At 39.4% G+C, this 288,358-nt stretch overlaps 2 protein-coding genes and 1 long non-coding RNA gene across 6 annotated transcripts; 2 read left to right on the top strand and 1 right to left on the bottom strand.

Moving 5' to 3' along the window:
• Positions 1 to 59,247: 59,247 nt before the first annotated feature.
• UBR5 (ubiquitin protein ligase E3 component n-recognin 5) lies at positions 59,248 to 192,201 on the top strand. The gene is given in 60 exon segments (XM_025870932.2): positions 59,248 to 59,797; positions 99,733 to 99,777; positions 100,153 to 100,234; positions 100,691 to 100,767; positions 101,738 to 101,857; positions 112,533 to 112,722; positions 112,922 to 113,081; positions 113,879 to 114,028; positions 115,874 to 116,085; positions 126,371 to 126,487; positions 126,568 to 126,678; positions 127,507 to 127,661; positions 128,449 to 128,566; positions 131,798 to 131,982; positions 134,314 to 134,353; positions 134,355 to 134,424; positions 135,276 to 135,388; positions 136,741 to 136,884; positions 136,981 to 137,092; positions 137,336 to 137,490; positions 137,741 to 137,938; positions 142,181 to 142,391; positions 143,371 to 143,497; positions 147,503 to 147,654; positions 148,084 to 148,179; positions 148,520 to 148,643; positions 152,153 to 152,250; positions 153,072 to 153,220; positions 153,736 to 153,827; positions 154,936 to 155,082; positions 155,179 to 155,297; positions 155,376 to 155,502; positions 155,592 to 155,721; positions 156,819 to 156,979; positions 157,101 to 157,340; positions 161,747 to 161,870; positions 162,462 to 162,573; positions 163,593 to 163,724; positions 164,126 to 164,383; positions 164,948 to 165,216; positions 165,374 to 165,585; positions 168,534 to 168,764; positions 169,220 to 169,293; positions 170,507 to 170,679; positions 170,782 to 170,895; positions 171,885 to 172,105; positions 173,421 to 173,541; positions 173,632 to 173,730; positions 176,399 to 176,642; positions 178,144 to 178,255; positions 179,011 to 179,155; positions 180,009 to 180,139; positions 181,749 to 181,809; positions 184,020 to 184,195; positions 184,417 to 184,501; positions 185,725 to 185,880; positions 186,350 to 186,463; positions 187,229 to 187,373; positions 188,581 to 188,666; positions 191,590 to 192,201. Coding segments are annotated over 60 exon segments (8,397 nt in total). The 5' UTR covers positions 59,248 to 59,735; the 3' UTR covers positions 191,803 to 192,201.
• Positions 113,939 to 236,793, bottom strand: LOC112823293 (uncharacterized). The gene is made up of 4 exons (XR_003207985.2): positions 236,607 to 236,793; positions 135,257 to 137,050; positions 125,054 to 125,217; positions 113,939 to 114,065 (listed from the first exon to the last, which is right to left on the bottom strand). It is a non-coding gene; the product is annotated as an uncharacterized lncRNA (long non-coding RNA).
• Positions 236,794 to 237,052: 259 nt separating this feature from the next.
• Positions 237,053 to 273,576, top strand: RRM2B (ribonucleotide reductase regulatory TP53 inducible subunit M2B). Of its 4 annotated transcripts, none has more exons than XM_025870935.2 (10): positions 237,053 to 237,292; positions 245,327 to 245,390; positions 246,990 to 247,145; positions 252,463 to 252,579; positions 253,348 to 253,481; positions 254,099 to 254,193; positions 257,890 to 258,023; positions 262,389 to 262,493; positions 264,210 to 264,323; positions 270,801 to 273,576. In XM_025870935.2, exons 1-10 carry the CDS (start codon positions 237,288 to 237,290, stop codon positions 270,951 to 270,953), a joined length of 1,077 nt encoding a protein of 358 aa, XP_025726720.1. In that variant the 5' UTR covers positions 237,053 to 237,287; the 3' UTR covers positions 270,954 to 273,576. The 4 variants fall into 4 exon arrangements, with proteins under 4 accessions (XP_025726720.1, XP_025726718.1, XP_025726722.1 ...); XM_025870933.2 differs by lacking the exon at positions 245,327 to 245,390 and adding an exon at positions 241,560 to 241,698; XM_073893062.1 differs by lacking the exon at positions 245,327 to 245,390 and having other exon boundaries at positions 237,070 to 237,292.
• The last annotated feature ends 14,782 nt before the right edge of the window (positions 273,577 to 288,358 follow it).

Genomic DNA, 288,358 nt, shown 5'->3' with positions numbered 1-288,358 from the left:
CCGCCCTTAGTTAATTCTTGAGAGTGCAGAGAGTTAGTGGCTAAGACTGGAAGAATCACTTTGGGGCCACCTGACTTGCAAGCCTTGCATGGATTGTGTAGAATCTCTATTTAGATTGTGGGGGCTCTTTGTACCTATTGTTCTCATCTTTAGAGTCTCTGTTCAGTCTCAGAGACTTAGAAAATCTATTTTAACCATCTATTACATAACTAAAAATGGTTATATAATCAAATTGTGACGATAATGAGAGGGTGTGTGTGTGTGTGTGTGTGTATAGGGATAGGGGTTGTCATAAATTAAAATCCTCATTTATCATAACAGGAAGGCAGAAGAAAGAGTCTCAAACTGATAAATCAGGAATTAACAGTACAAGCACATTACTTAGAAATACAGAGATAAATACCAGAAGGAAGATCCGAGTGACTCTAAAATGTTTGCCTTTGGGGAGTGAGACTGGGGGTTTGAAGATGAGTAAAGAAAGGTACTATTATTTTTCATTTTAAGTCTTTAAGTACTAATTTTTCAAACAATACTATGGGCTTGATAATAAATATTTAAGTGATAAATTTTACCAAAACCACAGGAAAAAATATGCAGTCATTAAAAAGCATGAGGCTGATCTATATGCTAATGACAGCTAACACTTATGTACTATTTGATGAGTATCAGGCATAGTCGCAATTCTGGGCATATATTAACTCATTTAATCCCTGTGAGCTTCTTTGCTAGGGCCGCTGTAACAAAGTACAACAAACTGGGTGGCTGGAACAACGGCAATTTATTTTCTCACAATTCTGCAGGATCGAGGTCGGAAATCAAGGTGTCAGCAGGGCCCTGCTCCCTCTGGAACCTGTAGGGTAGGGTCCTTCCTGTTCTCGTCCAGCCTCTGGTGGCCCCAGATGTTCCTTGGCTTGTGGCACCATCACTATCATCTTCACGTGGCTTTGTCTCTGTGTGCATGTCTGTGTCAGGCCTTTTAGATTTTAACTTGATTATCTCTCAAAATACCCTCGTTCCAAATAAGGTCACATTCTGAGGTACTAAGAATTAGGACTTCAAGACGTATCCTTTTTTGGGGGGAGGCATAGTTCAACCCATACACCATGCAGAAACCCAATGAGGTAGGTACTGTTATTAGTATTGTTTTGCCCAAGAGGAAATGGGAGCACAGAGTGGTTAGGTACTTTGGTCAGGAACATGTAGAGTCTGCTTGTCCCTCTCCCTCTGCCCCTCCCCCACCCCCCCTCCTCTGCTCCCCACTGGTGTGCTATGCTCTCGCTCTCTCTCAAATAAATAAAATTTTTGAAAAATTGGGACAGCTATTACATACATGCTTGCATGTGCACAGTACATCTTTGGAAGAGTGCCGGAGAGGCTGACAGCAATGTCACATCTGGGGAGGAGAATTTGGGATGGAAACGGGAGCTTTTCTCTAATATATATATTTTTTAACATTCTGAAGTTTGTTGGGAGTTGTTTGTTTACCATATATATATATATATGAATTGCATAGGAATTTAAAATTTTTATTTTTATTTTTATTTATTTTTAAAAGATTTATTTATTTTAGAAAGAGTACATGCATGTGGGGGGAGGGGCAGAGGGAGAGGGAGAGAGAGAGAAAGAGAGAGAGAAGCAGATTCCCTGCTGAGTGTGGACCCTGATACACAACACTACCTCAGGAGCAGAGATCACCACCAGAGATCACGACCTGAGCCAAATTCAAGTTGGGCACTCAACTGACTGAGCCACCCAGGCACCGCTAATTTAAAATATTTAAATTAAAAATGAAAGCAAGAGGAATGTCCTTTCATTAATGCCATCCTCCCAGACTACAGAGCCACTTGGATTAATATTGTATGCAAGTGTGTAAGGAAATCTGGGGAGAAATTATCTAAGTAAGCATTGGTTCCCAGACAACCACTTTAAGAAAGACCATTGCTTTAAAGGACTGTTTTGGTGGCTATAGAACTTTGGATAGAACTTCAGATAATGGAATATTGTGTAGCCGTTACACTTTATATTTATGTAACATTTTTTAAATGATAATGAGAAATATACTTATAAAATATTAAGTGAACCTGTATGGACAGATATTTGTATCTCTTTAGAAACAGTGCTAAATAGAATAAAAGAAAACCAAAACCAAACCAACCAACCAATGCTGAGTAGAAAAAGCTGGAAGGAAATAGACCTAAGTATTAACCATGGTTATTTTGGAGGCGGGTGAAAAAATCATGGACGATGTTTATTTTCTTTTTTGCACCTTTTCTTGTTTCCTTTAAGTCTGAAGATAGAATTTAAAGTATTTCTTAAAATGTGCTAGAATTGCCTCTGGTGAGCTGGGATCATTCCTACATCAACTGACACCGACTGCCCTGAAGAGATCATAGTGACAAGATGAGTGTGTCTGCCTCACAGGTTTCTCTCCTTCAAAAGTCAGCCTAGAAATCTATTTCCCCATGTAGGCGCGTCCACTCAAACTATCTCTTTCCTAGCTTGATTCCTCAACAAGATATTTTTAAAAGGGGAGCCAGAGATGTGAGGGTGTTCTGTAGGGCATCAGTCATGACACTTGGAACTCTATTAGGATTAGTCTCTTTCAACTGGCCACAGGCTATAACTCTGTCCCACAGGCCCAGCTCCAGCGGACCAGGAGTGGGGCCGTCCCTTAAAGCAGTAGTACCGCACAACTCAAGCTTTTGTCCATGTAGACTGATGAGAATAGTGTGTCCTAACGTGGTGCCTGGGAGCAGCCCTCATCATAAAATTTACATGGTTTTCTGGAGAGATTCGGACTTCTTCCCTCACTAGCCCATCCCATGTCACCGTACTGCTGAAATAACATAACCCACGACCACTCTCAGCTTAGCTTCACCACCAATGGTATGTGTGTGCATGGTGGGATCCCTGGTGCCCCTGGGCCCATGACTCAGATGGCATTACACCATCCTCAGCCCAGAGCCCACCTAATTCTCCCGAGAGCTGGTCAGGCTTTCAGGTCTGAGTCGCTGGCCAGCAGGATCTGGTCTTGCATTCTAGAAAGGAGTTTTGTGGTGTGCTCAAGGATGGCTATATTAAACATCAGACTAAAATAAAATCTGCTATGAAGTAAGGCAAGAGTCCTTCAGGGACTGGAAACACTCTGATCTGGAGTCCTCCCTTCTGATCAGGCTGGGAAGCTCCCATCAGCATTAATCATTCTAATACCCAGAGGGCTGTACCTAACATTGTGAAGTCTATAAAGGGCTGCTGACATCCAGGTCATGTGATAGAGCTGAAAAAGTAAAATACAGAAAAAATATTGTGTGCTTGATCCTATGTATGCCATGATAACCATAAATTGATATGGTCCTGAATATATAAATATATGAAGAAATATTTGGAGTAAGTTCACTTAAATATTATCAGTGGTTGTCTCTGGGTGGTAGAATTTGGTGCATTTTTTTTTTTTTTTTACTTTTAAAAAGTGTAATTCTCAGTCTTATAAGAACTTTTTTAAGAAACCATAAGCAGGGGTGCGTGGGTGGTGCAGTCAGTTAAGCGTCTGACTCTCGGTTTCCGCTTAGGTCATGATCTCAGGGTTGTGATCCGAGGGCTGTGAAATCGAGCCCCGGGGCGGGCTCCGCACCCAGCACAGAGTCGGCTTCAGATTCTTTCTCCCTTTCCCACTGCCCCTCCTGCTTGTGCTCTCTGTCTCTCTCTCCCTCTCTCAAATAAATAAAAGATTTTATTTGTTTGACAGAGAGAGAGACACAGCGAGAGAGGGAACACAAGCAGGGGGAGTGGGAGAAGGAGAAGCAGGCTTCCCGCTGAGCAGGGAGCCTGATGCGGGGCTTGATTCCAGGACCCCGGGATCATGACCTGAGCCGAAGGCAGACGCTTAACGACTGAGCCACCCAGGTGCCCCAGTAAATCTTTTTTTAAAACCCATAAGCATGTGGGCGCCTGGGTGGCTCAGTCGGTTAAGCGACTGCCTTCGGCTCAGGTCATGATCCTGGAGTCCCGGGATCGAGTTCCGCATCGGGCTCCCTGCTCAGCGAGGGGCCTGCTTCTCCCTCTGACCCTACCCCCCTCTCATGTACTCTCTCTCTCTCTCATTCTCACTCTCTCAAAATAAATAAATAAATCTTTAAAAAAAAATAAAACCCATAAGCATGCATCTTCTTTATAGACTAAGAACAAGAACATTATTTTTCTAAAGAACAAATACACACATCTCTCTTGACGTGTATAACCTTAGGCAAGTTAGCTAACCTCCCTATGCCTCAGTTTCCTCCATTATAAAGTGGAAATAATAAGTTTCTACTTCATGAGATTGTGAGGATGAAATATGTTAATATATGTAAAGTACCTAGAACAGTGCTGAAAACACAAGCACTCAATGCTCTTATTATTTTGGTGGTGATGGTGGTTGGTGTTAGTTTTATTGGTATAACCCCACATTATGCAACGATGTCCACAGGACAGGAATTACCTAGAACAGAAAAGCCAAGTTATGTTTGCAAGGCCGTGAGATAGATTAGTGATAGTTGAAAAGAAAAACGTAAGTATGTGCATACGTACGTTTCCATGGAGAGCCAAGCAGTCTAATATATTAGTATAACTGACGATTAGTTTGCTAGTAAAACTAAATGTCAGGGGTTGGACAAGCTTCAGTCAGGCAAGTTGCTAAGCATAACTTTCCAGGAAAAATATAGTGATTTTTAGATTGATGAACTTTAAAGAAGTGTGTGACAGTCATAATGAGATGAAAACTTGTATGTGAATGTCTTTACAGCACAGACCACCTCACCTACTCAGTCTGTTTCATCAACACAGACCTCTTAAGAATCCAGGAGGGATGGTGGGCCAGGGTTGGGTAGAGTAACTCCTTAGGTTTTTATTTGCAGTGGGGGTCTCTGCCAGGCATGCTCATGTTGTGAAAGGCCCAGCAAGTTAACGGTTTGTTAATGTGCACAGTTCAGGGCACCAGGCTCTCCACGTGGTTGAGCCCTTGGAGCCTAACCCTGAAATACTTTGAAGCTCTCCCTAATTCAGTTCCTGGCTCAGATGCCTCTGGATTCAGCTTTCTGGTGGTGAGGGCCCCTAGACTTGAATCCCTGGTCCAGGTTCTTTTATCTGATGACAGCTGATGGAGGATGTGGCAGCAAAGGTATGTCATCATTCAAGCCGATTTGAACCAGAGACCCAGGTGAAGAAACCAGTGTGTGTCTTTATCGTTGCCAATGATAAACTCCTGAACAAAGCCACCTGCCCATTAAGGGTGTACAACAACAAAGATCCATTATCATTCCACTTAGAGGAATTCTGTGCTGAAAATTCCACAGTAAATGTACGCACTTTTCACTAGCAGTGTCATGGCTGAAAGGAATTACTGTCAGCAGCATAAATAGATAATGTTTATGAACCCAGCCACAAGAAGGGCTTCCTTCTGGGAGATGAATTGCTTTGTCACCCAATGTCACCCCATGACAAAAGTAAGATATCAGAACCACTGGTGGAAAACAGACAAATGCAGACTCTTTACAAGGAGGAATAAAAAACTGTTTTCATGTACCTATATCAGTTCTTATAAAATAAAGACTACGGATATTTTGAAGTAATATTTAGCTTACTGACCTACATGTTGTAGGTTCAATGTTACCTTATTTTGTTTACTTACACCCTACTGAGGGTGGAAGGGATGACTTAGAAAATTATCTGGAGCCTGGTCTAATATAGACCATGGGAAAAAGCCTCAAGCCTCCACCCCATAGAGCTATGGAAATCATTTTGACCTTGAAGGGTTTTAGAGAAGTTATACCAATGACCACCTGGGTCAATAAGAGAAAAATCTTTATTGATCTGAGCCACATAACTTCTTGGGGTGGTTTCCAAGATAAAGTACAAAATATTTGTTGTCAGTATTTGTCGGCTACTGAGCTGCATCCCAAGAGTCTGGAATAAGACGGTCCTCTGAGAGCTAAACTATAAAATCAAATCACAGTAGATTGAAGTGGAAATCTTCACTGGAAGAGAATGCTGCCCAGGTGGGGCTTGGCATGGAGGGAAATACAAGCATTACCCAGCCATGGGGCACTGTGTATGGCACTAAGAAATCTTAGTCAACAGCTTTTGATCTTGACTCTTTTTTTTTTTTTTTTTTGGCTGGAAAGACCATTCCCCGTGTTGGGGTAGAAGCAGGAGATTGTCACCAGGTGGCTGCAAATGTTCAGATTCCTAGACAAGAACCTCCCTAACGTGAGCTGGATGGATCATGCTGGATGTGCCTGATACCATTAAACATTCAATTAATCCCACTTCTCTTGTTCTCATTCCATGTTTATGAGCAGTGTCTTGATTTCTCTGGCTTCCCATGTCAGTGGCCCTACAGAGGAATTTTGTATAGAGAATATGGGCACGATGTATTCCCATCATAACGATTATCTTTGATGTGGTAAATGAATTTAATTGTTACTCAGTTTAAGATTTGGCTTCCCATTCAACTTGATTACAGAGAGAAAATGGGCTGCTCGTGCCCACTTAGGTATTCAAGTCTGTAGTCTCCATTACGTTTTGATTTTGTAGCCCTAAGTCTCAGTGGACACACCTTTTTTTCCTGGTTCTTAGAGAATACCCTCTTTGTAGCCTCAAAGCATTGATGAAAGCACATAAGCAACATGCCTTTCGGTACATCAGTGCATTGGTGTTTGGGTTTTCTATCTAACCTCATATGTCTGGTGAAGGGGAGCATAACAAAACTAGGTTTCTAAGCCCATAAGACCAAGGACCCCCCAGCAGACCATGGAAAATTGCCAAAGGTAACAGGTGTCACCTGAGGCCTCCTGAGAATCAGTCTGACAGCCTTCCCTGGAAAAGCACACTCTCTTGTTTTTAAGTGGGCAGATCATGTCCCTCTTCCTTTTCTACATAAATCTCTGATCATAGATGAGCTTACTGGTCTTATGGGATTATTTGAGACAAACTAGTAAAATGTTGAGGAAAAGCTACTCAAAACAGTGAATTTGGGTTTGAATAATTGACCGGAAGCTGTTCTTTTTGTCAATAATTAGCCATTAGGACCAAATACCTGTTAAGACCACCCTTAGATCAAAATAAATCCATATGTGTAGTCTGCATAGAAGAGAACGTTTGTGTTTCTATTCTCCGTAACAGGAAGTTAGGCATCCAGCTGACTCAAAAGTTGTAAAACTATTATTGTGATCTAGATTAAGTCTAAGGCTAAATAAAGGAGGGGAGGCCAAAACAAATCCAGTTTTATCCCACTAGTGATTATTAACTGATCTATCAAGAGACCTTTCCTAGTCTGACTTTCAAGGTGGCTTATAGTGTAGGTTCTTATGAGCATCACTGGTCAGGGGTCATGCAACTTAGCCTGGACCCATTTGAAATCCATAAAGTCACAGCCCAAGGAAAAGCCTGTTAGGAACCACCATTTGTGTTGTTGTGGACAGATTTCTTTTCAAGGTAGCAAAGAATCTACTAGTGGCTTATAGTGTAACAGTTATACCTAAAACCCCTGGCTCATATTAAGGATTGGCCTGCAAACCCAGACTTACGTTTTATAACATAAAAACTGGCCACCTTTTGCCTGGAACATCTAATAAGTTAATAAATCTGTAATGAGGCAAAAGAAAGAGTTTTCCATTTTTTTTCAATAAAACTTTTTGTTTGCAAGATAGCTGTAGATTCGTTTGCAATAAGAGACAATGTAGAGAGATTCTGTGTCCCTTTACCCAGGTTCCCCCAGTGATAACATGCTATAAATTGTAGAACAAGATCACAACCTGGATCTGACATTGATACCGTCAAGATATAAAACATTCCCATCACCCCAAGGATGATCATGAAACCTTTCCATAGCCACACCCACTTCCTTAGCCACACCCACTTCCCTCCCACTCTCATCACTCCTTGACCCCTGGCACCCACTAACTTATTCTCCATTTCTATAATTATGTCATTTTGAGAGTGTTATATAAGTGGAATCATGGCCTTTTTCACTCAGCATAATCTTCTGGAGATTCATCTAGGTTTTTGCATCTATGAATAGTTGGTTCCTTTTTATGACTGAGAAGTTTTCCATGGTATGGATGTACCACAATTTGTTTGACTATTCATCCATTAAAGGACAAATGGGTTGTTTCCAGTGTTTGGCTGTTCTGAGTAAAGCTGTTATAAATATTTGTGTACAGGATTTTGTATGAACATAAGTTTTCATTTATCTGGGGTAAATGCCCAGGAGTGCAATTGCTGGGTCATACAGTAGTTCCATGTTTCATTTTTTTAAATAAACTGCCAACATGTTTTCTAGAGTGACTGTAGCTTTTTGCATTCCCACCAGCAATATGTGAGTGACCCAGTTTCCCCACATCCTTGCCAGCATTTGGTATGGTCACTATTTTTTATTAGACATTTTGATAGGTATTAGTGATAACTCATTGTGGTTTTTTTTTTAAAGATTTTATTTATTTATTTGAGAGAAAGAGAGAGCATGAGTAGGTGGGAGGCAGAGGAAGAGGAAGAAGCAGACTCCCAGCTGAGCAGGGAGCCTGATACAGGGCTCGATCTCTGGACCCTGGAATCATGACCTGAGCTGAAGGCAGATGCTTAACAACTGAGCTCCTCATTGTGGTTTTAATTTGGATTTCTCTAAAGCATAATGATGTTGAACATCTTTGCAGGTATTTATTTGCCTTTGTATATCTTCTTTAGTGGAATGTCTCTTTGTACCTTTAGCTCATTTTCTAATTAGATTGTTTGGTTTTCTTTACTGTTGAGTTTTGAATTCTTTATATATTCTGGATACTAGTGCTTTGTCAAATATGTGGCTTGTAAATATTTTCTCCTGGTCTGCAGCTTGTCTTTTCATCCTCTTAACAGGATCTTTCATAGAGTAAAGTGTCTAATTTTGATGTCCATTTTTTTTATTTATTTAGTTTTAGAGAGAGAGAACATGCACGTGTGATGGGGGGAGGGGGGCGGCGGTTTGAGGGCCAGACGGAGAGGGAGGGAATCTTAAGCAGCCTGGGTGCTGAGCATGGAGCCCAACTGGAAATGGATCTGTCGACCCTGAGGTCATGATCTGATCTGAAATCAAGAGTGGGCTGCTTAACCAACTGAGCCACGCAGGCACTCCTTGATGTCCAATTTATTAATTTTTCTTTGTATGGATCTTGGTTTTGGAGTCAGGACTAACTACTCTTATCTAGTTTTAGACTCTGAAGATTTTCTCCTGTTTTTATTCTGAAAGTTTTTATAGTTCTACATTTAAGTCTGTGATCAGTTCTGAATAATTTTTTTGTATAAGGTGTGATACTTAGATTGAGGCTTTTTATTTTTTTGCTTATGATATCCAGTCACTCTAGCACCATTTCTTAAAAATATATCTTTCTTCCATTGAATTTTTTCCCCACCTTCATTACAATAAGTTGGACATATCTGTCTGGCTCTATTTTTCTTTTCTTTTTCAAAGATTTTATTTATTTGTCAGAGAGAGAGAGAGCACAAACAGGGGGAGCGGCAAGTAGAGGGAGAAGAGAAGCAGACTCCCTGTTGAGCAGGGAACCTGATGTGGGGCTCGATCTCGGGACCCTAGGATCATGACCTGAGCCAAAGGCAGATGCTTAACTGACTGAGCCACCCAGGCGTCCCTGGCTCTATTTTTCGGTTCTCTGGTCTGTTCTGTTGATCTAAGTCTATTTTTTTGCAATGCCTCACAGTTTTGATTACTGCTGTTATACAGTTAAGTCTTGAAATTGGGTAGACTGATTTTTCCCACTTTATTCTTCTTTATATGGTTTTAGCTGGGGCGCCTGGGTGGCTCAGTCGTTAAGCGTCTGCCTTTGGCTCAGGTCATGATCCCAGGGTCCTTGGATCGAGCGCCGCATTGGGCTCTCTGCTCAGTGGGAAGTCTGCTTCTCCCTCTCCCACTCCCCCTGCTTGTGTTCCCTCTCTTGCTGTCTCTGTCAAATAAATAAATAAAATCTTTAAAAAAAATGGTTTTAGCTATTTTAGTTCCACTATCTTTCCATAAAAATGTTATAATAATCTAGTAATGTCTACAAAATCTTTTTGGAATTTTTATGGGAATTGCATTAAGCCTATATATCAATTTGTTGAGAATTGATAATGTTAATAAGTTGAGTCTTCCAATCCATGAATACAATATGTCTCCACTTATTAGATCTTCTTTGATTTTTTTATTAACATTTTAAAAAAATATTTATTTCATTTGAGAGAGAGCACATAAGCAGGGGGAGAGGCAGAGGGAGAGGGAGAAGCAGACTCCCCACTGAGCCAGCGGGAGCCCGATGTGGGGCTCAATCCCAGGATCTGGAAATCATGACCTGAGCCTAAGGCAGACACCCAACCATCTGAGCCATGCAGGCACCCTTTATTAGCATTTTTTAGTTTTTAGCTTTCAAGTTCTATATGTGGGGTTTTTTTTTTTTAAAGATTTTATTTATTTATTTGCAATAGAGACAGAGCATGAGCCAGGGCGGGGGTGGGTGATGGGCAGAGGGAGAGGGAGAAGCAGACTCCCCTGCTGAGTAGGGAGCCCGACTTGGGGCTTGATTCTAGGACCCTGGGATCATGACTTGAGCCAAAGGCAGACGCTTAACCTACTGAGCCACCCAGGTGCCCCATATGTGTTTTGTTAGATTGATAGCCTAAGAATTTCATCTTTTGAGTGACTTTAAATGGCATCATATTTTTAGATTTTGGTGCTTACAAGTTCATTACTCGTATATAGAAATACAACTGATGGGGCGCCTGGGTGGCTCAGTTGGTTAAGTGACTGCCTTCAGCTCAGGTCATGATCCCAGGGTCCTGGGATTGAGCCCCGCATCGGGCTCCCTGCTCTGCCAGAAGCCTGCTTCTCCCTCTCCCACTCACCCTGCTTGTGTTCCCTCTCACACTGTCTCTCTCTCTCTCTCTCTCTGTCAATTAAATAAATAAATAAAATCTTTAAAAAAAATAAAAAAGAAAGAAATACAATTGATTTTTATACATTTATCTTGCATCTGGCAACTTCAGTGAACTCACTTATTATTTCTAGGGGTTTTTTGGGGTGGCAAGGATAATTTCTCAGGAATTTCAATATAGACAATCATGTTATCTACAAATAGGGACAGTTTTATTTCTTCCTTTTCAATCTATATGTCTTTTTCCTTTTCTTATTATCCTGGCTAAAACTTCCAGCATTATGTTGGATAAAAGTGGTGAAAGCAGAAGTCCTTGCCTTGTTTTCCATCTTTGAGTAAAAGCACTCAGTCTTCCACTATCAAGTATAATGTTAACTGTAAGTATTTTGTTGATGTTCTTCATCAGTTTGAGAAAGATCCCCTCTATTCTTGTTTCTCTTTTTTTTTTCCTAAGTGCTTTTATCATGGATGGGTGTTGAACTTTGTCAAATTTTTTTTCATGAATTGATATGATCATGTTGTTTTTCTTCTTCAACCCATTGATATGGCAGATTACACTGATTGATTTTTGAATATTGAACTAACTTTGTATTCCTAGTATAACCCCGTTTGACCATGGTAGTATAATTCTTTTTATATAAAGCTGCATTCTCTTTGCTAATATTTTATTAAGGACTTTTGTGACTCTATTTATGAAGAATATCAAACTGAAGTGTTTTTTTCCTTTTTTTTTTGTACTGTCTTTGTCTAGTTTTGTACAGTCCCCAACTTAATGATGGGTCAATTTCTGATTTTTTTGGTTTTACAATGGTGCAAAAGTGATAAATATCCAGTAGAAACTGTACTTTGAATTTTGAATTTTATTCTTTTCCTGGGCTAGCAACGTATGGTACAATACTCTCTTGTGGCGCAGGGCTGCCCAGCAAGCCCCAGCTCCCAGTTAGTCTTGTGATCATAAGGGTAAACAACCAATACACTTAAAACCATTCAGTATCCATACAACCGTTCTGTTTTTCACTTTCTGTAGAGTATTCAATAAATTTCATGAGATATCTAACTCTTTATCTCTGTATTAGATAATTTTTCAAACACATTTAAGGTAGGTTAGGCTAAGCTATGATGTTTTGTAGGTTAGGTGTATTAAATACATTTTCCACTTATGATATTTTCAACTTACAATGGGTTTTTTTTAAGGTTTTATTTATTTATTTATTTATTGAAAGATTTTATTTATTTATTTGATGGAGAGAGAGAGCATAAGCAGGGGGAGCGGCAGGCAGAGGGAGAGGGAGAAGCAGGCTCCCCACTGACCAGGGAGCCCGATGCGGGCCTCGATCCCAGGACACTGTGATCATGACCTGAGCCGAAGGCAGATGCCTCAGACTGAGCCATACAGGCACCCCTACAATGGGTTTATTGAGACTACAACCCCATGGAAGATGTATACTGTTATATAAATGAGTCAAAGATGGCCTCTAAGTATGGGTCCCTAGGTTGTTTATTTCTTCACTGCAGACTAAGACCCATTAGCTCACTGGCTCTCAAATTTTTATACATCCAACATCCAATTATTTAACAATAGTATCAATAAGCAGATGTTTAGCCATTTAGGGTTTGCCTGCTCTGCACATCCCACAAAACCTAATCCAGCATCTCCTGGTCTTTGATAAGATAGAGCCTTGTGGTTATAAGATACCAAGCTGCTGCCTTTCAGAATTCTCTGACTCAGAGACTCCCCACCATGCTGCTGAGAGCCATTAGCTAGGCTTACATGTCTAGGGATGTGTAACTCTTCTGGGAGTTCCCCCACCCACCTCCCCTTCTGGATTGTGGCCCTTTTGCCATAAGTTTCTGGATGCTCTCATACTGTGAGGGACTTCCCTTCACATACAACGCTGTCTAAACCCAGCCCAGTAAAGTTTGCAGGTTATTTCCTTTGTTGTCATATCTTTTTTTTTCCTTGAATCATCCCTTAAATCCTTCAAATCCCCTGTAGATATCAGGGTAATATTAGCTTCATAAAATGAATTGGGAAGTGTTCTCTTTTCTGAAAAAGATTGTGTACAATTGATGTGAACTTTTCCTGAAATGTTCGGTAGCATTCTCCTGTGAAAGTCCATCCGGGCCTGGAGGTCTCTTTTTGGGATCTTGTAATTAAAAATTCGATTTCCATAATAGTTACAAGGCTATTCAAGTGATCTGTTTCATTCTAGGTATAGTTAGGTTATTTTTGTTATTCAAGAAATCCAGCATGTTTTCATACTATCCTCTTCTTCTCCTTCCAGGAATCTGATGATAGAAATGTTAGGTCATTTGTTGTCATCCCAACAGGTCCCTGAGGCTCTGTTCTTCTACTTCCCCCCTTCTCCTCCTCCCCCTCCTTGTTCTTTTCCTCCTTCTTCTTCTTTCCTAGTCTATTTTCCCTCTGTTGTTCCGATTGGGCAATTTCTATTGCTCTATCTTCAACTTCACTGGTTTGTTCCTCTGCCTCCTCTGTTCTGCTGTTGAGCCCATTCACTAAGTTTTTCATTTCTGTTACTGTATTTTTCAGTTCTAAAGTTTCTACTTGGTTCTTCTTTCTATCTTCTGTTTCTGTGCTGAGATTTTTCTATTTCTTTGCTGAGTCTATTTTGTTTTGTTTCAAGCCTAATCTTAATTGCTCACTGAAGCCTTTTTATGATGGCTGCTTTAAAATCTTCCTTAGATGATTCTGACGTCTCTGTCGTCTTGATGTTGGCATCTCTTGATTGTCTTTCTCATTCAGTTTGTGCTCTTTGTAGATTTGGGTGGGATGAGTGAGTTTTTATTTAAACCTGAAATTTGGGGTATTATGAGAATTTGGATCTTATCAAAACCTGTTTTAGCTGGTTTTCTCTGACATTGTTCTTTCAGGGGAAAGAGGGTGCTGCCTCATTACTGCCAAGTAGCGGTTGAAATCCAGATTTCTCACTCAGCTCTGTTGACACCTGATGGGGGGGGGCGTGCTCCTCATTACTGCTTGGAGGGGATGGGGGAGCTTCCCACTGGGCCTGCACTGATACTTCTCTGGCGGGGAGAGTTAGGGGTGCCTTGTTATTGCTCTGCATGTGGCCTCAGCCAACACCACAGCATGGGCTGTGGCCTTGTTCCAGCTGAGCAGTGGTTAAAGTCCTGACTCCCCACTAAGCCTCTCCTGATAGCACTCCAGTGAGAAGGAAGGAGGGGCCACATCACTGTAGGCAGAGGTGTAAGTCTAGGCTCTGCCTGGGGTCTGGTTACTGCCCATTGCTGATGAAATTCCTGGCCCTCTATTCTACCCTCTCTCACACCACCCTGGCTGTGAGTTTTACATTTTACATTTTACGTTCACAGTTTACATTACACCCTCATGAGGGTGGACATCTAGGCTCTCCACTCAACCTTTGCTAGCATTGGTGTGGGTGGGCACAGTTTTTTCTGTGGTGTGTGGCCACCGTAGAGCAGTTTCTAACTAAAAGTTTTCTGTTCTTGCTAGGCTGCCCTTTTTCTGCTCCTTTGCCTGGAGAGAGCAGGCTTTTGTTGGGGCTTTTCTTTTTTTTTTTTTTCTTACTTTGTTGGCATTTCTAAGTTGCTGGCTTTTTTAGCTCCAAATCTGAGATATACAAGGCAAACAGAGAACTCAGAGAACTCACAATTGTGCTGTTCCTCAGGCCTCAGTGTTTCTAGCTGCTCTGCCTTCTCCCCACCTCTCAGTCTTCTTATGTTTATTTTATATATAATGTTTAAGGGGTTGTGTTGTGCTTAGTAGGAAGAAGTATATCTATATCTATGCCATCTTCCCAGCAGCAGAAGCTCCTAGATGGCTATTTTGAAAAATAGACAAAACCTACACTCTGGGTCATACCAGAGAGCAGCATGCCCACGGGATTCATGAAGGTGGCCTGGTTAATAATCACCTGAGCCAACTGTTCCAGGCGGTCCTCCAAGTAACTTTGGGGGCTGGAAGTTTCCTCCAAGCATTTATTCAGCTTGAAGTTTTTTTTTTTTTTTTTTTTAAGATTTCATTTATTCACTTGAGACATAGAGATACAGAGAGGGAGAGAGAGCATGAGCAGGGAGAGAGGCAGAGGGAGAGGGAGAAGCAGGCTCCCTGCCGAGCCAGGAGCCCGATGCGGGGCTCGATCCCAGGACCCCGGGATCATGACCTGAGCCGAAGGCAGACGCCCAACGACTGAGCCACCCAGGCACCCTCAGCTTGAAGTTTTTGATCAGTTATTTAAAACGAGGTGCAATGACCAGGTTCTGGTCAGAGAAGGATCTGAGCAGTGACTTTGTTGTGTAAGTCAGGGGGAGTCATCCACATCTCAGGCAGGGTCTTTGGCCCCACGACCTCTATCATCCAGCCTGTGTCTTTGCTGACTATCCTCCGACTCCGTACTCCTCACTGTGTCTGACAACCAGACTCACATCCTCCCACTGGGATTTATAATTTCTCTTTTTTTAAGTGATGAGAAACTTACAATAAGCTTCAAATCTGATGATATTTTAATCACATGTGTACCATCAATCTTCGTCAGCACAGGTATTTGGAGAGTATCTACCACATTTACCAAGACACTCTGCACGTAGAACTGATTTTTGGTTATCAATGATTCATTAGTAAGTGGCCTCAAAGACAGAGTTTTAAGTAGATCTCAGCCAGTAATAGGTCCCCAGTTGCACTGAAAGGTCTTGGCTCTAACCTCCCCATTCCAATCTTGTGTGCAGGTAGACTCTGCATTAGAAAGAAAGAGAAAAGAGCACCTTCTGCCTCATCCAGAATATTCATTCTAAAGATGGGAACTTTATCAGGATTCAGCCCAGCTGCAAATGACACAAAAGTCACAGAGACGGTGGTTTTAACAAGATAGTAATTTATTTCTCTTTTACATAGAAGTCAGAAAGGGCAGTTCAGAGCTGGTTTGGCGGCACTGTGCTAAAGGCACTCATGCACCTTTCATCTTCTTGCTCAACATATGGCTTTCAGGTCGTAGTTCAGAGAGAAGTAGGACACACCCTTTCCTGTAATAAGACTTCCTCAAAGTCAGGACTGCCCCTTCCCACTGGCCTGATCTGGGTTACAGGCTTATAGGTAGTGGCAGGGGAGGCTGGGTAAGGTTGTACCTATTCTGAGGAGCTAAGTGCCCACATAACCCTCCATTCTATTAGTGAGAAGGAAAGGGAGAACGAATACTGGGGGCAAATAACAATTTCTGTCACTGAGACTGCCAATAATAAAAGTCTATAATGCTAACTATGGGTGACCACTCAACCCCTGACTTGCCTTCACATGCTATTACTCCTAAGTCTTTGAGGATTTTTCCATTTGCGACTACATCTGTCTTTAAGTGTAGGGCCCATAAGGGAGCAACCCTCCTCTTCTCCAGCAGCTCCAAATGAGTGTGATATGACTCACCAGCAGGTTTAATGTTCAGGTTCCAAGAATGATTAATTCTGCCATGGAGCCTGTGGAATAGTACAGAATAAATATTATGGCATAGAGATCAGAAGTCCAAGCAAATAGCATGCCCTTGGCAGGGGCAATACAAATGTTAAAAGCAAATCACATCCAGTTGGCCAGAGAGCCAGATTAAAATTGTAGGAAGCTCCAATCTCTCTGAAACTAGTAGAGATTTTAGTGACCAATTCAGCTTTCTCTTAATTCCACACCCCTCTCAAATTTGTAGAGACACATCCACAAATATGAGGAGATTCATTCTAAGTCTGGCTCAATTTCAGGCATATGATGGGAAAACCCACCTGCAAAACCAGTGTTAAAGGTTTATAATTTGGGACGCCTGGGTGGCTCAGTCGTTAAGCGTCTGCCTTTGGCTCAGGTCATGATCCCAGGGTCCTTGGATCGAGTCCCACATCAGGGAGCCTGCTTTTCCCTCTGCCTGCTCTGCCTGCCACTCCCCCTGCTTGTGCTCTCTCTCTCTCTGACAAATAAATAAAATCTTAAAAAAAAAAAGGTTTATAATTTTAGGGTATCAGCTTGCTGTGGCACCCAGGGACTCAGTACTAAAGAACTGTATCTGAAATTTACCGAAATGAAAAATTGCCTGCCGATAACATCTCGACTTTAAGATGAAAATTTTACCTGTTTACAACCTCTCACTTCTCTAGAGCTCAACAATCTGCAACCTCTCAGGAACATAGGTGAGAAACACATGTCAATGAGAAAATAAAATTGATGTTATAAGAACTCGTGTGTTTTTTTCCCTAAGGAAGTCAAGACTGTCCACTGGGTCCTGACACACACTCTATGTAGTCTTGTACTACATACAATTCGAATAAGCATGTTACCTGGCTTCCAACTCCCAAGCACACTGAAGCTATAGAAGCAAAAAGAGGGCTGTGCAAAATGGCATACGGACAGCAATCGGAAGTGGTGCTTATCAACCTGCCAGCAGGAGAAGAGACAGAAATCTACAAAAGACAGAAAGGAACTCCAATAAATCCGGTTTCCATAGACATGTAATGGAAGGACAAAGAAACATGCACCTTAGCAAGCGCTGGTTAAAGTACCATGTCTTCACTCAACAAACATTCATGGAATACTTACCCTGTTACCCTTGCATTAGGACGCGGGAGTGAATTCTGGCCAATGGACGTAGACAAAAGTGCTGGGTGCTGTATGTGAGTATGATTTTAAAAAATATCTTGTAAGATACTTCAAACTCTCTCTCTTATGTGTCCCCAAATGCAGAGGATACAGGGATGGAGTCCGAAGCCCTAAATAATATTAGAGCCCCAGATAAAAGGAGCCTGGTTCCTGAAGGACTGCATGGTGTAAAGTACCTCTACTGACCCACACTGGACTGTGATGCCAGCTAGAAATATTTCCTTGGGTCAGGTCACTGAGTTATGGGGTTGTTCGTTTGTTACAACAACCAGAATTTCTCATCCTTACTAATACAGAAATTAGTACTGAAAAATGCTGTTAAAAACAACAATCCCAAAACTCATGGTAGGCAGCAAGAAAACAGATATAGCAGGCTGATGGCTGGAAGTGCATGTAATACAGTGGCAAAAATGTGGTACAATTGTCACCTGTGATATTTTGGATGCAGACCATATACCTATTAGCTCTGTGGGAAGAAATTAGAAAACAACACATTAGTAGTGTATGTTGGTTGTTATTGGCTGGCAGGCTATTAAAAGAAAGAGACGAGCAGGAAAAAAAAATAGCCAATTTGCAAGCAAAAGTGAAAGGAAATAGAGATAGTCCAGAAAATTGGAATCCCACAGAGTTGGAAAATCCAACTTTTGTTTGGCTTCAGACTGAAAGGTAGAAGAACAAATAGGCCTTTGGGCAACAAAGTCCGAAGAAAAAAATTCTCCGTTGAACAAATTGGCTGAGCCTTGCATCAAAGATCAGAGTGAGGGTATGGCCTCTATCCCAGGTCTGATAGTTTGAAGGCAGCCACCATTAATTGAAGAGGCATGGGTGAAGAGGGTGGGTTGGGAATAAAGAATAAGGGAGGCTCAAAAACTATAGGAAGCATTTTGGATGAGGCTACTGGGCCCTGGAACTGGCTGGAAGTAAAGGGATGAGGAGCCTCTGAAGATTCTGAAGCTGGGAACCCAGACGAAAAACTTCTGACTAATCAAACTTTGAGGCCCTAATCTTACTTCCAAGGAAGGCATCCTCCCAAAAACACACTTCAGTTGTAGCCAAAGAAAATCATGCACAACAAAGACCATGCCAGAGGATGGCTCTGGGAGCCACAGAAAACAATGGAAAGTTCCTCCTAGAGAATAGAATTAGGGCCTAATCAAGGGTAAGAATGCCTAGAGGATTTCAGGTTTTTATTGACCAATGACTGTGGTGTGTGTTTCATTTTGCCTTCCAAATGTGAGTGATTTATGTGGCAATTCTGTGTTCCACCATTTTGTATTGATATGTGAAGAAGGCAGGGCCAGGACCAGTGTGAGGCAAGTGAGTTGCCTAGAGGGCAAACTTAACATAAGTGCTTTCAGGGGGCGCAGGTGCTGACTTTGCACACACGGAACCATATCCATACTGGGTAGGACTGCACATGAACACATTATCTGCAGATCCTGTTTCTTGAGCTGAATGTAGTAACTGACTGAGACATTGGATTATTCCTCTTTGCAGGATGAAGGGGCAGTGTTCTGTGTGTGGAAGAAGGAATGAAACAGACATTTGGTTACCAGAAGCGTGGACACTGGCAAAGACTGGCAAGGCATTCCCCAGTGCCTGTGCTCTCTCTTTCTTGGCACACTGGTAGGCCACATTTTCTTGTCCCTTTGCATCTGGGGTGGGGGTGAGGGACATATGACTGTGTTTTGCCCAAAAGAATGTGTGCTGCGCAAAAGAATAGTATGCAACTTTAGGGCTGGACCCTAAAACCTCTGGTGCAATTATTACCTGTCACCTGATGCAAACAATTCAGTGAAGAGCTCTCAGGCTCTAGAACGCAGCAGAACCTCAAGATGGAAAGAGCCCTAAAACCTACCTTGTCAGCAGAACACACGTTTTTCTCAAGCTCGCATGGAACATTCACCAAGAGAGACCACATTGTGGGCCACAAAACACATCTTAACAAATATAAGACAATGGAAATCATACAATGTCTGCTTTCAGACCACAATGGGATTAAAGTAAAAATCAGTAACAGGAAGATAACTGGAAAATCCTTAAACATGTGAAGATTAAATAACACGCTGCTAAGTAACACATGAATCGAACAAGAAATCGTAAAGGAAATTAAAATATATTTTGAACAAAATGAAAATGAAAACACAGCTTATAAAAATGTGTGGGATGCTGTAAAAGCAGTGCTTAGAGGGAAATTCATAGCACTGGATGCATAGATGTAGAAAAGAAGAAAGCTCTAAAACCAATAATCTAAGTTTCCACCATAGGAAACTAGAAAAGAAGAGCAGTTTAAATCCAAAGTAAACAGAAGAAAAGAAATAATTAGAGCAGAATTTTGTATCATATTATAGTGATAGATATATGTCATCATTCCGTTATCCAAATCCATAGACTGTACAACACCCAGAGTGAACCCTAAGGTAAGCTAAGGACTTTGGGTGATTATGATGTGTCCCTGTAGGCTCATTCTTGGTAATAAACGTAGCCTCTGGTGAGTCATGTTGATAAGGGGGAGGCTGTGCCTTGTGTGGGAAGACAGTGTATGGGAAACTTCTGTACCTTCCCCTTAATTTTGTTTGGACCATAAACTGCTCTGGAAAAAAAAAATGAAATCTTTAAAAAAAAATCTTCATTACTGGAAGTGATACATTTGTGAAAGGTAATATTGGAAAGAGTGATTTCTTGGATGTGCTGCTGGAGACAGAGCTAAGAAAAATAAAATCTTAACATTGTCACAAATAGTAGTTTCTTCTTTTCTTTTCTTTTCCTTTCCTTTCTTTTCTGTTCTGTTCTGTTCTTTTCTTTCCCCCCCCCCCAACAAATAGTAGTTTCTAATTTGTTCTCCCAGTTGGGCAGGGCTATGGTGCTATGGTCATGGAAGAAGTCTTCATGTGGGCCATTTGGTTTTCTAGTCCCAAGCCATGGATAAACCCTGCCTGTGCAGATCACGGACTGATAGCTGTTGGTACATCAGTACTAAAGGGTCTCTCCTACTATTAAAAGAATACCTCAAAGCACATAAGCTATTGATGGTATGCTGGTAGCAGTGCCTTCCTGTAGGAATGACTGTTTTGCATAATATAGTTTTTTTCAGTGAATGGTGGATGAATTGAAGTAATTTTTTATTGAGCCTACTTAAATAATATCTAAGTCAGAAGTGTTTGGTCATTGTCCAAATAAAAACATAAACCTTAAAGTACTTTTCATAAGTACAAAGTTGTAGTCTCTCTGTCCATCACTCCTCAACTAAAAATGCATCAGAAAATAAATAGAGGTGGACATAGTATATGTATCTTGCTTTCATCTAAAAGTTATCCTTAATGCTACTCACCCCTTTAAATAAAAAAAAAAAAGATGAAAGAAACCTGAGATCATCTAAACCAAATTGACCTAAGTTCCCCAACCACTGGTAAATCCCAAAACCAAGTATATTTTTTTTAATAGATTTTATTTATTTGACAGAGAGACACAGCGAGAGAGGGAACACAAGCAGGGGGAGTGGGAGAGGGAGAAGCAGGCTTCCCACGGAGCAGGGAGCCCGACGGGGGGCCCGATCCCAGGACCCGATCCCAGGACCCTGGGATCATGACCCGAGCCAAAGGCAGACGCTTAACAACTGAGTCACCCAGGCGCCCCAGCCAAAACCAAGTATATTAAAATCCAGTTGCTAGGAGGGGTAATTGAGTGAGGTTTGAAGTTGGGGAAAGCAAAGATGAATGGGTGCATATGTGTTTCCACTTAAAGAGTTCAAAAAAAATCAATCTTGATTTTTACTTAGATTTCAAGAACTGGGATTTCTAGTTATGTCTATGGTTTCAAACATTTTTTGAATCATGGATCACTCTGGGAATCTAATGAGAGCCATGGACTTCACTCCGAGAAAAATGCAGATATACACATACATAAAACTTTGCATGTGATTAATTATATTGCCTTAGAAGTTTTTTTTCCTTTTCTTAGAGGATCACAGAAATGTTACGTTTTTTTTTTTTAAGATTTTATTTATTTGACAGAGAGAGACACAGTGAGAGAGGGAACACAAGCAGGGGGAGTGGGAGAGGGAGAAGCAGACTCCCGGCTGAGCAGGGAGCCTGATGTGGGGCTCAATCCCAGGACCCTGGGATCATGACCTGAGCCGAAGGCAGATGCTTAACAACTGAGCCACCGAGGCACCCCTGCTTTTTTCAAGCAAAAACTCATGACCATTTCTTGAAAAAAATTTCAATAAGTATAAGTGCACATAAAACAAAAATATGTTAATTCTGCTTGAAAGTAATTTTAATGAAAAAGATGCTGTTCCTTTAGTTTATTTTGTCTATTTTGTTCTTTTGGGACAAAGCATCTCATTATTTCAGGGTTTCTGTTGGTCAGAAGTTAGAGCAGAGTAAAGCTAAGAACCCTGCAGTTGTCATCGGAAACTTAGGGTACCCTTCAAGGCCCATTCAGGTTGTTAGCAGAATTCTAATTATAAAGTTGAGATCCCTGTATTCTTGCTAGCTGTTGACTGGGGACCACTCTAAGCGCCTGCATGCTGCCCTAAGTTCCTTACCATGTGGCCTCCCTAGGCATTTCCTGGCATGGTTGTTTGCTTGCTTCCAGGCCAGCAGGAGCATGTGTCTCTGCCTTCTAAAGGACTCAGTCCCTTTTAAAGACTCACCTGATTAGGTCTGGCCCCGCCAGATCATCTCCCTTTGGATGAACTCAAAGACAGCTGATTAGAAACCTAATCAGAGGAGTGATAGCTTGTCATATTCACAGGTTCTGCCTGCATTCAGGGGAGGAGATGATACAAACTGTGTATACTGGGGTGGGAGGGAGTTGGGGGTCGGGGGTGGGTGGCAGCTGGGATCAATGGGGGCCATCTTAGAATTCTGCCTACCACAGCTACTTTCCCACAGCTTCCTCCAGGGAGGCTCCTTTGGTTTAATATGAAGTCGTGTAGTTTTTAAAAAGGTAAGACAAACATCATTATTACACAATTGCCTTTAACTTTTGCTTTGGTGGAAATGGTGTTGCTGCCCTGGCTCCCTAAGGTCTGTGTAGCCAATGGAATCAGTGACCAGTTAAGGATGGATTTGGATCTAGAACACCAGACTCCATAATTCTTCAAGTTGAATTCATGTAACTTCATTTCTTTTGTTCTCAAGTCCATGAAGTCATCCTTGGCAAGGTCTGCCTCACTGCTGCTATCCATGTCAACAAGGAAAGCATTACAGATTCACTTTCCACTTGAAGATTGAGCAGAAGGAACATTCAGAAGTATTCTGAGGGCTTTCAGGTTGTTATAGTTTATTTTTTTTATTTTTAAAGATTTATTTATTTATTTATTTATTTATTTATTTATTTATTTATTTGAGAGAGAGAGAAAATGAGAGATAGCACAAGAGGGAAGAGGGTCAGAGGGAGAAGCAGACTCCCCGCCGAGCAGGGAGCCCGATGTGGGACTCGATCCCGGGACTCCAGGATCATGACCTGAGCCGAAGGCAGTCGCTTAACGAACTGAGCCACCCAGGCGCCCCTGTTATAGTTTATTGACTGCAGAGAAATCACGAATGCTTCATCGTCACTCTCAATTCCAGCCTGTAGAAGGATTTGCTTCAGTGGTAGAAAGTTTGAAGCTTCATCCCTCCAACTTATTCTTCCAAGTATATAGGCTTAGCCAAAAGAGCCTGTAGTTTTGTGTTATTTTTCTCAGCAGAACTGCACTGCTGACTCCAGGACCTTGAACTGAAGGGTTTACCTCATTCAGTATGACCAAAATGATCTGCCTAATAATCTAGGCTTGGAGCAGACTCCTCCCAGTAGCATCGCTTGGAGAACTGGTTTCCTTTTCTTTTTGTCTTAAGCACCTACACAAACTTCTGCTTCAAGTTCAATAAGCACTTCGTGACCTGCCTTATTCTGTGTGGTTGATAATATCCTGTTACTAGTATTTGACGAAATCTCTTTAAAAAGCTGGTGATTCAAGGCCCTGGCTTGGAGGAAGATGAAGATGCCCACTGCTTAGACAAAGCTGTCCGTAGGGTTTTTGGCACCATGCCTGCTGAGAAACATGCGGAGAGCTGCTTTCTTCTAGAAGACAGTGTGACCGGGTGGGTGGCTGAGCTTCCGAGGGTGCCTCCTAGAGCCTGAGCTGGGAGTTTTCTTTCCATCAAAGGTTGCTTGGCAAAGACTTTTCACAGTTTTTTTTTTTTTTTTAAGATTATTTATTTTAGTGAGAGAGATAAAAAGAGAGAGAAAGTGCAGGGGGTGGGGCAGAGGGAGAGAGAAACTCAAGCAGACTCCTCACTGCATGGATCCCGATGCAGGGCTCGATTTCATGACCCTGAGATCATAACCTGAGCTGAAACCAAGAGCTTAACTACTGTGCCACCCAGGAGCCCCCTTTTCACAGTTTTAAAGAAGTCAGTGGTATGTATGTTTTCAAAAATGGGCTCAGAAAGCATGGGTGTTTTTCTCCGATGGCATTGGTCATTACGCTAATAGTGAATGAAACCCAGAAGGCCACAGAGGAATGTTTATAGTTTCCTTCTTTTCCATGACAAAAAGAAACACTCACTATCACTTCCAGTTATTTGAAGATCTGCTTCAAAATATGAGAAAGGAATATCACATATTTTGGAGTGGATGGCATCAACTGTAATATTCCACCTCAGCTTCAAGCCCCCAGATAGTCCAAGTTCTGGGTATGTGACTTTGCCAAGGTCTCTCCAATCACTTGGAGATTCTTTGGCTTGGCAGTAGGATGAACAAAATCTTGTGGGATGCTTCAAAATAAGGTTCTTGATTTTAGATGAATGCATGTGATAAAATTCTGGTATTTCCAAAACAGGATTCTTCTTATGAATCCACACTGTCCGAAATTGATTTTAGGGTATAGAAGTGTTAGGTCTTCCTTTGGCTTTGTTGGTCTCAGGTTTCCACTGGCAGAATCCTACCCCATCCAAGGCACCACGACTTGGTATCTGATTGCATTCAGCAATGAAAGTAGACCAAAAAGCACAAAAGTTTTGTCATGCTTTGCTTTCTTTCCTTCAACATTTCCAATTTAAGCTAGACCTAATAAAAGCAAAGGCAGATATTTGTATTCAAAATGACAGAGTATATTTTATTTAACTCTCATCAATGGTAAACTATTTTAGAAATCCTAAAATGGCAACAGTGACAACTGTATGTTACCCAGCCACGCACTTAACTAAGCATGTGATAAACACAATTTCAGCAAGCAGAAAGTCAAATTTGGAAATTTAACCAGCTAATTGTTCCACTCACTACCTGTGTAATTAAAGAGCCAATTGCAAAAGCTTTTTGAATCTTCCAAAAATCTCTGGAAGTTCTTTACTGCTGATAAGGAACTATGATGTCCACTTCTGTAGGCTTAAGAAGAATCGCAGAGCTTCCAGTGTGTTACAGTTTCAACCGCATTTATAAATGTTTTTATATTGCCGATATGTTCAGAGATGCACGAGCAGTAGAAAACAAAGACTTGACAGTATTGAGAGAACTGTGATGTTCGTTCACTTCCCTACAGACCTCATATGACTAGTGTGGAGGACGAGCATGACATGGGCACCTCAGGAAATAGTCTTGGCTTTTCTTATGCTTCATGGAAACTCTTTACTAACTTGCCATTCATGTTAGCAGCACGAAAGTAGACATAGTCTTATTTTATTCATGTTGACTCTGATTTACTACAAATAATCTTATAACTGTGGAGAGCTAGTGTTGGCCCTGCCTTTATCATAAGTGAAACTTCCTTTGAGTGTAGAATTTGATGTTTCCTGTGATCACCTTGCATAAATCAATAGTTGTGCTTTTTCTTTGCACTATTAGTCTTTTGTAAAATAGTACTGAATAGGCTGAGGAACAGGATCCATTTATCACATCCTGCAACTATCCTGTCTTTATCATTCCAATGATTGTGAATTTGTACATTTATAGAAATCAGCTTGTGAATGCTAAAAAATCATTTTATATGGAGATGAAATAAACTGGTAAAAGTAAATGATATTTTCAAGGAAAAACAAAATATTTTCACCTAAGAATGTCGGGTATATTTTACTCTTTCAACTTGTCTTGAATGAGCGAAGGTGTAATCTGTTATCAATGGTTTTACCACCAAAATCAATATTCACTCTCGAGTTGCAGTATGTCCAAATGTAGAACTTTTTCATGCTCTCTGAAAATTTTCAGTGCTTCCTAAAAAGTCTCAAAGCTATTTTCCATCAGAGATTCTTAATGACTCACTTTTTTAAGTGGGGGAGACCAATAGGTATAAGTAATAGAATATTGCATTCTTTGTAATACCATATTCCAACCATGGAAACAGTTTTCTTAAAGCTTTGCAGTTTACCCAGGATGTTTTGTAATCTTCAGGTAAATTTGTATTGCTGCTTCCTAACATGTAATTTCATGAACTTCAAACTGTATGCAGAACCCCAAGTAGAAGCTGAGTCACAGTCTCCCTGATAGATGAACTCTGATCAGTTACTGGTGATGATAAAGCCCTCCATTGCTGGTTACCATCATTGGCATCATTCTTCAATTTACAGTGGAATATTAGTATATTTTATAAAAGATAAAAATAGACTTTTGTTTTGACAATGTTTTAAAATAACTACAGTTCTAGCAGCACCTGGGTGGTGCAGTTGGTTAAGCATCTGACTCTTGATTTGGGCTCAGGTCATGATCTCAGGGTCATGAGATCAAGCCCCATGTTGACTCCACACTCTGTGTGGAGTCTGTTTGAGAGTCTCTCTCCCTCTCCCTCTGCCCCTTCCACTCATGCTCTCTCTATCTAAATAGATAAATCTTTTTTAAAAAATAAAAAAATAACTACAGTTCCAAAACAAACAAAATTCACACAGGTATACATACCTGACTGCAGTTGAAATGTCACACTTCTAAAGAAGAGCAACAGCGGGGGCACTTGGGTGGCTCAGTCGGTTAAGCATCTGCCGTCAGCTCAGGTCATGATCCCAGGGTCCTGGGATTGAGTCCTGCATTGAGCTCTGTGCTCAGTGGGGAGCCTACTTCTCCCTCTGCCTGCCGCTCCCCCTGCTTGTGCTTGCTCTCTCTCTCTGACAAATAAATAAATCTTAAAGAACAACAACAACAAAACCTACATATCAATACTTTTCCTTGCAAAACTGTGCAGTTGTTAACAGGAAAAAGCAAGTCCATATGAGGAGAGAGGCAAAACATCCATTGCACAACAATGCCAGGTCTCACCATCATTTCCAGTAGGATGCTCCATAGTGTCCTTAGTGTGTTTAGGCTGCTATAACAAAAACACCACAGACTAGATGTCCTTATAAACAACAGAAATTCTGAAGGCTGCAAAGTCCAAGATCAAGGTGCTGTTAGATTCAGTGAGAACACACTTCCAGCTGATGTCTTGTTGTCTCTACATGGCAGAGAGCTGAGGAGGGAAACAAGCTGTCTCATGACTCTTATGAGGGCACTAACCCCATTCATGAGGTCTCCACCCTCATGACCCCGTCTAATCTTTACTACCTCCCAAAGCCCCCCACCTCCTAACACCATTACATTGGGAGGTAGAGTTTCAACATGTGAATTTTGGGTGCACAGAAACCTTCAGTCCATAACATATCCTTAGTTTTTCTTTGTTTTTATTTTTTGTCTACATGAAAAATTTGGATGATTTTACATTTTCACAAGGCAAACAGAACCATGACTTACATTTTATCATTTCATGTTCCCTCTGGACTCTTGGGTAGGCCCATGCCCCCCGTATCCCCATCACCATCCTCACCCTCCCTTGCCATTCTATTTATGCAGTTCTTCCAGAAACCAAATAATACCCACTTAGGCACAAGCCTGTTTTTTAGTATATGATACTTTTTATAAAAGCTTAAGTACTTTATTATTTCATAGTTGAGAAAGGGAGGCTGTGGTATTGTCCTTTGAGGTCATTAATCAGTAAGATTTTAAAGTATCCTTTCAAGTGCGTTTGATAATGATTTCAGAGAAGAAATGACAGGGTTATAAAAGGAGCTAGAAAGGAAGCAAAGGAAGCAAAGCTTAGTAGCGAAATATCAAGTGTCCTTATTTGTCACAGATCTGCAAAATAAGTGGCAGGGATATCACAGGGGTCCAGAGAATGGTTTCACAAGCAACTAAGTACTTCTTGCAGAGTTGAGAACTTTCAAAGACGACCTTAAGACAGCATGAACAATTTCACATGCAAATCAAGAGCTCAAAGCCAAGGAAACTGATAGAGCTTTACCCCTCACAGAAAAACTGAAAAATGACGACATGACCAGCTTAGTGGGCTACTGCTGTCCGCCAGTGACACCTCTTTGTAAGTGAGGCCTGGGAACACTGCAGCACCCACTAGGGCTTCAGTCCCAGGTTCGGAGAAAGAGCTCCATGCCAAGTGGTATTCCTTGCTTCATAAAGTCTCAGTGACCTTTCGGACCTGGGCATCCATTTCTTGCACAAGGGTTGTAAGTTTCACCAATAACTAATGTACATAGTAACCAAAATGAAGAGCAGAGATCTCAAATATGGACTGGGAATTCATGTTGGAAAGTGAGGATAAAAAAGATGCAAAATAGGGGCACCTTGCTGGCCCAGTTGGTGGAGTGTGCGACACTTGGTCTCAGCGTTGTGAGTTCCAGCCCCACGTTGGGTGTAGAGATTACTTAAAAATAAAATCTTAAAAAAAAAAAAAAGATGCAGGGGCACCTGAGTGGCTCAGTCGTTAAGTATCTGCCTTTAGCTCAGGTCATGATCCCAAGGTCCTGGGATAGAGCTTCATCGGGCTCCCTGCTCAGTGGGAAGCCTGCTTCTCCCTCTGCCTCTTCCCCTGCTTGTGTTCCCTCTCTTACTGTCTCTCTCTCTCTGTCAAATAAATAAATAAAATCTTAAAAAAAAAAAGGATGCAGAATAGAAAAAGAAGCAAGGTATTCTGTGAAATAAAAGCAATAAAAACATAATTAAAATACAATTTTAAATAAATTTTAAATGTTTATTGATTGTGATGGTTGTTTTTTGTTTATTGCTGTGGTGTTTAGAAAAATCACAAACAGGGGCACCTGGATGGCTGGGATTTAAGCGGCTGCCTTCGGCTCAGGTCATGATCCCAGGGTCCTGGGATCGAGCCCCACATCGGGCTCCCTGCTCTGCGGGAAGCCTGCTTCTCCCTCTCCCACTCCCCCTGCTTGTGTTCCTGCTCTCGCTGTCTCTCTCTCGGTCAAATAAATAAAATCTTAAAAAAAAAAAAAAAGAAAAGTAAAGAAAAATCACAAACATACAAAACAAAGAAAATTACAGACATTCAAATCATATTTAGAATTTTGCCAAATAAAGTCTTTACCTCAAAAGTACACCCTGTGAAATCAGAATAGTGGTATCCTTAAGGATGGCAGTACCTGGAAAGGATGAGAGAGGTCGTCTGGGCTACTGGTAAAGTCTGTTGTACCTGGAACTAGTTGCACGGGTATGTTCCAGTGGTATGCTGGAGTCTCTGCAAACAGGCTACGAGAACTGATTATTTTAGTTTTCAGGAATTTGTGAGTCAGTTGCTAAATATAGGCATCATTAAAAATTAAATATTATAGGGGCATCTGGGTGGCTCAGTTACTTGAGCAACCAACACTTGATTTCAGCTTAGGTCATTTCTCAGGGTCATGAGATGGAGCCCCACATCAGGCTCTGCACTCAGTGGGGAGTCAGCTTGAGATTCTCTCCCTCTGCCCCTCCCCCTGCTCATGTGTGCACACTCTGTCTCTTTCAAATAAATAAATAAATCTTTTAAAAAAATTAAATGATGTAAATTTACAATTAAATAAATATACTAAAAAGGGTCCTCAAAACTTCCCAAGAATTTTACTACAGTTTATTATGACACATGCTCTTGAGGTTATTTATGTTCATTGTATCTCTATGAGGGAGTATACAAGATATATAGATATATGTGTTACTGCACATCTCTTCCCAACTCTGCCTTCCATGATGTCACATTGCTAGTTTAAAATGGACCATGGTGGCCAATTTGATTTGCACCCCAGAAACTGACAAATGCCAAATCAGGGCTTGAGTTGTGTTTATTTTCTAAATTTAGGAAAGTAATGACAAAAACTTTAATGATGCAGACTAAACTTAAATGTACATCACATCTGTAGCAATTACATTGTAAATAGCCAGAAAAACGAAGAAATATTCTTCCAATATTTGAAAACTATTATGCAATTCAGTCAAGTTGCTCACAGAAGTTCAGACATACCTCTTCATTCTTTCACTTTTGTCTTACTCTTTAATGTAAAGAAAAATATTAATCAAGATTCATGTTGGAATTACATTCATTGTCAGTTGCAAATTTAGATTGTCTCCAGGTACAAGAACTCAGCAAAAATCCATTTTTTCCCCATGATTTCTTTATATCCACCCCTTTTTTCTGTTCTTTTTCTGTAATTCTAATTAATGAGATATAGACCTCATTACTTGTGTATTTTCCACCTTTCTGTTATTCTTTTTTTTTAAAAGATTTTTATTTATTTATTTGACAGAGAGAGACACAGTGAGAGATGGAACACAAGCAGGGGCAGAGGGAGAGGGAGAAGCAGGGTTCCTGCTGAGCAGGGAGCCCAATGCAGGGCTCAATGAGGGGCTCGATGAGGGGCTCGAGATGCAGGGCTCGGTCCCAGGACCCTGGGATCATGACCTGAGCCAAAGGCAGATGCTTAACGACTGAGCCACCCAGGCACCCCTGTTATTCTACTTTCTGAGAGATTTCTTCAACTTTATCTTCCAAGTCTTCTATCAAATCTTTTAAATTTGGCGATCATTTTAAATTTCCAAGATTTTTTTCTCGTTCTTGAGTTCTACTATTTTTACAGCACCCTTTTCTTGTTTTAAAAGTACAATTCGTATTTCTCAGTTATTTTTGAATATACAGAAAGGTTTTTTGTTTGTTTGTTATCCACTATTCTCAGAATCTCTTGTCTCTTCTTGGATCAGTTTCTCCTTCTTTTTCTTGTTGCAGCCATTTCTCCCCAGTCTTGTGATCCTTGGTTGCTCATTTATATTTAAAAATGAAGCAATAGAAAAGCTCATTGATTGGGAGCTTGGCTTTGTGGATGGGCTCGTTGAATGGCAGGCTTTGTTTTCAGGTGAGACCAACCAATTTGCTTGGGGACTCCAAAATGCCAAAATGCAGAGGTCTTGCACTGTTATCTAGTTGTCTCCAGGCAGGTGATCAATTTCCTTAGATGAGTGCCTTCCTGTTCATCTTAAGCTTGGGAGCAGCCTGGTATTCTATGACAGGGACAGGAAAGGGACTGTTCCATAGGCCGGCTCCTGTGTTTTGCCACACTTGACTTCTGCCTTCTGTTGTACCCGCCATTTTTGAGTCTTTGTGTTTTTTGAACCTGAGTTTCTATAAGCAAATCAGCTTCCCTCTTGGTGGCAGGCCACCTCTTAGGTAGTCCAAGAGAGTGCCCTACACCCTGCTTTATCAGTTAACACTCCATTTTCTGCTTTCTGTCTCCAGAATTGTGTGGAAATTCTTGGTAGTTGATGGCCTCCCCCATCAGTTCACCATCTTGAAACAGGAGGCTCAACTCATTTCTGACCCCATTTGAGACTTATGCTTCACAAACTAGAGACTTTCCTTTGTGGGGGAGAAGGGGTAAGAAGAGTTATGGGTAGGGGGGTGTTATTGTCACTGTTTTTTAAGGCCTGAGCTAATATTTCTGTAATTAACAGTTCATGCAAGGCCTCTCTCGTTTTTTTAAATGTATTTATCCCCTCTCCTCACTCCTCTCTCCCGTTCCACTAGGCAACCATTTTACTATGTGCAATAAATATCCTTCTACTTGTAGGTACATCAGTAAAATATGTATCATTATTCTTTGTGAACTTATTTTTAATCCACGCAATGGACATTGTACTAAAGATCTCATTCTCCTTTTTACTTTTTCCAGTGAGCTCAAACCTCTTAACTTTTCAGAAATTCCCTCATCTCGGGCGCCTGGGTGGCTCAGTTGGTTGGGCGACTGCCTTCGGCTCAGGTCATGATCCTGGAGTCCCGGGATCGAGTCCCGCATCGGGCTCCCTGCTCGGCAGGGAGTCTGCTTCTCCCTCTGACCCTCTCCCCTCTCGTGCTCTCTCTCATTCTCTCTCTCTCAAATAAATAAATAAAATCTTTAAAAAAAAAAAAAAAAAAAGAAATTCCCTCATCTCTATTGTTTTTTATCGGCTTGATCTGTCAGTTAAAAATCTCCAACTATAAGTTTTGATTTATCAAAAGTTGTTGTTGTTTATTCTATATTTGAGACTGTTTAAGTGCTTATATGTAAATGATGGCTATATCATCTTGTATTTATTACTAAGCTTGCTAACTTTTATGCTGTTTTTTACTTGGATTTTATTTTATCAGATGTTAAGATTGCTACCTCAGCTTTCTTTTAATTTCTTATTTTTGCCTGGTATATTTATTTCTGTTCTTGTATCTCTGTTTCTGTGTCTTCCTATTTTAATTGTGTATTTTACATATAACATCTTTCCCTTATTCCAACATGGACATCTGTTTTTTAATCAGTAACTGTGATGGTTAATTTTAAGTGTCAACTTGACTAGGCCACAAGGTGCCCAAATATTTAGTCAAACATTATTCTGGCTATGTCTGCGAGGGCACTTTTAGAGGAGATTAATATTTGACTCTGTAGACTGAATTAAAGATTGTGCTCCCCAATGTGAGTGGGCCTCCACAAGATGAAGGCCTAAATACAATAAAAAGACTGATCCTCCAGCCTGTGGGAGGGAATTTCTTCCTGTGTGACTGTTTTGAGCTGGGATGTTGGTCTTTTCCTGCCATTGGGCTTGAACTGAAACTCTTCCTGGGTCTCAAGCCTACCAGCATTCAGACTAAAAATACATCACTGGCATTCCTGGGTCTCCAGCTTGCTGACTGCTGACCTTGGTATTTGTCAGCCTCCATAATCACATGGGCCAATTTTATATATTTATATGTAATTATGTATATAATTATTTTTTTTTTAATATTTTTTCACCTATTTCACCTACTCCCCCACCCACCTCCCCTCTGGTACCCACCAGTTTATTCTCTATATTTAAGAGTCTCTTTTGTTGTTTGTTTCTTTTTTTTTGTTCATTTGTTTTGTTTCTTAAATTCTACCTATGAGTGAAATCACATATTTGTCTTTGTCTGACTGAGTTATTTCACTTAGCACCCCTAGGATCCCTTAGATCCATCCATGTTGTTGCAAATGGCAAGATCTCATTATTCTTATGGCTGAGTAATATTCCATTGTGTATATATGTATAGATACCAACATCTTCTTTATCCATTCATCTATGGAGGGACACTTGGGCTCCTCCCATAATTTGGCTATTGTAAATAATGCTGCAAGAAACATAGGGGGGGCATATATCTTTTTGAATTAGTGTTTTTGTATTCTTTGAGTAAATACCCAGTAGTGGAATTCCTGGATCATATGGTAATTCTACTTTTAATTTTTTGAGGAACTTCTACACTGTTTTTTGCAGTGGCTCCACCAGTTTGCCTTCCCACCAGCAGTGCACGAGCGTTCCTTTTTCTCTGTATCCTCACCAACACTTGTTTCTTGTGTTTTTGATTTTAGCTATCCTAACAGGTGTGAAGTGATAACTCATTGTGGTTTTGATTTGCAGTTCCCTGATCATGAGTGATAGCATTTTTTCATGTGTCCGTTGGCCATCTGGATGTCTTCTTTGGAAAAATGCCTATTCATGTCTTTTGCCCATTTTTTTAAATTGCATTTTTAATATAATAAAACCATTATGTTTTATTAATTAAAATATATTACATTTATACATAGCTTAAGTGATGCATTTCAAATCTACTATGATCCTTGTTCAAAATACAGAATATAGTCATTCAACCAGCATTCTTATGCTGATATAATGATCTGGGAGTGGTGATTTCCATAATTTTCAGGCCTGCGGTAATTACTAAGAAATGTGGATGTACAATTATGTGCCCTATTAAGGAAGAGTTAGCTATCCTCTGATATCTGTGAAGATTTCTTCATTTGAACCACATCAACTATTATTTTCTACTTCCAATTATTGCTATTATGAAGATAATGTCAGTTTTTTACTGGCCTACCACCTCTTTTTCTTAAAGACCAATTGGTAAAACATTTTATCTATCCAATTCAGAACATTCCTCAGTCTTACTAACACAGAGTAATGATGCCCCAACACCTATTTCATGGTAACTTACATCAATGCATCAATGTTGTGAGTCAACCACAAACATCATCTCCAGTTAGATTTTCTTCATATGTTGTATATTATGTTTTGTTTTTAATTAATTTAATTAAAACTATGTTTTAAATACATACTTTAGAAAATACCAGAGGGTGCCTGGGTGGCTCAGTTGATTAAGCGACTGCCTTCGGCTCAGGTCATGATCCCAGGGTCCTGGGATCAAGCTCCGCATCCTGTCCAGCTTCCTGCTCAGTGGGGAGTCTGCTTCTCCCTCTGACCCTCCGCCCCTCATGCTCTCTCTCTCTATCTCATTCTCTCTCTCAAATAAATAAATAAAATCTTTAAAAAAAATATACCAAAGAGTGCATAAAGGAAAGTAACTTGAAGATATAAAAATATAGGAAAGTAGTTAAATGAAAATCAAATGTAAATAAATATCACAGAATTCACAGTAGAAAGCAGTAAGTCAATAACTCTTTTCAGGCATTTTTTTAAATCAGAGTATTTGTTATAAGGACTAATCCAAAGTTAAACCCTTAGATAAAGTATTTGCTAATATGCTATAAAAGATTAAGGGAATGGATTTTTGAACAGGTATAATTAATTTCAGCATAGGCTTTTTTATATTGACCCTATTTGAGATTTGTGACCAGCACGTATTAATGTATTCTACTCTCAAATCCCTCCATGAAATACCTTTATTCCTAGTGGGCGTGTGAAATCATGTGGTTGATTATTGCTGCATCAAAGATATGAGATGTCCTTTTTCATTAGGTGGGATTCATGTATATCTAGTTTTTCATGGAAGATTAAGGACCATATAATATACAATATATGAAGAAGAAAAAAATATATATATCATTGGTTCTGTTTCTCTGGAGAGCCCTAATGTCATAGCTTTACCATTTATTTTAATCAATATTTTATTGGGATTTATTTCTTATTTGACATGTCTACTTTTATTTTTTCTCCTTTCCTGCTTTCCTTTTCTTTTCATGAAGAAAGTATATACTACAGAATGCCTCTCTAGTCAATGTTTTATCAATAAAATGCTTCTTAATTTTTCATATCCAAATGAGTGCATAAGTATATCACAATATAAGATTTTGGGGGGTTGATGTTTATAAAGCAAAAACATTTGTTTACATTCCCCCCAGCTCAGTACAATATTTTTTAAAACAATATGATGTGAAGGAAGTCTCAAGTTATAGTTACATTCCCAATAAAAGTAGTAAAATGTCCAAATCATGTGTGGACATTTTGAAAAATGCACTGTGTGCCAAGCAAGGGGACACATGTTTCAGATGTTTTAGAAACAGAAACAGAGGAAACAAAAATTTTAAAGCTGTAAAGTGTATGGCTGTGTGGTAGGACTGAGTGGGGAGGAGAGCAAAAGCCTAGATAATTCAAGCAAGAAACTCAACATGAACCGGCAGAAATCAAGCATTTGGCAGCATCAGGTCATTCTGAACACAGGGAAGAAGTACAGTCTGAAAACAATGGCAGAATAAATTTTAAAGTCTACATTCTGAACCACTGGCCCCATTCCCAAGCTCAGCTCTCATAACACTAGAGGTTGGGCTTATTCCTATCACCAGCCCCACCACAGACTGAGTTCTAGAGGATTACCCTCCAGAGAAAATGATCAGCCAACAAAGAAGAAATCTCAGACACTTTCATCTGGGAGGGTTGCCAAAAAGAGGCTGGGACCCCATCCAATACCCTTTAGAAAATGCCATCAGAACAATCCCCAACCACTCAGGGCTTTCCAATCAGCATCTATCAAGGTGATCACATGACTTTTCTCCTTTCATCTGTTACACTAGAATTCTGTCAACCAACTTACATTTAACTGATCAATACTCACCATCTCTTGGGAAGATGCACTGACAAATGTTTATGCCGTATTGCATGCTCACAGCCAGTAGGCTAATCTCTCGTATAATTACATACTTCTGTTCCTCCAAATTGAGTTATTCAGTTGTTGTTTGTGCCCAAATTGCTTTTGCCACTTGTAATTGTTATTTTAAATATTTAATTAAATCAAATATTTCATAATTTGTGAACTATGAGTATCAAGCAAAAGAGCTGTTGATTCTACTTAGCATAGGCAGAATTGTAAAGATTTTCCCAAAGATTCCTGTCCCCTGGTTATTCAAACTCTAGGTGCTGATCTAAAGGATGGAATTAAGATTATTCATCAACTGACCTTAAAATAAGGAGATTATGGGGCATCTGGGTGGCTCAGTCATTAAGCGTCTGCCTTCGGCTCAGGTCATGATCCCAGGGTACTGGGATCGAGCCCCGCATCGGGCTCCCTGCTCTGCGGGAAGCCTGCTTCTCCCTCTCCCACTCCCCCTGCTTGTGTTCCCTCTCTCCCTGTCTTTCTCTCTGTCAAATAAATAAATAAAATCTTTAAAGAAAAAACAACTAAGGAGATTATCCTGGATTTTCTGGAAAGGTTCAAAGTAATCATGTAAAAGCAGAAGAGGGAGGCAGGAGAGAGGAGGCAGAAGGAAAGATCAGAAAGATTAGAAGTGTGAGTACTAACCCCACTATTGCTGGCTTTGAGATTGAGAAAGGACACCAAGAGCCAGGGAATGTGGGTAGCCTCCAGAACATGAGAATGATCCCTGGCCAACAGCCCACCAGGAAACAGGGACCTCAGTCCTACAACCTCATAGAACTAAATTCTGCCAACATCCCAAATGATTCTGGAAGCGATTCTTCCCTAAGAGCCTCTAGTAAGGACTGAAGCTCTATCAACACCTCTATTTCAGCCCTGTGGGACCCTAAGCAGAGGCCACTGAACTTCTGGCCTACAGACCTATGAGATAGTAAACGGGTATTGTTTTGAGCAGCTGAAGTTGTGGCAATTTGTTACAGGAGCAATAGGAAAGTAATACACTCTTGAAAACTAAATTTATTACCTCAAAAAGCTTGGATGAGTTGCTGAAAAAGCTGCTTTTGAATTCAATGTGAACACCACAATTGTAAAAGACTGGAAAGAAGATTGGAAAGATCTTGCAGAAAAATGTGTTCCATTTGCTTCACAAATGCCCTTAAGATTTTGCTCTGCTTTAATAGGACCCAAACTGGAAATTGAGGGCAATACATAAGAGTGTGTAGGAAAGACATATGCAGGAAAGATAACTCAGAGTTCCATTGATCCATTCTACAAGAAAGGAACTTCGCTCTACGTTTAAAGACTGGTGTTTATATTTTTTAAGTTAAAATAAAATATATAAGGTATCTATTGTCTTTTTTTTTAAGACTCTATGCTCTAAGTGAGTTGATGAACAAACTGTCCTGATTGCCTCTGAAAAGAGCACCTCAACTGCTTTCCTAAAGTTCTACGCCCCTGTCTTTCACTATAAGCTTTCTGCAAAATGGTGCCTGTTGCCCTGGGGAGGCCTCTCCTTTCTGGGCTGAACTGTGGCACCCTCCCTCTGCAGCTGCCTATGTTGTAAATGTGAGAATAGTTTCCTTGGTCGTCATTAACTTTCACAGGAATTTTCAGTTCCAAGTTGGGTAGGACCTGAGGCAGCCTCCCCACTGCACAGGAGTCCTTGGATTGCTGAGGTGACACATTCCTGGCTTCAGCATTTCAGGTTTTTACTGTCTCAGGGGCTGCAAACTGAAATGCTTTCGGGGTGAGACAGGTAACCCGAATGAGAAAAGCAGGAGAAAGGGAGTGATGAGAGCTTGTGTAAGCAACAGGAAGTGGTTAAGTTCAGCCACTAACAAGAACGCCTTCCAAAAAAAAGAACAGAGTGCCCGTTAGTGACCACTGATACTAATTTCATGCCCACCGCCAGCTGCATTTTAGATCTTTTTTTAACTCTCACTTTTTCTCTTTTTTAAGATTTTATTATGTATTTGAGAGAGAACGAAAAAGAGAACACAGAGGGAGAGGGAGAAGCAGACCCCCTACTGAGCAGGGAGCCCGATGCAGGGCTTGATCCCAGGACCCTGGGATCATGACCTGAGCCAAAGGCAGATGCTTAACCTACTGAGCCACCCAGGTGCCCCTTAACTTTCACTTTTAATGGCCACTTTATTGACCAAAAAAAATGCATGATTTTATGAATAACTAGAAGGTATATTAATTATAAGTAGTTGCCTAAAGTTGTGTTTTGTAATATAGCACAATATCTCCTCCCCACACTTCAACGAATAACTGATACACTATTTTGTCATTGTATTTTATTGTCATATGATGAAAAGGAACCAGAAGGTATGGGAGGAACAGTATTCTGTTTGTGGAGAGAAAGCTGAGAAAATATAAGTTGAAGGAAGAAATGAAAAGAACGAGCAAAATAAGAATTCTGGGAGGCACTAGGTAAAGACCTTTGAAATTTTTATTTTATTTTTTTTAAAGATTTTATTTATTTATTTGACAGAGAGAGAGACAGGGAGAGAGGGAACACAAGCAGGGGGAGTGGGAGAGGGAGAAGCAGGCTTCCCGCTGAGCAGGGAGCCCAATGTGGGACTCGATCCCAGGGCCCTGGGATCATTACCTGAGCCGAAGGCAGACGCTTAACGACTGAGCCACCCAGGCGCCTGGCCTTTGAAATGTTTAATCACTAACTTGAAAAATACAGTTTTCTAGATTGAAGGCACATAGGGTGCTCAAAAGTAAGTTCAATTATATACCATGACTTTTTAAATACTGCTTTATACCCTGCAGAGGGTCATAAAGCACACATATTTCTGTGTGCTTCTGAGGAAATCTTGAGAGGTTCTTCTCTGATCATTGGTGAGAAATTAATTTTAAACGACTTCTGAATCCCTTCGAGAAAAAGTTGTGTCTATTCCTTTCCACAGCTTAATTGCATTAGAACATTAGCACAGAGATTTTTGGCAGAACAAAAATCTAGGGTATTTTCACTATCTAAGTGTTAAAAGTTTTAGGGCAAGGTTTCGTTTAGTCTGCCAAACTCTGGCTAAAACAAAGCAAATAGGCCAGCAGTATAAATTTAGGCACCAGTTACACGTCTTTTTTCATGAAATCCATTGCAAGTAGATAACTGTATAAGAAAATTATGGGGGCACCTGGATGGTTCAGTCGGTTAAGCGTCTGCCTTCAGCTCAGGTCATGATTCTAGGGTCCTGGGAAAGAGCCCCACATTGGGCTCCCTGCTCAATGGGGAGCCTGCTCCTGCCCCTCCCCTGGCTTGTGCTCGCTCTCCCTCGCTCACTCTCTCTCTCAAATAAATAAATAAATAAAATCTTTTAAAAAAAATTACGAAGTTGTAGTAGTGAAAAGAAATTAAAAACTTTCTGAAATGCGTCAGACCCAAAGGCTCAGAAAGAGCTCTGCTTCTTGGTTCAAGCAAATGATAACCAAAAGGTATAGAACTTAATTCCCTTATTACATTATATTTTGAAGAGCTATTGAAGTTGCTGAAGATTAAGGATATTGAAACAATTAGAATTTCAGAGGCTGTCTTGTGATCTTATGTGGTTTGAAGCAGGATGTGATTAGGAGGTAATTTTTCACTTAAAGGAAATAGGCAGTCATGTCTAGAAAGAAAATTTAGGATAATTGCGAATTGACAATTTGTATAATTCATGGATTAATTATTAATATTGAGGGTAAAAATACTTGATAGTGAAACCTGAATAACTAGATGAAAATGAAATTTACCCATAGTAGGGGCCTTTCGTTTTTGACATTTTATCTCTTGCGTGCACTTAAATAAGAGTTTTACATTAAGTATTGAGTTTTTGAGGAATCATGTTAGGGAGTAAGCGAGGATAGGAATAAAAGGTTAAAGCAGTGCCAAAATCAAATGCCTACATAGTAGGCATAGTAGTGGACATAGTAATGAGGGTGGCCCAGAGTGAGAACAAGGGGGACAGTGGAAATGGGGACCAACTGGGAGGATGCATTCCATCTGAAGGGGGCAGCCATTGACATGTGGGAATCTGGATGAGGGGGCTCTTCAAGAATTTTTAAGTGATTTTGGATATCTGGATTTTATGTGACATTTCTTGGTATTTAATTCAATAAACATTACAATATTAAAAAATCCTCTGAGTCAAATAAAAATCATGTACTGTCTGGATTTAGCTTGCAGACCATCCCTAGATTTCCAGAATATGGTTGACAATGATATTAATTGAGCACCTATTTCATGCCAGTTAATAGACATAAGTTTATTTATATCTCAAGTAACACAGTGCATTAGATACAATCAACTCCATAACACAATGAAGAAATTGAGGCTTATAGAGATTAGCATATTATTTTTTTATGATTTTATTTATATTTATTGAGAGAGAGAGAGTGTGTGTGTGCATGTGTGTGTGTGAGAGAGAGAGAGAGAATGAGCAGAAGGGAGGGGTAGAGGAATAGGAAGAAGTAGACTCCCCGCTCAGCAGGGAGCCCAACTCAGAGCTCCATCCCAGGACCCTGGGATCATGACCTGAGCAGAAGGCTGTGATCCTGACCTGAGCAGAAGGCAGATGCTTAACCGACTGAGCCACCCAGGTGCCCAAGACTACCATATTATTGATAATCACCTCCCTGGGTAGCAAAATGTTTAATAAGAAACAAACAAATCAAGTGATAAACAGACCACAAATGACCTAGCATAGAACAGTTGTTTAACAATGATGGGGGAAATCAAGGATGAGACTGGTATATTTCACAAAACACACTTATGACTGTATGAATAAGATAATGTTTTTGTTTAGCCTTCCTTAGGCAATTTAAACTTGGAAAGGGCTCTCTACATTTGTGGGCTCGATTTCCATCTCAGAATACTCAGTTTTACTGAGACGGCTCCATGCTCTTTCTCTGTTTATAACCCTGTTTTCTACATTTCCACTCACAGTAGAAGAGAGGGGAGTGGAACCCCTGAAATAATGTGTAGTTATGAGAGGAATCTCTTCTCTCAGGGCATTTGAATACAAAGTTCCAGAAGAAGAGGTTTTCAGGACCTATGGCTGAGTTGGTGCAACAGTAGAAATACAGTAGACATGCTCTAACCCTATCATTGCTTTAAGGATTCGAATTCTTTGTACTCTCTGATTTTAATTTAAAAATTTTTTTTCTCTTTTTTGTACTCTCTGAATTTTAAACATATTTTAAAATCAGAAATAAATGTTATTTTTTTATGTTTAATTGATACAGAAAACAGCATACAGCACATGTGAACACCATAAAGAAACAACTTTCCTGGACAACTTGGCTACTAAATATTCATTTATCCCCACTTTAACCCCTGAGCTCCAATGTCTGCGTCTATATTTAGGCCTTTCAGCCTCCCTGGAATTCCATGACCTTGGGCTCTTTGAAGACCCACTCTGGATGCATTGTTTCTTCTCATCTTGGGCCTGGACTTGTCCATGATCACTGGCCATTGTGGGTAGGGGATTCCTTCCAGATCTGCCCTGGTGCAATTGCCTTTCTCCTCTCTGGGAACACTGTCCATTTTCTTCTCTCCTGGTTTAGGAGTCATTCATTCAATTTCTTTTTTTTTTTTTTAAGATTTTATTTATTTTAGAGTGAGAGAGGAAGAGCACAAGCTGGGGGGAGGGCCGGGGGGAGAGGGAGAAAGAGAGAATCTCAAGCAGACTCTGCACTGAGGGCAGAGCCCCACGCGGGGCTTCATCTCACAACCCTGAGATCACGACCTGAACTGAAACCAAGAGTCCCATGCTTAACCGACTGAGCCACCCAGGCGCCCCCATTCAATTTCTATTATTATCCTGGTTACCCTTAAGTCTTTAGTTAAGCATGTGTAATTTGACAAAGTTTAAGTTAATCTACATTGCCACATCTGTACCCTCTCTCAAACCAGACTAGGACTGTAGAGTGACTTTGTCCTTCTAAACATACTTTTTTGTAGTCCCTTCCATAAGGTCCTCTTGGCGGGGAGCTCTCTCTTATGCCTGAAAATGTCTCTATTTCATTGTTTCTCTACCATGGTAGGTTGGCAGTTATTTTCTCTTGGTGCTTTGAAAATATTATTCCATGAGTTTCTAGTTCTCGTGTTGCTTTTGCTGTCAGCCTAAGTGTTGCTCTTATGTGGGTAACCTGTTCTCTCGCTCTCACTCTCTCTGGTGTTGTGATGTTGTGAAATTTCCTGCGACGAGTCAAGGTGTGAATGTAATTGTTATTTATTCTGCTTGGGACTTGGTGTGAATATTGAATTTTCTATTGTAATGTCACCTTCAGGCTTTTACCAGGAGAGCCCCTGTGCAACGCGGGCTGAAGGCATGCTTTTCAGAGGTTATGTGCGGGAGTGAGTGTGTGTGTGTGTTTGCTTCTGCTAGAGGGCTAGGAGAATCATTGGCCTAGAACCACATTATGTGTTAATATCTTAGCTTGAAGATTTGTAAATCACAAAAGTAGAATACAGTGGAGCCCTGAACTCGTGTGAGGATTAAGCCATGGAGACAAATAACCAGCTCTGACTCTTTTTTATTTCCACCGGGAGCCTGGACTGAAACAGACATGCTTCCTTGTGGTCTCCCTAGGAAGGTGGGTGGATAATTTCTAGTTCTTCCCCTCCTCAAGGACGTAACCCTTCAAGGGGTGTAGCTGCAGGCCCGGCTCTCAGTTCCAACTCTCTGCCCACTCTACTGTCCCCTTGTGGCCAGAAAACCCCGAGTGCCCTGATGACCTGTATAGGGGCAGACACCGCCGTCCAAACTGCTGTGGTTGCAACTCTGGCCCTCATCTCGCCAGTTTTCAGTCCCATCTTTCATTTGGACCTTTAGATTTCGCTTGCTTTCTTAGCAAGTTGCTTTCTCAACTACACATTTAAAGGGATGTTTGTTGTGTTTTATCTAGGATTTAAAGGAGTTTGTGGGGGTGACTGGGTGGCTCAGTCTGTTAAGTGTCTACCTTAGGCTTGGGTCATGATCCAGGGGTCCTGGGATCCAGCCCCACATCAGGGAGGGGCCTGCTTCTCCCTCTCCCCGACCCCTGCTTGTGCTCTCTGTCAATTAAAAAGGAAGGAAGGAAGGAAGGAGTTTGTGGAGGGAAGGGTTTTATGCTCTGACCCCCTGAAAGTTGTGGAAATGGAAGTTCACGTGGTTCCTCTACACTCTCTTTCTTTTTCTTTTTCTCTTCCTCCATTGGAGCTCTCAGACCAGACAAAGACTCCTGCATCCAGAATGTGGACAAGGAGTTCCAGACTTGGTGTATCATTCTTCTTACACAATAAATCCCACCCCAGTCTCTGGGATTAAATATTTTATTGCGACAGTTCATTAGAGAGCACAGGAAGCTACCCAGGAGAGAAGCTTCCATGGAAAGACCCCAGGTCTTCTCTTTTTATTCTGATTTTTGCAGATTCATTGAGAATGGGGAAAAAAAAATCTTTTTTTCTAAATTCAAATGATGCCCATTAAGGTAACATCTCATCCACATCTTTGAGATTCCCAGCAGCTGGGGAGGCAAACCCCTTTAATCGGCGATGTGCTAAAATGAATGGGAGGGCCTAGTTCACCAAGCAACTCTGATTCACTTTCCATTTATTTGGAATGAAATTTCACTGTAACAGCCCGATAGTCTTGTTTTTAGAGAGGTTTTTTTTGTTTTTGTTTTTGGTTCAAGTCAAGAAACAGTGCCTTAGGGTCTGTTCCTTTCATGTAGATTGATTGGAATGATGCAGATGAACAGTAAAGGAATGAGAGGGGGTGGGGGGAGATTAGGAGCTTTGAATTTGTAAAGTGAGAATCAGAGTTAAGGAAGAGGGAAATGCTGGAGACTTTCTGTGAAGGGGATGGAAAGGAGACAGGTTGAAACCTTAGGAGGAGCAAGCTTTCAGCTGGTGTACTGGTTAGAGGTCTGCCTGAAGTCAGATGGCCCTCTCAAAAGAGGCGATTTAATGAAATGTAATGAAGGGACTAAGTAGAAAAACCAACAAGTGTTGGTGAAGCACCTGGGGGAGAGCAGCCCCAGGTTCTCAGCCCCAGTCCGAAGAGGAAAGGAAAGGGAACAGTGACTGGAACCTGGGGAGAGCTGTAGGAGACCGCTGAGCCTGTCAGTCAGGAATGCGCATTCCTCTGAAACCTTGACCTTATAGGGAGGGAGCTGGGGGTGGGGAGGTAAATATGGATCATTCTCTATCCTCCAACGCTTTGATCTCCCCTAGCGCCACCACTGACTTAAGACAAATAGAGGCCAGAGGGCAAGGGAGCCCCATTGATGCATCAACAGAAGTCAGCCTCTGAGGATCAGAGCGCTGTGGAGGGTGTGGAGGATCCGGAGACGCAGACAGACCAGGGCAAACACAGAAAGCAATAGCACCCTCTGACTGCCTTCCTTTCATTTTTTCTAATCTTGCTTTTTCACAGCTTCTAATGGCTTTTCATGTCAAAATAGTACCTAAATAATTGTGAAAAGTTACCACTTTTGGAGACCCCCTCTTCAGGGGGTAGAAATGCTGTTTTCTTGTTCCCCGCTTGCCCTTCTGAGCTACGCTTGTTCAGGGAAAGGTGACAAAAATCAAACCCATCCAAGCACATCACATCCGTGATGTGATGAGCACTGGGTGTTCTACACAACTAATGAATCATTGAACACAACATCAAAAACTAATGATGTACTATATGTTGGCTAACTGAATTAAAAAAAAAAATCAAGCCCACCCCCTGGCAGGTTTCCAGGATCTCCTAGCAGTCAGAATGGCACAGAACAGAGGCAGCGGGGGTGAGTTACCCTCCTGTGGAGGAAAATATCAGGGCAAATCTACAACTCCACCAACCTTGTTTTTTCCCCAGTGGAAATGACAGTCTCCCCAGTCTCCCCTGGCTACCAGGTCTGGTCTACCCTCTCCAGTTTAGCCTCTTCTGTCTTCATTGGGTAGCTATAGAAAAAGCGTAAAAAGAGGAGAAGGAAGAAGTGAAGAAAAGATAGCACGTGGCCTTGGCCCTCTTCCTCTCTTAAGTCATTGAAATGAGACACCGCTGATTTTCCTAATGCATGGGGCCGTGAGCACTTGAACCCGGTCAAGGGAGGGCTCCAGAGCCAACCTTGAATCATTTGTTGATTCAATAACCATGGCCTCTAATATTATTCTCAGCATCTGATGATGACATTACTCATAATGATTGCTATCTTTGTGTGCGAACAGGGCTTGTAGACCAAGGCTAGGCTCGTGTTTCTTTTTAGGCTGCGCATACAAAATCTATTTTCTAGTCTGTAGGAACAGCCACTAATTGAAGCATCTGGTGCCATTTGCGAGCCTGCTTTTTTTGCCCTATGGCAGGTGACTTCCCTTCTGTAAAACTAGTCACCCCGTCTCTGTTGACAAAATACGAGGTTGGTCTTTCTGCCCCTGTCACTTCTCAGCTAATCATAAATATGATGTCCCAGTTCTGGTAACAGGGCAAACTACGTAGGCCCTGCCCACAGTAACCAGCACAGCGTCTTACACATAGGTGCTCAAAAACATCTGTTGAATGAATAAATGAATGTTCTTGAGAACTGCTTTTATGACTCCAAGGTGAAAGGGTATAATAATAATACAGCTGGGAATTTAAAAGCAATATTGGGATAATTAATAACAGTGTCTACCTACAGGGGTTGTTGAAGATTAAATGAATATATGTGAAAATAAAACTTTAAAGCCCTTAACACATGTTAAGTATTGCCATTATATATATTGTCGATAACTAGTCTCTCTAGAAGAAAATAAGATTGACACTCAGAAGATACTCCCCCCACCCTTCACAGTCCTCAATTGCGTGACCTTGGAAAGTTGCTCACAGTTGCTCTCTGCGACTTGTTGTGTCATCTGTAAAGTGGGGATATTAATATTGTTTTTTTCCTTCCATATGAAACTCGGAGGATTGTTGGGAAATGCTTTGGAAGCTGTAAAGCCCAATGTAAACATTGATTTTTGTTTGTTTGTCTGGGTGATTAGTACACTGTGATCTAGTGGACAGAATGTCGATGGGATACACGTATTACTCCAGAATGACAATAAATGTGAAAATGTACACAGCTCGAAAAGTGTATCTGTCTGGGGCCAAGACCATATGGTTGTTGAAGCGGTGGGCCGCGGGACACCTGGGTGGCTCAGTTGTCAAGCGTCTGCCTTCGGCTCAGGTCATGATCTCAGGGTCCTGGGATCGAGCCCCGCATTGGGCTCCCTGCTCAGCGGGGAGCCTGCTTCTCCCTCTGCTTGTGCCTCTCCCTATTTGTGCTCTCTCTTTCTCTGACAAATAAATAAATAAAATCTTTAAAAGAAAGAAAGAAACTGTGGGCTGCTCAAGCAAGGGTGGACGCCACAGCCTCACTGCCAAAGTGGATGTGCCAGCCAGCCGGACTGCCCGAATTCAACCTGTGGGAAACTCTTCCTCATGGTATCAGGAAACCACTCTCCCATCCAGCTCTTTCCATGACTTCTAATGGATAGCAAAGTGAGAAATTTGCATTCCCTGATGGTTTAAGGGTAACGACAGTGGACAGAGAATCAGAAGCTGGGTTCAAGACCCAATTGTACTTTCTGGCTGTGTGATCACAGACAAGTCATTTATCATTGCTTAGCTGGAAAAGGAGAATAATGAAATCTATTGCATAGGACTGTTAGGAGGCTAAAATAAGTTTGTATGTGTAATGTCATTGTGTAGACTGCAAAGCACTGAACAAATGGAAGTATTAGTATTCTTCCCAGACACCGAGGAAGATGTTACTGAGCAGTAAAATTTCCTCACACGTAAATAGCAGAAGTGGAGAGGAAAAAAAGCAAAAGGGCTGGATAATTCACAAACTGGAATAACCAGCTCCTGAATCATATGGACTTGGCTAGGCTGGGTCCAATATAGAGTCCTGGTAGCAACTTCAGTGGTGGGAACATGGGGCTTATGAGGGAAAGCCAAAGAGATGAGACAGATTGGAGGGAACCTGATGATTTCCAAGTACAGGCAAAGCAGGCAGCTGGGCCCCATTCCACAGAAAACAGGGCTTATAGGCAGCGGGGATGAGGACCTGTTGGGTCAGTTGTTGGGAGTTTTCCGTACGTGCAATGGAACGATGGGGCAGGCCAAAGCCAGCACCACAGTTGTTGTGACCAGGATATGTACTTGGCCAGACTGCCCCTTCCAGACCTAAACTGTACTTTAATCCCTACATTGGTTACGTGGGACAACTGACTACAGACTTTCATAACCTTAAATAGAAAACAAAATTTGGAGATAGTCGTCATTCATTCACGCACGCACCCATGCATTATTATTATTATTTTTTTTAACCCATTGAGCCAATACTGGTGACAGTGACTCACGGGCAGAAAACCCAAGTGAACACGAAAGAGTCATTTCCATGAGGGAGTGCCCTCGCTGCCTACAGAAGGGAGTTAGGGCCACAAATAACAGGGACAGTACATGGTGGGAGGAGAAGTGTGAAGAGTGAATCCTGGAGGTTCAGGGGAGGGAGCAATCTCACCTGACAGTGGAGATGAGGGTACCATCTGGGAAGAAGTGGCCTTTGGGACTTCGGGCTGGGGCTGAGAACGCGGGGGCTGCTCTCCCCCAGGTGCTTCACCAACACTTGTTGGTTTTTCTACATAGTCCCTTCATTACATTTTATTAAATCACCTCTTTTGAGAGGGCCATCTGACTTCAGGCAGACCTCTAACCAGTAAACCAACTGTTCCCTTTCCTTGGCCAGGGACTGAGGATGGGCCACTTTGGGCAGGATATTTGTGGCAGTGGCTACAGCATGAATTTTTGAGTGGAAGTGAGGACTTGATTTTTTTACTCATGGGTTTTATAGACTGTGTGTTTACTCAAAGCATAAATAACTTTGTTAAGACTGGTGATTGTACGTTACACCTCGTTTACAACTATGCTGCTTCTACTCAGTGCTTCGTGCATATCCAGAACTCATGTCCCTTCTTTCCACAGTTTCTCCTTGGAGACTCCTCTAACAAGACCCTTCCCCGAGGCTTTTATCTGTCATTCTTGTGTTCAAATCATATCCACTTTGTGAGACCACCTCCCCCCTTTTTTTTCCTGGGGAGAAAGGACTCAGCTGCTTTCTAACACCTGTTTATAAAGCTGAACCACATGCAACTGTTGTTTCTGTAGGTCAAAAATGGTCAAATACTGACAATTTTATATGGTTCAACCTAATGTATTCTCTTGCACTGAATTGGCACTCACTTGGTCCCACTTTATAGTACTTCCCATTATTAGAGTTTAAGTTACCTTGTTTCTTTCTTTCTTGGCTTTCCCTGTGTCTCCCACCCCTACTCCTACCAAATATAAGTACTAAGAGAGTAAGAAAGATACTGTATCCATAGCTCCCAGCAACTGTAGGTTCTTGATATTTGTTTAATGACAAATACCCCAGGGTTTGGGTATTAAACAGATTTTTTTTTTAAGATTTTATTTATTTATTTGTCAGAGAGAGAGAGAGAAAGAGGGGGGGAGAGAGGCAGGCACAGGGAGATGCTGGCTACCCGCTGAGCAGGGAACCAGACATGGCACTCAATCCCAGGATCCTGGGATCATGACCTCAGGTGAAGGCAGACACTTAACCAACTGAGCCACCCAGGTACCCCAGGCATTAAACAGATTTTATCTGGCTGTGGGATTGGGTGAGTCTTTCCAGGTCTCACTGAGCTCCAAAAGCTAAGTTGTGGAATATACTAGGTCAGCGGTTCCCAAAGCTGGCTGCTCACCAGAGTGGCCTTGGGAGAGTGTTAAAAATACAGATTCCAAGGCCCACTCCAGACCAAGGGAATCACAATAGTGGGGAGGGGCCCAGAAACCTCAGGTATCTTTGCCTCCCAAGATGACTCTTACATAGCCCCTGAACAGCTGTCTGCCTGCACTTGGGTACTGCCAGACCCCACAGAGTCACGGAGAGAGGTCTGCATCTGCCTTGCTCACTGCCCGGTTCCCAGCACATCGCACAACGTCTAACTCGTGGCAGACCGCAACGATCAATTGTTGAAGGCATGTTGGAGGACTTTTCCATTTCTGAGGGGCATCTTAAGCTGCCAAGACCCATTAGGTTAGCTGAAAGAGGTCTTACGTGGAATGACCCTGAGAGTTTTTGAAGGTCTCCTTGGGCTCCCAAACTCAAGATGCTCGTATATTTGTGATATTTGTTTAACGACATGTAACACGCCACATGTCATTGGTGGGTCGCACCTCTCTGAGCCTTAGATTCCTCTGTGAAATAAGGGTATTGGGTTAAAAAAAAGACCACTAGGGTCCAATAGGACTTTACCTTGCTTTCCTTAATGACTCTCCTACTTACTAACTGTGTGACTTTGGGCAAGTGACTTACCTCTTGCTAAAGCATCTGTAGCCCCATTCTCTCAGCCCTCACTGCAGGATTGTAAGCACCACCCCCTCACTGCCCCCCACCCCGACCCCAGCAGAAACCTTGCCCATTCCATGGCAGCCATCCACAATACTTACTGCTTGGCATGTACTCGTCACTCAGGATATCATTCTTTGGATGAATGATAGAGACTTTTAAAAAATGCAACAAGTAGGTAGAAGCTAGCTTACTTAGTTAGAAATTGTATATATCACCCTGAACTCAGGGCACTCCTAGTGGAATTAAGGTATATTAAGATATAATCATTAAAGTGTAAAGTCAGTGGTTTTTAGTATTTCACAGAGTTGCACAACCATCACCACTATCTAATTCCAGAACATTTCCACACACATCCCCCAATAACCCCATGTCCATTAGCTGTCATTTTCCCTTTACTCCCCCAGCCCCTGGCAAACACTAATCTACTTTCTGTCTTTATGGTTTGCCTCTTCTGGACGCATCGTATGAATAGAAATGTACTATATTTTTGGCCTTTTGTGTCTGGCTTCTTTCACTTACCGTATGTTTTCAAGGTTCATTCATGCTGTGGCATGCATCAGTATTCCACCCCTTTTTATGGTAAATAATATTCCATTGTATTGATATACCACATTGAATGTATCCATTTATCAGTTGAGAGACATTTGGGTTGTTTCCACTTTTTCTCAATTAGGAATAATGGTACTATGACCATTCATGTACAAATTTTTATGGGGACCTAAGTTTTCAGTTCTCTTGGGTATACACCTAGGAGTAGTCTTATGACTACCACTCTGACTTTTTGAGTAACTGTCAAAACTGTCAAAAAACTGTTTTCCAAAGTAGCTGCTCCATTTTGGAATCCCATCAACGGTGTCTGAGGGTTTCAGTTTCTCCCCATCCTCTCCAATGTTCCCCCGTTGTCACTCTCAAAATCTTATTTTCACTGTCCAAGTAGATGAGAAGTGCTATCTCTTTGCGGGTTTGATTTGCATTTCTCTAATGACAAAAGATGTTGAGCATCTTTTCATGTGCTTATTGGCCATTTGTATATTTTCTTTGGAGAAATGTTACTCAAATCCTTGGCCTATTTTTTTTCCTCAAGATTTTAAAACTTTGATTTGGCAGTGTGGTGTATGGTTTATCTGGCTCTGGAGGCTTGACTTCATTTAAGACAACTCAGTGCTCTCGGATAGTCTTTTTCCACTAATCTGAGATTTAATTGTTCACCTTCAAAATCTTTATTTTCCTATATAGGCCAGACTGCGCTCTTTGATGGAGCAATCAGGAGTAAAACACTCTGCCTTTTGTCGGCTGCTTGTTAACATTTCTACACCTTCATAAACCAGTGCTTTGCCTTTTCTTATTCATCTTCTTTCATAAACATTAGCTCATCATCAGCCTTTTCTGCCCCCCCTTCACCTATTTCTAAATTGGATTTTTGTCTTTTGATTGTTGGGTTGTGAGAGTTTTTCATATAATCTAGATGCTGGCCTCATATCAGATACATGATTTGCAAACACTATTTCCCATTCCATGGATTGCCCTCCTACTTTTTTGCTTGGTGTCCTTTGAAGCATAAAAGTGTTAAATTTTGATGAAGTCCAGTTTATCTATTTTTAATAATTGTTTGCGTTTTTGTCCCTAAGGAACAATCGCCTTATCTGAGGTTATGAAGATTCACTCCTGTCTTTTCTTCTAAGACTCCTAAGTCTTTAGCTCTTCTATTTGGGTCTGTGATACATTTTGAGTTAGTGTATCTATATGGTGGGGGCACCTGGCTGGCTCAGTCAGCAGAGCATGCAGCTCTTGATCTCAGGGTCATGAGTTCACTCTTGATCTCAGGGTCCTGAGGCCAAGTCCCACGTGGAGCATAGAGCTTACTTAAAAATAAATAAATAAATACATAAGATTAAAACAAAATTTTTTAAAATTCTATATGGTATGAAATAGAGACATCTTTTTTCTTCTAATTTTTTTGTTTTTATTTTTTTATTTTTGCGGGGGGGACAGAGAGAGAGAAAGAGAGAGAGAAAGAATGGTGGGAAGTGGCAGGGGGAGAGGGAGAGAGGGAATCTTAGGCAGGCTCCATGCCCAGCGAGGAGCCTGATGTGGGGCTCGATCTCAGGACCCTGATATCATGACCTGAGCCAGAATCAAGAGTCAGACGCTTATCTGACTGAGCCATCCAGGCGCCCCGAGCCATCTTTCCTTTTATTTATTTATTTAAAGATTTTATTTATTTATTTGTCAGAGAGAGCACAAGCAGGGGGACAGGTAGGCAGGCAGAGGGAGAAGCAGGCTCCCTGCTGAACAAGGAGCCTGACGTGGGACTCCATCCCAGGACCCTGGGATCATGACTGAGCCGAAGGCAGACACTTAACCAACTGAGCCACCCAGGTGTCCCTCATCTTTCCTTTTACAAAATCTTTTTCTATAGTGAAATGTAGCACACATAGAAAAACACACAAAATAAAAATGTATAGCTAAATAGATTACCATAAAATGAACATACTGTAACCAATATCCAGGTCAGGAAATAGAACACTGTTAACATTCCAGAAGGTCCCCTTGTGCTGCTTCCCAATCAATATCCTCCCATCCCCATGAAGTACCTGCTGCCCGTTAAGGTAACCTTTTGTTTGCTTTTCTTAGTTTTACTACCCAAACGAACATCCCCAACCATGTAGCCCACTTTGCTGATTTTTGAAGTTCATATCAGCAGAACTGTACCATCTCTGGCTTTTACTCAACATTATTTTTTTGAGATTCATTCAAGTTTTGCAAGTAACTGTAGCTCATTCATGTTTATTGCTGTACTGTGTTACTTTGTGTGAACAAACCATAATGTTTTATTTTTGATGGTCATTGGAATTGTTAACAGTTTGGAGCTTTTATAAAGTGTGATATTATGAACATTATTTTTCTTTTTTTTTTTTTTAAAGATTTTATTTATTTATTTGAGAGATAGAAAGCACGAGAGGGAAGAGGGTCAGAGGGAGAAGCAGACTCCCTGCTGAGCAGGAAGCCCGATGTGGGACTCGATCCCGGGACTCCAGGATCATGACCTGAGCCGAAGGCAGTCGCTTAACCAACTGAGCCACCCAGGCGCCCATGAACATTATTTTTCTTGTCTCTTGGCGCACTGTGCATGCACATGTATTGGGTATATACCTTGGAGTGGAATTATTACACACGTGTATATTTCACCCATGCAGGGAATGACAAACCTTTTTCCAAGGTGATTGTCAGTTTCAGCTCTCACCAGCTGTAAAAAAGAGACCTTGTTCCACGCTTCCCCCTCACCAATACTTTTTATTGTCAGTTTGTTTGATTATACCCATCTTGGGGGGTGTTTAGTAGTATCTCATTGTGGTTTTAATTTGCTTTCCCCTGATGACTAATGAGGTTGAGCACCTTTTCATATGTTTATTGCTCATTTGTGTATTTCTTTGGAGGAGTGCCTATTCTAGTGTTTTGCCCATTGAAAAAAATTTCGTTCTCTTTTACTTTACTATGTAATTTCTAAGAATTTTAAAATATATTCTGGATGTGAGTCCTCTGTCAATAATATGTATTGCAAATATCTTCTTTCATTCTGTGGCTTATTTTTTTCAATCTCTTAATGTTGTCTTTTTGATGAACAGAAATTCTTATTTATAATATAATCTAACATAATGATCTTTTCTCTTTTTGATCAGAGCTTATATGTCTAGTTTAGGAAGTCTTCCCCTATGCTAAGGTCATATACATATCCTTTTATATTCTTAGAGATGTTATTATTTGCCATTTATTTATTTTTATTTATTTCTTTTTTTAAGTAGGCTCCACACCCAGCATGAAGCCCAATGCAGAGCCCAGTGCAGGCTTGAACCCACGACCCTGAGATCAAGAACTAAGGGAGATCAAGAGTTGGATGCTTGGGGTGCCTTGGTGGCTCAGTTGTTGGTCAGCTCAGGTCATGATCCCGGGGTCCTGGGATCCAGCCCTGCGTTGGACTCCCTCCTCAGCGGGGAGTCTGCTTCTCCCTCTTCCTCTGTCCCTACCCCTGCTCCTGCTCTGTCAAATAAACAAATAAAATCTTAAAAAAAAAAAAAGAGTTGGATGCTTTACTGACTGAACCATCCAGGCGCCCCTATTATTTGCCTGATACATTCAGATCTACAATCTACCTGGATTTTTGTGTATGATGTGGGTAAGGGTTAAGTTTAATTTCTTAAAATAATGATATCCAATCATCCTGGCACGACTTATTGCAAACACCTTTCTTTCCCAACTGCCCTGAAGTGCCTATGGTGTTAAAGTTGTGTGTTTATTAACCTTTGGTCTGTGTCTGAGCTGTTTATTATTTCATTGATCTCTTTGTCTCTCCTATACATTTCTGCTTGGGTGGAGGAGCGGTGTCAGAATTTTGATTGAGATGATGCTAAATATATAGATTAGGCAGAATTTACAACTTCACCATATTAGTTGTACTAGCCCATGAGCATGCTACATTCCTCCATTTATTTAGATCATCTTTGACTTCTCTCAAAAATATTTTAAGTTTTCTGTGTAGGGGCACCTGGGTAGCTCAGTCAGTTAAGCATTAGACTCTCGATTTTGGCTCAGGTCAGGATCTTGGGGTTGTGAGATTGAGCCCCACATTGGGCTCTGCACTCAGGGTGGAGTCTGCTTGGGATTCTCTCTCTCCCTCTGCCCCTCCCCCTGCTTGCTCTCTCTAAAAATAAATAAAATATTTTAAAAAATAAAGTTTTCTGTGTAGAGGTTTTATACATATTTTATTGAATTTGCTCTTAGATATTAGATATTTTTAGTTTTTATATTAAGTGGTATTTTAAATATTTCATTTTCTAATTCTTTTTGGTTTATAAAAAAAGTTGATTTTTGGTGGACATTAACCCTATTTCTGGTTATTTTGCTAAACTTGCTTACTAATTCTAATTTTGTAGACATATTAAAATATGTCTTATGAAAATAATGATGCTTTTATATCTTATTTTCTAAAACCTATACATAGCTTTTTTTTTTTCTTAAAGATTTTATTTATTTGTCAGAGAGAGAGCACAGAAGCAGGCTCCCCACTGAGCAAGGAGCCTGATGTGGAACTCAATTCCAGGACCCTGGGATCATGACCTGAGCTGAAGGCGGATGCTTAACTGACTGAGCCACCCAGGTGTCCCATAAAACCTACATATCTTTTGAGGGATGAACAATTTTTATTTGGTTCAGATCAGGGGTCTATGAGTCCTGAAGACCTCTGTTCATTTGTTGGTTTTCTTCTCCGTGTTCTCCTTGGCTTGTTGGAGTGACTCCTCCATGTAGTGAATCTTGGTCCCATTCTACTTTTTGTCCTCCAGGGTGGCTGTCAACATCTGGTACTTCTGGCCAGCCTCATAAGTCAGGTGCCTCAAGTAGACAAACTTATGTGTGGGCTTCAGACACACAAATTTGAGGAGAAATAATCACTTGCTCTTTTTTGTTAAATATCTTGAGGTGCTCTAAAGTGGCCTAGCAATGCTTGATCTTGCAGGGTAGCATGCATCACACATTCTACCTGAAGATGTGCTTGGAGACCCAGAAATGGTAGGGACCACGGGATGAGTTGGTGTCTGTGTGCTTGTGGAAGAAGTCCAAAGCTTGGTACCTCTAATTAATTCTGTAGAAGTTGGCAGAAATGTTGTTATCCTTATAGTACATGACCACCACTTTCCACTACCTGCCTGGTCACTCTGGCCTCCAGGTGACCCTATAGATGGTATTAACCATTGATTACCAGGACTATCCCTCTGCTAACTTTCGCAGCTGCTTTGGAAAATTAACCCCTATGCTTTAAAATTGTTTTTCTTGTCTTATTGCACTAGCTAGAACCCTAGTGCAATATTGAAAAGTTGTGGTGAGAACAGACATTTCTTGTTTCCAGTGTTAGGGGGAAATCTGTCAACATTTTGCCATTGCAAAAGATGTTTTCTGTAGGGTTTTCAGAAATACCTTTTATCAAATTAAAGAAGTCTCCTTCTATTCATAGTTTACTAAGGAATTTTCTTCATGAATAGTTATACGATTTTATAACATTCTTTTTCTTACTCCTTTGGAATGATTTATTTCCTTCTTTCTGGTAATATGGTGAATTACATTTGTTGATTTCCATGTCAAATTACCCAACTTATTTATGATCTACTATTCTTACTATATCCTGTTGAATTTGTTTTGCTAATATTTTTTAATAGACTTTATTTTTTAGAGCAGTTTTAGGTTCACAGAAAAATTGAGAGGATGGTACAGAATTTCTCATATACTCGCTGCCTCCACCCATGTATAGTCTTGTCCATTATCAACATCCCTTACCAGAGTAGTCTGTTTGTTAAAACTTATGAATGTACACTGACACATCATTATCACCCAGGATTCATAGAGTACATTAGGATTCACTCTAGGTGTTGTACATTCTGTGGGGTTAGACAAATTTATAATGAAATGTGTCCATCATTAGAGCATCATACAGAGTAGTTTTACTACCTTAAAAATTTTTTGTGCTTTGCCTGTCCATCCCTCTCTCTACTAACCTCTGGCAAACACTGATCTTTTTACTGTCTCCACAGTTTTGCCTTTTCCAAAATGTCATATAGTTGGAATCATAGAGTGTGTAGCCTTTCAGATTGGCTTCTTTCACTTAGTAATATGCATTTAACATTCCTCCATATCTTTTCATGCTTGGTAGCTCATTTCTTTTTAGTGCTGAGTAATATCCCATTGTGCAGATATATAACAGTTTACTTATGCATTCACCTACTAAAGGACATCTTGGTTGCTTAAAAGTTTTGGCAACTATGAATAAAGCTTCTATAACACCCGTGTGCAGATTTTTGTGTGGACATAAATTTTCAAGTCCTTTGGGTAAATATCAAGAAGTATGATTACTGGATCGTTATGTTAAGAGTTGAGAAACCATCAAACTGTCTTCTAAGAGTGGCCATACCATTTTACATTCCCATTCCTGTCGCTGTACGTTTTTGCCAGCATTTGGTGTCCGTGTTTTGGATTTTTAAGCCTCATTGTTTTATGCAGTCAACTTTTACATACCTACATATTTTCTTCCCTTTTCATTCTTCTTCATACCTTTATGCCTCTCTGAGCTTATACTGGGGCATCATTTTCCTTCTGCTTAAAGAATACCCTTTAATATGGGTTGACTGTCAAAAAACTCCCTATTTCTTTTTCTTTCTCTTTCCTTCTTTTGGGAATGTCTTTTATTTCATTCTTTGGCCTTAGGAGTATGCTTTACCCACAAGTGGGGAAAGTGTAAAGTGTCAGAGAACTAACCCAGGAACAATCCTCAACCACTGAGGGATGGAGTTGATGGAATAGATACCTCCAGCTTCCTCCCCACTCATTGAGATAATTCTGAGGTGTGTCCCCCCCACAGTCTGTCAGATGGTCCCCAGTGGGATTGCATTCCAATTGCCCACAGTGTTAAAACATGCATCAGCCCATCTTTCATTAAGCTTCTTCCCATTCCTGTCTCATTTCTCCATTCATTTGTTTTCAAAGGGAGAATGAGTTCACATTATTAGAAGAGAACCCTCCGTCCTCCAGTCTTCTTTTCTAGGCTTGTATTGTACTTTGATACTTCAAAGAGGTTCTGCTTGAACACTGCTTATCTCCATTCTTTATCTGTATTCCCTCCTCCCCTGTCTTTGTGATGGGCTTGCACAACTCCATGCCTTTATTCTTGTTTTTCTCTTTGTAAAGTGTGACCCACCAAAGTGTTGGGGATCTAGAAGAGGAAAATTCTCCCTAACAAGTCAGCCTGGGACAACAAAAAGGTTGCAATTCCAAAATGGTCATCAAAGACCAGATGTTTAGTTCGAATGGGCTGCCTAGAGTGAGAAGACTGGCCTTCAACCAGGGGAGAAAGTCTCAGAACTTGGAAACTAGGAGTGGATAAGTCAAGGGAACAGGGTGGAAGCACAATGAAAAGATGAAGAAAAACAGATTTGGAAGAAAGAAGCAATGGATGGGTGTGGTGTGGAGTTTGTTTGGGGGCAAATATAAAATAAATAAGTTTAAGCTAGATATTCTATTTGCCCTGAACATTCTTTTTTTAAAGATTTTATTTATTTATTTGACAGAAAGAGACACGGTGAGAGAGGAAACACAAGCAGGGGGAGTGGGAGGAGAAGCAGGCTTCCCACGGAGCGGGTAGCCTGATGCGGGGCTCGATCCCAGGACCCTGGGATCATGACTTGAGCCGAAGGCAGACGCTTAACAACTGAGCCACCCAGGCACCCCTGCCCTGAACATTCTTGAAAGCTCGGTTTAAATGACTTTTCTTAATTGTCTTGGCTTGAATCACTTCCTCTGTTAACTTCCATAGCACTCTTACTGCATCTGTCATATCACATTTTTCCTATGGCTTTGAATAAACTGTTCCTTTTAAATTATTAACTAGATGGCAGCTGTAGTATAGTGGAAAGAGCAGTGTAATCAGAATTAGATGACCTGGGTTTCAGTCTCAGCTTCAACACCTACCTAAAGTGCTTGAGCCTCAGTGTTCTCATCTATATAATGGGGATTATATTAATTACCCCATAGGATGATTTGGGTATCAAAAGACACAGGTATATCAAGTGGTTCGTAGTGAGCACTGTTGAGCCTTACCTTTTACATTTACATTTACATTTACATTTACATTTACATTTACATTTACATTTACATTTACGTTACCTTACATTTGCTGAGCCTACTGAGTGTTATGAACTGCTCCAGGTGCTTGACAAACATTATCTTATTTAGACTTCACCATAACCCTATGTAGATCTGCAATTACGGAATATTTTACAAATGAGAAAAAAGACATTGTGATAGGCTAAATAATTTAATCAAGGTCACATAGTTAAGTAGCAGAAACAGGACAGAAATCCAGTTCTGTCTGGTTCTACAACCAGCAGTGTCCGTTGGTCTACCCTGCCTCCCTATGGCTTTGGAGGACTAAATACCAGCCTTGAAATCACTTTTTAGTCTAAACTGATCTGGGCCAATTTTGGAGCTGGTGACCTACAAAACTGTTCCATTATCTGTCTCAAGGGGGTACCTACTCCATCCTGATTTATAAATAAATGTTCATCTATTTTGCTCAGAAGAACTTCCTAAGCAAAAGTGTTTACATATGTAATGCATTAACAGAAGAAAAGAGATATTTAACATTAAGAACGTTTCCCAGGACCCCTGATTTAACAAACATCCACACAAACTGGAGAAGCAGCTTAGTTTTCACTCTTTGCCTTGAAAGGGGTACTTGGTTTTTTTGAAGGAGCCATGGAAGGCTTTGAGAAGAAAGCTATGAACTGGTTCCCTAGAAAAAAGTTCCTTAGAAAAAAGATCCATTCAAAAATTTGCCGTTTTGATCCCACTGATCATGAGTTGAAGAACGCCTTTGTAGAAGAGATATATCATCTTTCATTTAAAAGTAGTTAAAAAACCCCATGAATCATTTAAATCAGGAAATTAGTGGAAATTTCCACACTTGGTCTTTGTGCGGGTATATGATGGTGTTGCTGGGGACATGGGGGAGAGTAGGGTGATTAAAGAAGTTGCTGCAAAGTCAGCTCTCTGATCCTACTATAGGACCTTCTGGAAAGGTCCTTACATAACTACCTTACTTCTCCAATAAAAGGCTGTGTATTTCTCGCCCCTTAACTGATTTTGCACTTCCACTTTAAATATAACTGCGGATGAAGGGCAAGAAACAGCAACAAAAACCCCCTAAAGATCCGCAGAATAATTAGGGCTGCCCCAGGGAAATCAGAGCGAGAAGCGCAGGAGCCCCTCTTCCTTCCCACCTCCCCGGGGACACACACTTAGCCTCCCTCCCAGACTTCTTCCCCGCCCCAGCGGGCTCCCCTCCACCTCCTCCTTCCCTAACACGTGCTCTCCGGAACACTCACTCGGGAGCTATCCCACCCCCCGGGGGGGCTGGGCTCGGGGCCGAACGGACCAATCCGCACGCGCCTTACAGCGCCGTGGCCCGACAACGTTGAGCCGCCCAATCGAAAGGGCCTTACCGCCCGTTTCCCGGAGCCCCGCCCCCTCGCAGCCGTGCCCCCGCCCGCCGGTCTCCTCCCTCCTTCTCCTCCTCCCGTTCGCCCCTCCCCCGCCGCTCGGGAGCGGAGCCTGCGAGACGGAGAAACTGGGGCAGAAGTGAAGATGGCGGCGGCGGTGCTGGCGGCGGCGGCGGCTTCTCGCCAGTGACGCGCGGTGCGGGCTCATCTCCCTTCCCACCTCCCTAGTCCGGACCCCGTCCGCCGCCGGGACCACACCGTCCCCGCAGCCCGTCCCTCTCCTCCCTCCCCAGTCGCCCCCTCTCCCGACGCCCGGCCGCCGCTGGCGGCGGCGCGCCCCGGGTCCCGGCCTCGCACTCCTGCGCGCTGTCGCCGGGGGGAGCGGGTGGCGTGTTGATCCGCCTCTGCCCGCCCCGCCGGACCGCGGACACACGCCCGGCAGGGAGGCGGCGGCGGCCCCTGCGCATTTGCTTCCCTCCATTTGGGGACTGGGAGGCGGCGGCGGCGGCGGCAGCGGGTTTTGGGGAGGGGAAGGGGGTTCGGGGGGGGTGGGCGAGAGCGGGAGGGGGCCGTCCTCGGGAGGAGGACGAGAAGGAAGCACCATGACGTCCATCCATTTCGTGGTTCACCCGCTGCCGGGCACCGAGGACCAGCTCAATGACAGGTAATAGGGCCGGCGGGCGGGCGGGCGGGCGGGGGGAGGGGCGCCTCCCCTCCCCCACGGGGCCGCGCCGGGGCGGGCGCCCGTGTTTACGCGTCGGCCGGCAGGCCAGCGAGGGGGGGGCGTCCTCCCTGCCCCCAGCTAGGCCCCTTCCGGGGCAAACTTCTGGTCCCGGGGGTCCGGGGCTGCGGGGGGAGCGCGGTGTAGACGGTGTCCGTGGTGTAGACGGGAAAGCGCGCTGCAACCTCTTTCCTCTCCCCCCCCCCCCCGTCTCCCTCCGAGGAGCCGCGTTGAACTCGGCGGAGATGGGGGGGGAATCCGGCTCCCGGGGGGGGGGGCGGGCTGTAATTACCACCCGGCCCAGGCCCGAGGAATCCATATTAGTCAAAGTTGAATTGAGACAGACAATGCGGATGGGGGATGGTGGAGGTAAAAAGAGAGGGAAGAGGAGAAGCGGGGAGAGGGGCCCCGGGGTAGACCGGGCTCGCCCGGGCCCCCGGGAGCTTGTCCGGTGGGGTGGTCTGGACCTGCCAAGCCTGGAGATCCCAGGGGAGGGGGAGGCTGATTCCCGGCAGATCGTGTTGGGGGGGGGAAGCGCCATGATTATTGTTATTATTATTAAATTTGAGCTCCTGCAGTGAGGTTTGCCTGCCCGGGAGGGGATGAATTCAGGCGGGGGTGGGGAAGTGGATTGGATTCCCTTTGCTCTCCTTCCGAAACGGGGCTGGTAAGCTCCTTCTCCCAGCCTCTATGGTGGGAGCTTTTTTGTTTCCTTTTTTATTCTAATGATAGTGTTTTCCTGAGTTGTAATTTGACAGCTGAAAACCGTGCGTAGAGTCAAAGGAAAACTCTTACGTTTGCAGTTCGCAATGCTGCTTTCTTAACAAGCTGTAAATTTCTGGGATGGGTTTGCTATGGGCGGAGGAGGAATTATGATTTTTTTTTTTTGTCTTTAATAAGAAGGCTATTTTGGCTGTGGATTCCTCCCTTTGCCTCCTCCACCGTTCCCTGCCAGTTTAGGATATTGAATTGCAGGGCCGCATGCTCTCAGGGAACTAAGATAAAGCAGGAAAAGTTCCTTCACTGTTGCAAAACAGACTCGGAGAAGGTTGAGGGAGGCCTCCATTAAAGTAAGTCTTAGAATTTAGGACTCCGATCTACTAATGATGGGCTAAATATTTACAGGGCCAGAAAGTGGGGCATTTTCAGCCTCCCTCTCCCCCAATGATATAGTTGCTTTCTATTTCTTTTGATTATAAATGGCCATCGGGACCCAAGTTTGGAAGTTAGATACGATTTTTGCTAAGTGACCGGGTGACATAAGTTGCATGACGCCGTTTGTCATGCGCTTCCCGGAGGGAGGAAGAGGCCTAACTTGCTGCTAAGATATTGGCCTCGGTCTCCGAGTATCTTAACCGCCTCAGGTGGCGCGGACAGCTGCTCAATGCGAAAGCTGTCCGCTTAGTTTGTGGCAGTGAGTTCAGATTTGTCTAATCTTTGCTTTAGCTGTATTGTATTTAACATGTTCGTGAAACTTTTGAAATACTTTCTGAAAATATTGAAATAAGTTTTGTCATTTTAACATTTTGTTAGGTGATCCTTACTCTGATTTTTATTTCATTAGAGATAGAGATCTCTGAGACTTTTAACATAAGGTGTTTTTTTTTTTTTTTTTTTTGGTAAATTTTGGAACTAGGCTCTTGGTGAGGATAACTCTACCCATTCATAGAACCAAGTTAGTAGTGCTTGTTGTATAACTTAGAACTTAGAAAATTGCACCAGGCAGGAGAGAGGTGGCCATGTTTTCTATATTAGTCCTACTTTATATATACCAAGAATCCTGACTAGCTTACTCAATTGACTGTGGATGCCAAAACCTATTTTGCCAGTTGTCTTGAGCGCTTTGATTCATTTTTGAACATTCCTTTTACTTCAACTAGTCCTGGGAATTTACAAGAAATGTATCCTTTTTTAAGCTACCTTTTTTCATTCCTAATGTAAACAAGTAATCAGTGTTGGTTTTGATTCTTGTAGTGTCAGTGCACAATATTAAGGATATTTAAACCGTCTTGAGTTTTTATGAAACAAGTGGATCTGATTCATATTATAAAATGTGTGTATCGAGGTGGCAGATATTTGAGAAAATAGAAATACTGTAGGTAAAATTTTGGGGACATAGAGTTAAGCTGGTAGCAGTAAAGAATGGTCTGTTGAAATTTGTGAGGACAGCATTTGAGACAGCCATGCACCCTGTTTTGATGTAGCTGACTTATGGTGGAGCTGTTCTGTGTCTCCCCTTCAAAGGGAAAGATCCTTTTTGCATACCTCATTGCAGAGTTACAGGATCAACCTATTGCTGCATTACTTGACAAAAATCTGTGTATAAAACAGACTGGCTTTCTGGAGCCTTTTAAATGGAACAAGAAGCCTGGAATATTTTCATCTTCAGATAAAAACTTTACCAAGATTTAGTAAGTTTTGGTAATCGAAAAGGGTTGCCCCTATAGCTTGACTTTTATATGAGAAATGTGTCCGTGCCAGGAATGAAATGATAAATGATACTTTTGGATGAAAAGTGGTGTAAATAAGTAGACTTTATTCTTTACATGAAAAGCAGTAAGATTGGACAGGCAGTATGGTATTGCAAATAAATTGGTGAGTTAAAACATAGGGGGCCTCAAAACATCAATATTTTCTTCTCCAAATAAGTTTTCTTTTTAAAATAGCCACATCCTGTTAAAAGTCAGATATTTTGTTGAGTGTAATGGTGTGATGTCTCAAATATCTAAAATATACTCAGTATGAAAAGTTTGTGTTTTTTTTCCTTTGTGCTTTCAGACTTGCTAATTCCGTAATAATCTTTGTATATTGGGTTAAAATCTTTAATCATTGCCCTGGGAGACCAAATAATGAATGCAGTTGATGAATATAGGTGGGGGTGGTGGCCAGGGCAGAGGAGAGGAATTCAGAGAGCCTAGGATGTTGGTTGTGGCTTCCCAGAGTGATTAAAAGGTCCTTAGTGCTGAGTGGCTGGCCCTGTGCAAATATTCACTGTGTTGAATTGAAACTATCCCTGCTCAGATACTTTTGTGACCTTTTGATTTTCTTTCTAGTGAATTTCTTGAGTTAGTACTCTGTTCCTGCTTGAATCATTGTCTCAGAGAAACAGCAAAAGGATATCAAGAACATGGGAAGAGCTGGAAGTGCCTGCTCACTAAGATCTGGAAAGTGCCAAAGAAGTCCTGTAGACCAGTCTTTTCACTAATGAGTTGAAAAAAACAGGCCTGGAGCTTTGTGGAATTTATCCAGGGGTACACAGTGAGCTACTGACAGATGAGGTCCACATGATGGGCCCCCCCCCCCCCCCCCCCCGGTCCACGTCTCTTTCCACTGTTCCACATGGCCTATGTTCAGAGATATCGTTGCCTTTTGAGGCATGGCAGCCTTAGAGCAGCCACCTGTCTTAGAGTTTTGATTTCTTTTTCCCCTCACCTCCTCCTTCCACTTAGGCCTTTTGTCAGGGGCCTGACCCTCTTAACCCTTTCCTAGAACTGGCCTAGGAGAGGCCTTTTTAAGGTGATGTGGGTATGCCGTGACTTGTCCCTGGCCTGAATTATTCCTCACGGTGCAGGTTGGTTACAGTAGGAACCAGGTCTCACTGTTTGTCTATATGTGGAATTTTCCCATGAGCTTTGCTTTTTGGCATTGTAATGTGTTGTGCAGTCAAACAGTCTGGGTTGAGATTGTCATATCAAAAGGTTTTTTCTCTAAGGAGCTTCCCCTTTAGGTACTGTAAGGCTCCCAGGTAATATAATATGGAGAGGAGTTAGAAATTTGGGATATCTAAGTCTGGGTTTGTCTCAGTCCTGCTACTTACTATGTGCTGGTAGGCAAGTCACTTAACCACTTAGAGCCTTACTCCCTTGTCTCCCCCCTGCTCCCCCTCCCCATCTCTAAATCGGGCATAGTACCCATCTCAAGGTTGGTAGGGAACAACTGAGATAGTGGGTAGGAAAACACAAATAATATAATGTGGGTAATGTGGAAAATATGAAGAGATGGTTACTTTTGACTGCTTTTATGTGTTGTCTGATTTTCAAATCAAAAAGCAGGAAATCAAAGAGATTGCTCTAGACTATCCTTACCATTGAGTGCAGAATCCAGACAGTCTTAGATCAGTGGTTCTCAACTGGGTGCAGTTTTGTGTTGTGTGTGTCCCCCACCCCGGGTATATTTGGCAGTGTTTGGAGATACTTTTTTGATTGTCACAGCGGGAGCATTGCTACTGGCCTCTAGTGGATAGAGGCCAGGGAAGCTGCTAAACATCCTACAACGCATAGTACAGCTCCCACACGAAAAGAATTATCCTGTCCAAAATTCTAGTTGTGCTGGGGTTGAGAAACTCTGTCCTAGCTTATCTTGAATATATACAGATGTAAAAATAAATGTAAGTGACTTTTGTGAAGAAAAATTCCAGCAATATAAGTTGTTAGTTTCATAATGTGACTCTTTAACATTAAAATTATAAAGTCCGTTCCTTGGCAACACTAGCCACATTTCAAGTGCTCTGTAGCCCCATGTAGCTAGTGGCCACCATATAGGACAGTGCAGATAACATGTCAGTGTCGTCACTGAAAGTGCTGTTGGACAACAATGATGTAGAAAGTGCTTTTTTGCATAGGGCATGGCATTCAGTAAGTGGTCCTGATTTTTATTAGGAACTGTTGGGTTTTAAAGACTCAGGGATGATATCCTTGCCCTCTCAGTAGGCGCCTGAACACATGCCAGGGATTACATGGAACTGAACCAAGGTTGTGGTGGGTAGATGTTATAATAGTGGAAAGCTGCCTGAAATTTCAGTATGCTACACCAAAAAACACAAGTATTAGTCTGTGTGGGATAGAGCATCACATCACCAAGCCAGAGGGAAATCTCACTGATGATTGAGATTGTTACCTGAGCACAGTAATACTAGAGGACTGTACTGGAAAGGTACAGGCAAGTTTAACTGAAATGACTGAATGAAGCTGATTAAGGAAAGTCAGCTTAAAGACAGGGTATGAAATAGCCAAACAAAAAATTGAAAATCAAAACAAAGCATATCAGTTTTATAAATCAAGAAATCAGGGACTAAATTGTAGGCTTAGGAGTGAACACTTGTGAAGGAAGTTACGCTGTACACGGAAGTGCAACTAGGGATAATGGGGTGAATTTTAAGAAAGATAAGGATTTTTCCCTAGCAGTTAGGTTATTTAGGAACTGGTCTTTAAAGGAAAGTGGAATCACTGAAGGCTGCATCAAATTGCACTGCAGTAGGGGCGCCTGGCTGGCTCAGTCGGTGGAGCATGGGACAGTTGATCTCTGGATTAGAAGTTTGAGCCTCATGTTGGGTATAAGAGTACTTAAAAAAATAAAATCTTTAAAAAATAATTACACTTCAGTAGCTCCTATGGGGTGTAGGAATGGCTTTGTTTCTTGTCCAGAAGTAATTTGAACTAGTCCATTTATTGCTCTGTATCATCATCTGCATATAGAAACCCTACATTGTCTTTAAAAGAAGCACCAATCAAGTGATTTTTCTTAAATTGTGTGCATATTTAGTTTAAAAGTTCAATTCTTGTAGCATGCTTGTATTTCTAGTGGTGTTTAACCTGGTCTTCATCTATCAGAAATCCCTTGTTGTTTTCCTTAAGTGGTGATTGTGTTTTTCTTCTTACCAGGTGTTCTGATTATTGTATGTAGATGGAGAATAATTGAGGGGGAGTGAGTACTTTGATGCTGTGGACAGTGTGCTCTCCCCTTTCTGTGGTTGCTCTTCTGGGGGAGGTATAGGAACTACTTTTTCTCTGCCTCCTGCAGTTTCCGGCAAGGGATGAATCCAAATTACTGCCACATGTTCCTCCTGATTCCCTGTTAGGTTTCTGTCACTTCTGAAGGGATCCGGAACCAGGACCGGGTATCTTCCATTGGGCAGCTTGGCAGAGCATGGTCTGTAGGGCAGAGATGACATGTGGGCTGATTTTGCTGGCAGCAGCTGCTCATCTTTCTGCCACTTCGGAGAGCTGGAAGCTACTGAAGAATGTGCACAACACCTGCATCCAGAGACAGGAGTCATATGTGGTTAGCAGCCACCCCATACCATTCCAGAACGTTTCTGGTTTCACAAAACTCTTCTTGAGTGGAGGGGCTAGGGCAGTTGGTCTTTTTCTTTTCTTCTCTAGGGCCTCTTGATTCCTCAAAAGACTTTGTAAAAAGCTTTTTCTGCTTTCATGAAGATTTGATCATTCTTTCGTGAATTCTAGGACATTCTTGAGGGGTGATAGCATTGGTTTTTGGGCGTGGTATGTTTAAACCATTTGTTTTTTCTTTGGAATGGAGTTTTTCTGACAACACTGAATTTATAAGAGTAACATAACCTAACCAAATTGTAGTAAAAACATTTACTGTGGCTTTTCTGATTAAGAGGTTCTTTGATTTAAAGTAGTACTTCTTATAGTGTCTAAATGGACCACCATCATCAGGCGCACAAAAGCTTAAGGATTACTGTATAAAAGGCTCTTGTTCACATTCCTTTTATTACAATTAAAATAATTGATGACAGCAGATAGAGCTGTGCTTGCCAGGGCCTCACTGGCCCCAGACTTCCTCTCCCCCTTAGACTACAGGTTCTATATAGGCTGTTGGCTTGAGAATAGAGTATTTTCCTGCTCCTCGAAGCTAGAGTAATTTTTGTTTTTTCTACAAATGAGATTTTAAAAGTTTGAGTAAAGTTCCATAAATATTAGGTCCTCCCTAGAACTCTTAAGACACTGAGAGGGTAGCTTTTTAATAACACACGTCAGTACTCATAGGGTTACAGTCCAGCTGGGGGAGTGAAGCTGATCCAGACCACTAGCAAACTTTGAAAGACTGGTGCAAGAGGTAGTGGAGTTTAGCCTGTACAAATATTTGCCATGTGTTGCCAGCACAGAGTTGGAAAACTGTGTTAGATTCGTTTTCCTTATTCAGTAAACGTTTGTGTGCTTCTCACCCGCAAACATTGTGCTAACCCAGCAGTGGGTTTCACTTGTTGCACTAACTGTGATTCACCTGTTGCACCAACCCTTTCTGGAACTTTGGGTTGAGAGGCAGTTGGAACATTTTCTGCCTCGTTGGGCAAGTTTGGAGAATAGTGAGGTGATAGATTAGTGGGCCCAGGGAGCAGCATCAGGTGGGTGTGCCATGTTTTTTTTTAACTTTTTTTTAAAGGATTTTTTAAATTTATTTGCGAGAGAGAGAATGAGAGATAGAGAGCATGAGAGGAAGGAGGATCAGAGGGAGAAGCAGACTCCCCGCCGAGCTGGGAGCCTGATGTGGGACTTGATCCTGGGACTCCAGGACCATGACCTGAGCTGAAGGCAGTTGCTTAACCAACTGAGCCACCCAGGCGCCCTTTTTTTAACTGTTTACTTTGAAATGATTATAGACTCACAAGTAGTTGCAAAAATAGTGCAGAGGGCCTGTGTCCCCATAATCTGGCTTACCCTAATGGTAACATCTTGATTTTACCAAGTATTTTTGATATCTTTGCAAAGTGCTAGAGATTTAAAGGAGCATTTCCCCATATGCATTTTTTGAAAATTGCTTATTTCTCTGCTAAGATAACATAGATTAGAAGACACAGATTTAGAGAAGACTTGGTATTCTTAGACGAGTTTGAATTGATGAGATATATTCTAGGTAGTGAGTAAGTTTTTAGTCATTCGGTCTTTGACATGATGGTGAGTGGAATCTAAATTGGGGGCAGTCAGTGGTCAGGGATTTGTTTTTTTTTTGTATCTGACGCTAATTGGCTATGTGACCATGAGTCAGTGGTACAACTATTATTTGTAAGTGAACGAATTGGGCCGGATCATGTAGGTTTTCTCTGCTCAGTTTCTATGCTCTTGGGATTGTGCTAAGGAAAGGATTTTTGTATTGTAGAATGGTTCAGCGGGAGAAGGAACTGCATCTACGGTTGTCTGTGATTTCTTTCACTTAAATTTCATCGTTGAATGGAAAATGAACAAAAAGTGGGAGAATAAATTTTTACTTTTACTCAACTCAGTAACTATTTTGCCAACTAAATTATATACATTGGGATACAAAGATGATGGCCTCTGCCCTCATGGGGCATTCATTTTACAGGAGAGGCAAACAGGTAACAGGGAATTAAGTGCTACTAGGTAGTATAAATGACAGGGAAACGGAGCTGATAATTAAACCTGGTGCTTATGAAGGGCTTTGAAGACAGGGTTTTGCAGGGTGTGGAGACTGGTTGGTTCATTCTCTTATTTCTGTTCTCTTGAGCGTGACGAATTTTCTTTTAGAGGCGTGGAAGATACTGTCAGCAATCAGGGCTTCACCAGGGGGTGCTGTTGATAATCAGAGTTATGTGATAATGTGTTGTGTGAGAGCAGTGTGTGAGAGCAGTTTACATATGGACAGTGGGTTTGTTGTTGTTGTTGTTTGTTTGTTTTTGTTCCTTTGCTTTTTGTTTGCGAAAGGTACTGTCCAGGCATAAGACAAGAAGGTAGGTCTCAGCGGGGTATGAAAACAGGTTGCTTCTTCCTAATGCTTAGACTGGCTTATTGTTGGAGTTGGCAAGGAAGGGAGAGGGGATACTTGAAGAGCTTATGGGGGGGGGGTCTGTGCTCCTTTCTGCTCACTCGTGTTGCGCAGGCTGGGATTGACCCTGTGACCACCTTGAATACTACCAGGAAAGAGACCCTTAAATGTGCGGCTGTGTGTCCTGATTCCTTCATTGTTATTGTCTTCATTTAAAATACTTAATTTCAGGGGCACCTGGGTGGTTAAGCATACTACTCTTGATCTCGGCTCAGGTCCTGATCTCAGGGTTGTGAAATCAAGCCCCACTCTGCATCCAGCTCTGAGCTGGGTGTGCAGCCTTCTTGAGATTCTCTTTCCCTCTGTTCCTCCCCCCCTTAATAGATAAAATAAGATATTTAATTTTATATAGTACTCTGCCAGAAATATTTCAAGATTATTTGTGGTTATAGGTATTCATGGGATAGAACTGTTTTAATGGATATGGAATTTCACATCAGATTTAAGAGCCGAAGGTGAGATGAAATAGTCAAAAATATGTGGGGGCACCTGGCTGGTTCAGTCTATAGAACATCCAACTTTTTTTTTTTTTTTTGAGCATTCAGCTTTTGATCCCGGGGTCATGAGTTCGAGCTCCAGTTTGGGTTTAGAGATTACTTAAATACATGTCTGAATTTAGATGTATCTGCTTAATCCTTTAAGTTTTGCACTAAGTTTTCATCTGTCTTCAGGTTTATGATACATTCAATATCAAGTATTAAAATTCCTACAGAATTTGAGCGTGTTACTGTATATCTGTAGGATTTTATGTACCATAGATGGGTCCTGATGGGAAGAGCTGTGAGAACTAAAAAGCTACCGGACTCGGTGTCAGGAGGCTTGGTCCTTTTGCTAACTAGTTGTGTAGTCTTGGGCAAGTCATTGCCCTGCAGTGAGTCTTAGTTTATTCATTTATAAGATGGGGGGATGTGTTTGATGTCTGAAAGTTCATTTCAGCTTGGAGTCTCTGTGAACTGTAGGGATGTACATACTCTTTTATGAGCCGTAGTTGATGTATGTTCCTCAGCTTTGCCACTTTAAGATTTAATTTTTATTTCCTGCCTTAGACCTGCTCTTCTTCCTTCTTGGACTCATTCTAATAGGTATGTAAAAGCAGTGGACATTCTAAATTCTTACCACCTTGTTGGGTTAAGTGGAGGGGAGCTCTTAAAAACCATCTCAACTCTTCTATATCTTTTTAAAATATTTTAAGCTGTCAGAGCCAATGTATTTAACTTGACATGAATGAATTCATTGCAGTTATATTATCTTTTAATTATATTTTCCATGTAAACTTAATGGGGAAGTTTCCGTGTGGCAAAAGTTTATTTGAAGTAAGGGGTGATAGCAAAAGCAAGCACATTGACAGTGTAACGTCTCCTGGGATTGGGAGTTTTTGTTCCCCTTTGGTTTCCAGTGAGTTGAGACTGTTCTTTTTGGAAGACTATTTAGTAGGTCCCAGTACTGTCAGGTGCTCATCAGGAATTTGTTCAATTTTTCAGGATACCTATTATCATTCTGTATATTAGTCTGTAATAGTTGACGCTAGTTTTTAACTTGAGTAGCCTGCAAGTCTACTTGACATTGACTGCTGAGTCATTTTTGAGATGTTCAGAATTTTACACCACAAGGGGGATTTTAGGGTTTTTCATATTTTACAGCTGATGAAATTGAGGGCGGGTGGGGGGCCCAAGTGATTAGTTAAGTGGCAAAGACTAGACTCTGCGTAAGTCAGCTTTTTTTTTTTTTTTTAATTTTATTTGAGAGAGAGAGACACAGTGAGAGAGGGAACACAAGCAGGGGGAGTGGGAGAGGGAGAAGCAGGCTTCCCGCTGAGCAGAGAACCCGATGCAGGGCTTGATCCCAGGACCCTGGGATCATGACCTGAGCCGAAGGCAGACGCTTAACGACTGAGCCACCCAGGCGTCCCTTTTTTTTCTTTTTAAAGATTTTATTTATTTGAGAGCGTGAGAGAGAGAGAGCGCACACAAGCAGGAGGGAGCGGCAGAGGGAGAGGGAGAAGCATACCTTCCCACTGAGCAGGGAGCCTGTCGCAGGGTTCAAGCCAGGGACCCCGGGATCATGACCTGAGCTGAACGCAGACGCTTAACGAATTGAGCCACCCAGGTGCCCCTGCACTAACTCAGCTTTATTTCTTTTCCTTTTCTTTCTGGAATGGGCGTGGGAAATTACTTGTTTTTCTAATGCATATTTATTACTATATATAAATGCAATTAAATATTGATATATACACTTTGTGTACACACATGCCATTAAAGGAGCAAATTTGGGGGGCTTCTGCTACATTATCAGTTCTAGTCTTGGGTGCACGGTGGTGGAGCTTAGTTGGTGGTACGGTGAAAGAAATTTTGGATTCTTCCCAGAGGCACATAGCCTGGTCTTGTGAAGAAGGGAAGCTTTCCAGAAGAGTCAAACGGAGGATCGGGATTCTGAGTAGGAGGTAGGCTGAGAGGACCCTGGTCGCCAGAGGTGTGGTGCAGGGCAGGGCGTTGGGGACTGGAAGAGCTTTGTAGGCAGAAGGAACTGCATGTATGAAGACCCTGCGGTGAGAGAGGGCAGTACATTTGAGGAACTGTAAGAAGCCCAGAGTGCTTAGAGCAATGAGTACATAGGGTTTCCAATCAGTTGAATAGCTCTTGTAGAAAGGAATACAGTGTTAACTGTCTTCAAAAATGAGCTTGGTATTATCATGAAAAATAAATTTGACATGCTAGGTTATGTATTGGCTGTAGCTGATTAATTTAGTGGGTTAGACTTAGCAACTGAACCAGCGCAGTAAAGAGTGTGAATTCCATCCCAGTTTAGGACAGTTGCTTGATTTCATGGCTACAAATAGCATCCTTTACCTCCATCCAGCCTAGTTGTTGGAATTTGCTACTGTTAATGAAGATGAACCAGCTTGGATGGGTGGTTCAGTTCGGATGCTTCATTGCTGTTGGGAAAACACTGCAGATGCTACGGATGAGCTAGTAATGTCACTGAGATGAAGAATAATGCATTTTTCTAAGAGAGAAAATAGTCTGTGATCTTAACCATGTTAAGGACAAAAGTTTCATAAGAAGTGCTTGAGGAAAATGACAGTGCACTTGTCTGGGTTATGGATGAATTACTTTTGATGTCTCTGTGTTTTAGCATTTTATATGCTTCTGTGTGAGTATGTGTTTTTTAAATAATAGAAACAATAAATCCCTAACAAAGTGTTTTAGTTTAGTTAGCTATTCACATGTACTATTCACAGATGTACTAACTATGATACCTCAGGTACTAGGAATGCAAAGACCACACACAATAAGCTTGTCTTCAAAGAGGCAACCTCTCAGCATTCCCATGAAACATGAAAAGCATTGAATAGAGAACACTTAATTTCATTAAAAAATTTTTTTTCTCTAGAAACCTCTTATATGAAATATAATTCTTTGTGTAAAACTGAGGGGTGATTCTATAAATAAATTTATTATTTAAAAATTTTTATTTTGAGCTTTGATATTGAACAGAGTCCTAAATTAGGATTAGATATTTGAGCATAATTTTTTATTTGAGCTTATGGAAATTTGTTCACAGACTGCCCCCAAAGGAATGGTGTGTAATGAAAGCCTGTTGGATTTTGGACAAGAACTTACCATTTCCATTTTACATTCATAGTTCACCCAGGGAGAAGATAGCTTGTAAAAAACATTGCGGTAAAATTTAAGCACTTATTTTTTTCTAGTAAACTGACAGAATTTTTATCATAACAAATATAAATGAACACTATGAGAAAGCATTTTTAAAAAATGCGACCTAAAGTTTGTCTGATTCATTCATTCATTGTTAGTCAACAAATATTTATTGAGGGCTTGTTTTGGGCCAGACTCTTGAGCTACAACAATGAATATAGGAGGCACAAATTCCTTCCCTTGTGGAGCTTACATTGTAGTGACATGCTTTTTGTGTGTTAATTATTAGGAAACACTTCTTTTAAATGTGAGGTGTTTAATTTCCATGTTACATCTATTTGAAATGTATTCTTATTAAAAATTGTATTCAGGGGCACCTGGGTGGCTCAGTCATTGAGCGTCTGCCTTTGGCTCAGGTCATGATCCCAGAGTCCCGCATCATGCTCCCTGCTCAGCGGGAGACCTGCTTCTCCCTCTCCCACTCCCCCTGCTTGTGTTCCTGCTCTCGCTGTGTCTCTCTCTGTCAAATAAATAAATAAAATCTTTAAAAAAAAAATTGTATTCAGGGGCACCTGGGTGGCTCAGTCGTTAAGTGTGTCTGCCTTTGGCTCAGGTCAGGATCACAGGGTCCTGGGATGGAGCCCCGCATTGGGCTCCCTTCTCCGTGGGAAGCCTTCCTCTCCCTCTCTCACTCCCCCTACTTGTGTTCCCTCTCTCTCTGTGTCTCTCTCTGTCAAATAAATAAATAGAATCTTAAAAAAAAAAAAATAATATTCAGTTAGAAATGATGAGAAAGCCCACTGAATTTAACTGTTCTTTGTAATATCCCTAAGTGGTTTATTAAACATTTTCATCACTATGCAGGGCCATTCTTTAGACTTGATTTTATTTTACTTTGAGCCTGTGAATGCCATCTGGGAATGCTGAGATGTGGCCTCTTTGAAGACAGGCTTATTTTGCGTGGTCTTTGCATTCATAGTACCTGAGGTATCATAGTTAGTACATATTTTTATTAGATTAATTTGAACTTCAAAAAACAAAATATTTTAATAAAAATTGAATCTTAAAACTGTATTTTGATCTTTAGAATAAGGAATGAATTAAGTGTATGGATTTTTTTTTTGCATGTACTATTCCAATAATATTGAAAGATACCATGGTTTAACTTCACTGCCCCCTCCCATATTTCTTTTTTTATTTTTTTAAAAGATTTTATTTATTTATTTTACAGAGAGAGACACAGCGAGAGGAACACAAGTGGGGGGAGTGGGAGAGGGAGAAGCAGGCTTCCCGCTGAGCAGGGAGCCCGATGTGGGACTCAATCCTAGGTCCCTGGGATCATGACCTGAGCTGAAGGCAGACGCTTAACGACTGAGTCACCCAGGTGCCCGCCTTCCTTAAATCCTTACATCCTTGACTGTGTGTGCATGTGTGTGTTTTTGGTTAGGTTGATTTCCCTCTCAACATTCTATTATAAACATTTTCAAACTGCAGAAAAATTGAAAGAATAAACAATAAATTACTTGGGGGGCGCCTGGGTGGCTCAGTCATTAAGTGTCTGCCTTCGGCTCAGGTCATGATCACAGGGTCCTGGGATGGAGCCCCCTGCTCAGCGGGAAGCCTGCTTCTCCCTCTCCCCTGCTTTGTGTTCCCTCTCGCGCTGTGTCTCTCTCTGTCAAATAAATAAAATAAATCTTTAAAAAAAGAACAATAAATTACTTGGTTATACTTCTTCTAGATTCAGTAATTGTTACCATTTTGCCAAATTTGCAAAGTGTGTTTGTGTGTGTGTGTGTGTGTGTATATATATATATACACACACACACACACACACACAAGATAAATATAAAAACTTTGGACTGTTTGGAAGTTGCAGTCCTCATGATGCTTTATCTTTTAAATACATGTATCTCCTAAAAACCTGGACTTTCTTCTGTACAACCACCATACCATTATCACACCTTAGAAAATGAACAGGAATTCCTTAATACCATCCAATAGCTGGTATATATTCAAGTTTTCCCAACTTGTCTTTTTTTTTTTTTTAAGAAATCTTACAAAAGATTTTTGACAGAGAGAGACACAGCGAGAGAGGGAACACAAATGGGGGGAGTGGGAGAGGGAGAAGCAGGCTTCCCACTGAGCAGGGAGTTCTATGTGGGGCTCGATGCCAGGACCCTGGGATCATGACCTGAGCCGAAGGCAGACGCTTAACGGCTGAGCCACCCAGGTGCCCCCAATTTGTCTTTAAAATATCTATATATGGGGCGCCTGGGTGGCGCAGTCGGTTGAGCGTCTGCCTTCGGCTCAGGTCATGATCCCAGAGTCCTGGGATTGAGTCCCACATCAGGCTCCTTGCTCAGTGGGAAGCCTGCTGCTCCCCCTGCTTGTGCTCTCAATCTCTCTCTCTCTCTGATAAATAAATAAAATCTTAAAAAAAACTATAATAATTGGGTTTATCAAATCAGAATTCAGCCAAGTTTCACACATTGCATTTGGTTTCATTTGAATTTTGTCTTGGAGTCATTTTTACAAAAATGTTTGCAATTTTTACAAGGGTCACCCTTAGTGATTGAAATATGGAAATCCTTCTATTTGAAAGTGCAATTGTTTTTAATTTCATGAACGTTTCATTGGTCTGTATATACAGTTTTCATTTGTCAGTCGTGTATGGGTATTTTGATGAATTTTCTAGTGTTTCTTTTCCTAGACCTCATGAAATCTTGCATCTCTTGCAAGATTTGCAATTTCACTTTGGGTTGGATTTGCATTGGATTACATTGTATTGTCAGATAATATCCCATAATCAGCAACAGCTTGACTCCAAAAGATGTGGAAATGATAGCCAGGTTGTGCAGGGATGTTTGAGACCATTTTAATAAGAGATAAGTGGTTGGTGAACGTTTTGGTCTTGTCGGTTTTTGTTTCCTTATGCAGTCTCCTGACTGCAGGGCTGAGGAAACGAGAACAATCTATCGGTATATATTTCATGGTGTGATTGACAGGAGAGCTGGCTTGTCAGTGTTCTGTTAGTTACTAGGGAATATAGAAGTGAGGGGTTTTGTTGATGTTACATAAAAATTGGTTTTTATTTTGAGCAAAGATTTGCTGTTCAGATAAGTCTATGGTTAAATAGATTTGTTAAATAAGCGACTTGTTAAGGAAGTTCTAGGGTGTAGATAACACAAAGTTTTGTTTTTAAACTTAGCACAGTTAAAGGAAACTGGTAAGAAAGGTATCAGAGATGAAGTATAAATGAGGCTTTATTCATAGACCATTGGAACTAGTACCAAAGAAAATGGTGAGGTTGTCTTTGATCTTCTGTTTTTTTATTGCTGTGTCAGAAACCACTCCAAGTTGAATGGTGTAAAGCAACAGTCATTTATTATTTCTGGAGATTGACAGTACTGGGCTGGGGGGTTCTTACTGTGGGTTTCTTATGCAGTGGCAGTCAGGTGGTAGCTGGGAAGACTCAAATGGCTGGGACCTGGAATTGGGCAGGTCCTCCAGCATCTCCAGCTTGGGTAGTCTCTCTGTGTGGTCTCTGCAGCATGGAGGCTTCCACATTGTTAGACTCCTTAGGTGGCATCTCAGAGTTTCAAAAGCATGTGTCCCTGTCCTAAGAGAGAGTGCCAAGCTGGACTGCCTTTTTATGCCATGGCTTTAGAAAGTCCTGCAGAGTCACTTTTGCCTCATGCCCTTCTCAAGAAGTAAGTCGTAAGGCCTGTATTAAAGGGGAGGGTAATTAGAGTCCACATTTTGGTGGGAGGAGTGTCAAAGGATTTATAGATTTTTTTTTTTTTTAAATCCACCTTGACCATTAAAAAAGATGATAAACAGGGGCACCTGGGTGGCTCAGTCGGTTAAGCATCTGCCTTAGGCTTGGGTCCTGGGATTGAGCCCCATGTTGGGCTCCCTGCTCAGCTTGGAGTCTGCTTCTCCCTCTCCCTCTGTTCCTCCCCCCCCCCCGCTTGTGTGTGCGTTCACTCTCTCTCAAATAAATAAAATCATAAAAAAAGATGATAAACTAATACTTATCAGAAGGAGATTTGGATGCCATGAAAGTTTTAGAAAAGATTGATACCATGTATTTGAAAATAGAAAAAATGCAGACTTGAAATTTATGGCACTGGACATAATGCATTTTGTGGTAGTGGTAACAATTAATATAATATTTCCAGACAGAAGTACTGAACTTGACAGTTCAACAGTTTAACATTGCAAAGGCCCCACCCCCCCCCCCCCAAAGCATCCAGGTCCGAATCACAAGGAAATCAGTATAATGTGTTCTTTTGACATCACTGGTATTACTCATACAGTCAGGTGGTTGATTGGGTGCCTTATTTAGGAAATAATGAAACATTTGATGTGTTCTGAGACTTAAAAGTTTGCCACGTGGGCTAGTGGTTATTAGTTCTTTACTATAACTGTACTCAGGTGCAGGATGTATTTCCTGTGAACCAGAATTTTCTTTGGACAGGAGCTTCTCAGCTTCATCATCCATTTGATTAGTCAGCTTTAGGAATGAATGTTTCCTATTTGCAGAGACCCATCTGCCCTGAAATGACTAGGTTTTGATGATGAGTCTGTTTATTTTAATACTCACTTGTATGCCTACTATGTGCCATCCATTGTACTAGCTGTGGTTATGCAGTGGCATTCAAAATAAACCTTAAAACCAGTTCCAGAAGGAGAGTTGCAAACATTTTTGGGGCAGGGTCGTTATGATTGAAATAAAGGCATTGCTTAACAGTATGATTAATAGGAAGATGATGTCTTTTCGCACGGAAAGTTTGTTAGAAGTGGGCCTTCATATTATTTCATAGCTTTGCCTGAGGTGGTATTTTGATATTATTTGTGGTCAATTTTAAAGGGACGTTAAGTCATGTGTCGTTTTTCTTGGTGTTTTTGCAGTTTTTGTTAGAGTATGTGATGAAATTGCAGCATCTTTTGTGTCAGTGTGAAAAAGAACTCTGTATTTATTTTGTACATTCAGTACCTTCTGTCATTTTGTCTCTTTCTAATTAAAAGAGGCCTTACTGTTGTCATTAGAAAATGAGGATGCGGGACCGGACAGTTACTAAGGGCCTTCCCAGGTCTAACATTCAAAGCTGGGGAAGAGAGTAGAAGTTCTGGTTGGTAAAGAGGGTGGGAGGTGTCAGCAAAGTGTCTGTTGAGGTTGATTCATATTTTAGACTTCCTAGAAGCAGAGACAAAAAAGCAATGGCTGAAAAATAACATTGCTTATTATGTTATAGCAGAGTGAAACTTTTTCTTAATCATGCTCTGAGAAATTCCCAGTGAATCTTTTTTTTTTTTTAAGATTTTATTTATTTGACAGAGACACAGCGAGAGAGGGAACACAAGCAGTGGGAGTGGGAGAGGGAGAAGCAGGCTCCCCATCGAGCAGGGAGCCCCACGCGGGGCTCGATCCCAAGACCCTGAGATCATGACCTGAGCCGAAGGCAGACGCTTAATGACTGAGCCACCCAGGTGCCCCCCAGTGAATCTTTTTTACATTTAGAGACATTTAGCCCAGTGGACAACGGGGTTTATATTTGCCATGCAAGTTTTCTTTATGTGATTATATTAGGCACCGGTAAAAACTGAAGTTATAATAAGTCCTTGTTTTGTTGAGGCCCTTCTTTAAGGATTGAAGAGTGTAACTTTCTGGGTTAGAATTCAAATGTTTAGAAGCTGATCCTGTACATCATGAGGTTTGCGTATTTTATTTTAGGATTTTATTTATTTGAAAGGGAGAGAGCAGGAGCAGGGAGGAGGGGCAGAGGCAGAGGGAGAGGGAGAAGCCGACTCCCCACTGAGCAGGAGCCCGCCCCTGATGCCAGCGGCTGGGGACTCTGAGATCAAGACCTGAGCCAAAGGCACATGCTTCACTGACTGAGCCACCCAGGTGCCCCTGAGGTTTGCTCATTTTAAACATTATTTTTAGCGTTGTTATTTCTTACTATGTACAAAGCACTATGGTTTCCAGACATCTCGTTTAGCACTCCGGCAGCACTGTGAAGAAAGTTGAGTTGCCGGAGGTTAAGCATGCTTCCCAGGCTGCACAGCAGGGGAGTGTTAGGTGGGTCTCCAAGCCCAGGACCTTAGTTATTAGTTACTAAGTTGGATCAACAGGCTCTGTGGCTCAGGCTCATGGGTAGTTTTTATGTGAGCTGAAGTTTTAAACGTTCGCAGATAAAAACAAAATGTCATGGTAAAGGCCTGTGCTGTAGCCTTTAAAAAGGAGTACATTAGCAATTATCTTGTGCCTACAGGAATACATTTTTTTATTGCTTTAAAATGTTGATCTGTTTGCGGAGGACAGGACAGGGTCATCATTGTGTCTTTTCTTCCTTCTTGCCTGGGGCTTGTTGGAGGAGAGGGGACCACCGTATGAAGCGATGCATAGTCTCGGTGTTCAGTTGAATGTTGAAACTAGCACCATGTTTCATTCCTGAAGCCAGTATGCCAGTACCTATTCATTAAGCTCTTGCTGCGTCTGTCCTGACATGCTAGTGTGTGGGAGGGTGGGCTTGGGGCGTGCAGTAGCGTCATTGAAGTAGTGACACCGAATTGTTCCTATCCCTTTTGTGGTGTTTAGGTGAGAAAGGTTGTGAACAGTTGGTCTCTGGTTTTGTATAACAGTTTAGTATTTTTAATCTCTGCAGTACCTACACTGTACTAAATACACAGATGTGCAAAAGTAATCATAGGTCATATCCTTAAGGAGTTTACCTTTATAGTTGGGAAAATAAAATAGATCTGTAAAAAGTAGGATGGCAGTATCGGAGAGAACAGTTCAAAGCAGTAAATGACTAATTGCAAAATTGAATAAATTGATGAGAAATTCTGGAGGAGGTCAAAAGAGGAAGTGCCCACTGGACCATAGTATCTTAATTATACTTTTTTTTTTTTTTAAAGATTTTATTTATTTGTCAGAAAGAGAGAGAGAGAAAATGGGTGGAGGGGGGGCAGAGGGAGAAGCAGACTCCCTGCAGGACCCTGGGATCATGACCTGAGCCAAAGGCAGACGCTTAACCAACTGAGCCACCCAGGCGCCTTTAATTATACTTTTTGTAGATATTTCATATGTAACTTGGGTAAGATAGAAGTAATTTCAAATGTAATTTGGAGAAGTTGAGATAACCAGGATTTTAACAGATGCCATAGCATCACATGTGTACATACATATGAACTGAGAAGTCCAGTTTTCTCCATGAGCTTCAGTTACGTCTAGTTGGTATTGTTATCTGTCAGGAGATCTTCGGATGTCTTTCAGTGCTTTTTTAAAAAGGGTATGACAGTAGATATTTGGAGTTGCTCTTTGCTGGCTTCATCCAAAGTAGCTGCCCATCAGTTAATAGAGTTCTCCCCAATTTCCTTTTTTACCAGTTCCCATTTAGCAGTTTTTTTTTTTTTAATTTGGTCAGAAGTGGTAATGACTGTAATAAGCAGGAGCAGCTAACATTTTGTACCCGACTGTGTACTAAGCATATTGTGTGCTACAATACCCTGTTGGTTCAAATGTGTAAGTAAAATTTGCCATGATAGGAGTAAATTTGTGGTCTAAATTATTTGTTGGGTGTGTCGAGGAACTCAACAGCCCTTTGTGGGTATTTCAGATCCAAAGCTTGATTAAGTTTAAAGGTCAGGCTTTTAAGTCCTGATTGTTGTGGTTAGAGTTTTTCTGGCTTGTCTGCTTTATAGACTGGTCAAGCCAATAACTCACTAGTAAGAGAGTTTAAAAATAAAGAAGTGTAGGGGTCAAGGTGCTCTCTAGACTTGCTAATTTCAGGGAACATTTGCAAGGTTCTCTTTTTTAAAGAGACCTTTGTCCCTAGGGTTTGTTTGGTTTGTTTGGCTCTGTTCCTTGCTCTTGTCCCTTACCCCAGGCTCTTGGCTTTGGTGATATTCAGTCGTCTTGAGAGTATTTTTGAGAGTATTTTAAGGCTGTCGAAAAGTTGCACATACACATTTAAACACAAATAGTACCTTTACTTTTCTATCACTTTTATAGATGAGACCACAATCACTGCTGTGAGGTTGGTTGAACAAGTGAATCTATTTAATTTCTGTGTCTAAAAAGGGAGGAGGATGGAAGTTTTTTTGTTTCTCACTTAGCTGTTTGGGTGACATTTTAAGGAATTTTGGATCTAGTTTTGATAGTTTTAAAGAGGTTTTGTTTTAAAGCTCGTACGTATTCTGTTATTGTGCCATTTTGTTACTTTATTTAGGTGAAAACAAATCAATTTTTGTCTGTATACTGTTCTTGACTAAGTATATAATTTCTGGTTGGGAATAATTTTTCCTGAAAATTTGAAGGCATTCCATCATTGTCACATAGCTTACAGTATTTCTTTTGAGGAGTTCAGTGCCATTTTGACAATCCTTTCTACACACCCCCAAAGCTTTTAGGGTCTTCCCTCGATCTCTGTTGCTGAGAAGTTTCATGCTTGATGTAGGTCTTTTCTCCATTCACTGTATTTTGGGCCCCAAACAATTGGTAGGTCTCTTTATTCTGGAAGCTTGTATCTGAGCTTCAGTTCCTGGAAATTTTGTTATATTATTTCTTTAATACCTTTTTTCCCCATTTTCTCATTTTTCTTTTTTTCGGGGGCGGGGGGAGAGAACTCCTAGTATTTAGATGTTTGACACCTCCTTTGCTACTCTGATTTACTTATCTTTTCTCCCCTAATTTCCATTGCTTTGATTTTTTTTGCTTTACATTATGTTGAAGCTTTTTTTCTTCTCTTGGGCCAGTTTCTGCACAGAGGAATCCTGGAAGGTAAGTGTGTGGCTGCAAGCATCTGGGATGGGGGCTGGCTTACTCCTCATTTCCATAAATAGTTTTCACTTCTTCCAGTATGCCCATACCTGCCCAGCTAGATATCCCCAGGCCATTGTTCTGGTTGAATTTCTGTAGTGGGAACAGTTCTGGCAGAGTCTGGAAGGGACAGTCTCCTCATAGGGTGAGGATTTTTATTGCTCCTTATGCAAACTCACAACAGCCTTCCTGTTTGGGTACTCCCAGACTTCATAAGTTCTTGGTGCCTCCAATTAAAATTGCAGAGTTGGTCTGTTCGTTTTGAATCCCCCCCTCGCCCTCTCCCCACCCCGCAGGCTTTAGGTTTCTGTTTTTTTTTTTTTTTTTTTTAAGATTTTATTTATTTATTCATAAGAGACAGAGGGAGGCAGAGGGAGAAGCAGGCTCCCCGCTGAGCAGGGAACCCCATGCAGGACTCCATCCCAGGACCCTGGGATCATGACCTGAGCCGAAGGCAGACGCTTCACCGACTGAGCCACCCAGGTGTCCCGTGTCAGTTTTCTCTTATCTGCTGGGTCCTTTGCCACTTCCCTGTCTGCTTTCCAGCTTCCAGAATTTTGTTGGCGTCTCTTGCTGGAATGCACTAGCCTTTTCTTTCTCTTTGTCCTTGTAACTTTAAAATTCATTTGTTGTCCTTTTAGAGGATTGCAGGAGGTAGTGGAAAGAAACAAGTTTAATTAGAAGTCCTATACAAGAAAATGATTCCTCTTTACTCTTAAGTACACTAACTCTCCATACCCAGTGTCTTAGTCTGCTGGTGCTGCTGTAAGGCAATACCCTAGACTGGGGGCCTTAAACAACAACATTGATTACTCACGGCTCTGGAGGCTGGAAGTCTGAGATGAAGGTGTGGTGTTGGTCCAGTTTTGGTCAAGGCCTGCTTCTTGGCTTGTGGACGACTGCCTTTGCATTGTATCCCCACATCGCCAGAGAGCACAGAGTGAGAAGCCCCTCTCTCCTGTCTTCTTATAAGAGCACTAATCCTATCATGAGGACCCACCCTCATGACCTAATTACTACCCAATGGCTCCATCTCCACCTGCCCTTACTTGGGCATTAGAGTTTTACCATATGAATCTGGGGGTGGGGGAGGGCACTAATATTCCCTCCATAGCAGCCGGTGTGATTGTTTTAGGGCACTCTCTCTTCAGCTTGTACACATTCCTGTAACCTCTGCTTACACGTCTGTGGTTCTTGGCCGTGGCCCTCTTCGCTCTCAGGAGTGGCTTGAGGTGTGCTGTTGGCTTCCCTGCAACCCTTTGTTCGCCTCCTGGAAATGAATATCCCAGGGTGTGCGGGCTTAATAATTTTTCAAAATGTACTCAAGCCTGACTCTATTTAATTTTGGGAGGCCTCTGTTGGTCTTTGCAGATGTGAAAAAGGTCCTTCAAAATATATTGTAATCAGGGCTTGTTTTCTCTTTTACTACCTTCTTTTGAAATGTTTTCTTATTCTTCATCCGGTGAGGAGCAGGAAGAATGATTTTCTTTTACTATGTCTTCTTTTATTAAGGTTCTCTTCAGACCACTCAACGTTGTTCTATATAGCCTTCATTTTGTGTGATTTCACATCCACACCAGGTAGCCGAGTGCAAGGAGTCTTGTATTTGTGCCCTTTGTATGGGCTGTGTGAACGGTGCCCGCATCTGTGCGGTACATTCATCTTTCTTATTTGTGTTTCCGTCCTGTCAGCTGCCTTCAAGTATTCTGTTTTGATATTTATTCAGTTTTATTCAGAGGGAGATTTTGATTCCTAAAAGAGTAATTATTTGAACACAGGAAGGTTGTATATAGTTTGCCTTTGATTCTTGTAGTGGTATGTTGAGTAGCAGATTGCTCTAGCACTATCCACTATTTAGATGACTTGTAAGAAAAATGAAGTTAAGTCAGATCTTAAAATTCTCTTCTTGGCTTCCTGAAGTGTTTTGGAGAACTTTAATTTTTTTTTAGTTGTGTAAGAGCCAAACAGTTTTTGTTGTTGTTTAATAGATAAATCATCATAAATGTTTTCACTTGAATATGCCCCTTTTGTGATGAATCCCAGCACCCTTTATGGCCTATTTCAAAATCCTGATGCCCCTGAAAGCCCTGGGCGCTGCTTCATGAAATCTTCTCCCCTTCCCCCCTTTTAAAACTAATCTCTACACCCAACATGGGGCTTGAACTCGACCCCAAGATCAAGAGTCACATGCTCTACTAAGCCAGCCTGGAGTTCCCCTCACGAAATCTAACCCCAGATGAATCCTAGTAAATTCTTCTCTTAGTGATTCATGCTTAGAGCACTCCTCTCAGCACCTGGTTATTTTTTATTTGTCTTTCTGTGTGTATAGCTTGTTTTTACAAGTAGATCGTAAACTACTTAAGATGTGTGGATTGAATCAGTGGGTTTTCAGTGTTCCTTTTTTCCTCAGGGTTCCCAAGTGGTAGATCTGTTTTCTGTGGCTGTGGTTCCTGGTTAGGGGCAGTACCCCCAAGCATGGAGAAAGCTCCCTCAGGGGGATTGGTTTGGCTCCTGTCCCTCCCTAGGGTATTCTCTAGTGCAGTTTATTTCCTGTACTACTTCACACCAGGCCTTAGACTCTGGGTGTTCAGGAAGCATTGTTGATTGAACGGGACCCTTGGCAGAAGTGTTATGATGGCAGGAATAGAGGCCTGGACAGGTTTTGTCTCACACTCTCCCTCCCATCTGTAAATTGACAATTACAGGTAAATTGATCTCTACAGTCTGCTGTTTTCTCAAATGGAAAATACGGACACTATCACATCAAGGACTTGATATTAAATACAAAAATCTGTATGTGTTTGTTTTCCTGAAATCAAATTAAGTACAAATTAAGTACAATTATGTGCTGGTGCAGTTTCTAAGAAAATTTTCAGAGTCCATGACAATTTAACCAGTCCATGGTTAGAAAGAAATATGTAGATTGTTTTTACTACTTCTTAAATTTTAAATTAACCTTTTTATGAAGTATTGGTAATAGTGGCTTTTCCCCTGAATCTTACTTGGCAGAGTGAAAAGTTGGCAACCTTATCTTTGTCTTTATAATTTTTTTTTTAAGATTTTATTTATGTATTTGTCCAGAGAGAGAGAGAGAGCACAAGCAGGGGGAGCAGCAGGCAGAGGCAGAGGGAGAGGGAGAGGGAGAAGCAGGCTTCCCGCTGAGCAGGGAGCCCAATGCGGGACTCGATCCCAGGACTCTGGGATTATGACCTGAGGCCGAAGGCAGCCGCTTAACCGACTGAGCCACCCAGGCGTCCCTGACTTTATAACTTGAAGAAAATTTTATTTATCTGTTAAATCCAGAAGTCAGAGATAACATATGCTTTATACCTTAAAAAGAAAATCTGTGACACCCCTTTGGGGACAATTTTCTATATATTTATTTGTTAGCTCAAGCTTGTTAATGTATCTTTTCAAAGTTTCTGGCTTTACTAGTATTTTATCTGCTTGAACTATCAGCTTCTGATAGAGGTATGTTAAATTTCTCATGGCAGTTGACCATTTCTCAAACGGTCAGTTTTTACTGGGTATATTTTTGAGGTTATGGTATTAGGAGCATTCGAATTTATGAATGTTAAATGTTCTTGGTGGATTATTCCTTTGATTGTTATATAGTATGTCTCTTCATTCCTGTTTAATACTTTCTTTCCTTTACTCTGATAATTTTTGACTTTTAATTGTGAGATGAACAATTTGATAAAGTAGATTTATTTCTCCTGCTTGAATTTCATATCTTCTGAACCTTTTTTCTGCTGCTTTTTTCCCCTTCTGTTAGAGTCCTAGTTTTCTGCATTCGCTTCCCTCTTTCCTCCCTCTTGGTTTGGAAGCCATAGATTGTATTTCTGTTCTTTTAGTGGTTACCATTAAAATTTTCAAGTGCAACATTTTCGAACGAAACAGACAGCCCAGTTCCAGCTTCCACGAGGAATCTGGCTGTGGTATCCGTTCTCTCACTGGGGAGTACTTTTAGCTTTCTTTCCCTCCCGAGAAGATGTTGATCTTGTGTGTGGTCTCCGCTGAGTCTTTCGGTTTCCTCTTTTCTGCAGTTGTCTTTCATGGCTGTATATTTAGAGGAGGGGAGGTTTTTCCCGGAGTGAACTCACTGTATGTACCAGCTCTGCCCTACTCATTTTCCTCCCCTCTGGTCTGCGTACCTGTACATCATAGTCACCAGATACTTGTTACACATTGTGTTATACTTTGTTTGTTTTGGTTTTAGCCACTTTCCTTTTTTCAGCTTCAGATGGAAAGGAGAGAAGGAACAGGACCACCCAAATCAGTGGAAGGCCTTCTCACTGACTGTCCACCTCAGGCTGGGTGGAGCGCTCAGTGTTAGGAGGAGGGAGGTCTAGAGAACTTAGTCCAGGACAGAGCAACTGTGTAGGGTCCGAGTGTGAAGTGTTCATCTTTCCGAACTGTATTCTCGTTGTAGGCTGGCTCCATTTTGTTAAGCTTGTTAGCTGTTTTGCTCTGTCAGCATTCAAGTAGTATAAAGATGCCCCTTACATTTGTGGGAAACAGGAAGGTTGTACTACATGTTGTAGCTGTGATGATGGCCACTGAGTTTTGCAGGCTTCCCTGCTCTAGCCCAGTGCTTGCTAGGGCAGGTCTGCAACGAGATGGGAGTGACTCTGAAGAGCGCCAGGCTGGAGGGGGTTTTTGTGTCCAGATATACTCAGTCGTCACTCCGCCATCTTCTCCTGTTGTGGGATGGACGCTCAGTATGCAGAGAGGAGGTAGCTGATTAAACCAGTCAGCCTGCTAGGGCCTGGTGCTGCGAGATTGAGAACTTAGTTCTCTGTCTGGTATGCAATTTTCAGGCATTAAACAAAAGCACGGGGAAAGAGTTTAGCAGTTTGGGGATGAATTTACCATTTGTGGATGATAATTAGGGCTTGGTAGGAGGAGGCTGATGTCCTTCATAACCTTCCCCGGGGTTAGCCCTTTTCAAGTATCATTATCCACACACTGTCTAAAAGCACTAAGTGTGCGCGCGCGCGTGTGTGTGTGTGTGTGTGTGTGCGTGTGCGTGCGTGCGTGTGTTGAGAGGTGAACAGAGTCGGGACTGAGATGGGATGCAGACCTCTCTGTCAGTGATGTCAGTCTGGAAATTGGAGACTGCCTGTTGAGTCAACTTACATTAGTTGGAGTGTTTATTGTAAGACAAAGAATGGGAAGCATTTACTGGTGGATTTCTGAAGGCCAGACTTGGGAGCTAGGCCTTCGCGGTGGTGGCTGTGTTGCCAGAGAGAACTTTGTATTCATTTGTGGTCCGTAGTGAGAAAACAAAAGGGATCTGGTAGAGCTCTTTAATGTGATCCTGCGGGGTTTTGTAGTTTTGACATTTGTGTGACTCTTTCGGTTTAGCTCTCCGACTTATACCTAAAGGAAGGCTTTCTGGATGAGAGGTCCAGTGTTAAGAACCCTTAGTAGGTGCAGATTTCAAAGAACCCGTTTGATACAGCTTTCGGACCTCCTCTGGGTACACTGATGAACACGCTCTTGTTAATAAGTGGGGTTGTTGGGCAGTTTGATTGTAAAGCTTACTTGGTAAGTCTGGCTTCCCCAGCAATGTCTGCTTATATTGTAAAAGGAAAATGATAACTGAAATCTATTACTGTCTCTTAAAAGTAAAGAATTTTGAATCATAGAGATCTTTTGTTTTTCCACTTTTAAGGAATAAAAGTGCCTATTGCCATATTATTTGGATTTAAAAATGATCTGCTGGGGGCGCCTGGGTGGGTCAGTCGTTGAGCGTCTGCCTTTGGCTCAAGTTGTGATCCCGGGTCCTGGGATCGAGCCCCGCATCGGGCTCCCTGCTCCCCGGGAAGCCTGCGTCTCCCGCTCTCCCTGCTTGTGTTCCTTCTCTTGCTCTCTCTCTCTCTGTCAAAATAAATAAATAAAATCTTAAAAAAAAATGATCTGCTGTAGGTAGTTGCGTTTTTTAACAATATAATTTTAGGCAGAGTAGGATTGTTTATGGTATTTACTTTTTTTTTTAATCCTTGAAGCTGATTAAACAGTAAGAAAATTGGGACATAGTTTTGGTTTAGGTAAAGAGAGAAGACAGTAAAGACAGCCTGTCACAGGCTTTTCGTGTGCTAGGTACTCTCTGGGGTTCTGGGGTAGAGACATGGCCTTTGCCTCAGGGAACTTGGATCTTAAACCAGTGTCTTCTGGTTCCGCAAGATCTTACTAGAAAAAATGACCTGATCATGTTCAATTTCAATGTGGGAAGCACAAGATTAAGCATAGTTAAATGGGTTTCTTTATTGTAGGACTTAGAAAACTCTAATAGAGTTACGTGAATTGTGAATTTCTGAGAGGGAGCTATCCTAAGCAACATTTCAAGTTTCTAATACTTGAAATAGTAGGGTTATTAATGTCTCCCTAAATGGACTACTGATCTTATGACTATTTTAAGCAATCCTTACATGTATTTAAGAGTAGTGTTTTTCAAAGTTAGTTAATCACCAGAATCACTTTGGGTACTTAGAAATTAAAAAAAAAACCCAAAAACATTTGAATTGATAATACGTTTATGTGGTTTAAAATTCAAAAGTGTACATTGGCACACAGTGAAAAGTTCCCTCTCTGCTCTGTTCCCTAGCTGCCTACTTCCTTTTCTCATAGGTGACTAATGTTAGGCCTTTCTGAACTGTTTCATGTGTGTGCCATAACTTACTTAGCCAGAATATCAATCACTGAGCCTTGTATTTGGAGATCTCCGATTTAGTAGGTTTGGGTGGGGACTGAGAATATGTCTTTAAAAATGTTTCCTAGAGATTGTGATGATTAGCTAGATTTAGACACTATTATTTAAGATGGTACACATTACTTTTACATGTGGCGTATTATCCGATTCTTAAAACTTTGAAACTGATAGGGTGATGACCATTTTTAGCAGAGGTGGAAACACGAGAGCAAATGTTAAATGACCTACTCAAGGTCATGCTCTTTTAATGGTGGAGCTGACTCAAAACCCAGGGCTGTTTGCTGGTATCTAGATAGGACTGGGCTGACACTCAGTTTAACTTCATGGCTATGATGCTGGTGATTGGCTAAATAAACAACAAAACCAGACAAAACATTAATATGGGCATTTATATCTGATTCTTCCTATTTTGATACCACATTACATGTTAGGATATTTTATTGGATTACTTGCCAATAGATGTCCAGTGACCAGACTTTCTCTGGTTTGCATTTCAAGGCCCTTAGCCTGTTAGACTCATGTTATCAGTTTCAGGCACCTAAACAGGAGGCTGCACACAGACTTTTATCTGCAATGTTGCTTCCTGATGAGCTCTCTTTCTCTCTTCCCTTTGCTTCCAACTTCCTTTGGGCCCCTTCAGCCCTTTTCCCTAACACCAACCCAGATTAAACCACAGAGGAGGGAAGGAGGAAAAAAAGAGACCCTCCTCTAGGTGGAGGGTACTGAGAGTATACCAGGCTGTGAAGTATTGCAAGGTTTTCCTCACTGGTAAACTCTTTCTGTAGAATGAATGAATCCTGAAGAAAGAGTTTTACAAGTTTCTTATGGTATTGCAGGGGCATTTGAATTAGGGCAGAGCCTCCAGGGGATTATTTTGTAGGACAACATTCCTTTGGTGTATTTTAAAAAACCTAGCCTCAATATTGGTCACATAAGAGAACATCTAAAAATCTTTAAAAATAGCTATGAATCCATCATTTTGAGGCAGTGTAGGACTTAGAGCCAAGACACATGAATGTCCATTCATTTGGTCAGCCACCCGTCCATCGGCACATGGGTAGGAAGGATTTACTGTGTGCCAGGTCGTAGGGATTTAGAAGTAAGTAAAACATGTTTCTTGCCTTCTTAGAATTTGTCAGGCGGTGAAAGAGACAAGTATTTCATCAAACGAATAGTCACATCATATGAAGTGCTCTGGAGGAAGTGTGCCCCAGGTCTAAAGTGGGATTCAGAGAAAGGCCTAGGTTAGCCTGGAGTGAACGGTGTTTAAGGTTTCCCACAGGTTGTTTCAGCCTAGCTTTGAGGGCCTAGTAGCTAGATGTGTAGAAGGCAGTGGGGTATAATTACTCTAGGCTGAGGGAATAGATATGTTCAAAAAAAATAAAGAGTAGTTTATGAGTATAATCTAGTTAAGGAATTGTCAGAGTATAGTGATGTTTGGAGTATAGAATGCTCTGGAAGAGTGAAGAGACAGATTGGAGAGGTAGGGGCAAGAAGAGGAATCTCTCCTGCTTTGTGAAATAAGAACCTGTGCACAAGAAACAAAGGAAGTACTGTGCATATACGTACAGATTTCTAATACCAGGAATTCCCAGACTTAGCTCTCATTCCCTGGATCCCATTCCCTGGATCCTCAGGTTCCTACTCTTGGTCTCAGGATTTGAATTGGGCCCTATTTAGTTTGGCAACCAGTTAAGCCAGAACTTGGTGGATTTGAGCAGCAAAATATAGCAAGCCTTCCAAGGATGAAGAATATAAATACAGTTCAGTGATGTTCATGGCTGCCATTTATTGAGCATTTAAGTGCTTGGCTCTTTCCAAGGTACATCACAAAATTACCTTTAATCCTTACAGCAACACTACCAGACAAGGGGTTTTATCCCCATTTTAACAGACCAAGAGACCTTCCAAGTTCTGGGAGGTTTGAGTAAGCTTGCCCAAGGTCCCAGAGCCAGTTAATGGCAGGGATGGAATCAAACCCAGGTTGGTTTGTCTGACACCACCGCTCACTCTTTCCCGGGCCCGCGCCCCTCACAAGACTGCAGCTGTGGTTCCTAGGGCAGATGGAATGGCGGCTCAGGAATGTCAAATGACCATTTCAAAAGCAGTAAAACTGCAATTTCATCTTTGATGTTAATGTTATCAAGATCCCTTGGTTAGGAATATAACCTAATTGTCTTGTTTCTGTGGGAAAGTTAGATTTCATTACAGGTGTTTTACTTCAGTTTACAATTCTATCTCAAGGATCGTGTAACTTGCCAAATGGCAGTAGTTCTACTAGGACGAGTATCTGTTATCTCATGACAAGTTCAGTTTCTATGTAGACTTGAAATTGGGATTATAATGATTTGAATACATTACCTGCATCTGGCAGATACTTTTAATGAGTGATGTTGCAGATATTCAGAATGTAGATACGGCCTAAGGGTGAAGAAAACCAAGAATTTTCTCTTGAATTTTTGGCTGGATGCTAGCAACACTTTTTGGATGGTAGCTCAAAAGGAGTCTCATCCTGTTAGCATACTTTGATTCTTGTCTGTGTGTATAGTTTTACTGTTACCAAGATAGAATTAGACAGAAGGACTAAAGAAATTGTCAAGAAAAATTAATGTATAAAGGCCATATCTTGTATCTTTTTCTACCAAATTTCTTGTCCATTTGGCATGTGTATTTCCCTTTTCCTGTTTTGAATGGAGCTGAAAATAACGTGGTATTTTGGCCTTAAAGGAAAATGACTCATTTTGTTGTGTTCGGCATTTAGTTTCTCAGACGTGTTTGGCTTTTCAAATGGCACAGGAGTTTGGAATTTTGGTCTCCTTTTCATTTTATTAGGAAAAATGTTATTTATGACACTACATAGGAGTTTGTAAGCAGGATATTTTCCAGGTTAGGGGAAGAAATTATTTGTGAGTGGGATGCCATTTTTTTTTTTCCCTGTGCTAATTTACAGAGCATTTCTGTAAAATGAATTTCCTTATTTTAATTTTATAGAACTCTTAACGGTTTTAACTGAAAACCATTTTAGGGGAAATAGTTTAAAGAATTTCCCATTTAAAAAATGTGTATCATTTCATGAATTTATAGTATTTATTTAGAAACTTCTTTTCTTTTTGGTCTTGAGTGCATCTTGAAGGTGAATGTCCTGTATCATTTACTTAAAGTGAATACATTAGCGTTTGTCGTCTCCATAAGCATGATATATATATAAGTCCTACCTATAATTGTCATTCAGGAAGCTGACAGGTGGATTTTCCCTCGATAAAAGCCATCATTTGTGTGATTTGGGGTCTTTTAATAGTAAAGTCAGATGTTTGCTGCTAGGCTTAGTTCTCTTCGGGTAGGCAAAAAGTGAGAAAAGTCAGACCACTATTTTAGAAATTGCAAAGTCAATTTAAAGAAATAAAATGTGCTTATGACTTATAGATATATTAGGGATCACTGTACATGCTGAGATTTGAATTATAAAACTGAGCAGATTCCTCTTCACCAAGCAGATACCTTTTTCAGGGGTTGGGAGGAGTAATCCTTCCGTATCACTGGCCTCAAACACAGATGCCTACAGGTGCTTGGTACCTCTAGGTAAGGGTACCTCTAGTCACCGTGCGGGGAAAGTAAGTGCAGTTGCTCGATCTCCTCTTTCAAAGGAAGCTAAAAACCTGAAATTCTGTGCAAAATTCTCCCCAAGTTTAAATGTTGGCCAAGACTCGTTAAAAATCTTTAAAAAATTTAAAATGCTGTGTGATTCAATATCATGTGTACATCTGTAGGCTGGCAGTTTGTGACATCTTGGGGCTCCTCCTGCCCCCTTCTAGTAATTAACTGTAGCTTTTGCATTCAGATCTTAAAGAGATTCTTCTGTATACTTGCCCCCACTGCCTTCTCTTCCTGTGTTGAAAACCACTGGTAAGGGGGGCACTGGGGTGACTTAGTCCGTTAAGCATCTGCCTTCGGCCCAAGTCATGATACCACTGGGATGGAGCCCCGCATTGGATTCCCTGCTCAGCAGGGGTCTGCTCCCTCTCCCTCTGCCCTTCCTCCCTGCTTGTTTTCTCTCTCTCTCAAATAAGTAAATAGAAAACCGCTGCTAAGTCAATTACAGTCACTTAATGTCTTTCATGGGATTTTAATAAGGGAGGCACTATTAAAAATGTTAATATGCTTTATGCTACTTCATGCTACTTTATGGTGCCATTTTATTTTATTTTATTTTTTAAGCTTTTATTTATTTGAGAGAGAGAGAGCACATGCGAGCACAAGCAGGGGGAATGGCAGGCAGAGGGAGAAGCAGGCTTCCTGCTGAGCAAGGAGCCTTATGGGGGACTCCATCCCAGGACCCTGGGATCATGACCCGAGCCAAAGGCTACAGTGCCATTTTGTATCTAAACAGAATCATGCATGGGTAAATCAGAGTACAAGACAAACCAGTGGGTTTTAGTATAACAGTATGGGAAGTTCATTGATAGGGTTTCAGATTCCATATTGCAACCAACCTTTAAGAAAGTATCACTTGATAAGTTTTGGTGTAGTATCAAAGAATAGCTATAATTTTAAAACTATTTTAAAAGTATATAATTATTTGGTTATTATTTGGTTGACATAGTGGCTGTGTTAGTAAGAGGAATGAACAGTTATTTTTTCTGACATTGATTTAGTATTGGCTACTTTAATGGCACTGTGCATTTTTTATTACTTTTATATTTTTATAGCATATTTTATAGTATATTTATTACTGTTTATATTTTAGAGGAGAGTACTGCCATTCTCAGAGTGTGGTCTGCAGACTCTGGATCTCTAAGACCTTCTCATGGGCTCTGACGTCAAAACTGTCTTCATAATAAGGGTGCCTGGGTGGCTCAGTCGGTTAAGCATCTGCCTTCAGCTCAGGTCATGATCCCAGAGTCCTGGGATTGAGCCCCATTTTGGCTCCCTGCTCAGAGGGGCGCCTGCCTCTCCCTCTCCATTTGTCCCTCCCCCCTGCCTTGTGCACTTGCTCTCTCTTTCTCAGATAAATAAATAAAATCTTTAAGAAAAAACTATCTTCATAATAATACTGAGACTTTGTCTTTTTCACCGTTTGGAAATTTGTGCTATTGTTCAAAAGCAATGGCAGGTAAAATACTGGCTTCGTAGCACAAATCAAAGTAGTGGCACCAAACTGTATTGAAAATTATTGTATTCACTTTTTTGCACTTGTAGGAACAGCCAGTTTTCATTCAAGGGTGTCTTTGATGAAGTGGTAAAAATTACTAAATTTTCTTAAATCTTAACCTTTGAGTGTATATTACTTTAATATGCACTGTGACAAAATGAAAAGGACATTGGTTGTCTTGAAGAAAAACACTTCTGCAGTTGTTTTAGATGAAAGCTGAACTAGCTGCTTTCTTCAGGAACACTTATTTTGCTTAAAAGACTTGGGTATTTCACAGAGATTTCCTCAAAAATGACCATAGTGAGCCTGTCACTTCAAGGGAAACAACTGAAGCTGTTTGTTGCTAGTGATAAAATTAAACTTTCAAGCAAAAATTAGAATTTTGGGAAATTTGTACCCATCACTGTGAGTTTAACAGACATGATTTTGTAAGTCAGCAAACCATTATTTTCCATATGAGCAGCGCATGCTGTTATAGACTTGCAGGTGGGCAAAAGATTTGATAGGTTTCAGCAGGTTTCACATTGCTCCCAACCTTTAAGGAACGATCACTTGTCAAGTTTTGGTGTAATATCACAGAATATCCACAGTGATCTGTAAGGGGTATTAAAATATCGCTCCCTTTTCCAACAACTGATTTATATAAGGGCCAGCTCTTCTTCACATACTTCAACCAAAACAATGTACTGTGACGTACAGAATGCAGAAGCAGATCTGAGAATTTGGCTCTCTCATATTAAGACCAATAATAAAGAGGTCTGCAAAAATGTAAAACAGTCCCCCATCACAAATAGTTTTGGGAAAATAGTTACTTTTCATAAGGTAATTTTTGTCTATGTAATGAGTTTATTATTTTTTAAATAAATATTAAAAAGTTTTCTTGGTACTTAATATTATAAATATCAGTGTTTGTGGGGTCCTCAGTTTTTTTTAAGATTTTATTTAAGAGAGAGAACACAAGTGAGGGGGGCAGAGAGAGAGACGGAGAAGCACGCTCCCCACTGAGCAGAGAGCCTGGTGCGGGGCTGGATCCCAGGACCCTAGGATCATGACCTGAGCCGAAGGAAGCCGCTTAACTGAGTCATCCAGGCGCCCCTGGGGTCCTCAATTTTTAAGAGTGTGAAGTGGTTCTAAGATAAAATTTAAAATTTTAAAATATATTTTGAGGGGTTGAGAAGAGAGGCTGTTGGGAAGACTCTTAAGGAATATTTGGGGAGGTAAAAAATATGCATCTAGAGATTCTGATTTACTTTTAGAGAAAGTCCTTTTATAGGAGATACAAAGAAATAAACTTAATGGTCTCAGTGTTCTTGAGGCCTAAAATCTTTTGTTTCTGGTAAATTTTTAGTCTCTCTTTGGTCTTTACCATAATCTTATTCCTTGGTTACTTAGTGTTAAACTTTGAAGTTTTCTCTGGTCAGCTGTGACATGAGAAAAATTAAGGACAAAATAGTTTTTAATATAGCTAAATTTATTTAGTTTATATTGAATCTAAAATTATGGCCTCCTTACATTTTTGCTGTGAAAATGAGGTGTAGTGAATTTTTTTTTTTTTTTAAATGTGTGTGTTGTCCAAATAGCTACCTTGCTTCTCATTATTCATCCAGCCCCACTCCCATTTACTGTTCTGGAAATCCCAAAGCTGGGGAACCCATGATCAGGGTTAAATTCAGATAGAGGCAGTACAAAATGGATTTCAAAAAATGTATCTGAAAGTTGAATGTCTCGAAGTCAAATTTCAGACATACAATGAGTCTTTCATAATCACACAAAGATGGAGAAAACTATCCCTAATGTGTTGGTGCTTCTTGCTTGCCAAGACAGTCCTAATCTTTTCAGGTTCTTCCCAGTCATCCTCAGTCCCATGGGTCAAGGTAGCTCTTAATATTTAAGTCATAACACAGAGTTGGGTGGGTAGCAAGAAAGGTTTTATCCCCTTCATAGAAAAACAGATCTCCCGTGTAGCATGAGAAGACTCAGTTGACCTCTTCCATTTTATACCCAAGACCTCCTGAAGAGGATTCCCTGTAAACACGCCTCAGATGGTTTGCTGTTGGCTTGCTCCAGGACTGTGTGAAAAGGGGTTTTGGGTTGGATGCTCTCCGGACTAGACTGAATAAGGCAGCACCAGATTTTCATTTATCTGCCGGGGCTGGGAATGTGCCTACTAAATGCTGGCACAAGTAAATGACCATTTCAAAACATACCCTCTGCAGCTTTGCCCAAAAGCAAAGCCTCTTCTTCTCCCAGTGACAGTGGCTGGCAGGTGGGACCACCACATGATAACTTGAATTTATTGATGTCAGTGATAATGTTGAAGATGACATGCAAAGAGACAGTTCAGTGGTGGCAGTGTAGATGGTATGGTGTGACGACACTCGTACTAAAGAACAACGTGAAAGTTAAGGACTGAGTGCCTGTACTTAGGAAAGTGCAGGGTGATAGAGCAGAAAAGACTGGAAGCTTGACTCCTACCTCGGCCATCTATCTAGCAACATAGTTGCTCCAAAAAAAAAAAAAAAAGGAATTTCATTGCTTCTTGAGTTTTAGGCTTTAAGATTTAGAATTTTCTTTGGGGGAAATGCCAGAAATATTCTTACAGTATTTCTTTCTCTAAAAGAAAATAATCTGGGCACAGATTTTTAATGTATGATTTAGTGTTTTAGGTAAGCTTTACTGTTGGCTGCCGTTTCTTTATATGGATTATTAAGCCCTTTGTTAAAAAATAAAGTGATACGGATATGTAAAAGTTTTATTCCGTGGATGGATAGGTAGAGGTTGGAGTGAGGTCATTTTAAAGGCAGGCCGCTAATATTATTGGGTAAGTGGTGAGTTACTAAATGTTCTCCTTATGGTAACTGTTCTGCTTATGAGAGCTAATATGGGCAACTATCCTAAAAGAAACCTGTATGTTCGTACTTTCCTTGCCTGTTTTAAACTTTAGTTTGAGGTGGAAGACCTGGGGAGTTAATTTTGTTGAGATTAGATCAGGAACCTTTTCTTCCTCTGAAATGGATTGTATACAAGTATTATCCTACATTTGTCACTGTTGGAACTGTATCTAAAGACGTGGAAGAGTGGGGAAAGACTTGGTTTTCTTACTGTCTCTGAAGCCAGTTCAGACGGAAACAAATGAACGCAAAGTAGACACGAAGGTCCTCTAGGAGGGAGAAGCTGTCCACTTCAGTAGGAAGAAAAGTAGGGCTATCAGGGCAAATTCATGGAGGATTTAACACTTGAGCTGGGCCTGAAATAAGTAGGAATGAGACTGCAAGAAATGTACTTGTGGCAGATTGTCACTTTTCCACCATTAGGGTGATTGCTACAAACATGAAACATGGGCAGGTGTACCTGGTCCTACACTTCCGGATACATGAAGACTGTCATCTTGTAGAAGGTGGGGTGTCAGGAATATCTTTCTGTCCTGGAGAATTGAAACCTTTTCGGGATCTAAATAATAACCTAAATTTTTTTCGTTTTAGAAATACAGCTAGAAATCCATCAGGTTTCATTCAGTTTAGGGGTATGTATGTATGAACATGCAGTTGTGGTACGTGACGGGTAGACAGAGAATTCGAAAACCGACGGACCTGCACTGATGCTATTCCCAGTTGAGGATCAGTGAGAAGATGAATTATATTTGAAATTATAATGTTAAATTTGGGGAAAAGGAGACTGAACTTACAGGGGATTTTCAGAGCAGCAGTGAAGTATGTTAGATTCCAGCAGGTTATACTTTGATTTCTTGTCTCTTTTTAAACATCAGTTTGCTGTTACCCTACCTTGGTGCTTTAAGAAAAAGAAAATCCAGCATCTGAATCTGTAAAATGCCTATAAATTTAAAGGAATGAAATAGGTTATTGAATTGGAATATAGAATAAATCTTTGGTGTAGGAGTACTAAGGATTGTCAGAAGCTTATTGTTAACCTATGTGTTACAGCCACCTCACAAAGACTTTCCTACCTGTCCCTGAATGAGATTAAATGCTGAGTTATGAGGTTATTTTGTAATGTTATGCTGTACTCTTCACATTGTTTTCCATCACAGCCACATGTAAAGATTTATTCTGAAACGGAATTTGGTGAGTTCTAGGGTACTTTTCCTTTTATTTTAAAAACAAGGGAGACTTGTTCATGTTGCTCCTAGAGGAAATATAGTTAATGACTTTAAGCATTGTGAGCTTTTGGAGAAAGATCCTTTAAAGTAGATGAGTGCCTAATAATTATGTAGAGACATTCAGTAACTTAGTAATTGAATGTGATCTTTGGTCTGCAGCGATTCTGTGATTTCCGTGTCTGCTAAGGACTCTATAATGTAAAAGGAGGAACTCAATACTCTTTTTATTTTATAGTTTTTTGTCTGTTTGTAGGTTTTTTGTCATTATGGTCTGGGATTCATGCTTAGGGTGCCAATTTAGCCCTGATAACTGTTTTGAGATTTGCGAGCATGATATATTTTGTGTAAATTTTGGGGACTGGATTTAAGAAATTTAAAAAATTTGGTGTTTGGGGAAACATCCTAAATGACCGTGTAAAATCAGTTTGTATGTGAAAGTTTCAGATGGGTTAGATGAAATGGAATATGACAGTAAGTGCTAGTCCCATATAAACATTATATATGTATCCCCACTGATAATATTTGCTTTTCAAACATTCATAAGAATTCCAGGACTAAAAAGAACAAGAGATGACTATTAGTTTTCCCTTACATAGATGAGAACCTGAGACTTAATGGGCTCAAATGAGCCCAGTTAGTAGTAGATGAGCTGGGAGTAAGCTCCAGATTTGTTACCCAGTGGGCATTGTTTCCAGTACAAATGGGTGTACATTTCAGATGTGGTTAGGAGTCCACCATGATTTTTGAGATTAGAAAATTGAATTGATGGCAGTGACCATTTCCTCTGTCCCCGTGGCCTGAAATTTGCTGTCGAGTTCTTGACTTCATACCTTTAGCATTTTTATGTTTTCAAAGCTTATTTTGGTGTTAAAAATATTGTGTACGTGGAATGGTATTTGAAACCATGAGAGCAGCATTTAATATTTAATCAACATTATTTCCTGGTTTTGAAAAGGCTTTGACAAATTTTATCTGCCCCCAGCTCCCTCCCCTCCCTGTAACTTTATTCTTTGTGAAAGCTCTCAAGACCTTTTTGGGCTAAGAGAAAGGAATGGGAATGAAGGGGTGTAGTTGTCTGCAGAAGAAATGTACCTTCTTGGAGTAGTACTGTGGTTTTGGGGAAGTAAACCTTTCTTAGCCTTTTCCCTCCAGCTCTACTCCTGCGTCTGCTCCAGGATTCTGAAGGCCATTGTTTGGAGCCTCCCAGTTTATTTTATCCCCATTTTCTAGTCGGTCTTCTCTCAGAGCTTATGAATCCCACACATGGTCGGTCAGGTGCTCTTCTTTGGGAGTCAGAATAAAGTCACTAGTGGGTGGGAGAGAAATTAAGTATGGCATCATTTGAAAGTTATTGCTTAGGAGTAAGATTCAGAATTGGCAAAAAAACCCTGTATATGTGTTAGTGTTTGAAAGATGCTCCTCAGCATTAAACAAAGGATAGAATTTGTAGGATAAAATAAAGTTGAGAGACAGTTGGGTCCTCCTAGAATCTCTTACTGAAATAATTAGGTCCTTTGCCCATTTATATAATAAATGATTTATGGTCTTTGAATCCTAAACTGACTTTAAGCTGTGATTTATTTTTGGAGTATGTATATCACTTTCATCTGTTAGTACAAATGATTGAAATTTGATTTTATGTATTTTTGTCACTTTTTAGAAAGCAAAATTCATGGAATTTCCTGTTTAAGAAAATGTTTTTTTAAAGATTTTATTTATTTGACAGAGCATGCACGCACACAAGCAGGGGGAGCTGCAGGCAGAGGGAGAGGGAGAAGCAGGCTCCCCGCTGAGCAGGGAGCCCGCCCTGGGGCTCCATCCCAGTACCCTGGGACCATGACCTGAGCTGAAGACAGACGCTTAACTGACTGAGCCACCCAGGCACCCCCATGGAATTTCCTATTGATCGAATGTTTTAATTTTTTTCTATTGCTTTCTAAAAGTCTGTTTATTTTTAAGAGAATCATCTATGAAAAAATTTTGAAAGATTAGGCAGTTGTTTTGGTAACTTGATAGACTCAAACTCTTACAATCTCTGCATTTGATTACATCTTTACATTATAAAATGAGTTCCTTAAGTTGACTGAAGGGTCTAGTTTAAATGAGTATTACAATATTTTGTATTAATTCAAGACTGTTTTCTTGAGATAAGCAGCAAAGTCATAATAGATAATATGAGTTAATATCTTTTAGTTATGCAGCCTCTTGATTTTTTGAAGCATATTTGATACTCTTTTAGAAATGGGAGGGAGGTGTTATCCTTGTTTTGTAGACACGGACATAGAGGTCTTCATTTGTATAGTTTTGTGTCAGAAGGCCCTTCAGGAACTGAGACTGTGTTATGTCAGTTAAGCTTTCAGGCTTTTTCTGCCGCCTTTTGTTAAATTCTTAGTAGATTTATGCTACCCTAATATCTTCATTTTATGATATCCTTGTACATTATGTACATTTAAGAATCTTTTTTGGCATATATAGCACAGTGTTTAAAAAAAAAAGTGGCTTCCATTGGTGTTGGTTCAAGTACCAGCTCTGTTGCCACTTTGTGTATTACAAATACTAGAAGCCTCAGTTTCCTCATCTGTAAAATGGGATTAATATTATTATCAAAGTCGCTAATGGGGTGGTGAGGGAAGGGAATTGTAGAGTTGACCAGGGATCTCTTTTGGGACAAAAATCAAAGATAATACAAAAAACATTCTTGCCTTAGCAGATTTTTTGTATACTACTGTTAGGAATCACCAAATAATGATACAAGTACCTATCAGAACTATTTTGTTTAAAAAGAATTTGTACACGTGGTTTATTCATATTTCATTTTGTTTTTAAAGGTTACGGGAAGTTTCAGAAAAACTGAACAAATACAATTTAAACAGGTAAGAGTTTTAAGATATTTTAAATTTTCTGAAAAGCATTTTTTTCTTTATTAGGAAAAATAACTCCTATTTAGGCAGAAGCAACCGGGAATATTTTAATCTGTCAACTGTTTATGACTTGGATTCGTTTGAATAATAGGTTCTGTTCATACTGATTTTTGAAAAATCTGGCATACCAAGGACATGTAATAACTATAAAGGATATCATAATTATTGTTTTCAATTACTCTTTATAATATGTAAATATTAATTTTTAAAAACAGGTTTTTCCACCCATTTTTTCCTTTGGTTAATCAGATAAAAAACAAACATACCAACCCTAGAATGTATTTGCCATTTTAAAAAATAATTTATTTGACTTTTTTTATTCCTTAGCCACCCCCCTTTGAATGTATTGGAACAGGCTACTATCAAACAGTGTGTGGTAGGACCAAATCATGCTGCCTTTCTTCTTGAGGTAAATTCTTTACTGTAAGATATAGAAATGAAAAGGAACTTAAATTAAAATACAATCGTGCATTGTCATGTATCTTCCTTAACTAGGCAAAATAGAAGGTTTTTGCTAGAGATCACCCACTTCCATTTCCTTGTGTGAAACAGTCTCTGGCTCAGAGAAAGGTTAAGTGATTTACTACAGCTTGAAACCATAGTAATGGAGGAGTTCCTGATACCCATCCCAGTCATTTCCTTACTCTGAATTCTGTTAAAGATACTTCAAATTATTTTTACTGCTATGCTGATAATGTAATATAAAACATACTTCCCCACGTCAGGTGTGAGTGCCTTCTGAAAAGGAACTTATTTGTTGTTTTCTGAATTGACAGTGATGGGGACATAATCTGTTCATTGAATAAATTCATATTTTAATACACATTTTTACTTTGGCGATTTCTTCTATTTTCTTGGCTTTTAGGATGGTAGAGTTTGCAGGATCGGTTTCTCAGTACAACCAGACAGATTGGAGTTGGGCAAACCTGATAACAACGATGGGTAAGACATTAATGCCGTTTCTACTTAATAAGTATTTAGCTCTTCAAAGGTATTATATTAAACCTGTGTTTTGATTTTGATAGCCTTCAAGTTTAACAAAAAAAAAAAGCATTGTAGAAAATGAGGCACTTAAAATAGTGGAGTGGTTATCTTGTAGTTTAATTTTCATTTTTCTGCAAGTAGTGATTTATGGCTAAAATATTAGTATTGAAAATAGCAGAGAAGTTGGTCACTTCACAGAAATTGGTTATCAGAGGAATGATTTATGTATGTGGTAGGTCCCAGGTCAGATCTGTTCTTTGATTGAAATGACTTTTTAGATCTTCCCCCCCCCCCAAGATTTTATTTTTAAGTAATCTCTATACCCAGTGTGGGGCTTGAACTCCCAACCCTGAGATCAAGGGTCACATGCTCTACCAACTGAGCCAGCCAGGCCCCCTTCCCCGCCCTTTTTTAAGTAATATCTATACCCAGTGTGGATCTCGAACTCAGAATCCCCCAGATTGAGTCTCATGCTCTACCGACTGAGCCAGCTAGGCCCCTCATGTTCTTTCCTTTTTAATATTTCCAAATCAAGTAACTTGGTTTGAAATTGACAAGGGTCTTTAAAATTGTGGTCTTTATAAATGATTACATATAAAAAGCACTGCTAGATAATGTATGTTGAATTTCAGTTGCCTGCCTCTAAGGAAAGCATGATTACTTTAAAAAGTCTAAAGAATAATTCATTTGCAGTTAAACCATGCAGACACTTTGAACCAGGAGGGAGTGCTGGATTGCTGGGAGGCTGTAGGTTGTGAGGCTTGCTCATTGACAGGAAGGACACATTCCAGGAGGGGCAGTCACAGAAGAGCGAGGCTGGTGTTTCACCACAGTCACTCCTAGAATAGTGAGGCCGGGAGTCCCAGGCTTGTGCTTAGCGAGTTTGGGACTGTTCTGTGACTGTTGCACCTCCTGTTTTTTTTCCCAGGTCAAAGTTGAACAGCAGCTCGGGGGCAGGGAGGACATCGAGGCCCGGGAGGACAAGTGACTCCCCGTGGTTTCTCTCCGGTTCTGAGACTCTGGGAAGGCTGGCAGGCAACACTCTGGGGTAAGTTGTGGCCAGGTGATGGCCTCCACTGGTCCGGGCCCGCGCTCTGTGTGTGCTCTCACTCTGAGAAATTGCCTTCTGTGTTACCCAGCGGAGCAGGGAGGAAACTACTGAACTCTGGGCAGGTGCTCTGGTTGCTCATGGCGAGGCACCATGATAAAAATAACCCATGCAGGCTAATTACAATTAACCCAGGCTCTTGACCTCTTAAAAGTATCTAATGTTGAGATGTGTTTAATATATCACTTACCAGGTCGCTTATGTTACTTCAGTTTTTTAGTGGTGTTGACTTTGGTCTTATTTATGCTAATTCTTGGGTAAAAAAATATAACATTTATTTCTTTCTAGGTTCCAAATTTGGTAGTTCTTTCTGAATTAATTTAGTGAGGTTTGAAAATCATGTAACTAAACTTGACAGCCTTTAATTATTTTTATTTTATTTTTTAATATTTTATTTATTTATTTATTTATTTGAAAGAGAGACAGCAGGAATGACAGAGGGAACACAAGCAGGGGGAGTGGGAGAGGGAGAAGCAGGCTTCCTGCTGAGCAGGGAGCCCAGTGTGGGGCTTGATCCCAGGACCCTGGGATCACGATCTGAGCCGAAGGCAGACGCTTAACGACTGAGCCACCCAGGCGCCCCAAGTTATTTTTATTTTTAAAGATGTATTTATTTCTAGAGAGAGTGCAAGCGGTGGGTTGAGGGGGGGGCGGGAGGGGCAGAGAAAGGGGGAGACAAGCAGACTCCCTTCACTGAGCAGGGAGCCCCATGTGGGTCCGATCCTAGGACTCTGAGATCATGACTGAGCCAAAACCGCGAGTCCGAAGCTCAACTGACTGAACCACCCAGGCGCCCTAAGTTTTTTTTTTTATCAAGATACAGTTGACGTATAACATTATATTAGTTTCAGATGTACAGCATGATTTGCTATTTATGTATTGTGAAATGATCACCACAGTAAGTCTACTTAACATCCATCACCATACAGTTTTTTGTTTTTTTTTTTAAGATTTTATTTATTTATTTGACAGAGAGCACACGTAGCAGACCGGTAGGCAGAGGCAGAGGGAGAGGGAGAAGCAGGCTGCCTGCTGAGCAGGGAGCCTGAGACAGGGCTTGATCCCAGGACCCTGGGATCAGGACCTGAGCCAAAGGCAGACACTTAACTGACTGAGCCACCCAGGCGCCCCCTTCATTACCATACATAGTTACGATATATTTTTTTTTTTGTGATGAGCACTTTTAAGATCTATTTTTTTAGCAACTTTCAAATATGCAGTGTTGTACATTACATCCTCATGACTTATTTTATAACTGGAAGTTTGTACCTTCTTTTTACTTTTAAATTATTTATAACATGTATACCTCTTAAACTAGATAATCAACTTTCATTTTATCTAAAGTTGATAAGCTGTTAAATTAATGAAATCATATACAAATTGTAAGCCAGATGATTTTACTCATTTTATACCTTGATCTTGAAAACCTAGATTTTCTGAAATTACCTGATGAATGATTAGATAATGCCAAATCAGTCAAGTCAGCAAATGTGTTCAAAGGCTGATCAGAGAAATATAACTAGAAGCAATTTTTAAATTGTTTCAAAATACGGTAAGAGGAGGAGGAAGGTTTTAAACATTTTAAAAATATTTTGACACTGAATTTCTAGGTAAGATTATATTTGAAAATTGAGAGTCCCAAATGCTTATTGTTTCTTTGCCTTTTTGTTTTTATGCTGAACTACGTTTATTTTGAGGTCAGAGGAAGGTCATTTAGTGGAGTACCTTCTTTAGCTCATTCTGTGCTAGAACTGTTAATGGGAAACATAGCTCTGGTCAAAATATTAAGTGTCTCCTTTTACTGGTCCTGTGCACACAACTAACATAACAACAGTATATGATAAAGAATTCTGAAAATGATGTAATAACAAATGAAATTGTCATTTCGTTTAATAAACCTGGAAAAAGTTTGATTATATTTACTTAAAAAAGAATAACTATTATGTGTTACACCATGTCAAACTATACCTTCTTTAAAAAATTTGTTTAATTGCAGGGTCAGCAAACCACAGCCTATGGGCTAAATCCATTCTTTCTTGTTTTTATTGAATCACAGGCATGCTTGATACTTAGTTACGTCTGTGGCTGCTTTGTGCTAAGATGGGAGAGATGAGTAGTCTTGACAAAGACTTTAGCTCACAAGGCCTAAATAAACTATTTACTTGTCTGCTCTTTACAGAAAAGTTTGCTGATCCTTGTTTTAGTTTATCCGTTTATGTGGTGGCATTTGTTAACTAATTTGTACTCTGTATGTATTTTTAAATTAAAATTTTTATTTTGAAATAATCTGACTTCCTTTTGTTCTTCAAGTACATCACTGAAGTAATTTGCCTTTTAAAAAGTTGTAAAAACTTTCACCTGGTTCCCCCAAATGTTAACATTTTACATAACCATAGAACAGTGATCAAAACCAGGAAATTAATAGTGATCAGTGCAATCTACAGAGTTTACTCACATTCCACTAATTGTCCCACTAACACCCTTTTCTCTGGTCCAGGAGTCAATCCAGGATCCCAAATTGCATGTAGTTGTCATGCTTCCGTAGGTTCCTCTAGCCTGGGGCAGTTTCTCAATCTCCTTACTTTCTGGACCCTGATGAGTTTGAAAAATGTCTGATTATTTTGTAGAATGTTTGAATTTGTCTATTTCCTCATGATTAAACCCAGGTGATGCCTTTTTTTTTTTTTAAGTCTTTTTTAGAGTGGTTTTCAGGTTCACAGCAAAAATGGAAGAAAGATACAGAGATTTCCTGTATACTCCGTCTCTACACATGTATGGTCTCATACTGTCAGCAGTCCATTTGTTCCAATTGATGAAACTGCATTGATACATCATTATCACCCAGAGTCCATGGTTCTCATTATGGTTTACCCTAGATGTTGTACATTCTGTATATAAATGTATAATGACATGTATCCTCCATTATAGTATCAAACAGAGTAGTTTAATTTCCTTAAAAATCATCTGCACTCTGCCTATTTATCCCTCTCTCCCCTCTAATCCCTGGCAATGACTGATGTTGTTGCTGTCTCCATAGTTTTGTCTTTTCCAGAATTTTGTATAGTTGGAATCATGTCTGGATGTACTACAGGTTATTTATGCATTCACCTACTGGAGGACATCTTGGTTGCTTCCAAATTTTGGCAATTATGATTAAAACTGTTAATAAACATTGTGTTCAGGTTTTTTTGTGGATATAAGTTTTCAACTCCAATACCAGGGAGCACATTGCTGGAACATATGTTAGGAGTATGTTTAGTTTTCTAAGAACCTGGCTACTGTTTTCCAAAGTGGCTGTACCATTTTGTTTTCCCACCAGCAGTGAGTGAGAGTTCTTACTGGTCACATGCTCCCCAGCAAAATTGGTGTTGTCAGTGTTTTGGATTTTGCCTGTTCTAATAGGTGTGTAATGGTATCTCATTGTTTTAGGTTGCATTTCTGTAGTGATATACGATGTGGAATGTCTTTCTATATGCTACTTGCTATCTGTATATCTTCTCTGGTGAAGTGTCTTTTAAGGTCTTTGGCCCATTGTTTGACTGTTCTCCTTCCTTCCTTCCCTCCCTCCCTCAGGGTGAGTGTGCGTATGCACAAGCAGGGGGAGCTGCAGGCAGAGGGAGAGGGAGAAGCAGGCTTCCTGCTGAGCATGGAGCCCGATGTGGGGCTCCATCCCAGGACCCTGGGATCATGACCCAAGCCGAAGGCAGGCACTTTTAACCGACTGAGCCACCCAGGCGCCACTCCATATAAACTTTAGAATCAGTTTATTGGTACCCACAAAATAATTTGCTAGACTTTTGATTGGGATTGCAGGTGGTGCATTTTTGTCAAGAACACAGCAGAGGTGGTGATGTTCTCTTCTCAGTGCATCATATCAGGAGGCACATGATGTGGATACGTCTCATCTGGCGATGAGATTACCCCTGATTAGTTAGGTAAGGTGGTGGTTGCTAGGTTTTGCAACTATAAAGTTACTATTTCCTCCTTTGTAATTAACATGTATTCTGTGGGGAGATTCTTTGACTTATGTAAATATATTTTTATGCTTGATTTTAGCATCCATTGATGATATTTTGCCTTAAGTATTTCTGTGGTGTTGGCCAAATAGTTATTTTTTAAAATTTGTGTCATTCCTTTTATACTTTTATTAGTTGGAATTCAAACATAAGGAAGAATTTTTCTTGTTTATTCCATTCTGTTGCTCTTCAGTTATTTATATCATTATAGTTTCATGGATATTTTATTCTATAGTTTATAATTCATCACTATTATGTTGCTCAAACTGTCTTAGATTTAAGTTCTCTTTATACATAAAACTTGGATATAACCAGTTATAATAGAATGACAAATAGAGCTGGAATTCTCTGATTTTGCTAATAAAATATGTAACAAATAACAATAATAAACTGTAGTACATTTGATCTTGACTAAAACCTCTGTAGATCTACTCCAAAGAAGATTAGGGCTAATCTTAAGGCTTTAAAATGCAGAGAGAAGCAATTTTTGAGTCCCCTTACGCATCCTTGCCCACACTGCCTTTCTGTCCCTCACTCTCTTATCCACACACACACCTCGGAATTAACTCAGCGTGAGCTTTCTTTGGCATTTGATTCATGAGTTGCAGTATTGAGAAATGTCACAAATGTCACAGTGTTCACTGACTTAAGTCATTGCTAGTCTTTTGTTTACTTTTATTTGGTCTTGCAGATGTCCACAAAGTATAAGCACTTGAGGACTGATTGTTTCTCTTGGCCTCAATGAAAATTTTGTTTGTTGATGGTGAAATTGTGATCAAGTTATTTTGTAAATTAAGCAGTTTTATAGAGTCAAAAATATTTTTCTTCATGATACATTTTTTCCCCCCATGAGTTGCATAGTGGGTGTTTATTCCTCTTTCTGTGTTGATTACAAGGAACTTTAAAGAAGTTTGCTTTATAGCATGTAATAGAGAATCTAGAACAAGCAGATCTTGAGACCCCAGAGGGGATTCTTAGCCACAAATTTACCAAATGCGGTCAAATATGAAAAAGCCCATCCCCATAGACTGTGGTCCCCTACCCCCTTCCTTCAGACTCCAGGCTTGCTCCCTTTGGGTTGTGAATCAGGGAGCAAGTGGTCTCTGTATTTGAGAGCTGCATTTGAAAGATTTTGGAATAATTGGTTTTTCTTTCCCGTCAGCATAGATAATTGATCATTTATTTTGACTGATCATTCTTAGGAATGCATAGCAGACAAAATTTATAGGACTTTTAATATTTTTCCCTTTGGCCTTCTCACTGTTCAGCAGGTGTTGTGCTAAAGATTTCTGGTTGCTCCTGTTTCCTCCCTTTCATAATTACTCATATTTATTCTGGGAGATATTTCAGAAATCTCCTAGGTATTTTTGTTAAACTCATTTCAGACCAGGTTAAGGGTAAAACCACCGAATTTACTTGGGGAAGAGAGTTAATTGTGCTCAATAGTAAGTTTAAAATGGAGATAATATCTAAAGTCTCTTTATTCTGTTTGTTGTGACTGGATGTAATAGATGATAGATACAAGCTGCTTTTCCTTCATTTGAGCTACCATATTTCCTTTGGAGTCTCATCTGAGCTAATAATTAGCCCTGGATTTGGAATCTTTTGTAAAAGCCAAGCAGGTCACTGTAATTGTAAACAGTTGAAGCTGGCAAGGTGGGTAAGGTGGTAGGTAGTAGGGCTGTGACAAACTAAGTGGATGCCCCTTTTTCAAGGAGGCAGCTGATCAGCTGATTATTACCATAGGAGACTACAGGGCTATTGTTGCCAAATACAAACTTCCATGCCTCAACTCCACTTTTTTTTTTTTTTTTTTTAAGTGAGCTCTCTGCCTGATGTGGGGCTTAAACTCACGACCCTGAGATCGAGAGTCACGTGCTCTACTGACTGAACCAGCCAGGTGTCCCTCACCCCATCCCCTTTTTTGTCCCCAAGAAGCTGTAATTTTGGATCTTCATGTGAATATCTTGATTTATATGTTGGAACTAGGAAATAAATAGATACACCGGGCCGCATACCAGTCTCTTACACACACACACACACACACACACACACACACACATAGTGTGTGTGTGTGCGCGCGCGCACATCTATGTGTGTATATGCTCTTTTGAAGAAATTGTTTATTTGTTTTAAATAAAGATTTTATTTTTTTTGACAGAGAGAGACACAGCGAGAGAGGGAACACAAGCAGGGGGAGTAGGAGAGGGAGAAGCAGGCCTCCCGCGGAGCAGGGAGCCCGATGCAGGGCTTGGTCCCAGGACCCTGGGATCATGATCTGAGCCGAAGGCAGACGCTCAACGACTGAGCCACCCAGGCGCCCAAGAAACTTTTTATTTTAAAACAGTTTTAGATTGACAGAAAAATTGCAAAGATAGTACTGAGAGTTCTCCTATATCCTGTGCCCATTTTCTACTGTTATTAATATCTAACATTGGTATGGTAAATTTTTTATAGTTAATGTATATTGATAGGTTTTTATTCACTGAAGGCTGAAGGTTATTCATATTTCCTTAGTTTTCTTCTATTGTCTTTTTTTCTGTTCCAGAATCCCATCCAGGATATCACATTACATTCAGTCATCTCCTTTGGCTCCTCTTGATTGTGATAGTTTCTCAGATTTGCCTTATTTTTGATGATGATTTTTTTTTTTTTAAACCTACCAGCTGGGTTTATGGGCAAGACTTGGTCCATGGGCTTTACGTTTGGAAGCTGTGGACTAATTCCTATGGTGTGATTTCCTCAGTTGATTTTGAATCATTCTGTTACTTTGAGTGTACTGTGTAATGGGATTAAAATTGTAGGATTAATTTTGATTAACAAAGTACATTTAGGAGAAACTGGTTTTCCTAGTACTTTTGAGTTTAATATTAAAAATTACATAGCTCACTAAAATTATAGATTAAAGGAATCACCCATTCCCATACTGTATTTTTTGACCACTACTAAATCTCTATTAGTGTGTGCTTGGTTCAATATCTTATTCTCTCTAGATAGCAGGTTGCTTAGAGGAAGGAATGTTGAGGAGCACTTGAAGCAGGGAGACTGGTAGTTGTTTGGATTGTGATAGAAGAAACACACTGCACAGTGGGTCTAAGTGGGAAAACATGGTATGTTCCTTGGCAACAGGTTAATGGGCAAACCAGAGCTATTTTGACATATGTCTTTCAACTAACCTCTGTTGGGGGTTTGTATAGCAGAGATTGTGAATTGGCAGCCATTGGTGTTTTGATGGAAGAATCCAGCAGTGAATTTGGGTATTTTGGGTAGGCTGATACTCTCTAGTCTTCCCTGTTATCTTAACTTCACTTACTTGTGTAATATATGCACTCCTCATGGAGATTTGAGTTTATGATACCTGTAAGGTCTAGGTATTCAAGATCAAGGTATAAAATGAGTAAAATCATCTGGCTTACAATTTGTATATGATTTCGTTAATTTAACCCTCTCCTTAATCCCTGGCAGCTGCCATTCTACTTTCTGTGTCTATGAATTTGACTACTTTATAGATACCTCATATAACTGGAATCACATGGTATTTCTCTTTTTGTGACTGGGTTCATTCACTAGCATAGTGTCTTCAGGGTTCATCCATGTTGTAACCTGTGACAGGACTTTCTTTCTTTTTAAGGCTGAATAATATTCCATTGTATGTATATGCCACATTTTGTTTATCCATTCATCCTTTAGACATTTGGTTGCTTCCACCTCTTGGCTTCTATGAATAATGTTGCTATGAGTAATGTTGCTGTGAATAATGTATACAGATATCTCTTGAGACGGTTTTCAGTTTTTTTGCACATATATCCAGAAGTGGCTTGCCTGGGTCATATGATAGTTCTATTTTTAATTTTTAATTTTTGATGCACCTCCATACTGTTTTCCATAGCATTCCATCACTTTACATTTCCACCAACAGTGCATGAGTGTTACAGTTTCTACACATCTTTGCTGCTAACACTTGTAATTTTCTAGTTTTTTTTGTTTTTATTTCAGTAATAGCCATTCTAATGGGTGTAAAGGGATATCTTACTTGGTTCTGATGATTAGTGATATGGAACATCTTTTCATATGCTTGTTGGCCATTTGTGTATCATCTTCGGAGAAATGTTTATTCACATCTTTCACCCAGTTTTTAATTGGGCTACTTTTTGTTGTTGAGTGTAGGAGCTCTTTATATATTCTGGATCTTAACCTATTATCAGATATATGATTTGCAGATATTTTCTCCCATTTTAGGTTGCCTTTTCACTCTGTTGATTATGTCCTTTGAGGCACAAAGTTTTTAGGTTTGATATAGTTCATTTTGTCTATTTTTGCTTTTAGTGCGTGTGCTTTTGGTGTCATATCTTAAGATCATTGCCAGGTCTTACATGGAGCTTTTCCGCTATGTTTACTTCCTAGGAATTTTAAATTTTTTGGTCTTATGTTTAGGTCTTTAATTATTTTAAATTAATTGCTGCCTATGGTATAACATAAGGGTCCAGTTTTATTCTTTTGCATAGAGATATCTAATTTTCCCAGCATCATTTGTTGAAGACAGTCTCCTTTCCCCATTGAGTGGTTTTGGCACCCTTGTCAAAGGTCATTTGACCATACATGCAAGATTTTATTTCTGGGCTCTCTATTCTGTTCCACTGGATTATTTGTCCTTATGCCAGACCACAGTGTTTTAATTACAGTAGTTCTTTTTTTTTTTTTTTTAAGATTTTATTTATTTGGGAGAGAGAGAATGAGAGATAGAGAGCACGAGAGGGAAGAGGGTCAGAGGGAGAAGCAAACTCCCTGCCGAGCAGGGAGCCCGACATGGGATTTGATCCCAGGACTCCAGGATCATGACCTTGAGCCAAAGGCAGTCAGTCGCTTAACCAGCTGAGCCACCCAGGCGCCCCTTAATTATAGTGGTTCTGTAATGATGTTTCAAAATCACAAAGTATTCTCTAGAATTTTATTTTTCTTCTTTTTCAAAATTGTGTTGGCTCTTGAGGGTCTCTCAAGACTCCACATGAATTTTAGGATGAACTTTTCTATTTTTGTAAAAAATGCCATTTGGGATTTTGATAGGGATTGTGATGAATCTGTTGCTTTGAGTAATATGGGCATCTTGATAATATTAAGTCTTCCAGTTCATGAACATGAGATTTGTTTCCTTTTAATTGTGCCTTTTTTAAATTTTCTAAGCTGTGTTTGGTAGCTTTCAGTATATAAGTCTCACCTCCTTGGTTAGGTATATCCTTAGGTATTGTTTTTTGTGTTTTTTTTTTTTTTATTATAAATGGAATTGTTTTATTTTCCTTTTTGTTAATGTAATATACTTTTAATGCTCCTTTGTTTTTCTTTTGGTCTGTAAATGGTTCATTACCACTACATTTATGAAATCTGGTGCACAGCTGAGATGAAGCGATGGTTCATACTGTAGCTCTGAGAATGCAAAATACTGTTTTTCTCTAAAATTATCTTGGGCGGTTCTTAGGCTATAGATACAGAAACACAGACACAATTGATAGAGTGCATCAACAAGGGTAGAAAGCCATCAAAAAGGGTGACACCAGGTTTTCTGGAGATTTTTTTTTCCCATTTTACTGCGGAAACTATTTTAAAAGTTTTGTTGTTTAGACAGAGATTGGGCTTTCCAGTTAAGTGAGAAGATCAAGTAGTTGTATGTTCATTTGAGAATTGTTATGATTAATATAGTCAAACATTTTTAAGGGGAAAAAAAGGCTTGGAAAATCAAATTTAAACTAAATCTGTTCTCAATGGGAGGTTGAAGGTTTCAGTTTTAGGTGAGTGCAATGAAGAGTAGTTGAGAGTAAAGTAGCTTTCTCTAGATTGAATGATCTCTAAGTATTAGATTCATTTTAAAGAGGCATCAACTATACTAAAAAAATTTTTAAAGAAAAGAGACTGGCACTGTCATGATTTCTAAGGCTAATGTGATTTGGGGGAACATTTTCTTTAAGATCCAGTTGAATGCAGAAAAGCAATTGTTTATGGTTATCTAGCTTAGTTGATTTGAAAATCCTTAATGCTCATGTTGGGGGCAGAAAGTGAAGATGGAAATGTCATGCTAAGTTTTCTCATACTTAAGAAAAAATTAATGATTATTTTAAAATAGTAGCTTCTTTTTGGTCTAGGTAGTTAATAGAACTAAATATTAATGGACAAATATCTTTGCAAATGAATATTTCATTTCATGCAAAGCAGTTTTTGAGTCCTAAACTCTGAATTACACGTTTTGTGTAACACATTGTTGGTAGTTATGTCCGATGAGTCTTTCATGTAGAGGCAAGGTGTATCCTATAACTCATTCTAGAATTGTGGCTAGAAATACTTGGTATGTGGAGCTTTAAAACATGATTTTAAAAGATGCAAAAGTGTGATATGTATCTTTCTAAAGAGTGAATTTATATGTAAGCATTTAAAAAATGGCAACCGTTTTATTTTAAGGCTCAGTTATATTACCTTGTTCTATTAAAATACTGTAAAATATATGTCAGTTAGACAAAATAGCTTTGTCTTCAGTTAAGAGAATGAATGTGAGACACAAGGTGATCTTTTATTGTTTAAAATGCTAATTCTCAAAATTGTCTACTCTTTAGAAGTCGGTGGAGTTCCGGAGTCGGTGGAAGTGGAGGAGGCTCCTCTGGTAGGTCATCAGCCGGAGCTCGAGATTCCCGCCGACAGACCCGAGTTATTCGGACAGGCCGGGACCGAGGATCTGGGCTTTTGGGCAGTCAGCCACAGCCAGTTATCCCTGCATCCGTCATCCCGGAGGAGCTGATCTCACAGGTAGAGGTCTGGGAGAACACTTCACATAAGGCAGCAGAGCAAGAGGAAGTTGTAACTGAATGTCCTGGGCTGTAGTCATGACTCACAGCATGGATTGTGAAATACTGCTTTTCTGGAGCTGTCCTGGAAAGCTGATTTTGATAAAAGTGTGTAAGCAAAAGAGATTTAGCATAGCACTCTTCTTTATTTTCTATTTCAGGCCCAAGTCGTTTTACAAGGCAAATCCAGAAGTGTCATTATTCGGGAACTTCAACGAACAAATCTTGATGTAAACCTTGCTGTAAATAATTTACTTAGCCGGGATGATGAAGATGGAGATGATGGGGATGATACAGCCAGTGAATCTTATTTGCCTGGAGGTTGGTGGATCACCATCATGGTTTTCTCATCTCTGGAGGGAGAGACTTTTTTGACTAGGGAATAGAATTTTAAAGTACAATGGATTTTCTGATGGTTCTTTCCAAAGTGGTAGATATTTCTCACTGGAGTGTTTAATTTGATTGTAAAATACTTTTTTTCCCCCCCAAAGACTTTATTTATTTATATGACAGAAAGAGACAGAGTGAGAAAGGGAACACAAGCAGGGGGAGTGGGAGAGGGAGGAGCAGGCTTCCCATGGAGCAGGGAGCCCGATGCGGGGCTCGATCCCAGGACCCTGGGATCATGACCTGAGCCGAAGGCAGATGCTTAACAGCTGAGCCACCCAGGCGCCCCTGTAAAATACTTTTAAGGGAAAATGGGAAATGTTTTTGCTCAGTAGACTTGTGTTTGGTTCCAGTAAAGACATGGATGTATGTGCGTGTCTTTGTCACTGACAAGATGACTCTGGAATGTTGTTTTTTGATGCCCTTATTACCAAATATGTAAAAACCCTATTTAGATTTTGACTGCATTATCTCTGTGATGTTACAAATATATTAAATAGAGATCTTTTTTTCTTGTGATTATTTAGTAGGTAGCCCAAGTGGCAGTCATGTCTTTCCTGTTCCTTAAAATCTTTGTTAATAATATTATTTCCTGGGTAGTTATTACTTTTTTTCTCAGGGTCTATCAGTGGTTAGTGTCTCATTTTTATCTGATTTAATTTTCAGAGACCTTTCAGTGGTCTACAGATATTTTCGGTGTCTGCTTTATTTATATATGTTTCTGTTTATAGAGGATCTTATGTCTCTTCTTGATGCTGACATTCATTCTGCCCACCCAAGTGTCATTATTGATGCGGATGCCATGTTTTCTGAGGACATTAGCTATTTTGGTTACCCTTCTTTTCGTCGTTCATCACTTTCCAGGCTAGGCTCATCTCGAGGTAATTTTGCATTTATTTCTTTGTGATCATTGGCTGGCTGTATGGAGAGAGAGTGGTACAATTCATTGTGTTTGAACTTTTAATATTACAGTAATTAATACAATAATGCAATACAATAATAAATTATTACTTATTAGTGTTTTTGAATGCTTTGGTATTAAACTAGTTATTTTTGATCTTGACGAGCCACAAATAGTACTTTACTTTAGAGATTGTCTTATCAACATTGTGGAATACTTATCAAGGGTTACGACTTACCTACCTGTATCTTTAATTAGGAATATGGATTCTGAACTAAAAGCAGAATTCTACTTTACAGTGACATGCAGCATTCAGAAAACAAGTCTCTTTAGTTTATTTGATTAAAGTGATTATTCTGTTCATTTTAAATCTTGGTTAGACGGAAGAGTGAAATGTGAAAAAACCTAATAGAATGGGATTGGCCAATAATAAATATATAGAAATGATTATCTTATTAAAATGTTATTTTCAAAAGTTTGAAATCCTTCAAAGGTATAGTACATAATAGAGGTTAGAAGATTTTGAAATCATACAAATGTAAGACTTTCTCTTTGTATGTTGGTATAGATTTAGCTTGCATTTTAACCTTACTAAGTCAGTATTTTTACTCCAGAATGTAAAACTGCTTGAGTCAAATAATGTACAAGAATCGGTTATATATTATTTACTGATCATTAGTACTGGAAAAGATGCCATGTTATATTAGAACCTTGCTACAAATATCTAGTACTTAAAAGCAAAGTTTAAAAATAACAAATCTATAATGATCTTGTAATATACTGAACCTATTATGTAATAGCTTTAAACATTTTTAAATTAAGTCCACACTGTATTGCCTTAAATATATCAAGTATTGCATTTTCAAATATTCAATATCGAGCACAAATAACTCCTCCTAAATTTCTCTCTTTTCCTTTTCCATAGGTTATTCTGTGTAGGCATTACTTTTTATCTGAACCATATGAAATTGCTGGTGCTTGACCATTCTTGACCTGCATGGATGGCAATTTCATATGCTTCAGTTTAATATTGTTTCTAGTCCTTATCCAAGTCCTGGAAAGTATATTTTGATTACCTATTTAAAAAAAGAATAATGTATGAGCAAACAAAAAAGCAAAACCAAAAAACAAACCCAAAACAACAAAACTGGTTTTAAAGAGTTTATAGGCCAATTGCAGGGGAAGAATTTTTGTAAGGGAATCTTTCTGTAAAGATGATTAAAAGAAAAAAAGAAGCTTGTCTGGTTTCTCAGAAATGTGTAAACGAGGCTGATATGAAGATCCAGACTGTAAAATTACTCTAAACAAGGCTTGAATTACAAACATTTTTTTGGTTAATGGATTTGTATTTTAGCTTTTTCAAGTTTTTCCCCTGTATGTGTAGGGTTTTGTTTTTGTTTTGTTTTTTAATAACTGAAGACATTCTAACAAATACTCTTTTTTGGTTTACATATGTATCTAATATGTTGAAATCTAATTTATGCACATTTTCTAATAAAGTTATGGTAAGCGTTTTAAATGAAAGCCAAAAATTTTAAAATCCATTTTAAAAATCCAATTTAAAATAAAGTAATTCTGCTCTAAAAACATGTAGTTGGAATTCAAAAAAGTCTGCCTCTACATAGTTCTTAAAAATACTAGTTTATAATTTTCATACCTTCACTTGAAAGAGTTAATGTTTTGAATGTTGCATGTCAGACTTATTAGATATACATTTACATTAAATTTTTGTGAGTAGATAAACTGCTGTTAGTTGCATCCTGAAGGGTCTTTACTAGAGAGTGGCTTACTTTTATCCCACTGGTGTGACCCAATTGCATACCAGTTCTCCTTCTTCCCTTAGAGAGAGACTCTGAGCTGTTGCGTGAACGTGAATCTGTTTTACGTTTACGTGAACGAAGGTGGCTTGATGGAGCCTCATTTGATAATGAAAGGGGCTCCACCAGCAAGGAAGGAGAGCCAAACCTGGATAAGAAGAATACACCCGTTCAAAGTCCAGTGTCTTTAGGAGAAGATTTGCAGTGGTGGCCTGATAAGGTATTTGGAAAAATTTCCACCCTTTCCATTTAAATGGATTCCTGGCAAACCCCACCCCCTCAGAAAGGTTTCTGTTTTACTTCAGATATTTGTATTATCATTAAACACACAACACGCACAGACTTGAAGTGATATTTTTGTTTTGTTCTAAAATATACATAGAATATCTTTATTTGGCACTAGATGAGTCATCTTAGATATGCTCATTGGTGCTATTTTTTGTTTTTCCTACTTGATAAAGTAAATCAGAGAAATCAGAGAAACAGTAGTTCCAGATAACCCATCAGCATTCTGTTTCAGGACTTCTTTTCTGGTGATAATTTTGCCAATAACTGATGGCCCTTTGTAGAAATTTGTTTTGTAATGTCACGTGGACCCCAGTTACTGTGGGGTAAGTTCATGGTCATTGATAAAAGCATGCACGTCAGGGCAAGATTAGGGATCTGTGTTTCTTTGATTAGTTAGTTGTCCTGTTTTATGGCAATGAATTCCAACAGATCCTTTGCTCTAAATGCTGTGGGAGACAAAGCATTCTGAACAGGAATGGACTAGGGGAGTTCTGCTCTGCATCCTGAGGGAGAAGTACAATGACTGGCTTCTAGAAAGCATCCAGGATTTGTTAAGTTGATTTGAATCTTTAAAAATACATTACTGCTAAAAAAAAAAAAATTAAAAAAGAATACATTACTGCTGTATATGAAGCAGAGTGTCTACATCCTATTGATGCTGTCTAGGTCTCACTCTTTTAAGTGCTTGGTAATGGCTCTTGTAGGAAGCCATGTTTTCTATCTCTCTTTTGACGTGCCTTTTTCTTATTTCCAGAGCCAGTGGGTAGGAAATTTTCTTAAGGAGAAGTAAAGTAAAAGAACATAGAACTTTGAGGTTAATCTCTAGCAGATAAGGAGATTCTGATAGGGATTTCTTTTCTTTCTTTGAGGTTGAATTTGAATTTGGGATATTAAAGGAAAATATTGTTTAGCTTTCTGGATTTGTTTATTTTTCATAGTAATTGTGAATCTCGATGTAGTTCATTTATTTTCCTCAGTATTCAGCTCATGTGGAAAGCTTGAATGCAAGAAGGAACATGAATTTTAATCAGTCTCTTTGTAAGCAAAAGGTTATTCTGTTTTCTTTGGCAGCTGACAAACTTTCCCTGAATTGGCATTCTCTTACTTATTTCCATAAAACTAGACATGTCCTAAGTTCTGCTTTCATTCCATATGGTAGAAGGTGATTTAAGCCTAGGCCTCCCCCTCTTTTTCCCCTTTTTTCCGTACATTGTTCTGTGTTTCCTATTTCTCTTGCCTGGATCATATTAGGCTGTGTCTACTTTGTGTTGGCAGGAAGTAATAGAGGATTCATGAATCTTGTTTTAATAGTGCCATCACATATATATTAGTCTGGGCTGCTGCTTTTTTTTTTTTTTTAATTTTATTTATTTATTTGACAGAGACACAGTGGGAGCAGGAACACAAGCAGGGGGAGTGGGAGAAGGAGAAACAGGCTTCCCGCCAAGCAGGGAGCCCTATACGGGGCTCGATCCCAGGGCCCTGGGATCATGACCTGAGCCGAAGGCAGATGTGTAACGATTGAGCCACCCAGGCACTCCTAGTCTGGGCTTCTTTATCATGTATTATTTTTGATGAATGAAAGTGTTTTAAACAGTACAGATTTAGCAAGCTTCTTCCCTGGCCAGTGTATGCTCTGATAGATTTAGCCAGTCTTTATTGGTCTTTACTGATGGGCATGTTTTTAGTACATCTTGTTTTCAGAGACAGTTTAATAAGTACCTCATGAAACACACTTAGTGTGTTATTTCTTTGATGTTTAGATATTGAATGAAGGAGGAATAGGAGTGTGTGAAACAAAGTATATTCTACCTATAGCTTTTTTTTCCTATTAAACACCTAATTTAAAATATTGTCACTGAAACAGAGGATCATAGGGGAAGAGAGGGAAAAATAAAACAAGATGAAATCAGAGAGGGAGACAAACCATAAGAGACTCTTAATTACAGAAAACAAACGGAAGGTTGCTGGAGGGGTGGAGGGTGGGGATGATGGGGTAACTGGGTGATGGACATGAAGGAGGGCACATGATGTGATGAGCACTGGGTATTATATAAAGCTGATGAATCACTGAACTCTACCTCTGAAACCAATAATACATCACATGTTAATGAATTGAATTTAAATAAGAAAAAAATAAAATATTGTCACTGGAAAAGATCCACTTTTTATTAGCTTATGAATGAAATTTAGACATCAAAAATTTCAAGTTAGGGAAAGAAAATAGCTTAAGCCTAATCAAACTCTTAAGCACTGTCACAGTTTTCAACAAATACCAGTAAGTGATGTGAGGCTGACTGCTACCCTCAGAGAATGCAGAGAGCTAACTATTAAAGGGGAAAAGACCTGGCCTGCAGATAACTTTCAGACAACACGCAGAACTATCATGAAGGCACATAGGATCAATGTTACACTCAGAAATAGGTAATATGTAGGACCATATTGGTCCCCCCAAATTGGGGGTAGTGATCCCTGGGAAGTACAAGGGTTTTGGGGGAAAGCTTGATAGGTGATCGAGAATCAGGTGGTGAGTGCAGGGAGATGGAGCATTGTCAGCACACACTACTTAAAAGTAGTGTTTTTTCTTTCTTTTTCGGGGGAGTGAGGGTCAAAGAATGCCTCCCAGCGTTAATTTCAGAAATGACCTAATCCAGTATTTTTAAATTGTAAGTTTGGGTAGTAACCATAGTATTTTCACTCTTCGTTTTGTTAGAGTTCATGAGAAATTACATTGGTAAATTATCTGGATTAGTACTGACTTCCTACCACCTATTTAGAGAAACAGCAACTTCTTCAAAATTTTGCCATTTTGTAGGCTAATAAATTAGTTCCTTTAATAGTGGAATGAGTGTTCTCGTTTCTTTAAGCCTTTTGCAGTATGATCTTGAACTGAAAATACTTTAGGTGACCTTAAGTTTAAATATTTTCTTGAGTTATTCTTTGAGCTAAATGTCAAAGCTAGTATATATGTAAGAGCATACTTGGGAACTCTTAGGCACTGTTGGTGGGAATGCAAATTGGTGCAGCCACTATGGAAAATGGTATGGAGGTTCCTTAAAATATTAAAAATAGAACTACCATATTATCCAGCAGTTCCACTTCTGGGTGTTTATACAAAGAAAATGAAAACACCCATAAAGATACATGCACCCCCTTGTTCATTGCAGCATTATGTACAATAGCCAATATATGGAAATAACCTTAAATATCCATCAATGGGTCATGGATAAAGAAGATGTTCATACATAAATATACTCAAATATATACCTGAATATTATTCCGCCATAAAAAAAGAAGGAAGTCTTGTCATTTTTGACAACATGGATGGTACCTCAAAGGCATTATGCTGGGTGAAATAGGTCAGAGAAAGACGAATACTGTATGGTCACTCTTATATCTGGAATCATCAAAATGAAACAAAACAAAACACCAAATTCATAGATACATAGAACAGATTGGTGGGTACTAGAGGCAGGGCATCAAAAGGGAAAAAGAAAAAAATTTTAAAAATTGTTTAAAAAAATAGGCATAAAAGTTTTTTTCCCTTACTAATTTTTCAACATCTTAAAAAATACAAAAATTGGAAATTATCATAGGGATGTTGAAAGCTCCATGAAGACAGAAGTGAGGGTCATTCAGTCAGTGTTAATTAATTAATTTATTTTTTAAAATATTTATTTATTTATTTGTGTATTTATTTGTCAGAGAGAGAGTGAGAGAGGCAGTGAGAGAGGGAACACAAGCAGGGGGAGTGGGAGAGGGAGATGCAGGCCTCCTGTGGAGCAGGGAGCCTGATGCGGGACTCCATCCTAGGACCCTGGGATCATGACCTGAGCCGAAGGCAGACGCTTAATGACTGAGCCACCCAGACACCCCAGTCAGTGTTAATTTAGTAATCTTGATTCAATGTGTACTTTCTTTTAGGCCTTTTGCTCAGATGTTAAGGTAAGGGTTTTGTAGAAGGCAGAACAATTATGTTAATGCTTTGGAGTAAGTACCGTTACAGAATTAGGTACAAGAGGCTCTGGGGTATCATAGGAGGCCAGAGCAGTTGCTAAGAGTGTGGACTCTATAGCTAGACTACTGGAGTGTTCATATCCTGGCCCTGCCACTTAACAGCTGTGTGGCCTTGGTCAAGTCCTTTAACCTCCCTGGGCCTTTGTTTCTCAACTGTAAGATGGGGAGAATAATGGTTTTTACCTTGCGAGATTGTCATGAGAACTAAATAACTTGGTATACATAAAGTGTAAAGAGCAAGGAAAAGCAGGATCCTATGCCACAAAGAGAACAGGCAGTTTCTGTAGGTCATAGAAGGGTAAGAAGAGCCCAGTGGGTTTGGGTATTCCAAGTGGGACCATGTGGCAGTAGTATTTTGTGTGCCAGATTCTCTGCTGGTACAGAGTTGGGCCCAAGCTGAAAGAGATAACGGACTATGTCCTTAGTCTGGCCTATAAAATGCAAGAAATGAAAACATTTCATTACAATAATAATATAGCATAATAGGAAATTTACGGGTAGTCTCTATCTACCTAAGGGAGAAATGGAGGGAGGGCCTTTAAGTCCAAGATCCTGATCACAGTTGAACTAGCCAAGTTCGTACTAGTTTCTGAATAGTTTTACCTGAGAATGTCAACATTCTTATTAGGCTGCCCTGTCTCTTCATTTGTCATTCCTCCCTCCCTCCCCAACACTCAGCTGTCCCCCATTTCTGTCCCTCCTCCCCTTTGTTTTTTATACTTTATATTTCTGGAAGTAGCTGTGATAATTCAGTTACTTTGGTAAGAAGATGCAATCTTCCCATTAGGTGATTATCTCACATGGCTTCATTTCACTTCTCAGTCAGTTCTGAAATTTACTTTTCTCAGACTGGAAATTTAGTTTTATGTTGCTGAATGTCTACATGCAAAATGTAACTATATATATATTTATGCAGCTACAGTCACGAAAGACTGTTACCAAGAGAATGCCTGGATAAGAGTGAAGTAAGGGACGTGGGAGGGAGAGGAAGGAGTAAAGTTACACAGAAATCTGAGCTGAGTAAATCTGCTGAAACTGAACATAAAAATAAAAACTTCGCTTTGTGCCCCATAACAGACGCTTTCAGTTAAAAGCACGCACATATCCTTTATTTTCAGCAAGTTGTGAGAGAAGAGGGTGGTGAGAGTTGTGTGGTGGGCGATGAAGGAAAAGGCTGATGGGCCAAGTCTGTGCTGTTAACTTGCAGCCCCATCCCTTACCATTGTGCACTCATTTTCTTAACGGTCTAAGGGAAATAAGGAAATTACATTCACACTGGTCTTTTGAATTGTAGAGTTGCATGTGATTCTCAGTTTCTTTGAATGGTATTAAGAGCAAATAGCCCCATGACATTTGGCTCCTTACTTAAGCTATTAAGCCTCACTTTTGGAACCAGTTGATCCAACTTGTTGATCATACTGCTTTACCTTCAGGCTTCTAGAAGGGCAAGTTGAGTGGGGAGAGGTCTTTGTTGTTGTTTTATTGACACTTGGAAACTTCCAGGTAGTACCTGTTAAGAATTAGCTAGATGTGTCACAGATGAAATGGTCATAAAAAGGAAAAGAAGGCAGGTATAAGGAGACTAGGGAAAAGTAGATAGGCAAGGAGAAATGAAGTGTGGATAAATAGAGTTGACCAAAGTCCACAGAGTGACCTGTGGTTCTAGTCCATCCACTTCAAGCATAATACACAGTATGTTGCTCTTGGTGCTGGTACTTACTGGGAAAGCTAGTGTTGGCTGATGGTAGGCAAATTAAAAAAAAAAAAAAAGATGAAAATCCAAGTTTTATGGGAGAAGTTTAGGAATGGAAAGACCAACTGTTTTAAAATAGAAGTCATTAAATGTAGATGTGGTCAGCAGGAATTCATGCTGCTGGACTTAACACGCTTTTCAAGTTTTGGCCCGTAGGTAATTTCTTTCATATTTTTGACAGTTCCCATCTCCTTTTGGGGAGGGATTTCTAGTTTGATTGATGACCTCAGTTCAGTTATTTATTTAGTGTCCTTCAGACAGTTGGAAATTTATTGAGTATTTCAACCACTAATGACTTGATTTTTGTTAAAAAAAAAAAAAGGGGGGGGCTGCAAACTACTATCTTTAAGGAAACATGCACATCTACTTTTTCCAGTTGGGTTGAAGCAGGCCCCAACTTGCTCAGAGGCAGCCATTATTATTTCATTAAAACAATAAAAACAATTCAGTGACATTATGAAATGAGTTATCTAAAATACTGTTCTTTTGTGTTGTGTTTGTTTTTTTCTTTAAATTTTTTTATTGTTAATCACCATACATTACATCATTAGTTTTTGATGTAGTGTTCCATGATTCATTGTTTCTGCATAATACCCAGTGCTCCACGCAGAACGTGCCCTTTAATACCCATCACCAGGCTAACCCATCCCCCCACCCCCTCCCCTCTAGAACCCTCAGTTTGTTTTTCAGAGTCCATCGTCTCTCATGATTCGTCTCCCCCTCCGATTTACTCCCCTTCATTCTTCCCCTCCTGCTATCATCTTCTTTTTTTTCTTTTCTTAACATATATTGCATTATTTGTTTCAGAGGTACAGATCTGTGATTCAACAGTCTTACAGAATTCACAGCGCTCACCATAGCACATACCCTCCCCAATGTCTATCACCCAGCCACTCCATCCCTCCCACCGCCCACCACTCCAGCAACCCTCAGTTTGTTTCCTGAGATTAAGAATTCCTCATATCAGTGAGGTCATATGATACATGTCTTTCTCTGATTGACTTATTTCGCTCAGCATAACACCCTCCAGGTCCATCCATGTCGTTGCAAATGGCAAGATCTCATTCCTTTTGATGGCTGCATAATATTCCATTGTGTATATATACCACATCTTCTTTATCCATTCATCTGTCGATGGACATCTTGGCTCTTTCCACAGTGTGGCTATTGTGGACCGTGTTTGATTGTTTTATATTTCTTTACATAACGAATCTAAATAAGGCCAGAAGCAATAGGTGATTATTCCATCATCTTCCTATGGTTGGACACACAAATTTTCCACATTTGTCCATTATGGATTTTCAGGGCCTTTCGGGTTCAGTTAGCTCGTTCAGGACTTACCTGGGGAACATTGGCCTATCTTGGGAGGATATAGGCAAGTCACTTCTAAGGGGCCTCGTGCACCATGCTGTTTGCTATAGGGATGATTTGTTCAGGATTGTACTGCTCTGGCAAGGCATTTTAGTTAAAATTCATTTGTTCATTCATTTATCAGGGTGCTCCTGCTGTGTGCCGAGTGCCAAGCTGGCCTGTGGGAATATAGAGGTGAATACAATATGGACCCCCGCCCCCGCCGGGGATTCTGTGGGGAAGGCAGACATTCACATACAATATAATGTGTTCACAGTATGTGATCAGTGACAGACTTGATGGTGTGACTGCAGTGCGTAGGGGTTCACGGTGGGGAATGACTAATACTACCTGAGAGATTTGGCAGAGACTTCACAGAGGAGATGATATCTGAGCAGCATTTTTAGGGAAGGTTAAGTAGGCATTGACCAAGATGCAGAGGCATTCCAAACATACCAAGCATGAGCCTCGAGTCATGAAAGGGCACGGTGTATTTGTGGAACAATGAGAAATTCAGACTTGCTGCATGTAGTAGGGAGTAGGAGAAGAGCAAGATGGAGCAAGACTGTGAGTGCCCCAGGCAACTTGCCACACGGTTAAGATGTTTTGTAGTCTCTAGGAAGCAAACAGAGTTCTTAGAGAGGTGACATGATGAGATTTGTGGGGTCCTGTTCTATTTTTTTTACAAGGTGAGCATTGTTGGTGTTGTGGGAGAAAGATAGGAATAGGAAAAATCTGGAGTAGGTTCAGAGACTGGTAGAATTGGGGAAAGGAATTGTGAGCATTTCAATCAAAGCAATGGCAGCAGGGACAGAGGAAGGGAAGAATCTGAGGAATGTGAGGCGAAGGCAGCACTGGTTTACTAGTCACTACCTTGTTGAGAAAAGGAGGAGGCCACAGGAGTGCCCAGGTTTTCACGTCTCTCCTGTTACAGGGTGGGTGATGGATGTCATTCATGGAGAGGGACTGCAAGGGGCGTGCGGCTTTGGAGGATATGATAAATTCACTTTATAGATGTTAGGGTGCTTTAAGACATCCAGGTAGGTAACTCTTGGAGGTTAGTGTGGCAGTAGATTTACATGTTTAAAAGCATGGCGCCCCAGTGGCTGCAGTCCATTAGGCTGAGGGTGGAGTATAATTTGAATAAAGGGACAAGGGCAGAATCTGGGGCAGGGAGTGCATGATGGTAGGAGGGAGATGGAAAAAGCCGTGAAAATAGGAAGAAGACTACTAGGGAGTAGTGACCTGTGAACAAGAGACAGGAGAGGTTCCAGAGCAGATGAACAGGGTCAGACGGTTCAAAGAGTTTAAAGAGAAGATGGATTAATTAAATGCATGGGGCTGATATGGTGCAATTCTGGCTCTGAGTGAAAGCTGGTAAAGTGAAGCATATGCCAAGCAATTCACTTTACCATGAGTAGGATTGAGAGAAAGATTAGTTTGGATGGTTGTTGGGGTTATGAGAGAGGCTTACAGCCCGTGTGTGGAGGTTACCTTTAAATAAGAGAAGCATACTTCTTTTTCTGAGATGAAGGTGAGGAGAAGAGGAGAATGGTGTTTTTTTGTTAAATAAATCAAAAATAGGAATATTCAGCAAGCTTGTGCTTTTCTGGGTGAGTAGGAGGTGAAGTTGGGGCAGAGTAATCATAGTTGAATTTGATTGAGCCCTTATTGGCATTGGGCTCTGTGCTTGTGTACTTTATAAACGTTAATGGTCTTTGGTTTTTCATCTTCTACCCCTCAGAGATGAAAGGGGGTTCAGGGAAATTATAAAACTTACCCAGAGTCACATACTTGTTAAGTGTTGGATCCTAGTTTGGGGGCTCACTTGGTCTGATTCCATCATCCTTTAACCAAAGGAAGGAGAAGGGAGTGTGAGAGAGAGATGTTAGGATTTGATGCAGCAGGCAGCCTTGGAGAGAGTAGATGAGGGTTTCCAGACACCTATGGAGAAGGGAAGAGAGGAATTGCTAACTTGTAGAATTTCAAATTCGGTCTCCCATCCCTCTATGGAATGACTTGAAAATAGGGCTGGCTGATACTGGTAAAATAGATTAAAATGCATGTTCTTTCATATACCTCTGCAGCATAATCTGTTGTTAAATTTTAAATTGTGGCAGACTTTATAGGCTTTAGCTGAGCACTATAACCCATCTGACCAAATAAGATTGGAATTTGACAGAAAAGCAAAATGACACCATTAGTTTAGCATACTTCAGAGCCAGAATTCCAAAGAAAGCAGTATGTAGACCAATAGCAAAAGTACAACCAAAAATCTCTTACCTGGCAAGTTTTGCTGTGTGATTTCTGGGTAGCTTCACGACTCCGATCATATTAACATATTATGTTAAAAATTAGTATTGATACTCATTTACATTTATTGTCCCAAGATTATTGGAATTTAATTGCATTGAACTTCTGGCATTTGCATCACCTTAAAACTAAATAAACTTCTGCCTTAAAAAAAACAAAACAGTGTAGACCTTTTTTTCAGCAGCTTGGAAGAGCTTAGAGGGAAGCAGTCATCTGTCTTGACACTTGACTTTCCTAGCTTCAGCTTCTTTTTTCTTCATTTATGTGGCAATTTATTGAGCGCCTACTCTGTGCACTGTTCTACGAAGTGGGGATATGGTGGTGGACAAGACAAAGCTTATAGTCAAGTGAATGGACTATCCATGAGTAATATATTGTATGTCAAGTTGTGAAATGCAGTCACCTAAAAAGTCGAGTAAGGAGATGGAATATGAGAGTGGTGGTTTTGTAGGTAGTGTGGCCAGATGTCTCATTTGAGCAGGCTTGATTAGGGAGAGAGATTAAGTCACCCAAGAAACAAGGCAAGAGAGTACCAGGGACATGGCAGGATCCTACGGGCGTGGTCCAAGAGCTGAAAGAAGGCTGATGTGCTTGGAGGCCAGGGAGTGAGTTCAGGAAGGAGCCAAGGCTGCTGTACAGAGGGCCTTGCAGGCTGTCCTGAAGACTTTGCATATAGCTGTGATTTATATGTTCACAGAACTAATGCAGGTTTGATGAAGTGATTAAAACCATTAGGTTTGGCAATTGTTATATTTATACTCTTGTGTTATTTTTTACTTTATAGGATGGAACAAAATTCATCTGTATTGGGGCTCTATATTCTGAGCTTTTGGCTGTCAGCAGTAAAGGGGAACTTTATCAGTGGAAGTGGAGTGAATCTGAGCCTTACAGAAATGCACAGGTATGTTCTATTAAACTCGCACTGAATAGCTGTACATATTGACACGTAAAATGGTAATCGTGTTTCTTATGCTTTTAAAGAATCCTTCACTGCATCATCCACGAGCAACATTTTTGGGGCTAACCAATGAAAAGATAGTCCTGCTGTCTGCAAATAGCATAAGAGCGACTGTAGCTACAGAAAATAACAAGGTACAGAATACTGTGCATTGATTGAGAAACATTTCATGCCTAAATTCTTGGTTTTCTTCCTCTCCCTGCCCCTTTTCCATCTTTTCATTTTCTGTCTTTCTAACTAGATCCACAAACACAAAGCATCTCAAACCTAAGAGAGTAATCCAGTGTATAATCTTTTTGTTGCTGGTTTATCCCTGTATTATAATCCAGCTTTTAGAGGGGGCTTTTTCCTTTAAGGGAAGGAAACAGTATTCAAGATAAGGGCTGACAAAAGAGGAGCTATTGAAGAGCCGGAAGAGATGGACTGGGAAAGTATGGGGTATTATACCTCGGGTTATCAGTTTGGCTTTTGAGTGACTAAATTGTTTGGAAAATTGTTGAAGCAGATGTTTAATTTTGATTAATTTCTTACAGATGGCTTTAGACATTCATTTCAACCATAACTGCTACTTTGTGTGAAGAAAATATTTTAGGTTCTACTCTTAAGAATCTTTTTTTTTTTTTTAAGATTTTATTTATTTCGCAGAGAGAGACAACAGCGAGAGAGGGAACACAAGCAGGGGGAGCGGGAGAGGGAGAAGCAGGCTTCTTGCTGAGCAGGGAGCCCGATGTGGGGCTTGATCCCAGGACCCTGGGATCATGACCTGAGCCGAAGGCAGACGTTTATCCACCCAGGCGCCCCAAGAATCTTTCCTAAATTACTTATTTTTCTGACATTTAACTCAAAGCATTTTAGAATTCCAGTCCATAGAGTATGTATGCCTTTTCCTAGTTTTGGCCACAATCCTTTTAAAAGATTACTTGTATTTTATTTATTTAAGCCCTTACTATTTTACTCTTTAGGTTGCCACATGGGTGGATGAAACTTTAAGTTCTGTGGCTTCTAAATTAGAGCACACTGCACAGACTTACTCAGAACTTCAAGGTGAACGGATTGTGTCTTTACATTGCTGTGCCCTTTACACCTGTGCCCAGCTAGAGAACAGTTTATATTGGTGGTGAGTATCACAGGGAGGGGCAATTCCTTATCAGTGAATACTTTTAGGTGCATAGATAGGTTATTTCAACATGAGAAGGTTGGTTAAAGGATAATGCTTTAAAGGGAGGGAAATTTCACTTTGGAGTAAAGTAATATTAAAAAAAAAAAAACCTTAAAAGAAAGAAAGCCTTATACGAGTAACGCATACTTAGTAGTGACTACAATTGTGGAATTTTACAAAAGTATAAAGTAGAAACAGACATCACCTACCATCCTACAACCTAAAGATAACTGCTGTTAGCATTTGGGAGTATTTAAATCTTACTTTCCTATACGTAAATGTGTACTTTGCTTTTACATAATTGGAAGCATAGGCTATAGGGTATTTTTTCATACTTTTTTTCATTCAACAGTATTGCTTAAAATACAATTTTAAAGGTATTTCATTGGATGAATATTCTATGCCTTCCTTAATCTTTTACTGTTAGGGATTTTAAATGTATTTTCTATTGTGTTTTAAGGAGTTATTAGTAAATTTGCATTGGCAGAAATATAGGGGAATCTACTAATGAGATATAATTATTTGGAAGAGAATTTTAGGTGATCAATTTTCTATAAATTTTAATCCCTAAAGGCTTAATAAAAACGGATCCAGTTATGTATTAAACCTATGATCAAGTTATGATTAAGAAGTTGTACATAGTAATACTATTCTGAAGCAAAAATATTATAATGTGTGTAATTTCAGATTACTTTAATAGACTTCTTTGCTGCTTGCTTGACCAATTTATACTTTTTCTTTTCAGGGGTGTAGTCCCTTTTAGTCAAAGGAAAAAAATGTTAGAGAAAGCTAGAGCAAAAAATAAAAAGCCCAAATCTAGTGCTGGTATTTCTTCAATGCCGAACATCACTGTTGGTACCCAGGTAAGTGATTAGAATGAAACCTGTCCTAAGGGCCATTGTTTCTCTTCCAAATCGCTTTCTTCCCCTGTAAGCAGTTTTACAAATGAATGTCATTCGGAGGATCAGGTTCCAGTAGCATGTATGTCCTCTTTATTTAGTAGTTGAGTAACAGAGATTTCTGCCCCAGTGTCAGTAGGTTTCCCTATGGGGCAGGGTTTCCAGATTTTCCTAATTTTAAGAATCACTTGGTACTTAAATGCAGAACCTGGAGCTCCTTACCTGAAACGTTCCTTCAGTTTGTCTGGGGTTATGGCCCAAGCATCACAGTGTTTAAGACACACTGCAGGTGAGAAACAGCCAGGCAGTTTGAAAGATACTGCTCTTGGGGATGCTGTCAGCATAAGGCAGGAGGCTTTATCAGATCCCTGTTTCTACCAGTTTCTGTTTTTTTGACTCTGAGATGGTTTTATGCTCCTATCTTATAAATAGGTAATTTTTCTGATATCTCAGTGGATCAAAGTGTGGTCCGAGGACTTTTGCTGGCTTCTCCACTCTTTCATGGAGTTTGCAGAGTCCTGTCTCTTCTTGCAGTTTACATATCTGTGTGAGGCTGGATTGTTTTCTACACTTAAGTCAAAGTAATGTATCACAACAGATGGAATGCAGAAGCAGACATGGGAATGTCTTCTGTTAAATCAGACATTAAGAGATTTGCAAAAATGTAAATAATGCCACTTTTCTTGCTATTTTTGAAAATGTCATACTTCATAAAAGTGTTTATATTAACTTGGGGTTTATTACTGTTAAATATTTAAAAATTTCTCAGTTTTAATTAATAATACATTAAATACCAACTAGATAGGATCCAAATAAACAAAAGATTTTTGGGTCCTCAGTAATATTTAATAGGGAAAAAGGGTTCTGAGACCAAAAGAGTTTGAGAACTGTTGTTCTACTTCTCATTCATTAGACTCTCTAGAAGTTCATCTTCAGGACAAAACTTGATGCATGTATTATTACAGCAAATGCTGCAATAAATGTTTAAGGGCTTTAAAAGCCCTGTCACTTAGACAGTTATTATTATTTTTTTACACAATTTTTATTACACAATGTGCTAATTTTGTCATCTTGCACTTCAGTTATTTTTTCCTCATCACAAGGTGGTATTACTTATATTCCCTGTGTCTTAAAAAATAGTCATCATTTTTGCTGTTACTTTTCTACAAAGCCCAGCTTAAATGTACCCATTTTTGTTCTTGTTCGTGGCTCTTTTTTTTTTTTTTTTTTTTTTGCGGGGGGCGGGTGGTCATATTCATGGTTGTCTTGTTCGGACTCCTTTCTTGGCCTCCTAGCTAGGAAGTTTTTAATGATTACCCACTATTTTGAATATTATTGTTCAGCCTTTGTTATTTATGTCAGTTGCTTTGGACAGATCTGTCTCTTCAGGGAGCTCTCCTTTTCCTGTTTAGTCCAAATTCTGATTTCTGATGTTCTCAAAGTTCTTTGTTCACTGGACTCACATAATAGCAGGATATCCTAGCATTTGCCTTATTAGCTTGTAGGATGACGTTACTATAGACAGGGAGGGTAGAAAAAATACTTCAAAGGTGCAGTGATAAAAAGTTTTAAACAAAACAGCTTCACACTAAATTGCTGAGAGGTAGTGGTGTATTAAAATATTTTGGTTGTAGAGCTAAGATTTTGTTTTAAAGCTGTAAAAAACTAGAGATTAAAGACAGTGACAGCCACAGAATAAGGAAAGTATTCATATGTTAACTGTTGATCGCTTAGAGTTTTCAGCTACACTTGCACTCTCGGATCATAATTATTGAGAGGGATGTATTTAGCAGTTACTCATTGGCATGTCTTGTTATATGCTGGATCCTGAATACACAACCTTGTTGTTTTTAAGGTGCATTTATTTTTTTTTATAAGAAGGCATTAATAACTAACCTGTCTTCTAATATAACGTCTTATCACTGTCTTATCACATTTTTCTTTAAAATACAGACTTTTTTTTTTTTTAAGGTTTTATCTATTTATTTGACAGAGAGAGCGCCCGAGCACAAGCAGGGGGAGTGGCAGGCAGAGGGAGAGGGAGAAGCAGGCTCCCAGTTGAGCAGGGAGCCTGATGCGGGGTTCAGTCCCAGGATCTTGGGATCATAACCCGAGCCAAAGGCAGATGCTTAACCGACTGAGCCACCCAGGCACCCCCAAAATACAGACTTTCTTATTAAAGATTTTTATTTATTTTTTTGAGAGTGAGTGATGAGAGAGAGAGTGCGCGCGCACGAGCGGGGAGGGGGGCAAAGGGAGAGGGAGAAGCAGATTCCCCACTGAGCTGGGAGCCCAACGTGGGACTCGATCCCAGGACCCTGGGATCATGACCTGAGCCGAAGGCAGACGCTTAACCGACTGAGCCACCCATTGCCCTGTGTCACCTTGTTCTATGTCACTTACGGTTAATTATAAACCACCAAACACATGATCTTCACATATGCCACTGTCAAGTACAACATAATCATTAGTTACTGGATGACTGAACAGAATGTCAGTAAGACTGAGCTATTGGAAAAATAAGAGATTTCCAGAAATAATGTTTATCTCTCATTTGGAACTATTGTTGTTGTGTTTGACAGTGCCACCTTGCAGGTTATTAGTTTCAGAGTATGACCTGAGGGTGCTCCCTGACAGAAGTTTTAGGTTATTCAGTCCTGGACTCAGTTAACTTCTAACACTGATGTTAGCATATTCTTTTTTAATGTAAGAAAAAACATTATCCAGTGAAGCTTCTGGTTTGTAGAAAACTGCAGTCTTCTGGGGGAAAGAAATACCCGTAGAGATGAAATTATAGAGCCTGTATACTGTATAGCATCATGAATTAGGAAAGTAATTTCGAATTAAACTGACAAAAAGTGTAATTTTTTTCATGCCAACCTTTAAAAAAGGTTTCTTCTCTATTTCTGTTCTATTTCCTTAGAGCAGAATGGTCAGGATATTTGTTGCATGATATGTTAAAGTTATTTTTTAGCAGATGTGCTAAAATTATTAGTGCTCCATAATTTTGGGAACAAATTCTTGATGGAGGAGACCTTTAAGACAATGCTTCATCAGCATTATTGTTGGTGTAAGACTGTTTTTGGGAAACCTAGGAAACAGTACTTTTATATATTGTACTTTCATACATTTGAAGCAACTCTTATAGTTTTAAAGTTACGTCATTTTGATGGTGATTTTTCTTCTGTATGATAGGTATGCTTAAGAAATAATCCTCTTTATCATGCTGGAGCAGTTGCATTTTCAATTAGTGCTGGGATTCCTAAAGTTGGTGTCTTAATGGAGTCAGTTTGGAATATGAACGATAGCTGTAGATTTCAACTTCGATCTCCTGAGAGCTTGAAAAGCATGGACAAAGCTAGCAAAACTGCTGAAGCTAAGTAAGTACTATACTCTGACTGATCATGGTTTTATACCAGTTTCTAGTTTGCTCTGTATATGAGTCAAGGCTGACTTAGAGGTGCACAGTGACATAGAAAGGTGCTCCCGTGGTGGGTCTCATGAGGATGCCTAAGAGTTTTGAAAGGAATTGGTCAAATTTAAAACTATTAGCAGCTTGGTTAATATTTGTATGTTATAGTTCTTGATGTTCAGCCGCTGGAGTGACCATGTAGAGATCTCTTTTTGTGTCTTTGTTTTGTCTTTAGAGTGTGTCCTTTGCCATGGTTGTGTGGCAGTAATAATGTGTTCAGCCTTACCTGTATCAGGCCAAAACTTTGCCCTTCTCTATCCCTGTGTTATCATCTTAATTTCTGCCTAATGTCTTATCTGCATCTTGATCCTTGGAAGGGTTTTACAAGTTAACGTGCTGGGAAATTCTATTAAGGATTTGTAGATTTTTGGATGGGGGGGGTATTGCAAACAGAGATACCAGGGAATTGTGTGGAGCCCACACACAGAGTCTGGCTTATTGTTTGGGAGCCGGATACAAGATCTTACTTAACACTTGTACTTTTAGAAGCATCTACTTGTCTCTAAAAATACTGATGTGTGATGTAATTTGGTTGTTTGTTATATGAACTTAAGAAACTTTAATAAAGTTTATAAACCTTTTTTCTTAATCTTATAAAAATGTGTGACCATTATAGACACATGGATGAGTAATGTTACATTTCAGAAATATAATTTTAAATGTTTTTATGTATTTCCTTTTTTAAAAAATGTATACAGGCATTGAAAAGAATTGCTGGGGATTGTACTATACATACAGATTTTAAAAGTGCTGGAATTTTTTCGTTTGCTCAAACGCACGTAATGAATGTAAATTTGCTGTTTTTATTGCTGCTCTTCCTCTTAATGCAAATTGAAGTTCAGAAAACACAAGGATTACTGTTAAATAAGTTAAAAAATAATCTTTAATAAACCAAAGCTATTGTAACTTATGCCAAATTAAGACTTCTTGCTTTGTTGTAGTGCTCTCTCTTTCTCTCTCTTTCCCTGCCTTGTTTTACAAGATAGATTTGTAGACTTCCTCTCTAATTACAGTGATTTTTATCCTAAAAATAAAAGTGACAAAACACATTTTCATTATTTATGAAATTTTGTAAAGGATGGTTAAAATAGTTTTGGTGTGCACAAGTATAAATGAGTTTGAAATAGAATATGCTATTGAGATTGTGTAATTTATGAAGTTTTTCATGTCTTCCTTGAAATTTGCCATCTTTATTAATAAACTTAGTAGAAGAGCTTAGTGAAACGAAACGTTAAGAACATAGTCGTTTTCACGTGAACAGACTCTTCTTTGCTAAGTCCTTGAAATGCATTCACTTTAAAGGCATGCTAGTGATTAGTCGGCATCAGCCCATCTCCACAATCACAAGCTTTGCGGAGTGGCCATGAGTGAGTGTTCATGTGTGCTTGTGCTGAGCACTTTGCCAAGGTGCTGGTGAAAATAATACTGGTTTTCTGTGGACTTTTTCTAAACTCGGGTGAAATTCCTGGTAGAGGTAATAGGAGACAAGGGGGTTAAGATGATGGCCTTGATTATAAAATATACCAGGTTGATCTGTATATAACAAATTTCTTAGTAATAGGTGACTTTTCTGACTAAAAATTGACTTCTGCCTTTTAATGCCTAAAAATATTTCTGTTTTTACTACCTGTAGAATATCTGTTGTTGTTGACTGCAGTTACCGTCTTAGGTATAGTTAATGAAATAACTCAGTGCAGAGGAATAGCTTATTAATTCTGTAATTTCTCATTTCGGTTATAACAGATGATGGTTCATCAGCAGATGGTTCAAGAATAAATTTTTGTAAACCATTGTGAGTAGAGTTCCTTCTTTGAACTCTAAGGAACTAAAGATCTAGTTGGCATTTTATTTATTTTCCTTTACCATTTTCTCAGTTAAATTGCTATGTCCAAGTCAGGGTTCACTGAAGTGTGAAACTTGTTTGCTCAAGAGGCTTAGGCTAAATTGAGTATAGTTTTTATTGTTATTCCTAGGTAAGGCTTATCTGAATCATTGTTTCATGTTGTTGATAGCTTTATATGGTGTATTTTTCTTTCCTTTCTTTTAAAACATTACTGAGAATTTGAAGTATGCACTGTGTACCTTTTTCAGTATCTTGAGTCCTAGAAATAGACCACTTTGTATAAGTTTTTATTATTTCATTCCCTTACAAGAATAAACTTGAGTCTTAAAAATCATCTGACAAGTTCCTAATATTTCATTTTCCTAATAACGAGGAGAATCTTATTTCTAATCTCAGGCCTGAAAGTAAGCAGGAACCAGTGAAAACGGAAATGGGTCCCCCCCCCCTCTCCAGCCTCCACATGCAGTGATGCGTCCTCAATTGCCAGCAGTGCATCAATGCCGTATAGTAAGTTTTATGTGTAGTGTGTGTGCATTGGTCAAAATCAGGCCCCAGGCGGACAGCTGTGTTCAGTCTGTGTATGATTTGAGGCAGCTCATACACCATTTTTAATATCTTTTCGTATAAATTGTATTTCTACCAGTTTCATTTGTGTGTGTGTGTGTGTGTGTGTGTGCAGCTTTATTTAAGTGAAAAAAATGGTATTTACAGTGTTGTTATTTCTTTTGTTTTTGAGAGTTACAGTGTTTTATAATTTGTAAAATGCTTCACAGTAATAGTGGGAAATAACTGCCACTAATTAGACTATCTGCCCACCTTTTTTGAGACTGTTTTTATTGTAAATTGGTTATGGCTCGGTCACAGTTTTTGCTCAGAATTTGTAGAATTTAGGAACCTAGACTCACTATTGCACCTTGGATTTAAAGAGTTTTTTGAAAGGTCCTCAAAATAAATTTATTTTATAATATATTTACTTTGTACCTGAGGAAACCGAAAGTTAGACTTTCAATAGTTAATGTGATAGTTTTAAGAATAGCCTAACATCTTTTATTTTAAACCTTGGTCAGATAACTCTAATTTTAAGGGTTCAAAATAAGTTTTTTATTTCTTCTCTGTGGTGTTTGCAGTAGTGTTAGTCTCGGTAGGCATTTACAGATATGGTTATTTTTCACTATGAAGTCATTTGAAGTGGAAATTGGTTATAAAACATCATAAAGCAGTAGTTCACAGAATTGTTATTTAGATATCTCAGTTATGTATCCCTTTACAGATGATTTTTTTTTCATATATTTAGATGAAATCTATAAAGTCTCTTTTACATTTTCTTTTTGGTACTTACCATTTTGTTGTTGTCTAAGAACGACGACGGTCCACCCCTGCCCCGAAAGAGGAGGAAAAGGTGAACGAAGAGCAGTGGTCTCTTCGGGAGGTCGTTTTTGTGGAAGATGTTAAGAATGTTCCCGTTGGCAAGGTTTGTTTAAGATGTCTAAGAATGATTTACTACAAGAATTAGAACACTATTGGTTGTCCAAGAATTTATGGTTGGTGAGTGAGCGTTCAGCCCTTTCTCAGAGCCGCTCCGTCTGTCACTTTCGGTGAGCCCTTAGCCTGCTGCAGATAGCTTCTCCATCATCTCTGTCCCTGAAGATGAACAGATGACTGGGGGCCCCTTCAGCATTTATGGTGATAGATTGCTTTCTTTAAAGAAAGGTGTTAATTTTGGAATAATTTTAGATTTGCTGAAAAGTTGCAAAGAGATTATATATGTATTTTTTGAGATTATATTACTCCATTCTTTGGAACTATTAGACAGTTCTGAAGGAGGGATCATCTTCCATAACATTTAAAAATCTTTATTGTCTTCAAGTCCCCTTCTAGTTTCTTTTCCCTGCTTTGTGGAGAGGGTCTCGCTTTCTTAGAAAACAAGTGGGTAGAGCCCATCAGCTGGAATGCCATTAATTTCACCTTTCCCTCCACACGTACTGAAAAACAAAATGGCTCTCTAGCTGCAGAGTATCTGCAAAGTAAAGGTTTTTCTGACCGCTCATTTGTTTCTGAAATTGATGGTCTTTCATTTGTACTTACGGGGAAGAGTAGGTATGCCATCCCTTGTAGTTTACAAAGGCCTTTTCCACACGCTATTCCATTTGATTCTCAAAGTAGAACTGTAGGTTCTGGGCAGGCGTTTCCTCTAAGATGATCACACTGGCTCACAGTCAGAAGCAGCAAGTAGCAGAGGTAGGACTCAGTATTCTGGTCTCAAGTCCGGTGCTTATCTTTCTGTATATTGCTGACTCTACCTGTGTTGTCCAAAACGGTAGCCACTAACTGTATATGTGACCAGTTTATTTATTAAAATTAAATAACATAAAAAAGCTCTTTAGTCACATTAGCTCCATTTCAGGTGCTCAGTAGCCACTTCTGGCTATTATACCTACCATATTAGGCTGTGCACATATAGAACATTACCGTCATCACGAAAGTTCTTTCACACAGCAGGACTCTGAACTAATATAGAGGAAGGATGGGAGAATTTCAAGGGTTATACTTCATGTTTTCAGCCAATTGCTAAACATCTACTGACAGTAAGCACTGTCAGTTCTCTAGTAAGCCTCAAATATAGACATCAACAACAAAGCTTTGGTGAGTCTGTTTAGGTTAATTTTTTTTCCCAAGTTCAGGTTAATTTTATAACTTGGTGATTATTAAAGAAATAAAAGAAATTAAATGCTTTCAATGTTAAGTTAGTTCAATGGATATAATTTGGATATTAATTTCATACAAGTTGGTGTTAATATCCAGCATATTTGCCTATACTTCTAGGTGCTAAAAGTGGATGGTGCCTATGTTGCTGTAAAATTTCCAGGAACGTCCAGTAATACAAACTGTCAGAGCAGCTCTGGTTCAGATGCTGACCCTTCTTCTCTCCTGCAGGATTGTAGGTTACTTAGAATTGATGAACTTCAGGTAGGTGTAGAGGGATCACTCAGCAGGTAAATGTGGGGACTGACTACTTGAGTGTATTACGGAGTTTGAGAGCAAGTTTCCTTTTCTGTCATGTAGGTTGTCAAAACTGGTGGAACACCAAAAGTTCCTGACTGTTTCCAAAGGACTCCTAAAAAGCTTTGTATACCTGAAAAAACAGAAATATTAGCAGTGAATGTGGATTCCAAAGGTAAAGATTTTGTAACTTTTTCAACTGGCATACTTTATATCCTATTAAAACTTGTGTAGTAAATGGGTATAGGATAAAGTGGTTTGAGGTGTTTGGCAGTTTTTGTCCCTTGAATGTAATGTTATAGAATAAAATGAATCTACATTTCAAATGTGACCAGAGGTGTTAAAATTTGGTAGTAGGCACTAATTAGAGATTACTAAAGAAGTATAACATTTTTTCTTACATTTATGTTTTCTGAAGGTGTGCATGCTGTTTTGAAGACTGGAAATTGGGTACGGTACTGTATCTTTGATCTTGCTACAGGAAAAGCAGAACAGGAGAATAATTTCCCTACGAGCAGCATTGCTTTCCTTGGTCAAAATGAGAGAAATGTAGCCATTTTCACTGCTGGACAGGTATAGAGCTTATTTTTGCTTTTAAAATTTGGTAGGACAACATTGACATTTTTTGTAAAGCCTAGGGCTGGGCTCTAATTTGCTTATTATTAAACTATTGAAGAATTTAGAATATCAAGCACAGTTAATACTGCGTTTCTTATTTGGTCAATATAAACTAATATGATTTGAAAATAAATATACCTCTTGTAAAAGGCAAAGATGCATTTTTGATTGGGAGCCAAATTTTATTATTTTCCTTCTTTTGTAGGAGTCTCCTATTATTCTTCGAGATGGAAATGGTACTATCTACCCAATGGCCAAAGATTGCATGGGAGGAATAAGGGATCCTGATTGGCTTGATCTTCCACCTATTAGTAGTCTTGGAATGGGTGTACATTCTTTAATAAATCTTCCTGCCAATTCAACAATCAAAAAGAAAGCTGCTATTATCATCATGGCTGTAGAGGTAACTTGACTTTTGAAACTATGTGGCATTTTAATCACAGGATACTGCTAGAATCTAGGGAAAACAGTCTTGAATAGATTATTTGTTAACCCTCTATATAGGTGGTAGTAGTCTATGAGGACAAGAGAGATGAGTGAACCAAAGATGACAGTGTAAGTGTTTAAGGCATGCACAGTGTTGTAGGAGCATGGGGGGCGGGTGCATATAAATCAAACTGTGACTGGAGAGAAGCCTTCTCTGAGGAGGTGATGCCTGAATACAGCTTTGAATTGTCAGACAGGAGTCTCCTAGACTGAAGGGGGGAGGTGTTATCCCTAGCACCAAGAACAGCCTTTATGAATCTCAGTGTGTTGGGAGACTGTGTACATTCTGTTGATACAACCAGAAGATAGGGCGCATATGGGTCAGTAAGTAACAAGTGCAAAGTCTGGAGAAAGGCACTAGGGTGCCTTGTGTGTTAACCTAAGGGGTGTGAGCTTCCCCTGATAGCTAGGAGGAGAAGGATTTTAAACTGGCTGTAGGGACCAGATAAAAAGGCTCACGAAGTTGTCCAGGTTAGAAACAAAATAAGCTTGAACTCTTGGAAATGAGGAAGAGGGGATGGATTCAAAGAGATCTTCAGGAAGTAGAAGCTCTAAAGCTTGGTGCTGGTCATCAGCAGTAAATGGCAGGAAGGAATTACAAAGCTCCTGATTTTGGTGTGGTTGGTGGGGAGAGGAAAAAATAGGAGGAGGAACAAAGGGGATGACGGAAGAGGCTGAGTTTAGTTTTGGACGTGTTACAGATGAGGTGTGTGTTAGATGAAAATGCCTCCCTCTCCTCCCGCACCTCTCCGCGGTGTCCCTCCGCAGCTGTCTGGAGGTTGGGGCTGGGCGCTGGCCGGCAGAACACTCCCTGTTAGCTGAAGAGAGTTCACCGACGGACATAGGTCGGGACAGGTCGTCTTTCTTTCCTGAATTCCAAAATGCCATCCAAAGCATCTTGGTCGGGTAGGAAAGCTAATAGAGCTGCAGTTTACAAATCAAAACCAGAACTTATTGGAGCGATTTGAGCAGAGTTTGACCTGATTTGACTTGAATTTTCAAAGGATCGGAAGTCGGGAGGCCTGTGAAGGGGGGCTGTTCAAATGGTCCAGGTGGGAGGGGATGGTGGCTTGGCCCAGGAGGTGGAGTTGTGAGGGAGAAGGGATTTGATTCTAGGTATACTAGGTATGGCTGATGGTAGAGCCAACAGGATTTGCTTATGGCTCAATATAGGTGTCAAATAGAGGAAGCAAGAGGGCCAAAGGTTTTGGAGGAATGAAGTTGGCATTTATAGAGATGGAGACCAGGGCTGGAGCAGGTTTGGGAGGGGGGGCAGACAGCAGGAGTTTGGTTTTAGACATGCAGAGTTTGAGGTGCCTATCAGATATCCAAGAGGAGGTGGTGAATGGCAAGTTAGATCTGTTAAGTCTGAGGACCTGGAGCAAGATGGAGAATTAGACTCAGGAGCTGGCAGTACATCTGTGATATGAGAGGAATTACACCAAATGAGATTATCGAGGTCATGGAGAAGAAAAGAGGCCTAAGGACCGAGCCATGAGATTAGTATCAGCATTTAAATGTCCAGGGAGATAAAAAGGAACCGCATAAGAGACTGAGAAGGAGCAGCATCCACAGGGGTTGGAGGAAAACTAGAATGAGTGTTGTGTTGGAAGCCAGGTGACGAGTGTGTGTCAAGCAGGATGCAGCGATCAACCACGTCCAGTGATGCTGTAGGCCAGGCAAGGCGAGTACTGAACATGATGGGATTTGGCTCCATCTGGGTCATTCTTGACAGCAGGGATGAAAGCCTGATTAGAGTAGGCCAAGGAGAAAATAGACAACTCTTGTGAGGAGATTTTCTATAAAGAATGGAAATAGAACTTGGTATGGGGCTTACCCTCCATTAGGTTGGAGGTGAAAGCAAACTTGTTAGAATTGCATCTAAAATAGTCTGAATCCAGGTACTCCTGAGAGCTACCTGTAAGCTTGTTTAGAGACGTGGTATTCATATTCTTGGTTTAATTTTGATTGTAACCTGTTAGACTAGAGGTTCCAAACTGGTAGGGGTGTGGTTAAGGAGGTGGCTGTGGCCTGAACTTGACCCCTAGAAATAACCTTCGTGTCATTTTAAAATTCTTGATTGGCTGCCAACATTAAAAAATCACTGGATTTTTCTTTAAAATCCAGATTTTCAGTTGTTCTTAAAAAATGGGAAGATCTGGAAACATTGGGCCATCAAAAAGCCATTAGCGTGCCCCCGTTAGAGGCTGTATGTGGTCTCTCCAACTTATTGCAGATCCCCATACTTAACTGCTCTGAATGTTGCCCTTTATTTATGATACAGTTTGTGTTATCTCTTTACCCCCAGCCTCCTCCATTCATTTGTATTACTTCGGATACTTATGCCGGTATTTGATTCTGTGACCCCTGCACTCTGTCAGCATCTCAGGGGTAAAGATAAAATGTGTCATCATCCCATGGGTAGGGATAAAGTGTACCATCATTTATCTTTGTACCTCAGTGAGCTGGGCTTGGTGCACAGTAGACCTGCAAGAAACGTTTCACTGAATTCACTCTGCCCTTTGCTATAAATAACGAATACAACATATAGTGATGCCAAGTAAACTCTTGCTTATAACACAATAAGTGTGGTATTGATAACTCTCAAGAGTGAGAGCCCGTGTAGAGCAGGTTGGAGATGAGAGTTCCCTGTAGCTGCTTCCAGCCAGCTGACTGGCTGATTGCTTGAAAACCTTTTATGTCACAGAGTATGCAGCAGAATATCTTGACTTTACTTTCAATAGTAATGTGCTTTTTATTCTTTGGAGAGCCTTTGACATATTCTCTCAACATACTAATGTCATTGGACTTTGGAAAGTTTAATCTTACGTGTTTTACCTCGTACGCTTGAACTGGAGCTTAAAATGTAAGGGCTCACCTCAGTGTCTTAGTGCCACAGTCAAAATGGCCTGTCTCACATGTGGCAGGTACTGAAGATGGTTTTTTAACTGTATTTTTTTGTCCTTCCTCCACTGCCAACCCTCACTTTTACCTTTCCTCCTCTCCATACGATTGGGGGGAAGGAATAGGTTATTTAAGTAGTTTGGGGGAGAGGTGGTAATTTGTTCAAATACATCTTTCTTCTTCCCTTTGTATTCCACATACTCTTTTCCCAGTTCTTAATTCTAGTTAAAATGAACAAATTTACTTGTTTTCCAAAACTAATGCATTATATTTAGTCCATAAAAATCCCTTAACTACAGTTTTACATTCTGAAAGAACTACATTTGAACTCCTTGATTTATTCATGCTGTGTATTTGTTCAAGTTGCTATAGATTACACTGGCTTATAAACAACAGAAATTTCTTAGAGTTCTGGAGGCTGGAAGCCCAAGATCGAGGTGTGGGCAGATGTGGTGTCTGGTGAGGGCCCACTACTGTTGCATAGAGAGCCATGTATTCTCATGTGGTGGGACGGGAGAAGTCTTATCTCTTTTCTGAAAGGTCTCACCTCCAAATCCCATTACACTGGAGATTAGCTTTCAACATACGAATTTTGGGGGCCATAGATCTTCAGTCTCTTGCAGGCTGTTTCTCAGGTAGTTAATGAAATGTTCTGTAAATTATTAATATTACCATGTCTTTGACAGTGAAGTACATTAGTTGTCACCTCTGAGGGATTGCATCTGTCATGATTTCTGGGGGAGTTGAAGGTTTTGGTTTTCATGTACCACATGTGTTATAACTTTCATGACCATAAGAGGGTATGAGTAAGCCTATATAAACTATATAGAATGTATACCCTTTGCTTAATTGATTAACAATACTAATAGGATTCTAATTCAATAGTTACATAAGATCTAATATAAACCAGGAGTTGGCAAACTGAACTGTAGGCCAGATCCAGTCACTGTCATTCATTTGTGTATTGTATATGGTGGCTTTCCTGCCACAGCCAGAGTTGAGTTAGTTGCAAAAGCTGAAAATACTTACTGGTTCTTTACAGAAAATCTATCCACCCTTTTCTGTTCCTGTCAGTTGTATACTGTGCTTAAAGGGTACCCTTAATTTTAACTCCTTTGACAGGCTACCTTGTCTCTACTTACTTTCAGAACTGATTATATTATTGTGTGAAATTATAAAATGAGGAATTTTTGACACATGTAATATGCTATTCCCAAATTCATCGAAGTTTTTTCCCTAATTTGTCTGAGCACAGAAACAAACCTTAATGCAGCACATTCTACGCTGTGACTATGAGGCCTGTCGACAATATCTCATGAATCTTGAGCAAGCGGTTGTTTTAGAGCAGAATCTACAGATGCTACAGACATTCATCAGCCACAGATGTGATGGAAACCGAAATATTTTGCATGCTTGTGTATCAGTTTGTTTTCCAACCAGCAATAAGGAAACTAAAGAAGAAGAGGGTGAGAATAAGAACTATAACAAGGTCTTTAAAAGGAATTTTAGGCAGTTTTGAAAATATAGCAGCTATTAAAGGAAAGAAAAGGAAATCACTATGAAGAATTTGTGTGTACTTTTTCTTTGTTTTGTAAAACTTAGGAGTTTCAACATTCTTAGAAGGTAAAGATGTCTGTCCTCTTGTTAGGATGAGTATGTAACATAAGCAGATACCTTTTTATCGGTGTGTTGTCTTGAGTTATATTATCTGATACATATGAACCATATGTCTAATACTTAATGAGATTTACTGATTTTATAATAGCAGATGACTTTTATTACCATGAGAATTATTAAGCTAGTTAAGGCAAGTTATACTGAAGCAACTTTTATCCCAATTTTCAGAATGTAGAGGGAAAAACAACCTAGTGAGTTATGAGATGTTTTTGGAAAAAATGCTTTTTTGCCCTAAAGGTTTTAATTGGTTAAATGAAGGGGAAATCTGCAAGCCTAAAGTGCAGTTGTGTGGTTCATAATGTTTTTCCTGATTCTAAATTCCGCCGATGATACTCTGGTAGCTACATTTTTGAGTAGTAGTGGTTTTGCAGGTTTTTCTTTCTTTCTTTCTTTCTTTCTTTCTTTCTTTCTTTCTTTCTTTTTTGGTACGCAAGTTTCTAACCTTTATTTCCTTGTTGTTAAAGGAGGATGAGTAGTATATAAGCCACGACTGAGGAACTGAATTGTGGGTCTTTTTCTTTCTTGGTAGTGAAAGCTAGATTTCAGTCTGCTTATGAATAATTTTATTTTTTAAACTTTAGGGGTTGAAAAGTAAGGCAGAATAAGGAAATAATTCACATATTAAAGGTCATAGTTAAATCTAAGTGTCTTATTTCTCCAAGGAGGAAAAAATTAAGCTATTCATTATCTCTAGTATGTAAATTAAAGTACTAAAATACATAGCAGTTAGTATTTAAATTGATCCTAATTTCTTCTCTTATGTTTCAGAAGCAGAGCGCTCTGAAAGAAATACATTTGCAGAAAGGCTTTCTGCTGTTGAGGCCATAGCAAATGCAATATCTGTTGTTTCAAGTAATGGCCCAGGTAATCGGGCTGGATCTTCAAGTAGTCGAAGGTAATGTGATTTTTACCAGGAAAGTTTAATTGGCGGAAACAGAATCCAAGTACAGAAAAATGTATCTCTTACCTATCATATGCATGAATTGTTGGGTCCTTTTGCTTTGTTTTTGTTCCTTCCAATATCACCCTGGGCAAAAGATCTGATAATATCTAATTAGATTTTAAGTGTAAGACAGAAGGATCTAGGAGCTTCAAAAATTTGAGATAATTTAGATAAGTAGTTCAACCTTGGTTCTTTGAATGTGTTTTAAGTTTATCATTCTTATTTCCTAGGAAGTTATTTTCTTTAATTGGAGAACAAGTAATAACAATAATCGAAAGAACTTCAATCTTTTATTTTCAGATTACTTATTTAGGTCAATTTCTCAGATGTATTAATGATATGGGAAGAAATGAAAGGCTGGTGTGTATTGTAAATGCTGCTATTTTAAATTTTCAGGCTCTCTGGGTTGTGGGATGGACAAACCTTAATAACACATAAAAAATTACTAGGTGTCTGAGTAGATGAAGAATACAAAGAATTCAGGATATAGTTGTTTTGTTTTTTGTTTTTTGTTTTCCTGAAGGAAATATTAGACACGAGAGCCAGAGTTCTTGGACACTTGACAGAGCATTGACGGAAGCGCACTGCTCACTGCTAATGTGATAGCTTGTAAAGTCTGCTTAAAATGAAGACTCTCTTTGCCTATTTTCTGTTCCATATCCAGCTTTCCCTTTAAAAAATGATGCTCCTAAAATTGATAGCTTCCCAGGTTCAAAAATGTCCTGAAGTGAGATTTATCAGTAACTATTTATGGGTGACCAAATTATAATTTAAAAAACAGTACAAAGACCTTATGTAGACTATACAAAACGGAAATTACCACCAGCTATTTGTTTAGGACTACACTAGGCAGACAAAGCGTTTGGTCTAAAATGGAATACAACTTAAATTCTTCATGAAGAAATTAGTTTCTGAATTATTTCAGGTATTTCATTTCCTCAGGGAAAATACGGGTGCAGATCAAGTTGGACTCTGATATGGTTGGTCCAATGCCAGTGCTGCCATCTTTTTTTCATGTAAGGATTATTTTGAAGGCAAAGACTAAAAGGAGCTTCAAGAGTGGGTGATGTGTTGCTCACAGAAATAATTTGCAGAGTAAGCTCCTTTGAGGCATTTGCCGAAGATTTCACTGCAGTGCTCTTAACCAGTTCAAACTCAGGGCTGCCGGTTGAACAGATGAAAGCACAGGAGTCTTATTATCCACGCCGGGCAGTAGGAAGTCCACAGACTCTGCTTCATTGAAGTGAAACCCTCCTCTAGCCTACAATGGATTTTCTAGGCGATGCCCCTTGATGAGTATGCAGGCTGGGATTCATGAGCTGTAAGCTCAAAACTGATGCAATTTCAATATTGAATGGAGTACTGTTAAATGTCTTCAGATGGTGATTTGACTCAGAAGTTTTGTTATGTGACTCATAGTTCCTGAGTACAAAGGGCAGATTTAGTGGAAAGCTTGATTGATGCATCTGATTGCAGGTGTATGTACTCTAGAGATTGTTAATCTGGAAGACACATGACCTTCGCTTTTTTGTCACAGTGGTATGTTTGAACATGACTGGATTCTAAGGCTTCTGTAGCATGGATATAACGTGCTTACAAAGAGGAAATTACATCATCCTTGAATTCTTCCATATTGTCAGAAAATACGATGACTCCAGGCAAGCCTATACGAAGAAATGTCAAAACTCTGAATCTTAGCAGCCAAGGTGGTATCTCCTCAGTATTGTCCTCAGCCACTGAGGATACAGGTGAATCTTCATGAATTGTGTACAACATCTTGAAGAATAATTTTCTTTTTTTTTGTTTTTGTTTTTTGTTTTTAAAGAATCTATATGAGGAGCTGGGCATTGTACTTAAAAATGTTCCCAACACCTAATGAAGAAAAGTGGTTAAGGACAATTTTTTAAAATGACAAAGGAATGACCCCCTCATTTAATATTGAATTGACTACATCACAGCAACAGAGTTGGGAGTTTGCAAGTTCAAGATGAGACTATGGTCTCAATTTATCTTCATTTTATTCTTAGTCTCCTCTAAGCTAGAGGTTGGAAAATAGCCCACATACGTTTTCTTTGGCCTGTGCACTGTTAAAATTTTTTTTCTTTAAAATTTGAATGCCTTTAGATAAGCATGTATGCCTCTAGTTTGCCATTACTCCCTACTTCTTAGACCCGACTGCCCTTTCCTCAGTTGATACTGCCTTCTGGGCCCAGTAGGCATTGAGTTTGTGACCCTGATGTAAGCATTCTTCTTAATAGGCCCCGAACATGCATTTATTTTCAGGTTATTTGCAGTGCCTCCCACTAAACTGCTGACTCTCTCTCTCTCTCTCTCTCTCTCTCTCTCTCTCTCTCTCTCTCTCTCTGTCTCTCTGTTTTGAGTGAGATACACTAGGATACCAAGTGTCTGTGTTGAGCTTAATTAAGATTATTTAGGAACATCACAGTGTGAACAGTCACCCTGGTGTGTGCTGTTACCTGGTAAGGAGCCTGCCTTTCTCTCTGGGTGAGGTCTTCGGACAGAGAAGTGACCTCGACTGAAAGAATCCCTGTGCCCTGCTCCCCTCCATACTCTAAAAACTCTTAAACTCAGATTTCTAAATTTGGAGAGGGAAGACATCGATACCATTAAAAAAAATTAACTGTAGGTAATTTTTGATAGTGAATACTGTAATAACTAATATATTATTTGAGACATTAAAATTTACTTTGCAGAATCTTCCAAAGAATGTTTCTGTTCCTAGAGGTACATCATCATACATAAGCTTTATAAAATAGATGTGTTCCTGAAAGTAGCCTCTAAAAGAAATTTTTGTAAAAGCTTTTAAAAGAATTCCTTATAAGTGGAAAGCGTATCGATAAGGAAAACCACATTTACCCTCGGATTATACAACAATTATAATTAGAAGATTCAAACATTAATAAAAATCTTTCTAAATTACTTATTTGTAGATATATAATGCTCACCTGGTAAGGTGGTAGGTCTTTCACATCAGAGAAATGTCATGTCTTTGGGACTAAATCTGCATGGGAGAATGAAGTCCCTTATGTGGTACCTGGCCCTTATAATTGAATTTTTAGTCTTTATTCATATAGAGACTCTAAAATTGTGGCTGGTGGAAGGGATTTGCCTTATGTGCTCTCTCTTAATTGCTGTTAGTTTGTAACGTTAATTTTGTAGGTTTTGTAAGCTTTTGTTCAGAGGTATAGATTTTATACAGGGGGTCACCAGTTCCCCTAACAAGGCCTGTGTTTATGATTATTTCCTTTTCTTTTTAGTGATGTGCACACCTGTGCAGTATTTTTTTTTTTCTTGTGTAGCAGGAGAAAAAAAAATCACGCCCAGACATTAATCTAACAACACATTTTACAAGCTCCAGTTTCTTTAATTTCCTTGGGATGCAAGTTGTACTGTTAAAAAAAAATTTTTTTTTTGATATTAAAAAAATAAATCTAAATTGGTCTTTGTTTTAAAATTACTCATTGTGTGGACATTACTTCAATTGCTTTTGAGATCACAGCAAAGGGATTTTATTTAGTGAGTTAACAATATTGGTTTTGTGCTAATCAGTATGTTTGCTGATGTCTATTATTAAACTTAATTCTTACTGATTATAAACAGGGGACAGATTTATTTTGTCTTAATGTTCAGCTGTTCATTTACCTTAACTGTATGAAAGATTATTTTCTAATCTTTACTGCAAGTTTTGTTCCCTGTGCTTAAGTTTGTGTGGGAGCTTAATATAGTGGTTTTAGTGCTGAACTGGGTGCCCCCAGTTTCATTTCTATCCCTCACTGACTTTACTCTGTGATTCCAGAATTGGCATTTGTACTTCACTTCCCTTGCCTGGAGTATTTGCTTATAGAACAAACTTTGATCTCTGATGAGAAGTTCTGTACACCTTTTCATCACATTTAGCCATGGTAGTGAGCTCTAATTTTGTCCATGTTCTTCTAGTTTGAGATTACGGGAAATGATGAGACGTTCGTTGAGAGCGGCTGGTTTGGGTAGACATGAAGCTGGGGCTTCATCCAGTGACCACCAGGATCCAGTTTCACCCCCCATAGCCCCCCCTAGTTGGGTTCCTGACCCTCCTGCGATGGACCCTGGTAAGATCTGTTATTTTATTTAGTGTTTAACAAAAAAAACAAGGTCCTAAAAGAAAGGAAATTGAACATTTTAATGGGTTATTTAGAAATCTGAAGTATTTAAAAGTAGCATAAGGAGCAAACTAACTAATTTAGTTGTAGAGATTTGGTTTAGGGGGGTATATAACTTAAAAATTAAAAGTCTAGAAGCTCTTTCATTGACATAGATATTTCCATACTGGCAAGAAGCTAATTATTAATACACCACAAGAAATCAGTAATTGGTCTAGTGGATTCCTTCTCTTATAGTTTGGGAAACAAATTTCCACTTAAATCTCTGTCCAGTTTGATGTTTGGCTTGCAGAGAAAAGCCTTAAGGCCAGTTAAGAGAACATGTTAGGGATATGTTGCCTGTAATGATGTACATCCTGCTGTTCTGTTTACTGAAAGATGGTGACATTGATTTTATCCTGGCCCCTGCTGTGGGATCTCTTACCACAGCCGCGACTGGCACTGGTCAAGGACCAAGCACCTCCACCATTCCAGGTGAGAATCTGTACTATTTTATCTGCCTAGGCATTTGGGTTTCTACAGATCCACACTTCTCTCAAGGAGACTTCCTTGCCTTGAAAAACATCTAATTCTCTGAATTAGATCTTCCATTATGTCAGTGAGATTGTGATATGTATGAACATATATTTCCTCAATTGGGAGTTGTAAAATGTGTTAATGTGTTTAAATTCTCTATAATGAAGTTATTAATTTATTACTGATAGTAGAATATTTTTTCGGTGCTTATTTAATAGATACTTGGTATGTTACTCCAGAATATTCTTTTACTCTGTCTTGTTTACTCTTGTCACCAAATGGATCTGCTTAATTACAGGTCCTTCCACAGAGCCATCTGTAGTAGAATCCAAGGATCGAAAGGCCAATGCTCATTTTATATTAAAATTGTTATGCGACAGTGTTGTATTGCAGCCCTATTTACGAGAACTCCTCTCTGCCAAGTAAGAAGTTTAATATACTTTTGATACAAAGATTTAGCTTAGCTCCTTTTACTATTTTAAGTTGATCTTGCAATGTATGGACAACAGTTACCTAATGTGAATTTAAAATAATTGATCAGGATCTAGCATTGTATTCCCTCTGTAATTAACCAAGCTCTCTTCAATGAAAGGCCTTTCTTAGTATAATTCAATGTACACTAAATGAATACAAACCAATTTTATGGAGCTTGATTAGGAGAGATATATATATATGTTTAAAAGATCACAGTATAGTTATTCTCAAATGTGAATTCATAAATTCTATCACTGTCACCTGGAGAACTTTAAAAATGACACAGATTCATCCCCAAGCTTTGCACTAGAAGTATGACTGAGTAGGTCTCGGGGGGGGGGCCTGGAATCTGTATTCTAAAACTCTGTGGATGATTCTGATGGTTTCTTTGGACATCTTTTTTGGCTTGCAAAATAATAATGAGATTATGCAGAGTTTTTGGTAAGTGTTGTGTGGCACATGCTCATTAGCCATTGACAGATTATAGCTCTGCTTTCAGCCTGATTGTTTATGTTCCTTTACAAACTCATAATAATAAGCATTTTTATAAAAGTTAGCTCTTACCTGTGTCAAACTCTACTTGTATTAACTCTTCTACTTCTAGCAATAGCAGCGTGGAGTAGGTAATATTAGTTCCATTTTCTATTTGAAGTAATGGTCTCAGAGGTTAATTAACCTGCCCAGGGTCACGAAGCTAGTGTGTGGCACTGCTGGAATTCCCGCTGTAGTCTGTCTCTTGATTCCAGAACTGAGACTCACAGCCACCACTCTTATGCTACCTCTTCCTATTTAAGAACAGGAAGGTGTTTTGAGTTTTTTATTATTGAGGGCAAGGGAATTTTTGTTTTAAGGCTTATTGGCCTTAGGCCATAATGACCCAATGTATGAACTTTTGATTACTTTAATGAAGGCTGCCCCACTAGTAAAATAAGTCACTGAATTGGAAATAAATTATTACTCCAGAAGCAGCTTACTAATTTATTAGTGGTTTGAGGCATAGATAAAAATGATATATATACAAATACAGTTTTTTCTCTTTTTATTTTCTCACCAGTTTTAGTTTCTATTTATGGTGTTTTTAAGGATATTATTTTGTATCATTTCCTGTCATTTGGTGTTATCTAAAAATTTATTGTATCTTTTCTTTCTTTCCTTCCTTCCTTCCTTTTATTCTTTCCTTTTCTTTCTTTTTCTTTCTTTCTCTTTTCTTCTCTTTGTTTTGTTTTGTTTTGTTTTCTTTTATTAGAGGGACAGCTAGGTGGCTTAGTCGGTTAAGTGTCTGCCTTCAGCTCAGGTCATGATCCCAGGGTCCTGGGATCAAGCCCCGCATCGGGCTCCCTGCTCAGCGGGGAGTCTGCTTCTCCCTCTCCCTCTGCCTACCACCCTTCGTGTATTCTCTCTCTCTCTCTCTGACAAATAAATACACTGTCTTAAAAGTTTTTTTTAATTAGAGTGAGTGTGCACGAATTGGGGGGGGGCGCAGAGGGAGAGGTAAAGGGGCAGGCAGGGTCCCCCGCACTGAGCACGGAGCCCTACACGGGGCTTGATCCCAGAACTCCGAGATCATGACCTGAGCCGAAGTCAGATGCTTAACCCACTGAGCCACCCAGGCCCCCCCCCTTGCTCTTTTTAACCCATTTTGCATTTCTACAGTGCCTTTCTAGTTCGCCAGTCCTTTTTAGTGCCCTCAACAGCAGTTGCTCTCCCCCAGCCCTTTATCTGAGAAAATACATAAACTATCTGGGAAAACAGTCAATATGCCATTCTATTAATAAGCTTGTATTATTGATGACAGCTTTGAAACAAATTAGAGGAAAGGCAAAGTTCTTTTTCGTTTTAGGTGGTAAGTGTAGGAATTCTCACATTGGTCCTTTGTTTCCTTTTTATATTTCTAATATAGGAAAATTAATTGATTATTTCCACTTTAAGGATCCCCCCCCCACCTCCCTCCAGTCCCAGGTTTGGGTGGTTGGATTTTGCTTTCATAATGTAAGCTAAAGAAAGTAAATTTTGGTAAAATTATCCTGGTTAGTAAAGATGCAGAGGATTTCATTCTCAACCAGCTCATTTTTATCTGAGCAGAGAGGTATACCGTATGAAGCTTGGGGAATAGGTAGGGAGAAGAGTGAGCAACAACATAGAAATGGAGAGGTATAAATACTTGAGGAAACCGTGATGCACCTGATTAAAAGCGGAAGGTATAAGAGGAGAGCAGTAGCCAGTGAATGTGAAAAACTAGGTTAAAGCCACCACTTTGTTCTCTATTCTTTGGTCTTGAACCCTCACAATAATGGCTTTGGTTAGACTAATACTATCAAAGTGGGTTTATAAGAATAATAATGTGATGGTTGCATAAAAAACGATTAAATAGGCAAGAGTAGAGACGAGTTGAGGCTTTGGTTTTCACGTCCACCTGTCGCCTTGAGTATGTGTGTTACAATAAACCGAGCTGGAAAATGGAAAAGAAGGATTAGGTGCAAGAGCAAAAAATTGATTTAGAAGGGAAGACTTCATGAAGAATCCAAATTTTTTATCTTAGTTCCTAGAAACAGTGATGCTGTTGGCTGATGTAAGTCAGGTAGAGAGCAGGTTTGGGGAGAAAGGGGATTTTAGTTGTTAGACATGTTGACTGTGAGGTATCACCGGGAAATCCTACGTAGACTTACCAAGTAAGCAAGTGCAGGTGTTGGTAACTGTGTTAGCGTCATAGAAGGGGTACTTGCTTTGGTGGATCAGAGAGGGAAGCACAGGTGGTTGAGGACTAAATTTTGGGAAATGTGGGATCCAGGAGGGAATAGAAATTCAGGGAAGAATATTGAAAGTACATTTTTAAGAGAAAATACATAATAATAACAAGTAACATTTATTGAATACATTTTATTTGCTAAGCATTGTGTTAAAAGCTTTTAAGTAATAAGTGATTTAATCCTCATCATAGTTGTATGAGATAGAGGCTATTACTATCCCCACATCTAGAAAATATTAGTTTGACTCTAGAGCCCTTGATGACCTATTCTTTAGTGTCACTAAGGCCAAGAAAGGAGAGCATGGTTGAGAGAGACAAGGATTCTTAGGTGGCCTTCTTTCTTAAATGAGATAGTAGGAAACTAGAAAATACCACCAGTGATTTTCTTTGACTGGTAGGACATTATTATTTAATACAGCAGAACTACTTTTTTGTTTCATCATGAACATCCATTTCTTTTATCAAGGAGGAAAATAATTTTTTTTTCAAGATTTTATTTATTTGAGAGAGAGTGATTGAGAGAGAGAACACAAGCAGGGGGAGCAGCAGAGGGAGAGGGAGAAGCAGGCTCCCCGCTGAGCAGGGAGCCCGATGTGGGGCTCAATCCCAGGACCCTGGGATCATGACCTTAGCCGAAGGCAGATGCTTAACCAATTGAGCCACCTAGGCGCCCCTGATTAATATTTTTATGCATAATTTTTCTCATTTTAGGGATGCAAGAGGGATGACCCCATTTATGTCAGCTGTAAGTGGCCGAGCTTATCCTGCTGCAATTACCATCTTAGAAACAGCCCAGAAAATTGCAAAAGGTAATTTATTTCAGGTCCTAAAAGAGTTGCTTATTTTTTAATTTGAATAGATTCTCTTCTACATATATAATATTATTCAAACCTTATTTCTGTGTCTTGAAATGATATAATTGAGTAGAAACTATCAATTTATTCTTTTGTGCATGTGTGTGTGTAAAATTCATGTTTGCATTTTTTCCAAGTATTGTGTCTTCTAGCTTTCCACCAAAAAAGCTGGTATAATTTTTTAAATTAAAAAAAAAAATTGCATAGTGGATAATGTAGTGACTAATATTTTGAAAATAAAGATGGATTACTGATAGAACCTGTCAGTGGTTAATTGGTGGTAGTGATAAAATTTTATAGAAATAATAGGCCACGTGCCTTACTGTTCTTCCTTCTGACTTGTAATTCCTGCTTAATAGAATGCAGTAAGGAATATCATTTCCTGCTGTCCAGCCTTTAAAAAACTAAACATGGTTAAAATCAATCAATCAATCAGTCAGTGAAAGACTAACCTAGTTTAAAATATTGGCTATAAAGTTTTTGTGATTATAATTTGCTAAATAGAGCTAATACTTTAATAACAGAGCTATGTATTCAGCTGATATGTGGTGTATTATTGTCATGTGGTTATATAATTACACTTTGCTTTTTCTTTGTACGGGAATTGACTGAATTTCTTGCACATTGACTTGTATATCAATTTTTAAAATTAATATATAGTAGTTTTTTATTTATACTGTGTAAATGTCAGAGCTTTTGCATTTGAGTAAAGTAGTAGATGGCTGTGATTAAGGCCTTTCGTGATACCTGAACTACTGTTCTCTTAATCTTTTTAGCTGAAGTATCCTCAAGTGAAAAAGAGGAAGATGTATTTATGGGAATGGTTTGCCCATCAGGTACCAACCCTGACGACTCACCCTTATATGTGTTATGTTGTAATGACACCTGCAGTTTTACGTGGACTGGAGCAGAGCACATTAACCAGGTAAGCTGTTTTTTACTGCCCTGTGTTTATGCTGTCTTCAGGTGTTCTTTTCCTTTTCTCCTTTCACCATCACTGCATTATAGTTCTTAGCCCTGGAGTTCTAACTCTAGTATTTCCTTTTATTCTAAGTTATAAAATTCTCTAAAGAAAATTAATTTTTATTTAATTCCTAAATAAGTGAGGCAAAGGAAGTGATCGTTAAATTAGGAGATACCTCAAAAATTAGAAATCTTTAGTATAACCTGATCCATGGCTCTTGATATAGACTTTATAACTATAATACCTTTTTGGGGGGATGATGAGTTATTTTTGCCCTACCGGTAATATTTGATGTCCACTTATAATATTATAAAATGCGTATTCACTGTACCCGTTTATTACTCTTTGTTTACAGAGCACATTAGTTTTGCTCTGTTTTCGTTGTGATTGACTTGTTTCAGAAAATACCAGAAATGATTATGATGATGAGATGTACATATATTCTTCTTTAAAAAAATAAATCCTTCAAATTTTAGGATATTTTTGAGTGTCGAACTTGTGGCTTGCTGGAGTCACTCTGTTGTTGTACAGAATGTGCAAGGGTTTGTCATAAAGGTCATGATTGCAAGTGAGTACAATTCTAGTTTTCTTTAATATTACAAATTGCTTAGACTCATACTGCTGTATTAAAATAATCTTTAACAATATAATGTTCTGTTTCTTAATTAAGGAAGCATGAGGTTTTGTCAAGTTGTTCTCTTTAAGCTACTTTATGTATTAAAATAGGGTTGTTGATTTAGAATGTACTTTGAAATGTTTTTCATTTGCTTTTGTCTGTATCCTCCAGCCAAAGTCTCAGGCCCCTGTAGTAGGGTTTGCTAGCAGGAGATCACTGCAGGTATTAAGTGAATCATGGTGTATGTTTATTTACTCCTTAAAGTGAATGTAATAACCTTTCATCCAGCAGTAGAGTTACCATGGCTAGTTTGTTAATTTTCACAGACTTAGGAAGCAGTGAAATTCTCCAGCATGAACATCTGCAGCGCCTGAGTCTCAGCAGGGACACCAGCTATAACTGTGCTACAGATGTGTAGATGTTATGGTTAACAGAGAATTGGTTTGTAAAAAAACCATCTTTTTTGCTTTGAAATAAATTATATAGGACAAGTAGAAAATGTTTATAGATATTGCATTGGTACTTATTTATGATTTTTATTAAAAGAACTTGGGCTAATATGTTTGTTTTCCTTATTTTAAACTGTTTATTGTGCTAAAAAGTGATAATCTGTTTATTCATTGATTGCTTACTAGGTGCTTTCACACACTAGATGCTCGGGTAGTGGTGGACAAGAGAGTCTTTGTCCTAACAGGGTCCTTTGAGAGGACACAAGCAAGAAACACCTGCCCCTAAGGGTTTTAGGGTTTATTAGATGCCCATAGAAGGACCACCTACACTGAATGGGGGCTATGGGGAATTAAGGAAGACATTCCAAAGGGGGTGACTATACCCAAGTCATTACAAGATCCCTCTTCTCATGAGAGTTGCTTTATCCACTTCATGCCACTAGGTAATCCTTCTAATTAAGTATGCTTTAAGAATTACACTTTGCACTTAAAAACTAACAAGGGTTCTGTCTGGTGTCACTAAGTTATACTTCTGTAATTTCAATAGAGATCTTTGTGTTTGTTTTTTTTTTAAATTTCAGTTTTTATACTTGTGTATGAATTCTTTCTAGACTCAAACGGACGTCACCAACAGCCTATTGTGATTGTTGGGAAAAATGTAAATGTAAAACTCTAATTGCTGGACAGAAATCTGCTCGTCTTGATCTCCTTTATCGCCTGCTCACTGCTACTAATCTGGTCACTCTGCCGAACAGCAGGCAAGTGGGATTTTTTTAGGACATAAATTGAAATAGCACAGCCCATCTAAGTAGCCCTCCACATCTCCCTGCTCACGACAATGTTCCATTTTGCAGGGGAGAGCACCTCTTACTGTTTTTAGTGCAGACAGTTGCAAGGCAGACGGTAGAGCACTGCCAGTACAGACCTCCTCGGATCAGGGAGGATCGTAACCGAAAAACAGCCAATCCTGAAGGTGGGTGAGTCTGACAATTAAGACGCATACGAAAAGCATTATATTTATTTCTTACTCACTGGTTCTCTTTCTTTTTAGATTCAGATATGCCTGATCATGATTTAGAGCCCCCAAGGTTTGCCCAGCTTGCATTGGAGCGTGTCCTACAGGATTGGAATGCTTTGAAATCTATGATTATGTTTGGGTCACAGGAGAATAAAGACCCGTATGTATTCATTAAAAATGTTTTAAATTTATGTATTTCCCGTGTTAATATAGGTGACTACAGTGCATTGTCTTTCCTTCCCCCTCAAGTCTCAGTGCCAGTAGTAGGATAGGCCATCTTTTGCCAGAAGAGCAAGTTTACCTCAATCAGCAAAGTGGCACCATTCGGCTGGACTGTTTCACTCATTGCCTTATAGTCAAGTGTACAGCAGATATTTTGGTAAGTTCTTTCGATGTTTATATACAAGTACATGAAAAGAATGTTTTCTGACTTAGTTTCCCATAATTTTATTGACCCAAACTCCTAAGTACTGATGAGCTTTAATTAAACAGTACACTAAGGGGCATGGAATTTTGGGGGTGATTTAAATGACTCCGTTAACAACAGAAACTTCTTTCATTCTAAACAAAAATTCAGAAATGTGGTAAAAAGACAGTAGTATACAAATGTATGGAACAGTGTTCAAAATTAATAGTAATGCAGTGCAAATTTTTTTTAAGTACTCCTTTTTGCTGTGAAATGAGAAAGGAATATAAACCATAAAACCTAGTGCTGGTGAGGTTATGGTAAAAAGAACAACTTCAGACACTGATGGGGTGGCATTGCATTTGGTATTCTTTTAGAAAACAACTTGTCAGTAATATCACGAGCCATAAAAATATCAGTGCCCTCAGAACTTACCATAAATAAATTTTGATATGAGAAAGAAAAAATCATGTCACAGAATAATAAATTAAAAGATGAAATACTTGATGGATCCACTAGTAGTGGATTATTGAATCAAGTTACAACCCAGCCACTTGTTGAAATGTAATGTAGCCATTTAGAAATAAAGGTTATTTTAAGTAACACTAAAAAAAAAAACCCCAAATAACGTGGAATTGGATGTTCTCTGTAATTAATATGTATATGATAGACCATGCATAGAAATGAGACGAGAAAGTAACGAGAGGGATGGGATTTTGAATTTATTAATATGAATATTTGAATCTACTTTGCTTTTTCAGTATGTACCCTATAGTGAGTTAAATATATTCTTTCTTTGATTTTATTTTTCTTCTAAATATTGATATACATAGAACTATAAGACTAAAAAGGGAAATCAGACATTTGAGACCCAGTGTAGGTCAAAGACATGGTAAGCATGTGGCATAAATTAGTCACTGACATTAGAAATATTTTGGTTAAATTTATTTTGAGATTCTTATGAAATGTTAATATTGAACAAGTGTTAGAACTTTTTACTTGATAAATATTTATGTAAACATCTTAAGAGCTGTCTCAACATTAATAGAGTGATTACCATTTTTTTAAAGCTTTTAGATACTCTGCTAGGTACACTAGTGAAAGAACTCCAAAACAAATACACACCTGGACGTAGAGAAGAAGCTATTGCTGTAACAATGAGGTTTTTGCGTTCAGTGGCAAGAGTTTTTGTCATTCTTAGTGTGGAAATGGCTTCATCCAAAAAGAAAAAGTAAGATCTCCTTCTTGATTTGGGCTTTTGTATCCTTTTACACACATTTTTTTGTGATAATGATAACATTGTATATATGAAAAAATACATAAAAGATTCCTGGGTTTTCCTTTTGCTCTAGCAACTTTATCCCACAGCCAATTGGAAAATGCAAGCGTGTATTCCAAGCACTACTACCTTATGCTGTAGAAGAATTATGCAATGTAGCAGAGTCGCTGATTGTTCCTGTCAGAATGGGGATCGCTCGCCCTACTGCACCTTTTACTTTGGCTAGTACTAGCATAGATGCCATGCAGGGCAGTGAAGAATTGTTTTCCGTGGAACCACTGCCACCACGACCTTCATCTGATCAGTCTAGCAGGTAAATTTCTACCTGGTAACAGATTCTGATTAATTCTTTCTCTGGAAATACCATGTTTGGCTTACTAAACCTTTGCATAAGCACTCAGGTGGTGTCCATGATCATTTATGCAATAAGTGGTAGAGATTTTATTGTGTTTGGAACCTGTGAGAGCACTTTAAAAATTATACATTGTGTCTACACATCTAAGATAAGAGATACATAGTTGTGGGTTTTATTTTTGGTTTGGAAAAACGCTTTTATTTTTTTAATTTTTTTTTTAAAGATTTTATTTATTTATTTGAGGGAGAGAGAATGAGAGAGAGAGAGCATGAGAGGGAAGAGGGTCAGAGGGAGAAGCAGACTCCCTGCTGAGCAGGGAGCCCGATGTGGGACTCGATCCTGGGACTCCAGGATCATGACCTGAGCCGAAGGCAGTTGCTTAACCAACTGAGCCACCCAGGTGCCCCAAAAACGCTGCTTTTATTATGCCAATAAAGTAATCTGGTAAGAAAGTTCAGACTTCTGTAGGCATCATTACTTCCTGTCTTTTCTTACTTTAAATAAAGCCTGCTATAAGGCCAACTTAAGGAATGAAAAGACCTATAACTTTCTCTGTGTCCAGAGGCTCGGGCTAGGGGGCAGCTTGTTCTTGTACAGTATAAATAACCAGAATGCTGGAATTTAAAAATATTCTCTACAACAACCATATATCTAAGATAGGCCTAAAACAACTCAGTAACTAACTGGTTCTAGGTATAAGATTATTCTTAAATCTCATTCATCTTTTCCATTTGTAACTAGACTGTAAGCTTGTTGAGTCAGAATGTTTAGAAACTAAAATGTTCTGGTGTCGTTTAGCACAGTGCTTCTCAAAATTAAATATGCATGCAAATCACTTGGTGGTCTTATTAAAATGCAGAGGCTGATTCTGAAGGTGTGGGTGGGCCTTGAGGTTCTGATTCCTTACAAACTCTCAGGTTGTTCCAGTGGTGTTGGTTTAGGGGCCACACTTGAGTTGCAGGGCTATAGTGATCTTTAGCAAGTATTTGTATCTTTGGTTTTCTCAAGTCTGATTTTGTCACTGTGTGTAAGTATAATGATGTTTGATAAAGATCTTTGGGATTTAAAGACCCTCTTCTTTTCCTGGAAAACATCACTGTGTTAGTAAGGAAGTCCTGCATTAGTATTTGACACAGTTCCCAAGACTTCCATCTCTGGGTTTCATGTGGGTTACCGCGTTGAGTGTCTGCTCTCTCACTGTGTTCTCCCCTTATCCCATGTGCTAGTGTGTGTCCCAGCTTTCCCTTTATTGTTAGGTCTCCTAGGATACCCTGGAATCTAAATCCAGGTTTGTCTGCCAAAGCCTTCCTGCAGTAGCCTTGTCAGTGATTTACTTCCAGGATTTGCTGAAAATGGTTACACATCAAACTATGTATTTTCAGACTCGCTAAATATACTTCATTATCCAGTGATTCTGTTAGCAAAATCTACTTGGGCTCCATATGATGCTCCTGATCCTGATAACCCTGTGAGGAGCCCTCTAGTTACTTAAGTGGTATTACTTTGTGAATTCTTTGTACCCTCTCCTTGGTTTTGTTCCAGAACATAAATGTTTTTTTTATCTGCTGAACAGACTTTGGAGTGATCTCATCTTTAAACAGTGCCGATGAGCCTGTTCTTACTAAGTATCAAGACTTTGTGTCCCCTTGCCAACTGCTTCTTAGGCTCTTTTTTTTATTGTGCACTCTTCAGCTCTCCTCTTCACTCCATTCGCCTTGATTGATTGTTGAGTCGAAAGTCTTGCCAGAAGGAGATCTCATTTGATAATAGAGAGAGATAATAGTGTAATGTTTTCTACAACTGTTGATATAATGTAGAAATCTTTCATTATAATACAGTACAATCACTCCTTCTTGTAAGGGTGTATTTTGATCAGTGTTCCAAGCATGTCTTAAATAAAAAGTATACACTTGACTAGTCTCTGTGATTTCCCTTGTGTTTGGATGGGGTAGATGGCATATATCACTCCACTGAGCATAAAGTTTTAAGTTTAGTATTTTTGCTTTTTCTGTTGCTGCCCTTCACCTCTTTAAAACTCTTAATGTCCTTATTAATAAACCTTTTCCTCTATCTCCATGCCTTGTACAAAAACCGTTAGCTGAAATTTTATTACGAACTAGGAACTTTAAGCATTGTAAATGTATTACCTGTCTTAATCTACCCAATAACTCTCATAACCACAATCATCCTAATTTTAAAAAATGAGAAATCTGAGGCTCAGAGAGGTTAGGTAACTTGTCCAAAGTTTAGTAACTATTAAAGTTTAGATACTTAAAGATAATTCTGGACAGATTTTTTTTCCTTCTTCCTATACTCCTGAATATTAGATGGCAGAGTAGGGAGGAGATACTCCTTTTTGGTGCCTTTTTTAAAGATTTTATTTATTTGAGAGAGAGAGCATGAGCAGGGGGAGTGGGAGAGGGAGAAGCAGGCTCTCCACTGAGCAGGGAGCCCACCTCAGGGCTCCGTCCTAGGACCCTGGGATCATGACCTGAGCTGAAGGTAGACACTTAACTGACTGAGCCACTTAGGCACCCTTTTGGTGCTTATTGATAGTGTTGAGGCACTGGATGAATCATCACTGAAGCCCACCCTACCTCACAGCACAAATTGTAGTCTGAAACTGTCATGAGTGCAGGTTTGTAATTAGAAGTTCTTTGAAAAGACGTTTTTCCTGTCCCCATCCAGCCATGGCTGGTTATAGGCAGGTCTCTTGAAATCAGTCTGATTTATGTTTGGCTTTATGTATGTGAGGGGGACAGAAGAGGGAATTTCTATGATATAACTTCCTATTTTGCTTACATCGTAGACTGTCTTCTGTGAAATCTGTGGCTCCTTGAAACCCTTCTAGCCTAAGAGACATGAACAGATGCCTTTGGTGTAAATGGTGGCACCACTGCTCTTAAGCTTAATGATAGGATTGTTTCCCTTTATCACCAGGATAGTTGTGCTTTGTTTTTTTTTTACTATTTTATCTAGCATATTTAGGTAATCTACTCCAAGAGGGATTTCTCTGCAGTTTGGCAAATTGCTGGAACTAGAAGTTCCCAAAACTTAGAAGTATTTTAACGCCTCCTGTTAGACTGGGTTTCAGGACTGTGGTTGTACCATGAAGTCTAGTGGGAAAAAAGTTGAATCATGGTATGAAGAAAACGGAAGCTCCCATTTCTGATTGGGGAGTTGTAATGTATTTTGGGAATTAGTATCATACATACTTAGTGCATGACTCCTCTGAGGGGATGATAGATCTTATGGATGTTCCAGGATTTTTTTTTTTTTTTTAAAGAAATACTAAGTACTTGTGGCTTCACCAATGTTGACTTTTTTAATATTGGAAATGTTGAAATCTTAGGTTGGAAATACCCTTTTCATCTTTTCAAGATTTTCTTTTAGCATTCTCAGATGCTTTGTAATTTACTATCTCTGTGAAGAACGAGTTACTGAAATCTCTAGTACTAAACACCATATTGAGGCTGCTTGTGTGTTGGAAGGCAGAGTGTCTCAGTTGACTCTTCATGTGTAACTGGTTTCTCATTTCTAAGAGCCGCTGAGGTGAGGAAAGAACACTACCGTGTAAACACGTTTAAAGGGCCTTTAACTTTAACCTCTCTCAGACTGTGTTTCTTAATCTCTAAATAAAGGATAATAGTAGGTCACAGGGTTGTTTTAACAGCCGTCTTTTGATCTCTGACCTGCATTTTAAGCTGCATTCTCTCATTCTCCCCTTCCTTTTATAAGGGACGCACCTGTCCTTTCTTGGCTGTTCGCAAGGCAGATTTTTAGGGAAGTGGAACTATTTGGCCATCCACCTTTTCTGTTAGGATTCTGTTTTCAAATTAATACTTTCGAACTGACGTTTTTCCTCTACACACAAGTCAGTGGTTAATAAGCTGATACAAAGTACGTCATGTCAGGTCTCTTAAAAGAGTAGATCACTTGTAATAAGCACACTCACTGCCATGCTTTGTTGATGGAGGGATGCCGAAGGTGGAAGCTTTGCAAGCTGAGGACCGTTGGCATTGAAAGCAGCGGAGAGGGAGAAATACTTCCCGTAGAGCATTTCAATGGGAAGGACTCATAAAAGGATGTGCATTAACAAATTTTTTCACTAAGGACTTACTGAAAAGTAAAAACAGTTCTGAGATTTCTAAGTTAAGTGTCTGTGGTAAAATTAATTTCTTTGGGCTTTGTATTTTCTGATACACTATAGATTAATTATTGTTGGTTTCCAAGAAGTTTTAGGTCAGATTTAAAATAGCATCCTAGCAAGTGGGTCACACTGAGTGACACTGAGAAACCTAAAAAGTGTGCTATGTGGCAGAGGCGTGGCAGCAGCGCCCTCGGAAGCTCCTGTTTCTCCGCAGCTCCAGTCAGTCTCAGCCGTCCTACATCATCCGGAACCCCCAGCAGAGGCGCATCAGCCAGTCGCAGCCTGTTCGGGGCAGAGATGAAGAACAGGATGACATTGTTTCAGCGGACGTGGAGGAGGTGGTTGTAATCGTCTTCATTGTGGTAGACGAGAGGCTCTTCTGGGAGGGAAGGAGTTTTAGTAGTAGTAGCTTACTACCATTATATATATTTGCTTCCAGGTTTTAGACTTTTGTTACATCTTCTTATTTGTGGTTGTACCTGTTAAAAATACTTTAATAATCCTCGATTTAGTGGATAATACAAAACAAACATAAGCTTGTTTTTACTCAGGGTTAATGGAGAAGATAGCCTCAGTGTTTAAAAAAAAAGTTTTAGTAGTTTTGGGCAGTGTATTTGAAGGCAGAGAGGATACTGTGTCTTCATTAGGTAAATTTTTGTAACTGGAAGTTTAAAAAACAGTCTCTACACAATTGTTATACTTCTAATTTTAAGGTTCTGTATATGGATAAGAGCTACAAACTTTAAGATATGTTGATATAATTTTTGAGAGCAAGTTGTCACTAGCCAGTGATTCAGACTCCTTAGTGTTAAAATTCTCTGTAGTTAGGGATCTTTGTATTGTAGTTACTAACTGCTGCGGAGGGATACTGGTAGAGATACGGGTTTATTGTGTACTTTGATTGTCTACAAATAAGATTCTGGATTTAGGTTGAGGTGGTGGAGGGTGTGGCTGGAGAAGAGGATCATCATGATGAACAGGAAGAACATGGAGAAGAAAATGCTGAGGCAGAGGGACAACATGATGAGCATGATGAAGACGGTATGCAGGTTATTTGAGAAATTATTCAGTATGAATAAATCAGGTATCTTTAAGGATATTAATATAATACAGAGAAAAGCCCCATTTGATGTATAGTGAACATAATGTTCAGCATGTTTTCAGCCTAGGGATTCTGTAGCATCTGTTTAAAAATTTTAGGAAGCAGCTGTACACATAGACACATACAAATATACACGTATATGCTTATATATATTTATATATATAAAATTATCTATCTTCTTCCTCCTTTACCTTTTGGTTTTGACATAAAGGTTTTTGGCTTTTTCTTTTCCTAAAAGCCTTTTTAGAAGGTAAAATAATCATAACCACATTAGGAAACATTTACAAATTAGAGAAAAGGAAAAAAAAAATGACCCATAATCCCACCCAGACGCTAATAGTTTGCATTTTTACTTTCAGTCCTCCCCTGCGTTGCCCCATTCCCATCCATGGCTTGGATATTATATGTGCAATTTTTGTGCCTTTTTTCACTAACAATCATTTTGGCCTTTTTGCTACCTAGTCATCGTAACTGTTCTTACTAGTAGCATCAGATAGACTTTCTGGAGGTCACCTTTATTGAGGTATAACTGACATACAATAAACTGCACATTTAAAATTTACAGTTTTACATGTTTTGACATGTATATACTATGAAATTCTAGATAAATCTTTTTAGCTTTCGTCCCCTTTTGGAATCCCTGTATGTAAAACATGAGAATAGGGCAGTGGACCTAGCCCAGAGCTCTGCCCACTGGTGGAGGTTCCCCTGCCCAACCCTTTTTACCTCAGGCTGTGCAGAACGAATTTTGAATTGGAGTCTAATAGTCTGCTGAGTACCATAATGTGCCTAGTCATTTTTCTCCTGCGAAGCAGGCAGTTATGCTTATTGTAGTAGTAATCCCTCCTTTCTGCCCTTTCTGCCCTCCCGTTACCTTATGATATTCTGGCTTATTGCACCCTTTGTTCCACAATGAGTTTGTACTCCCCCCCCCTTCTTATTTAAATGTATTTCCTAGGGAGTGACATGGAGCTAGACTTGTTAGCAGCAGCTGAAACAGAAAGTGACAGTGAAAGTAACCATAGCAACCAGGATAATGCCAGTGGGCGTAGAAGTGTTGTCACTGCAGCAACTGCCGGCTCAGAAGCAGGTATGTTACCTTACTTGGATCCGGCGTTCTTGCTTATGCTAAGGCTAAGCGTATATTCAGCATGAATTGGTTAAACTGTACTCGTTACGATTTGCACAAGGGTGGCTAAGTCTTTTTTTTTTTTTTTTATAATTTAATCCTTTTTCCCTGTGGATGTTAGTGAGGAAGATATTTTAATGGCTTTTTTTCTTTTCTGCTTTTTAAATAATGGATAAATTTTAAGGTCCATTTAGAAGGGCTGTTTTGTAATTAAACTATTTTAATGATGGGTTTTGTGGACTATTGACTATAGCCTGGCTTTCTGTTTAATATATGTTTATTTTCCTGAATGAGGGAGTACACCGTAGTTTTAAATATCAACCAACTGACAGTGGTTTCGGTTTTAAAAACAAAAAATTTAGGTGCGAGCAGTGTTCCTGCCTTCTTTTCTGAAGATGATTCGCAGTCAAATGACTCAAGTGATTCTGATAGCAGCAGTAGTCAGAGTGACGACATAGAACAGGAGACCTTTATGCTTGATGAGCCATTAGAGAGAACCACAAACAGCTCCCATGCCAATGGTGCTGCGCAAGCTCCCCGGTCCATGCAGTGGGCCGTCCGCAACACCCAGCATCAGCGGGCAGCCAGCACAGCCCCGTCCAGCACATCCACACCAGCAGGCAAGTCTGAAAGCTTTGTATTCTTAAAAGACTTCAATAGGTTTTTAAAATTATGTATGTTCATCTAGACCAGTTAAGTAGTTTCATAATCGTTCTTCAATGTTTTGCTCGGTTCACATACAAAAAATATTTACATATGCCTATATCGAGGTTTCTCAGTCTCTGTACGATTGTTGCTTTGGGCTGAATAATCCTTTATTTGTGATTGTGCATTGTAGGATGTTTAGCAGCATCCTTGACTTCTATGTACCAGATGCCAGCAGCAGCACCACCCCCCACACCCCCTTGTGACAACCAAAAATGTCTGTAGACATTGTCAAACGTCCCCTATTTGGGGCGGGGGCAATAGCAAAATTGCCTCTAGTTGAGAACGTTACAGTAATTCTTGTCCCCCTCCCCTCATCATCGCCCTCCTTAATTTAGTGTGGTTTAAGAAAAAGTTTTTTGTTCAGTTGCCGCATTTGCCAGTGCAATTGATCTTTTAGCTTGTTTAAATATGTACAGTGCTAGAGAAACACAATTAGCATCTGACAACTTGTTGTGGTTGTCCTTTTTTCTTTATAGCAAGTTCAGCGGGTTTGATTTATATTGATCCTTCAAATTTGCGCCGGAGTGGTACCATCAGCACGAGTGCTGCAGCTGCGGCAGCTGCTTTGGAAGCTAGCAATGCCAGCAGCTACTTAACATCTGCAAGCAGTTTAGCCAGGGCTTACAGCATTGTTATCAGACAAATCTCGGACTTGATGGGCCTTATTCCTAAGTATAATCACCTAGTGTACTCTCAGATTCCAGCAGCTGTGAAATTGACTTACCAAGATGCAGTAAACTTACAGGTATGGAAACATTGAAAAGTTACTCATTCAAATAAATTTATGAGAATTCCAGTATATGGGAATTAATGTTACAAATATTTAAATGTTTACATACTACTTCTACATCAAATTTAACTTTATTTGGATAGTTTTAACTATTTTAGTTTGGTCTTCATAGAACTATGTAGAAGAAAAGCTTATTCCCACTTGGAACTGGATGGTCAGTATTATGGATTCTACTGAAGCTCAATTACGTTATGGTTCTGCATTAGCATCTGCTGGTGATCCGGGACATCCAAATCATCCTCTTCACGCTTCTCAGAATTCAGCTCGAAGAGAGAGGATGACTGCACGAGAAGAGGCTAGCTTACGAACCCTGGAAGGCAGACGGTATGAAATTCTTCATGTAGGCTTCTATGTTCAGACAGAACCCTTAGGTCCTAGAACATTCGAGCTTTTAGATTGCTGCTACATAAGACCTCACTCTGTTTTGAAGGATGGAGGTACCTTGTGTTACTTCTTTTTAAATTATTGTATAGTTGAAGCAAAAAAGTTAGTTATAATCCAAGCTGTTTTTTAAAAATTCATTCGTATTGTAGGAATCTGATGCTAAATATTCTCATTTTTGAAGCAGTTGATCTCCATCCTTGCGCCCTTATCCCCCAGGCTTCCCCGCCTCCCCCTTGAAAGACACGTGTTCACGGGAAGACTGACTTTGACCGTGGTTAAACAGGAATGCGCGGTGCACTTGGGAAGGGTGGAGTGTGTGCAGCTACCGAAGCTGCTCTCTGGTTCCCTCAAATCAAATTTCATTTTCTACTTCTCCCGGTCTGTTGAATTGTATTTAAAGTATATTTCTGTGTGTGTGTGTTTAAGATTTTACTCATTTTTAGAGAGAGTGAGCACATGCAAGAGAGTGGGGTGCAGAGGGAGAGGCTCTTCAGACTCCCTGCTGAGCACAGAGTCTGACACAGGGCTCGATCTCATGACCCAGAGATCATAACCTGAGCCAAAAGGCAAGAGTCAGACGTTTAGCTGACTGAGCCACCCAGGCACCCCTGTATTTGTTTTCTTTCTGTTCAGTTATAAAATGACCTTTTTCAGGATGAGGAATTAGCCCAAAACTGTACACTAGAGCAGTGAGGCAGTGCCACACAGTGAAAGCGCCCCATACCTGAAGTCACAGTCCTAGGATCTGGTTCTAGTTTTGGCTTAGGTGAAACAGCCTTGCTACTTTGGGAGGAAGACAAGGGGCTTGGGAGACTGCTTAGGAGCCTTAACAAGAGTATGGTTGGAGTCTACCATTGACAAGTAATAGTTATTAAGTAGGGCAAGTGAAGACCAGGAATGTGGAGAGAGAGAAGCACTGAAATCATATAAACAGAATTGAGGGCTTTGTTGAAGGATGGAGCAGGAGGAGGCAGAATTTACACCGAGACTTTGATTCTGAATAAACTAGTAGGAAAATTGAGAGGATAATCTAGAGGAGTATAGAATGGACATACGTGCTTTTGAAAATACTGAGAACTGGGAGAGGATTTGGTGGAAATGTCTAGAATACAAAATTAAATGTTTGTCAGAGAGATCTGGACTTGGGAGGCCTCTGCTCTCTTGTCCTAGGTGGGAAGCCTGCTCCACAAAAAGACACATTGTCTTTGTTAGGCTTAGTCACTCCCTGAAGAACAGCGTTCTGATAATAGATCTAGATTGGTTACAGGGTTCTCCCTTTATCTCACTGTAGCTCTCACTCTAATAGAATAGCCTTATTGAGATATAATTCACATACTATACAGTTCACCCATATAAATGTACAGTTCCATACTTTTGAGTATATTCAGAGCTATGCAACCATCACAGTTAATTGTGGAATATTTTTATTCCACGAGAATATCTGTTAGTCACGTTCTATTTTCCTCTACCTTCCCACCCTAAGTACCCACTGATCTACACTCTTTCTTTGTAGTTTTGCCTGTTCTGGACATTAGATACAGATGGAGTCATACAATATGTGGTATTCTAGCTTCTTTTACCTAGCATAATTTTTTTAAGGTTCATCCAGGTTTAGCATTATCAATCAGTATATTACTTCCTAGTAATATTTCTTTGTATGGATGTGCCACATTTTTTTTTATCCATTCATAAGTTGGGTTTTTCAACCTTTTTGGCTCTTGCAAATAATGCAGCTGTTAATATTTGTGTTCAGGTTTTTGTATAGACGTGGGTAAACACGTAACTGTGGAATTGCTTGATCATATGATGATTCTCTCTTGTTAACCTTTTGAGGAACTGCCAGACTTTTCCAGAGTGTTGCACTATTTTACATGCCCAGTAGCAGTGGATGAGGCTTCCTGATTTCTCTGTGTCCTTGCTAACTCTTGTTCCTAACTTTGTTACTGTAGCCATCCTAGCGGACGTGAAGTGGGATCTCATTGTGGTTTTGATTTGCGTTTCCCTAATGGCTAAATGATGAGCATTGTGTCATGGACTTATTGGTCATTTGTGTATCTTCTTTGGGGAAATGTCTGTTTAGATTCTTCGCCCATTTTTTAATTGTCTTTTTGTTATTGAGTTGTATGAGTTACTTATATTTTCTGAATATAAGTTCCTTAATCAGATACATGACTTGCAGAAATTTTGTCCCATCCTGTGTGTGTTTTCTTTTCTTTTTTTTTTTTTTTTGATGGTGTCCTTTGAAGGACTTAAGTTTTTAATTTTGATAAAGTCTAAATGCTGTGTGTGTTTTCTTGTTGCCTGGGTTTTGGTGTCATGTTAGGCAGTAGTTCTCAGCATGTAATACCCCAGAATAGCAGCGTCAACATCACCTAGGAACTTGTTAGAAATAGAAAACTGGGGGCCCTACTCCAGACCTACTAAAACTTAGGGAGATGGGGCCACAATCTGTCTCAACAAGGCCTCCAGGAGATTTTGCTAAGACACTGAAGTTTGAGAACCATTGTCTTGAGGGAAGAAGTTCCTTTTCCCATTCCAAAGGACCCTGGAAATCCTTTCCCAAATGGAAAACACAGGACAGTGGGGTGCCTGAGTGGCTCAGTCACTAAGTGACTCTTAATTTTGGCTCAGGTCATGATCTCTGGGTCGTGAGAGTCCCGCATTGGGCTCTGAGCTCAGCGGGGAGTCTGCTTGGATTTTCTCTCTCTCCCTCTGCTCACCAGCCGCCCCCCTCAAATAAATAAATCTTAAAAAGTACAGGACCACACGGTTAATGAGTTTTGACTTATGGGTACTCTCAGTTCCTAATTTTGCATATTTATGATAGTGGTAAGTTTCACATCTGTGTCCTTTTAAAAAAGCATTTTCATTTCTTTTTCTTCCTACAGACGTGCCACATTGCTTAGCGCCCGTCAAGGAATGATGTCTGCCCGAGGGGACTTCCTAAATTACGCTCTGTCTTTAATGCGGTCTCATAACGATGAGCATTCTGATGTTCTTCCAGTTTTGGATGTTTGCTCACTGAAGCATGTGGCGTATGTTTTTCAAGCCCTTATATATTGGATTAAAGCAATGAATCAGCAGACAACATTGGATACACCTCAACTGGAACGCAAAAGGTATCCATACTTGCCATGAGGTTGGTTTAGGAAATATTTAATTGCTCAGTATGGTCTCTATTAGTATATCGTCCGATTTTTGGAGCGAGAAGAGCGTTGCAAAAGAGAAATAGTACAGGAACATTTCATGTGGGAAAGAGGGCTTGAGTCTCCATAGCTACTCAAAACAGGAAACCTGAGAATCCACTTAAGTTTTATGTTTGATGTAGTCTGTCATGTTTTCTATTAGAGTTTGTGTAAGTACTCACTATTTCTTAATGTGATTATCCTTTTGCTTCTTTCGAGCCTATTTTGTAATTGTAGTACATTTGGCTTGGTCACTCTACCATTCCCAGAGTCTAAAACTTGATCACAATGTTTGCAATTGCCTAGATACTTAACTGACTTTTTCACTTATAGTTCCCATCACCTTTGCTCCATACTTCATGTAAAATGACTCACTTGTCTTTTTGAAGGACACGAGAACTCTTGGAACTGGGTATTGATAATGAAGATTCAGAACATGAAAATGATGATGACACCAATCAAAGTTAGTGTACAGAAAATCTGCTAATCTACTTCAAGAAATGGCTGCCTCAGTATTTCCCCTTCAAGCTTTTTAACTTCATTATTTTCTGTCTGGGTGGGAATTTCTCTTTTCTTCTCTATGTCCCATTTCTTGCATTTTCTGTCCATTTTTCCTTATATATCCTTGAGTTATTTGCTTCATAAATAAGGATGAATCAAAAAATGTTATAAACTTTTTAACAGTTGGTATTTTTTCTATTTTATCTTTGTATCCTTTGGTTTTAGTTTTGTTTACCTTTATTTTTAAGTGTGTAACTACAACATTTTTAAAAGTCTTAGTAGAACCTTTATTAATGCTGATGCAAAATTGGTTTAGTCAAGAAAATGAGAAATACCAATTATAACTCCCAAATATCAAAACTCTTAAGAGTTAATGCAATAAAAAGAAAATATTCCAAACTCAAGAAATTTTGGGATCTTCTGCAGTCTCCTTGTAGTTTTTAGCTATTATTTCAAGTGGAATTTAAAAATTTTTTTAAAGTGGGGTCAAATAGCCCGTCCTCTTGCCTATTTCTTCTTAACAGCTGGTACTTTTATTCAGCCCAGGGAAAGACAACTGACCTAACTGCTGTTGTTTGAAAACCCAGCCGTAGCTCACTATTTTCAGAGCATACTGTACACTGCCCAAAGTTTTATTCCCCATGAAGGGGACATGGTGTTCTTATGCTGACTTACTATTGAGATGAATGAGATGCCCAGACATTTTTGTCTTGTAGAGAAAGCAGAACTTCAAAGTAAGCAAATGCTCAAATCTCAGCTCCTGACCATCTCCTCCTTTTAGAGTCATCAGTGAGCCATGTCCTGAATATGCTTAGGAAGCTAGCTATATTCAGGTCTGAATCCCTAAAGAGAGAAAGAGAAAGATATGGGAAATGTTTGTCCAATACAAAAATGGAACAGTATTTGTTACTGCTAATACTTTTTTTTCCAAGCTTTTATTGTTGTGTTAAAATACACATAATAGAATTTACCATTGTAACCATTTTAAATTGCTAATATTTTGAATCATCACCTAAAATAGTATCAAATTTTGGACAATAAACTTGTTTTTGGGTGACATTGAAATTGCATAAAGAGGTTACAGGAATTTTGGATTGAGCAGATTAAGATTCTTTTACCCTTCCCCAGTAATTAATATTTTCTAAAAAACAAACACTTTATCTCTTTATGTTTAGGTGCTACTTTGAATGATAAGGATGATGACTCTCTTCCTGCAGAAACTGGTCAAAACCATCCATTTTTCCGACGCTCAGACTCCATGACGTTCCTTGGATGTATACCCCCGAATCCATTTGAAGTGCCTCTGGCTGAAGCCATCCCCTTGGCTGATCAGCCACATCTGTTGCAGGTGATTTAGATAAAACTAGTTTTACAAGGTTTCTTTTTAAGTGACTTCATTTTTTTTTTTTAAGTGTTCAGTGTAACTAGAATATTTCTGTTAAAATTCCAGCCAAACGCTAGAAAGGAGGATCTTTTTGGCCGACCAAGTCAGGGTCTTTATTCTTCATCTGCCAGTAGTGGGAAATGCTTAATGGAGGTTACAGTGGATAGAAACTGCCTTGAGGTAAGAGAGTAAAAATCTTCACAATATAATATTTGTGAATGAGAACTTGTACCAGTATCTAGAGTTTTAGAAATGCATTAATCCAGAATATTGTATTGCCTCAAATGATGGAAGTATCAGAAATTCCTGCCTTGTGACATAATTCCATATAATTTCTTAATTCCATCAGTGTCACTAACCTGCTTTGAGACTATAACTTGTTTTATGTCAGGTGACTTCATTTATGAAATGGCAGTTTCATTATGTATTTTGCCTATTTCAGAGTTGAATGTTGTAATGCTTCTGGAAATTAAATCTTTATATGTATAATGCATATATACCTATCATATATATGAGCATATATAGTATTGGCTTAACTTTTCTTTTTGACTGTAGAATGTGAATGATAAGGTAGAATTATCCAACAAGTCATTATTAATATTATCTACTAGGCACAGTCTCAATCTTTATAACCACGTTGAATAGAAAGCATTTTTTATCCTGATTTTATGGGTAAAAAGTTGAGGCTTGCAGAGATTACATAAATTTCTTGTGGGAATGTCTATTGTTATACAACTAGTTAAGTAGTAGATCTAGTTTTTAGATAAAAGTCTGATGTGAGAGCCTAAAATTATATAGTCCATACCGTTCCTCCAATGAAAACGTAATAAACATGTTTAAGAGCAGAATTTTCTTTATTATCTAAGTGATAAAAGAGAATGCAATCTTTGAAATATTGAAAATAAAAGGACATTATAGTAACCACAGATATTATAAAGAATCCTTTAAAAGTTCTGTGAGGCTCCTGTGGTAAATGCACATTGGTGCAGTTTCGTTGGTAGTCAGCAAGGGGAAATCAGAGAAAAGAAACAGGCTGCATCTTTGTAGTTGAAGCGCTAGAAAGGAATTACTTAACTTCCATGTGATTTCTGTGGAATATTAGTAAGTTGAAAAGGAAATCTAGTCAGTTTTTTTTTTAATGTATAACTTTTATGTGTAAAAATTCATAGGTTCTCCCAACTAAAATGTCTTATGCTGCCAATTTAAAAAATGTAATGAACATGCAAAATCGACAAAAAAAGGAAGGGGAAGAACAGAATGTGGTGCCAGAAGAAGCTGAAAGTTCAAAACCAGGGCCATCTGCTCATGATCTTGCTGCACAGTTGAAAAGCAGTTTACTAGCAGAAATAGGACTGACTGAAAGTGAAGGGCCACCTCTTACATCTTTCAGGTATTTGCTAAGTGGAGATAGTTTTTCTGTTCCATTACTTTATGGGTATTATAATTCTAAGAATTTTTATTTAGGAATTTTATAATTTTATTTCATTTGTATGTAAATAATAGAATTAAATGTTTGAGTTTTCTGGATTTTGGGGTGACTATATAGTCACTGATTGGCATTCTGATTTTTCTCCTTACTTCATTGAGGAAATTTTAAGCCTCTGTTTTTTAATGTTCAGTACTGAGTTAAAGTATGTCCATGTCAGGTTGCCAATTATAGATGTGTTACCAGCAGCTCAGCAAAGGAAAATATGTGAATGACTAGAAAGAGCTTTCTAGACTTGTGACTCTCACACTTGCTTGGGCTCCTTTGCCAGGTTCACAGTTTATTATTATCTTATAAGAAAGAGTAGGTTCTTTGCTTTCCCAGTAAGAATTTGCTAGTGTACACGGTGGCTCAGTATGGCTAATCATCAATTGATTCGTTGAGTACAAATGGTTTACAGAATGTCAATTATTTTTGCTTAGGAAACTATATACATTTTATATATATATAGTCCAACAACCATAAAAGGCAAGGAAGAATTGTGGACTGGGGGGGGGGGGGCAAGCTTTTCAGAGACAATATGGCTTGAGCTGAGATGGTTAGAATGTGTAGAAGCAAATGTTGAAGGAGAGAAGAATTGGAGGTAGAGAGACAAGTTAGAAAGCTGTTAACTAGTCCAGGCTAGTGGTAAAAAGGGGCTGAAGTAGAAATATTGCCTGTGGAGATGGATAGGAAATTATAGAAAGAGAGAAACTCATGAAGGACTTAATCACTCTGGAGGAACAGGGAAAAGAGACATTAAAATTTGTTTCAGGTTTGTGCAATAGGGAAATAGATGGTACTACTGAAAGAAAGCAAGAGGCAGCGTCATTGAAGTGAAGAAGCTGTATTCAGTTTTCCTATGTTGAACTGGACTTGTGTGTCACTGACATGGATATATTTAACACAGTGGAAATTCTGGTCTGTTGTGAAAATTTGAACTGGAGAGGGATCTAGGAGTCACCCAAACGGAGAGGGATGATGGACTTTAAGGAGAAGAGGTAAAAATGAAGATGAAGGTAGGCAGCCAGGAGACGTATCCTTATATAAAGGATGGAAGGAATAATGGAATAAAAATGAGAAGTTCTATGAGGAATGAGTAGTTCTAGAAAAATTCTGTTACGAGAGGATGTGGTTTAAAGTACTTCAGAACCAAGAAAATTACTGTCATTGACCAAAAATCAGGGAATTTTTATAGTTGGCTAAATTGCTTCCCACTCTCCCCTTAAATCTCTTGCAGGCCACAGTGTAGCTTCATGGGAATGGTTATTTCCCACGATATGCTGTTAGGACGTTGGCGCCTTTCTTTGGAACTATTTGGCAGGGTGTTCATGGAAGATGTTGGAGCAGAACCTGGATCAGTATGTATTTTGAGCACTTTTAATTCTGTTCTGCCTGATAAGTACTTACGTCAGAGAATAATTATGTTTTGGATTTTTTTTTTTTTAAAGATTCTAACTGAATTGGGTGGTTTTGAGGTAAAAGAATCAAAATTCCGTAGAGAAATGGAAAAACTGAGGAACCAGCAGTCAAGAGATTTATCACTAGAGGTAAAGGTATTTAGATTTTCTTATACTATACATACAGTGTGCCATTTATATTAAGTTTAAAAACGAAAAATAACAGTCTTGTTAAGGGATGTTTTGAGTAACTAAAACTTTAATAAATGGTAATCACCATATTTAGAGTAGTGGTTATCTCTGGCAACTGGTTTCCTAACATCTTCTCATGATCAGTGAATATTTTCAGGTGTTTTTTTTTTTTTTTTAATGTTTTTGATGTCCTTTATTCCATTAAGGTTATTATATCCCACTGATGCTCAGATCGTCTCTTTGGCTAGTGGGAGGCCTGAGTCCTCTTCGGCTCTTCAGTCCTTTTGACAGGACTCTCAACAATCTTTGATAACTTCTTTACTTTTTGGTCTGTCTCATCTTGTATATTTCCTGTCACAGACCTTAACCATTTCTTCAAGAAGCGTTGGTTCCTTTTAAGAAAAGTATTTCAAGATTATAATCTGGGCTATAGGGTTGCTCCCTGCCTACTAGGTTGGTCATGGTTTCTAGGTCTTTTCAATGGATAGAGCTGGGAAATTTTCCTTTAAAAAACAAAAGATATTTAAGTGCGTACTTGATATTTCCAATTCAAATTCGAGACTTAGGATCACGTAATTGTTTTATTTCCACCTCTTAGTCTTTATCTCCTTTCTTCCAAACCAAAAATCCAACTTTCCAACACCACTAAGAAAATTACTCATTTGTTTTTATCTTACAGCATATATACATGGCAGTTGTAGAATCACAACGTCCACATGACCACCCAAAACAATGATCGAAAATAGCTTAAGATATATTTGCAGTTTTTTGCCCTTAGAACTTATCCAATTAGAGATACCGTCAAATTGCTTCAAGTCACTTGAAATAATTTTTCTTTGTGTGGTTTTGCTACTAATCTGCATACAGTCAGGGCCTTTTCTAGGGATTGCTTTCTCTCCTTTTTTTGGCTTGGCTTTGTCATTAATGTAAAATATCTATAATAGTGCAAGGCCAACTCTACAGAAGAAGTTATATTTAGGGAAATCTAGTTTCTATTTCTGTCTCTTTTACCATGCCCCCACTTTTCCCCTTCAGTTTTTTTTTTTTGTCTTCCTTTAAAAAAAAAAAATGTAATCGTGCCTGTGTGTATATGTATTCATTAGCCATCTCCTCTCCCCTATTCCTGACACTGGGTGTGCTATGCATTTTACTCCATCTTGCTTTTCCCAGTTAACAGTATATCCCAGGGGTAAAGCCATTGCTGCGTAGAGCAGTGTTCTGCCTTCCTTTTACAGCTGCTTTGTCTTAGTACTGCATTTTATGGTTGTATCACAGTTTTGTTTTTGTGTGGTTTTTTTTTTTTTTTTAGTTAAACATTTTTTTTTTTTTTATATTTATTTGAGAGAGAGAGAGAGAGACAGAGATAGTGACAGAGAGCACAGGTGGGGAGGAGAGGGAGAAGCAGGCTCCCCGCTTGAGCAGGGCACCCGACGCGGTGCTTGATGCTAGGACCCTGGGATTATGACCTGAGCCGAATGCACACGCTTGACTGACTGAGCCACCCAGGCACCCCCACCAATCTCCTATTGGTACATATTGGGGTTTATTTCTAATCTTTTGCTGTTACAAATAGTGGTGTGTGTTTTTCTTTTTTGGCTAGTGGTGTGTGTCTTTGAGATAGATTCTTAGACATAGAACCTAGACATAGGTCAGAGGGCATATGCACATGTAATTTTGGCAAATACTGGAAAATACTTCTGCATGATGATTATGTATTTTTGCACTTGCAACATTAATCTGAGATGCCTCTATAGTCCTGCCAGCAGTTTGTCAAATGTTTAGATTTTTGCCAATGTGATAGGTAAGAAATGGCATCTTGTGTAGTTTTAATTTGCATTTCTCTTATGAGCCAAGTTAAACATTGTTTCATATATTTAAGTATTTTAGTTTTTTCTGTGAACCGTTTGGTATATCTTGCCCATTTTTTTCTGTTGTTTTTTTCCTCAATTTTTTAGAAGCACATTATCTTACAGTGCTGTGTATACTATTCATAAATATATATCTTTGTAACAGAACGCACTCACCATTGTCCCAGCTTATCATTTTTCTTTTACTTCACTTGTGGTTTTCTGTCACCAAAGGAATATCCTGTGTTTTCTAGTATTTGCTCGCAGTTTTTTTGGTTTGTGTTTGTTTGGTTTTAAAGCACACTTTTGATTTACTTGGAATTATCCTGGTATATTCCAAAATTGAACAAATTGTTGTTTTCCAACAGACTTAAGAAAATATTAGATTGAGTTAAATTCCATTATCCTGATTTGATGTGCAAGACATTTTTATATGCTTCAGAATGTGTTTTATTTGGGGCCGGGGGTGGCGACTTAAGTGTCCGAATCTTGATTTTGGCTCGGGTTATGATCTTAGGGTCGTGATATTGAACCCAGTGCAGAGCCTGCTTAAGATTTTTCTCTCTCCCTCTGTGGCCGCCCACACCCCCATGCTCACTTTCTCTCTTTCAAAAAAAAAAAGAAACTTTTTAATTTGGAATATATAAGCTCCCAAGGACTCAGATTACTTTGTAGTTAAACCCCTGAGAAACTAATATTACAGTTTCATATTTTATGGAGAAAAATTTCAAAGTGGTTTCTAACACTGAACTTTATTACTTTTTGGTGCATTTTAATAGGTTGATCGGGATCGAGATCTTCTTATTCAGCAGACCATGAGGCAGCTTAACAATCACTTTGGTCGAAGATGTGCTACTACGCCAATGGCTGTACACAGAGTGAAAGTTACGTTTAAGGATGAGCCAGGAGAGGGCAGTGGTGTAGCACGAAGTTTTTATACAGCCATTGCACAGGCATTTTTGTCAAATGAAAAACTGCCAAATTTAGATTGTATCCAAAATGCCAACAAAGGCACTCATACAAGTAAGTACTCTACAGATAACAAGCATCACAAAAATCATTTGGATGGATGAAATTGGTAAAGGGGATTAAGAGGAGAAAAATTCTTGTTTCAATTCTCGTTTCATCAAAACAATTAAAATTACAGTTACAAGTATTTATAGTGGGAGAACTTGAGTGTACATTCACATTTTTATACAATTTTATTCTAGGTTAATCTTTAATCTAATTTAATTCTAGGATTTAATCTTGTTTAAACTACTCTAATCAACAGTTTAGCACTTTGCTCTTTTACCGACCCATTTATTTTCATAAATGTGACTGTGGTAGTGAGTTTCTCATCTCAGTTGTTACATGTTTGGGGAGTGGGAAGTTTTAAGCTCTACAGTAATAGAAAAATTCAGTGAGCACATTACAGTATTTCTACCACCCTTGTATTTAATTAGCACAGATACTTAAGAAAATACTATTCTCTAGAGCAGTGCTATTCAGAGTACAGTTTGCAGAGTTGCTGCCGGTCCCCGATGAGATGAGGAGCTTGCAACCAAATATAGATTGGTTGACCGTATTATTAACCTCACTGTATAATTTAGGCAAGACTTTGTTTTTTTGGTAATAAGATGTGTTTTAACATCCTGGCTCAAGCTTTACGTCCTTGAGGACCAGCACTTAAGGATTAGGATTCTTACCTAATTTTCAAATTAAAAAAAAAAAAAATCTGTGAAAATTACAAATGCTTTAAGTAGCTTATAATTGGGGATTCATGTAAGCTTATAATTGGGGATTCATGTAAAGTGGGGGCAGAAATTGTCATATTGTAGGTGGATAATTCAGGGGGAGGGAATTACTAGGAAAATCCTGTATTTCATCTAGGCCGTAGTGGTACTGTATTGGGGTTCTGTAAACTGCCACCATAGAGGCTGAATGAGCTCCAAGAAGGAAGGATTGAGGATGAAAAGATGGTGTAGAGTACTCCAACCTTTCATCATTAGTTTTACCATTTGACTTTCTGTAGTCTTAATAATAAAAAGAAATTGGTAAATGCGAATGAGGGAACCTGGGAAGTCATAACATTGCAGAAGTAACTTTTCTGCACTCTCTTTAGGAAACCATACTTTGGCTTATTATGCAGGTTTTGAAAATAATAGCTAACGTTTTAGGTATCCTATAATGCTTAATGCCCAAAACTAAGAATAAAGAAAATAGATGGGGCTCTAATCACATAAGAAATCTTAGCATTATTTATGGTGAAAATAGCAGCCCCAGTTGCTACATATTATTTCACGATTGTGACATAATTCATTACTGAGTGAACATCTGTTATGCCAGGTGCATTCTATACAATTACCCCCAACCTTCAAAACCAGAGGGAGAATCAGAGAAAGGCACTGACACAAATGCTGAGAGAGAGAACCTTCACCTGTCATGTTCTTCTATTTGTCTCAAGTCCTCACGTCGACTTTCAAAGTTAAAGTAGTTGCATTTACGTGTATCTAAACAAAGTGTGTTTCATGTTTCCTTCCAGGTTTAATGCAGAGATTAAGGAACAGAGGAGAGAGGGATCGGGAAAGGGAGAGAGAAAGGGAAATGAGAAGGAGTAGTGGCTTGCGAGCAGGTTCTCGGAGAGATCGAGATAGGTGAGGTCCTTTTGTATCTTTCACTGAATACCACCTTTTTGAATGAAACTGAAGGCAGACCTGTAATGGGAGGGTCTCAATTATGGACTATTTTTTAGAAAAAGTTTTAATATTTGGGTAAATGAATAGTAACTGTACTGTTATTAAAATGTTCTGCTTTAAAAAATCCTGGGGCAGTTGAAATTACATAATATCATTCTTTCCCAAATTTGTCTTAAAATTTTAGTTGCGGAAATTGCGTTATATTTAAGCCTCTTTAATTTTTCTCCTATTAGGGTGGGTGGCATTTTACTTTGGACTAAAATTTCCAGGAAATGTGGGTGGATTTTTGATTTCTCATATTTGATGGTCCTGCTCCCTTAGCATCAAATTGAACTATGCATTGCAAATTTATAGATTAAGTAACAACATCTAGAAAATCTTTTTTTTTTAATATTTTATTTATTTTTATTTATCCATGAGAGACAGAGGAGGAGAGAGAGAGAAGCAGAGGGAGAAGCAGGCTCCTTGATGCGGGACTCGATCCCAGGACCCTGGGATCATGACCTGGGCCGAAGGCAGACGCTTAACCATCTGAGCCACCCAGGCGCCCCTAGAAAATCTTTATTTCCCAACCATCATCTATTAGGCATTCCACTGCCTTTCACATAACTGGAGCTACCTATGTGCTCTGGTTTTTCATCTTTGTTAGCAGTTGTGCTGATGTTTTTTGCAGACAAGGGAAATAAGTTACAATAGCTTTGTTCTTCTTACAGAGACTTTAGAAGACAGCTTTCCATTGACACTAGGCCCTTCAGACCAGCCTCTGAAGGGAATCCTAGTGATGATCCTGATCCTCTGCCAGCACATCGTCAGGCTCTTGGAGAGAGACTTTATCCCCGTGTACAAGCAATGCAGCCAGTATGTATGGTGCACTTAGCTTCCTCTTAACTGACTGTGCCATTTTTGTTTTTGAATTAAAGTTGGCATTGTAAAAATGTTAGCTACTGGCAAGTTATGTGGTTGAGGACTGTAGTAAAAAGGAAGCTTAAGAGGGAAAGCAACAAAATTTGCTGGAGGATATCTTGAGAGGGAGGTTTGTTTTTTCTACCTATGCTAAGTTGGCATTCTACCTAGTAAGTTCCTTGTGTGCAAAGTAATTATCTGTGCATTTAATTTGTACCTTTATTTGTACAAATTGTTACTTTTTGAAGCAGACTTTTTAATCTGTTAAGTGTTGCCAGAAGATTTTTATATTGAATGTTCTGTCAAAGGTTTCTTTCATACAATATGAAACATATAAACTAGTTATTTGTTTTCCTTTATATATGACTTAAATATATGTTATAGCAAGAGAAAATAAAACAAAACCAATTATAGTTCTTTCAGTAAATCCTTAGCCTTAATTATAGGCATCTTTCTTCTCCCTCTTTCACTTCTTCTCTCCCTTTCTTCTACCCTACATGAAAGAAATGTTTTGGCTCTCTGAGGGGGAAAATGGAAACTGAGTATTTGTATGTTTACTCATGGATAGCAAAAATCTTAAAAGGCTTGTCATACAAATTTTAAACTAGCTTTAACAAGACTACCAAAGTTCTCTATAATTAAGCTTCCAGTTTAATAAAATACCTTACTAGTTCAGAAATTTTTTTGTTATCCAAGTGTCTATATTTTCTTCTTTTTTTTTTTTTTTTTTTTTTTTGGATAAAAGATTGTTGATTTAGACAAGAGGTTTCAGAGAGTAGGGGCAACTAACTTTGTTCATTGTTTACAGGCGTTTGCAAGTAAAATCACTGGCATGCTGTTGGAATTATCCCCAGCTCAGCTGCTGCTGCTTCTAGCAAGTGAAGATTCTCTGAGAGCAAGAGTGGATGAAGCCATGGAACTCATTATAGCACATGGACGGTAATGTGTATAATTGGGAAGGCATTTCAGTTTAAACATCAACTACTTTATTTTTAGGATGTAGGTGCTACCATATCTTAAAATTTATACTATAAAGTACACAACATCAAATGGTTTTATAAGAGATGGCTTATAAAATCCATGAGTGAGACAGTTGTTTCACATGTATTAGAAAGTTAGAATTTTAGCAGTGACTTAAGTTCTAAAAATCTTTTACATACCCGATACTTAGACATTACTTGTAAAAAGTACATCTCAAATTCTCTACCAGAATACCCCTAATGGCAGAGGCCAGCTATTTCAAGGAATTACGGTATAGTTCCTACCATAAGCATGAAGCTTCTTTTAGATACACTGATTTATCTTAAAAATCCATGCAAGTTTTTGCTTTCTGTTGTGTAATATATTTGTTTTAATATAAAACTTAAAAAATACCTAATAGTTAAATTATTCTTTTCCCAAGGTGACAAGTAAAAGTGACATCAGGAAGATAAGCCAAACTTACCCTGTGCCTTCTATCCTGAGGCTACTCTAATACCCAGTTGGAGGCTTTTTAGATGCAAATTTCTCTCTTTTCTTCCTAGTCTTGATTTTGCACGAGGAACTTAGATTGTATATCCTCCCAGAAATGGATAAGTGGGTAGGCTAAGCACTGAAATGTAGCACCACTTGCCTGTTTCATAGCCTTTGAATGATGCAAGCCAAAAGACTATTGCTGGGGGGGGGGGGGGGGAGGCAAGGAGACTATTGCTAGAAGTTTATTTTCTTTGCTGGTTATTACTATTTTTCTTCTATGGACTTTTATGTACTGTTTCTTCATTCCTTTTTCCTATCTCTCGAGGTAATCAGCACCCCAAAAGAGCTCAGTCCATTATAGAAAAGGTTATGAGGAATGTGCATTTTGATAAAAAGGTTTTGATATGTAAGGATTGCTAATTTAGTAATATTTTCTGTTGAATGCAAGTAATGTATTATATATTGATTCCTTTCAGCTGGCTATATAAAGTGAATAGTGGGGCACCTGGGTGGCTCAGATGGTTAAGCATCTGCCTTCGGCTCAGGTCACGATCCCGGGGTCCTGGGATCGAGTCCCGCATCGGGCTCCCTGCTCCTCGGGAGCCTGTTTCTCCCTCTGCTTCTCTCTCTCTCTCCCCCCCCCACCCCCATCTCTCATGAATAAATAAAATCTTAAAAAAATATATTTAAAAAAATAGTGAATAGTGAATTAGTATTCTAAAATAATTAAACACACTAAAGAATTTGATTCCTGTTGTGTTTGCCTTCTGAACATTCTCTGTTCTTTTACAATGCTCCCTGTGAGCTTGAACTTCGGTACCCCTATGAAGACTGCATTATTTTGTCTTAAATCGGTAGCCCTTAGCTCATTATCTTGAATCACACATGTAGCATCTAATGTTTTTTTTTGTGTATATAATATTGACTTCTCTGTTTCCTATAATTGCACTGACTAGTAAGAAGTCCTGGATATTTTTTAAAATCTTTAATAAATGTATTTATAAGTCTTTATAAATTCAAATGCATGTTTCTCTACACTAAATTCTAGAAGTCTCAATTATCTGGAATGTGAAAGGCTTTTGGTTTGTTTTAGGGAAAATGGAGCTGATAGTATCCTGGATCTTGGATTATTAGACTCCTCAGAAAAGGTACAGGTAAGAGATGTTTTGTACATATGCTAATAAGCACTTGGAACTCCAATTTAGCACAGCCTGAATTAAGCTTTAACTTAGAGATGTCATGAATTTCTTGGGGCTTGTTCCTCAAGGAAGAAGTGAGTGCCAAAGATGCAGAGAAAATGAGACATGTGGAGGAGCAGTGAGGAAGGCTTTTTTAGTTCCCCGAGAGCTTCAGTGCCAGCCATGGTGGAGCAAACCCAGCATAATCTTATCTCTTGCACTGATTACAACTAAAAACTGAAAAAAAAAAAAAAAAAACGTGAAAAGGAGGAACTGCCTGGGGATTCTGAAAGGTAGACAGTAGCACCCAGATTATACAGGGAGGTCAAATCGATAAAACAGCTGGTATGGCATTGTTTCAGGTGGAGAGTAAAGCTGATCTCTTTTACTCCCATCTTAGCTGGAAGATAGAAAAGGCTTTGAGAACTAAACTGTAGTATTAAACCATTGCCCAGGTCCCAGACTATCCATGGTGCATATATGCAGGGCAGACCCAAAATATATAATAAAAGGCTTTGAAAATTTGTTATCGGAACCATTGCACACAGGTGGTGATATTTCCAATCTGAATCTAACCAGGTTGTCTACTAAACCCCCAGAACATCAACATTCTCCCTATCATTTTAACAAGACCCAGAGTTTCACAACTTAATATTCAGAAGGCCGGGATATACTCCAAAATTACTCAACATACAAAAAACCAGAAAAGACCCACCAGTTCTCTTGGCAAAAGAACCAGTAGATGCTAACTTCAAGATGACCTACTTGTTGTAATTATCAAAGACTTCATCTCCTCTTCTATGAGATGGGGGTATCTTTATCTGATAGAATATGAGATAAAGTTAGGCACTAGTGAACTGAAAGAGGTTCACAGCAGAGAAATATAAACTTTAAAATTAAAAGTGCAACGTCTAGGGATGCCTAGGTGGCTCATTCGGGTAAGCATCGGCCTTTGGCTCAGGTCATGATGCCAGAGTCCTGGGGTCAAGTCCCACATTGGGTTCCCTGCTCAGCGGGGAGTCTGCTTCTCCCTCTCCCCGCCCCCCTGCTTGTCCTCTCTCTCAAATAAAATAAAATCTTAAAAAAGTACATCTAAAAAAATTCAGTAGATAGGTCAATAGCAGAATGAAGATGATAGGAAAGTGTCAGTTTGAAGATAGAAATTATCTACTCTGAAGAACAGAAGATTTTGAACAAAAGAACAATATCAGGAATCTGTGGGACCATAATGAAAGATCAAACATCCATGTCATTGAAGTATCCGGAAGAAAAGGAGAGACTACTACATGAAAATACTTGAAGAAATAGCAGCTGAGAGCCTTCCAAATTTGGTACAAGACCTAGATTTAAGATTCAGTGAGCCCTAAATAGGATAAAGGGAAAGAAAACTATGTCTATATATATTATAATTGAATTGCTGTAAAACTAAGCAGCAAAGAATAGTGCCTTACATATAGAGAAACAGTGATTTGAAAGACAGTGGATTTCTCATCAGAAAGGTACAGCCCAGAAGATAGTATCTATATCTAGTAAAAACATCTTTAAGGAGTTAGGGTGAAAGAAGCTACCAGTTTCATTAGTGATTTTAAATGGAGAAAGATTTAATAGGCATGAGCTTTATTTTTTTTCTCAGATTTTATTTTTTATTTGATACAGAGGGAGAGAGCACAAGCAGGGGGAGCAGCAGAGGGAGAGGGATCCCCACAGAGCAGGGAGCCCAATAATGGGGCTCGATCCCAGGACCCTGGGATCAAGACCTTAGCTGAAGATAGTTGCTCAACCAACTGAACCACCCAGGCACGCTGGCATGAGCTTTGTAGTATCACAGTTCTAAAAGGATGAGTTAAAGAGTTTATTTAACATTTAAATATAAATGTTGCTTTACCTACCTGACTTCACGTTGAGTGATTTTAGACAACTAGTTCATATGTTTTGTTTTTAAAATCAGTCTTGGGGCGCACCTGGGTGGCTTGGTCAGGAAAGTGTCCAACTCTTGATTTAGGCTTAGGTCATGGTCTCAGGGTCCTGAGATTGAGCCCAGCATCGGGCTCCACGCTCAGTGCAGAGTCTGCTTGTTCCTGACCCTCCCTACTCCCCTGGCATGCACGCGTGCTCTCTCTCAAATAAATAAAAGCTTAAAAAAAATAAAATCAGTCTTGGGCCTTAATCTGATATTCTATTACTAGGAAAACCGAAAGCGTCATGGCTCTAGTCGAAGTGTTGTAGATATGGATTTAGATGATACAGACGATGGTGATGATAATGCCCCTTTGTTTTACCAACCTGGAAAAAGAGGATTTTATACTCCAAGGCCTGGCAAAAACACAGAAGCAAGGTTGAATTGTTTCAGAAACATTGGCAGGTAAAATAACGCTAATCTTATATTTGAATTTTTAAAAAAATTCAGTTTGAGACTTCTAAAACATTAGTTTTTAAAATGTGTATGTTCTTCATACGGATTAGAAATGAGGCTGTAGAAAATTTCTCAAAAGACTGTGTGTATATTATGTATGTATGTGTGGGGTTATATGTGTTTTAGAATTATTTTCAAATTTAAATATATTTCCCTGTTTTTATTTTTAGGATTCTTGGACTATGTCTGTTACAGAATGAACTATGTCCTATTACATTGAATAGACATGTAATTAAAGTGTTGCTTGGTAGGAAAGTAAGTGATTTTAATGAACCTAACTGCTTTTACAATTGCAAAAATTTCCTTTTATAGCCGTTATAAATCATTTTCAGACATTTAATGACATGGGAAAAAAAAATCTCAATACATGGAGGAGATAGCCTGGCAGAGTGGGTGACACTGGTGGGTTTGGGGGTGTCTGACAGACCTGGATCTTGATGCAGACAAATCCCCTCACACCTATGGCATATTTTCCCATTTGCAAAATGGTAACACTAGTGCCTGGTAAGTGCTTAATAGATTTTAACTATTATTATTTGTTCAAACAGGTGGTAGTGGAAGTAGAAGTAGTATTTTATTGAAGAGTGTTGTTGGCTTCAAAAATATATGTAAGATGTACAGGAGGGAGAGGGGACAAAAGAATGTGAGAAAATACAGCATAGCATGCTTGATATTTTTCTCTGGGTGATAGAATTAGTTTAATTTCTTTATGCACTTTGACAGTCTGACTGCCTGCACATTCTTTTTATATGGGGGGGGACCACATCCTTTAAAATTAATGTATAATACTAACTATGCAGCTTTTGATTTAAAACACAACTGCCAGTGTTCCTAAAGGTATTATAACGAAATTACTTGACACAATGAAATATTTTAGTCTTTTCCAGCAATGTATAAATGTGTGTGTGTACATATGTATGCATGTACACATATAATGATGTAAACTCTGACCCTATTGAATTCTTAAAGTATTCCAGCTAAAATGTTCTTGTGCAAAGAAGAACTGGATTTAAAGCATAGCAACAGCTCAGAAATGTTGAGGCATTGCCTTTTTAACAAGGCTTATGGGAAAGATGGAATCAAATAGACTCAAGTTTAACCCAATGATACGACCTTCACTAAGTTACTGAATTTCTTCGAGCAGATTCATCATCTAGAATAATCTATATTTTATGATTATAATCAAGACTAAATAGGATATATACTAAGGACCGGCTGCTCAGCATAATCACTGTTTAATAATTAGTGTAGGTTTTTGCAAATAAATTATTTTGTAACTTAAACTCCTCCACTTACTGGCTTTAAATTTTTTTCAAAATATATATTAGACTTACTATATTTTGAAAGTTAAATAATTATCAGAGCCAAAGATTAACATTTTACCTCTTTAAACCAATTATATTTAGTGGAATATTATTCTTTATATCTTCAAATTAGATAAAATTCAGTAAAGATGTTTCATATGATTACTTTCTTAGGTCAATTGGCATGATTTTGCTTTTTTTGACCCTGTGATGTATGAGAGTTTACGGCAACTTATCCTCGCTTCTCAGAGTTCAGATGCTGATGCTGTTTTCTCTGCAATGGATTTGGCATTTGCAATTGACTTGTGTAAAGAAGAGGGTGGAGGACAGGTAAAGCAAATATGTAATTTTCTGATTCTGGCAAGAGAATTTAGTCTGTTTTGCTTGTCTTATATAGAAATAATTTAGATGGGGAAAGAACAAGAGAGACAAACATACGGAAAAAACAGTAGATATCTGGACAGGCACAGAGAGAGATGGAGAGTTAATGAGACAGACTGAAAGGTAGAAGAGTTTTTTGTACTTATTTTTTTTCATTTTAGAGACAGTGAGGGGTGGGCAGAGGGAGAAACTCTTAAGTAGACTCTGCGCATTTAGCGCAGAGCCCGACACACAGCTCGATCTCACTACCCTGAGATCATGACCTGAGCTGAAACCAAAAGGTGGACGCGTAACCAACTGTACCACCCAGAGGCCCCCAGAATTGTCTTTAGATTTTAGGAAATTGTTTTATGAACTGTGGACTTACTACTGCTTTGACAAAATTGCTTTTAAATTGCAAGGCTAAATTTTTTTACAGGTTGAACTTATTCCTAATGGTGTAAATATACCAGTGACTCCCCAAAATGTGTATGAGTATGTGCGGAAATACGCAGAACACAGAATGTTGGTAGTTGCGGAGCAGCCATTACATGTGAGTACTTTCTCGAAAGTGTTCTTTGATCTGATGAGGCTGATCTGATGAGGCTCTTTGTGTCATGTGTGGTAAACTAGTTCAGAGTATATTCGGCTTGCCTATCAAAGGTTAAAACTTTTAAACCAAATTAAATTATGTACAGTGTAAATTATACCTGACTCCAGTCCAAGCACTCTCTCTTCAGTAAAACTATTTGGAAAAACTATGTAATCATCAGAAAGTCAATTTGGTGAGTAAAAGTTGGGAAAGGATTCTTGTGGAACTGAAATGACTACTGTTTTGGGGTCCTACCACCACCCACGTCTAGGTGACTAACTAGAAGGGACTCCAAAGCAATTATAGTCATGGTTTATTATAGCAAAAGGACTCAGCAAGGGAGAAATTTCTCAGTAAGCTTCTAGATTTCAGATTTGTGGGGTTTTGTCATTATGATACCTTTCATAGGATGTGACAGGATAGCATGTTTGACACATTGAAGCATTTTTAATGACTAGCCTGTTAACATAATTAAATTTTCAGTTAAATCCTGCTGTATAACAATACTATTTCACTTTAGAACCTGTAGCCTATTCCTGATGCCTCCCCCCCGCCTTTTGAATCTGTTCAATTCAAAATACAGAACTTAATTGCTTTCTTTCTGGTTTAAAATGAGAACTACTATTCTTAGTCTGCTAAAATTAGATATTGGGCTTTAACAATAATGCTACATGGAAAATAAAGTACTGAGACTAATAAAAAGGTAATTTTTAAAATATTCTGTAGGCAATGAGGAAAGGTCTACTGGATGTGCTTCCAAAAAATTCATTAGAGGATTTAACAGCAGAAGATTTTAGGCTTTTGGTAAATGGCTGTGGTGAAGTTAATGTGCAGATGTTGATCAGTTTCACCTCTTTCAATGATGAATCAGGTATGAAATTTTTTGAATGTTTATGGAATAAACTAGATAGATATATTTACAGGGCTTAGAAATGCTGTGTTACTCAGATGTTTAAAAAGTTTTGTCTACATTTTTAAGATGATTGAACTATGATGACTTAGCATTAGGTTATTCTTAATTCTTTAATTTTTCTAGGTTTTAAAGAATATATGGTTTAGTATAAATACAAGTAAAAATTCTTCGTGGTGAGCAACTACATAAAAGGATTTTTATATACTAAGAAAAAATAATCCACGTAACAGTTCTATTGGCCTTTCCCAGTTCGTTTCTCTTAGACTGTCTAATTGAAGAATTTGACTGTATGGTGTTTGCTTTGTAGAACTGGACCCAAGCTCACTTACAGAGGTGTAGCAACACACAAACACATGGAGAATCTAGAAAGAATAACAAGAGGTAGTGACAGTCCTCCTAGAATAACATATACCCTCAGGGCTTGATTTGCAGCAACTCTGTTTTCAAAGCCCCATCAGCGTAAGAATAGGATTTTTGCTGTGGCTGTATAATAAAACACTGGAAGCGCCAAGAAATGATTCCATGTGTAGTTCAAAATTACCGTGTACATGAAGGTACCAGTTTCTTCCCCTTTTTTACATTTTGCAAACAGGTATTTGGATAAATTTTCTTGTTTCTCTTCTTTGTGCTCGGCAACATATAGATTCATTGTATAATAGTTTTCAAAACTTGTGAGGTAAGAATTTATCTCATTTCCAAACCAAAAACGTAAGAGGGGAAAATAAATACCTAAAAGCTCCTCCAAATATGATCCTCAGATAAGCCGCATCAGCAGCATCTAGAAGTTTTTGAGGAATGCAGAATCTCCGTTCCTTTCCTCCCTCCCCTCAGACCTAGTAAATGAGAATCTGCATTTTAAAAAGATCCCCCAAGTGATTTGTAAACTCAGTAAAATTTGTGAAGCACTGGTTTAAGTTCATGAGAAGAATCATGAATTTTAGATGGCATTAAAGTCATGTGATTATCATTTTTGAGGCTGGTGGTTCATTTTACTTGGTCATCTAAAGTTAGGATTGACTAATGAACTATATAGGTTTTACACTATGCAAATGGTCCTAATTTCCTGACCTCTGATCCTAAAATTTCGATTTTAATCTGTTTTTATAAGAAGCAGTATTTTAAAATAACTAACATAGTATACTGGATTTATATACTTCATTCTTAGGAGAAAATGCCGAGAAGCTCTTGCAGTTCAAGCGTTGGTTCTGGTCAATAGTAGAGAAGATGAGCATGACAGAACGACAAGATCTTGTAAGTTAAAAATTTCACGGAATTTCTAGAAGAAGATACGAAATTTTAAAACACTGTGTATGATAGCCTTTTAAGTTTGTAAACAGTGGTTGGTCATTTTAATTTTGGCTAAGGAAATTATAGAAAGGTCAGAAATACAAGGCAGTTTTAGTTTTTCTACTCTAGAACTAAAAACCGGAAGTATTAATAAAGCCTGTAAGCAAGAGTAAAATGCATTTAGCTATTGATATGCTGTCCTTAGTCCCAGAAGATAATACCAGTTAATTGTTGAGACAGGTTTCTTTCTCCCTATAGTAGTGCTTAAATATGCTGGCTGCTCCTTTTATATATCCTTAATCCTTTTGACCAGTGGCAAGTCCTGGCAAAATTTTTGAATAGTACCTTGATTGCTATCTGTATACTAGGAATAGAATAGCTTGTGATATGTGGGTATCAAGTCTATGATTTTTATCTTACCTACTTACTAGAATCATAAACTAGATAATAAAAACTTTAGTCATAGTGAAAAGCCTACCAAGTCAGTGGAATCCATGTCTAGCCTTGAGTATATAACCAAATCAACCTGCTGTCCATTAATCTTGAAAGGGAATTGTCACCAGACTTTTAGAAATTTGAGGGAAAATCCTAGAGGTCCTTTTTACTCATATTCCTCCTGTCGAGCCAGCCTTGGTTCTCAGTAACTAAAACCAGACTCCTTGTGGAATATATAAAAATGATCCAATTTCTAGAAATATCCTCCAATTTTGAGAGGGAAAATGCAGTTTCCCCTTTACCTTCACTTGAGTCAGTAACTTATTTTTGGGAGGGGGTTATGCATTTAGGACTCCTTAATTTTTACACGGTTCCAGGAGCCTTCCAATATTTCCTTCTGCGCTACAGTGAGACAGGTTTTTCGGTAGTCCTAGCTGTCAGCTGGTTCTATTCTTGGTTTTAGCCACTCTGGGAATTTCTACTTAGGTTGTTCCCTAGGTATTTCCAGGAATTTTGCTTGGTTCCATGTAATTCAGCTTTCCCAATCTTGTGGATCCTAAAGTCTCTGCCAGTGCTAATACCACATCTGTCCTTTTTGGTTTCATTGTTAGGGTTCTACCACCTATATAGTCAGTTTTTTGATTCAGGTACCTTGTTTCTTTAAGAAAGGGGCCATATCAGTTCTGTAAGACATACCAGAAACAGAAATGATTGGCGATCTGGTGTAAATTCTAAGGTTTTAATGGACTATTTTTTTATCCCCTAGTTTTAATGTTCTGTTTTTAAACCAATAAATCCTCAGTTCTCACAGTCCAGTTAAATTTCACTGCAGTTTCTGCCTTCTACTGGAAGATAAATTTGCTAACTATTCAGTTTTTTTAAAATGAAAGAAAGAAGACCTCCCTTTATAAAGGGCCTCAGAATTTCCTATAAACAGCTTTAACTTGTGAGCGTCACTCCTCTATTTGTAGGGCTTAAGCAGTATGTCAAGGGGTAACTCTCCTCTTTTGGGAAGAATGCTTCACAGTTGTTGGTTTTATCCTGAGGTGTCTGAGAAGAGCTGAAGAACATAACAGACTATTCAGAGCAAACTGTTCTCCCTTGAATTATTAGTCCTGCAAATTACAGGGTATTTTGCGCTACTGGGTAAGACTACATAGTTTATTCCCCTCTTAGTCACAGTTCACTAGTAAAAGTTCTGAAAAGTCTTGTAGTATATTTCTCTTCTTCCAACTTTTGGGATGTCCAGCAATGGTAGCTATCTACCCTGGCTAACCATATCCATCTTTGGAGAAACACTTTTAAGTTTGTTCTTCCCTTGTAAAATGAGTGGATTGGACCAGCTTTAATCTCTAGACATCTTTTATCAAGTTCTTTGAAGAGACACTTAGCAGGGATTCTTTTTCTGCCCCCTTCTGTAGAAGTTAGAGGAGATTTCTCATAAAATCCTTCTTTAAGGAAGCAGATTACAGTTGACCCTTGAACGGTGTGGGGGTTAAGGGCACCAACCAACCCACTATGCAGTTGAAAATCTGAGTATGACTTTTGACTCCCCCCAAAACTTTACTAATTGACCAGAAGCCTACCAATAACAGTCCATTACACGTATTTTGTATATGTATTACATAACTGTATTTTTAAGCTAAAGAAAATGTTAAAATCATAAGGAAAATACATTTATAGTACTGTATGTGGTATATTTATAAAAAAATTTGCATGTGGTAGAGTATGCAACTCTTGATCTTGGGATTTTGAATTTGAGCTCCATATTGGGTGTAGAGATGACTTTAAAAAAAAAAAATCCACATGTAAGTGGACTCAGTGTAGTTCCAACCCATGTTGTTCAAGGGTCACCTGTAGTTCATTTAGGTTTTCTAGTCACTCTGGGATATTGGATATATTTGTCTTTTTAGTTGTGCATTTTGGAATGCATTAGATTTAAAAAGCCTTACCTTTAAGAAATAGGAACTGGGCACTGTAAGAATGTAATGTGTATCATTCCTCATTGATCTGTACAAAGTACAGAAGTTAACATTTATTTATACGGTGTCACACAAAATAGATGTGTAGTGAAATTCAGCGTTAATATGGCTTATTGCATGGATTTTTTGTACGTAGATACTCCCCAACACTTTAATTATTCCTGTATCACAATATAGCACTGAAACTAATTATTTTGCTGGTTAGATAAAATGCAAAACAACTTTTTTGATAGCCTGTGTGAATTTTAAAAACTTTTTTGGAGACCTTGTGCCCTATATCCACTAAAACCGTCACTTTTCTACATACCTGACACTTTTTTCTTTTCAGTACAAGAAATAAATTTAAACCCCAGTTCAAAATAATATCCCTCTGTAGGTTTTAACATAAGAATGGGCTTCTCTGTATATATTGCCAGAATTAATGTTAATCTGTTAAAAGCCAAAATTGTAATTATTTTATTCCTGTTTAGGTTTACTTTTGGACATCAAGCCCATCTTTACCAGCGAGTGAAGAAGGATTCCAGCCTATGCCCTCAATCACAATAAGACCACCAGATGACCAACATCTTCCTACTGCAAACACTTGTATTTCTCGACTTTACGTCCCACTCTATTCCTCTAAACAGATTCTCAAACAGAAGTTGCTACTCGCCATTAAGACCAAGAATTTTGGTTTTGTGTAGAGTATAAAAAGTGTGTATTGCTGTGTAATATTACTAGCTAATTTTGTAGATTTTTTTTCCATTTGTCTATAAAAGTTTATGGAAGTTAATGCTGTCACACCCCCTGGTGGTACCTTCAAGAGATTAAATGCAAACAAACATTCCTTGCTGAGTTTGTAGCTTAAAGGCCTGAGGAGCACTAGCAACATTTGACTAATGGTTTGCTAGTCGACAACTTCTGGGTCTAACCCCAGCCAAAGATGACAGCAGAACAACATAATTTACACTGTGATTTATCTTTTTGCTGAGGGGAAAAATGTAAAATGTTCTGAAAATTCACTGCTGCCTTTGTGGAAAGTGTTTCAGCAAAGGTTCTTGTATAGAAGGAATAGGGAATTTCAAAATAAAAAATTAAGTATGTTCTGTGTTTTCATTTTAACTTTTTTTATGGTGTTTAATTTGTGGTTGGCTGCAATTGTGTATCATGTATATGGAACTTGTAAAAAGTTCTGGACATTCAGATCTTAGAGATGAAATCACTTTTACCTATGAAAACCACTTTTATTGCGGTTTATTTTAGCTGCATTGAGCTCTAGGATATTAAATGATATCACTAATATTTTGCATGTAATTTGTTCATTTGAGTAAGGGCACTTTTTTGTACATATGATGGGGCCAATGCACAGTACTTTATCACAATCAACTTTTTTTTCTCTGTATCCCTATTTCAATGAGCAGTCAGTCAGGAGGTTACTGCACTTCAGTTCTAATTAGACATTTGTACTAAGGTATTTCAGTTATGTAAACTCAGCCTGGGCACTTTCTGATAACTGTAAAATGTTTTATAAGATCATGATTATTGAAGATACATTTTGGAAAATTTTAAATGTTCGTGAGCAGCTTAACTACTTTTGTATCTAGCCTTTTTTAAGTATCTTGTTACATTTACTTTTTTAAATAAATTACAGAAGAAATGTCAAGTAATATTGAAGAAACAATAGTTTTTATTTATGTAGTTGTACATTTTTAAACTAAGGGTAATACACCAACATGGTTATGTGCATAAAAATTTTTGATTTAAAGAACTGAAAGTTTATATACACATGGACTATAAGAAAGAGAAGAAAATCAGTCCACATTTTACAGTTAGCAGAGACTCCTGAATGGCACTGGCCAGGCCACCTTTTCTTTTTACAAATGAGGGAAGTGAAGTGTGACCCTTACTTGGCATAGGAAGTTAATTCACTTATACTTAGTAACTAAGTGACAGGTTTTTTGATGACCCATTAATTATGTAGCCTAGGACCAGTATCTCTAAATTCTTGTGGTTTTAGTAGCTTTATTCAATGGCATAAGGAACACTGTTTTCTCACTAAGTCTTCAAAAAGTGACTTAAACTAGTCACTTTACATATTGAAAATGAGAGAAATTCTCTGAAATCTCCTCTACCTTTCAATTCCTTTAAGAGGACTCCTGGCCTTTGGGATGTTTTTCATATTCAAAGGCGCTATGCTTTTATTATATAACTTCCTGCAGAAGACTGAACCATGTGATATTCTCAGCCCTGCTGACACAATAAATATTAAAAACTAAAATGATAGTAGTGAAACTCATTGTATTACTTAAAAGTTATACAACATGCTGTATTAGATTTGTGTAAATTAACCAAAGGTTATTTTACAAAGTGAGATATTGGTTTTTATGTCTAAATGCTATTTCTGAATAAATGAAATAGTAGTTAGATTAAGAGCTAATTATCATCAATGTGTCTGGAAGAGATAAAATTTATATATCACCTTAACTTCTGTATGCACATGATGGGATTGATAAAATATTAAATGAAAACAAACTAGATATGATTAGGACATTTGAAACCCTAATTGTGAACTTATTTTTAATAGTTACTGAAAGAATGAAAATATTTAAAATAATGCACAATGTCTTAAGTCTTCCTAAATCAAGATTTTGGTTAAAATGCTTTTAGGACTATTAAAAGCAGAGTGAGTTTTTTTTTTTTTTTTTTTAAGTAAAGCATAAAATGGTTCTAAATGGAAAATAAAGTCATGTAAAATAAAGTTCTCTTTTGGTCTTGTTTAGTGATTAAATCTAATAAAATTGAAAACAAATTTAGGAAGAGAAGACCAAGAATGAACTTTACTGGGGGGTTTTCAAAGTTTTGCTACTTTTACCCTTTCCCCCTACCTAAACCATCTGTATCTTGACTATCCAGTACAGACTTGAGGTTTTTAATGATATCACTATTTAATACTTGCCCCTGAATATTTCTCTTCTAAAAATGATTGTTTTAACGGTAGCCAGTGATTTCTAGGTATGAACTCAAACCAGATCTTCCCATGAGGTAGTAGTTCTTATGCTACTCTATGCATAAGATTCCCTGGTAGAGCACATAGTGCACATTTCCTAATCTTTGCCCATTCTTTCAATCACATTCTGATTCAGTAAGTCTTCAGTGGAGTACGGAAATCTTTATTCTTAAAACAGCATCCCAGGTGATTCTGAAACAGTGCCCAAAGAACATTCTTTTTCATGAATGTAAATCCCCCTGTTGTCTGTCCTTAGAGCCAAACTTTTCCTATCTAAAGCCTATGGAAAATTATTTGTCAGTCATCTAGTCCTGATTAGGTTCTTTCTCCTAATAAAGGACTTACTGGAAGTGTCTTCAATAGGCTGGTTGAAAATATTTTCAGTGTTTACATTAACCTAAGCAGGTAAGGCATGGACGGAGATTAATTCTTCTCTAAACATCATTTGATTAGAGATGTATTTAAAATGTGACTTTGTTTATTCATCTCAAGATACTTTATAAGCAAATTATCTTGTTACCTCTCTTCAAATTAAAAAAAAATCACTGCATTGCTATGACTGTGCAACATGAAGTTTCTCTTACTTACTTTTATTCAGTACTTACTATGTGCCAGGCACTTTGTCAAGTGCTTTACAATATAGTGTCTCCTTTTATCCTATGAGATGGGGGCTGTTGCCATCCTCACAGACAGGAAACTAGACATAGGTTAAACAACTTACTCAAGTTTACACAGTTAATAAGTCTTGAAGTGAGATATGATACTAGGCATTCTGGAGCTTGCATTCCTAAATGTTGGGCTATACTATTTTGTGGAAGGTATGATTATAACCAAGTTGAGTTAGTCATTAAGGGTTCGCGGGGTGGGTGGGTGTGTGTTTGTGATTTCCTCCATACCATCAAGCAATGCACCAATACTAGCACAATTTAACTCATTCTGACACTATCTACCTGGAAATAGCATCTGATTCTACAGGTCAAGGGCTCAGTGCCACAAAGACTGCCCTTCACTTCAGATATCAACTGCAAGCCCAGGTTGTTACCGATACTTCTGACTGACAAGCTGTAAATCAGAGGTTCCTGTGAACCCCGCCCTTGGGTTTGAATGATTTGCTAGAGTGGATCACCAAATTCAGAGGAACATTTTGCTTACTAGATCACTAGTTTATCATAAAACGATCTAACTCTGGAACAACCAGATCAAAGATAAGCACAGGACAAAACATGATTAAAGGGTGTGGAGCTTCCATGCCCTCTCTAAGCATACAATTTTTCCTGCATCTCTACATGTTCACCAACCCAGAAGCTCACTGAACCCTGTCCTTTGTGTTTTTATGGAAGCTTCATTACATAGATTAAAAATCATTGGCCCTTGATGATTGATTTCAACCTCCCACCACCTTTCCCCTCTCCCGACGTGTGTGTGCACACACATACACGGTGTGCATGGGACTGAAAGTTCAAACCCTGTCATTACATGGGATTCCCCCTGGCAACCAGCTTCCACGTTGAGGTGTGGTCCAGAAGTTACCTCATTAATATAACAAAAGACAACTTTACCACTTTCATCATTTAAATTCCAAGGGTTTTAGGAGCTCTTTGCCAGAAAGGAGGACAGAGACCAAATACATATTTCTCACTATAAATCACAATACCACAGTCCACTCTTGGGTCTTCAAACATGGATACTTTTATAGCAAAACAAAAAGGTCAGAAGATATCAGCATATTAGCCAGAATCCCATTCAGTCATTAATAACTCTACAGTCTATCATCCTATCATATGAAAAATGTCTCCCAGGCGAGGCCATTCAGGTCTGCAAGCTTACATTGTATCTTGTCAGGTTCCAAAAGCAGGAGTGGTGTCAAATATATGCCGTCACCATTTCAGGCAGCTGGTGTCATCAAGCTAAGAGACAATACAGTCTCTTGCTCTGAGCCTCTTTCTAGGTGTTAATGTAATATTGGATTTCCCTCATTACATAACCCATTTATTCATTCTTTTACCCATAGCTACTGTTTTTCCTTTTCTCCATTTATACCAAACTTTTCCACCTTTGGAAGGGAAATTAGGTTTGGCCACCGTGCTTGTCTAGATTGCAGGCACCAGGACTAGTCTAGCAAGTCTCTCCCCTTCAAGTCCACTTCTGTTCAGATAAAGTAAGGTTACACAGGTGTAAAGTTAATGGACTATTTTTACTATCAGGCAATATAGCTGAATTTGGTTACCTGGAATTTGGCAGGTAGGGTGAAGGTAAATCCTGCCTCATCAGGCCCTTAGAAACTGTGACAAAGGTTAAAAACAGTCACAGTTTCTTGCTTAAGAATCACCCCTGCTTCCAGCCCTTGCAGTTTCAATAGCCTGGATCTATGACCAATGCATCAAGTAGGAGGGGACAAAAAAATGGAAGTGATGTGGGGAAGAAAGAATATTCACACCTTCCCCCAGCCTCTCTTCCCCAGATTCAACAAAAAATAACAAATCTATCTAGTAGGGACACTTCTTTACCCCCACTCATGTTAATGTTGAGCATCAGCACACACTCATAAAGGCATAAAAGCCAGCCCTTCATCCCTTTATATCCCCATTTTAGACAACCAATGTTTGTTTGGGTTTTTTTTTTTTTTTTTAAGATTTTATTTATTTATTTGACAGAGAGAGAGAGAGCACAAGCAGGGGGAGCTGCAGGCAGAGGGAGAGGGAGAAGCAGGCTCCAGGGAGCTCAACATGGCACTCCATCCCAGGACCCTGAGATCATGAGCTGAGCCGAAGGCAGACACTTAACCAACTGAGCCACCCAGGTGCCCCCATTCCTCAAATTTCCACAGGACTATACTCCATATGAGCATCTCTTTAATGGGCCAGGTTTCCCCACTGGTCATTGGCCACTGCCAGGAAGTCAGTAAAAACCCAAACATATGGACTTTTTACCACTGTTCAATTCTTCTATCACTGCACAACCAGACTGATCTATTTTTACTTTCTTTAATCAGAGTGGTGGCTTCCAAACAATGTCATCCATTCACCTTGGAACTGCCATCCACAGACCAAGCAGCTCTTTTTTGATCAGTCAAAAGGTGTTTATAGGGCACTATCCAAGTGACAATAAAATTCAGCAGCTTCTCACATAGTTCGAGTCAGTCCTATGGGGTAAGAGCCTCTTTCCTTGTAAGTATCTCCTCCTTGCATTCCCCAGACAGCCTAATCCCGCATACACCATTTCCATTTTGTTATGGAATCCTTCTGGCCACTGTCATCTCCCATCAGAGAATTTCCTGGACATCACCCAAGACATGTGGGTATTTCAGATTTTAATATCATGTTATGTCCTTCAGTCATAGGAACAGTTTCAATAAATGTCAGATAGCAAGGTGGTAAATGCTCCTCAAATGGAAATTCTCTTGTCCAAAATCCCAGTGGTCATCTCTAGGAGGCACTCATGGGCTCTTGCCATAAGCCCCAGTCTACACTCCACATAGGGCTATTGCACAGATAATTTGACCCTACCAGCACTATAGCTTTCATTCCACACTCTGTGGGCTCAGGCAATCTTACTGATTCCCACTTTAGCACTGCTTGAAGGGTGGATTTACAGGTCTTCCGTTTTATAGTACTAGGTAGGGAGAGCATTCTCATTGAGATACACTGTCCATCTCCACATACAATCAAGTAAAAGAGATGCAACCACTTCTCCTAAAGCCTGTTCAAACATACAAATTCTACAAACTTTTACTGTAATTCCATCAACTCCTATATTCCTAACTATAGTCTCCATTAGGATTTCATTGACAGGTTTTGTTTTTACAATACTAGATGGAAGAAGTGCTCCCCAGTTGGACATAATATCCATTCCCATAAAACATCCAGGTAAGGGAGACACAACTTCTTTACAAGTAGTCCCCAACTTAACAACAGTTTGACTTACAGTTTTTCAACTTTATGATGGTGCAAAAACGATATGCTTAAAGTAGAAACTGTACTTTGAATTTTGAATTTGGATCTTTTCCTGGGCTAGTGGTATATGGTAATGATACTCCCTTGTGATGGTGGGCAGTGGCAGCGAGCGCGGCTTCCAGTCAGCCATGTGATCACAAGGGTAAATAACCAATACGCTTACAGTCATTCTGTACCCATATAACCATTCTGTTTTTCATTTTCAGTACGGTATTCATTAAATTGCATGAGATAATCAACAGTATTATAAAATAATAGATGATTTTGCCCAACTGTAGGCTAATATAAGTGTTCTAAGCATATTTAGGGCAGGCTAGGTTGAGCTATGATATTTGGTAGGTTAGACCTATTAAATGCATTTTTACTTATGACATTTTCAACTGAGGACAGCTTAATCAGGACACAACCCCACTGTAAGTTGTAAGTTAAGAAAGATCTGTATATAATACCTGCCTAAACATTCCAACTTTCATAATCCTATCAACCAAGAGTCAGGGCTCCACCAATGGGTTTTCGTATCACAGTTCGAGGAGTCCCAGAAACTCTTCATCTCCTGACCAAATTACTCACTCTTGTACAAAAGATACTGGATCTCTACTGAGGTATGAAGCTAAGGAACCCTGGCCCTTTTGTCAATCTTTAACTTAATTAACCTCCCTAATCCCTGCCTCAAGCGATTCCTGATCAGGTTTTCCCATAGTAATCTGTACCTTCCAGTTTTTAAAATTTCTCTGAACAGGGATAAATAGATTAGACTTCTTTGGGGCCCTTTAATTTGGGGGCACCAATAGGAGCTCCCTTTGGCCCACCCAACCTTGGGTAGTGCTGTATTAAAAGCTTTGTTTTAACCCCATCAATGTCTGTTTTATTCATTCTATTTTTTAAGAAACATTTGAAGATTCCCCTTGACTCCTCTTTGTTTTGCCCCTATTGATACTTGCTTTATTCACTTTATTTTTTAATAGTCATTTAAGAATTTCCACCTAGTTGGGAAGAGTCTTTTGATGTTCTCTTGGGCTTTTTGCCATTCTCTTGTTAATTAACTAATTTTTTTAAAAAAATATTTTATTTATTTTATTTTAAAAAAGCAAGTGAGCGGGGTGAGAGGCAGAGGGAGAGGGAGAAAATCTCAAGCAGGCTCTGCAGCAAGCACAGAGTCCGATGCAGGGCTTGATCCCACAACCCTGAGATCATGACCTGAGCCAAAACCAAGAGTTGGACGCTAAACCGACTGAGCCACCCAGGCGCTCCTTAACCTAGTGTTTTTATTAGCATCTGTAAAACCCATGAGGGGAAGCTGGGACAGTAAATTTGATAAGGCTTCCTTAACTGTTTTTTGGTTTTGTAGCAATAGGGTTATATGGGGTGCCCAGTGAAAGGATCCCTTTGAGCCACAGCATTAACCATGACCTGGGTAACAGGCATATTTAGTAGGTAAATATCCCAGGCATCATAAAGCCAGTCCCACATGGCTTGCATATGAAGCATATTAGCTGCTTCATCTGGGGTGTTCCACTTGGCAATCTTAGGGGGAGAAGGACAGTCCCCCTTCTCAGGGTAAAGGGACCTTACAGTGGCTTTCATCCAGTTCACCAGGCTGGCTATTCTTTCAGGAATAACCCCTGTGTATCTGGTGCATATATGGCCATCTGTGATTGTTCCATAGTGAGCTGTGGGTCCTGTATCAACCCAAACATGCTCTTCCATTCTGCAGCATTCAAAACCAAAAATGCAGCCCCCAAATTAGTTACTCTCACAATCCATTTCAATAAAGATCCCTTCGGAAGCCAATGATAACAATTCACAAAGTGAAACAACTCCTTTACACTATACTCCCTGGTTTTAAGACTTCTTGGTTTTGCCTTCCTGAAACTGACACATTAAGTTAACAAATGCTTGGCAATTCTACCGTAAGGAAACTCTGGCTAACTTGATCGATGTATGAACCTGTTTTGCAGATGCTGACTGATGAGACTAGCTAACACTGGAGCAAATGAATTTTTAAAAAAATTTTTTTAAAGATTTTATTTATTTATTTGACAGAGAGAGACACAGTGAGAGAGGGAACACAAGCAGGGGGAGTGGGAGAGGGAGAAGCAGGCTTCCCGCGGAGCAGGGAGCCCGATGCGGGGCTCGGCCCCAGGACCCTGGGATCATGACCTGAGCCGAAGGCAGATGCTTAACGACTGAGCCACCCAGGCGCCCCACAAATGAAGAATTCTTGAGCTACAAAGACGGGACCAAGGGTGAATGAAAGGAATCTCTGTGATGACACATCCCAAGATCTCCACCCTGTTTGCTATGCTTATGCTGCCATTTTTGAACCTATGTTCCACCAAGAGACATGATTCCTGAATGCACATGCTCAGAAAGGAGGATACCTTCCATTTTTCCCTCTATCCAATCAGCATATTCCACATCCTGACCTCGTATCCTTGAATACTCCAAAAGCCCTTTGAGGGGGTTGGACTTGAGGCTTGCTCTCCTGTCACGTTTGTCTGCCTCCCGAATAAACTCTTTCCTTGCTGTGTACTCAATGTCTCAGTGATTGGCTTTGCTGAACATCAAGTAGACAAACTTAGGTTTGGTTACACTACCCCCTACACCGACTACCTTCTTGGTGACCACAGTCTTAGAGGTACTTTCTGTTGCCTCTGAATAGTTTTTTCTTCTCTCAGTGGCTTTGAGTTGAGTGGCAAAGCACAGACAGAGCCAAATCTGAGCTTGGTTGACCACCCGATGCTCTACTCAATACTTGGTTAATTTCATTTTAGCTATCATAGATAACAATAACCAAAAGATTATATAGGCTAAAAACAAAACACAACGAAGTCCAAAAACAAGACACTTGTGCTAAGCCCACATCACCAAACGAAGGCTTAATACCTAATCTAATTGTAGTTTCAGCCTTCTCTAGGAATGTAACACTCAGTATAGAATTTTTTTGTCAGTACCAATGAGGTAATCTGACACATAAACCCTCAAAAGAAGAGGAGGTAATCTGATCTTTCTTTATCCCTTCCCCCTTCCACCTATAAAAGCCTTCTACCTAGTACAGCTCCTTGGAGCTCCTTTCGATTTGCTAGATGGTATACTGCCCAATTAATAAATCATTGAATAAAGCCAATTAGATCTTCAAATTTACTCAGCTGGATTTTTGTTATTTTACAGATATGGTGGCAGTGACAATTTCTGAGGCAAACTGCTGATAGCATTCAGGAAAATAAGAAACACAGGTGTGGTACTTGTGAACTCCTTTTAGAGTTCTCTTTCTCGGTGTTTCTGAGGGCCATGGGTAAGTTCTTCTAGATTCTGAGCTCCTCTCTCTGCATTCAGCTCCTGATCTAATTGGCTTCCCAGTGCTGGGCAAGTCAACTTAAAATGGCAGATGGTTCTGCCTGAAGGTAAACCTCTAGCCTTTTAGACCACAATTTCCAGGTTTTTTAAGGGGAGAACTTCCAGCCCTAATTCTGTCCTGAGATCCATGTGGGAACTGTTAATGATGGCGTGTAGTTCCCCATCCATGAAGAGCCCCTAGTTCAAAGTGCCCAGTTGTTGAGGTCTGTTGGTTCAATCTTTTCCCTAATCCCAAGATTCCACACAGGGAACTGTTGGTAGTTACTGGCTAGAGCTGGACTGGGTCCAACTTAAAAACCAGACTGAATTCAGAATTAGACTGGGTCTGATTTAAGCCGGACTGGATCCAGTGTGAGGCCTCAAGAGAATATAATTTTATTTTATGTAAAGGCTTTGCTAATGAGAATCTCAGAAGTAAACAAAACTCACAAAACTGGTGAGCACAGGTCAAGCATTTAAAAACTGTTAAGAGTAACTGCCACCTAACCCAAAGACTTCATGGAATGGGTTAGACTGACACTAGGTCAACTGCCGACTTCAAGAAAATTTCTGTGAAATGAAGTACACGGTAAAATCACACAATTCCCAACCCAGCAGCACATCCCTTTCAGATATTAGTTTGACTCCAACTGACTCAACTTAGCTAAACAAATAAATAAATAATAAAAATGGGATTCTTAAAATCCAAAGAGTCAAGTGTGCCACCTTCTGACAACCTGATTATTTTATGTCTAAGAATTGGTCCTGGAAGTTGTAAACATCTACAAAAATGGCAAAATCTTACAAAGCTTGTTGTGTGTTCTAAGAACTTGGCTTGGTAACCATCAGGTTGAGGTCCCAAAATATTGCTGTACAGAAATGTGGGTTATATCCCATTTGCAACTAGATATGGCTGGACAGAAAATATAGGTTAAACTCTATTTGTAGGTGGGGTCCTACCAAAATGCTGCCAACCCTCAAGGGAATTACAACCTAGAATTACAATGGCCATTATGGGGAACATTCCAAGTAGACAAGAACGTTTAGAAGTGCACTTGAAAGTAAGGGTTCCCAAATCAAACAGAATGAAAACCTATTTTAATTGGCACACAGAAGACTCCAAAAGGTTTCAAAATTCCAAAAGAGCTTCATTGAAAGAATCATTGCAAAAGGCTAATGAAAAATTAAAGATTAGTTATTATTTTAAAAAATTAAAGAGGTACCTAAAACAAAAAGACTCTAAGATTGATGAACTTCTACTGCTCCCCCACTTCCTCCTTTACTTGAGTACTCATTCTAGTAATCCTCTGTCTGAACTATCCTTACATTTTGTAAAGACTACATGAGCGTAAACAAAAAACTGAGACAGGGGAAAAAAAGCTGTTTTTTCCTTCGCTCCTTTTCCTGCTAGGACCTACACCCCTGCCTTGCATGTGCCTTATTGTATTTCCTCCTTGTAAAGGTCAAGAAGTTACTGATTCTTTGGAGTCTTTCGGCACAATAGATAATGTCAAAGGAGTGACCTGGTGAAGGTCATCATGTACTTCCAAGGCCACTGACTCTAGACACCTTCACACCAAGATCCCTGGCTCCAGGGCATAAATGACTTATGGAGGACACCTGAGTACTCCACCTTGTTCAACCAGTTCCTGGATGCCTGCGAGGACACATAACACTAGACCACTGTCCTCCATAAAAACCCCAGACCCCAAGCAAAGACAAGACCCATTCTCTTTTTCCTGAGTCTGCCAAACACTCTGTCTATATATGCTCTCTCTGTATCTTCAATAAACTAGTCTTACCTTCTGCTGGCTCACGTTTGATTCCCATCCTGCATGAAGCCAAGGACCCTGCTGGCTCATCCTACAGGACCCTCTTCCGGTCCTCAACCCAGCCTGTCTGCATCAAAACCACCTAGTTAATGGCCCATATCTACCTTCGAATGAGCGCCCCCCCTCACCCCCACACAGTTGATGGGACTCTAGGGGAATAATGTAGCAGTTTATCAGAAAAATCCTTCCAACAGCCTAAGTAAAACTAAAATTAAAAATTAATGAAAACTGCCAAATTCTGATAAATACGGAAGCTATCCACTTTAAAGTCCACTCAGAACCTACAAATGGGATCCTGGGAAAACTAGCAGAAGCTGGCTAAGGGTAAGAATTCTTACCAGAGTCAGCTCTCCCAATTCTCTGGCTATAGTATAAGGTAGAGAAAGGAAAAGAAAATATCTTCTACACCCTCTTTGGGGATGCCTCTTAAGTCCAAGGAGTTGTCAATACTACCAGAAATATCGTTTGTCCTGACTGAAAACTGGTAAGATACCTAAAAGAAATTTTTAAGTAGCTCTACAATCAAAAACTGGGTAAACTGGAAAGTGATACTCAGAGCCTGATATGTTTTTTGTTTTTTTTGTTTTTTTTGGCCTTCTCCTAAGCTAATTGAAGATAAAGTAGTTAGACGGGTGGATCAACCTATAAGTTTCAACCCAATTCTTTGAAGAATTATAAGCAACTATATTTATCCTATAATCCTTGCAAAACTAGAAATGCAGCTCTAGAGGCAGTTCAAAGTTCACCTATTCCTTTTTTTTTTTTTAACCAACCCCCAATTCTCCCCTATTTATCCTATAGGGCTTGTAACTTGCATTCTTCCCTGTGCCTTTGAGATGCAAATGTTCAAGTACAAACTTCAGGGAGGTAATTCTGATTTTTATTTTTTAGGGAGGTAATTTTTTTAAAAATATTTTTTATTTATTTGAGAGAGAGAGCAAGCACAAGCAGGGGGCAGGAACAGAGGGAGAGGGAGAAGCAGACTCCCCACTGAGCAGAGAGCCTGATTCAGAGCTTGATCCCAGGACCCTGAGATCATGACCTGAGCTGAAGGCAGAGGCATAGCTGACTGAGCCACCCAGGCGCCCCTTTAGGGAGGTAATTCTTATCAGAAGAACAACAAAAGAAGGAAAGGCCATTTGGAACTTGGGCTAATAGAAAATCTCAAGTGTACAGAAGCTATAAGGTCTCTGTGTCTGACTATATTTGCATGTATCCATATATACGTTACGGATGTGGTATTTTCTACCTCTGGATGATATTGCCAAAATTAATTGGCTTAAAGAAAATCAAGTGCTTATATGAATTAAGTACTCATAAAAATTCTCAAAAATATAACAGGAAGTCACCCAACAATTTTTCAGGTTCACGTGATCTGGGGTAATCTTTGGCAAATAAAAGCTGGTCTAAGTTTGGTTTAATTAAAATAGGCATGTCTTCAGAGTTACCAGCATTAAATGTAATGCAGACATACAACTTCTATTCTAACTGGGTTTACTGGTCAAATACATTCTTGTTATCTCTCATGAAATTTGTCAGCAAGAAAAATAGCTTAGGGGGTGCCTGGGTGGCACAGTTGGTCAAGTGTCCCACTCTTGATATTAGCTGAGTTCTTGATCTGAGAGTCATGCAAGCCCCACGTTGAGCTCCATGCTGGGTGTGGAGCCTACTTAAATTAAAAAAAAAAAAGAAAGAAAAAAAAGAAAAATAGCTTGGGAAGATGGCTGACTTCGTGTAATGTCTCATCAAGTTTTAGTGGATAACCTAAATATAATTATTAAGAACAAGTAAAGTAAGTAGGACCAAAAGGTTGTAGGTGTAAGTAGTTGTAAGTAGTTTTCCCAAATCTTTTGGGTAAACTGAAAACAAAATTTTGCTAACTTAAATTCATTAAATGTCCAGATCTTTTCCAAATAAAATACTGAAAAGTATGTTTTCAAAAACTAAAGAGTATTTATATATTTGCCAAGCCACAAAATGCTAAAAGTTCACAAGTGATTACTTCTTTATTTTCACTAAAATTAAGGATTTTTAGGGTGAAAATTCTCATGTAATTAAAACTACTAGAAATAATAAAGAAAAGAAATTATATGTGTGGTCAGGACTGGCTACAACTGAAATGAATTTAATTAAGTGAATGAGTTTTAATATCAAAAGTAAGCTGGTACAAAATTTGGTTTTTCTCGCTCTTAAAAAGACAAAGTCTTCTTGGACTATTGGTCTGCTCTTGATAAGAGATTGTAAAGGTTGGGTGCCTGGGTGGCTCAGTCGTTAAGCATCTGCCTTCAGCTCAGGTCATGATCCCAGGGTCCTGGGATCGAGCCCTGCATCGAGTCCTGCATCGAGCTCCCTGTTCAGCGGAGAGCCAGCTTCTCCCTCTCCCACTCCCCCTGCTTGTGTTCCCTCTCTCACTGTGTCTCTCTCTGTCAAATAAATAAATAAAATCTTTAAAAAAAAAAAGATTGTAAAGGCTTTTATTTTTTTAAGTAATCTGCCTAGAAAGTAAAAATTTTGTGTTTTAGCAAAATCATCTCCCATGCTTCATGTTATTTTTATTATCAGGTCTTTGATTATTTAACAAAGTTGTATGTACACTATTAAAAGAGCTAAGGGTTTTTGTGGTTTTTTTTTTAACAACTATTTAACTTTCTATATTTGCCTGTGAAATCTTTGTCACTACCATTAAATGGATAACTAAGTATTGTTTCACAGTGACCTATGCTATTTGACCAAGTATCCTAAAATCCTTTGATATATTTGACAAACTTCCCCGCATCAAATTTTAAGTAGTTTTTTTGACCTCAAACTAACTTTGGAATTTCCAAAGAGTACTGAAACATCTCATTAGATTTGTTCACTCTCCTTACAATAAAAAGAGATGTTAAACTAATTAGGCTTGCGATGTTAAGTTACATGGGAAGCATTGTCAAATAAGTAATGCCAAACCTTCCTAGATGATATTTGTGTAGATATATTATTAATAGGTGTTCTAAAATTATGTGAAATTCCTAGAAATCTGACATGTCCTGGTATAATGATTATTAGACATAATTCTACTTTTTATCTTAAAATGCTTTCTGTTACAGAAATAACCAAATTTCCTTGTTGATTCCATTATAATGAACTCTCATTAGATCTTTAACAATGGGCATTTTTATCATTTTTGTCATTTACAGTTATTTTTCTCTGATGCTTTGTAAAAGCGTTCTTGTAAAAGTACTTTATCTTCAAGAAGGAGGACAGGATTTTTGACAAGTACATGTTTCTGATAACTTCGAGATTATAAACCTAAATGGGGTAAGAATTTCCAGAACTAACTGAAAAAGTGGATTCAAGAATAAGAATTACCTGGGCCTGAAATAACTTAAGAGGGTAATTACAATTTTTATGACTTTTTGTCTGAAAGGCTGCCAGTTCTTTAAAGTGCTCCTTCCAGAAAAAGAAAACTTTTTCTGTTAAGCTATTAATGACATGCAACAATTTGGTAAAAACATACCTTTGTAAACAAAGATGAAACATTCACGTTTACTACCTCCCTGATCCTTCTGGAATTTGGAAAACCTTGAGTGTTCTTTTCCTGGCAAAACAGTTATGTAAGTTCAATAAGAATCTGCTCTTGTAACAGGACACAATTGGAAACACTGGTTTTGTTACCAAGGCTTTAACTGGAATGTCATATGTGAGAGAGATGGGTATAGACTCAGACATGACCAATTTTGGGAACTAAGGTTGACTTTATGGAGCCAATAAAGCCTGCTGGAAAATATACCTGTGTACCTTGCTTAGAGGTTCCAGCAAAGCAGTGTTAGAAAGAGCTTATATGGTCAATCACTATTCCTACTGTACTTCTATAAACAATCAGGCCAAGGTTAATGCAAACAAGTTAGTTTTATGATGATTATCTTTGGTAAAAAAACAAAAAAAGGGGCAACAGCAGAGACAAAAATTTTATTTGCATCTTTGTCTATATTAGATTATGAGCCTGTTAATTGTCTTTGACCTTCTGTTACATACCTGTAAATTGAACTGGATCCTGAATTCTAGCGTCCTCAAATATCTGGCTACCAAGACTCACCAAACTTATGTTTCCAATTTTCCTTTCACCTTCCTGATTTGTAATTGCTAAGAACAAAGACTGCCCTGGAATCTTCTCGGAAGGGACATACCAGGTCCTTCTCACTACCCAGATGACAATAAAACTTTAGGCACTTGAACCCTGGATACACATCTCATCTGGATATCTGGTCCTGTGCAAAAGCTGGAGATCTCCAAATCAAATTAACTTGGAAGAGAAGTAGCTGACAGGGAGGTAGACTGCTTCCTCCTGAGACACCAGATCAAGACTTCATTTTTTTTTTTTTAAATCAAGAGTTGGATGCTTAAGCAACTGAGCCACCCAGGCACCCCAAGACTTCATACTTTAACTAAACATATGTTCCTTCCTTTACTCTGGTACTGACCTGAAAAGATATCTCTTATCATCGTCTATATCTCCTAGGCCAATGCTAAGGGGGGTAACCTCTGGAATTTAGAACTTTTTTTAATATTTTTTATTTTATTTTATTATGTCATGTTAATCACCATGCTAGAACAACTTTTTTTTTTTTTTTAAAGACTTATTTGTCATAGAGAGAGAAATAGGGAGGGAGAGAGCGTGCATAAGGAGGGGAGTGGCAAGCAGAGGGAGAAACAGGCTCCCTGCTGAGCAAGGAGCCCGATGCAGAACTTGATGCCAGGACCCCAGGATCACGACCTGAGCCGAAGGCACACGCTTAACTGACTGAGCTACCCAGGCATCCCTAGAACAACTTTTTATTTCTAGTAGAAAACCTTACTGATCCCTGGTTTGAATGGGCAAATGCAACAATCCTTGTGAATGAATCCATTAACAGTGCCACCTTGGTGGAAGTGGTTTGCCCAACAGAATTTCTTTGTAGTGGTTATCATTCTCCTTGGGTCTATGAATACCTAGATGGCTGTTGCATAACAAGACAATGCCTCTTAGGTTATTCAATTATGCCCCTGTTACACCTCATTGGTCAACTCCCCTGAATTTACACTGTCAAATTAGAAAGGAAGTACCAGGTTGGCTGGGAAGATGGCAGAATAGGACCCTAAGCTCACCTCTTCCCACAGATACAACTAGATGACACCCATATCAGTATAAATAACCCAGGAAACAATGCAAAAATTAGCAGAACAAACTCCACAACTAAAAGGCAGGGAAGAGGCCATATTGAAGAAGATAGGAAGGGTGAAGATGCAGTCTGGGAACAAAATGGATCATGGCCATCTACAGTAGGGAGGGAGCTAGTGGTATGGAGAAGGGCAGAAAACAGACTTCCACACCAGGGAGCCCACGGAGGGGGAAGATGACTCTCCGTAGTATATAACTTTGAAAGTGAGAGGTGCTGAATTTCATGAGTTTTCAAAAACAAGTGGGACTTAAAGCCTGGAATTTTAAAAATCAGCAGGCTCAGCTCTGGGAGAGCATGGAAGGCATTAGGAAGCCAAGTCCCTGCCCTTAAAGACAAATAGCCCATGTAGATAGAGCATAGAACCAGCAGTTTGAAAAATGCCAGGGGCAGATGGGAGGAAGAATGATTTGTTCATCTCAGAGTATGGCCAGAGAGAGAGATCACAAAGACCCCCTCCAGGAAGAAAGAAGTTGGCAGGTGCCATTTCCCTTCCCTATCACCCAGCATAAACATCCACCTGTGGAAACCAGTGCAGTGCCAACACTGGTTACCTAACTTGCTTGTACGAAGCCCCTGCCTTCCACTGCTTCCTTGGAATCATTCTTCCCAGTCACACTTGCCTGAGTCCCAGCACTGTGGGCTCCTCCTCCAGAAGACCAGGGCAAACCCTGCCAGCACATCTCCTGACCTGACAGATTTGAGGGACCTCACTTCTGGCAATGGTGGGGACAGTTCTCATTTTGCAAGCAGACCACCACACACCTTGCTGCCCACAACAGGCAAAGAAAACCTCTGTAGACAACTGAAGAAAAAAAGAGGCCAAGACAACAGCAGAGCACATACAACACATAGGAGACACCCACTGAAGTGCCAGGCCCTGGGGAACAGGGCCATTGCACTGCAGGGCACTACAGGACCTCTTCTTTATAAAGATATTATTGTTAAGAACAAGAGAAGTGGCTGACTTTCCCAACACAGAGAAACAGATGCAGAAAGCCAGGCAAAATGAGACGGAGAAACATCTCCCAAATGAAAGAATAGGACCAAATCACAACAAGAGACCAAGGTGAAACAGATATAAGTAATATGCCTGATAGAGAATTTAAAGTAATGACCATAAAAATGCTCACTGGACTGTAGAAGAGAATGGAGGACATCAGTGGGACTCTTAACACAGAGGAAAAAAAGAACCAATTGGAGATCAAGAACACAATAAGTGAAATTAAAAAATACACTTGATGGAATGAACAGCAAGACAGAAGAAGCAAAGAAACGAATTAATGACCTGGAAGACACAGTAATGGAAAGCAACCAAGCAGAGCAAAGGAGAGGAAAGAAAATTATGCAAAATAAGACTAGTCTTAGGGAACTCAGAGCCTCCATCAGGCATAGTAACATCTGCATTGCAGGGATCTCAACAGAAGAAGACAGGGATAAAGGGGCAGGAAATTTATTTGAAAAAATAATAGCCAAAAACGTCCCTAATCTGGGGAAGGGAACAGATCCAGATCCAGGAGGCAAAGAGATCCCCCCAAAAGAGCTCCAAACCAAGACAGAGAGTAATTAAAATAGCAAAAAGTAGCAACAAAAAATTTTTAAAGCACCAAGAAAAAAGAAGACAGTTACATACCAGGGAAACCCCATCAGTGGATTTTTCAGCAAAAACTGTAGGCCAGAAGGGAGTGGCATGATATATTGAAAGTGCTGAAAGGGAAAAACCTGCAGCCAAGAATAGTTTCATTCAGAATAGAAAGAGAGATGAGTTTCTCAGACAAACAAAAACTAAAGGAGTTCATGACCACTAAACTAGCCCTGCAAGAAATATTAAAGGGGACTCTCAGTGGAAAGGAAAGACTGTAAGTGAAAATATGAAAAAACATAAAAGCAATAAAAATGAATATTTCTGTTAAAAAATCAGTAAAAGAACTCATAAAATAAAAGGATGTAAAATACAACACCATATATCTAAAACATGAGAGGGAGAAGAGTAAAGAATGGGTTCAAACTTAAGTGACCATTAAGTTAATATAGACTGCTATATGTAGATGTTATATACAAGCCTAATGGTAACCATAAATCAAAAGCCAATAATATATACATAAAGAATAGAGAAACGGGGATCCAAGTATATCACTAAAGAAAGCCAACAAAGCATGAAAGTGAACAAGAAAGGATCAGGAAAAAAATCTTTAGAAACAACCACAAAACAAGTAACAAAATGGCAATAAATACATATCAATCAATAAATACTGTGAGTGGTAAAAAGACATAGGGTGACAACATGGATTAAAAAAAAAAGACTCTCTATATGCTGCTTGCAAGAGACTCATTTTATTTTATTTTTAGAAAGAGAGATGGAGGGGCACCTGGGTGGCTCAGTCGTTAAACATCTGCCTTCAGCTCAGGTCATGATCCCAGGGTCCTGGGATCAAGCCCCACATCAGGCTCCCTGCTCCGCGGGAAGCCTGCTTCTCCCTCTCCCACTCCCCCTGCTTGTGTTCCCTCTCTCGCTGTGTCTCTCTCTGTCAAACAAATAAATAAAATCTTAAAAAAAAAAAAAAGACAGAGGGATGGGTGGGGAGGGAGAGAATCTTAGGAAGGCTCCATACCTAGAGTGGAGCCTGACGCAGGGCTTGATCTCACGACCCTGAGATTATGAGCTGAGCTGAAATCAAGAGTCGGATGCTTGGGCGCCTGGGTGGCTCAGTTGGTTAAGCGACTGCCTTCGGCTCAGGTCATGATCCTGGAGTCCCAGGATCGAGTCCCGCATCGGGCTCCCTGCTCAGCAGGGAGTCTGCTTCTCCCTCTGACCCTCTTCCCTCTCGTGCTCTCTATCTCTCATTCTCTCTCTCTCAAATAAATAAATAAAATCTTTAAAAAAAAAAAAAAAGAGTCGGATGCTTAACCAACTCAGCAACCTAGGCGCTCATTTTAGACTGAAAGACACCTGCAGATGGAAAGTGAGGGAATGAAGAAACATTTATCATGCAAATGGATGCCAAAAGAAAGTCAAGGTAGCAATACTTATATTGGACAAAACAGACTTTAAAACAAAGACTGTAACAAGACACAAAGAAGGACATTATATATTAATAAAGGGGACAGAGAAGATGGTGGCTGCAAGGACCACCCCAGGCTCACCTCATCCCATGAATACAACTAGATAACTATCAAATCATCCTAAATACCCCAGAAATAATTTGAAGACTGGCAGAACAAACTCCACAACTAAAGTTAAAGAGGCCACATCGAAGAAGGCAGAAGGTGGGGATGTGGTCTGGGAAAGAAACAGATTGTGGCTGCTGCAGTGGGGAGAGATCCGCAGTCACAGAGAAGGGTGAGAGACAGACTCACACACAGGGGAGAACACGGGGAAAATGAATCCCCATAGCAACTGGCTTAGAAAATGAGAGGGCCTGAATTTTGTGAGTTCTTGAAACCAGCAAGCCTTAAAGCCTGGAGTTTTAAAGGTCAGCATGCTTTAAAGGTCTGGGAGAGCTTGGAGGACATTGGGGTTCCTCTTGGAGAAAAGGCAGGGCAAAGAGCCTGCAGACACACAGCATGGAAACAGCAATCTGAAGAGCACCTGGGGCACACAGTGGGGAGGCTATCTGCTCATCTCAGAGTGTGTCCCAAAGAAGCAGCATTCACAGAAAGACCCCTCCTGGAACAAAGGAACAGGCAGATGCCATTTCCTCCCCCCACCCCTCAGCGTAAGAACAGAGCCACCTGTGGAAACCAGCAGAGCGTGGACACTTGCCACCTAATTTGCTTGCACCAAGCCCCTCCCCCCATGCTGTAGTGGAGCTGCCCTTCCTAGTCATGCTTGCCTCAGTCCCAGCTTGGCAGGTCCCCTACCACAGAAGACCAATCCAAACCCCTACTAATATTGGGTCTCCCAACTTGGGAGTTTTTCGAGGCCTTGGTTCTGGCGGCAGTGACAGGTCTCATTTCACAAGCAGACCAGAGCACATCTAGTTAATATGTACCACATTCAGGCCAGAAACCAAATGCCCTCAACAGGCAGAGAGCCTCTGCAGATGACTGGCCTGAAGGATAAAGCAGCCAGTGCAGCACACACTGGAGATACTCCAGGAAGTGCCAGTCCCTGGGGAACAGGGGACACTTCACTGCAGGGCACTATAGGCCCTCTTCTTCATAAAGCCTTTATCCTCAAGAACTGGAGATGTAGCTTTCCTAACACAGAGAAACAGGCACAAACTTAGACAAAATGAGAAGACAGAGGAGTTTGTCCCAAATGAAAGAACAAGACAAGGCCACAGCCAGAGATCTAAGTGAAAGAGATGTAAGTAACATGCCTGATGGAGAATTTATTTACTTATTTTTTTAAAGATTTGAGAGAGAGAGAGAGAGAGAGCACACGAGTGTGCAAGCATGCTTGTGGGAGAGGGGCAGAAGGAGAAGGAAAAGTAGAGAATCTCAAGACTCCCCACTAAGTGGGGAGCCTGACATGGGGCTCAATCTCATGACCCCAAGATCATGACCTGAGCCAAAACCAAGAGTTGGACGCTCAGCTGACTGAGCCACCCAGGCGCCACTTCTAATGGAGAATTTAAAGCAATGATCCTTAAGGATACTCAATGGACTTGAGAAAAGAGTGGAAGACATTAGTGAGACCATTGCATAGAAATAAGGAATAACATAGCAGAGATAAAGGGCTCAATAAACAAAATGAGAAACACGCTTGATGAAATGAATAGCAGGCTGGAAGAAGAAATAAATTAATGACCTAGAAGAAAGAGTAATGGAAAATAATCAAGCTGAACAAAGGAGAGAAAAAGAATTAGGCACAACAAGAATAAACTTAGGGAGCTCAGTGACTCCATCAAACATAATAACATTTGTTTTATAGGAGTCCCAGAAGAGGGAGAAAAGGAGGCAGAGAATTTATCTGAAAAAATAATAGCTGAAAACTTCCTTAATCGGGGGAAGGAAACAAATATCCAGACACAGGAGGCACACAGAACCCCCAACAAAATCAAGAGAAGCAGACCCACACCAAAACATATTGTAATTAAAATAGCAAAATATAGTGATAAAGAAAAAATATTAAAAGCATCAAGACAGACTCTTAACTATAGAGAACAAATTGAAGGTTGCTGGAGGGAAGGAGGGCAGAGGGAATGGGCTAAATGGGTGATGGGTATTAAGGAGGGCACCTGCTGTGATGAGCACTGGGTGTTACTTAGTGATGAATCGCAAATTCAGCCCTTGAAACTAATATTACACTACATGTTAACTAACTAGAATTTAAATAAAACTTTAAACAAACAAAAAGCAGCAAGACAAAAGAAGACAGTTACATACAAAGGAAATATCATAAGGCTATCGGCAGGAACTTTCCAAGCCAGAAAGGAGTGGCTTGATATATTCAAAATGCTGAAAGGGAAAAACCTGCAGCCAAGAATACTCTATCCAGCAAGGCTTTCATTCAGAATAGAAGAAGAGATAGAGTTTTTCAGACAAACAAAAACTAAAGGACTTCATGACCACTAAACCAGCCTTGCAAGAAATATTAAAGGGGACTCTTCAAGTGGAACGGAAAGACCAAAAAGAAAAAGAAAAAAAAAAAAGATAGTATGAAGGTAGGAAAAACAAAAGCAGTAAAAATGACTATTTCTGTTAAAAAAAAAATCAGTCAAGGAACTCGTAAAAAAAAAAAAGGGATATGAAATATGACAGCATATACCTAAAACAAGTATGGGGAGGAGAGGAGTAAAGAATGAGTTTAAACTTAAACACCATCAACTTAATATAGACTGCTGCATGCAGAATATGTTATATGCAAACCTAATAGTAACCACAAATCAAAAACCATTAATAAATATGCAAGGAATAAATAGAAATCCAAATATATCAATAAAGAAAACCAGCAAACCATGAAAGAGTGAAAGACAATAAAGGATCAGAGTAAGTCTTCAGAAACAACAAAACAAGCAATAAATAAATAGCAATAAATACATATCTGTCAATAATTTTAGTTCAAATGTAAATATACTAAATACTCCACTCAAAAGACATAAGGTGATAGAATGGATAAAAAAACAAGACCCATCTATATGTTGCCTATAAGAGACTCATTTTAGACCGAAAGACACCTGCAGACTGAAAGTGAAGGGATGAAGAAACATTTATTACACAAATGGATGTCAAAAGAAAGCCAGAGTAACAATACTTATATCAAACAAAATAGACTAAAACAAAGACCGTAAATTGGAGCACCAGGGTGGCTCAGTCAGTTAAGCGTCTGACTCTTGATTTCAGCTCAGGTCATGATCTTAGGGTTGTGGGATTGAGCCCTGCATTGGGCTCTGTGCTAGGCATAGAGCCTGATTGAGATTCTCTCTCCCTCTCCTGTTCTAAAAACAAAAAAACAAAAATAAAATAAAACAAAACAAAACCCAAACACTGTAACAAGAGACAAAGAAGGACATTATATAATAAAGGGGACAATCCAACAAGAAGATATAACAATTGTAAATATTTATGCACCCCACATGGGAGCACCCAAATACATAAAAACAGCTAATAACAAACATAAAGGAACTAATTGATAATAATACAATAGTAGTAGGGGACTTAACACCTCACTTACATCAATGGACAAATCACCTAAGCAGAGAATCAACAAGGAAACAATGGCTGTGAATGATACACTGGACTAGATGGATTTAACAGATATATTCAGAACATTCCATCCTACAACAGAATATACATTCTTTTCAAGTGCACATGAAACATTCTCCAGAACAGATTACATATTAGGCCACAAAAGCAGCCTCAAAAAATTCAAGAAGGTCGAAGTCATACGATGCATCTTTTCTGACCATAACACTATGAAACTAGAAGTCAACCACAAGAAAAAAATCTGGAAGACCACAAATAAATGGAGGTTAAACAGCATGTTACAATGAATGGGTCAATTGGAAAATAAAAGAAAAAAATACATGGAAATGAATGAAAATGAAAACAATGGTTCAAAACCTTTGGCACACAATGAAAGTGGTTCTAAAAGGGAACTCCATAGCAACACAGGCCTACCTCAAGAAGCAAAAAAAAAAAAAAAAAAATCTCAAACAACCTAACCATACACCTAAAGAAGCTACAAGAACAACAAACAAAACCCAAACTGAGCAAAAGTAAGGAAATACTAAAGACTGGAGCAAAAATTAAACAAAAAACAACAGAACACTGATCAATGAAACCAGGAGCTGTTCTTTGAACAGGCCAATAAAATTAATAAACCTATAGCAAGACTCATAAAAAGAAAAAGAAAAAGGACCGAAATAAACAAAATTACTAATGAAAGAGGAGAAATAACAATCAACACCATAGAAATATAGTTATAAGAGAATATTATGAAAACCTACATGCCAACTGGACAACTCAGAAGAAATGGATGAATTCCCAGAAAAATACAACCTACCAAAACTAAAGCAGTAAGAAATAGAAAATTTGAACAGACCAATCACCAGCAATGAAATTAGATCAGTAATCAAAAAACTCCCAAAAGACAAAAGTCCAGGACCAGAAGCTTCACAGGCAAATGCTACCAAACATTTAAAAAAGAGTTTATACCCATTTTTCTTAATCTACTCCAAAAAATACAAAAGGAAGGAGAACTTCAAAATTCATTGTATGAGGTCAGTATCACCCTGATACCAAAACCTGATGAAGACACCACAAAAAAGGAGGAGAACTATAGGCCAATATCTCTCATGAATAGATGCAAAAGTTTTCACAAAATATTAGCAAACCAAATCCAACAATATAATTAAAAAATCGGGGGTGGGGGAGCCTGGGTGGCTCAGTCAGTTAAGCATCTGCCTTAGGTTTGGGTCATGATCCCAGAATCTTGGGATTGAGCCCCATGTCAGGCTCCTTACTCAGCAGGGAGTCCGCTTCTCCCTCTCTTTTCTCCCCTCTTCTTGTTCTCTCTCTCTCTCAAGTAAATAAGTAAGATCTTTATAAAAAGAAAAAAAAATAAAGCTTTATATTTTTTAAAGATTTTAATTTATTTGATAGAGAGACAGTGAGAGAGGGAGCACAAGCAGGGGGAGTAGCAGAGGGAGAGGGAGAAGGAGGCTTCCCGTTGAGCAGAGAGCCTGATGCGGAGCTCAATCCCAGGACCCTGAGATCAGGACCTGAGCCGAAGGCGGACGCTTAACGACTGAGCCACGCAGGTGCCCCCCAAAAATAAAGCTTTAAAAAAAATTGGGGGCGCCTGGGTGGCTCAGTTGGTTAAGTGTTTCTTAACACTTCTCCCTCCCCCTGCTCTTGTGCAGAAGGTGAAATTAAGACACCAATACCCCCACGAAAAAAGAAAACAATCCCATTTACACCAAAACAATATCTAGTAATAAACTTAACCAAAGAGGTGAAAGACCTGTACTCTAAAAACTATAAAACACTGATGAAAGAAATTCAAGATGATGCAAAGAAATGGAAAGAGAGTCCATGCTCACGGACTGGAAGAACATTGTTAAAATGTCTACCACCCAAAGCAAGCTACACATTTAATGCAATTCCTATCAAAATACCAAAGCATTTTTCACAGAACTAAAACAAACAATCCTAAAAGTTGTATGAAACCACAAAAGACCCCAAATAGCTAAAGCAATCTTGAAAAAGAAAAACAAAACTGGAGGTATCACAATTCCAGATTTCAAGTTATATTACAAAGCAGTAGTAATTCAAGCAGTATGTTACTGGCATAAAAAATAGAAACATAGATCCTTAGACTAGAACAGAAATTAACCCACAATTATATGGTTAATTAATCTTTGACAAAGCAGGAAAGAATATCCAAAGGGAAAAACTCAGTCTCTTTAACAAATGGTGTTGGGAAAACCGGACAGCCACATGCAAAAGACTGAAACTGGACCACTCTCACCATACACAAAAATAAACTCAAAATGGATTAAAGACCTAAATGTGAGACCTGAAACCAGAAAAATCCTTGAAGAAAGCACAGGCAGCAATCTCTGACATTGGCCATAGCAACATTTTTCTAGATATATCTCCTGAGGCAAGGGAAATAAAAGCAAAAGTAAACTCTTGGGACCACATCAAACTAAAAAGCTTCTGCACAGCAAAGTAAACAATCAACCTAAAAGGGAACCTATGGAATGGGAGAAGACATTTGCAAGTGACATATCTGATAAAGGGTTAGTATCCAAAATATATAAAGAACTCATACAACGGGGCACCTGGGTGGCTCAGTTGGTTAAGTGTCTGCCTTCGGCTCCGGTCATGATCCCAGGGTCCTGGGTTTGAGTCCCATGTCAGGTTCTCTGCTCAGCGGGAAGCCTGCTTCTCTCTCTCCCTCTGCCTGTTACTCCCCTTGCTTGTGCGCTCTCTCAAATAAATAAAATCTTAAAAAATAAAGAACTCCTACAACTCAATATGCAAAAAAACAACTAAAAAATGGGCAGAAGATATGAAGAGACATTTCTCTTCATATCTCTTCAGATGGCTAACAGACTCACGAAAAGATGCTCAACATCACTCATCATCAGAGAAATATTAAAAACCCAAAAAAACAACAAAAAAACCCTATAATGAAATATTATCTTACACCTGTTAAAATGGCTAAAATCAAAAACACAGAAAGAATAAGTGTTGACAAATTTGTGGAGAAAGGGGAAATCTCTTGCACAGTTGGTGATAAGGCAAATTGGTGCAGCCATTACGGAAAACAGTATGGAGATTCCTCAAAAAGTTAAAAATAGAACTATCCTATGACCCAGTAATCACACTACTGGGTATTTATTCCCCTAAATACAAAAACACTAATTCAAATGGAGACATGCACCCCTGTTTATTGCATTATTTAATAGCCAAACTATGGAAGCAGCCCAGGTGTCCATCAATAGATGAATGGGTAAAGAAGATGTGACACACACACACACACACACACACACACACACACACACACACACACCATGGAATATTATTTAGCCATAAAAAGGATGAAATCTTGCCATCTGTAACAACATGGATAGAGCTAGAGAGTATAATGTGAAGTGAAATAAGTCAGAGAAAAACAAATATCATATGATGTCACCCATATGTGGAATTTAGGAAACAAAATGAGCAAAGGAAAAAAGAGACAAATCAAGACACAGACTCTTAACTATAGAGAACAAACTGATGGTTACTAAAGGGAGGTGGGTGGGAGGATGGGGGAGACAGGGGATGAAGATTAAAAAGTACACTTATGATAAAACAAAATGATAAAAAATAAAAATGTAACAAAAAACAAAAGAAGAAAAGAAAGGAATTACCAGGAGCTTTCATGATTCAGAATTCACTTCCTTTAGCAAGGCCCTACTTCCATGGTTAGGAGTAAATGAGCCTATGATTAGAAACCTCTTTTTAACTCTAAGATATTGTAGAATCCACTGACAAGACAACAGATGCCCAACAAAAATCTTTAGACTCTCTGGCCAAAAGTTGTTCTTGGAGATAGGATAGTCTTTTTTTTTTTCCCCTAGTTTTTATTTTTTTGTCTTTTTTTTCATCTTTTTTTATTGTTATGTTAATCACCATACATTACATCATTAGTTTTTGATGGAGATAGGATAGTCTTAATATCTTTTAGTTGAACAAAGAAGTGTCTGTTTGTGGCCAACATCACCTGCTGCACCTGCATTAACACTTCCGGGGAAGTTGAAACTCAGTTACAGAAGATCACTGAGCAAGAAGGCACTAGGGTGACTCCTCCATCAGTGTCTTTATTTTCGATTGGTTTGGGTCTTTGGTACCATGTTCCAAAGTGCACTCCAAACACTGGTTATTACCCTGCTTATTATAATTAAAATAACTCCCTTGTGCATTATATTCTCTCAAAAGAGTTAAATGCATGTTTACAGCTGCTAACAAAGAAAATGATCTCCCTAACACTGGGACATCAGAAAAGGGACGAAGAGAATGACCAATTTAAAGGCTGTGAATCTAAAGCCATGACCTATGCATCTCACAGGGATTAAGCAAAAATGCCATGACCTATGGACACCACACAAAGAACCAAGAAAAGCTGTAAGCAATAGCTAAGAGGGATGCTAATGCCTTACATTTTGATCACATCTCTCAGTTAAACTGAGTCTTATCGAAAGGGGAAAACTATTAAAAAGAAACAAGAGGCCCAAAAAGGAGTCACTTGTACTAAGCCCACATTGCATAACCAAGGCTTAATGTCTAACCTAAGTGCAGTTTCAACTTTCTCCAGGAATGCAGTCTTAACCGTCAGTCTGGAATTTTCTGGTCAGCAACAATGAGGTAATCTGCCACATCCTTTTCCTGCTTATAAAAGCCTTCCATCTGGTACAGGTCCTTGGAGCTCCTTTCTATTTTCTAGAAATGGAATTCATGAGATACTGAATAATGCCAATTAGATCTTCAAATTTACTCAGTTGGACTTCTGTTATTTAATGGCTATTTCTCCTTTTTCTTATTAGCTTGCATTGCCTTATGCATCCAGTGAATCAACTCTGCAGGAGTGGGATCCACCTCTGGATTCCATTGGTAAATTTTACCCTTAGTCACTTAGTATAGTACAGTTACTACTCCATACTTTGTGTGACCACAGGGCAGGGTCACCTGAGAAACAAAGGTTCTTCATGCCCTGTTTTTTTACCTTTTCTCTTTCCAAACATTTTCATGACCAGGACCAAGCTAGGAAATCCCACTTCTGACACCAATGAAGGGTTCTTATTGCCCAATTCCAGTGTGTGGGTGGGGGTATTCCCCCACATCACCAAACAATCCATGGACGCTGAGTGTCCTACAATTAAACTCAATTCTGATACTATCTATCTGGAGATAGGATCATATTCCACAGGTATAGGGCTCAGTCCCCCAAGACTGCCTTCACTTCAGATGCTGTTACCTGTATTTCTGACTCACCAGCTGTAAATCAGAGGTTTCTGCAAACCCCTGCTTGGGTTCAAATGATTTGCTAGAGTGGCTCACTAAACTCAGAGGAATATTTTGCTTACTAGATCACTGGTTTGTCATAAAAAGATAACTCAGGAACAGCCAGGTAGAAGATAAGCATAGGACAGAGTATGGGGAAAGGGTACAGAATTTTCAAGCCCTCTCCAAGCATGTGATTCTTCCTGCATCTCCACATGTTCACCAGCCTGGAAGCTCTCAGAACCCTGTCCTTTTGAGTTTCTATGGTGGATTCATTGGATAGGTATGGTTGATTAAATCATTGAACATTGGTGGTTGATTCAACCTTCCAGCCTTTCTCCCCTCCTAGGGGGTGGAAGTTGGAGAATGGGACTGAAATTTCCATTCCACTAATCAGATGGTGTCCCTTGGCAACGACCCACCCTCCTTAGGTGCAGTCCAAAGGTGACCACATTAACATAACAAAAGACATCTTGATCACTCTCATTACTTAGGGAATTCCAAGGGCTTTAGGAACTCTGTGCCAGAAACAGGACAAATATCAAATATATGTTTCTTTTTTTTCTCAAATATATATGTATTATAAATCACAGTAGCATAGTCATAGAATACTACAGTGTTCCAATGTGAGTCTTCTTCCACTTTTATGAAAAAACAGTGATTCATGTTTTTTGCTTAAGACTTTAAGATTTTATTTATTTATTTGAGAGAGAGGGAGCGAGCAAGAGAGCACACAAGTGCAAGGCGGGGGGGGGGGGTAGGGGCTAGAGAGAGAGGGAGAGTAAGGGAGCCTGCTGAGCAAAGAGCCCGATGCAGGGTTCGATCCCAGGACCCCGGGATCATGACCTAAGCTGAAAGCAGATGCTCAATCAACTGAGTCACCCAGGTGCCCCTGCTAAAGATTTCTAAAAAATATATTTGTCATTCAGTAACTTTCCCTAAGGATAATAATAAGGATTCTGGAGATTGAGAATTTTCTAAAATCAACCTTGGCACCTACTTTTAAGTCTAAGTGTCTTAAAGTGAAAAACACTATACACAATGAAAAGCTAACTGTTTTTAAGTTTTCTCATAAATTATAGAGTTGCTTGCTTTTAAAGATCAATATCTTTCATTAGTAAAATAACTGAATTTCCTGAATATATTTTCAGAATGTATCTTTGATTTCTAGTTGAACTAGATTGAGTCTTTGAATCAATAGTTTGCATTTTTACTTAGTAACTTTGATGCATGTAAAAACTCTTCAGGAAAAACATACCAGGCCATATATTTCTATTTAAAATGCTTTCTTCACGAGAGGATGAAATGTGGCTATTTATGAAGATTAAATGCACTATCATTCTATTGCAAACTTATGGCATGGTTTTGTTTATATATGTTTTCAGTATTAGGAGTTAGGTCTAAGAAAGTAATTTGGTAAACAAAGTGCCTCAAGTTCTCAGAAAGCCAATTACACTTAAATATTTTGTTTGTGTAATGAAATTACAGGTACTGTCATGACCTATAGAAATGGAAAGCTTATGTGATGATCACTTTTGAGGCACTCCTTTAAGTAACACCTAATTTTGTGTCATGTTTCCTTAAGAATTCTGCCCACATTAAAAACATAATAAACCTCTCAATTACCAAGAAATAGATTAGGGTGGGAGAGTGAAAAGCAGAAATAACAGGGACTGAAAAAACAGGTATCCAAGTCCAACTACAATAATGAAAGCAGAGGCTTTGATTCTTAGAGTGATCAAGTTCCTGCTTCATGACAGATTAGAAGTGGCAAATTAAAATCAAGGAAGAGATCAAACATTCAAAAACACAGCAGAATGGAATCATTTAATGTAGAAACATCTGGTAGTGTTGGTGAAGGTCACTGAGAAGAACCTCAGTTGACCCGTGAGTGGGACCTGGGCACTGAGAGGCTCCTCACTCCCTCCCCTGTTAGAATGTGGGTTCCACTTGCTTTTCCCACCTCTAGACGATGTTCCAAGGACATAGCCTTGAGATAGTGCTGTGATGTTGAGAACACTTGCAGGTATATGTGACTGAACCTAGTTAAAGCCTCTATATAAACTTCTAAGATCTGGCAGGTGGGTGTGGGAATCCACTCTTCTTGCTGGGCGGCAGCCCAAGACAAGCTTTCTATGTAAGTTCCCTTTGCAGACTAAAACTGCCTCCTACTAACCTGGAGTGCCTTGCCTTTTTCTTTAGTCTCTCTCTGTCCTCAGTAGAGGGGTCGGTTTCAGATTTTACCTGGGAAGCTCCCAAGGTGGTTGCCAACCAACAGGTAATGCCAGGTCTACAAGTCTGAATACTGCAAACATCAATGTGTCTGCTACACAAGGATGACACGCTGGCAGCCCTACCAATTCAAAATCAGCCCTCAAGACTAATAATTATTTCAACTCATAATAATTATTCATTTTACTAAAAACTATGTATGTTGGAAGAAGCCAGAGAAGCATACATTTAAAAAGGTATATCCAAAGTTGATTAGGTTTAGGATATTTAAAAAAAATTCTGTAAGCTAAAATATAGGCCCTCAAAGCACTCACATGTTTTGAATGAAAGAAATAATTTATTCCTTAAAGGTTCGAATAGATAATTTATTGTAAATAATATAGTAGTTCCTTAAGTAGTAAAGTACAATAGAGAAAAACTTGTGGTCCTTGGCTTGGATAACTAATGTAAGTTTTCTTGATTATATGAAATTTTTGGAAGCACCCTAAAGATCGAAAAACACATTTATTTTCTCAAGTTTTAAATAAAATTTTAACAGAACTATCTTGGAACATTAAATAAGGGCAGAAAAAACTTGCCAATGTTATTTTTTAGGTAGTGCAGCTGAAAGTTGAAGTGATTTGAGGAAGTGAAAGAGGAGAATCAAGATTTTCATGCCTTTTTTTTTTTTTCTTGGGTCATTCTGCACTTTCCCCCACCACTATGCCTTAGACCTCTGGGAGCCTGTAAGAGTAACAAAGGACTAGCAGTTTCTGCCCCACAGCTATGACTTGAAAGTTTCAAAGTCATAGGCACAATTCCCACCACCCTTGGTCCAAGCACTACCTGAAACTAGTTCACTTGCTTATTTTAACTTCTCCAGTGACCCTCAAGAGTAAACACTATCAGAAACTCTATTCTTGTTCACTTATTTTAAGCCCAGTACTTAGAATGATAGCTGGCTCAAAAATAATTTATAAATAAGTTATCTAGTTCCCAAGTCAGAAACATAGAATCATGCTTAATTTCTTCTTCTTTACCTCCACATTCAAATTAACCATCCAAACCCTATAGTTATTAAATCCATATTTCTTGACTTTGCCTACTTCCCTCCGGTCTACAGTTCTTATCTAATTTGCCTACATTACTAGCCTACATTACTTCAACTATCTGGTTTCTCTGTTCTTTTGCTCCCCTTCAATATGCAGAGATACAGCAATCTTTCTAAAATGCTTATCATGGGGCGCCTGGGTGGCTCAGTTGGTTAAGCATCTGTCTTCGGCTCAGGTCATGATCCCAGGGTCCTGGGATTGAGCCCCACGTTGGACTCCCTGCTCCACGAGGAGCCAGCTTCTCCCTCTCCTTTTGCCCCTCCCCCTGCTTGTGTTCTCTCTTGCTATCTCTGTCACTATCTGTCTCTATCAAATAAATAAAATCTTTAAAAAAAATAAAATGCTTATCATGTCACTCACCTGTTTAAAATATATTGACTTCCCATGGCCCTTAAGGTAAAGTCCAGACTCCTTAACACAACATACAAGTCTCTTCATGACTGGAATCCTGTTTTACAGCCTTATCTTTACTAGCTCCCTTATTATATTGAAAGATTTGCAGTCCCCTGATGGGTTATGTCCTCTGTCACCTTGGGGCCTGTCCACATACTGCTTGATGTTACTGCCTTTTCTTCATCTTAGAATGGTTAATTCCTAGTCATATTTCAGAATGTGATTTACCCACCTCCCCAAGCAGCTCTCCCTGACCTGCCCTCCACCTGCCCTCCTGACAAAGCTGGTTTAGATGCTCCTTTGTACTCTCCCAGAACAATGTATTTGCTTGATTTCCCCCTCTAGCCTTTAAGTTCCTTAAGAGTAAGCACTGTGGCTCATTTACCTTTGCCTCTCCAGTGCCCAGTATGTTTATATTAAATGAATTAATAAATTTAATGACCAACTTCACTCCAATTTAGGCACATGTTGTCATCTCAGTGTTCATTTTTATCACCTAGAGTTCTGCACCTCTGAAATATTAAGTTTATTGTATCATCCTTTGACCAAAAACTACTATCCTTTCAGTGCTCTCACACTTATGAGTAAAAGAAAGTGGCTTTGCTTCCTTTATTCTGCATTCAGCCTAAACAGGTCAACAACTTACTCTTAAGTAGTTAAGGGCGGGGAATAATTTTTTATACCGCACTTAAAACTTAAACACACAGACACACACACACAAAACACTTGCCAATTCTTTTGAGACACATGCTTTATTTATGATGAATGTCAAATATGGCTAAGTATGGCTTTGAGGTTGGCAGAGCTAGATCAGATCTATGGGCTGAGCCTGTCACTTCTGGGCCACATTACTAGATACCTCCAGTTGGATTCGTCACAGGCACCATGGTCTCAACATGTCCAAAACTGATACGAAATTTTTTCTATTAAACCTGCATGGATCAAAGGCTTACTAACTGCCTCGTCTCTTGACCAGAAACTTGTAGTTATCCTAGAATCATCCCTCTACCATACACTCCATATCCAATCGCTGATCAAATCATCCTGAGTTTATCTATTTAACTCACATGTACATCTCCTTCTTGCATTCCCCACTGCCACAGTCATATTTGAGATTTGCATTATCCTGAACCTGGCCTATTCCAATTGCTCTAAACTGATAACCTCTGCCTCCAAATTTGCCTTTTCCCCCCACACTGAAGGACTTCTGCATGATAAACAAATGGCTCATTAAATATAGAACCATCTACTCTAGTGATTTTCAAGCTAAGGTTCAGGATCTGCCAATTTTGTGCAAGCATTTTATTTTGATTTTTAATAAGTATCTTAGATTATCTGGATGACCATTTATGATGCCATTGATGTCAAGCAATATTCCTTTTAATGACTAAAGCTAGGTAGGCAAATTTAATATATAAATGATGCATTTGAGGGGCTCCTGGGTGGTACAGTTGGTTGGGCATCAGACTCGGTTTCTGCTCAGTTGTGGTCTTAGGGTCATGGGATTGAGCTCAGCATGGAGTTTGCTTGAGACTCTCTCTGCCCCTCTCCTCCACTCTCTCTCAAAAATAAATAAATCTTAAAAAATATAAATAAACGATGCATTTGCTCCTGGTGAAAGGCAAGTAATCTATAGAGCTGCTGTTGTGGGAAAATGGAGTCCTCTATCCCATGACTGGAATGCAAAAGACCACACTTCATTAATGGTTACTATAAAGTTCACTCTAATGCAACATAGTTTCTGCAAAACATCATCCAACCCTTAATGTCATAAATTTGAGTTCTACCATTCCTACAGTTTTGCTTGCATTTATTTTTACTTTTTAGTCATCTTAAAGCTCTAAGAATAGGAAGTTTATAACTGGTACTTAAGTATTTACAAACTTAAGACAACATATATAGCTTAAGTCAATACTGAATGGCTGTGAGAACTTTTTTCTTTAAAAGAGTTTGAGATATAAAGTTTGAGAAATGAGGATCTACTCATTGAAGGATACACAATAAGAATAGCTTGAAATTACACATTTTCTGTACCATAGGCTAAGTTGCCTTCTTAGGCCATTACCACACAAATCTTTGTGAGTGGAATGGAGGCTGTTCCAGTTACTATGGTTGCAAGACAAATTATCCCCAAATTTAGCATCATAAAACAACCCTTTATTACGCCCATAAATTCTGTGGGGTAGGAATTTAGACACAACACAGTCATGACATCTTATCTCTGCTCCAAGATGTATGGGGTTTCAAGTAGAAGACTTGATGACTAGGGGCTAGAATCCTCTAACAGTTCCTTCATTCACACATCTAGAAGTTGATGCTACCTGGTGGTTGGGTGACTCAGGTCCTTCCCACATAGACATCTCCATGTCATCTCTCTTTGTGGGCTAGTTTTTGGCTTCCTTAGAATGTTACCTAAGTTCCAAGGGCAAGAGAGAGAGAAAGAACCAGGCAAACACTGTCTGTATTGTATACTTTATGAGCTAGACTTGGAAGTCATGTATTTGTTAAAAGTCGCTCAACTCCAATGGAACAGAGTGAAAAACCCAGAAATAAACTAATGCATATACAGTCAACTAATATTTGACAAGGGATCCAAGAATACTGAATGGAAAAAAAATAGCCTCTTGAATAAATGCTGCTGGGAAGATTGGATATTCACATGTAAAAAAAATTAAACTAGACTTCTATCTTACACCGCTCACAAAAATTACCTTGAAACAGATTAAAGACTTAAATACAAGACCTGAAACCATAAAACTCCTAGAAGAAAATATAGGAAAAGAGTTCTTTGACATGAGTCTTGGCAATGATTTTTTTGATCGGACACCCAAGTACAAGCAACAAAATACAAAATAAACAGGTGGGGGGGGCGCCTGGGTGGCTCAGTCGTTAAGCATCTGCCTTCAGCTCAGGTTATGATCCCAGGGTCCTGGGATTGAGCCCCGCATCTGGCTCCCTGCTCCGCGGGAAGCCTGCTTCTCCCTCTCCCACTCCCCCTACTTGTGTTCCTTCTCTCGCTGTCTCTCTGTCAAATAAATAAATAAAATCTTTTAAAAATATATAAATAAATAAACAAGTCGGACTATATCAAACAAAAAAGCTTCTGCACAGCAAAAGGAACAATCAACAAAATGAAAAGACAACCTACAGAATGGGGAAAAATATTTGCAAACCGAAAATCTGATACAAGGTTAATATCCCAAATACATAAAGAACTCATACAACCCAATAAGAAAGCAAATAATTCAATTTAAAAATGGTCAAAGGACCTGAATAGACATTTTTCTAAAGAAGATATAGGAATGGCCAACAGATGCTCAACATCACTAATCATCAGGGAAATGAAAATCAAAACCACAATAAGCCATTATGTGACACCATTTAAAACAGCTAGCATCAAAAGGACAAGAGATAACACAGGAAAGGATGTAGAAAAAATGGGAATCCTTGTGCCCTTTTGGTGCAACTGTAAATTGGTACAGTCATGGTGAAAAACACTATGGAGGTTCCTCAAAAAGTGAAAAATAGAATTACCATGTGATCCAGCAATTCCACTTCTGGGAATATATATATGAAGGAAGTGAAAACACTATGCTATGTCGAAGAGACATCTCCATCTCCATGTTCACAGAAGCATTGTTTACAACAACCAGGGAAGGCATGGAAACTTAAGTGTCCATTACCAGATAAATGGATAAAGTGTGATATATATATTATATACATATATAATGGAATATTATTCAGCCATAAAAAGGAGAAAATCTTGACATTTACAACAACATGAATGGACCCTGAGGCCATTATGTTAGGTGAAAGAAGTCAGAGAGAGAAAGACAAATACAAAATGATCTCACTTATATGTGAAATCTTAAAACAAACTCATGGAAAAAGAGATCAGATTTCTGGTTACCAGAAGTGAAGGGTAGGAGGAGAAGGAATTGGATAAAGGTGGCCAAAAGGTACAAATTTTCAATTTGGAGATAAATAAATATTAGAGGTGTAACATACAACATGATGACTGTAGTTAATACTGCTGTATGATATATATAAAAGAGTATAAATCTGTTCTCAACTGAAGGAAAAATACTTTTTTTGTATCAATAGAAGATGTTAACTAAACTTGAAGTAATAATTTCACAACTTATGCAAGCCAAATCATTATGTTATATACCTTAAACTTATACAGTGGTGTATGTCTATTATATCTTAATAAAACCAGGAAAAAAAAAAAAGAGTCACTAAGGACAGCTTACATTCAAAGGGAAGTATCTTAGTCTGTTATGGTTGCTATCACAAAATACCACAGATTGGGTGGCTTATAATCAACAAACAATAAACAACAAATATTTATTTCTCACTGTTCTGCAGTCTGGAAATCAGAGCAGCGGAGCCCAGTGTGATGGAATGAGTGTGCCCACTTCTCACAGACTTCTCACTGTACCCTCACATGGCTGAAAGGGCCAGGGAGCTCTCTGGAGCCTCTTTCATAAGGGAACTAATACACCAAATTCTCCAACAAAAAGACACAGGATATCTGAATGGATTAAAAAAAAATAAGACCCATTTATATATTACTTAAAACAAGTCAGATGTAAAAACATACACAGACTAAAAGTGAAAAGACGGAAAAAGATATTCCAAGCAAACTGAAACCAAAAGAAAGCTGGGGTAGATATACTTTTTTGTAAATTTTTTTTTAAGATTTTATTTATTTGTCAGAGAGAGAGAGAGAGAGCACAAGTGGGGTGGGGGGCAGCAGGCAGAGGGAGGAGCAGGCTTTGCAAATATTTTGCAAGTTTGCAAATATTTTTCCCCATTCTATAGGCTGTCTTTTCATTTTGTTGATTGTTCCTTTTGCTGATGCGGGACTTGATCCCAGGACCCTGGGATCATGACCTGAGCTGAAGGCAGATGCTTAACCGACTGAGCCACCCAGGTGTCCCTAGCTATACTTTTAATAGAAAAAATAGACTTTATTGAAGACTAATAAAACAAAGAAGGGCATTACATAATGAAAGCAGGGGTTAATCCAACAGGAGGATATAATATTTGTAAATATTTATGCACCCAATATAGCAGTACCTAAATATATAAAGCAAATATTAACATATCTAAAGGAAGACACAGCAATACAGTAATAGTAGGGGCCTTTAATACCCTGCTTATATCAATGGATAAATCATCCAGACAGAAAAATCAAGAAGGAAACATTGGCCTTAAATGACATGTTAGACCAGATGGACTTAACAGATATATACAGATTAGAACATGCAAAAGCAACAGACTACATGTTCTTCTCAAGTACACATGGAGCGCTCCTCGGGACAGATCATATGTTAGGCCACCAAACATATCTTAAATTTATTTTTTTAAAGATTTTTATTTATTTATTTGACAGAGAGAGACACAGCAAGAGAGGGAACACAACCAGGGGGAGTGGGAGAGGGAGAAGCAGGCTTCCTGCGGAGCAGGGAGCCCGATGCGGGGCTCGATCCCAGGACCCTGGGATCATGACCTGAGCCGAAGGCAGACGCTTAACGACTGAGCCACCCAGGCGCCCCACACATCTTAAATTTAAAAAGACTGAAGTCATATCAAGCATCTTTTCTGATGACAGTGGTATAAAACTAGAAATCAATTACAAGTAGAAAATGGAAAAATTCATAAATAAGTGGAGGTTAAACAACATGCCACTGAATAATCGTTGGATCAAAGAAAAAAATCAAAAGAAATAAAAATACCTTGATTGTAGAGTGAAGGAAACCATCAACAAAATGAAAAAGCAAGCTACTGAATGGGAGAAGAGATCTGCAAATGATATATCCAGTAAAGTGTTAATTCAAAATATATTTCTGCATCCAACACCAAAAGAAACAAAACATGATTTAAAAATGGGCAGAGGATCTAAACAGACATTTTCCCAAAGAAGACATACAGATGGTCAAAATGAAAAGATGCTCAACATTACTAATCATCAGGGAGATGCAAATCAAAACCACAATGAGGCAGCACCTCATACCTGTCTGAGTGGCTAGTGTCAAAAGACAAGAACAAGTGTTGGAAAGGAAGTGGAGAAAAGGGAAAAAGTGAACCCTCGTGCAATGTTGGTGGGATGTCAATTGGTATAGCCATTATGTAAAACAATATGGACTTTCCTCAAAAAATTAAAAATAAAAATGCCATACAATACAGCAGTTCCACTTCTGGGTATTTACCTAAAGAAAACAAAAACACTAATTTGAAAAGATATATGCACCCCTATGTTCACTACAGCATTATTTACAATAGCCAAGATATGGAAGCAGCCCAAGTGTCCATCAATAAATGAATGGATAAAGGTGTGGTATATATATACACGATGGAATAGTACTCGGCCATAAAAAAAAGAATGACATCTTGCCATTTGTGACAACATGGGTGGACCTAGAGGGTATTATGCTAAGTGCAGTAAGTCAGACTGAGAAAGACAAATACCATATGATTTCACTTATATGTGGAATCCAAAAACAAAACAAAACAAAACAAAAAAAACAAACAGACTCAAATACAGAGAATAAACTGGTGGTTGCTGGGGGATAGAGGGATGGGCAAAATAGGTAAAGGGGATTAAGAGGTACAAGTTTCCAGTTATAAGTCACAGGAATGTAAAATACACCATAGGGAATATAGTCAATAATAATGAATAACTTTGTATGGTGATAGATGGTAACTATATTTATTGTTCTGAGTGTTTCATAATGTTATATAAATGTTGAATCACTATGCTGTACACCTGAAACTAATATTGTATGTCAACTATATTTCAATTAAAAATAAATTAATTTAAAAATATCTTGAGACAAATGAAAATACAACATGAAAATTTATGGGAGGTAGGAAAAGCACTTTTTAAAAAAAGATTTTATTTATTTGAGAGAGAGAAAGAGAGTATGCAAGCAGAGGGAAGGAGAGAGACAAGCAGACTCCCCACTGAGCACAGAGCCTGACATGGGGCTCAATCTCACAACCCTGAAATCACGACCCGAGCCAAAATTCAAGAGCCAAAGTCAAGAGTAGGACACTTAACTGACTGACCACCCAGGCAACCTAGCAAAAGCACTTCTAAGAGGTAAGTTCAATAGTGATAAATGCCTACATCAAGAAATGAATTATCTTAAATAAACGACTCACATCTAATAAGTTCCTCAAGGAACTAGAAAAAGAACAAAGTTGGCAGAAGGAAGGAAATAAGAAAAATTAGAGCAGAAATAAATGAAACAGAGACTAAGAAGACAATAGAGAAGATCAATGAAACTAAGAACTGGTCTTTGAAAAGTTAAATAAAATTGACTTTAGCTAGACTTCCCAAGCAAAAAAAGAGGACTCAAAATCAGAAATGAAAGAGATGTTATAACTGGTCTCACAGAAATACAAAAGATCTTAAGAGACTACTATGAACAATTGTATGCCAACAAATTTGACCATCTAGAAGAAATGAATAAATTCCTAGACACACCCTACCAAGCCTGAATCATGAACAAATATAAAATCTGAACAGACCAATCACTAGTAAGGAGGTTGGCTCAGTAATTAAAAACCTCCCAACAAACAAATGTCCTGGACTGCAGTTTCACTGGAGAATTCTACCAACATTCAAAGAAAAATTATACCAGTCCTTCTCAAACTCTACCAAAAAAGGGTCCTTCTCAAACTCTACCAAACTCATTTTATGAGACTAGCATTACCGGGACAATAAAATAAAACAGAGACACCACAAGAATATTACAGGCCAGTATCTCTGCTGAACATAAATGGAAAAATCCTCAACAAAATATTAGCAAACCAAATTCAACAATACATTAAAAAGAGCATACCCTAAGATCAAGTGGGATCTATTCCAGGGATGCAAGGGTGGCTCAACATCTGCAAATCAATGTGATACAACAAATTAACAAAATGAAATATAAAAAATCATGATCTCAGATAACGCAGATGTAGAGAAAGCATTTGACAAAAAAACTCAACATCCACTTATGATAAAACTCTCAAAGTGAGTATAAAGGAAATATACCTCAATATAGTAAAGGCAATATATGACAAGCCCACAGCTGACATCATATCAACACTAAGAAGTTGAAAGCTTTCCTTCTAAGATCAGGAACAAAACAAGGATGCTTGCTCTTGCCACTTATTAAACATAGTACTGGAAGGCCTACCTGGAACAATTAATCAAGAAAAAAAATAAATGGCATCCATATTGGAAAGGAAGAAATAAAACTGTCACTATTTGCAGATGACATATTATATATAGAAAACACTAAAATCTCCACCAGAAAAGTATTAAAATAAACATTCAATGAAGTTACAGGATACAAAATATAAAGAAATCTGTTGTTTTTTTTTAAGATTTTATTTATTTATTTGACAGAAAGAGACAAAGCGAGAGAGGGAACACAAGTAGGGGGAGTGGGAGAGGGAGAAGCAGGCTTCCCACCGAGCAGGGAGCCCGATGCGGGGCTTGATCCCAGGACCCCGGGACCATGACCTAAGCTGAGGGCAGACGCTTAATGACTGAGCCACCCAGGTGCCCCAAGAAATCTGTTGATTTCTATACAATAATGAACTACAAGGGAAATTAGGAAATAGTCCCATTTACAATTGCATCAAAAAGAATAAAAACCTAGGAATAAATTTAACCAAGGGGGCGAAAGACCTGTACAATGAAAACTATAAGACATTAATAAAAGAAACTGAAAACACAAATAAGTGGAAAGATAGTCTGCCCTCGTGGGTTGGAAGAATATTGTTAAAATGTCCATACTACTCAGAGCAATCTATAGATTCAATGCAACCTGTACCAAAATTCCAATAGCACATTTTACAGAAATAGAACAAACAATCCTAAAATCTGTATAGAACTACAAAAGACCATGAATAGCCAAAGCAACCTTGAGAAAGAACTGGAGGCATCACACTCCCTGACTTCAAACTAAACTACAAAGGTGTAATAATCAAAAGAGTATGGTATTCTCATAAAACAGACACACAGATCAATGGAAAGAATAGAGAGTCCAGAAATAAAACCATGCATATATAGTTAATTAATTTACAACAAAAGATCCAAGAACATATAATGGGGAAAGGTCACTCCAATAAATGGTGTTGGAATACCTGGACAGCCACATGCAAATGAATGACACTGGCCCACTATTTTAACACCATACACAAAAATTACCTCTAAATGGATTAAAGATTAAAGACTGAAACCATAAAACTCTAGAAGAAACCTTAAGTGGTAAGCTCCTAAACATCAGTCTTAGTGATGATTTTTTACTGGATCTGATACTAAAAACAAAGGCAACAAACCCCAACATAAACAAGCTAAAAAGCTGCACAGCAAAAGAATCCAACAACTAGATGAAAAGGCAACCTATTGGATGAGAAAAAATATTTGCAATCATATCCTTTTTAATGGGTTAATATCCAAAATATACCAAAAAACTCCTATAACTCAATATCAAAAAAAAATCAAAAACACACAAACAAAAAAAAAAACCATAACAATCTAGGGCACTAATTCCATTCATGAAGACTCAACTCTCGTGACTTAATCACTTCCCAAAGGCCCTACCTCCTAAAACCATTACCTTGGGCATTAGGTTTTCAACACACGGATTCTGGGAGACACAAACATGTAGACCACCAGTAGAAGAGGAATGAGACTCCACCTTCTTCTTTTTTTTTTTTTTTAAGATTTTATTTATTTACTTCAGAGAGCACAAGCAAGCATGAACGGGGGGGGGGGGGGGGAGAGGGAGAAGCAGGCTCACCACTGAGCAGGGATCCAGATGAGGGGCTCGAACCCAGGACTCTGAGATCATGACCTGAGCGGAAAGCAGACGCTTAACTGACTGAGCCACCCAAGTGTCCCCCAAGACTCCGCCTTTTGACGAGAGGGATATATCAAGTTTCTGGAACAGCACGTGGGATCAAAAGTGTTGAGGGTATTCTTGGAAAATATGCTACAGAGGCTATATGAAGATAGAGAATCTCTTACTCCCAGAGATCTTCCAGTTACACATTTTATATCTGCCCTATTAACTTTAAACATCTTGGAGGGAAACTAATACATACTACCTATTATGCACCAGGCACTGTTAAAAGCACTGTAATGTGTTTTTGCTATATTAGGATTATTCAATTCTGCTGTAAAAATTGAAAGAAACTAAGTGTGGGAGCAATTGGATTGTAAGACCTAAAGAGATTCATAAGATATGTTAAGTATAAATAGTAATAAGTTATTAACCTCTGAGGCATGTTAAAGACAATAAATGGAACATTATGTTGAACATAGATGAAAATAATGGAATAAATGAATGTCACAGACAGAAACGGCTGGAAGGAATAAGTAGGTCTTAAATATTCATAAGGTAAAGATCATGTCACTTCCAGATTGACAACTATGTTATTCCTAACTCAGCCACCAATTGGTGACATCCATTTTGGCCCCACATCTGCTCTTCCCAGGAAACACAGATAAAACTCACAGCAGGTTAATTTATGGCAAGTTAACACCTGTGAGCAGGTCTCCTTGATCTGCATCTCCAAAAGAGTCAGTTGGCTTCACCTTCTGTCTGTTGAGACCCCTTGCTAATCCTTAGCTGTTTTTTTTTTCTTAAGATTTTATTTGAGAGAGAGCACATGTCGGGGGTGGGCGCCAGGGAGAAGCAGACTCCCTGCTGAGTGCAGAGCCCTGTGAGGGACTCGATCCAAGGACCCTGAGATCATGACCCAAGCCGAAGTCAGACGCTTAACCGACTGAGCCACTCAGGCGCCCCTTAACTCTTAATAACTATACCACCGGTCAGGAAAGCTGACGCAGCAAGGGCAGGATATATGAACGTTGAGTAACATTGAGATTTGGAGTAGGGTCCTTCCTTCCAGTCCCTCCCCTCCCCATACCCTGTCTTAAATATGTTAGCTGCCCCAACTCTTTCCCCTTGATGTAGGTTCTAAATTAACTTAGTAAACTGTGTAATTCAAGCAACTGAATTTGATCCGAACCTCCCTGTTCCATGACCTTTAGGATGGCCTGACTCGTAGCACAAGTGTACTTGGAAGCTACCATCGTAATTTCCCACCCCAGTAAGTGCTTTACAGGTAATCTATTATTAAATCTACACAATAATCTTTTTAGGAAGGCATTATTATTCTTATCCTACAGGTGAGGAAACTGAATCTTGCAGAGGCTAAGTAACTTGTCCACGGTAGCACAGCTAATAAATGGGGGAGCTGGAATTCATGCCCATGATGATATGGCTCCAGGATCCATGTTCTTTTTCACTAAATTCATTCATTTTTGTTTCTTCAATAGCAAATATGATGCCTGACATATAGTAGACATATTGTTTCATAACTTTAAATGACATAATCCTTGCTCTTAGTTTATTTTTCCATGTGGCCAGTAAATTATCTAACTTCTTTAAGACTCAGTTTCCTCACAGAATTTAGCCATTACTTAAAGTCAATATATGTAAAACATTTCCCTCAGCACTTGACCCCTAGTAGTTGCCTTAAGAAAGATAACTCTCATCCCCCATTCTAGGGCAGGTTTTAGAAAGAGCTGTTGGGCATTTTCAAAGCTTAATTTTCGATCCTATTTTACCATACCTCACACGGCTAGCCATAGAACAGGTGCATGTTATTCGAGGCAGAACAAGGCTCTCCCAATATTTCAGCTTTTTCAGCTTCAAGCTACTGAATCTCTTTCACCTCATTTTTATTTGCTAAACTTTTTTTTAAAGATTTTATTTATTTATTAGAGAGAGAGAATGAGAGAGAGAGAGAGCATGAGAGGGAAGAGGGTCAGAGGGAGAAGCAGACTCCCCGCCGAGCAGGGAGCCCGATGCGGGACTCGATCCCGGGACTCCAGGACCGTGACCTGAGCCGAAGGCAGCGGCTTAACCGACTGAGCCACCCAGGCGCCCTTTGCTAAACTTTTTTTTTTTCTTTCTGTTGTCGTTATCTTCAGATCAGTCCCCCCACCCCGAGAGATGGGTAGCAGTCATTCAATCACATTATTGTGACTCTCGGCACCGACTCCTGCCATGACACGGGGGGACTCTCTCTGTTGCTCCCTAGTTAATCCTAGTGATTTATCCTCACACAGGTGTCCTGAAGATGAAACGCCTCGCTCACACAGGCGCTCAGTAACTACTTCCAAAAACCTAGTTTGTTGAAACAATTTCACAGAGCTTCCACAACATCTTCCTGAATTTAGTCCTTTCTGCCTCTCCTCCTCACTCTGGGAGCCCCACCTACCCCATTCACACCCACACTTTGCCCTCAACCACTTCTTGTCGGGTACCGAAATACAAAACAAGGCAGCCTTTTCTCATTAATTTTTTAACAGTGCGGTTTTCTTTTTTCACCAATCGTGTGGCTCTTCCCACCACCGCTTCACACGCGAAGAGCGCTTTCTCCTCATCTCCTCCAGTGTCTCCTCCCCCCGGGGCAGTGTCTCAGGACAGGCCGAGTAAGCGCGACATACCGTGTTCCTGAGGCACGGCGAGAGCTGGTTGGGGAATCTCGACTCGGAGAGGTGACCAGGCGTGGCCGGAGACCCCCCCGTACCAGTGAGTAGAGCCCGGAGCCAGCCAAGCGGGCGGGGCCGAAAGCCGCAGGTCGAATCTCTCACGCTGCAAGCGGGGAGGCGAGGCCCGCGGGTTCCGGGCGAGTTCTTCTGGGGGCCGGCGGGAGGCGGGGTCGGGGTCCGGGTAGCGGTAGCGGGGTGGGGCGGGGCCTCCCGGGGTGGGCGGGGTCCTGAGACCGGGGAGGCGGGGCCGGAAGGCGCGGGGAGTCCCTCACTGGGCAGGCGGGAGGCGGGGTGCGCACGACGGAGGGTGCGGGTTGGCGGAGGCCGAGAGATGTCCTCAGGCCGCAGGCGGGAGGCGGGGCCGGCCGGAGTAGGCGGGTCCCTGAGGCGGGGGAGGCGGGGCCAGGCCGGCGCAGGGGGAGTTGCTCAATCCGCTGGCGAGAAAGCCGGGCCGGCAGGAGTAGGAGGGGTCTGTGCAGCTGGAGGCGGGGCGGACTCAGTGGACTCGCGGGGCACCTGGGTCCTAGCATAGTTGGAGGTGGCCTGAGGCTTTCGGTTCCTTCAGTTCCCGTAGCTCTGGCGGAGTCTGCGCGATGGGTGACCCGGAAAGGCCAGAAGCGGCCAGGCCCGAGCTGGATGAGGTAAATATTGCTGCCGTTCCCTGTCCCGCCCCATAGTCACGCCTGGCCTTTAGGCTGCACGTTGCAGCCGGGACCTGGGAGGTGCAGGACTGCTGTAGGAAATTTTACCCGTTGTGGTCGGCAACCCAATGCAGGCCCAACCGCGAGCCCTCGCCGCAGCCTGGTTTCGTGGTTGTAGGTGCCCGGGAGGCCGTCCCTGGGGAAGGTTGACGAGGGAGCCGGTTTTCTGCTCCGTTGCTCTGCTGCGGGGCCAGCCGAGGGCGACGCTCTGAGGTTTCGGGCCGAGCGGAGAAGCAACCCCCCCCCCATAGTCCGCCCCATACTCTCCTCCCATCTTTGCGCGTTTGGAGCCCTGGCTCCTGACAGGTGGGTTTACTGGAGAAATGCATCCCCTCTCTGAGATGGTTAAAAGGAGTTGGAGGCCGTGTGTGGAAATTGACACAGGTGGATGGGGACGGGAAGTCCTCACAACAATGAAAAACATCAGGTTAGGAGGCCAGATTTGCTCAGACTGGGCCACTTATCTAGCTGTGACTCTGGGGTGTCACTTTCTTCATTTATACAGTGGAAGGGATACTTTTCTCAAAGAGGATTAAGTCAAAGCCTTTATGCAAAGTGCCACGGAAGTTGTGGCTGCCTCCTAAAACCCAAATTAACATGTTTATCTTCCGCTTCTATAATAGAAGTACCTAATAACAGCAAATCAAATTATGAGACTGTTGTAGGGTAGTTCAAATTGTTGCTCTATAATTTTCATACCGTTATTTCACAAATACTTCTGAATCATTTGTGTACAAGAGAAATACTTTTTGTATTTATCTTGAATCTGTTGGCTGTGTGTGAATATCTTTGTTTTAACAGTTTCAGCTTACAGAGACTCATACTTAGCGCTACATTTCTTTAGAAAGTTGTAGAGTCCAGATTTGGGGTTTTATATTATTTGATTTTGATTTTGTAAACATTTAGTAACTAATTAACAAGTCGTAAATATCCCTCAAACTTTTTCTCCCCTTTTGGAAACAAATACATTGAGGACCAATTTCCTCACTCGAAAAGGACAATTTGGATTTTTCTTTTTGTGCTACAACCATTCAGACTTAAGACCTAGAAGTTAACTTTTATTTATTATCCCCTTCTCAATGACATAGGCCCACAAAGACAGAGGCAGAATTTTACTTTAGCTGTAGAATGAATTCTAGTGAGCATCTGGTCCAAAAGTTTTTAACTTGAGTTGCAAGGATGCTTCAAGCACTTTATCTAGATATGATGGTGCAGCATGGGCCACCTGCATTAGAATCACCTGGAGCTGTAAAAAATGTAAATTACTGGGCCTACATTCCAGACACGGTAAGTCAAAATCTCTTGGGAGGGTCTGGGACTGCATTTTTAGCAAAGACTTCAGGTGATTCTGATTCACATATTTTAAGAAACACTGCCTGGAAGCGTTCATAGATGGGCTCGAAGGGTGTTCATGAATCTCCTGAAGTTTATAGATTTTGTATGTGCATATGTGAATCTCCTGAGAAAGGGGTCCTTAGCTTTCATCAGTTTCTTCAAGTTAACTATCATTAATCTAATTCACAGTCCCTATTTTCAAGGTTAGAAATTTTAGGCCAGAAAAGATAAAATGACATGCCCAGGACCACATGATTCAATAGCAGAGCTGGGCTTAAAATCAAGTTCTTGCTTGTGGACCAGTATTCTGTTTTATCATATTTGGTGGGAATGGAAAAATGAAAATGAAAGTGACACCTGGGCAAATACAAATAGTGTATGACTGTAGCAGCATCCGAATAGTCTTCTTCACCCAAGAGGCCAAGGCAAACAAATGAAAGTGGTGGAATTGGGGCTAGATTGAGAGGGACGTCCAGGCTGTAGCATGCCAGCCTAGCTAACCAGGGAATGGTGAGTGCTAGCTGGGGGATCTGCCCGGGCATATCATCTTGGGATGAGGCGACCAGAAACTAAGGCAGGCAGAACTAGAGGCACCATTCTGGAAGACACAGTGGAATGTTGGCAAAGAATGCTTGTGTGTTCTGAACTTTCTTTCAGAGTCTCATCACTTTACACCTGTGCAGCTACAACAACTTGTCTCTCTACCTCCAGTCTTACCCTCTGTTTAATCCTTTTTTACCATTCCTAAATTAATCCTTCACTAAACCAGTGCCTTTATGTCACTCCTCCCTAAAAACTCTTGAGATGGTCTCAGTTCCCACCAAAAATACCCAGTTCTGTAGGCTGGCAAAGCCCTCTTGAAGCAGCTTTTTCATGCTAACCACCACATCTTAATTCAGGCTGCCCTGACATTTTTCTAAAGAAGACATGCAGATGGCCAACAAACACATGAAAAGGTGCTCAGCATCACTCATCAGGGAAATACAAATCAAAACTACAATGAGATATCACCTCACACCTGTCAGAATGGCTAAAATCAACAACACAGGAAACAACAGATGTTGGAGAGGATGTGGAGAAAGGGGAACCGTCTTACACTATTGGTGAGATGCAAACTGGTGCAGGCACTCTGGAAAACAGTATGGAGGTTCCTCAAAAAAGTTAAAAATAGAACTACCCAATGACCCAGCAATTGCACTACTTGTTATTTACCCAAGGGATACAAAAATACTGATTCAAAGGGACACATGCACCCTGATATTTATAGCAGCATTATCAATCATAGCCAAATTATGGAAAGAGCCCAAATGTCCATCAACTAATGAATGGATAAAGAAGATGTGGTGTGTGTGTCTGTGTGTGTGTGTGTGTGTAGGTATGTATTTATACATAGTGTGTGTATACACACACTATATACACACATATATAGTGGAATATTAGCCATCCAAAAGAATGAAATCTTGCCATTTGCAATGACATGGATGGAGCTAGAGTGTATTATGCTAAGTAAAATAAGTCAGAGAAAGACAAATACCGTATGATTTCACTCATATGTGGAATTTAAGAAATAAAACAACATAGGGGAAGGGGGAAATAAGAGGGGGAGGAAAAGCATAAGAGACTCTTAACTATACAGAACAAACTGAGGGTTGATGGAGGGGAGGTGGGCAGGGGATGGGCTAAATGGATAATGGGTATTAAGGAGGGTACTTGTGATGAACGCTGGGTGCTGTAGGTAAGTGATGAATCACTAAGTTCTACTTCTGAAACCAATATTAAACTATATGTTAACTCACTAGAATTTTAAATAAAAACTTCAAAAAAACTAAGAAAATTCAGGCTGCCATTTGTACCTTTGAGATCAATACCATGGTTGCTACCAAAATCTAGGCTTTTTTCTTTTTCCAATTCATCCTGTATAGTTATGCAATGAATCCTCCTGACGCCACCCTATTCCTATTACTTCATATTCAGAAACTCTCCATGACTATCCACAGGAATGATTTTCAAATTGCCCTACAGTGAATGCCAGTACCTCGGGGTTGAGGGCAAATGGTGAGAGTTGGAGTATGAGCCTCTCAATCCCCCAGATGTTTAAAAATCTTTGGCCCACAGAATTAATTCCTAACCTCTTACCTGATTGATATCCAGAGTGTGGATCCTTTACAGAATTCTTCCTGTGTTTCATCTGTTGACAGATGGCTTTAGCCAAATCAGATCACTTCTGCCTTTACTTTTGATTGTCCTACATCCATTTCAGCCACTCTTATTTTTTTTTTAAAGACTTTATTTATTTTAGAGAGAGCACAAGTCACAAGTAGGAGGAGCGGCGGAGGGAGAGGGGGAAGCAGGCTCCCCATTGAGTTAGGAGCCCAATACAGGGCTCAATCCCAGGACCCTGGGATCGTGGCCTGAACCAAAGTCAGACACTTAACCAACTGAACTACCCAGGTGCCCCTATTTCAGCCACTTTTAATCCCAGCTGGCTCCTCTTCTTCCATCTGCCCTTCCAATGTCAGCATTTTGTCGGCTGCATCCTCAGCTGTGCTGCTTTTCTATATTTTCTCCCTGGATAACCCCTTTGGTGACTACTAATGGGATGGATCGCCACCACTTCTCTGCCTTAGTGTTATATTTTTAGCTGCTTACTGGATATCTGAACAGATTACGTTTTTTATTGACCAAGTTGACTTTTTAAAGACTTTTGTGTTTTTCTAACTATTGTGGCTTGGGTTGGTGGGGGAGTTCATTCAGATTAAGCTTTTGTTAAACATCTAATGTGAGAAGCAAGAGATTTGTCTGATTTATCCAGTTATTCTCCCGATGCTGAGCACTTTATCTGTGTCTCTTATTTCTTGATATGATCATCCAGTTGCTGGACACCTCAAGGGCATCTTCAACTCTTATCCTGTTCTCCAAAATACAAGTTTTTAACAAGAATGATTAATTCCACTTCTGAATCTCTTAAAGCAGTCTTCTTTTGTGTTTCTACTGCTGGTACCCTAGTTCAGGTGAGATTTGGGTAGGGTAATGATTTTTTAATTGTTCTCTCCACCTGTAATTTCTCTTCTAATCTGACCATATTTCTGGATAAGTGATTTTTAAAAAGATATATTTATTTATTTGGGGGGAGTAGGCAAAGGGAAAGAATCTTCAAGCAGACTCCCCACTGAGTGTGAAGCCCCATGTGGGGCTCCATCCCACAACCCATGAGATCACTGACCTGAGCCGAAACCAAGAGTCTGATGCTCAACCAACTGAGCCACCCAGGTGCTCCTGGAAAAGGAATCTTAAAACAGATCTGGTTATGTTTCTTCCCTAATTTAAAACTTTCAAAATCTCCCAGTAGTCCATGTGATAGAGGCCAGATGCTAAAATGTTATATATCAAAACAGACCACTTTGACTTCTGAAATTTTTTTAAATATCACCATCTTAATATCTATTTAATACGCAAAATACAAAAAAAATACATATCCACCTTAACCTCAGATAAAGCTTAGAGATGGAGTATATATTTTAAAAGCTAAAAGTTAAAAATCTTTTCTTGTTTCATTTCATCAGAATGGTGACATTGAGGTAAAAAAGTGTCAAAACAGTTGTATTGGAATGGCTACAGGAAAATAGCTGTGGCAAAATTCATATATATTTACACTGAAGGCCCTCCTCCCATGGTTTTAACACACGAACCTATATTTCAAACCAACTTGTAAGTGTAACACTAATTGATAAAACCCACCTTTGTTTTATTAGTATAATTTTACTTAAGTTAATATAACATTCCTTATAAAATCAATTAATGGAATAGAGAGACTGTTTTGATGAAACCATCATTTTGAATTGGGGTATGGATGATTAGTGAAGATTTATATCAAACTTAGGAAACAATTTCTTTGTATATTCATCAGAAGTTTTCTTAATCAATTTACTACTAGCCAGGTCTGTGGATTTATCCTACCCTGTAAAATATGTAGATACCCATTGGCTTTAGAATGCATGGGTAGTAGGTTCTTCTCTGATGTACCCACATATTTCTGTTCCCACTGATTGAGTTATACCTTACCAAATCAGTTGTCTTATTTCTAATCTTATTTATACCTATTGTATTTCTATTGTAATTATTGTAATTTAATTGTGTAAACCAATATATGAGAATGAGAAGAAAGTCATTTCTATAAAAATTTTAAGATTTTATTTATTTGATGGCCAACAGACACAAGAAAAAGTGCTCAACATCACTCGGCATCAGGGAAATCCAAATCAAAACCCCAATGAGATACCACCTCACACCAGTCAGAATGGCTAAAATTAACAAGTCAGGAAATGACAGATGTTGGCGAGGATGCGGAGAAAGGGGAACCCTCCTACACTGTTGGTGGGAATGCAAGCTGGTGCAGCCACTCTGGAAAACAGTATGGAGGTTCCTCAAAAAGTTGAAATTAGAGCTACCATCCGATCCAGCAATTGCAGTACTGGGTATTTACCACAAAGATACAAATGTAGGGATCTGAAGGGGTACGTGCACCCCAATGTTTATAGCAGCAATGTCCACAATAGCCAACTATGGAAAGAACCAATATGTCCATCAACAGATGAATAGATAAAGAAGATGTGGTATATATATACAATGGAATATTATGCAGCCATCAAAAAACACGAAATCTTGCCATTTGCAACGACATGGATGGAACTAGAGGGTATTATGCTAAGTGAAATAAGTCAATCAGAGAAAGACAAGTATCATATGATCTCACTGATATGAGGAATTTGAGAAACAAGACAGAGGATCACAGGGAAAGGGGGTGGGGAATGAAACAAGATGAAACCGGAAAGGGAGACAAACCATAAGAGACTCTTAACCTCAGGAAACAAACTGAGGGTTGCTGGAGTGGTGGGGGGTGGGAGGGATGGGGTGGCTGGGTGATGGACATTAGGGAGGGTATGTGCTATGGTGAGTGCTGTGAATTGTGTAAGACTGATGAATCACAGACCTGTACCCCTGAAACAAATCATACATTATATGTTAATTAAATATTTTTAAAAAGATTTTATTTATTAGAGAGAGCACATGAGTGGGGGTGGGGGCAGAGGGAGAAGGAGAAGCAGACTCCCCGCTGAGCAGGGAGCTGGGATCATGACCTGAGCCGAAGGCAGACGCTTAACTGACTGAGCCACCCAGGCGCCCCTGTTTCTATAAAAACTTAAATTGAAAGCTTTGGAAAACTCAGTTAGATGAGTTGTTAAAAAATTCCGGGGCACCTGGGTGGCTCAGTCAGTTAAGCATCTGCCTTCAGCTCAGGTCATGATCTTGGGGTCCTGGGACTGAGCCCCACATAGGGCTCCCTGCTCAGCGGGGAGCCTGCTCCCTCTGCCCCTCCCTCTGCTCGTGTTCTCTCTCAAATAAATAAATAAATTCTAAAAAAAAATTATAATTAGGTGTAAGCAAGACAAGTATAATAAGATTGGGAGGGAATCCTACAAGAGATAAGGACTCTGCACTCAGACTGTTCTACCTTAAGTATGTTAAAACTAGAAACTAGAACGTGTAAGTGGTACATTATGTCGTGTTTATGTCCGAAAGACTTGAGACTTAAAAGTCCAATCAAATAAATAAAAATTTTTAAAAAGTCACATACCATCATGCCTTTTTTCACATTGTTTTCTTTTCTAAAATATGGGTTCTTAGCCCAGGTCCATAGAGGATATTTTAGAGATCCTAGAGCTTTGGGATGTATGACCCTCCTGACATTGTATTAAAATGTGTGTGGACTTTTTTAAACATCATGAAAATAAGCAATGTATCATCTTTGACTCAATTCAGAGGTTTATGTTGGTTAAGCCCTCCTTTCTTCATGTTGCAGACTCTTTCATAATGCTCTTCTAATCCAGCTTCTTTTCTTAATAATGCACGTTATCAGAATGGAACAGGAAGAATATAGGTACAAAAGTGACTTTCATTCTAATTGAAAGGTGCTAGTCTTCAGCAGTTTTCATAGATCCTGACTTTGCTCAATTATTTAATCAACACTTAAAAACTCCCTCAGGGCCAGGGTGCTTGGTACCAAAGAGTTACTGCTTATGAAGGTTCACATAGCAAATACTGCGAAGGTAAGGAATTCCAGCTCTGAATCCATATCTGTACGCCAGGGACAAAATATATAAAGGCAACACAAACAAAAAACTTGACAGCCTCCATTTTAAAAATTTGTTTGAATATTTGGGGAATGAACATCAACTAAATGCCTGGTACTATGCTGGGTTCTAGGGATTCCACAAAAGTAAAGTTAGTTTTCACTCTCAAGGAGCATAGTCTAGAGGGGACTATAGACGAATAACAAGGAATTAATTGCAGTGAGCTATGTGCTATGTTAGGGACCTAATCCAGGCCTTTAGGGTGATGGGGGAAAGAGGGATGTGGGAGCACTCAGAAAAGGCTTGATTTGAGAGGTTATCAGGTCATCTCACTGATGTATTGTGGCCTTATTGTTAAATTAAATTCAAAAGGTGTCCAGTAACCCAATCATAAAATAGAGAGAAATTAGCGGCCCATTCACTTACTTAGCTAACATTTATTGGTGTTATGCTTGACACAGTACTCTGGGAGCTCCATAATAAATAAAAAGTGGTTTCTACTCTCCAGGGCTCAAGTGCTTTATCTGGGGAGGTCTACACCTTCAAATAAGACAGTCTCTACTATAATGCCAGTATGTGTGCAGTGTGCAAGCACTACCTGTATTTGCATAGCCTCATGCTTTGATTTTTAGTCTTTTTCTCATCTTGCCTTGCCTTAGTACACTTGCTTTAGAGAGATGTGGTTGGTGGCAGCAATGATAAGGATGAAGGAACATGATGGGCGGGGCGCTGGAGAGAGAAGAGACAGTTTGAGTTAGGAGTCCAGAATTTAAATGTATCCCAGTAATCTTAATGTATACATTTTAAGCTTAGCTTAACTGTATATACTTTATATATATTCTCATGCAAAGTACAACTCTTCTGATGCTTTTGCTGACTATTAAAATATACGCTGTGAATTGTGCAAGACTGTTGAATCACAGATCTGTACCTCTGAAACAAATAATGCAATATATGTTAAGAAAAAAAAAGATAGCAGGAGGGGAAGAATGAAGGGGGGGAAATCGGAGGGGGAGATGAACCATGAGAGATGATGGACTCTGAAAAACAAACTGAGGGTTCTAGAGGGGAGGGGGGTGGGAGGATGGGTTAGCCTGGTGATGGGTATTAAAGAGGGCACGTTCTGCATGGAGCACTGGGTGTTATACGCAAACAATGAATCATGGAACACTACATCAAAAACTAATGATGTAATGTATGGTGATTAACATAATAAAAAATTTAAAAAAATAAAAAATATATATACCTGGCACTGTCCCTTGTTGGAATGCCATCATTTCCAAGTTGTAGGTATACAGGTATGTGCTTCTCACTTGATCCACAAGACTTTAAGCCAGCCCATAGTGAGACCATCTGTAGTAATGTTAACAAGTAAATAGTAATAACAAATTGGTATATGGGAAGGTTCAGATGAACGAAGGTTGATAAATTGTTGGTAAGGAGTTTTCAGGTAAGTATTATGATAGTTCAGCTTAGAAAAGAAAACATCAAAATAAGTAGGGAAAAAAAGTAGGGGCACCTGGGTGGCTCAATTGGTTGAGCATCAGCCTTCAGCTTAGGTCATGATCCCAGGGTCCTGGGGTCGGGCACCCTGCTCAGTGGGGACTCTGCTTCTCCCTCTCCCTCTGACCTTTCCCTCCTGCTTGTGCTCTCGCATGTGCGCTCTCTCTCTGAAATGAATACATTTAAAAAATCTTTAAAACTAAAATAAGAAAGTAGTTTATAATAGTATCCTATTCGTGCCAGCATCCTATCTCTGAGAAAGGCAGGGAAGGGACATTTAGTGCACAAACCTAGAAATTTGCACACCATGACATTTATGGATCGAGTTTTGTGCTTATCCTTAAAGTAGCAATAATGACAATTTTGTTGCATGCTTATTATGCAACAGGCTCTTTTTAAAGCCCTTTTAATCATCATGATTAACCTACAAGGCGAGTGTTATTTTACTGATAAGGAAAAACCAAGGCTCAGAGAAGTTAAGCAGCTTTCCATGGTCACACAACTAACCAAACACTATTGACTAGGAACAGATAACGGTAAAGGATTCAACCCAGGCAGACGGGCTCCTCAACCTGTGCTGTCTCTCTAACCTCCTCTAGTGTGTGTTTAGATATGACTAAAGAGGGAATGTCTACACAAAATGGGTGTTTGTACTTTATTTCCCAAAGAGATTATCTTCGGATACCAGCGAAAATGAAGTGAAGTCAGATGAAGAGCCACTCCTACGAAAGAGTTCTCGCCGATTTGTCATCTTTCCAATCCAATACCCTGATATTTGGAAAATGTATAAACAGGCACAGGCATCCTTCTGGACAGCCGAGGAGGTGAGTGGCATCACCTTTGCCAACAGGCATGTTCCGTAATGCAGTGTCACATCTGTCATGGGACATTCCCCAAAAATGTCAACTTCTTTTTTTTTTTCCTAAAGATTTTATTTATTTATTTGAGAGAGAGAATGAGAGATAGCACAAGAGGGAAGAGGGTCAGAGGGAGAAGCAGACTCCCCGCTGAGCAGGCAGCCCGATGTGGGACTCGATCCCGGGACTCCAGGATCATGACCTGAGCCGAAGGCAGTCGCTTAACCAACTGAGCCATCCAGGTGCCCCAAAAATGTCAACTTCTATTGTAAGATACATTGAATAAGATCAGTTGTATAGGGCGCCTGGGTGGCTCAGTCGTTAAGCGTCTGCCTTCGGCTCAGGTCATGATCCCAGGGTCCAGGGATCGAGTCCCACATCGGGCTCCCTGCTCAGCGGGAAGCCTGCTTCTCCCTCTCTCCTTCCCCCCCTGCTTGTGTTCCCTCTCTCGATGTGTCTCTCTCTGTCAAATAAATAAAATCTTAAAAAAAAAAAAAGATCAGTTGTATAAGGCAATGTTGGAAACTACTGAAACTAAAGACAGTGTTCTCCAATGTTTCATGTTTAGACTGCTGTCTGTAAACATGTTTCCTGCTGCAAAAATGACCTCTCCATCAGCCAGGTTTTTACTTCCAATATATTTTAGAACATTTTCAATTTTTAGATAGACTTTTGATTTGCTATGACCAAATAAGACTAGTCTTTACTTATGGCCAGCAGAATAAATAAAATTGCGTCATGGCCAAAAAAGGAGAGTGAACTCTTTAGGGACCCTGCTTTCCATTGAGAGACTTAGCTGCTCGTGCAGAAGGAGCTGGTGGCGAATTTCACGGCTCAGGCAGTGCATCTCACTGCAGGGCTGCCCTCAGAGCTCCTCCGAGGCCGGCCCTGCCCTCAGTCCCATCACACCTGGCCCTGCTGCCCCAGCGGTCAGCACGGCTGTAGATGCTGTGTGTTAGCATGGCATTTTCCTCCTAGCAAATGAGTCAATTAGAAAATACTTGCTGGTTTGGCAAGGACAGTTGGTCATGTAAGTGGTTGCTCTGTAGTCTACATGAACCCACAGATAGTCATTGTCTTCCTCTTTGAATGTGATGGATGATACCTGCATTGCATACTTGTTCTGTGTGTATGTGTTTATTTATCTATCTAAATAGATAAGTGGATATATCTATTTAGATAGATATATTTGGACCTGTCTATTTTTTCAGAAGATTGTTTTTATACACATAAACATGCACTGTTAAGAATGCAGGCTCTGGAGCCAGATTGCCTAGGTACATATTCTTTTTTTTTTTTTTTTCAATTTTTTTCCTTTTTTTTTATTGTGTTAATCACCATACATTACATCATTAGTTTTTGATGTAGTGTTCCATGATTCATTGTTTATGTATAACACCCAGTGCTCCATGCAGAACGTGCCCTCTTTAATACCCATCACCAGGCTAACCATCCCCCCACCCCCCTCCCCTTTAGAACCCTCAGTTTGTTTCTCAGAGTCCATAGTCTCTCATGGTTCGTCTCCCCCTCCGATTTCCCCCCCTTCATTCTTCCCCTCCTGCTATCTTCTTTTTTTTGACATATAATGTATTATTTGTTTCAGAGGTACAGGTCTGTGATTCATCAGTCTTACACAATTCACAGCGCTCACCATAGCACGTACCTTCCCCAATGTCTATCACCCAGCCACCCCATCCCTCCCACCCCCGCCACTCCAGCAACCCTCAGTTTGTTTCCTGAGATTAAGAATTCCTCATATCGGTGATGTCATATGATACATGTCTTTCTCTGATTGACTTATTTCACTCAGCATAATACCCTCAAGTTCTATCCACGTCGTTGCAAGTGGCAAGATTTCATTCCTTTTGATGGCTGCATAATATTCCATTGTATATATATACCACATCTTCTTTATCCATTCATCTGTCGATGGACATCTTGGCTCTTTCCACAGTTTGGCTATTGTGGACATTGCTGCCATAAACATTGGGGTGCATGTAACCCTTCGGATCCCTACATTTGTATCTTTGGGGTAAATACCCAATAGTGCAATTGCTGGATTGTATGGTGGCTCTATTTTCAATGTTTGGAGGAACCTCCATACTGTTTTCCAGAGTGGCTGCACCAGCTTACATTCCCGCCTAGGTACATATTCTGACTCTCCCACTTACTAGCTATAACCTCTCTGTGCATCCTCATTGGAAAACTGAGCTTAAGGGTACCTGGTTCCTTGGGTTATCATAAGGATTAATGAGATGAGTCTCATGGATGAGATAAATGAGATGTTTAGAATGCCACATGGCACTTAGTGAGCCCTAAATAAATGTAAGCTATAGAATGAGGGAGATTTACATTAGAAATTAGAAGGCATCAATTGTTGAAGCTTTGATGACACTGATTTTACCCATTTATCCACCTGTGTTATATTGTTAAAAATCTTTGTTATACTGTAGTTAACATACAGAGCAAAAAACCCCAAACAAAATAAAAACCCAGTATTATCAAATTGGGTCATACTGCTTGGCACGCCTGACCGTTCTTAACTGTGGTTTTCTAGGATGTGTCTTTTAGATATAGTTAACAGAACAAATGGAGTACACAGGTGGCTTTTTCATTCATCATGTTAAAAAGCTACTGTAATACCTGGGTTTCTTGAAATTCATTTGAAAATTACTTGCATCTTTTAGCAAATGTAATACATGTTGTATTATGACTAAGAAACACTAATTAAAAAATTAAAATACACAGGCTGGTACATATTTTGTTTATTTAAATATACATTTTAAAAGAAAGTCAAACACATATAGTTCCACATGTTTTTCCTTTAAATAAATTATGTCAGCTTTAGACTCCATTGTTTTATCTGTGGTTTAGCTTTATTCCTAAATTCGCTGGTCATCAGAAAGCTTGATTCAGAAGAAAAAGTCTAGGGTTTTGGATTTTTCTTTTAAAGCTACCAGACAATTCTAATAACCAGCAGTTTGGAATCAATATTTAGGAAGTGAAATTGAGGATTTGTTCAAAGGAAGTAAAACTGGAAAGGAAGGTTTACGTTTTAAGAATGGGAGATGACCAATGTAGTATAAATGAAATTTATAAGACTTTTTGTTTGAAGTTGAGTGTTCGAAGAGGTAAGTTTAATATTTGAGTGAGCATATTATAATACAAAATTTAATATCAGGAGTATAACACATAAAAACTAGGAAGGTGTGCTTCAGTTAACCCTGAGTTGAGCTCTTAAGGGAATAGGACCTGATATTTAGCTTGCATGTTTTAAAAGATACATACATATACCCCCTAACCCCACTGTATCTCCAACACTTATTTTTTTTAAAGATTGATTTATTTATTTGAGAGAGGGAGAGTGGGGGATCGGTGGGTGACAGAGGGAGAGGGAGAATCTCAAGCATACTCCCCACTGAGAGCCCAATGTGGGGCTTGATCTCACCACCCTGAGATCATGACCTGAGCCAAAATCAAGAGTCGGACACTTAACCGGTTGAGCCACCCAGGTGCCACTCCAACACTTATTACAGTGTCTGGCATGTAATAGGTACTCAGGAAACATTTAAAGAATAAAGAGGAAGAATAACAGGAAAAAGAATTTCAAAAAAGAACACAAATAATGAAATATTAATCCTTTTTGGAATGGTTAAAGAGATTAAGGCTTTGTTAGAATAAATAAAAGGACAAAGGACAGCTATATATTTCAAATGTTTATGAAGTTATTGTGAAAAATACTTCAGAGATCTTCCTAAGACAAAATAATATGTATAAGGTACATTTAAATACTATTTTAAATTGTAGATTCCATCAAACTCTAGAGTGCCTTACTCTTTTAATTCCAAGGACTAGTTCTAAACTAGTTCTAAACATTTTTTTAAAGATTTTATTTATTATTTGACAGAGACACAGCAAGAGAGGGAACACAAGCAGGGGGAGTGGGAGAGGGAGAAGCAGGCTTCCCGCTGAGCAGGGAGCCCGACACGGGGCTTGATCCCAGGACCCCGGGATCATGGCCTGAGCTGAAGGCAGACGCTTAACGACTGAGCCACCCAGGCGCCCCCTAATAAACATTTTTAAAAATATTTCTTTTTTTTTTAAAGATTGTATTTATATGAGAGAGCACAAGCAGGGGAAGGGGTAAAGGAAGGGGGAGAATAGACTCCCCACTGAGTTTGGAGCCCACGTGGGGGCTCCATCCCAGGACCCTGAGATCATGACCTGAGCTGAAGTCAGATGCCCAACTGACTGAGCCACCCATAGGCTCCCCATTCTCAAAAATATTTCTATTCCCAGAGGAAGCCATACCTGTAAAGTGCTTTAAAACCTAGTTTGTTGGGGTACCTGGGTGGCTCAGTCGTTAAGCATCTGCCTTCAGCTCAGGTCATGATCCCAGGGTCCTGGGATCGAGCCCCACATAGTGCTCCCTGCTCCGTGGGAGGCCTGCTTCTCCTTCTCCCACTCTCTCTGCTTGTGTTCCCTCTCTTGCTGTGTCTCTTTCTGTCAAATAAATAAAATCTTTAAAAAATAAAAATAAAACCTAGTTTGTTACATGCCTGATATTATTTTCTGGGTATAAAAGTAGATTAGCTGGCAGTAAAGTAGCAGCTACTATTGCTTAACAGGTAGCTAATCTAACACTACAGTAAGTATTATATGTCGTGTTAAAGCCATGGTTGCTGAAAGTCATTAGTTTATTCTGCCTCAGTTAGCCAGAATATAGAGTCCTTCAAAATGCTTTTATTTTATTGTGTTCCTTTGTATAGTCTTAGTCAGTTATAGGTTGCTACAATAACACCTTAGACTGGATGGCTTATAAACAACAGAATTTTATTTCTCACAGTTCTAGAGGCTGGGAATTCCAAGATCAAGTCTCTGGCAGATTTGGTATTGGGTGAGGTCCCTGTTCCTGGTTCAGAGATAGCTGTTTACTTTCTGTGTTTTCACATGGCAGAAGGGGTGAAGAAGCTCTCTGAGGACTCTTTTATAAGGGTACTAATCCCATTCATGAGGGCTCCACCCTCATCTAATCACCTTCCAAAGACTCCATCTACCTCCAAGTACCATCACATTAGGCATTAGTTTCGAATATATGAATTTGGTGGGGGTGGGGGCGGGACATGAACATTCAGTCTGTAGCAGTTATGTTAACATTTTCTCCTCTTTCACATTTTACTGCTAATGAGTTGTCCATCCCTAACTTTGAGATGGAAGTTAGTTTTCCAAACACTGAGAAGAATTAAACACCAAGTTAAAATTTTTGAAAATCTTTTTATTTCAGGTTGACTTATCAAAGGATCTCCCTCACTGGAACAAGCTTAAATCGGATGAGAAGTATTTTATCTCTCACATATTAGCCTTTTTTGCAGCCAGTGATGGAATTGTGAATGAAAATTTGGTAAGATTTTTGTTGTATTTCTGTTCCCTTTCAGTAGCTAAATGATGATAATGGCAGTAAGATGATTAGACTAAGCCTGAAAAATGACTTCTAGGAAATGAACTAGATATAGCTTAACTTTCAAAGATATTTTTCTGGTGAAGTGTCAGAGAAAAGGATACATTTCTCCCATTTGACCAGCAAAATATCATGAAATCAAGCATATTGTGCCAATCAAAATTACTTACAATGCAAAGACATGAGTTTGATTTTTACCCTTAGATAGATAGTAATCTTAATAGAATGCCTGCACCTTAATAACCCTTCTGGAGCTCTGTAATAAAGCACTGCATTCTGGCTCCCCATTTTTAAACTTGTATTATGGTTGGCCAGGAGGCATACTTTCTTGTTAAAGAGAGAAAGATACAAACTTTCATCATGAATTAGAAGGGGCTTCAATCGATCTGTCTGCTGTTAGGGAAAATAAAGACTTAAGGTCAATTTTACAAAGCAAAGGAATTTTTGATAGCCGTTCTGAAATTTACTTGGCTTTATAGGAAGTATCCCCACCTATTAGGTCAATTCATTTAATTGCCTAAGAATACATTATGTAACTAATTTATTGTGGAGGATTGATAGATAATACTGCTTAAAATAATCCATAAATTCTGTGTAACCTCTTTGTGGCATGACAGGTAATTTTTAAGTGATAATTCTGGTGTCCAGGTTCTGATTTGCAGTGTTTAATGAGAGTCCACAGAATTGGATATGTTTCCCTTATTTTTGTAGGTGGAACGCTTTAGTCAGGAGGTACAGGTTCCGGAGGCTCGCTGTTTCTATGGCTTTCAAATCCTCATCGAGAATGTTCACTCAGAGATGTACAGTTTGCTAATAGACACTTACATCAGAGATCCCAAGAAAAGGTATTACCACTGGGATTTTATTTACAAAGGTTTATGCTATTGCTTATGTTAAGAGCAGAATTTACTCCAAAACCAAATGTTAGGGGAAAATTATTCAAATGTTTTCTATCGTCTAATAATGTGTTGGGTTAAAAAAGCTTGTATAGAACCAGTTCATCTTTGGATATTATAGTATAAAAACTGTTTTTTTTTAAAGATTTTATTTATTTATTCATGAGAGACAGAGAGAGAGAGAGGCAGAGGGAGAAGCAGGCTCCCAAGGAGCAGGGAGCCCGATGTGGGACTCGATCCCAGGACCCTGGGATCATGACCTGAGCCGAAGGCAGACGCTTAACCATCTGAGCCACCCAGGCGCCCAGTATAAAAACTGTTTATTAGCACATTCTGTTTAGAAATTGAATACTGACTTTAGTCAATTTTATATCAAACTAGATCCAAATCACTAATTTGAATTTTAGTTTTATTTCTATACTTTCTGGACATGCAAAAATACAGAAAAACAGCAGATCTGATAGCATATCATAGGGTTGCAATTATTACTGATGATTAAACTAATGAAAATTTATTCTGATTAAGAAAAACAAGTGAATAGCTTTGCCATTCTTTTGTTTTTACAGGGAATTTTTATTTAATGCAATTGAAACAATGCCATATGTTAAGAAAAAAGCAGACTGGGCCTTACGATGGATAGAAGATAGAAAATCTACTTTTGGTAAATAGCTTTAATTTAAAAATGATCAAATTTGCCTCAGTTGACATAACACTTTTTATGTGGTGTGACTATCAGGTACTAATCAAAGTGCCAGAATGGAAAGGGAGTACAAATGTCTCCTCGTCCACCTTTAGTAGAATCATTATTCCTAAAATAATCTAAAGTTGTTATCTATTTTGTTTAATAAGTTGAAAGTTGAAAGGTTAAGATGTCAGTACATAATTATAGGTAAATAAAAGTCACTTAGAATCTGACAAGAATATTGTAGCAATCACAGTTTGTCTCTGCTTTCATGAATGTTTATTTAAGGGAGTTAAAGCAAGTCAAAGTCACATTTTTTCAGAGAACAAATATGTAATTTCTGAAAAACTATACATAGTAGTTGCTCAATAAATATTTAATTTAATTAAAATAGTCAGATACTTCATTTGAATAGCTCTAAGTACCTGTCTCATCTATTTCATAATTAGTGGTCTTTACTTTCTGGTTTTATTCATTGTGGGGGAAGCAAGTCTCAAAATTTTTGGTCTCAGGACTTCTTTGTATGCAAAAATTATTGAGGACTCTCCTATTGGTGTGGGTTATTGATATTTCCATATTAGAAATTAAAACAAACTTAAAAAATTATTTATTAATGCATTTAAAAGTATAGTAAAAACCCATTATATTTTATTATAAATAACACATATTTATGAAAAAGCACTACATCCCCCCTCCCCCAAATTTTGCTTTTAAATGTCTGACTTAATAGAAGACAACTGGATTGTATCTGCTTCCACATTCAATTTATTGCAGAATATTGTTGTAGTTTCTTGTATAGTTATGAAGAAAATCCAGTCTTATTCAGATGTGTAGTTAGAAAAGGGAAGACTGTTTTACCAGGCTTCTCAGATTATTGTGGATATGTCATGTAGCCTCTGGAAATCACCACTGTACACTCATGTGAGAAATGTAGTAAAAAAAATAAATAGTGCCTTAGCATTATTATGAAAATAGTTTTGACCCCATAGACCTCCTCAGTCTGTGGATTTGCAGGGACCCACTGGAGCACATGTTGAGAACCAGTGATGTAGAGTAAGGTATGGGGCAAGCCTGTTATATATCAGGGAAGAAATAGATATGTTTGCATTGCATTCAGTTCATTTCAAGAATGAGAAAAGTGATGGCTCTCAATATGCATAAAAATTATCTGGGAGTTTGCAGAAAACCCCTGCAGAATCCTGGTCCTCACCAGAGAGTGATTTCAGAGGACCAGGTAGGACCGAGGAATCTGCATTTTATACCCAGCTGATTTTCTCACAAGTGGTTTGAGAAACACTGGCTTTAAGGAAAAAAGGAGAGAAATATAAAGGTGTTCAGTATGCATTGAAAATAGTATGGATAGGTACTGATGGAAAATGATCAAGAGGCTTGCAGCTAGCATGTATTTTGTAACTACAAAAGAAAGCTAGAGAGAAAATAGAGGAGGGTGGCAGTCACCATGGGACAACAGCGGGGCTCCAGGTAAATTCTCCATATTGCTTGCTCTCAAGGGAAACCCATGCTGCAGATGCAGAAAAAGCATTGGACAAAATTCAGTATCCAATTATGATAAAAACTCTCAAAAAAGCAAGTATAGTGGAAATATACCTCAACATGATAAAGGCCATATATGACAAACTCACAGCTAATATTATACTCAATTATGAAAAGCTGAACGTCTTTCCTCAAGATCAGGAGCAAGACAAGGATGCCCACTCTCACCACTTTTATTCAACATAGTATTGGAAGTTCTAGCTGGAGCTATTAGGCACAAAAAGAAAAAAAAAAAAAAAGGCATCCAAATTGGAAAGGAAGAAGTAAAACTCACTATTTGCAGATGACATGATATATATAGAAAACCCTAAAGACTCCATAAAAAAAACTATTCAGTGAAGTTGCAGGATACAAAATTAGTATACAGAAACCTGTTGTGTTTCTATATAAGAATAATGATGAACTATCAGAAAGAGAAATTAAACAATCCCATTTACAATTGCATCAACAAGAATAAAATTCCTAGGAGTAAATTTAATCAAGGAGATGAAAGACCTGTATACTGGAAACTCTAAGACATTAATGAAAGAAATTGAAGACACAAATAAATGGAAAGATAGTCCATGCTCATAGATGGAAAGAATCAGTATTGCTAATACAGTGTAAAATATAGTAATCTATATGTTAAAATAAGGACAGACCTTCATCTTAAAAAATATAATCTAAAGAGCCATTTTTATTTTCAAGAATCAGCAGACCATAGTGATTTATTATATTTTGTATTTAGTATATAGTACACTAAAGATTCTTCTCAAGAATTCCTTCTACACAGTATATACTCAATAAGTACTTATTTAATTTACATTTCTTCTGTTATTCTTTTCAATGTGACTTTTAAAATTGTGTCTGTAAAAAAATAAAATGCTACAGAAGTTTTCCTGATGTTTTGGGCTACTAATAGACAAGAATTTAATATAATTGATCTGATTTGATTTATTTAAGATAATCAGGGAAAAGAGTGAGGACAAACCAGAGCACTATTTGGAGATTGCCAGAAATATTTAAGAAATATTTAAATTTAAGTCATCTTTCTTTTTGAAATTTAAATATAATTACCTTTGTTCTGGAAGTTATAAGTATTCTGGATCAGATTTTAGCAGTTTTCATAGAATGAATAGTAATGTCTTTTATCATCTAGTGCTTAGATATTTTTCATTGATTCAGTTCAGAACACATTTATTAGGCACCTGCTCTGTGTTTGGTCCTGAAACAGTACTGGGATACAAGCTATGATGTTATTGATGAAACAGGCCTGTAGTTGGTTCAAGCACTCAGCTGCCTTTATCCTGTAGTCTTGGAGACCAAACCTTTCTCCCTAGACAGACATGTATATAAATATTTCTCTTGAGCATATGCAATGTGGTGACATTTGTTTGGGTTAGACTTATAATCAACCCCTAGAGACAGTGTTACAGATATGGTTCCATTATAGACCTTTTAGGAGATGGGTTTCTGAAAAGTCCTTGCCTAACAGTGAGTAACCTTTGAAATTGGGCCTTATATATTTAGCAGAAGATAGTATTTTTGCTTATGTGATGGGATATTTTATCCAACAGATATTCTCTTTAGCTGGGGTCATATTTTTTTTAATTACAGATGCATGGCAATGTTTTTTGAAATGTTTACTGCTAATCTGTAAGATATCTTAGGTTTCTAAAAATAAAAACCTCAGCAACTTCCCTTTCCACAACCATAAAGAGGGAGACATTTGTCATAAAATCTTATCTTCTACTCTCTATTCCAATACATGCACACACTTATGTGCACATACTACACTCATAGGCATGTGTGGTGCACAGATAAATCACTTCTTTTTTTTTTTCTTTCTTTTTTGAGTAGGGAAAGATCTCCTTTGTCCAGATACCAAGACCAATAGGACTCCAATGTCTGATATAAGATTTGAAGTAGACATACCTACATACCTAGTAGATCGAGGTGGCGTATTTCCTCCTCTGAAGACCCTTGGCCACGGCACTAATTTGTTGATTTTGTTTCTTGGTAAAATAGTTGTGACATTGGTATAAATATATATGTAAAAATATGTGTATTTTATAGATGAGTGTTTGAAAATGTCGACAGGGTGTGATATTTCAGGAAATAAAATTATTTTATGTCTCCCAGGGGAAAGAGTTGTGGCTTTTGCTGCTGTAGAAGGAATTTTCTTCTCAGGATCTTTTGCTGCTATATTCTGGCTAAAGAAAAGAGGTCTCATGCCCGGACTCACGTTTTCCAATGAACTCATCAGCAGAGATGAAGTAAGGAATGAAGTAGTCTTCTAGTTATATTTGTATTCATATTTGGTGTTCATTTATTTTTCTTTCCCCTGGAAAATGCTGATGATGACACAGATATCCTGGTAATCAAAACAAAGTAGAAAGTAATTTCTTCCTCGGTTTTTAAGAATTGTGTTTTTCTCCTGACTCTTACTGTCCCTCCTCAGTCTCCCCTGCTCATCCTTAAATATCATCAAATCCTGGGTTCCCACCTTGGCCTCTTCCTCACTGTACATGACCTCCTGGCTGATCTTATCTATTTCCCTGGGATCAGCTACCATGTAGATGCTCGTTAACAACCCAAACCTGAGCGCAGACATTCTTTCCTGAGCTCCAAAGCCAGGTGTTCAAGTGCATGTTAGTTTCTCCTGAAAGGCTCCACAGGTATCTCAAACCTAATATTTTAGAAATCAAACTCATCATCTTTCTCCCCAAATTTGTTCTTCCGTTTTCCCTGTCTCATTCAGTGATGCTACCTTCTAACCAATCATCCAAATTTGAAATCTGGGTGTCATTTTAGATTGCTTTTTTCTTTCTCAGCCCCATCCAGCCAGTAACTAAATCTTGTCTCCCTTTGCCTGCGATAATGTTTCCATCTTCCTGCCTTTTTTTTTTTAATCTGTTGATCACCTTCTTACAAGTGGCAACTCAAAACTTCCCTGACTCAATTAGATAGAATTGACCCCTCTTTCCTTTATGTATCCCTTTGAAACGGGAATCTGCCCCTGTCTGAGAGTCCATAACACGTACTGCACTTCTTAACCTCTCTCCTCTGCTGGACTCTAGGCTCCCTGTGTGCAGGCACCTTGTCTTATTTTTCTTCCTGTTCTCAGGGTTTAGCCCATCACAGCCTTCAGTTCACATGTATGGACTACACTAATCCTGGCCCCTCAGCTTGTTTCTAAGTGACCTTGTCAAGTTATTAACTTCTTGGAGCCTCAGTTTCTTCAACTATAAATCTTGACAGGGTTTTTTATAATAAAATAAACTGGTATGTGTGAAAATAGTTTGTAAGTGCCATAAAATGCTTTGTATAATTTTGGTTGTTTCCTGCCTTTCAGTTTCTAATAATTTTTATCATAAATGTCATATGTGGTGTAATAGAGAATTAAGAGAATAAAATCACTCAATCTTAACAGAGATAATCACTTTTAGTATTTCATTGTATTTCTTTTTAGACAGTTTTCTACATTTAAACCTATGTAGATATATATGAACATCGTAATTTTATAATTTGAAATATTCTGCTTTTTTCATATTTTTGTGAGCTGAGTTTTTTTAACAGAACATTGTGAGCATTTTTCTATGAAATCAAGCATTTTTTGGAAAGAGTAGTTTTAAAAGAAGTGGTTTGTTAGATAATATTTTAATGAAACAATCTATCATTTGACTATTCTATACTTGAAAATTTAGTTTTTTTCCAGGTTTTTTGTTTATTCCTTTTGCTATAATGTAAAATGAGTATCTTTTGTGTATAAGCTTTATCCCAATTTCATATTATTTTCCTTAGCTAGATTGCCTAGAAGTAGAATTACTATGTTATTAGGTATGAACATTTTGAAGGTTATTCATACTAATTTGCAGATTTCTTCCCAGAAATTTGATAGAAAGCCCCACCCAGGAACATGTGAACATGTCTTTTCTTACCATAACCTTACCAGAATTTGGATTTATGTTTTAGATATTTGACAAAGTTGATACGGGTAAATGGTTTCTCATTGTTGGTTTTATTTGCATTTATTTGATTACTACTTAGAGTGAACTTTTTTCATAATGGCATTAGTCATTTGTATCTTTTTCTATATTTACCTATTCTTGTCTCTTGCCTCTGTTTCTGTTGATATATATTCCTAGTGCATAGAGACTTATAGGGCTCTTTCAATAAGTGTTTATTTATTGAATTTGTTATATTTATTGTATGAATATAATATAAAATATTTTTGTCATATTTTTGTAAATATTTTCCCAGTTTGTCCTTTGCGTTTTTTTTTTTTTTACTCTTATTTATTTATTTGACAGAGAGAGACACAATGAGAGAGGGAACACAAGCAGGGAGAGTGGGAGAGGGAGAAGCAGGCTTCCCATGGAGCAGGGAGCCCGAAGCGGGGCTCGATCCCAGGACCCTGGGATCATGCCCTGAGCCAAAGGCAGACACTTAATGACTGAGCCACCCAGGCACCCCAGTCTTTTGCTTTTTAATTTTATTTTTTCTTGTAACATACAAAAATCTGAAGTTGATGTGATCCACTTTTAGAGATTAGTTAAGTAATCACACCTATTTTCCTCCTGACTTTATAACATCTAGCTCTGTAATACAATTGGACTTTGTTTAGTATAAGTATAGAATTTAATATAAATGTAGTATAGGATAAGTGAGAATTTAATTTTATTTCATACCCTCAGGAAATTTTTCTAGTTCTCTTTGTTAAGTAATCCATCCTTCTCCATTGACTTGTGATGTCTTCTTTATTATTTATTAAGGTTTTTAAATGTACTAAAATCTGTTTTGGGGCTATCTTTTTCTTTTCATTAACCTATATGTCAAATTTAGTGCCAAACATTTTTTTTTAAGGAGGGGGAGGGGCAGAGGGAGAGGGAGAGAGAATCTCAAGCAGGCTCCATGCCTGGCACAGAGCCTGACGCATGGCTTGATCTCACAACCCTGAGATTATGACTTGAGCCAAAATCAAGAGTGGGACGCTTAACCAACTGAGCCACCCAGGAGCCCCCAAACACTTTTAATTATTGTAGTTTTTTATGTTTTGATAACTAGTAGGATATATCTCATAACTTTCCTATTAAAACTGTTTTTACAAGATTCTGTCCATTTATACTTCCAGGTTGATTTTTTAATTGAAATACATTTGACATAATATCATGCCAATTTAAGATATATAACATGTTAATTTTCTACATTTATATATTGTGATACGATTGTTGATTTTGTTTTATATTATAGCGATAATTGGCACCTCTATGACGTTACTTAATTATCCTATTATCCTTTCTTTTTAGTTGTTCAAATAATTAAGTTCTAGTCTCCGATTCTTTTAACTAAAAACAATCCTATTGAGATTTTGATTGGAATTGCTTTGAACCTCAAAATTAATTTTATTCACTTATTGATTTAACAATATGAGTGCCTACCTTTGATTTACTCATCTCTGTAATAGGTAGCTGGCTATCAGTTCTAATCAACACTTTCTTTAACAGCTTTCATGGTTTATTTGAAATTCAGCCTTTGGTAATTTGAAGTATCCTCTTGAGTCCAGTCTGGGAAAAATGTTTGCCTACAAATCTACTAAAGATTAGCCGTTCAAAGAGGTTTTTCTCTGATGGTTTCTTCTGGGAATGATAACTAGGAAAATAATCCTCGGAATACAACCATTGATTTGAGTCTTATCTTTCATTTGGCTTTGGTTTTTGTTGATTTATTTAGAAAAACCCAAGCGTACACTGATTTGTAATCCTTTAAGTTGCACATTCCTTCATCCTCCTTATCCCTTGGTGGCTTACAAAATTATTTCTTTTTCTTTGTAGTTAGAAATGTTCATTGATTCTGCCTTGCTTAATTTTACCGTCTCTAGCTTAATTTTGTTTGGCATGGCATCATCTTTCTCTGTCTCTAGCCTCTTTTCTTTTTTTGTTTTGACTTTTTGCAATTACTTCTGTTGTTTTCAGCTTTATACCATCTGTTCTGTGTTTTGGAATCCTGATTAATGTAGGTTGGATCTCCTTGCTCTGTTCTGTATTTAACGCTCTATCCCATTTCTTGCATTTGCATAACGATTCTGTTCTCAAGGTGCTTCACGAGTTTATTTTCTTCTTTGGTTATCTGCAGTGTCATTTCTGCTGTGTACAGCTTCAGATAGCATTCTTAATTCTTCCCATTTTCATTGCACTGAATTTATTTTTATCTTGAGCCATTCTTATTTAATATAAATGTTGTCTTTTTTGAAATCTGAATTTCACCCTTTCTTTACACACTTACTGTTTTCAATCATTTCTTAATATTTTTAGACATTAGAAATGAAAGAATTTTCATTTCAGCCCTTGCCTTGTTTTCCTTTCCAAAATGATTTTGGTTGCAGATTTGTTAATAATTCATCTTTCATGTTGACAAATTAAGATTTGCTGGCACTGAAAAATTTTCATGATAGGTTATTATAACTGGCATTTTAATAAGATTTGAGGGAAAGTAGTTCCTGGTACTATGACTCCCTCTTCTAGCTTCCAGAAATTCTGTGTTGCATTCCTAGAGCCTACTTTCTATGATGCCTGACACATGACAGAGTAAAAATAGGTGATTAAACATTCTTTGACAATGGTATTTTTCTTCTCTTTTAGGGGCTTCACTGTGACTTTGCTTGCCTGATGTTTCAATACTTAGTAAATAAGCCTTCAGAAGAAAGGGTCAGGGAGATCATTGTTAATGCTGTTGAAATTGAGCAGGTAAGCAGGGAAGCTTGTATGATTAGCATATTCTCTTTTTTCTCTGATGTTTATACCATTATTGTATTGGGTTGACTCAAGAAATTGCCACTTATAGGGTCAAAGCAAATATCCACAATTATATAGTCAACCTGACAGTATCAACAGATGATGCATTTCAATTATTATGTCAGTTTATAATTTGGTTTGTAAGTAAATGTTATATGTTAAAATTTTATGTATACTAAAATCTATTTCAGGACTGTTTTTTTCTGTCTCGTTGATCTGTCACATTCTATGCCATAGCAAACTATTTGAATTACTTTAGCTTTAAATTTTTTTTTAGATTTTCAGCTACTGAAGGGCAGTGACGGTTTCTTGTTTGTTTTGTATGTTCAAAACCGAGCAAGGTATCTAGCTTGAAGCGTGAACTAAATGTTTATAGAATTAGTAAATCAATGAATTAGCGAATAGTAAAACTTAATATATAGAATGTAAAATCTCTAACTACAAAGACCTAGATGTTCCACTTAGGATGTTTTTTTATCATTTGAAGGAACTAGTTCAAAAGTAAAATTTAAAAAAAAATTTTATTATGTTCAGTTAGCCAACATATGTACATCATTAGTTTTTGATGTAGTGTTCAACAATTCATTAGTTGCTTATTAACACCCAGTGCTCATCCCAACACATGCCCTCCTTAATGCCCATCATGCACTTACCCCATCCCCTACCCCCCTCCCTTCTGTAACCCTCAGTTTGTTTCCCGGAGTCCAGAGTCTCTCATGGTTTGTCTCCTTCCCTGATTTCTTCACAATTTTCCCTCCCTTCCCCTGTGGTCCTCCACTCTATTCCTTACGTTCGCATATGAGTGAAACCATATGATAATTGTCTTTCTGCTTGACTTATTTAGTAAAAAATAAGTTTTCTAAACTCTTTTAAAAAATACTGTATAGTTCAATAGCTGTGGTTTTCATATTGGGAAGGAGAAAATGCATAAAATGCATTTTGGTATTTTTAATCATTTTGAGAATTAAATTCAAATGGTTAATGTTTTTATTTTAATTTTTTTTTATTTTTAAAAGTGGGGAAGAGGGGCAGAGGGAAAAGCAGTCTCCCCACTGAGCAGGGAGCCCGATGTGGGACTCGATTTGGGACTTAATCCCAGGATCCTGAGATCATGACCTGAGCTGAAGGCAGATGCTTAACCGACTGAGCCACCCAGGCACCCTAATGTTTTTATTTTTCTCCTATTAACACTTTACCAGTGTCTTTCAATATAGATGGAGTTCAATTTATCTCCCAACCCCCACATCCATTTTTATTTTTTTCTCATTTTCTTTGTTAAGTGTGTTTCTGTCTTTCCCAATTCCCTTCCATAATCATGTTCCCCACAGTGATCATCTTTGGTGAATCTTTTTCCAGATATTTCAGAACAAAGTATCTCACTTTTTTTTTGATGGAGAAAGCCTTAGGGTCCCATAATGCTACTGTGTAAAATACCAATAGTTTGATAGTTTCAATTTGCTTAGGCTATTTGGGAATGTGAAATACTGTGAATAGTAATACCGCAAACATTTTTAAACAAGTGGACATTGCCATGTTGAAAGAATTTACTTTTAGTATACTTTCCTCAGGGACTTAGAAGATTAAAAAACTAAAATCCTGTTTTTATTTGGAAAATATGTATTTATTGTTCTATCTCTGTATTTTATTCTGTTTTTGTTCACATCTCAGGAGTTTTTAACAGAAGCCTTGCCAGTTGGCCTCATTGGAATGAATTGTGTTTTGATGAAACAGTATATTGAGTTTGTAGCTGACAGATTACTTGTGGAACTTGGATTCTCAAAGGTAAGGTATTTAAAAATGTATTACTACTAGCTAAAATGTTATGGCAAGTAAGGCCACTAAAATACTGTATTTCATTGAAAACATTTGTTACATACCAGTTTACTTTTAAAATGTCTGTGATAGCCTTTTAAAATGTCTGTGATAGCCAAACTAATTGCATGATCAGATTGGTCTTATGAAATCCTTTGAAACTTGGAGTTCATAACAGAAGTAGGAGGCTGATAAATCTTAGAATTAATAAGCTCAATAAATTACTTGTAATAATTATAGGTATTTAATAGGATTATCTTTAAATAAATTGGGTTTATTATGCATATATATATGTTTACCCTCATAAATCCCCATGGGTCTATGTTGTAATTTTTATGTTAATATTTTTTAAAGGATTTATTTATTTTAGAGAGAGAGAGAGAGAGAGCTCGAGTGGGGGGAAGGGCAGAGAAAGAGGGAGAGAGAGAACATCCTCAAGCAGACTCCCTGCTGAGTGTGGAGGCCGCCATGGGGCTCAATCCCAGGACCCTGAGATCATGACCTGAGTTGAAATCAGGAGTCTGCCTCTTAACTGACTGAGCCATCCAGGTACTCCATATTAGTATTTCTTTTAAGGCCTGTTTATCTTTTATTTGTTTAGTAAGATTAGTCTATGAGAAATTAATATTTGTATTTTTTTATTTTTTTTAAATATTTATTTATTTATTTGAGAGAGAGAGAGAGAGCTTGGTGGGGAGAGGCAGAAGGAGAGGGAAAGAATCTTAAGCAGACTCCAAACTGAGCGCAGAGCCCCATACAGGCTCCATCTCATGACCCTGAGATCATAACCTGAGCTAAAACTAAGATGCTTAACTGACTGAGCAACCTGGGCACCCCTGAACTTTTAAATATGAATAGTTACTAGGAAGACATTAACTCTCATAATTTGACCCTTTGAACTCAGTTGTCTTTTAAGTTATTTTTTATTTTGTTTATCAGAGATAATATACCTGAATTTCATAAAGAGGTATGCCTCTCACATAACAGATGGAGGTTGCAGCCAGTCTACCTGGGTTGCAGTCCTGGTTCTGCCACCTTCTTGCTATATGATCTTAAGCAAGTTGCTTAACCTCTTATCCCCATTTCTTCATCCATAAGAGGGAGATGATAATAATAATACTTACCACAAAGGATTGTTGATGAGTTGGTATACTTAAAGCACTTCAAATAGTATCAGACATACAGTAAATTCACACTAAGTGGTCATGTTGTATTCACCGTAATTGGAACATTCATAGAACTTTACTATGTACTCTAATACGATGATAATTAGAAATTATAGGTTTTAACTTCTTAGCATGGAAATGTAAGTTTAAATTGTATTTAATGAGACGCCTTATGAAATCCATGATGCTGGAGTAAATCATTACCTTTCTCAGTAATGCATTTATATTCTGGTAACCACAGAAATACCGTCATGAAAGAGTCAGGTAGGACAAAGCTTTTTGTAAGATGAACTATATTTTATTATTTTAGTTATAAAATTCTGTGTTTACTGATAATTGGAGAAATCAAGATTATAATTGCATTAGTGTGATCTCTTAAATTTATAAACTGTATATTTTTAAAAATTGTGTTTGTTCGGGCTCCTGGGTGGCTCAGTCGTTAAGCGTCTGACCTAGAGCTCAGGTCATGATTCCAGGATCCTGGGATCGAGTCCCACATCGGGCTCCCTCTTCGGGGGGAAGCCTGCTTCTCCCTCTCCCACTCCTGCTTGTGTTCCTGCTCTCGCTATCTCTGTTTCTGTCAAATGAATAAATAAAACCTTTAAAAAATAAAAAAAAAATAAAAATTGTGTTTGTTCTTAAGTTATACCAATATGTTTGTTACAGGAAAATTAATTTGCTCACTTGAGCCTTACAGTGAGCTCACTGTCCTTTAACTGACCACCATATCCTTACTCTCTTACATCCATGTTCTCCTGACTTTTAGAAAACTGTGGGCTCCTGGGCCTAATTTTCCCTTTGGGAACTTGATCACTGTAGATCTATAAAACATCCCGCCTACAGAAGAAAATCTAAACATAGTATGAAATGTCATTTTTCCACAGGCCTTCAACATATCTCAATAAATTCCAAAAAGCAGAAATTATATAGACCTTTTAGATTTTAATGCAGTAAAATTAGAAATTAACAATGAAAGATTGCCAAAAACTTCTGTCAATTGAGAAGATATCCTTTAAAATGAGATTAAAATGAAAATATAAATAGAAAATATGAACTAAATGATGGTAAAGTTACTGTATATCAAAACTTGTAGAATGCAGCTAAATAGATCCTCAAAGGAAAAGTTAAAGCCTTGAATGTGTATGTTAAGAAAACAAGACAGTTTAAAATACATGAACTACACTTTGAAATCAAGGAACTAGAAAAAGAACTGTTCTTTTTTTTTTTGTACATAGATTTGTTCTTTTCTTTTTTTTAAATTTTTTATTGTTATGTTAATCACCATACATTACATCATTAGTTTTTAATGTAGTGTTCCATGATTCATTGGTTGTGCATAATACCCAGCGCTCCATGCAGAAAAAGAACTGTTCTTATAATGACAGTTTTTGGCAAAATAAGAGATTCAATTAACAAATGGTTGTCATTTATACAGAATTCTAAGTAGGAGCCATATTAATGATGTTTTCAACTTCTTTTTTAGTTTGGGATACTTCTGTGTGTCAAAAACAAGCCACTAAATTTATTTTTTGGTATTAGTGAAATGTAGTTGACATACGGTGTGATATTAGTTTCAGGTGTGCAACTGACTGACAATTCTATACATTACCCAGTGCTTCCCATGATAAGGGTGGTTACCACTTGTCACCATGCAATGTTATTACAATATTATTGGCTATATTCCCTGTGCTGTACTTTTCATCTCCGGACTGACTTATTTTATAGCTGAAAGTTTGTACTTTTAATTCCCTTCACATATTTCACCCATCCTTCCCCCTCCCCCTCCCCGGCTGTCACCAGTTCATTCTCTGTATTTAGGAGTCTGTTTCTGGTTTTTTGTTTGTTCATATGTTTTGGGTTTTTTTTAGATTCCACGTAGAAATGAAATCATATGGTATTTCTCTGACTTATTCCACTTATGATAATTCCCTCTAGGTCCATCCATTTTGTCACAGATGGCAGGATCTCATTCATTTTTTTAAAGATTTTACTTATTTGAGAGAGAGCACAAGTCAGGGGGGGAAGGGCAGAGGGAGCAGGAGAAGCAGGCTTCCCGCTGAGCAGGGAGCCTGACGTGGACTCGATCCAAGGACCTGGGATCATAACCTGAGTCAAAGGTAGACACTTAACCGACTGAGCCTCCCAGGAGCCCGGATCTCATTCTTTTTTATGCTCAGTAATATTTCAGTGTGTGTGTGTGTGTGTGTGTGTGTGTGTGTGTGTGTGTGTGTGTGTACATACATATCTTCTTTATCCATTCTTCTGTTGATGGACACTTGGGATAGATTCACACATCTACTGCTGTTGTAAATAATGCTGCAGTAAACATAGGGTGCATATATCTTTTCAAATTTGTGTTTTTGTTTTCTTTGGGTAAATACTCAGTAGTGGAATTACTGGATCATATGGTATTTCTGTTTTCAAGCTTTTGAGGAAACTCCATATGGTTTTCCACAGTGGGCTACAACAGTTTACATTCTCCAGCTACAGTGCATGAGGGTTCCCTTTCTCCACATCCTCACCAATGCTTGTTATTCCTTGTCATTTTTTTTTTAAAAAGATTGTATTTATGTATTTGAGAGAGAGTGAGCATGAGAGCAAGAGAGCATGAGCCGGGGTGGGGGGTGGGGGGACAAGGGAGAAGGAAAAGCGGACTCCCAGTGGAGCAGGGAGCTGGGTGCGGGACTCGATCCCAGGACCCTGGGATCATGACCTGAGCCGAAGGCAGACACTTAACCGACTGAACCACCCAGGCGCCCCTACCCTTTTTTTTTTTAAGGAGTTTTATAGTTTCAGGTCTCACATTTAGATCTTTCATCCATTTTGAGTTTATTTTTGTGTTTGGTGAAGGAAAGTAGTTCAATTTCATTCTTTTGCATGCAGCTGTCCAGTTTTCCCAGCACTCTTTATTGAAAAGACTATCTTTTCCTCATTGTATATTCCTCCCTCCTTTGTCGCAGATTACTTGAGCATATAAACATGGGTTTATTTCTTGGCTCCCTTTCCTGTACTTTTGATCAAAGTGTCTATTTTCTATGCCAGTACCATATTGTTTTGATTACTGTAGCTTTCTAGTATATGTTGAAATCTGAGATTGTGGTACCTCCAGCTTTGTTTTTCTTTCTCAAGATTGCTTTAGCTATTCAGGGCCTTTTGTGGATCCGTACAGATTTTGTGAAAAATATGTGCATTTAATTTAACTCTGTCCTAGTTACCTTGTCCATGTCATGGATGATTTAAATCAGGTTTTTTGGAAGGCCCCCACTTTTAAAGTCCAGTGAATCTGTAACTATTGGTTCAGTGCTTTTTTCACGATATCGTGCTAGTTCAAATTTTCACTCCGTCTTAGCATATCATTTCCGACAGGCAATGTCACTGAATTCTATGACTCAACCACACACAGCATATGATCTTTTGTTGAACCTATATATATATATGTGTGTGTGTGTGTATATATATAGTTTTTATAATATATTTTATTAAGATAATTAAGCTTTTTATTAAGATATAAGTCACAGAGCATGCAATTTACCTATTAACAAACGTACAGTTCAATGGTTTTTAGTAAATTCACAGAGTTGTACAACTATCACAACAGTCTGTTTTAGAATATTTTTAGCACCCCACAAAAAGAAACTCTATACCCATTAGCAATCAGTCACTTTCCTTTCTTTCCCGCTCCTCCGCCTCAGCCCTAGGCACCACTAATCTAATTTCTGTCTCTTTAGATTTGCCTATTCTGTATATCCCATTTCATATAAATGCAATCATACAATAAATGGTCTTTTGTGGCTGGCTTCTTTCCTTAGTATGTTTTCAGGGTTCGTTCATGCTGTGGCATGTGTCAGTACTTTATTCCTTTTTATAGCCAAATAGCATTGTATGACTATACCAAATTTTATTTATCCATTTATCGGTTGATGGACATTTCAGTAGTTTTGGCTCTTATGGCTATTATGAATAATGCAAATATGAACATTCACTTATAAGTTTTCTGTGTGGACAGATTTTTTCTTTTTTTTTTTTAAGATTTTATTTATTTGACAGAGAGAGACACAGCGAGAGAGGGAACACAAGCAGGGGGAGTGGGAGAGGGAGAAGCAGGCTTCCCGCCGAGCAGGGAGCCCGATGTGGGGCTCAATCCCAGGACCCTGAGATCATGACCTGAGCCGAAGGCAGACGCTTAACAACTGAGCCACCCAGGCGCCCCTGGACAGATGTTTTCATTTCTTTTGGATATATAACTACAAGTGAAATTCCTGGGTCATAGGGTAACTCTTTTTAATTATTAGAGGAACTGCCAGACTATTTTTCAAAGCAATGGCGCCATTTTACATTCAGGAGTGTATGAGGGTGTCAGTTTCTCCACATCGTCACCAGCACCTGTGATCAGTCTTTTTTATTATAGCCATCCTAGTGGGTGTGCAGTAGTATCTCATTGCAGTCTTGATTTGCATCTCGCTAATGAGTAATGATTTTGAGCATCTTTTCATGTGTTTCTTGGTGTTTGTATACCTTCTTTAGAGAAATGTCTATTTGTCTATTCAGACCCTTTGCCCATTTTTAATTGGGTTATTTGAATATATTCTTATCTGTGGTGTTCATAATCCCTGCTGGAATACTCCTAAATTCAAAAATCCTATTTTATTGTTCCTCATGGATCACTGAAATGTTTCATGGTTTTTCATCAAGCTGTATCACCGAGTCTGCTTCTTGAATTCAGAAGTAGTAAAAAAGCTTCTTGTTAACTAACCTATATTCCACTTTTTGTTTGGAAACATCTATGGGTAGCATTTATTCTATCTTTTCTCATCATGATTCCTTAACATCAATGTGTTAATTATCTGTTATGAACTAAGGAGACATGTTTAGGTTCACAGTACATTATTGGTAATTCAGTATTTTGTAGTATCATGTATATGTGACTACCTAATGGTTATACCCACCTGTGTAAAGGTCTGTAATATATAGGTGTACTGGATCTCTCAAGCTGCAAAAACATTTTAGTTTGGTATTAAATTTTTCATTTCTGCAGTAATACATGTTTTCTTTCTCTTCTTAAAATACCAGAAATGCTAGTATAGTTTCTTAAGGAGGTTAGTGGGTGATCTCAGTTGTCTTACAATTTATCAGCCTTGAGTGCCTCTAGGACCTTCTGGAATAATGGATCCTATAGGTGACTAGACAGGTGTTAGGAGACCTGAGCTTGTTAGTTATCTGTTGTCTTGTGGGTGTGATTAGGCTTCTTCAGAATGTCTAATGACATGTCTTTTCTTTTTAGGTTTTTCAGGCAGAAAATCCCTTTGATTTTATGGAGAACATTTCTTTAGAAGGGAAAACAAATTTCTTTGAGAAACGAGTTGCAGAGTATCAACGTTTTGCAGTCATGGCAGAAACTACAGATAATGTCTTCACCTTGGATGCAGATTTTTAAAACCCTTCCCATATATAAACCTACCACTGGTAAATAGCAGTCCATTTTTCTTTGCTTTAAAAAAACAAAAAAACAAAAAAACAAAAAAACAAAAACTTGAAGTACCTCCTTTAGGGAATAGAAGTTTGCTCAAGAGGAAATCTAAAACCAAATTTCATTCAAGTTGGATTTATATAAATACACTCTAATTTTCCTGTTTAACAACCAGCGTGTGACTTAAATGCTTTTGTTTTGTCACTAAAATATAAGGTGGTATTATGTAGCGGTTAAGACCATGAGGTGAGGGGCAGATATGAGTTCGACATTCTACCCTTACTACTTGTGTGATTCTTGGCAAGTCAGTTAATCTCTCTAAATCTCAGTGTGCGTATCTTTAAAATGAAAGTAATAGTAGGTCCTAAATTTATCACGTGGATATGAGGATTAAGCCACAAAATAAATGCTTAGCCAATATTAACACCACCACTACTATTACTACTTACTAATAGTGTTAATTATGGTGATGTTGTGATAAAATGCTCCCCTGTCCTCCAAGTAATTGTGATTCTAGGTCTTAAGATCTAGATTAAATCTTTGTATTTTTAATGTTTGAGGGAGAATATAAAGATTTCATTTAAAAGATTATAATTCTCATTAACTTGAGAATAACTTCTTTGAAGGCCTCAGCATGTGGTAAAGGAAATTTCATTCTTAGTTGCTTTGGGCAGGATACTTATGAAGTGGAATTCAGGAAGTTGTCCTGGTAGTTGACCTTGTTAAGTAAAATGATTCTCCTCCTTTGGAAATCAAAATAGTCACTATTGCCAGACATAGCCCTGAAATGTTTAAAGCCCAGGTGAATTAGCTAGAATACCATTTCCCAAAGAGTATTCTAAGAGCTGTTAGCCCCTCTATAGATATTTTGTGGGGGGGGGGGAGGGGAAGGGGATTCTGTGGTCAGATGAATCTGGGAAATGTTTATCCTCCCTTCCTCTTTAGAACATACAGTTCAGTACATCGAAGACAGAGAATTCTGCAGTACGTAAGCTTATTCCCCCCTGCATGTCCCAGACTGACTTTATACGAATCTGTTTTTCACCTGTTAACATCTTACCTACCTGGTATTCCTCAGAACATAGGTTGGAAAAAGTTGGCCTAGAACTATGGCCTTCAGAGGAAGGAGTTGGGGACTGAGTTAAGGAGACCTGGCGGGCGCTACTGAACCCTTCATAGTTGTGCCCGCCTGAGTAATGTACCTGAGACTTACCTCGGCTGTGCTTCTTCAATACTCTTTAAACTCTTTTATGCTGTTACAAGGTGTAAGTCCAAATAATGGAACTATGCCTCCAGTACAGTAGCCCATAGACACAGGTCTCTGCAGAGGAGACTGGGTGAGGAGAGTCCGGGAACCCCTCGTTATCATTAGGAAGAGTCAAGAGGTAGCCTGAGCCCCCCAAAAACAGTGTGGTTCTCCACTTACAGCACATTTTTATAAAATTCTGCAACCTAGAATTTAGAGATTTTCACTGTGCATAAATGTTTGCTCCATTCATTCGGCAATTATCTAATTGACTTTATAAAACTGGGAGTTCTCGAGTGTGTGCAAGAGGAGCATGTCATAGCTTTGTTAGGGAGAAGGTCCGAAACTTGATATATTTCCACCTATGACAAGGCCATTTATTTGTTCAGTTTGTTCTGTGCTGCAGAGTTGGCCAGCTGTTTTTATATTTTGTGTCCTCTCGGGTGATCCCACAACAGCCTTTGGAGTTTGAAGAGCTGCTAGTATTGACATTTTACTGATGGGGGAGAGTGAGGCTCAGAGAAGTTAAATGACTTGGTCAAGATCTGCTCATAGCACTGTCCCTACAGGAGAATTCATTTTTCTTAGAGATTATCATCTTTCTTGTATTTAGTCCTTTACATCCATCTTGATGTGATTTTGTCTTTCCTCATTCAAGTATCATGTACTTTAATCAAGGTGTTATATAAATTATTTAACTATATTCAGGTAGTATGTTCAAAGATGTGTCTACTACTATACAAAAACTGAACGTTTAAAATTGACAATATCTGCAATGATATCAGAATGAAAGAAAAAAAGATTTCAGTGCATATTCCCATTGTTTTGAATTCACATCTTTCTCATAGGTAATGGCAGGTGCCTTAATATGAAGCTTATTTATAGTAGCAATAAACCTAACTGTATTGAGATGAAGAAGTTTTATTACTGAAATACTGGATTTTTAATACACTGGTTTATTACATTCGGTGTTCTAGATCCTTTTCCAGGCCTCCAGGTTGCATATTTATTTATTATGTTTAGTATTTTGGTTCTTAGCTCTTAAGGAGTGAAGCAATTATGGAATCTCTTTTTAACTTTCAGGTAAAGAAAAAATTCAGAGTATGTTTACAACTTTTTTTTTAACAGCCACATGTATTTAGATCATTGTTACAGTAGTTAAGTTCATTATTTAGGAATATAAAAACTTGTAGTTCATGACAGATTGCACCTATTAAACATATTTCATTGTAGTATGTAGAATCGTGATTTGGAAAGATTTGGGAAGACAGACCCAGTGCTTTCAGACAAGACTGCTTTGTTGTTCAGTTACATACAATAATAAACAATTACTTTTACATACAAGCTTACTCGAGTCCTGTCTTAGTTGTCTCATTTTGGAACATCAAATTTTTCTGCTGCTTTTGCCATTTTATTTTTTATTCATAAAAACATGATTACAGTTGACCCTTGAACAACACGGAGTTAGGGACACCATCCCCCCTGTGCAGATGAAAATCTACATGTAGCCTTTGACTTCCCCAAAACTTAGCTACTAATAGCCTACTGTTGACCAGAAGCCTTACCAATAACACAGTTGACTAACACATATTTTGTGTTATATGTATTATATACTGTATTTTACAATAAAGTAAGCTAAAGAAAATGTTATTAAAGTCATAAGGAAGAGAAAATACATTTACAGTCCTGTCTTCTATTTATTGAAAAAAATCTGCATTTAAGTGGACCCATGCAGGTCAGACCCATGTTGTTCAAGGGCCAACTGTATGGAGAAAACAGCAGTTTGCATATTAAAAAAAAAACAACATTATTTGATACTCAGAATTTTGCATTTACATTTAAATATGCTAACAGTGTCATGGAATCCCCAGATTGCATTTGTACAGATTAAGCTAAAGGCTAAATGTCACTAACTGATTTTCAGTGATAGAGAAATCTGCTCATGGGCTACGTGAAAGCCAGCTTAGTCCTATCATCAGGTATTATGTTTTTCAACTAAATTGAGTGATTTGGCAGCCAACTCAGGAACTCTTCCTCGGCGGAATCTGTATGAGTGGCACAGAAGGGAAATCTGTATATCTTTGTTTTTCCCGCCCTTTAAGTAATCTCCTTTTTAGACAATTACAAGTTTGCAGGAAAACTTGATATTCCTAGGGCCTTAGGAAGAAAGGATTTAAGCCTTCAAATTTGGGGCTTAATTCTGTTAAGGAAAATATAGGTGAAAATGGAAGGTTAGAGAATGGCTGTTTGTACAGAGAACGATGTAACAATTCAGGCTTTCTAAGTTCACAAGACTGTTAACTTATGCATTTGACTCTTATAAATATGTCTTGATATTTCCAAATGTATGGTAATTTAGCGAAGTTATTTGGTATCTACTGTGTATATAGAGAGCTTTATTAGGTGTGGTGTACCTAAGTCTTTTTGCTAAAATACATTATGGTCAATCAAGCCAATCCTGCCTATTTAGAATTTGGGTTTTTTTTTTTTCCAAAGAAATAAGTTGTTATTTTTTTGGTTTAGTGTGTTGAAATAAACTATATCATAGCTACATCATTTTGTGTTTCTCCTTTTTGAGTAAGAGTATTTGTTTATAAGTGCAGGGGCTACCCTACTCAAGGAATGTGTATATTTTCTATTTGTGTATACAGATAAATACATATTGGTATTACTTTGTTCAGCTCTACCCCCCCACACACAGTTCTTTGACATAAGCAGGATCCCCCAGTCCTCTCCCTCATCTACCTTCACCCAATCCATGAAACTTTCTTCATGTCTTTTTATATCCAGCTGAGATGGCGCAATCCATCATCTGACTAGTACTAACATTCTTTACCAGTACTCTGAACTCTGTTCCTCATCTGCATTTCTACCATTCATAGAAAAATCAAGGAAATTTCCCCACCCTGTTACAAACATGACAGTTTTTCCGTATTTGCCCTTTAGCAACCAAATGCTGCTAGAGAAAAAGGCATATAAGACAAATTGGATCCGTTTACTATAAATCCATGGTTACCTACTGTCTTAGTCCACTGGGGCTGCTATTAAAAACTACCATAGCCTGGGTGGCTGAAACAAGGCATTTATTTCTCATAGTTCTGGAGGCTGGGAAGTCCACGATCCTGGTGCTGACAGATTCAATGTCCGGTGAGTCTTGCTTCCTGGTTCATAGACTGCTGTCTACCCACTATGTCCTCACATGGAGGAAGGTTGAGGGAACCCCCTGAGGTCTCTTTTGTAAGGGCACTAATCCCGGGGCTCCTGGGTGGCTCAGTCAGTTGTGGGATCGAGCCCCATGTCGTCAGGCTCCCTGCTCAGCGGGGAGTCCTCTTCTCCCTCTGCCCCTCTCCACTACTCGTGCTCACTCACTCTCAAATAAATAAAATCTTATAAGGGCACTAATCCCATTCATGATCCAATCCCATCCTGCAGGCCTCACCTCCAAACATGATCACACTGGGGATAGATTTTAACATGAATCTGGGCGGGACCCAGGCATTCAGTTTATAGCACCTACCTCTGCACTGATAACCCTAGTACATTTTCCTGGTAAACTTGGTCTCCATTCTCCACCATTTCTTTTCCACACTGTCTCCGTCTTCTGCTACTACCCTCACTCCTCAAGAAGGTGCTTTTATCATCTGTTCTTTCTTTTGAACTGTGGCCCCACAAGAGATTCTCAGCAGAAAAATTTGACCACTAGAGGAGTCCTAAATCTAGAACCTGAGAAGCTGGCGGTAGAATGCAATACACAAACGTCCATGCATGACTTCTGTCCTGTGGAGTCATTGCGCTCAGAGTGACTAAGGACAGGATCTGTTTTGCCTGCCCTTCTGGGAATTGGAGCCACTTATCTGTGGAAATTGCTGCTCTCCCTCCCGCCACGTGGCTCTTGCAGGGCTGCCAACACTAGTACACACACCATCTGTCTGGGCCCACGGAAAGGCATGGGACCCAGGCGGGGGGCCAGGCCCTTGCCTATGTTGTTTCTAAAGGAAACTAAAGGAAGGGAATCACTTTTATTCTAATGACAAAGCTCGAGAAAATATCCGAGTTCCACTCCCCCCAAGGCCTGACCATATCCCTATTCTGGGCAACTTTTCATTATCAAGGTCATAAATGCCTACTTTTGGCCTAAAATAGCTTAAATTCCCTGATTTGCAACCAAAAGGACCCTCGGTAAAACAAAAATCGGCTCCTGGATACAAAAAGTGATTGGAAAGAACCAGGGTGTTCAGGTGTGTATCAAAGAGCGGGGAGCCCCGAGTTTGCTCCTGGGGTGGACCCTGAGAGCCAGGCGAAGTCTTCAGTGAAACTCAAGTGCTGTTTAAAGGGCGGGGTGAAGAGTAGGAGAGGTGGGTACGGCTGAGATGTGAGTCTTAGAAGAGCAGCGTTGTTAGACGTGAATGGGTTCCCTGGTCTGCATGGTCATCCAGCAATAAGAAAAACAGCTGTCCTTGTTTTATGTGACCTTTCTCGGTGCCTCATGCATCTGGGCTTTCTGCACTTTATGCTGGCTCTCACAACTACGTTTGCTCTGTCCATTCCATTTCTCCAGGTTAGCGTAGTGCCACACCATAGGAAACAAGAGCACCCTCCAGTTTGCCTGAGGAAGGGTCAAGGGTCAAGGTCAAGTTCTTGATAGTCTCTCATTGTTAATGATAGTGTCCAAATTCCGCAAGGAAAATTTAATGCCCAGTAAAATAGTAAGTATTTGTACATACTTCAGTGTTTCTAAGGTGATCTTGCAAACTTGTTATTCTAATCACTTCATTGATCCACTCATTTTATGAGGAATTGCTATGTCCCAATAATTTTATTGATAAAGGACCAGAGGCTCAGACAAGCTAAGTTACTTGACCAAGGCCAGGCAACTAATAAAAGAGGCAGGTGTTACGGCTTTAAATCCCATCATCTTTTCACTGAGTGCACCCAAATTTCTACTCCTGCTGGTGGTATTCAAGAAGATTTTTCATGGGATGTGATCCCCTTGACCTTGACTCTCCCTAACCCACTCCATCAGCAGGTGTCAGCTTAGAGCTTCATGTGTCCTCCCCCAGAGCTTACTGAGAATTGTGTTTAAGCATCACGTCATGGAGCGGGGGAGAGAGGGCTGACCTGCTGTGGCCATATTCTTTGAAGACATCAGAGCTGCAAGGGTCATTGATACTTATTTTCTAATCATATTTGGGAAATATAGCTTCAAAAATATTGCTTGAAGTAAAAAGTAATGTAACTTTATTAGAAAAGTCAATAGTACGGCTGGAACTCAGAAGGACATAACCTGGCAGTGGTTGGGTTGGACAGTTTTGGAAAGCTTACACCACATCTCTACTGTCTACAATGTTAAGAGCTGTCCAGGTGAGAACTTCCCAAGCAGTCCTTCTCAGAACTCAGATTGTAACGTGGTAGCACATAAAGCTATACTTGCTTCGATTTGTTTACATTTCTGACGCTAGGGCAGCACCTGCCTCTAATTCCCAACCATCTGTTGGTTTGGGTCTCTAGGTTTAGAGCCCCAAAATCTCAGAGGACTCGCATGGTCCTTCATGCGGCTCTCTCAAAGCAAGTCAAACCCACCGAAGGCAACATCCAGATACGATCAACCTTCACATTTCTGAGAAAATGTATTCCAGACACATCTCCTGTGTGTGCTACAGTTGTCTTTATCTTCAGGGACTCAGCTTCATCAATGGGCCGCAGAGTTTGATGCAGAGGATTTTTCCCTTCCCAGATTTTTTCTCCACGCCTGCCTTTTTTTACTGGCTAGTCCCTGCTCATCCTCTGGGAAAGTCCTTTCTCTGTGTGCTCATGGCTCTCTATATCTGGCACACGATGTATTAACATTTGATTGAGCCCCCTTCAGGTGAGAACAGCACTCTTTACATTTGTATCGCCCGTGTGGTACCCAGCAGTTTCTCAGTATTTCCACCATGAATGAATGAATGAATGACAGTCACAACTAGTTGAATCCTGAAACCTGGTTTCATGTAATCAGCGTAAGCTGGTAGCTAGAAACCATTATTTACAGAGCACACGTGCCCCCTATGCTTCACATAGATTATGTCATTTAATGCTCTGAATCCTATTGGGAAGGTATTTTTTCCTCCTTCCCTCCACAGATATTTATTGAGTGTATCCTAAGTGCCAGACACTGTGCGAGGTGCTGGAGATCAAACCATGGAAAAACAGATATGAGTCTGCCTCATGGAGCATAACGGGGTAGACACATAATAAGCAAAGAAAACGTTATCGCCTCTATTTTCAGGGTGACTTTCAGACAGGGCTCACTCCTTACTGACCCCTTACTTAAAGTGGTAGATTCCCTAGACTCTCCTAATCAAGACATCACTGCAGCTCTGATGCGCACAGAGTCCCAGGTCCCAGGCGTGGTGGGTACCAAACCACCTCAAAGGGCTGTGTGGCCTGAGGTGAGAGTCAGCCGCTGCAGGTGCTGCTCAGGCTCCAGGGGAGAGAAGCCGGTGGAGGCCAAAGTCAGACACCGCCGCATCCCACTGGTAGCTGGCAGACAGCCCTATTGCCATAGTGTGGGATTCGGTGGGCAGAGCTGATGGGAATTCAGCAAAGCTTCAGGATCTTGCCAGCGGCTAACCCATGTAGAGCTCAGAGTTGCCAGCCCCCATGGATCCAGCCCCCATGGATCCAGCCCTGCCCCCATGGATCCAGCCCTACTTGGATCAGGAGAAAGCCAAAGGAGGCTGCTGTGGGCCCCAGCCTTCCCTGAGGTCAGCAAAGCAGAAGTGACTGGGTGGGAGTTGGGGGGGGCACACGGTGCCAAGTCCCCTTTCTTGCTAGACAACTGTGACCTGGCCACTCCACTGGCCTCCTGTTCCCCATCTCCACCCTTGACTTCCTGTAGGTGGTGATACCTGCTCTGGAAGATCATGGAAATGTTTTGCCAGAGGTCTCATTTCCTGACTTCCTCATGATGGAGCCCTTGAGCCACTGGTTTCTCCACTCAGAGGCTGCTCCTTCACTGTGGGAGTTAAGGAGGTAGATTTTAAAGAAGGATGATTCTGTTTCCAGATGAGCTTGGGCTGCTGGACTGGAGGGAGGCCTCTGGACACACAGAAGAAATTCCTGGTCAGCACAAACTCCCTTGGGGAATTTCACCCCTGGCTGGCTGTCCAGAAATGAAAGTCGAGGTGACACTCCCATAGGGAAGCCCTGTATTTTGGTACCAACTGAAAGAGGGAAGGAAAGCTTCTTTCCATAGACAGATGCTGAGCACTTATGAAACAACTGACAAAGCTATGCATTTTTATGAAGCATCAGGAGTCCTGGACTAGTCAGAGTCACCTGTGATTTTGTTATTCACTTATCCATCAGTCTGGGGGAGGGGTGGCAGAGAGGGGAAGGTCAGAAATGGCAGAAAGATAACACTTACCCTCTGGCCCAGTCTGGGAAGATCTAAGGGTAGAGGGGAACGTCCTGGGTCTTGTCTGTTGTACTGGAATGGATCATGCCATTCCTTTGGCCCTGGATCCCTGAAGCTCCTGTCCACCTCAGTTTGAGGAGGGAGATGGAGATATCTATGGTCAGGGCAGGATATTTTCACAATTTAGATGTGGGGAGCAGGTTTCTTGAGAGCTAGGGGGTCCTTAAATGATACTCCATCCTATGAATACTAAATCTATCTTGACTCAGTCAGCTCACTTGCACCCCACAGGAAGCACCTCAAAATGCGGGACTTTGCTATGCTGAGATGTGGAAGAGCACTGGCTTTAGGGCCAAAACTACTCAGGTTCAAATCCTGGCTCTACCATTTACTGGCTGGATGACTTTGGCAAGTTAAATGTGCAACTAGGAAGAAGAGCAGTGTGGACTTCTGCTGTTGTATAAATATGAAGAACACTTAAAATAGCACCAAGCACATGGTAAGCACTCCATAACTGAAGCTATTATCTTCAAGCTTCCGTTTAGCATTAAAATTCCAATGGTATGCCCGGAACATTTCCATTAGCTTAGAGTGATCTTAAAGTCAATAGTTCCTCGAAGGCTGAGCTATTGGCTTCTTGCTATGCCACCTTTAACAATTTCATCATTGTTTAGGTTTCAGTTCTCTCCTACAGATTGGGCATTCCAATTTTTAGCATAAATTTGTAAATGGTCTTAGTATCTAGCATGTTAGTTGGCTAAGAAATAGAGTTTTGTGTCTCCTTAACAAATAAGATAGTTTTACTCTGGGGCTCCTGGGGGGCTCAGTCAGTTAAGCATCTGCCTTCGGCTCGGGTCACGATCCCAGGGTCCTGGGATCGAGCCCCGCATCAGGCTCCCTTTTCGGCAGAAGGTCTGCTTCTCCTCTCCCACTCCCCCTGCTTGTGTTCCCTCTCTCACTGTGTCTCTCTCTGTCAAAATAAATTAAAAAAAAAAAAGATAGTTTTACTCTTCCTGCAACATTAGCAGTAAATGAAATTCAGTTCACCTTAATTATCTGTACAGGTTTAGCATCCTTCGTTGTTGTTCTCATTAGCCTTTTAAGGCTAACGAACATATCACAAGCCCTAAGAATGAATAATTCCTATTTCTTCTGTAAGTAGCAAAGTGAAGTAACTTTAGTGCCACAACGTATCACTGCTCTAAGGAGAACCCTCAGTCCCGGTAGACGTGGTCCTGTTGTTCCCTCAACTAGATTGCGAGCTTGAGAATAGAGAGTTGATGTTCCTCTGCCTTAAAAGCCCCTCCTTGCATCAGGTGGGATTCCGACTGATTATCATTTGCACTAGGGAGCTCAGTATGAGCCTTAAGGCCCACCACTGGGACTTAGGCATGGCTGGGTAGTGACGCACTCACAGGGTGGTTCAACTGAAGTTTCTTGGCGCGGGGTCTCCTGGGAGAGAATCGGCCCTGGGGCCAGGAGGGGACAGATCTGATGGGTTTGACCCAAGTGATGGGCTGGGCAGAGATTCTGAATGTAGCCCAGAAGCCACTACACACACCCTACCGGATCGACCAAGGGGGAAGGTAGACCTTGAAAGACTGGTTTCACACAACCTTGCCCATGTTGGGATACGAACCACACAAAGGATAACACAAAGGGACACGTCCATTTTCCTTTCCAGGCCAATTAGTAATTGACTTTGATGCCTGGTGGAGCAGTGTGAAGTAGGGTTGCTCGGTTGTTCCAACTTCTTGCCCTTATAAACATAGGTGGTGAACATCCTTACACATATTTATACATATACATGTATATATACAACTTTATACAGATCCATGATTTTCTCTAGGATAAATTGGGTCAGAGGAAAGTAGCATTCTGACGTTGCCTCACTTTTCTTTTAAATATTTATTTATTTGAGAGAGAACACAAGTGGGGGGAGGGGCAGAGGGCGAGAATCTTCAAGCAGACACCCCGCTGAGCATGGAGCCCGCCAGACACTGGCCTCCATCTCATGACCCAGGAGATAATGACGATCATGACCTGAGCCAAAACCAAGAGTCAGACACTCAACCCACTGAGCCACTCAGGTGCCCCTCTCACTTTTTTTTTTTTTTAAACTGGATATGGAAGTAAAATATGCATATACAGCCAGGCCTGTCTTTTCTTCTTTTAAATAATACAGATGGTTACATACATTGTTTTAAACTAAAACTGTGGATACAATTCTAAAACTTTTTCTTTGGACTTAGGTAAAAATTTTTGTTTTTATTTTTATTTCTGGCCACACTTCTACTTATCCCTATGGCAGATACTCTCAGATGTCTACTCCAAAGCCATTCCCAACCCTTGCCCACTCCCAGTGATAGAAGTTGGGAAAGCTACATACTTGATTTCCCAGATTCCCTTGTAGCTAGAAGTGCCTAAGTGGCCCCGTCTGGCTAATGAAACATAAAGTAAAGCCTGTTGGGTCTTATGGAGAAAAATTTTTTCCTCTTTGCTAAGAGTGAGGCTTCTGAAAAGAAAACCTCTGCCAGGAATACTCCTTTTGTGCCCTGCCTTCAAACAGTTGTGTGAGGATGTAATCCTTGCTACAGTGGCAGCCACCTTGTGATCATGAGGCAACATGCATGAGGAAGAACAAAAAAGCTAAGATATTGATGATAGAAAAGGTAAAAGGCAAAAGATGCCTGGGTGTTGAAGATACGGTCACATGGACCAGCCGTGGTAACTCCTACCTCCCATTTTCTGCTCCGTGAGATAATAAGTACCAAGATTCCCTAAGCCATCCTTACTCATGGCTTCTATTACTTATAACAAATACATCTTATTTGAAACAACCTCCCCTTTTTAAAACAATTCACAATGAGAGCGTTATCCCTTTCCTCTCCTCCTCCATTCCTCCTCCTTGGGTGGCTTAAATACTCCTGCTCTGATTACATCCTGTACAAAATGTTTAAGAGTGTAAGACAGCTGGGTCCATTTCTCAGCAATTCCGGCATCCTTCACCAACATTCTTGCCCATCCAGCCCTGTTTCAGCCTGGCTTTTCCACATTTTGGCCAAGGCCCCAAGGTAGCCATGAGCAGTCAGCCGCCTTCCCTGTGGCCTCTCCCTGCGGCCGCACACCTCCACCTCCGTGGCAGCCAAGGTGTCGGAGGCCGGCCCTGCCTGCTCCTCATCTTAGGACTGTACCCTCTGCCTGAGGAGGGGTTGCAGTGAGTGGGATCTCTGTGTTAGTGCCTTTTAACCGAGACCAAGTTGGAAAGGCTTAATGTTCAAACCAGCACCTTTGTCTTGAAAATAGTACATGAGGTAATCTTGTGCCTGGAATTCAAAGGGCTCAGCGATTCCTTCAGACTTAGAGACGGCTGGGATCTGTTTCCCTTCTGCAGGTAGGTTAGGACTGAGCAAAGTGTTTGATTGCTTTACTCTTGAGTGGCTGGTTTCCTGTTGTGATTTAGCCAATATTCAAATTTCTTGCAGCAGGAATAAATGACAGGGCTCATTTCCACCCTGTGGCCCACACTTTTGCAAACAGCCCGTCGGGGGTGCGGAAATGTGTGCTCATGCAAAGTGGCTGGGGTGGAAGGGGCAGGCAGTAATGAAGGCCCCCTGCCTGGTTCCGGGTTGGGAGGAGGGGTAGAAGCTCCAGTGGAGGGACTGCACGTGCAGTTGGCAGAGACCACGGCTGTCGGTGCATGGTGCAGTGAGAACAGGGCTGGGCTGGGAGTCCCAGCGAGCTGTAAAGTGCAAAGATGAAATACTTGAGTCAGACAGGAAAATGGGATGGGAAAATGCTCAGCTCTACCATTTGTTAGCCATGTGACGTAGGGTGAGTGGCTCACACCCCTCCGAACTTCAGTTTTCCTATCTGCAAAATGGGAACGCATATTGACCCAGGGTTTAAAGGAGTTGCAGTGTAGAGCATGCACTTCACTGCAGTGAGTTTAGAGGAACACAGATCTGAGCTGAGGGTGGAAAGGGGAGAGCCCTGGGAGAGAGGGGAGGGGGTCAGGTCCGAGGTGTGGCTGAGCTGGTCCTGGTGGGTTTTAACTGTTAAAAGGTTTAAAGTGATTGCTGACTCTCATGTGGTCAGGCCAGGCCCTCCTAAAAGCTGTGTTATTCTCGGAATGCTACGTGATCATCTAGTGTAGTCTTATTCTGAAGGGGACCAAAGTCCAGAAAAGTCAAGAACTTTGCCTGAGGTCCCACAGCTATTGCAAGGTAGAGCAGACAGCAGTCACTGCAATTAGACTTAGGCTTGGGTCTTTCAACTTTCAATCTGGCTTGGTAACTTGGCTTTTAAAATTTTCAGCCTCAGGCCAGCCATGGGCAAATGAAAAATTGACAGGCTGTCTTCACTCTTCATGCCCTTTTACCCCTCCTCACCCTTCAGACTTTCTCAGCTATGAATTTTCCCACAGCTAACCTCACATTCAACAGAAAGCTTTCCCCCAAGCTCGAGGATGAGACAAGAATGCCCACTGTCACCATTGCTATTCAGCGTAGTACTGGAAATTCTAGCCAGAATAATTAGGCAAGAAGAAGAAATAAAAGGCATCCAAATTGGAAAGGAAGAGGTAAAGCTGTCTCTTTTACAGATGATAATTTTACATAAAGATATGAATTTTAAAACTTGTTCAGAGTAAAGTGTAAATGACTGATAACCTTGAGATATTTACTTTCAAATCACTGCAGTAAATTCTGCATTTGAAATTTATTGCATCAATCAGCTGATACAAACTTTAAAAAAAATATCCTTAACTTTTTTCCATGGACACTGAAATCCCAGTATCCACAGACCGAACCTCCCACCCACAAGGGCACACATTGTCTCTTGTCAGGCCTCTTCCTTCCGCCTCAGCCCAGCCGCCTCCCATCCTCCCCTTTCCACCTGCGTGAGGGAAGGGTGGGCTCTATCAGTGGTTCTTAAAGTGGTACCCACACCAGCAGCAGTAGCACCCGGGAGCTTGTGAGAATGCAGATTCTTGAGCCCTGCCCCCAGGTTTACTGAGTCAGAAGCCCTCGGTTGGGGCCCATGCATTAGAGTTTTCATCACCCCCTGGGTGATTCTGACACAAATAAATGTTTGAGGACCACTGGACTATAGAATGGAGTGAAACTGGTAATTTATTCCTGTCAGAGGATGTTGGGATATTAGCCAAATAACAGCAGGAAAGTTAACGGCAATACACTCAGACGTGTTGCACATAGAATATGCCAGTGCTGGCTAAGCATGGGATTTCAGCAAGGGCTGCCTGCTGGGCTGTCACCCCGGCTCCTGCCCAGCGCCGAGTGCTCCCTAGGCTCTGCCTGGCTCATCAGCCTGTCTCCCTCTTCCTCCCCCTGCTTCTTCATGCACTCTGGCTCTTTCCCAAGCCAAAGCAGATCCCAACCCTCTCAGTGTGGTAACCCTGTTTTCTAGATAGCCCCCTCCCATGCCACCCCAAATTTGGTCCTGGGGCTCTGAAATCTTGGAGGCTTGGCTTCTTGAACATTTGGTTCTCTCTCACAAGCTCTTGGAAACAATTGCACCGCAGTCTCCATCGCTGGGGATGGTTCCTTGTATCTTCCTTGTTATTGGGCAGCTCGACACATGTTCTTTACTCCAACCCTTGGAGCAAAACAATGGCAACCTCACTTATCCGCCTAATTCATTTTCAAGGACACTTTCACTACTGATCTCATTCTAATCAACATGCAATTACATGGGGGGGGGGCGGTGGCAGATGCTCTTAGATGAAAAGTTCCTGTTTTGAAAGGCCAACTCTTCACTTGGCAGCCAGATGGCCCTTTTGTCACCTTTGAGCCTCGAGGCAGCACGGCCATCTTCAAAGGTTATTCTTGCTGCCAATGGCAATTTGTGTAAGAAGAGGCACGTGGATAGTGAATGCTGGCTGTCATGGTGTGCTGATTTGTTTCGATCCTTCAATCTCATTGTGGCAGTGAAAATGCCCCCAACCTTTGGCTCTTCGTGCAAGCCTGTGGCCTGTTACTATAAGGCAGTGTTTGTCAAAACTTGTGCCTCGGTTCACTATCTTCAGAAGCACCTGAGGGCCCTTGCTGGCAGATTCTTGAGTCCCAGATCTCTCAGTCTGATTTTCTGCATGCTTAAAGAGAATCTGGAGGTATGTCTTATGCACTCCACGGTGGACTTGTTTCCAGGCCACGATTTGCCCCAGAAGAAGCCTAAATCCGTGCCACATGAATCATGTTATATCCAGGCTTGACCGTTATTGCAAATGCCCCCATTTTGTAAACAGCTCCTTCTTGGTTCAGTGTCAGGAGACCAACCAAGGCTGAATCAGTAGCGGGCACAAATAATAATATCAGTCTCCCACATTCCCAGTCCTTGCCGTCACCTGTTTCCATGAAATTCGCCAGACCTCGGCAGTTTGAGAGGGTGGCAAATTTGCCTCATGTGACTCTTTCCAGTCTGTCAGGCACAGCCCCCCCCCCCAGGCATCTGCCACACCTGCTCTCTCTCCCTGACACCCCCTGCCACATCCTCCGTTACCAAGACCCTTTCAGTGGTGTCCATGAGAGGAGTAGTGGGTGTGCCTAGTGTCTCACAAATTCCCTTGTGAAAACAGTTTCTCCAAGGTTTGGGTAGGCCTGCTCAAGTGTGCACACACACACACACACACACACACATGCCCCTTAGGTCCACCAGCTCACGCAAATAAATACCCCGAACAGCCCAGGAAGTTCTTCAAGGAGCCAGACTTCGGATTCCATTCGAATGGGCTACATTCACCCTACTGAACTAGGGTGTAGTTAAATACACGCTGAGATACCAAGTTTATTAGAGCCCTTCAGGGCAGGCAGATGAAGACTTTGACTTTTAAGTTTTCCAGCCCATTGTCCAGTGGTATGGACTCCAGTGGCCAGACAGATCTCCCTCCTTCCTATACATCCTCCTTACAATTAAGAACTGTTGGCGATTTTGCTTTGCAAGCTCAGTTTCATCCCAGAGAGTTGGCCATAGGGTTTGGAGCATGAAAGGTAGCTTTGGAGCCCTCGGTATGCTGAAATTTGGACACCCCCCCGCCCCGACCCAGAGAAGAGACACTTCTTGGAGATAGTTCTTTGGTTAGCAGGAGAGTCTGAGTGGGACTTCTCAAAATGTGAAATAAAATTATAAAAAAAATGTAATTATAAGACATTCACTTTCATCTCAAGCCAAATGCCTTGGGGTTTGTGTCTGTCACTTACAGGGTGTTTTTTTAACTTGATGTGTTAACACTCAGCTCATTAGCCCTGGGGCAATTACCAAGTTGATGGAAAGAACCACATCATCATGGACAGGACCAGAAGGTGGCCTGCCTCTTGTGGAGCTGCTGTCTGAGGGAGTCCCAAGCTGACTTTCAGCTTGGTCTCCCAGCAGCACCTGCAGAGATCTGGACAGCGCTTATTACCCAGTGAACTCTGCTGTTGTCTTTCCTATTAAGTCTAAAAGGAGAATTATGATTTTCCCTGACAGTGTAGTTTTAATGCTTTTGTTACTAGTAGAAGGGGAAGGTGACTAAAAAGGCTGTAACTGGGGCTTCATTTCAAAAGACCACAATACAATGGCCATCAGCTATGAAAATGCATGCGAGACGAATCCCCTAGATGCAGAATGTACACATGAAATTGTGCAGAACTATTCCATAGTGCTTGGGCCCTTTGGCCAGAGTGAGGCTACGAATAGGGGTTGGAGTGGAACAAAGAGAGGATGTTGGTAGATTTCTTTGGAGAGAAGTGTTGTCCTGTTGTGAGTCCCACCATCCTCCAGGGAGGGATCTGGGCTACGTCCATTTCAGGTCTAGTGAGGGAGCTTCTGCAGGATCCCTCGGAGAGTTCGATGTATGTTCCTGCAGTTGAGAAACATGGCAGGCAGGGTGGGGGACCTGTGCTCACAGCTGAGAGAACTCTGGTGCTGTGGCAGCAAAACTGAGGTGGCTGTGCTGGGCCAGACTTGGAGGAATTCCCGTGGACCAGAGAGAAAGAGCTGCCCTGGATCTGTCTGAATCCCAACCAAGAACAAAGGAAGGGCGATCCCGACAGTGAAAGTATGTGTGGGGCGGACCTCCAGGAGAGCGGAAGCTAAAAGTGCTTGAAAGCTGCCAAGAGAAGAAAGCTGTCATCGTCCACATCATGAGATTGCAGTTGGAGTGGCCCTTGGGAGACTCCTCCCCAAATCTTCAGAAGAGCGCACAAAAAGAAAGAGCCAGCTTTAAACATCTGCCAGACTAGGAAGTACGAATCTAGCTGAAGGAGGTACCAGTTTCAGGAAGAAGTTGTCTGTCCCTTAACCATACTTCCTTCCCCCTGTTCTGACGTAGGCAAGCTGGAGCAAGGGGAGAGGTAGAGAGGAAGACAGAAGTGCCCCCACCAAACAGCTTCTTTGTGAAAATCAGGAGTAAGTCTATGGATATGAGTGGTGACACTCATCCCTTCCCCCAGAGCTGTTCAGTGCCCAACTTGCCCAATTGTGATGATCCTGAGACAAAACCAAACACACTGCTTTTTTCCACTGCAAGAAAATAGGTTTGAACTGAAGAAGGGGGGTGTATTTGGTATATTTAATGGTAAATCAAGTTAGACGTTTTGATTAATATCTTGGACTGGATATTCAAATTACTTGATTGATCTGTATTTGCAATTTATGGACCCTAGGAGAGTCTATAACCCAAGAAGGAACAGAAAAGGCCATGGTACTTACCAAGTTTTCATCCAGGGT

Source organism: Callorhinus ursinus, unplaced genomic scaffold (assembly GCF_003265705.2).
Source record: "Callorhinus ursinus isolate GAN/ISIS: 27379988/994484 unplaced genomic scaffold, GSC_fseal_2.0 scaffold5, whole genome shotgun sequence".
Taxonomy (NCBI): domain Eukaryota; kingdom Metazoa; phylum Chordata; class Mammalia; order Carnivora; family Otariidae; genus Callorhinus; species Callorhinus ursinus.
This window is presented reverse-complemented; position numbering and strand designations above follow the sequence as displayed.

Excerpts from the sequence above, each read along its gene's own strand:
- RRM2B (XM_025870933.2), top strand. Across the intron at positions 253,482-254,098 it reads ATCAGAGATCCCAAGAAAAG|GGAATTTTTATTTAATGCAA; the intron begins GTATTACCACTG and ends TTGTTTTTACAG. Across the intron at positions 262,494-264,209 it reads ATGCTGTTGAAATTGAGCAG|GAGTTTTTAACAGAAGCCTT; the intron begins GTAAGCAGGGAA and ends TTCACATCTCAG.